This window comes from Neolamprologus multifasciatus, chromosome 5 (assembly GCF_963576455.1).
Source record: "Neolamprologus multifasciatus chromosome 5, fNeoMul1.2, whole genome shotgun sequence".
NCBI lineage: Eukaryota > Metazoa > Chordata > Actinopteri > Cichliformes > Cichlidae > Neolamprologus > Neolamprologus multifasciatus.
In genome coordinates, this window is record NC_140443.1 from 2081274 (window position 1) to 2327317 (window position 246044).

At 43.4% G+C, this 246044-nt stretch overlaps 8 protein-coding genes and 1 long non-coding RNA gene across 12 annotated transcripts in view; 5 read left to right on the plus strand and 4 right to left on the minus strand.

The window, feature by feature from the left end:
• The first annotated feature begins 3960 nt into the window (after positions 1–3960).
• Positions 3961–22007, plus strand: uqcc1 (ubiquinol-cytochrome c reductase complex assembly factor 1). Its single transcript, XM_085160100.1, has 9 exons — positions 3961–4178; positions 6561–6665; positions 7139–7246; positions 8569–8641; positions 10851–10908; positions 11381–11489; positions 20022–20099; positions 20346–20459; positions 21259–22007. The coding sequence occupies exons 1-9, from the start codon at positions 4098–4100 to the stop codon at positions 21391–21393; spliced, it is 861 nt and encodes a 286-aa protein (XP_085016226.1). The 5' UTR covers positions 3961–4097; the 3' UTR covers positions 21394–22007.
• A 36162-nt stretch (positions 22008–58169) lies between these two features.
• Positions 58170–75461, plus strand: sack1c (scaffolding CK1 anchoring protein C). Its single transcript, XM_085160414.1, has 5 exons — positions 58170–59240; positions 64880–65047; positions 65656–65780; positions 73799–74035; positions 74219–75461. Exons 1-5 carry the CDS (start codon positions 58725–58727, stop codon positions 74973–74975), a joined length of 1803 nt encoding a protein of 600 aa, XP_085016540.1. The 5' UTR covers positions 58170–58724; the 3' UTR covers positions 74976–75461.
• Positions 75462–97695: 22234 nt separating this feature from the next.
• On the plus strand, positions 97696–193581 carry mmp24 (matrix metallopeptidase 24). 2 transcript variants are annotated; one of them, XM_085160412.1, is made up of 10 exons: positions 97696–98430; positions 134097–134245; positions 136832–136948; positions 151992–152091; positions 154248–154452; positions 164378–164539; positions 168192–168406; positions 173538–173676; positions 177266–177532; positions 182832–193581. In XM_085160412.1, the coding sequence occupies exons 1-10, from the start codon at positions 98287–98289 to the stop codon at positions 183194–183196; spliced, it is 1863 nt and encodes a 620-aa protein (XP_085016538.1). In that variant the 5' UTR covers positions 97696–98286; the 3' UTR covers positions 183197–193581. The 2 variants fall into 2 exon arrangements, with proteins under 2 accessions (XP_085016538.1, XP_085016539.1); XM_085160413.1 differs by lacking the exon at positions 97696–98430 and adding an exon at positions 129585–133512.
• On the minus strand, positions 99598–120592 carry LOC146517765 (uncharacterized). Its single transcript, XR_014874221.1, has 2 exons — positions 120103–120592; positions 99598–101459 (listed from the first exon to the last, which is right to left on the minus strand). It is a non-coding gene; the product is annotated as an uncharacterized LOC146517765 (long non-coding RNA).
• A 4935-nt stretch (positions 193582–198516) lies between the features above and the next one.
• LOC146517766 (uncharacterized) lies at positions 198517–204570 on the minus strand. Of its 3 annotated transcripts, none has more exons than XR_014874206.1 (3): positions 204440–204570; positions 199048–199172; positions 198517–198841 (listed from the first exon to the last, which is right to left on the minus strand). XR_014874206.1 is itself a non-coding variant. In XM_085160441.1 (2 exons), the coding sequence occupies exon 1, from the start codon at positions 200717–200719 to the stop codon at positions 199958–199960; it is 762 nt and encodes a 253-aa protein (XP_085016567.1). In that variant the 5' UTR covers positions 200720–200836; the 3' UTR covers positions 198517–198841; positions 199048–199957. The 3 variants fall into 3 exon arrangements, 1 of the variants encoding a protein (XP_085016567.1); XR_014874205.1 differs by lacking the exon at positions 204440–204570 and adding an exon at positions 201220–201234; XM_085160441.1 differs by lacking the exon at positions 204440–204570 and having other exon boundaries at positions 199048–200836.
• Positions 204571–206798: 2228 nt separating this feature from the next.
• Positions 206799–211703, plus strand: eif6 (eukaryotic translation initiation factor 6). Its single transcript, XM_085160444.1, has 7 exons — positions 206799–206912; positions 207159–207308; positions 207782–207867; positions 208001–208176; positions 210608–210784; positions 210865–211049; positions 211181–211703. Exons 2-7 carry the CDS (start codon positions 207202–207204, stop codon positions 211188–211190), a joined length of 741 nt encoding a protein of 246 aa, XP_085016570.1. The 5' UTR covers positions 206799–206912; positions 207159–207201; the 3' UTR covers positions 211191–211703.
• A 6509-nt stretch (positions 211704–218212) lies between these two features.
• On the minus strand, positions 218213–226822 carry map1lc3a (microtubule-associated protein 1 light chain 3 alpha). Its single transcript, XM_085160454.1, has 4 exons — positions 226657–226822; positions 223664–223719; positions 222730–222836; positions 218213–219755 (listed from the first exon to the last, which is right to left on the minus strand). Exons 1-4 carry the CDS (start codon positions 226694–226696, stop codon positions 219590–219592), a joined length of 369 nt encoding a protein of 122 aa, XP_085016580.1. The 5' UTR covers positions 226697–226822; the 3' UTR covers positions 218213–219589.
• A 1781-nt stretch (positions 226823–228603) lies between these two features.
• Positions 228604–232651, minus strand: LOC146517769 (dynein light chain roadblock-type 1-like). The gene is given in 6 exon segments (XM_085160529.1): positions 228604–229255; positions 229958–230125; positions 231633–231708; positions 232028–232069; positions 232072–232181; positions 232648–232651. Coding segments are annotated over 6 exon segments (444 nt in total). The 3' UTR covers positions 228604–229211.
• Positions 232652–232911: 260 nt separating this feature from the next.
• Positions 232912–246044, plus strand: part of ssuh2.1 (ssu-2 homolog, tandem duplicate 1) — a 15523-nt gene continuing 2390 nt past the window's right edge. The window contains exons 1-6 of the mRNA XM_085159237.1: positions 232912–233717; positions 242056–242151; positions 242242–242326; positions 242450–242579; positions 245257–245317; positions 245909–246042. Of these exons, the coding sequence (XP_085015363.1) occupies positions 233693–233717; positions 242056–242151; positions 242242–242326; positions 242450–242579; positions 245257–245317; positions 245909–246042 (531 nt within the window). The 5' untranslated portion in view covers positions 232912–233692. The remainder of the gene's footprint in view (positions 233718–242055; positions 242152–242241; positions 242327–242449; positions 242580–245256; positions 245318–245908; positions 246043–246044) is intronic.

The window sequence follows — 246044 nt, forward strand, 5'->3', positions numbered from 1 at the left end:
ACTCCAAGCTTCTTCCAGATGTCTGGCGTGTTATCCAACCTCCAAGGCTGAACCCAGCGACCCTACGGAGGAATTCATTTTGGCTGCTTGCATCCACAACCTCATTCTTTCAGTTACTACCATGAGCTCATAACCACAGGTGGGGACTGGCGTAGATTTAGATTTGATAGTAAATCCAAAGCATCACCATCCAGCTAAGATCCTTCTCCAATCTCCACCATGATGGCCTGATACACCTCAAGCTCCACCTTCCCATCGCCCGAAAACATTATACAACATGCCTGAACTCGGTGACTTGGGGGAGCAACCCAGAGGAGGCCATCTATTCTTTTATCATGTGGAAGTAAACAGAGCTCACCCACAGATTTGACTTCAGGACTCTCTGAGCGTCGTCTCTCTCTGTAATAGTTTCGCTGGCCAATAACAACATAACCAAAGGTTGAGTTAGATCACCTGATCCAGGACTAAGTATAAAATTATCAAAAAGGAAAAGTCTTTCAAAAAAGAGAGGGTCTGTCTCCTGAAACGGGAATATTGTGCTACAGCTCAGGAGTTATGTTCCTAAAACGAATCTAAATCTTAACTTAAACTAAGCCTATTCAGTTTTCCAGTGGACGTAACAGCGATACGCTTCAGGTCCTCCAAAGGAAGTCGTTCCCTTTAACGCGACTGTGTAAACAGACTTCTGTCCCCACAACATGAGTAATACAAGAACACAGACGCAGTGTATCGCAGGCAGGATGGCGGCGCGGCAGCCATTATTTATGTCTGCTTTCTTTAGCGAGGTTTCTCACAGAAACAGGAGCCGAGCAGGAATCCAACACTTCCTCTCCGCCTGTCATTTATCACTCTTTATTAATACAAAAACGCACAACTGCAGACACAGACAATCACACAAAAAACAAAAAAGTGTGTTTGGACTGTGCCCACCTCTAAAAAGCGAACGCACAAGTGGAATATATTATCTCAACCACAGGATACCTGCTGCGTCTCTACAGGCCATCGCGGGGTTGGACCGCACCAGTTTAAAGAGCGGATGCTCATTTAGTTCTCGTGTAAAACCAGCATGTGTGCTGGCATTTCCTAAAGTCTAAGCATCTGAAGCATTTACACCCTCAGTCTCTGACCTAAGCCTAACGTCACCTGAACCCAAACTAAACCTGAAACTACGCTTCATTATAATATTAGATAATCTTCTCTTTTTACTTGTGAAACCATAAAACATCAGCAGTTAAAACACTCATTAATAAAGCTGTTTGCAGCTAAATGAAGCCAGATTATTAATCCACCCCCGAAGGCTTTTTTAACCTTTCCCTACAGTTATTAATCTGGTTGTCTTCCCTCAGATTAATAAACAATTATGCTTTTTTTAATTTGTTTCCAGTTTATAAAAGTTTTCCGTCAGTTCATTCAGGTGGGAGGGGTCCCATCAATGCTGAAAGGTATACAGAGGATTTTAAACAGCATATGTCCGAACCAGACCTTTCTCAGAGAAGGCTTCCATATTTTAGCCGGATGATGCTAAACCACAGACGGCATCCAGCAGTTTAGCTTCACAGTAGAAGAGTCCGGGTGCCTGCAGTCCAGATCTTTCACCGGCTGAGAACATGTGGAGCTTCGTGGGACCAAAGACAGGAAAAGAAGAGCCAGGACTGCCGAGCAGCTCGACTCCTCCATCGGACCAGAATGGGAATTCTTCTTCTGGAAGTCCAGATGTTTACAGACTGTAGTGGGGCGATCGTGGCTCAAGAGTTGGGAGTTTGTCTTGTAATCGGAAGGTTGCCGGTTCGAGCCCCGGCTTGGACAGTCTCGGTCGTTGTGTCCTTGGGCAAGACACTTCACCCGTTGTCTACTGGTGGTGGTCAGAGGGCTGCAATGTAGCTGCCATCACCAATGTGTGAATGGGTGGATGACTGGTTGTGTAAAGTGCTTTGGGGTCCTTAGGGACTAGAAAAAGTGCTATACAAATACAGGCCATTTAAAAGAAGAGGGGATACTGCACAACATTTAGAGACAAGCAGCTGCCATGAAGTTCAAAATGAGCTCATATTTTTCTAAAATTTGAACATTTTCTAATCTTTTCTATGTGCTATTGTGTAGAGTGTGAGATTTATAAATCACTTTATTTACATTTTAAACAACTTTTTTGGAATTAGGTCTGCGTGTGTGTCTGTGTGTGTGTGTGTGTTGTCAGGTGAGGTCAGCGTAGGGAGTAAAACTTCAGACTGACTGCAGAGGAAGCAGAAACCAGACCTGGCCTCTCCAGCTCGTTTGTGTCTCATAACTCAGCGCTGCAGTATTTTTGTAAGAGTTTGTGTTCAGCATCGATCTGACGCCGCTGATTTCATTTCCTCCGTGAAAATGCACTCGACCTTCCACTTTTCCCTTTTCACACCCTTTCCCTTCTGTTTCTCTTTGTCTTTTCTGGACTCCTGTTTGTCTTTCTTCTGAAGGACCACTTCATTCTCTGGCCTCGAACAATATTTGTCCTCTCTCACGTTCAGGCTGAGGTGTCGACAGTGCAACTCTCTGCTGAAGGTTACCGTTAATGATTGTGACCTTCTAACTGCAACACGACAGAAACCCCCGCACACACAAACACTTCCAGCTGAGACACGGGAAAAACTGAAAGTGATGGAGGGGCAAGTCAAACATTACCTCAGCTGTTGTGTCCACAAAGAACATGAGACTGTTTTTAAAGTCTTAATGCGTCCCACTGATGTTTCCACTCTGTTTATTGGCTCTGACTACAAAGCAAGTTTGACGGAGAGGTAATCGGGTTTCCTTGTCAAAGACTTTTTACAGATTTAAAGAATAATTATGGTTTATGTCAGCCTGCTGTATCATCCTTGAATGTGACTTTGGTGGGAAATGTTGCATCACTGCAGTATTCCTGGAAGGAAAATCCTATTTTCTGTGGGATGGAAAGCAAACATTTAAAATTATTCAATTCAATTCAATTCAATTTTATTTATATAGCGCCAAATCACAACAAATGTCGCCTCAAGGCGCTTCATAGATACAGAGAAAAACCCAACAATCATATGACCCCCTATGAGCAAGCACTTTGGCGACAGTGGGAAGGAAAAACTCCCTTTTAACAGGAAGAAACCTCCGGCAGAACCAGGCTCAGGGAGGGGCGGGGCCATCTGCTGTGATTGGTTGGGGTGAGAGAAGGAAGACAGGATAAAGACATGCTGTGGAAGAGAGACAGAGATTAATAACAGATACGATTCAATACAGAGAGGTCTGTTAACACATAGTGAGCGAGAAAGGTGACTGGAAAGGAAAAACAAAAATTATGTGTCCAGTTTATTTTAGCACAGCCAAAGGACTTATAAGCTCATGCTATTGTGAGACATTTGTTAGTCCATCCATGCACAGACCTCTTGGAGGATTGGTCAAAGCTTACACACAATGATAATAGGTCTTCACTGGAAATGCACTCAAGGTCAACGTCACATTTGTCATTGTCAGTAGATTTAATTCTTACAAAGCTTGTTATCCTCCAGTGTACAGTTACTTTACTCTTTGTGGAATTACAATAAAAATGTTTGTTTATGAGCAAGCATTTGGCGACAGTGGGAAGGAAAAACTCCCTTTTAACAGGAAGAAACCTCCAGCAGAACCAGGATCAGGGAGGGGCGGGGCCATCTGTTCTTACTTTTTGTGACTTTGTAATACATATGTGTGTGTGTGTGTGTGTGTGTATTTATATGTATTTGATTGTTTTTTGTTACCTTATCAAGATTGGGGGGTGGGGGGCATCTTATCTTATCTTATCTTATCTTACCCTGAAATGCTTGAGCTTAGCGCTTTAAGTGTGTTTTCTTTTGAATGGTATTTTTGCAGTGCAGTATTCCTGCTTAACTTCAGGCTCCAAGTTCTTTTTCCAGCAATGAAAGATTCAACTTTAATCGGAGCGGGTTAAAAGCGGACCCTTTCTTCACTTTGTATATTTCTACCCGGACACTATTCAGTGCCGGACAGATTCCGTTGACATTGCTGCTGTTACCAAACCAGAAAGTTTCCGTGCAGGGAGCCTCCGTGACTCTGCAGCCCGCTTCTCGGCTTTAATAGCGGGTCTTCGTGCAGCCATGTATCGGCGGCCGCTGCAGTTCGCCGCCAGAAGCTTCGCTCATGTGTCCGCCTGCAGGGCCGCCTCCGCCGGGGGCAAGGTAAGAAACGCCCCGCTGGCGTTAGCTTGTTAGCTTAGCCGGCTAACAGGTGAAGAAGTTGAGGCTGATGTTCGAGGTGACAGCTGGGTGAACACACGGCGACAGGTGACGGAGTGAGCGCTCATCTGCCTTCGTGTGTGTTTGAGTTTCACACAGACTCACACGGACAGCCTGCGAGCTCCATTAGCAGGATTAATCTCAGGGCTCAGATTAATGGAGGCGAACTCGACCAAAGACTCGCAGTAACGGCTCTAAAGTGCGCTCGCAGTTTAAAGGCTTTCTTTACACCGAGCACAGAAACTCTACATCACACGTTCAATCCGAGGATGATGAATAATAACGTGTTTGTCACCCGAGATAATGAAATTACTCATCAGTCACGTGTTCGAGCTTCGTTTTGGTCCAAATATTTTGATGGGTCACTGAACCATAGACTGTATGTAAATGATGGACGTGTCAGCTGTTTGTGTTATCCTGTTGGCATCATGATGATGATGTTTTTAGGAGGTAGAAGTGAACGACGGTTGAGTGGCGGGCTCTGTCCACAAACCATGTGGGTGCAACAAATAGACCAGTATAGACCGTCCAATGGTTTACTGTCAAAAACTGGACCAGAGACAAATATGACAAATAATGTGGCACAGCCGCCATATTATTAATCCGATAAGTTCAGTTCAGTTCAGGGACTTGTCACCTAGTCAGCTGATCCAAGTGTCAGAAAATAATCAGCTGAGCACCGTGGACTCGGTTACACTTCGGAGAGGTGCTGTTGTGTGTCAGGCCTGCGCACCAAGGTGCCACCGCACTATAATAAAGTGAGGCTAACTCACTACTACTTTTAGTGCCGACTAGCAAGAGCAGCAACATTTAAACTTGAAGCAGTGCACATCCACAGCTGGGATACTACTCAAGTCGCCTAACTTGAGTATGAAATTAGATTAGGGAAAGGATTTTTGTATCCGGCTGTAAACATGTTTTTTTTCCTGCTGTAAAGTTTAACATTTAAACATTTTAATATCAGAGTCTGAGGGTCCAGGGTGGCTAATGCACGCGGGCTCTTTTAATACATGCAGGATGTTTGGGCTTCGTCTCGCTGAAGTAAGCGGTGCTTTTCCTGGAAAAAGACTGAAGCGCTGAAGTCTGTGATACTGTTTAGCATAAATGGTGCCTTCACAGATAAACAGTCTAAAGGTTCTTTAGGTACTAAATGTTTTTTGAGAACTGAACTAAAGCTTTGCCAGCAGTTGTGCTGATGCAGATGTTGAGGTTTAATATTTGTTTTTGTTCCCTCAGTGTCTCTTTGACACAGTATATAGCAGTTTAGGCCATCAGCTTATAGCAGCGGTCTCTTCATTCTCTTTGAGCTTTAGTCCATTTTGAAAGGTTTTAAATTTACATCATGTTTTTACAAATCTGAATGAACTTCCATCTTCATCCGCTTTATCCGAGGCCGGGTCGCGGGGGCAGCAGCCTAAGCAGAGAGGCCCAGACCTCCCTCTCCCCAGCCACCTCCTCCAGCTTATCCGGGGGAGCACCAAGGCGTCTGCCCCGGGGCCTCCTCCCGGTGGGTCATGCCCGGAACACCTCACCCAGGAGGCGCCCAGGAAGCATCCTTGTCAGATGCCCAAACCACCTCAGCTGGCTCCTTTCGATGTGGAGCAGCAGCGGCTCTACTCTGAGCCCCTCCCGGATGGCCGAACTTCTCACCCTATCTCTAAGGGAGAGGCCAGCCACCCTTCAGAGGAAGCTCATTTCTGCCGCTTGTATCCGCGATCTCGTTCTTTCGGTCACTACCCACAGCTCGTGGCCATAGGTGAGGGTAGGGACGTAGATCGACCGGTAAATTGAGAGCTTTGCTTTTACACTCAGCTCCCTCTTCACCACGACGGACCGGTGCAGCGTCCGCATTACTGCAGCTGCAGCCCCAATCCGTCTGTCGATCTCCGGCTCCCTTCTCCCATCACTCGCGAACAAGACCCCGAGATACTTGAACTCCTCCACTTGGGGCAGGAACTCATCCCCGACCCGGAGTGGGCACTCCACCCTTTTCCGGCTGAGAACCATGGCCTCAGATTTGAATGAACTTAATCAGATTATTGTTGCAGGTCGTTGGGTGATGCAGAGACTTAATCAGTTTATAAATGTTGACTCAGGAAAAGCCTGTCCAGCAGTCAGAGGGTTAACGTTTCGTGCAGTTCAAACAAAAAATGCTAAAGGGTCACAAAAACTGGCTAAACCTGAGAACAACACTGAGCTGTGATGTGACGATCGCTGCTGTTAGTGGGAGACGAGCAGGTGTTTGATCCGTCTTTAAAAACAAGTCAACAAATAAAACAGTCGATCGTTTGTGCTCAGCCTGACTTAACTTCTCTCTCCTTGCAGGGGTTGGATCAGGAAGCCTGTTTCAGAGCGCTGGCCGCCTGTCAGCAGGCGGGCGTCTCCTCTCCATTAGTAACGCCGTGCCGGACGCTGCATGTCGCCACACAGGTAACATCTCACGCAAGCACATGAACAAATAACGCTCATTGTTTAACCCACAGATGGACTGCTTATAAACAGCTGTGCAGCAGCTCTTTTTGCAGTTCAGTCGTGTCGTATTCGTGCCTTTAAAGCACTTCCTGCCTGCGCCGTGTGTTCGAGGCTCCAACTGGTTTTGTTGTTTTTAATGAAGCTTGAAAACTGGGAGAAAACTTCAGCACATCTGCGCGTCCTGATGAAGGTTAGCGAGGTCGTGATGGCTGTAATAAAACTGTCAAAGCACGAAGACGGCGCGCAGCTCGGAGTAGGTCAGCGTATTAATTTAGTGAGCGGTAAAGGTCGCGCCGCACAGGTGCGTCGTCCCGTGCTGTTGATTTAACGAGGGTCACGCAGCACACGTTTGATGTCCCACCTGCCGAAGGAGCAGTTTCTGTCTTCGCTGTCGTTTTTTCACCGCTCCACTTTTTCTTTTTGTCCTTCAGCTGCGTAACGTGAAGGAGACTCATCAGCACACGGAGGAGGAGGTCGGCGCCTTCACGAAGCTCATCGAGGCGATGGGCTTCACGGGGCCGCTCAAATACAATAAATGGGTGAGTGCAGAAGAGACGGGTGAGACGTGGGCTGAAAACGAGCAGGTGATGGTGACGTTGCTTCATTTGATGTGTGAAATCAACACGAGCACTTAGTGTCATGTTAAATGTGTTTAACGGGCCTCTCAGGCCACCTGTTACCTGCTGACGTGTCCGTTCTGCACTCAAACAACCTTTCAATCAAAAGCAACACGCTCACGTCCTTTAAACGCACCTTCTGATGAATGTGCGCCACCCTGATTGGTCAACAGGTAACAAAAACTAACCGGTGTGTCGGGTCAGACGTTTCTACCTGTGCTGTCAGTGCAGCGTTTCCTCTCCTGCTCGCTGTGGTTGAATAAAACCAAACTGCACTTGGACACAACAGAGTAATAAAACATTTGTTATGGAAGATGCAGAAGGCCAAAAATACAAATAGCGTCACTGCAGTGGGAGTGATATTCACACTCTTGTAGTCGGTATGTTTTCCAGGAATGCACAGGTCACTAAAGGAATAAACAGTTGGCGCTTCAGTGATGTGGGAGGTTTTGGCTAAAGGCGGAAAGGTTGCGTGTGTGCCGAGGAATGTCAGGCGAGCAAAGAGCTGGGCCGCCCGCCGGACCGGCAGCGTTCGGCTCGCTGGCACACCTCCGAACTCGTGTCCTGCTCCTGCGCGTGTTTACTCCACAGATAAAACCGCCGTCGGAGACGCACAGATCCCAGAATAATCCCACAGAAATGCTCGCTGTTGTTAAAGGAAGCCCATTGGGCGAGTCGCTTTTCCAGCTGAAAGCTGCTGAACCAGGCAAATGAAATAAGTTTGCCTGGTTGATGGCATTTTTTTACCCCCCCCCCTCCTGTTTCCATTGACAAATGTTGGTAATGGAAGTGTAGTGGTGCGTTTACACTAGACAGGAAGTGTAATTACTCCCACACAACAGCCAGCAGGACGAGGAGGAGTAAAGAAAGGCTGGAACGAGTGTCTGCGCTGTGGCCGCTGGGGTGTAAAGGCTGATTGGCTGTTACTCGGGCAGCGTGGCCCCCTGACAGCTTCAACAGGAAGCCAGCGTGTTGTGTCTCGGCGCCATCGCAGGAGGGTCGCCTGCCGAGGCCTTTCCTATGAGTGATGTTTGCAACAACGCAGCAGAGCTCTGAAGTCGGTGTTTTCCTTCAGCTGCCCTCAAACGCCATCACTAAGCCCCTCCTCCATCTCTGACTGTCAGTGACATCACGAGAATCAGCTGATTGAAATACTGCGAGCAACTCCGAGCTGTCAGCTGTAGCTGTGAGCGCGATGTTGTGGTTACAGTGACGACGTCAGACGTGATGTTTTGTTTCCACAGAAAATCAAGATCGCTGCTCTGCGGATGTACACGTGCTGCGTGGAGAGAATCAACTACGACGAGTTCTTCGACAGTGAGTTTACCGCGCTCGGCTCCCTGGGCCGCCGTCATGTTTGTTCCCACTTTGCCTCGGACATGCTTATTATGTTTGCTGATATTTATCCCCAAAGTTGGTAAAAACCTGAAGAACAACTTTTCTCAGTAACGTAAAAACACAAACGCAGAACAAACCGAAGAGCTCAAATATAAATCTGACGTAATGAGAAGCTTGAAACGAACGCTGATATGACTCCCAGCTGTGATTCAACTCTGAGCTGAGGATTTGTCCTCGTTCTGTGGTATCGTCACCTTCCCACTCAGGTGTGGACGGTAAATGTGTTGCTTTGTGTTTTAGACGTTCAAACCTTCAGCTCTGCTGCTGATTCACCTTAAACTCTCATATCTGAGTGTTTTAAAAAGACAAGCACATCTTATGTTAGTGCCAAAGTCTCAGTTATCGTCCCGGCAGCCATATTTATCACACAAATGTTACATTTTCTGTAAATTCTATGAATCTCAATGCATGAAACGATACATTTTTAGACATAAGTTGTAACAGTATTTATCACACGGCGTGCTGCGGTTCTAACGCTTGAGTCTGAGGTTTATTTGGAGCACCTGGCGGCTCTTAGTTGCTTCTCATCAGTAAACTCTCTGCACACTCTGTCACGTGACTCTTGCGTTGGTGGCAGCAGAGGTTTGTCCTGTTTGAGTCTGAGGTGTTGGTGTGAGACTTCTCATAACCAAACCATGTCCGTGCTACAGTGTCAGCCCCTCATTTAGGAATAAAGTGCATGATGTGTTTTGATTGGTCCTTCTGTTTGTCGCCATTTATTTTGAAAAATCTCAAAAAGATCTTCAGCTTTATTGTGAAAGATTTATGTGGGAAATGAACAAGCGGACGGCAGAGGCTGGGTTTACCTTCGTTGTTGCTAACGACAACGTGTAAAAACTAGGGGTGCGACGATACACAAAATTCACGGTTCGGTTCGATACTTTGGTGTCACGGTTCGATATTTTTTCGATACAAAAAAATGTTCATGCTTTTTTAATTTGTCATTTATTAAAATTATTAATATATATTTTAACTCAAAAGTACAGTTTTTAAATTTAATGTTGCTGAAACAACAAAATAAAAAAATAAATCTATCTGATGGAGAAATCCCTCATCTTTGGAAAAGAGAGTTTATTACAGAGAAATGTCTCTTTCCAAAATAAAAGCTCTACTATACGCTTCTTCTGGGCTATATTCTCAGCAGCATATTAAACATATCAGGTCCCCATAAGGAGAATCATGTGCTAACGGCTGTCTAAATGACTCGGGTAAAGTTTGTAGCATGCGTGCTTGTTGTTCTTGTCTGCTTCCACTTGTCTTTGCACGAGGATGATGTCGGAGTAAATGTGCAGTCATATTCGTTGTGTTCCCACTAGTGCTGTCAGCGTTAATCTGAAATGACGTTAACGCCACAACACGGCAAATCTCCGTTAACGAGCTACCGCGGATCGCCCCGTGCGTGGGGCTGGACGGCCAACATGTTAACGAGCTAACTGCGCTAACACACTAGTTCCCACCCATGTAATTGAGCATTGCTGGCACATCCAACATACTGTTTTACTTTAGTCCATGACGCGCTTACCTTCAGGGTCATACGTCACATGAAAACCAAAATAGTTCCAAACGCCAGATCTGAATGAGGGTGGGGGAGGATCAATTTGCCATGTTGCAACGAGAGCTTAACTTCTGTCTGCTAGCTTGCACTGCCTCAGTGAATCTGCGTTCGACTACTCCGCCTAGGCTGCACTGTCGAGCGCAGATCCACTGAGCGCTCAACACAGACAGCATCGTCAGAAGGAAAGTTGATAAAATAAATTTTGTATTGTTCATACATATGCGTACGAACCGAAAGCACTGTATCGAACGGTTCAATATCGATATGAGTATCGTTGCACCCCTAGTAAAAACAGTCACTTGTCTGTCTGCAGTGTGTTTATTTTAAATATAAGAACATTAACCAATGAATGTAGCTGCTACAGTGACCATCAAAACCATGAAAAATGTTCCCGCAAACAGTTTTTGCGACACCTCGAAACAATGATGGTGTGTAAAATGAAACTATAGACGTTTTCATATCGTCATCCGATATATACGGTGACGTCAAACAGCCCTACTGTGTGTTGATGTAGAGTGTGACGCAGGTGCGACGTGCAGAGAATCCTAATGAATCCTAATGTGTGTGTTGCAGAGTGCACCCTCCCTGACACTCTCAACTCCTGGTTCCTGGTTGCACAGCTGCACGTATGGTGAGTCGCACAAACACATCCTCTCAGCTGCCAGTTTATTAGGTACACCTGTGCAGCTGGATTTATCCAATCAGCCAATCAGACGGTTTGTTTGCTGCTCTGAGGAATCTGTGTGCTGATTGGTCCGTGTCGACCGCGCTGTCTGCTGCTCTTCCGTGTATTTATAGCCCAGTCGTGTGTCATGTGATGTGTTTTTACTTTGACAGTTATCTTCCTTCACATGTTGTGTAACATTAAACTTCCTCTGTAGCAAAGAATCCAGTTCACAGAGAGAAAATGCATATAATATATAATTGTATTATTATTATTGGTGTGTTAATGTGGTGTAATTGGAAGCGTCTGATCGAGTTTTTAATGATGTCGGTGTTGCTCCTGCTGTGGCTGTGACGCTCTTCATATGATGAGCACACGGCTTCACTCGTCACAGCTGTGCGCTCGTTTCAGTCTCCTTGTTGTGTTCTTGTGCTCTCAGGATGTGTTTGGTGCGGATGCGTCAGGAGGGCAGAGAGGGGAAGTACATGTGCCGTTACATCGTGCACTCCATGTGGGAGGATGTGGAGCAGAGGAGCAAAATCATGGGGGTACGTTATGTTTCTGATGTTGAAGGGAAAAAATGAAATTCAGAGGCGTGAAAGCAGGTGAGACGGTCTCAGCTGAGAGTATTAAAATCTCTGCAAAGACACCAACACACGTAGAGACAACCAAGCTCTGCGTGTGCAGCAACGTCTGCATAACTTCTGCAACTAAACGAAAGCAACAGAAGCAATGCCAACAAAGCAGCCACGGTAACTACAGCAACAGCTGCAACCAGAGCCTCTGTCATATCGTGAAGTGCACACACACACACACAGGCTGGTGCACACACACACACACACACACAGGCTGGTACACACACACACACACAGGCAGGCTGTAAATGTCATGTGACTGTATTTCCACTTTTCAGCGTCACTGCTGGGAGATCTCACCTGTTGGAACTTTGTCCAGCAGTTTGTTTGATTCCTGAAATCCTGATTTATTCTTGGTTTAAAAGATTTGAGGAAAAACTAAAACGATCACGTAACAAAGGTTTTCTGTTATTCTTCATTCGGGTTGTTTACTGAAGCTGAGTTTGCAAATTCAGATATTTTCCCAGCTGTTTAATTCCCACCAGAGTTTTAGTTTGTAACAGAAGCTTTCACTCGAATTCTCCCTCAGCGACAAAAATCCTGTGTTCAAGCTTTTGCATCAACTCGGCTGATTGGCTGATTGGTTTGTGGTTACGGCCGCAGCAGAGGTTGCGCTCCTGCCCGTTTATCTCAGCCAGCTCTCCTGCTGGAACAGAATCTGGATCTTCGGGTTCCAGCAGGAATGCTTTGGCAGTGGCTCCTGCAGCGTGCACACGGTCAGTGTTTCACAGCTGTGTGACGTGAAGGTCGAGCAGCACGTACGAACTGCCTTCGCCACGAACAGGACTCGTGTTGCTGTGCAGTCTAACCCTGATCTGAGTCGGCTCCACTGAGCTGCTGCATTTGCTTCATAATGTCAGTAACCAACTGTTCATGGACATGTGGTGATTACAGGCTGTTTTCAACTTAAGCATGAAAGTGAAAAGATGAGAAAACAAACAGAATAGACACACAACAGTCGTCTCCTGCTCGAAATGTGAACTTTGAATAATTGGGATTATTTACTCAAACTAAATTAAAATATTTTTGACTTTTTTCTGTTAAAAGCTGCAAAGAAATGCAGGAAACCCTGTTTTCTGAAAGAAAAGTCACATGATCGGAGCACGCACAGATCCACCGTACGCTCTGAAGTAAATTAAAAGGTTTCTGTAATTTTGGGATTTGCACACTTGAAGTTTTCCGCCCACAAACTAAACCACAAAGATTCAAAGTCAGCATTTCTTTTGTTTCCTTTGCTTTCCGGACCACCGATACAACCCCAGCTCACTGGGAATGCTCAGTCCAGCTTATCCCAGCTGCATTTATCTGCAGATCCTGTAAGCTGCAGCGTCCAGTAACTGTTGTCCTCACAGGGAGGACGAGGCTCGACTGTAGCACTGGTTAGCTGACTTTGTCAAATAACCCCCTATAGATAAATCTATTAAATATGGACTGAATGGAGCAAACACACTGACAAGCTGCTGCTGCTGCTGCTGCTGCTGCTGCTGCATGGTGAAATAAACACCGAACAGCTTCGAGTGAGTCGGGATCCGACCGATGTGTGATCCAAATACTGCATCGGTGCATCTGGACCATTCATAGATCATGTTCTCAGTTAACCCTTTAAGACCTACCATAGAACCAAGTCCGCCAGAGCTTATATTATATGTTTACATGCTGTGGAGCCATTTTTGGGAGCATTTCAAGTTGCTATACATCAATACAACCATTATAGCCCAGATTTTAATAATATGTCTGCATTAAGTGCATAGTAACCACATAAATTGCAAAAAAGTGCAATAAACTACAAAAAAATTGAAAATCGTTTTTGTTTTTTTAACATATATTTCTAGTTAGAGAAATTTAAGAGGCTTATCCCTCAAAACTGTCAATACAAAAAAGTTGCACAAAATAGTTTCCCACCACAGGAAATTTATTTTGAGTGTCTTCATAGTTTTATTTTTGAAATACACTAATTTTTATATACTGCAGGAAAAACGAAAATAAATATTATAATGCAAATTTGCAAAAAAGCAGCATGTGCATCAAAATAAACTATTTCCAGCAGTGCAATATGAGTCCTAAGCATCCCAGAAACCACACAGAAAGTCAGAAAGTCAAACATAACTTTTAAAAACACCAGTATAGGCTCATGAGGCCCTGATGGTAAAAAACTACATTTCCGCGAAAATGACGCCATTACCTGCCCGTGGTTTCGGGCAGGTAATGGCGGACATGCGATAGTTCGCGCTGACGTCTATTCCAACGTAGGAAGTGTTACAAACAGCTGATCGGATCGGCAAAGCGTGTTTCTGGAATATTATGTTTTTGTTGCTGCAAGTGCTTTTTATGCAGTTTTTGCAAAGTTATATGTGGAAGGAAACTGTGACCGAGGACAAGCTGATGGCAGAAGATGTAAGTACAACTCCTCCGGTTTCATATGCAACAAAAATTATTGCGCTAGCTCACGTGGTTGCAGAGCTACCGGGATTTAAAAATAGTTACGCAAAACAGAGCGTGCTGCTCTGACCGGCTTTAAAGGGTTAAAGGAGCAGCGTAAAGCTAAAGCTAAACGAGTGCAGGTCGGTTCGCCCTTCCTTCTGTCACGCCCCTCCAGCTTTCACTGCACCCTCGAGCACTCCACCCATCCAGGTAATAAAGGTACTCTGAGCTGTCTTTGGGCACATAGTCTCAACTTATTTCAACCTGCAGACGCAGGTAAGCAACCTTCTGTTCAGGTGCCAAGTTCGGGGTATAAAAGTAGACCCACCCCTGCTCACCACCTTTCACTGAGGCCAGCCCCGGGTTCAAGATGCTACACTGTTGAGGCGAGACCGAGTCTGAACCCTAGCTGTTCCCCACCAGAGGGGTGCTGTTCCAAGAGCCACTTTTGGCAACCAGGGATTGGCCCGCAGGGGTGTCCGCCCCTTACCGTGGCCCAATCCACACAGCACCAGACCCCTACACCTCCTGCCACGGGTCAGGGAGCCGCAGGAGCGAACTGTCCAAAAGTCGTAGGTATTAAGTTACTGTTTTAGAAAGCAAAAGCTGGAAATGTTCATCATTTAGAAACTGGCGCTGGGCAAAGTTTGAAAACTGGCTTTCTGATTGTTTTTCTTTATTAAACGTAATTAACTTAATCGCTTTAGCTCCAGAATGAAACATGAAAACTTCAGCAGGGCAGACGTTTGGAACTGAAGAGCCGAGAACGAGCGCACGCTGATGACTGATTATTTTACTGCATTAATACAGACTTGACAGCAGCAGTATTTTCCACAGCAGCTCGGGTTCCTCAGAAGTGCTTCTGTGACATTAAATCGCCACAAATCTACACAAACACGTCTCCGAGCGAAATGTCATTCTGTTAAATAAATATTCATTATTTCAGCCACATTTCCCCTTCGAGCTGATGCAACAGTGCGTTCAGTTTTATCCGTGCCATTGCACGCTACAAAGGATGCAGGTTTTGTTGATTTTAAAGTTTTACATCAGCGTAATTGTGCCAACAAATCCCCGGAGAGCGAGCCTGGCCGCGGCCGCCGTGTCCACAGAGTCGTTCCTCTATTTTCTGTCAGTGGAGCAGCTCCAGGAAGTGTCGCTCATTGACATAAATCTGGGCTCTGAGCACACGAAGCTTTCAGAAACACTTTGTCCTCCTATAATGCAGATTATTCTGGATTCGAGTCTCAAAGCTAACAGAGGGGAAAAACCCACTTTAATTACGGGTGTTTGCGTTTAAGAATTAAAGAGTTGTGACAAAGAATGTAAATGTAGGGCGGCAGGATGTTAAACAGGGTCAAAGCAGTCTGCTCTCACTCCTCAGAGCATCCTCGCTTCTTTCCTCACGTCGTAGTCCCAAACTGAGACACGCCTGCCTCTGAGCCTCGTTTATGAACTACACGTTTGTACCCTCCGCTTACGGTTAAGCCTGATATTTTTAAGTGCTTTAAAATTCTCCAAAATCAAACAGTTTGGTGCTGCTGAGGATTAAAACGATCCACAGTCTCAGCATCCTTCACAAAACGTCATCGTACCAAAACACACAAACGCTACGTCAGACCTGAAAAAGAGGATTTACGAGTTTTTGGCTGAATTAGATGATCGACGCTGTTCTGACTGAAGGGTTTCAGCTAAATCAGACAGCTCAGCTGGAGCTTTGGACAGAAATGAAAACGGAAAAGTGAACCGCAGCGATGTGAAGAGGAAGACTGAGGGTTCAACTGTTCTCAGTCAAAGTTCATGCTGAGGATTCTCAGTAGGAGACGCTGTGGGAGGAATGCGACGTCAAAAGCCGACCAAACTTCGTCCAATAGAACATCCGAGACGATCCATGCACAGCTCCAGGTTTCCGCGCCTGATCCCAAGCTTCATGTCCGCACTGAAGCCTCAGCTGGTCCCGATTCTTCACCGAGGCAGTGAAATATTTGGAGTCCAAGACCCCGTCAGCTCGTGGGCTGCAGTTACAGCGAGTTTTAGCTGATGGCTAACGCCCTGACGAAAAAGGTTGTGAATGCGATAACTTGAGAAATTGAAATTGAAACCATCGGTGTATCTACTAAAAACATCAGATGAGTTTGGATCTCAGGGACCTCGACCTCAAGGTCATGGGTCAACTTTTCTGAAAGTCTTGTGAATGCAATAAATGGTAAATGGCCTGTATTTGTATAGTGCTTTACTTAGTCCCTAAGGACCCCAAAGCGCTTTACACTGCATCCAGTCATCCACACACTGATGATGGCAGCTACAATGTAGCTACAATGTAGCTTGTAGCTACAATGTAGCTTGTGGCTACAATGTAGCTACATTGTAGCAATGTAGCTACATTGTAGCTACATTGTAGCCACAAGCTACATTGTAGCCACAAGCTACATTGTAGCCACAAGCTACATTGTAGCCACAAGCTACATTGTAGCCACAAGCTACATTGTAGCCACAAGCTACATTGTAGCCACAAGCTACATTGTAGCCACAGCCACCCTGGGGCGCACTGACAGAGGTGAGGCTGCCGGACACTGGCGCCACCGGGCCCTCTGACCACCACCAGTAGGCAACGGGTGAAGTGTCTTGCCCAAGGACACAACGACCGAGACTGTCCAAGCCGGGGCTCGAACCGGCAACCTTTCAATTACAAGGTGAACTCCCAACTCTTGAGCCACGATCGCCCTAACTTGAGTACAAGGTGGTGGAGGATTTTGAGATTGAGATCTTTATTGTATCTACCAGGAGGCTGAGGGGTGCTGTTGGCTGCTGCCAGTATTTTTAAACACTGAGCTGAAAGACGTGCAGCACAGGAACAGAGCTGATAAAACGCTGGAGAGGCGAGAGCATCACAGTGTTTTGGGTTCGTGCCTTCAAATAAAAACAGAACTGCAGACGGGCCTGAGCTTCATCCAGTGCAGGAAAACATCACAACTTGCTTTTCTGCCTGATGCAGCTTTCCTTATTGGAGCAGAAAGGTTTTCTCTAAGCGTGTGGTGTAAACACTCATAAAATCAGAGGGTTGCCGTTCAGGTGGGAGCAGGAGGGACTGGTCTTTGGAGATTTAGTTGACTGGTAGTGAAGGTGTGAATCCACACCTCATCACAGCCTCTTGGCTGTAAAGCGAGCTCAGCGGCAGCCAAGCAGCAGCTTTCAGCGCTCTTCATATTAAGGAGCTCTTTAGTTTTGCTCCTTGTGCTTCGTGTGACAGAAAGAGGTCAGAGATGAGAAATTACAGTCTGGCTTGTGAGGTCACTCCTGCAGCGTGGGCTCGCATGCATTGGTTGCGTACGCGGCAGGTGTTTTCACAGCTGCATACGTGACCTTTTGTCAGCACGTGTACGTAAACCTGCGTGTTCTGTATGTCAAGCGTGTCAGCACGGAGTTACAACAAAGTCCGGTTTCTTTTAAAGTTCAATAGTAAAGATGTTCAGACGTCGATTCTGACCTCACGTTTCTCTTGTTCAGAGCTCACTTGTTTTGTGACCTCTGACCTTACGCTGAAGTCATTAACTTAAGTCATGGAAGTTTGCAGCTTCTTTACGTCCCAGCTGTACACACACAGCAGCTGTTTTCAGCTAGTTTCTCTCCTGTAGTCAGACTGAAAGGTGAAACGAGACGTTTGCTGGCAGAAAAACGATCCGCTGATGTTTTGATAATCAAAGATTTGTTTCAGTGCTCGCCAGCAGATCTGTGGAAGCGCTCGGGGACATTTCCTCTGTGTTTTGTGGGGCGATCGTGGCTCAAGAGTTGGGAGTTCTTCTTGTAATTGGAAGGTTGCCGGTTCGAGCCCCGGCTTGGACAGCCTCGGTCGTTGTGTCCTTAGGCAAGACACTTCACCCGTTGCCTGGTGGTGGTCAGAGGGCCCGGTGGCGCCAGTGTCCGGCAGCCTCACCTCTGTCAGTGCGCCCCAGGGTGGCTGTGGCTACAATGTAGCTTGTGGCTTCAATGTAGCTACATTGTAGCAACAATGTAGCAACAATGTAGCTGCTACATTGTTGCTACATTGTAGCTGCTACATTGTTGCTACATTGTAGCTGCTACATTGTTGCTACATTGTAGCTGCTACATTGTTGCTACATTGTAGCTGCCATCACCAGTGTGTGAATGGGTGGATGACTGGTTGTGTAAAGCGCTTTGGGGTCCTTAGGGACGAGCAAAGCGCTATACAAATACAGACCATTTACCATTTTTATTTAGCAAGTTAAAGTTTTTAGTGAACCGTCCGTTCATGATGTCACATTTCAATCATTATCACGACCTGAGCCTTTTACAAACAGCAGATAACAGCAGTAACGTCAATACAGCAGTCAGAGATACTGAGGAAGCCTCACTGTGCACAGCTGACTGTGACGTTACCCTCAGTGATATTCAAACAGTCCAAAAGCTTCGTTTGCACATTTATGCAACAGCAAAATACATTTTTCCATCTAAAGCATTAGTTAGCAGAAGAATTTGACTTATTTTCAGTCTTATTAAGTCTTATTATTTGTTGGATGCTTGCTGAATAATCCATCTGATGAGATTCCCGAACGTTCTTTTAGTCCGGACGTTGAGTTTGAGCGGGAGCTCCTGCTGCTGACTGACTGCAGGTTTCCCAACCTCACAGCCAGTACAGCTGCATGACGTTAGCACCATTCACTAACGCTGCGGCTGCAGCACTGTTTGATGGCCAAAGCTGTACGTGTATCAGATCAGGAGTGTTTATCGGACTGTAGAGTCAATATGAATAAACTGAATATCTTTAAAGGAACAGACGAGGAAAGCAAGAAGCGAGTTAGATAAACATCCATGCAGCCGTGAACATTTTCCTTGGAAAATCATCTTTTTTTTTTTCTTGATTTCCTAAAACGCAAATTTCCCAATCAAGCTCTACATGAGCAGCTTATATTTATACAGCGAGCTGCAGTGATTGGAGCTGCTCTAAGGTTTCATAGTGGCTGAGGCAGAGCGCAGGAAAAACATCGGTCATTTTCTCCACGTTCGTAATCACTGCTGCGCCTCCTCAGCGCCCGCACTCTCTACACTCCAGCCTGCAGCATTAGGAAACGTTCACCTTTGGATTCAGTGGCGACAAACCCGGCTGTGCGGCAGCAGGAAGGTTTTCTGACATTTATTTTTGCTGTGTGCACGACAGTGTCAGTGCAAAACTTCGCACAGTATGATCTGTGTGATTCACCTGCGGCCCGAGAGCTTCAGTCATCCAGCAGAACAAATGAACAGCACAGGGAGCGTTTTTTGATTTTACTGGTCAATGTGTGGATTTTTAAAATTTATTTATTTGTATTAAAAATGGTGAAAAGTATCATGTGTATATGAATAGAAAATGTAGAAAAAGAATTGGGAATCAGAATGTTTTGCAGTTTTTACTTTGTTATCAAAACTTCTTTGATCAATCAAATGATGAACCTGTACTTTATTTAACTTTTTTTTTCTTTCAATATTGACTTCTCCAAAATTATTGGAAGTGTTTGTACAAACCTGGGACTGGACATTCAGCATCCCCGTAAAATTAACCTGACAGCAGCCATATTATTGTTCAGATAATGTCATTAAAAATGCACCAAAAGGCTCTGACAGCACAAACAGTCCACAGAGCAGACAGCTAGCAGCTACAGCCGCCTGTGTCGCCATCTACCTGTCAGTCAAAAAGAGGCCACGCCCCCTAATATTCAAACTTTAAGCCTTATTGCAATTGAACCCCCTCTGCAGGTATGAAGGAAGAATTATCCACAGAGGCCAAACAGTTTGTGTGTCAGACTCTAAACATGTTTATTTCTGCTGTAAAGTTTTAACATGCGAGTCTATGGCGACTGACTCCCTGCTGGAGCCTCTGCTGGACGTTAGAGGAACTGCAGGTTTTTGCACTTCAGCCTTGGCTTCATTTTTCCAGCCCAGACGTTTCTGCCTGCAAATGTACAAATCTTGAATATTCTCGATCTCTGCTGTGCTTCACTCTGATTGGCCTTCCTCTGTTTAATGATGCAGATCGATGCCATCCACAGAAAGGAAGCGATGAAAGCGATGACCGAAACCTTCTATGCAGCGATATTTGGATACGATGAGGTAAGACAAAGAATTTTAAATTTGCTGTTTTACGGCCGAGATTCAAACTCGGCTCAAAGGCGACTGGAAATCTGTTTCCTTTAAGAGTTCATCTTAGATGCACTGCAGACTCACTCAATTTTAACTCCGGTCCAAAGTCTGGATCCTGATTGGATCACACAGCTGGGACATGTCAGCAAACATCAACTGCAGATATCAGGTTAGAAGAAGCTTCATGCATGTGAACACGTGTGTTGGTGCCTGCAGGGAATCCTGTCCGATGACTGTGTGCTGGCAGCGGCTCTGTGGAGAAACCTGTTCAACCGTCAGTGTGAAGACCCCAGACAGCTGGAGCTCATGGTGGAGTACGTCCGCAAACAGGTGAGCTTTTGTCTTCCTAACACTTTGTTGCATTTGAATTGTGATGTCCTGATAAGACCTCGGCACATGCTTCGAGCCAACGTTCTCCAGGCTTGACTCCATCTGTTTTCGTAACCACAGGAATCCAGACTCTTCTGCTGATGAGCAAATTGGGTTTAACCCTCACTGGTTTATGTGCACGTCTCCATGCAGAGAGCTCTCCCACAGTGCTCGCCCGACAGAATTAGTTGGTTTTCCATGTCTGCACTGAAAGCTCGGGGCTTATTAGGAGAGTTCTTCAGCAGCGCTAAAGAAGCAAAGCTGATTATTTACTGTCCATCTACGTCATTACCCTGAGCGAAGGGCGTGAGCTCTGGGTAATGACCCAAAACACGAGTTCGCGGTAATAAGCGGTTAAAGTTTTCTCAGAAAGGTGGCGAGGCTCAGCGTTACACAGCGGGTGAGGAGTCTCATCAATCAGGAAGGACTCAGGATGTCTCTTCCTGGGTGAAGATGTCCTACCTGGAGGCTCCCAGGGTAGAATGGAGACTCTCTCAGCTGGTCTGGGAGCAGCTCGGTGTTCCCCGGATGAACTGGAGGAGGGAAGGGTGAGGGAGGTCTGGGCCTCTCTGCTTAGGCTGCAGCCCTGAGACTCAACTCCAGAGAAGCAGCAGAGGATTGATGGACGTGCGAGTAGTTCAAAATGTTGATGGAACCTGGAAGTTGTACCTGATGTGTTTCCTTAGAAATCCGTGAGTTTTATTCAGAGTTTATGACGCAGTAACGTTTGCAGTAAATGTGGACGTGCTGCTGTGTGCAGATGCAGTACATCGACGCGCTGGACGGGGACGACCTGCTGCTCACAGGAGAGGTGAAGTGGCGCCCCCTGGTGGAGGAGAACGCACAGAGCATCCTGAAGGTGGTCAAACCCACGTACAACGATGCCGGACTGTGACAGACACTTGTTGCACTTCAGTTTCCTTTCATCCTTTCCTCGGTTATGTTTTCTCCTGCCCTTCTTTTCCTCATGACTCCTCCTCTTCTCTCTGTTATGAGATTTTAATTTGACTTCAGGTCTGTTGTTGTAGCTTTTTCTTTTTTCCTCTTGTGTTCAGAGCACTTATTCTCCCAATGATGTGTCCACCTGAGGTCTGATTCTGGAGGGTCAGTGTATATATGTAGATTAGACGGTCAGGGATGAGGATTGTGGGCCGCCGTCATCCTCCATCTTTGTCCTGTTGGGTTTGAGAGCGTTCGCTGCTTCCTGTCTGTGAAAACACACACATATTTATATTGTCTCAGTTTTATAAGTACCGCCACGCTGTATTTATAAAGTATTTTGTACCTTCGAGCTTGCTCTTCTCCTGCAGAGGTGTCGTCTGAGACGTCTGTTACTGCTCCTTCACTGTGTTTAAATAAAGTTTTGCTCTGTGAGGTTAAAATGATCCTTGTAGGTTGTCAGCGAGGCGTCCACGATGCTCTCACACCGCAACTGGAAGCTGAACCCTCAAAGACACGATGTCATTCTTGTTTTTAAAAAGTGAATAAATAAAGTTTTCTCTGAACGCCGTCTGCTCCCGACTCGTTTTCTGTTCTCAGTTTTCTCAGATTAAATGCAAACTTGTGGTTTATTTATCTACAGCTAACACCAGGAACGTGGCAACAAATGGCTGCAGCAGAGGAAGAAGAATTTTAATTAAAGGAAAAAAGATCTTTGACCTTATAAATATAAAACTTCATTTTATTTTATTTGTATGGCATCATTTATATGGATTACAATAACAGCTGCCTCAAGGTGCTGATAAGGTGACCCCCCCTATGACCAAGATTTTTGGCAACAGTGGGAAGGAAGAACCAGGTTTGGGGAGGGGCGGGGCCATCTGGCACGAAACGTGCTGTGGAAGAGAGCCAGAGATTAATAATCATAATCAATACTCATAATTAAATGGTTGGAGGTCAGAAATAATCCACACAAAATAAGACAGACGTCACTCAGCTGTGACGGACCAATAAGCGCCCTCTGCTCGAGCTCGATAATGATGATGTCAGATTGTCCTGCACATGTTCAGGTCTGCATAACATCATGAACTAATCTAAGGCACACGTGGGCGTGTCTGTGCTTGCACAGAGTGAGAGCGCCCTTCATACTTTGTGTTGTTTCTTTCCTGATGTTTGTCTTTTGAAACGTGAATGTGTTTATAAGGAAGAGAGAAAAAAACACCGTCAGAGCTCAGCTCAAGATAAATCACAAGGCGCTGCCGCACAGGAAATACCAAATCTATCAAAGTAAAAGGATTGTCTGCGCTGCTGAGTTGGACTGTGAGATGCTGGATGAGTGGTGTCCTGTTCTGGTCAAGGTTTCTGCTCCTGTAAGGAGCCTTCACCCCAAACAACCTGTCATTGGCCAACTTCCAGATACCTACTGACGGGCTGTACCCACTGATGCCTGTAGTTGGTGATGGTTGTGGCTTGGCTCTCTTCCACAGCATGTCTTTATCCTGTCTTTCTTCTCTCACCCCAACCAATCACAGCAGATGGCCCCGCCCCTCCCTGAGCCTGGTTCTGCTGGAGGTTTCTTCCTGTTAAAAGGGAGTTTTTCCTTCCCACTGTCACCAAAGTGCTGCTCATAGGGGGTCATATGATTGTTGGGTTTTTCTCTGTATCTACTGCACAATATAAAGCGCCTTGAGATGACTGTTGTTGTGATTTTGTGCTATATAAATAAAATTGAATTGTACTGTGAGGACAGAGATGATCATTAAAAATTAAGATGCCCACGAGAGCAACAAACCAAATGATTGTTTATATCCTCAGTGAAGTTGCTGCTTTTCCACCACTGCACAGGTTTACAGTGTCAAAGCTTTCTTCAAACTAATCGGCTGAAATGTGAGTCTTTTCTTTAAACTCTGGAATCACTGCACTTTGGGTGATAGTGTTGAACGGCCAGTGTTGAAAGGGTCAAATCGACGTAAACCTGCTCAAATGAAACCTGACACTGTTTTCAGGGTCTGAGAGTTTGTTTCTGAATTGTTGCATTAATATAAAACCAGTTTTCTCTGCACAGATTCATTCCTCCTGCAGAGGGCGCCACACTCCACGTTTTATCGTGCAGAAGCCAGCGGCTGATCCTGAATCACATTCCCGTCTTTGTTCTGAGAGGAAGACTGAGCCACAAGTCAAAGTGTTCTCCATGCACGTCAAACAGACAATAACACAGCTGGACCTGGAAGCACATTTATGTTTATTTATTTATGTTGGGCCAAAACACTAAGAAGCGTAAAACATTTGAAACTTTATAAAGAAGTAAAGTCGTTTACATACAGCGATCGATGAAACCATTATACCCAATAAATGATCTCAGTGCAGAGAACATCCTGTGATCTCTTCACAGTGTCAGCAGGTTAGGCAGACCCTCTCCCTGTTACTCCTGGAAGGTCCCGAGGCGTTCCCAGGCCAGGGATACCAAATCTCTCCAGTTGGTTCTGGTTCGACCCTGTGGCGTAAAACCTCAGGAGAGATCCTAACAGATCCCTCAGTTGGTTTCTGTAGACACAGAAGAGCAGTGACTCTAGTCCAAGCTCCCTCCAGATGCCCGAGCGCCTCACCCCGTCTCCGAGGCTGATCCCAACCACTCTACAGAGGAAACTCATTTGTGTTTGGGACCTTACTCTTTCGATCATCACCCATATCCCATGAGCGGAGGTGAGGGTGGAGCATAAATCAAAAGTCCTCCTGAATTAAGTAAGTAAGTAAAATTTTATTTATATAGAACCTTTCAAGATAAAATCACAAAGTGCTTCACAGAGGCAGAAAACAGACATTCAAATCTAAAACAAAACAAAATCACCCAAACGCAAGTTTAAACAGATTTTTAAAAGACGTGACTGAGTCCACAGATCTCAAACTCAAAGGGAGCGAGTTCCAGAGTCTCCGCTGATACAAACGCTCCGTCACCTTTTGTTTTTAACCTTGTATGCGGGACAACCAGCAAGCCCTGGTCACAAGACCTCAGGGACCTGCTGGGGTGATAGGAAAGAAGAAGATCACTTAAGTAAGTTGGAGCTACACCGTGCAGCGCCCTATAAGTCATGATTATGATCTTAAATTGGACCCTGAACTTGACAGGGAGCAGCTGAATCAGCAGGGGGAGTGGCATGGGAGTATTTACTGCTGACGCCGCAGCAACCTGCCGGTCCACGTCGCACTCCACTGCCTTATTACCTGTGAATAAGATGTGAAGATCCCAAGATACTTGAACTCTAAACTTAGATCCTTGCACCATTTTCCAGCAGAGAAACCAGGACTGAGGAGGTGTTGGCTCTCATCCTGGCCACACTTGAGCACAAACCACTCTCCATCATAAGAGTCCACAAAACACATGCAGACTCGGCCTGGATGGTCAAACTCTCAAGATTCCTCCAAAAGTCCTGCAAAGGAGGAGATCTGCTCCAGAGTTCAGATGTGAGACCAGGAAGGAATCTGAGTGAAAAGTACCCAAACCTGCAGTTCCTCTAATGTCCACCGGAGGCTCCAGCAGTGAGTCAGTCCTCAAAGGCTGCCGTGTTAAAATATGCAACTTCATGCTGCTTCATGACAGCTGCTCAGGACCTGTTTGGATTCTCTGAAAACGCTCGTCCCGTACGGAGCCCCGCAGGGGACATGGGAGAGAAAAAAATTAAGACAGACTTTTGCGAGATCTCGCAAAACAAACTCGGGATCTCGCAAAAGTTTTGCGAGATCTTGCAAAACTAACTCGGGATTTCGCAAAACTTTTGCGAGATCTCGCAAAACAAACTCGGGATCTCGCAAAAGTTTTGCGAGATCTTGCAAAACTAACTCGGGATTTCGCAAAACTTTTGCGAGATCTCGCAAAACAAACTCGGGATTTCGCAAAACTTTTGCGAGATCTCGCAAAAGTTTTAGCCGCATTCTTCCCATTAGCTTCGAGCTAACGGGAGGTCGAGACCTACTACAGCCGGGAGGAACACTGCTTTCCCGGCACATTGTGCCTCGACCTCCCGGTCGGCTTCAAGCCAGCGTCCGAAGAATGCGGCTAAAACGTTTGCGAGATCTTGCAAAAGTTTTGCGAGATCTCACAAAACTTTTGCGAGATCTCGCAAAACTTTTGCGAGATCTCGCAAAACTTTTGTGAGATCCCGAGTTAGTTTTGTGAGATCTCGCAAAAGTCCGTCTTAATTTTTTTTCTCCCATGTCCCCTGCGGGGCTCCGTAGTCCCGTGCATTTCATCGAGGCTTTTGGATTTTAATGAGGCTTGATGTTAGGGGGGTGGCTTCTTTGATTGACAGGTGTGCCAACACTGCTCAGCTTCACTAACTGGAGTCTGTGGACTGTGCTGGTGCCTCTGAGCCAGCATGGCTTACACAGTGTGTAAGAAGTGTTTCATTATTGGTATTTTTTGACCCTGACAAACAAATAAGTGTTTAAAAGTCTCATCAGTTGTCACACGTGTTGCTGGGAAATATTCGTCGATGACAAAAGGCTTTTATTCCTTTGTTCATGTTTCCCGCAGCGCTGAGAGCGAGGACCGTTGTCCTCGGAGACTCTGTAAACTGGAGTTTGTGCAGACTGCGTAACACTGTGTCCTCTGTGCCTGATGGAGTCAGTGTGGAGCTCAGCACGTGAAAATGACCCAAAAAAGAAAACGTTCACGTCATCCTCCCTCTCTGCTGGTCTCCACCTCGGTGATTTTACAGCCTGCACGCGACGCCTCTGACCTTCATCGGGACGCTAAAAGCTCCACAGCAAACAGGAAGCGGTCACTTAGTCATCTCCTCAGAAGGCGAGACGTCACAGAGAAGCGTCTTTGTTTTCACTTTGAGTAACACGCGAGCTGACGTCTCGGCTCTTTCACGCTCTTTTATCCCCTCGCCTCGTTTTCATCGTCCAACCTGTGAAACTTTCACACTGAAGTGACCAGAAAGAGACGAGAACAGCGAACACACACGAGTCTGATGGTCTGAGCGGCAGCGAGGCCTCGGCTCTGTCTTTCCCGCACACGACCTCCAACCCCACACGGTCCTTAAGCGGGTTTTTCCTCTTTAACGGTTTTATTTGTCATATTTCCTCCTGGTGGTTTTATGCCTGTTTGGGTTGTTTTGGAAGTTTTGCAGTGTTTATTTTTATTTTTTGCTTTTTTATTTGTGTTATTTTCCTTCGTTGTCTCCTTTAGGAAAGAGGACGAGTCATTTCAGTCAAGAATGAACTGCTTGTATTCCTCCCCGTGGCCCATTTGATCTGCTTGTTGCACTTTTGTGTCTTTTTGATCATTTTTTAAATAATTCTTCATCTTTCTGATCCTTTTAGTTTTCTTTCGAGGAGTCCTGCATCTCTTTGTGAGCCCTTGCTGTCTTTTTTTGTGCAGTTTAACATCTCTTTGTGCTGTTTTTATGCCTGTGGTCGGGCAGCAGGTCGGCTGTGCTGTTACTGTTCTGCATTTTCAATAAACTTGACAACAACAGGAGCAAAGACATCATGTTGCTGTTTCCCGATCACGCATGCAGCTGCCTGGAAGGTGTTTCTGCACACATGTGTATTGTGTAAGATGATCATTTCCTGCATGCTGATGCATACCTGAGGGCTCTGCCTGATTATTAATATTCAAATAACTGAAGCTACAAACTCAGCTTCACCACCTACGCTGTCATTCAGATGTTAGTGTCACCTCCTTTCAATGAGCGCTCATTTGTATTTTCATTATGAGACGCATGAGCCTGAGGATCTGCAGGAGCTCCTGTGTTTGTCCTGGTGGGATTAAACCTGAACTGTGCTGAGGCACAAGCTGGGAGAACTGGGACCTTTTTGCTTCTTTATGAATGGACAGCGAGGTTAATCCTCCAAAAACACTTTAAAGAAAAGAAAATTTAATGCTGAGATAAAAGTCCGTCCTCTAGAAACGACTTTTCTAACGTAGCCTTTGTGCTGGCTGACTAGACAGGAGGATAACTGATGTGCTCTGTGTTATAATTAGAGAAGCTCTGTATGATACTGGATCTTAGTCAGCTCCTCTCCTGATTGGCTGCTCTTCACTAACAGCAGGAGGGCGGAGTTTCCATGTGTCTGCGATGACAGCATAAGGGAAATCTCCCCTCGGTGACCAAGAGTAAAAAATGATTAGCTGCAGAACCTCCTGAGTTGAAACTTTGGAAATGTAATATGAGCACCGACCAACAGGAGCTCTTTACAGTCAGCATGAATATACAGACGAGGGGAAACCCTGATCTCTGAAAGTGGACATGGACACAGCTCCCTCTCTGGAAAGATGAAAAATCTGAAAGATCAGACTCCTGCAGCTCCTAATAGATAAAGAGTTGGTTCATCGACGGGGAGTAACCCACGCTGCTCTCTGAATCCAAGGCTGAACGTTGAGCCTAAACCTCTTTTAAACGTGAAAACAGAAACCACGGCTCTGGTTTTGTCAGTTTGTCACTGGGACGGTCAACAGTTCTTACTTTTAAATATCACAAACTGTGATCAAGTCAACACTTTGTTCTTCCTCTGCTGCACTTAATAATAATAATAATAATGGATTGCATTTAGAAAGCGCTTTTCGGGACCCCTCAAAGCGCTTTACAATTGCACTATTCGTTCACTCTCACATTCACACACTGGTGGAGGCAGCTACAGTTGTAGCCACAGCTGCCCTGGGGCAGACTGACAGAGTCGAGGCTGCCATATCACGCCATTGGCCCCTCTGACCATCACCAGTAGGCGGTAGGTGAAGTGTCTTGCCCAAGGACACAACGACCGAGACTGTCCGAGCCGGGGCTCGAACCAGCAACTTTCCGATTACAAGACAAACACCCAACTCTTGAGCCACGATCGCCCCACTTGAGTCGTATGAAGTAGAAAAGTCACCCAGTTTGCTTGGAGGCCTAAAAGTGTTTATTCCAGCCGGACCTGACGACCTGAACTGGGTCGTGAACTGGTCTGATTACTGGGATCCTGGGTCACAGAATCGCTTACCCACATAAGAAGCTGAGAGCTCACCAACTGCATCAGGTAAAAACGTGCAGACAGTGAGTCTGTGAGTTATTTCAGAAAAGTGCACGATGAGCAAAATGGACACATAATTTTAGCCCTGCAGCGATTTACACCAAATAATTCAAGTAATGGATTTTTATGCAGCAACTCAAAGATTTGGAACATGAATGGACAGAGTAAAAACTTTGGAGTAAGTCCGGCGCTTTGTGAGGCTTCTCACTTTTTGCAGCTGGAACACATTTCTCATCGGGCTGAGCGACGCAGCCTTTTGGAAATCGAAGGATTGCTTCTGCTCCGCGTCACCCTTTGTTCAAACAGCGCATGCATGAAGGAGTCGCAGGATGGGAAACAAAACGAACCGTTGGTCCTCGGATCGCGTGCCGACGTGGGAAGATTCTGACGTTTAGAGAACCGAAACAAAAGTACTGCAGGTCATAAACACTCGTCTTCAAAACGGGTTGGTTCTCTCAGCTAAGCTGCGAAAAGATCCTTCACCTGAAGAGTTTCACTTCCAGGTTTAATAAAGGTTTGGAAAGGAAACCTTGCATGGCCTAAAATTCAGTGACCATCTTCATTATCATGAGAAAACAAATCCTAAAAACCGTAAGATGCTCAGACACGTTGTGAATCGTTTGCATTCCTGCTGTAGTCATGCAGAGTTACAACATCTGCTCCCTTTCAGCCACATGCTGATGAACATTTTCATTCCTGACCCAACTTATTACATCGTTTCCACATAATTACAGAGCAAACAGGCCAGAGAGCGATTCAGGACCTGCCCGAGAAGTTGTTGTTTTTGTCGTGTATCAAAGGTTAGTTATCGTTTCTAAGTAGGTCAGCTGGTGCACAGCAGAACGCCGCCTTAACCTACCCTACCTGCAGGGCATCGCCTCCTCTTGTGCTCACCTGCCAGCTCCATCACACCTACAGCACATAACTGTGTCTCAAACCTGATTTATCCTGCAGGGTGACGTGCCTTCATCCTGCTGCACGCTTCACTTTTTGTTTATTTTTATCGACATGTTTCTGAAAACCACCCGTGTCAGCAGAGCTTCCCACCAGCGACTCTTTTATACAATTCCAGCTGTCAGTCTGACAATGGACCAATGGCAGGAGACCACATTTTAATAAAATACATTTGCCTTCAAAGTCAAAGCTGGCCTCATTCTGAAACCAACACATTTCAAGAGACACAACTTTTACTTTGAAGGTGAACACTGTGTGTCCAGTTTGCATAGCACCGTTTCCCGTCCGCTCAGCGAGTAGTTGGCGAGTGTTTGCAGACAAGTCGGCGTCTTCCACAAACACTACGGACGACTGTGACAACCTGCTACCAACCAAAGTGCAGGAGGGCTTTTAGCACGAGCAGTTTCACCTGGAAACAGCAAATAACCTTCGGCAACCAATGGCAACCAATCTGTTCGGGAATTCACATTTAATCGGTCACTAACTGATCTCCAAGCCTGAGGGTTCAGTTATTGTCCACCGCTTTGTTCAGATAATATTTTTGGTAATTTGGAACATCAACAATAAAAGTCTCGCAACAGTTAAACTGCGCGAGAGCTGCCGGCGACATGGTGGATGGTAAGCGGTTGGTTCTTTGGTCTTTAGTGGTCCTTCAGTGGTTTCCTGGGTGATTCAGGTCTCATTGGGATCTGTTCACACAAGTAGCTAACGTGATGTCATCGCTGCTTAGAAAGAAAAGAAGATCAGACACCAGCGAGGGAGGATAAGAAGGACAGACGCAACAACATTGTCATCCCCTATGTAGCCGGTGTATCAGAGAAACTCAGGAGGGTTTTCTCCAAGCATGACATCCCGGTGTACTTCAGACCCAGCAACACACTCAGACACAAACTGGTTCACCCGAAAGACAAAACGCCAAAACACAGACTTAACAATGTGGTGTATGCTGTACAGTGCAGCGAGGAATGCCCAGACCTCTACATCGGAGAGACCAAACAGCCACTTCACAAGCGCATGGCACAACACAGAAGAGCCACCTCCACAGGACAAGACTCAGCTGTCCATCTGCATCTAAAGGTCAAAGGTCACTCTATGAGGATGCCAATGTTCACATTTTGGACAGAGAGGACAGATGGTTTGAAAGAGGAGTGAAAGAAGCATCTATGTCCACTGTGAGCGACCATCTTTGAACAGAGGCGGTGGTTTACGACACCAACTCTCTGCCATCTATAATCCAGTTTTGAGATCCCTCCCCAGACGCCTTAACGCCCACTCACATCCTGGGCCATCTGACCTCAGGACATCACATGATAAGGTGGGGCCAGGTTTCACAATGAGCTCACCCGAAACTCTGATTGGGACCCACACCCAGTTTCACACCTTGGCTCAGGCGATTAGAGGATCATCAGGGGGTCCTTTTGTCCCTCTGTGGGGGGAAACTCCCACCAGGTTTATATCTGGGACTCTCCACCATTTGACCTTAGAACTGAAGAAGCCTCTCGGATGAAGGTGAAACGTCTTCAAGTAACTTAAAGAAGTCCAGACGCTTTTCTTTGCAAGCTCCTTTGACATCAGGTTATCTTCATGCTTAGCTGCTATTGGCTGACAGCTGCTCTCCACAGTTCCAGAAGTTTGCTTCAAAAAAAGAGCTGAAGAGTCTCTCCACAATAATTAGCACTTAGCTGACTATGGGCGCTTCAGCAACGCTGATAGTATTGAGAATAACATCACATACCTGCAATGGCTGCTGGCCCTCTAATCGAACTCTAATGCTTTCTTAAGTGCTGTGACTGTAATCTGTGGAGTGGACTTTGAGGATTGGACTCCAGTTCAACCAACTGTCTGCCATCTATAATCCAGTTTTGAGATCCCTTCCCAGACGCCTTAACGCCCACTCACATCCTGGGCCATCTGACCTCAGGAAATCACATGATAAGGTGGGGCCAGGTTTCACAATGAGCTCACCTGAAACTCTGGCTGATTGGGACCCACACCCAGTTTCACACCTTGGCTCAGGCGATTAGAGGATCATCAGGGGGTCCTTTTGTCCCTCTGTGGGGGGAAACGCCCACTACTCCCACCATCGCCGCTCGAAGTCCGGTTTTTGAAGCTTTTAGTTAAATATTTACGCAGCTGCCATCTGACCTTGTACAAACCGAAAGAAGAACTCAGGAGTTTTGCAGCCGAACAGATGAACAGATGAAGTCTGTGTTCTGTTCTTCTGGGCGATCTGAGTGGAGATCAGTTCATGTTGATTTAATTTAAAATGTAATATTCAGTCTTCAATAACGCACCAAAGCTTTCAGGTCTCTCCGTCTAGTGCTCGGAACATTTGGGGTTATTTTCAAGCATTTGGACACAAACATTAATTATTCATCAAACAGCAGCTGCAGGAAAAGGATGAAGCATTTCTAAATCTCTCTGATCAGCACCTGGATATTTAGGTGAGGTCTGCAGGCTGCGCTCATCCGGCCGTCTGCTAAGTGACATAATCACGTCTTTCGTGGCGCCATCTTTTATTTGGCGTGGCAGCTGTCAGACGGGGGTGTTTGCTTACAGCTTAATAAGTGCTTCATTACTGTGATCACGTTAACACTGCCTGGACATTTTTAACACACAGGTATTCATGAAGAGCTCAGTTTGTTTATTCTGTTCTGTCCCGCCGTCGTCACGGAGATTATACCTCACAAGTGCGTCTGCTGACTCATACGAGGGTCATCAGCTGGCTCTTTCTTCTTCTTCCTGCTGAGAGCTAAAGGTCACTTCTTCCTCTCCAGCTCTGTCTCTTCTTTGGAGGTTTATTATCAGCCTCATCACGTGTCTGTCCGTCTGTCTGTCAGGACAAGCAGGCTGACTTTTGTGAAAGAGAGCTGAAGCAAAGCAGAAGAAAGAACTCATTCAGGTTTACTGCAGAGCGCGCTCTGTAAAATTTGCCAGCTAAGGCGGTGGCTTTGAAAGAGGATGCTTTATCCATGTGAAAGATCTGGAGTCCTTATTTTGAAGCCTGGTTGGTTTTTTTGTTTCACCATGCAACTTCCTTCGAGCCACGAAAGAATGTTAGCTAGCTTGGTTAGCGATACTGTTTGGGAGCCTTACAGAGACAGAGATACCTTCTGATCAGTGCTCAGTATCACCCAATTAAAATCCTTCAGTTCATCAAACTGGAGTTCAGGTCTGTTGGTATAGTAACCTCACAGCAGCCATATTATTGGTCACATGACGTCATTAAAAATGCTCCAACAGCACAAACACGGTTCAGGGACAGTTAGCTGAGTTGAAGCCTAGAAGGCAGCTAGCAGCTACAGCCACCTGTGTCACCACACACCTATCAATCAAAGAGGCCACACCCCTAAGTTTAAACTTTAGTAAGTCCAAATAAAACAAGATATAAAATATATTTATCCCAAAAGTTGGTAAAATATTCCATAATTCAAATAAATAAAATGGAAAAAAAATTCCCAAGGTAGCACCAAGTACATTGTGCAATATTTTGGTCTCATTGGAATCACCATCCCCACCCTAAATGACCATAGCCCCTCCACCCTTATTTTCTTCATCATATTACCGCCCTTGTATACAGCCCCACAATGTTTCTGTTTCAATGTTTCCTATGCATACAACATGTATATAGTTCACTCACACATATATGTATACATATATATTTTTTCCCCTCTTTACTTTTGCACCTTTGTGGTCCAGCTACTACGGAGTCCCGCAGGGGACATGGGAGAAAAAAAAATTAAGACGGACTTTTGCGAGATCTCGTAAAACTAACTCGGGATCTCGCAAAAGTTGAATCCCAACAATGGCGGCAGCTACTTAGTTGTAATATTACTCTTTCTGGGTCACAAAATACACTTTTAAGATATTTTGAGGCGTGAATGTAGTTGTGTAAACGTCAGATATCTGCTCGGTTTACAAGACATCACATATTTGCAAAAGTGCTCCGACGTTTTTGGAGATCTGACACCCACTAGCTCGAAGCTAACGGGAGGTCGAGACCTACTACAGCCGGGAGGAACACCGCTTTCCCGGCACATCATGCCTCGACCTCCCGGTCGGCTTCGAGCTGGCGGCCTCCGAAGAATGCGGCTAAAACTTTGGTGAGATCTCGCAAAATTTTTTGCGAGATCTCGCAAAAGTCTGTCTTAATTTTTTTTTTCTCCCATGTCCCCATGTCTCCGTAAGCTACCCAATTTCACTGTGCAAGAAACTGCACAATGACAATAAAACTCTCTAAGTCTCTATGTCTCTTACACCTGCAATCTTTTAAATGGCCACAGGGGGCGGTATCTGTAGCTGGAAAAGCAGCTGTCTGCCTTGACCTCTTTGAACACCTTCCTGATGAGTTTATAGGCTCAGTGACTCATCTGGTCAGAAAGGCGTTGTATCCACGGTTTGTTCGCTGGCTCATGAAAATCCACTTTCACAGTTAAATCCACTCCTTTCTCTTCAACAGCTCGTTTCAAAACATCAAGACGTCGACGGTGAACGCTCAGCTCGAGGTTTCAGAACGTCCCAACCAGCAAGTGACGTCACAGTTGCAACGTCCACCTTTAACACTGTTTACATTAAAAGAGGTTAACATGCACACATGTATGGAAACCAACGGTTTTTGTATCAGGCTGTAAACGTGTTTCTCTGTGCTGTAAAGTTTCACAAGTTTAAAACGGGACTCACTGCTGAAGCCTCTGCTGGGCGTTAGAGGAACTGCAGATTTTGATGTGTTTTTCAGCCATGTCAGCGAGCACTTGTTTACAGTCAGGTGATGGTTTCAGTGACCTGTCTCCAACACTGTGGTGATGAACTGTCCACTACTCTGACTCCGACTAAAGTACACAAAAACATTTCAAGAATATCGTCTTCTTGAAATGTAAACTGTAAAATAATATAAGAGAGAAAGTGGTGTTAATGTTTGGGAAAATAAACGTTTGATTTGATTTGTGGCGTCGTGTACAAAGCAGCTTTGTTTCAGTCGCGTCGCTGTCATTCCTTTTTATTGTGTGTTTCTGGGTTTCTTTGTTTATGAAGCTGAATAATAACTACATGAAATACTGTAACATGCACTATTTATGAGTTCAGTTTCAGACACTTGTGTCACTGTGGGTTTTACTCACACCATCCTTCTGAGACTTGAAGTCCCAACAGTGGATCTGTTGTGAAGTTTATTTTAATTTCAACCTTTAATTTTGGCCTTTTTCTTTTGTTACAAGGAACAAATTGTCTTTTGACAAAGCTCGAGTCTCACACTCTGCGGCACGAGCTGGGACCTTTCGCTGCCAGCGAGCTTTCATCAATGCCGTTCTGTCAGAGTGTCGGAGCTGTGGGCGGACGAACGCTGTGAAAGTCTGTCAGCGCTCGAGCAGGAGACGCTCACTGTAAAACACTGATGGTACTCTGCCGGGAACATTCCCTCGAAGATCACACAGAAACGAGAGTTAGTAATTATAGACGGAGCTGACATGTCGGGGAAAGAGCTCACGTGCTGATGTACTTCCTGTGTTCTCGGGTTCCTCGTCTTCCCAGGTTCACATGGAAAGTACAGCAGGCAGCCTGAAAAACGGGCTCTTCTTTGGCTTTGTGAAACTATTTTTGTTGAACGTGCTGAGGAACGACACTGATTTTTTAACACGCATTAAGAGGCCTCGCACTGACATGTTAGGGGTTCGACGGCTCTTTTGCAGCTTTGTCCCACTAAAACATACACAGGCATACAGAGGAACATACTGAAGCCTCGGCATTAGCATTTCAGCTAACAGCCTGCTAGATGAAATAAAATGCTAGAGTCTCATCATTTTAGTAAAGATTCCATTAAACGTGCTCCAAACGGTGCCAACACAGCAGAGAGGGTGAGTTTGATGAGCTGAAGTCCTGGAGGGAAGCCCAGCTGACATCACTTCCTGTGTACAGACACCTGTTGGTGAAAGTGGCCACACCCCTAACTTCAGTATCCATGTGGATATGAATAATCATATCTGTAATTAGAGGTGACATACTAAGAAGGAGTAATGATTTATAGATGAATTGGTGAATGATGAATTAAGCACTTTCTATTACCTTACTAATAACTTAATGATACTTAATGATGCTTAAGTCTTGTGTCACGGGTGCCTGACATGGCACTGTAATTACACACGAGCATATGCTATAAGATATATATATATATAAATATTAGGGGTGCAACGATACTCGTATCGATATTGAACCGTTCGATACAGTGCTTTCGGTTCGGTACGCATATGTATCGAACAATACAAAATTTTTAATTTATTTTATCAACTTTTCTTCTGACGATGCTGTCTGTGTTGAGCGCTCAGTGGATCTGCGCTCGACTACTCCGCCTAGGCTGCACTGTCGAGCGCAGATTCACTGAGCACAGCGCAAGCTAGCAAGACAGAAGCTAAGCTCGTTGCAACATGGCAAATTGAACCTCCCCCACCCTCATTCAGATCTGGCGTTTGGAACTATTTTGGTTTTCATGTGACGTATGACCCTGAAGGTAAGCGCGTCATGGACTAAAGTAAAACAGTATGTTGGATGTGCTAGCAATGCTCAATTACATGGGTGGGAACTAGTGCGTTAGCGCAGTTAGCTCGTTAACGTGTTGGCCGTCCAGCCCCACGCACGGGGCGATCCGTGGTAGCTCGTTAACGGAGATTTGCCGTGTTGTGGCGTTAACGTCATTTCAGATTAACTGACAGCACTAGTGGGAACACAGCGAATATGACTGCACATTTACTCCGACATCATCCTCGTGCAAAGACAAGTGGAAGCAGACAAAAACAACAAGCAGCATGCTACAAACTTTAGCCGAGTCATTTAGACAGCCGTTAGCACATGATTCTCCTTATGGGGACCTGATATGTTTAATATGCTGCTGAGAATATAGCCCAGAAGAAGCGTATAGAATAGCTTTTATTTTGGAAAGAGACATTTCTCTGTAATAAACTCTCTTTTCCAAAGATGAGGGATTTCTCCATCAGATAGATTTATTTTTTTATTACTTTGTTGTTTCAGCAACATTAAATTTAAAAACTGTACGTTTGAGTTAAAATATATATTTATAATTTTAATAAATGACAAATTAAAAAAGCATGAACATTTTTTTGTATCGAAAAAATATCGAACCGTGACACCAAAGTATCGAACCGAACCGTGAATTTTGTGTATCGTTGCACCCCTAAATGTTGTGACGTCATACTTTTGCGACTTTGGGAAAAAACGCTGTAAAACAAAAAACTGTACTTAAGCTGCGAGAATCCGCCTCTGTCCGCCGATCAACGGACCCTGACCTTGACCCTTTAATAAACGGTAAGCAGAACTGATATTGTTCTTGCATCATTGGAATTTCATAAATGCACGAATGGCTTGGCGCACAAAAGAATAACGTCACAACAATGTAATTGGTCACTTGCAATGTTGAACCTGGAACAACATTTTCATGATGATCTGGGAACAACACCAACACGACGATATTAGATCATCCCTGTTACCCACCAGCTTGATAGCTAGCCGGGGGTTCGAGGGTCACTAGAGCCGCCGAGAACAGGGAACTCACGGCACATCGCTTTCAGACCCCCGTGGTCTTTCGCTACTCAGGTTAAACTTAGATAACTTTACTCACAAAACCAGAGCAAATCGGTTTGGCTGAGATCAAAGTTAATAGTTTAGATTAGATTAGATTAAATAAAACTTTATTAATCCCTCGGGTGGGTTCCTCCGGGGTTTTCACACAGCTGAAGAAAACTGACTAAACAGAAGTGTGAGATGGTCGAGAGTTTACTCCAGTGTCCTGTTAGATTTTAGATAGCAAGGAGCAGACGGCCGAGTTTATTAAACTCCACCGAGACAGCGGTGACGCTAATCTGAAGGCTAGACCGTCCCATTTCACAGCCGCTCACTTCCGGTCTTCTCAGTCTTCGAAGGACCCGGCCCATGTAGACCGCGAAGGCTGGGTCCTCTGAGGGATGCGGCCTAGGTTTTGGGACACAGCTTATGAGGACTGACTCACTGCCTCTGGTGGATATTTGGGGAACTGCAGGTTTTGGAACATTTTTTTCCACTTGGCGCTGCCTCTTGTTTGAAAATGCTCAGAAAACTCACCTGTTAATAAATCATTCTGAAACTAAGAACAATAGATAGTTATAGCCTTTAAGGGAAAGTCTCCAACCTTTAAAAAAGCTCAGGACAGTCATTTTGTAACCCACTCTCTCGATTACTTAAAGCTTTATGTTTAAAGTGAAATAAAAAAGAAACTTTTTGGACTGTTTGAAAAAAGAGCGAGTGGGAGGTTTACACAGACATGAGACCAACCTCAGTCAGAAAAACAGAAGGGTTAAACTTGACACCTCAGAATTCCCTTTAGACATCGAGGTGTTAGTTATCACACAAAGCACCGCTTTTATTGGCAAATAGTATCGTTGCCACTAGATACAAGTCCAGTTTGTGAACGTCACAACCTGAGCTGATTAAAACACTTAAACTGTCTGTTATTATGCAACGATCGTCAGTGATTCTGTGTTATGCACAGTGCAGGAACTCTGCCTGTGTGGTGGAACGAAGCAGCACACGAACGTCGCTGCGAACGCACACTGTGGGTGTTAATGGCTGTTCCCGAATGAGTGTGAATGAGGGAGTGTGTGAACCCCCCCTCCCTCTGCTGCAGCACTGACAGCCAGCAAATTACTGTAAGAATATTTCCTCATATATCCTCTCTGAACTAAAGAGGAAGACTGCCCACTGAAAACCTCAGCAGCAGGAATCTCTCCATGAATCGAATGCCCTGCTGATGCTGACTGTAAGGTCTTCATTACATATAACAGACTTAATTTGAGTACCTCCAAGTCTGAGGCTGTGCTTCCAGGGTAGGAAACTGTGGACTGCTCCCTCTTGGTTTGGGTTCTTTAACAGTTGAACGTTAAACATTTACCTGTTTAATTTTCCAACCCTGACCAGTGGTCATGATGCAAAGAACAGGAACACAGGTTTAAACCCCGTCAGGTGTTTGGATGTCAGCCTTAAAGCTACGTTATCAACACCCACATCCATTTATGCTCGCTGCAATATTCTCCTGAACCATAGGTGTCGCCACTCAGACAATGCCAACACATCAGCAGTTATACGAAAGAAGAAGAAGTCAAACTTGCAGATTTCTGGTCTTTTCAAAATGCTGCAGCATCTCTCTCTGTGAAATCTGCGACTCTGTGAGCTTCTGTGCTGATATGTCATTAAAACGGCGGTAAAACCGACAGAATCACGCACACAACCACGCTGTGGTGTCGGCGGCACAACGCTCAGGTTACAATAATCGAGAGGTGCGAGACCGGCGGAAATGACAACAGATGTAAACTCTGGAGCAGAGGTGAGGCTCTGAGACACTGGAGTGAGCTTTCGTCTCACATCATTTGGATTTTCAGAAACTTTGACCCACAGAAATCTGTCCGCAGGTCGTTAGAGGCAACCGAGAGAGCCGGGGACGATCTAAGGTGTAAGCAACAAGAGCTCCCATCAGCCTCTGGAAGTCACGGCTCCGCCTCCTGAAAACTTTCTTGAGAACATTTGTGAGATTATCTGGTTTCACACATTCTCAGCTACATCTTCATCTTTTTTTTTACTTTTTATTTATTTATTTAGGAAAATTTTTATGCAGAAAAAACAAACAAAAAGACAAAATATTATGAGGTCATGGGAAGACAATATATGCCCGTGTATACAGCTGCACATCCACACATACATATATCAATACTTTGGTATTGCAAGTTCTATGCATTAAAGAGTGCTGCCACAATTTGTAAAGCCCAGCCATTTCCTCCAACGTCTCCTCCCCAAGTCTCCCTGGAGTCGCAGGGTGAAGGTCATACATTCCATCAATTTGATGTCTTCCACTATAGAGGTAAAAAGTATTATAGTGGGAGGGTCTTTACAAAGCCAGCGTTTTGTTATAGCCTTTTTCGCAGATGCCAAGAAAATTCTCAGGAGATAAACATCGTCTGTAACTAAATCTTCTGCAAAATATCCCAGATACAATGATGCGAATGTACAAGTCACATTGAATCCCAGTACCTTTGTGATTAGTTTTGCAACTTCCGTCCAGAAGGGTCGCATGGATGGGCAGGACCAGAATATGTGTCCATGATCTGCCATGACTTCCCCACAGTTTCTCCAACAAAGCGCAGGTGCAGCACTGAATTTAGACTTTTGTTCAGGTGTTATGAAAAAGCGTATAATGTTCTTCCAACAAAAGTCCCGCCACATGTTGGAGTTAGTTGTGGTAAACTGTGTTTCCCAAATCCGTGTCCACCCATCTTCTGTAATCTCAATATCCATTTCTTTTTCCCATTTCTGTTTTATGTAAATTGTTGAGTCCCTTTTGAGCTTAGCCATACATTTGTACAGTTTACTTATCAGGGCTTTGCTACTCCCGGAGTCATAAGCGTCAATGAAGATATTAACAATCAAGAAGTCTCCAGGAACACAGCTGTTTATTCTTTTGCCAATATAGTCACGGAATTGCAAGTATTGGAAAAAGTCCTGTTTCTCAAGGCCGTAAGTCTTGCATAGGGTATCAAAGGCCATACTTTTAGATTTTACGATAACTGAACACACAGCAGTGATTCCATGCCATACCCATTGTCTAAATCTACTGTCGTGGGAGGCAGGTAAATGCTACATCTTCATCTTGATCGAAGATGCTGCTGCGCTCGCCACCAAATACTCCAATAATCTAGAATAAACAGGCTCCTGGGTTTGGGCTTCACCTTGTTTAGACAACACTGCCCCCACCAGGTCAAAGTGGAACACCCTACATAGCGTTGTATGCTAGCTAATGCTCTGAACGCTGAGATGAAAACATAAAAAACTAAGTTTTTATGTGTATTTGAAACAATGTCAAAAACAAACTGATTATAGAAGAATACCAACTATTAATTACACAAAAAGCATGAATTAATGGGCGTTACATCATCCGGGGGTGTGTGTTTAAAGGATAAGAGACGTGATTGTTAATAAATCTCTAATCCCTCTGAAATGTTGCCCAGTCTGTTTCTAACAAAGAGCTTTGGAAGAGCCGCCTTCACGTCCACGTTGTTCCTGCCTCAGTGTTTCACTCTCATGCTCACGCTGTCTCAGCCACAGTCGAGTCGCTGCCTCTGTCTTTTCTTTATGTAACTCTGACTCCAGCATGACGTCTGGGAGTTTTCCTTTTGGTGGTTTGTGAGGATCACTCGTACCTGCACTGCAACATCAATACTCAGATTTCCAAAAGAATTCCTGCTTCTCACAGCAGAGTCAGGTTACAGCACACTGTGTGTATGTGTGTGTGTGTTTAAGTAATAACTTCAATTATTGTGGCGAGGATGTGAAGCTGTTAGCGTGTTAGCATAGTAGCTACACAGTGAAAGGTTTGTTTAGAGTGGAACGTTAAACGTTGCATCCTGTGGACTCAATTGTGCTGAGGACGCTGCTCTAGTGTCGCTCCTGCAAAGTGTCTATTTCAAACTGACTAAGGCTACGTCCACACGTACACGGGTGTTTTTGAAAACGCAGATTTTTCTATGCGTTTGCACCTTTTGTCCACACGTAAACGGCATTTTCGGTCACTGAAAACTGAGATTTTTTAAAACTTCTGCCAGGGTGGAGATTTTTGAAAACTCAGTTTTTGCATTTACGTGTGGACGAGAAAAACGGAGAAAACGCAGCGTCAAAGGTGTGCGCCTTTTTTGACGTCACACCGTGCGCCACGTTATTGTTTCGGTGAAATGAATTTCTACAATACTGTTACTGTTAATTGTCTCTGCAGTGTTTAAATGCTTACATATACACACACAGTTACTGTCCCTCCACACATACGACTCGGTTCTGCTTCTATGCCCCAGCTTTGTTTACTTTTTCCCACCGAGGCTTCTAGACTTCTGATTGGCCAACATTTCTGCACGGTTAGGAATATAGCGCCACCTGCTGCTTTGGCATGTTCCTAGCAGCGTTTTGCTTCATTTCTGCCTTTACGTGTGGACGGGATTATTTTTTAAAACGAAAACGGAAAATCTCCGTTTTCAAAAATACCCATGTACGTGTGGACGTAGCCTAAAGAGGAAGACCAGTTTAAAATTCCCAGGAATCCGTTTTTAGGAGTCGGGATCTTCAGATTCAGGAAGCCAGTTCAATGATTTAGATAAAGTACTTTTCAGACAGACGACACTGAAGCTCTTCCAGCTCTCAAGAAGGCACGTCAAAGGTTTTTGAACCTTGTGTGGTGATAATGTGAAAGTGATAATAGAGACAGGAACATTAGAACAATGTGGAGGGATGTTAGCAAACGTCTCATTCGGGGTTTCATAGATATGCTGGTGATGCAAACCTGATCATTTACTGCTTTACAGTCTACATGTCTACAGCCTGATACAAAAACACAGTTTTCCCCTCTTCAGTAACAATAGTCTAATTTAAATGCACATATCTGACCAATAATATGGCTTCTGAGCAGGTAACCGTGCCAACAGACAAGTCTGAGCTCCAGTTTTGGTGACTTAACCCTTTAAGACCTACCATAGAACCAAGTCCGCCAGAGCTTATATTATATGTTTACATGCTGTGGAGCCATTTTTTGGGAGCATTTCAAGTTGCTATACATCAATACAACCATTACAGCCCAGATTTTAATAATATGTCTGCATTAAGTGCATAGTAATTACATAAATTGCAAAAAAGTGCAATAAACTACAAAAAAATTGAAAATCGTTTTTGTTTTTTTTTAACATATATTTCTAGTTAGAGAAATTTAAGAGGCTTATCCCTCAAAACTGTAAATACAAAAAAGTTGCACACAATAGTTTCCCACCACAGGAAATTTATTTTGAGTGTCTTCATAGTTTTATTTTTGAAATACACCAATTTTTATACACTGCAGGAAAAACAAAAATAAATATTATAATGCAAATTTGCAAAAAAGCAGCATATGCATCAAAATAAACTATTTCCAGCAGTGCAATATGAGTCCTAAGCATCCCAGAAACCACACAGAAAGTCATAAAGTCAAAGATAACTTTTAAAAACACCAGTATAGGCTCATGAGGCCCTGATGGTAAAAAAACTACATTTCCGCCAAATGACGTCACTTCCGGTTTCGGGCAGGTAATGGCGGACATGCGATAGTTTGCACTGACGTCTATTCCAACGTAGGAAGTGTTACAAACAGCTGATCGGATCGGCAAAGCGTGTTTCTGGAATATTGTGTTTGTGTTGCTGCAAGTGCTTTTTATGCAGTTTTTGCAAAGCTATATGTGGAAGGAAACTGTGACCGAGGACAAGCTGATGGCATAAGATGTAAGTACAACTCCTCCGGTTTCATATGCAAAAAAAATTATTGCGCTAGCTCACGTGGTTGCAGAGCTACCGGGATTTAAAAATAGTTGCGCAAAACGGAGCGTGCCCGCTCTGACCGGTTTTAAAGGGTTAATGTTCCAACCCTGACCAGTGGTCATGATGCAAAGAACAGGAACACAGGTTTAAACCCCGTCAGGTGTTTGGATGTCAGCCTTAAAGCCCCACCGTGGGACTGGATTGATTGCTACGTTATCAACACCCACATCCATTTAGGCTCGCTGCAATATTCTCCTGAACCATAGGTGTCGCCACTCAGACAATGCCAACACATCAGCAGTTATACGAAAGAAGAAGAAGTCAAACTTGCAGATTTCTGCTCTTTTCAAAATGCTGCAGCATCTCTCTCTGTGAAATCTGCGACTCTGTGAGCTTCTGTGCTGATATGTCATTAAAACGGCGGTAAAACCGACAGAATCACGCACACAACCACGCTGTGGTGTCGGCGGCACAACGCTCAGGTTACAAAAATTGAGAGGCGCGAGACCGGCGGAAATGACAGCGGATGTAAACTCTGGAGCTGAGGTGAGGCTCTGAGACACTGGAGTGAGCTTTCGTCTCACATCATTTGGATTTTCAGAAACTTTGACCCACAGAAATCTGTCCGCAGGTCGTTAGAGGCAACCGAGAGAGCCGGGGACGATCTAAGGTGTATGCAACAAGAGCTCCCATCAGCCTCTGGAAGTCACGGCTCCGCCTCCTGAAAACTTTCTCGAGAAAATTTGTGAGATTATCTGGCTTCACACATTCTCAGCTCCATCTTCATCTTCACAGAAGATGCTGCTCGGGCACTCGCCACCAAATATTCCAATAATCTAGAATAAACGGGCTCCTGGGTTTGGGCTTCACCTTGTTTAGACAACACTGCCCCCACCAGGTCAAAGTGGAACACACTACATAGCGTTGTATGCTAGCTAATGCTCAGAACGCTGAGATGAAAACATAAAAAACAAAGTTTTTATGTGTATTTGAAACAATGTCAAAAACAAACTGATTATAGAAGAATACCAACTATTAATTACACAAAAAGCATGAATTAATGGGCGTTACATCATCCGGGGGTGTGTGTTTAAAGGATAAGAGACGTGATTGTTAATAAATCTCTAATCCCTCTGAAATGTTGCCCAGTCTGTTTCTAACAAAGAGCTTTGGAAGAGCCGCCTTCACGTCCACGTTGTTCCTGCCTCAGTGTTTCACTCTCATGCTCACGCTGTCTCAGCCACAGTCGAGTCGCTGCCTCTGTCTTTTCTTTATGTAACTCTGACTCCAGCGTGACGTCTGGGAGTTTTCCTTTTGGTGGTCTGTGAGGATCACTCGTACCTGCACTGCAACATCAACACTCAGTTTTCCGAAAGAATTCCTGCTTCTCACAGCAGAGTCGGGTTACAGCACACTGTGTGTATGTGTGTGTGTGTTTAAGTAATAACTTCAATTATTGTGGCGAGGATGTGAAGCTGTTAGCGTGTTAGCATAGTAGCTACACAGTGAAAGGTTTGTTTAGAGTGGAACGTTAAACGTTGCATCCTGTGGACTCAATTGTTCTGAGGACGCTGCTCTAGTGTCGCTCCTGCAAAGTGTCTATTTCAAACTGACTAAGGCTACGTCCACACGTACACGGGTGTTTTTGAAAACGCAGATTTTTCTATGCGTTTGCACCTTTTGTCCACACGTAAACGGCATTTTCGGTCACTGAAAACTGAGATTTTTAAAAACTTCTGCCAGGGTGGAGATTTTTGAAAACTCAGTTTTTGCATTTACGTGTGGACGAGAAAAACGGAGAAAACGCAGCGTCAAAGGTGTGCGCCTTTTCTGACGTCACACCGTGCGCCACGTTATTGTTTCGGTGACATGAATTTCTACAATACTGTTACTGTTAATTGTCTCTGCAGTGTTTAAATGCTTACATATACACACACAGTTACTGTCCCTCCACACATACGACTCGGTTCTGCTTCTATGCCCCAGCTTTGTTTACTTTTTCCCACCGAGGCTTCTAGACTTCTGATTGGCCAACATTTCTGCACGGTTAGGAATATAGCGCCACCTGCTGCTTTGGCATGTTCCTAGCAGCGTTTTCCTTCATTTCTGCCTTTACGTGTGGACGGGATTATTTTTTAAAACGAAAACGGAAAATCTCCGTTTTCAAAAATACCCATGTACGTGTGGACGTAGCCTAAAGAGGAAGACCAGTTTAAAATTCCCAGGAATCCGTTTTTAGGAGTCGGGATCTTCAGATTCAGGAAGCCAGTTCAATGATTTAGATAAAGTACTTTTCAGACAGACGACACTGAAGCTCTTCCAGCTCTCAAGAAGGCACGTCAAAGGTTTTTGAACCTTGTGTGGTGATAATGTGAAAGTGATAATAGAGACAGGAACATTAGAACAATGTGGAGGGATGTTAGCAAACGTCTCATTCGGGGTTTCATAGATATGCTGGTGATGCAAACCTGATCATTTACTGCTTTACAGTCTACATGTCTACAGCCTGATACAAAAACACAGTTTTCCCCTCTTCAGTAACAATAGTCTAATTTAAATGCACATATCTGACCAATAATATGGCTTCTGAGCAGGTAACCGTGCCAACAGACAAGTCTGAGCTCCAGTTTTGGTGACTTAACCCTTTAAGACCTACCATAGAACCAAGTCCGCCAGAGCTTATATTATATTTTTACATGCTGTGGAGCCATTTTTGGGAGCATTTCAAGTTGCTATACATCAATGCAACCATTACAGCCCAGATTTTAATAATATGTTTGCATTAAGTGCATAGTAATTACATAAATTGCAAAAAAGTGCAATAAACTACAAAAAAATTGAAAATCGTTTTTGTTTTTTTTAACATATATTTGTAGTTAGAGAAATTTAAGAGGCTTATCCTTCAAAACTGTAAATACAAAAAAGTTGCACACAATAGTTTCCCACCACAGGAAATTTATTTTGAGTGTCTTCATAGTTTTATTTTTGAAATACACCAATTTTTATACACTGCAGGAAAAACAAAAATAAATATTATAATGCAAATTTGCAAAAAAGCAGCATATGCATCAAAATAAACTATTTCCAGCAGTGCAATATGAGTCCTAAGCATCCCAGAAACAACACAGAAAGTCATAAAGTCAAAGATAACTTTTAAAAACACCAGTATAGGCTCATGAGGCCCTGATGGTAAAAAAACTACATTTCCGCCAAATGACGTCACTTCCGGTTTCGGGCAGGTAATGGCGGACATGCGATAGTTTGCACTGACGTCTATTCCAACGTAGGAAGTGTTACAAACAGCTGATCGGATCGGCAAAGCGTGTTTCTGGAATATTGTGTTTGTGTTGCTGCAAGCGCTTTTTATGCAGTTTTTGCAAAGCTATATGTGGAAGGAAACTGTGACCGAGGACAAGCTGATGGCATAAGATGTAAGTACAACTCCTCCGGTTTCATATGCAAAAAAAATTATTGCGCTAGCTCACGTGGTTGCAGAGCTACCGGGATTTAAAAATAGTTGCGCAAAACGGAGCGTGCCCGCTCTGACCGGTTTTAAAGGGTTAATGTTCCAACCCTGACCAGTGGTCATGATGCAAAGAACAGGAACACAGGTTTAAACCCCGTCAGGTGTTTGGATATCAGCCTTAAAGCTACGTTATCAACACCCACATCCATTTATGCTCGCTGCAATATTCTCCTGAACCATAGGTGTCGCCACTCAGACAATGCCAACACATCAGCAGTTATACGAAAGAAGAAGAAGTCAAACTTGCAGATTTCTGCTCTTTTCAAAATGCTGCAGCATCTCTCTCTGTGAAATCTGCGACTCTGTGAGCTTCTGTGCTTATATGTCATTAAAACGGCGGTAAAACCGACAGAATCACGCACACAACCACGCTGTGGTGTCGGCGGCACAACGCTCAGGTTACAAAAATTGAGAGGCGCGAGACCGGCGGAAATGACATTGGATGTAAACTCTGGAGCTGAGGTGAGGCTCTGAGACACTGGAGTGAGCTTTCGTCTCACATCCTTTGGATTTTCAGAAACTTTGACCCACAGAAATCTGTCCGCAGGTCGTTAGAGGCAACCGAGAGAGCCGGGGACGATCTAAGGTGTATGCAACAAGAGCTCCCATCAGCCTCTGGAAGTCACGGCTCCGCCTCCTGAAAACTTTCTCGAGAAAATTTGTGAGATTATCTGGCTTCACACATTCTCAGCTCCATCTTCATCTTCACAGAAGATGCTGCTCGGGCGCTCGCCACCAAATACTCCAATAATCTAGAATAAACAGGCTCCTGGGTTTGGGCTTCACCTTGTTTAGACAACACTGCCCCCACCAGGTCAAAGTGGAACACCCTACATAGCGTTGTATGCTAGCTAATGCTCTGAACGCTGAGATGAAAACATAAAAAACAAAGTTTTTATGTGTATTTGAAACAATGTCAAAAACAAACTGATTATAGAAGAATACCAACTATTAATTACACAAAAAGCATGAATTAATGGGCGTTACATCATCCGGGGGTGTGTGTTTAAAGGATAAGAGACGTGATTGTTAATAAATCTCTAATCCCTCTGAAATGTTGCCCAGTCTGTTTCTAACAAAGAGCTTTGGAAGAGCCGCCTTCACGTCCACGTTGTTCCTGCCTCAGTGTTTCACTCTCATGCTCACGCTGTCTCAGCCACAGTCGAGTCGCTGCCTCTGTCTTTTCTTTATGTAACTCTGACTCCAGCGTGACGTCTGGGAGTTTTCCTTTTGGTGGTTTGTGAGGATCCCTCGTACCTGCACTGCAACATCAACACTCAGTTTTCCAAAAGAATTCCTGCTTCTCACAGCAGAGTCAGGTTACAGCACATCGTGTGTGTGTGTTTAAGTAATAACTTCAATTATTGTGGCGAGGATGTGAAGCTGTTAGCGTGTTAGCATAGTAGCTACACAGTGAAAGGTCTGTTTAGAGTGGAACGTTAAACGTTGCATCCTGTGGACTCAATTGTGCTGAGGACGCTGCTCTAGTGTCGCTCCTGCAAAGTGTCTATTTCAAACTGACTGAGGCTACGTCCACACGTACACGGGTGTTTTTGAAAACGCAGATTTTTCTATGCGTTTGCACCTTTCGTCCACACGTAAACGGCGTTTTCGGTCACTGAAAACTGAGATTTTTAAAAACTTCTGCCAGGGTGGAGATTTTTGAAAACTCAGTTTTTGCGTTTACGTGTGGACGAGAAAAACGGAGAAAACGCAGCGTCAAAGGTGTGCGCCTTTTTTGACGTCACACTGTGCGCCACGTTATTGTTTCGGTGAAATGAATTTCTACAATACTGTTACTGTTAATTGTCTCTGCAGTGTTTAAATGCTTACATATACACACACAGTTACTGTCCCTCCACACATACGACTCGGTTCTGCTTTTATGCCCCAGCTTTGTTTACTTTTTCCCACCGAGGCTTCTAGACTTCTGATTGGCCAACATTTCTACACAGGAATATATCGCCACCTGCTGCTTTGGCATGTTCCTAGCAGCGTTTTCCTTCATTTCTGCCTTTACGTGTGGACGGGATTATTTTTTAAAACGAAAATGGAAAATCTCCGTTTTCAAAAATACCCGTGTACGTGTGGACGTAGCCTAAAGAGGAAGACCAGTTTAAAATTCCCAGGAATCCGTTTTTAGGAGTCGGGATCTTCAGATTCAGGAAGCCAGTTCAATGATTTAGATAAAGTACTTTTCAGACAGACGACACTGAAGCTCTTCCAGCTCTCAAGAAGGCACGTCAAAGGTTTTTGAACCTTGTGTGGTGATAATGTGAAAGTGATAATATAGAGACAGGAACATTAGAACAATGTGGAGGGATGTTAGCGAACGTCTCATTCGGGGTTTCATAGGTATGCTGATGATGCAAACCTGATCATTTACTGCTTTACAGTCTACATGTCTACAGCCTGATACAAAAACACAGTTTTCCCCTCTTCAGTAACAATAGTCTAATTTAAATGCACATATCTGACCAATAATATGGCTGCTGAGCAGGTAACCGTGCCAACAGACAAGTCTGAGCTCCAGTTTTGGTGACTTAACCCTTTAAGACCTACCATAGAACCAAGTCCGCCAGAGCTTATATTATATTTTTACATGCTGTGGAGCCATTTTTGGGAGCATTTCAAGTTGCTATACATCAATACAACCATTACAGCCCAGATTTTAATAATATGTTTGCATTAAGTGCATAGTAATTACATAAATTGCAAAAAAGTGCAATAAACTACAAAAAAATTGAAAATCGTCTTTGCTTTTTTAACATATATTTCTAGTTAGAGAAATTTAAGAGGCTTATCCCTCAAAACTGTAAATACAAAAAAGTTGCACAAAATAGTTTCCCACCACAGGAAATTTATTTTGAGTGTCTTCATAGTTTTATTTTTGAAGTACACCAATTTTTATATACTGCAGGAAAAACGAAAATAAATATTATAATGCAAATTTGCAAAAAAGCAGCATATGCATCAAAATTAACTATTTCCAGCAGTGCAATATGAGTCCTAAGCATCCCAGAAACCACACAGAAAGTCATAAAGTCAAAGATAACTTTTAAAAACACCAGTATAGGCTCATGAGGCCCTGATGGTAAAAAAAACAAAAAAAAACAAAAAACTACATTTCCGCAAAAATGACGTCACTTCCGGTTTTGGGCAGGTCATGGTGGACATGCAAAAGTTCGCTCTGACGTCTATTCCAACGTAGGAAGTGTTACAAACAGCTGATCGGATCGGCAAAGCGTGTTTCTGGAATATTATGTTTTTGTTGCTGCAAGTGCTTTTTATGCAGTTTTTGCAAAGTTATATGTGGAAGGAAACTGTGACCGAGGACAAGCTGATGGCATAAGATGTAAGTACAACTCCTCCGGTTTCATATGCAAAAAAAATTATTGCGCTAGCTCACGTGGTTGCAGAGCTACCGGGATTTTAAAATAGTTACGCAAAACAGAGCGTGCCCGCTCCAACCGGCCTTAAAGGGTTAAACTCTGGGAAGTTAGCTAGCTAGCTAATAACTTGAGCATCTCGTGAAAAACCAACACTGGGGGAGCCAAGAGGGTCAAATTTGCAAAAATGGATGATGTCATATTGTCTATATCCATCTTTGATATACAGTCTAAGGTTTAAATCATATGTTTAAAGGCAGAGTAAAAGTCCAAGCATCAAAACTCAGGAGCTAGAACAAGAAGAAAAAAGAAAAGGTCTCCTCTACCTGGTCCTTTAAGCTGCATTGATCCATCACAGATTTTCTATTTATAAAGTTAATCTAAAGAAAGAAAAATGGTCTAAATGTGTAAAGTATGAATAGCATAACATACTGGAAACACTTTAGTGGATGCCTCTTTGTGTCCGTGTACATTTATTTAGAATAACATATTTTTAGAAATACACGGGAAAGACGAGGACAGTGACAACGCCGTGTGGTTCAGGTTTGCATAAAAACTGGAAACTGCGATGATAAGATTCCTGGAAATAGTCACGACTCCACAGGCAGCAGCACTTTATTCAAATCATGAGATTTAAACATTCTGCAGAGTAGATGAAACATCTTCCATCATGCACATGTGTGTTTTCAGCACAAACCTCTCTCACCTGTGCTGAGCATTCGCTGCAGCTTCTGTCTGTTTTGCCTGCAGCTCTTTGTACAACCAGAGAAATTGTGCGGACGCAGCAGTTCCCAGAATTTAACTTTCATTCGTAGTGACGTGAGCACAAAGAGGAGCTGCACCTCAGACATTTGAGAACACGCTCTAAAAACCTGATATGTGGAGTTAAGTCTGTTCTTATTGTTTTGGGCTTCAAATGCCTTAAGCTCACATTAAGCGCTTTATTAAAACTGATAAAACGGTTGTGTCAGGCCTCCTTTTTCTGTCAGAAGCTTTGATGGTAGAAACGTTCCTCCAGGAGGGTCCAACTCCAGGCCTTGACCTCCAGGTTTTAGATGTGTCCTTGATCCAGCACAGCTGATTTAAATGGCTCAACGACCTCCTCAACATGTCTTCAGTTCTCCAGAGGCCTGGTGATGAACTAATCAGGTGATTCAGGTGTGTCGACCCAGGGTGAGATCTAAAACCTGCAGGACAGCGGCCCTCGAGGCCTGGAGTTCCCTGTCATGACTTTATTAAGTTAAAATGTTTTCTGTTTTATGAACGTTACATCCTGTTAATCTCATTTGTGGTTACTTTGTGTCTGTGCCGCTCTAAATGTTTCCATCTGCGTCTCGTTTTGCAGCTGTGGTCTTTGCTCTCCTTCAGATCATCTGTTTGTCGCCTCCTTGACTTTAAGCTTGCAGCCTTGTGTAGCTCCTCTGTCACAGTGCTCCCTTAGTGTTTATCACAGCCTGTGTTTGGTCTCTGTGTCCTCTGGGCTGTTCCTGTGTTCCTCTTGTCAAGTCACCCTCGCCTCCGTGTTCGTTCATCTCCTGCATCTTCTTGTCAAGTGCCTGTCTTCTGTTTCCTGTTTTATTTTGATAGTTCCTTGTCCTGTGTCCTTGCTCCCGCTCTCGTCTGGTCAGATTAGTCCCAGCTGTGTTTCCCTCGTGTTTCCTATTCCCTCATTACTCCCTTGTGTGTTTAAACCCTGTGTTTTCCTCTGTCCGTTGTCGCGTCTGTCACTACCCGATCCGTACCGGAAACCCGATCAGTACCCCGCATGCGCAAATCTTACGTCACTTCCTCTCTTTGCCAACATTGCGACATTCAATATATTTGAATGACACGGTTAGCGCCTGGTTAGCTCTTAGCATTTCTCAGCAGCTCTGCCTCCTTTTCGACTACCGGGACATTTAAACAATGGATAATCCGTTTACAAACAAATTCATGCTTTTCTCCTCAACAGAGAGCGTTCCCCGATTGAACAACAGCACCGTAAAATAAGAAGAATGACACCTAATTACAGAATTAATAATACAGACTTTGTAATATCTCACGTGAAGATTCATCAGCCAGATTAAGTGTTTACTGGCAATTAACAGTGATAGCGGACATCATCATCACTATTCCAACAATCCTCTCCACACAGACAAGCATAAACACACTCGACTATCACTAAATCAAATTTAACACACGTTTGTAATGACGCTAATTCAGTTTATAATAGGGTTCATTCGCTCGGTCAGCAGGTGGCAGTATCCTCGTACACTGGGGAGTAAACTGCCATTAAACAAACAGAAGAAGAAGAAAACATCTGCACATGCGCGGTACGGATCGGGTAGACCCGATTTGTACGGTCCGACTTTGCACATGCGCAGTAAGGATCGGAGAGCACTGATCCATAACTATCTTTTTATTTTTCGTTTTTGTCTACATTATATTGAAATGCTTCATTATTGGAAACATGTTAAGAGATACTTGTTATTCTTAACATCTTAACAGATACTCTGACCCATAACTATCGTAAAACGCTTCGACCGGAAGTAGACACCTTTCGCGCATGCGGGGTACCGATCGGGTTTCCGGTACGGATCGGGTAGTGACAGCGTCGTACCCCCTCTTTGCTGTGTGTTTCCTCCATGTGCATAGTTATTTCTAGTTCCTTGTTTTCGGTTTTGTTTAAATCTAGTATTGTGTGCAGCAATAAAGCTTCCGTTTTCAGTTAACCTTGCGTGTTTGCGTCCTACATCCTGCCTGCTTATCAAAGCTAATCGTGACGTTCTCCTTCTGTTTGGGGAACATCCAGCTTCACTTTCATCTGTTCTATATGTGAGTGGATTGAAGTTACTTCTACAGTCTCAAAGTGTTTGATGTACCCACGGTGTAGATTTCACCCACGAACATAAATGAACCTCAGTGTGATTTGAAGGATGGAACAAGGCTGAAGAAATGAGACGTCAGCGCGGTGTTCATGCGTGGCCATAAAAGGAAGCAAACGGTCTGCATCACCCTCACAGTTTGACCCTACCTTTGTTGCTCCTCAGTAACTGTGATTGGTCTGTTTGGTCAAACATATCGTAAACGGTAGATTAGAAATGAATTATTATCGACACATATTACAGTTACATTTGTTTAATTGTTCGTAGCTTCTTAACAATGTAGTGTTGGTGTAAGGGGGAGGAGCTAAACTGAGTCCAGGAAGAACACTGTGGAGCTGGAAATGAGGTAAGCGTTCACAGGTAATTTCAGAGTTTCCTGAAGTTAATAAAAACAATATGATGTCTGGAAACCAGCTGACTTGTGTGGAATGATGTTTTCTTATTGAGCTGGTAGGACAGGTTCACCTGGTGTGCGTTTAAGAGGGCGAGCGGCGGCTGCTGGCACAACAATAAAGACGAGCCTTCAAAGTGTGGCAGAGTGAAAATGCTCTTGTCGCTCACCGGGCTTATCACCACACGCGCGTCTGCGTAACGCCAGCAAGTATGCATGCAAACCTTCATTTACAGGTAAAGTCTGGAGAGGTTGTGAGTCACTGCCAGCTGAAAGTTCAAAGGTCACAGAAGTCGTTCAGCAGCGTCACACAACATTCATCTGTAGCTGCTTTACATACCACACAGCTGCTCCTGGGTTCGTGAGGAGGGTGAATCACACGACACTCTTTGATTTCATTTTGAAAACATTCCTTATTTTTTCTTTTGTTCTTTTTCTAAGGAAACTGAAAGTTCAGTGAATTTATTGAGGAAATAATCACATTTATTCCTCGTTACAAGGAGCTCGATCCCAGAGTTACCAGCATCTGGTGTAAGGTTCAGTCCAGAGAGACGCACTCTTGGCTTCCATCTGTTTGGTTTAATGGAATCTTTAATTCTGTTACTTTCAAGATTCAAATTGTTACTTTTTTTTGCATCATTCAAATTTTCTCAGAATTTGAAGTTTTTTGTTAAAACTGATTTCTGTGGAAGAACTTCAAGTCATCGTCCTGCTGACTCAAATGAACGAGCAGCCACGTGGCCTGATGCGCGTTAAAGGAGGAAGTTTGATTAAAGATTTATTTTTTGTTTTTCTGACAGATTTTTCTTATTTTCAGTCACACGTTTTGTTTACCTGATATAATTGTTTCCATATTCATTTTGTTTTTTGTAACTGCTGCTTTAATTGTTGTGTTTCCAATTTTTTATTAACTTTTGTTTCAAAACAAACAAACAACCTTGAACGTTGAGTTGTCGTGTGGATAAAAGAAGTTTTTGGAAATTAGATTTTCTTTTTCTTTTTTCATGTGATAACTTTTCATGAGTCTCTTCAATCAGCACAACAAAGAAGAAAAACCTGACTGCTGATTCACAAACGCATCACTAATGAAGATACTGTACTCATGAAAATGTGTTGTGTGGTTTATGTTACTGGCAGCCAGTCCTTCCACTTCCTCTGCTGCTCGGCCGGTAACGTTTGTCACATCGTTCCAATTTTGTTTTCCTATTTAGCTGCCGAGGCCGGTGCCGAGCTCTTTCAGTGCTTTCAGCCTCATAAAACATGTGAGCCTCCAACTTGTTTCTATTATGATTTCTGGACTTTACTGTGACTCAGGTGCAGCGACTTCCCTGCTGACTCACCTGAGTCATGAGGTGACTGTGTGTAAACAGGTGCGTCTAACGACAGTTTTGTTTCCGATGGCAAAACTTCATAATTTCTTAAAGTAAAATAAGTGACAGGAAGGTGAGGTGTTGATCCACAGAGGGTTCGTCTGCTCGTCTGACCTTTGCACTGACCTTTGTCTGATGTGAAGCTCAGACCAAAGGTCAGCTTTGAGCTTATAATAAAGAGGTCAAGAAAACATAAAAAAGTCTTAACTTGACATAATTTGACTGAACGTCTGAATGAGCTCAAAGAGACGATAAAGTTTGGAAATCAGGTTTGAACAGAGCTCCTTCTGTTCCACTGAAACCGGGCTGTGGCCTACTTTCACGGCGCGCAGGCAGAGTGCCAGCTCCAGGTTTATGGCTGAGCCGCCTCACACTGCGGTTAATCCATCTCTTCTCTCCAGGCTAACCTGTCTGCCCAGTTTGGCTCTTTCCTCCACCTGTCTCATGACTTGGACAGACTGCATGCAAATCAGCGAGTGTTAGTCTGTACAAAGCAGCAGCGTATTTACTTATTCAAATGCTGCAGAGAGATGATGTCAAACAGAACCTCGGGCCTCACGCTCATGTTTGGTTTGAGTATCTTCACCTCCTAGTTGGGCAAACATGAAGTCACGGGGTCCTTCCTCACGGATGTTTACGTCCAATCGCGGATACAGACCGAGTCGTTTGTGCGGCTGGTTGTAAAAGCTTTCTTTCTTCTCTGCGATAAAGAAAGGTGAGCGCACAGCGACTGTTTGACCCCATTATGGCAGAAAAATACGCTTTTATTAAACCTGATCCATTCATCAGTTCATGTCCCGTTGCCCAGGGGAGCAGAGTCACAGGTGAGCCCTCATTGTGCTCCGACGTCCTGACAGGAACTCGCTTCGTTTCAGAAATCACGTACCTGATGAATTTTCTAAAGAGAAACACGATATGCAAACACTGCTGCTCACTTCTCTGGAAATACGTAAAGTTGTTACGTATTGTTATCAGCTTTCAGTTTCCTCTGTCACGTCTCTCAATCCTTCCTCACACACAGGTATTTTTTATTTCTAGAACACCCTCAAAACAAAGGATAAAATGATGAAACAAATCATTAAAATGAGATCAAATTTAGTCCACAATGTTCAATAAAAGTATAAAAATCGTGCAAAACTCTGTTAAATGACATAAAGCAACAATACAGAGATGGAATTAACTACAAAGAGTCTCAGAACAACAAAGTAGGAGATGCAGATCACATCACAGAGAAGCAGAGCATCAAACATCCAGACACAAATTTTCATGAAACAACAAAAAAACAACACAAAGATCAAACGTTTAGAAAAACACCGAAACGCTCATAATGAAAACTGTAAAAGATAAACAACAAAGTAACAAAAATGAGCAAAATTACACAAAAAACTACCAACAAAATCACAGAATCCGATTTGAAATGACAAAAAAGATAAATGATGTAGACCAGCAGCATTAAAGTGAAGCGTTCGCATGTAAGAGCTCGAGTTTAGCATCCATGTTTGATTCCTCCTCTGCTGTTTTCAGAGAAGTCGTGAACAATCACATCAGATAACATATAGATGCCACCTTCACATGGTCAAACATGACTGTGCCTTTATAAGGGATGTGAGGACGAGGTTACCTGGGTACCAGGTGTGTTTATAATCACAAACTGTAGTCAAAAGATGGATGTAGCCTGTCAGAATGAATAAAATGACGTCTCCTTTCCTGCCTCCTTTCCTGCCTCCTTTCCTGCAGGTAATTCGCTTTAATTTCTGATGAATTTTTCAAAAGTAACACGACACCCAAAGACTGCCGCTCAGTTCTCTGGAAGGACCGCGAGCTTCTAGAGAAATCGTTTCCTTGTTCTCAACCTTTTGTTTCTTTTGTTACATCTGTCAATCTTTCTCCACACGACACATTTTCTATTTGTTTTTAACAACTTAAAAATGTTTGTAATGTGAAATGAAATCACAGGAATGATTGTGCTTAAAAACCAAAATGATTTCAAAGGGTTAAATAAAATCTAAAAGTTTAGAACCAAATCACAGGGAAAAGAAGAGTCTTTTAAAATAAGGATTAGTTCCTTGTAACACCCACAGAAATGGAACAGCTGCACAATTAATAACAAAATCGCCACAAAATGACAGAAATGTCTTCAAAATTTTCTTGTTATGACTAAAATAAAATAGAAAGAGGCTTCGAAATAACTGCTTCTAAAAGGACAAACACAGGTGGCGTTCAGGGACTCCAGTTAGCTGAGCTGAAACCACGCTAGTAGCACGCAGCTAGCAGCTAAGGCCACCTGTCAGTTAAAGAGGCCACGCCCCTTTATAACACTTAAAATTTGTTGTTTTGAAGGGGGCGTTATCTGCAGAGCCCAAACTGTTTGTGCATCTGGCTGTAAACATGTTTATTTCTGCTGTAAATGTTTAACATGGGGACTGACTCACTGCTGGAGCCTCTGCTGGACGTCAGAGGAACTGCAGCTTTGGGTACTTGAGGCTTTCATCCTATCAGTTTGTGCTACATCGTGCTGTAAAGCAGCGGTCCCCAACCTCCGGGCCTCGGACCAGTACTGGTCCGTGAGTCGTTTGGTCCCGGTTGAGGCTCAGGTGTGAAATGTATAGTTTTCAGGGGGGTTTTTTATCGGTTTTCAGCGTTATTTTGTTATCGTTTTTATCGTTTACTCGGTTTTCCTGGGTCTTTTCACGTGTGTTATGAATTAATCTTCTTTTTTCGGTACCGGTACTAGTTTTATTTTGTTGTATTTATCTGCGACACCTTAAAGGCCGGTCCGTGAAAATATTGTCGGGCACAAACCGGTCCGTGGCGCAAAAAAGGTCGGAGACCGCTGCTGTAAAGTGCACGATGCCCTCCCGTAAATCATCACATGTGATGTTTATTGTGCACTCTGCAGAAGGTAAAAGTCTGCAGGGACCTGTGTGAGCTTTCAGGTGAATTGGAGTTTCAGCTTTCATGCAGCAGCTACCTGGGCTGGAGTCTCAGGGGAGCGTTTTCCATTTCACACATCAGTTGACTTGAGAGACTGAGAGAAAACAATATTTCCTCTCAGAGGTGTGCACTTCCCACAGCAGAGGATGAAGCTTTCCTCTGTGAAGGAAATCAACTGGCTGCTGGGAAACTTTATTTAAACTCCTGCTAACAAAAAGAAGCTAAAGCCACATCACAGGGACAAAATTAGCGCGGTTATCAGCGAGATATGAGGGAAATGTCCCCTTCAAAATAAAAGCACAGAAACGCAATATATAAGCGTTCAAAGTGAATTCAATGTGGATTGAAACTGAGATCCAACCATCTAAACATTAATCCAACTGTTTAAATATGTGTTTCAACTTTTATAACAAATAGCATTTCACTTTTTATATGACTTTTAGCTTTATTTCAGAAGATTTATGTCCACTGTAAGACTGATATATCACTTTTTGTTACTTTTATCCATAAATTTTAGCTCATGTGAATCTTTTTAGACTTTTTTCCTCATTTATCTTTTATATCGATCACTTTTAGGTTTTCTATCATTTATTGTGGTTATCTGTTATAACAGATGTTTCCCACATACATCATATATGTACTCTGTACCATTATATTCATACATTTAAGATGATATCAATGAGAAAAAGCTTTTTTCATTATTGCTTTGGTCTGTATGTCAATTTATATCATATCTTTTTATTTTAACATTTATTTTCAAATGTTTGTTGCAGCTGTGTTTCAGTGTAATCCCTTTCACATATATTACTGTTTTGTTAATTTACTACTAAACTACTTATTTGCAGCTCTCTCTCTCTCCCGCTTTCTCTTGGAGCTTTATTTTGAAAGTCCTCTCAAAGGGGTGGGTTACCTATTGTGAGTCGGTTGGCTTGACAACGGGAATAATGGGAGGTGCTTGTCCACGTCCGAGATCGGGGACGGGACAGGTAGAGCCAGGTGAACAGAAGCCGCACACCTGACACTCACACACACACACTTTGTCTCTCACACACACACGGACACACACGGGCTGAGGGAGAGGAGGCGGCCGTTGCGCTGAAGAGGCTCTTGGGACTTCACATCCTGCTCAGCGCACCGGGAACCAGAGAAGTGGGGACCATTAGGAGCGTCAGGGCGCAGCGGACACAGCAGCTGCTGCGGGCTCGGACTGTTCGCAGAAGGACTGAACTGCGCCTTTAACTCCCGGGACTCTGAGTGATTAAGCGCAGGGCTGCAGCCTCCTGCCGGGGCGGATTACTGCCCGCTGTGGTCTCACATAATCCGCACTTTGGGATTTTCTTCGATGTTCCCGGAGCAGAGCAGCAGGTAGTTCCTGCCCCGACCTCCCCGCGCACCTTATTTCTCTATTCAAACCCCGGGGGAGGGGAGGGTGGGGGTCAGAGACCCGGTGTACCCGCTTAATCCCGCACCTGCTGACCGCAGCAGCACCATGATCAGCTCCGAGGGCCTGAGGCCGGCCTCCAACGGCAGGAAGCCGCTGGGCAAGCTCGCCACCCGCCTGGAGGAGGTGAAGAACCCGTGGCGGCAGGGCTCCACGCTGGAGCTGAGCCACAACGAGGCGGCCCGGCTGGCCACGGACGCGCTGCTGGAGCACGGGGAGAAGGAGTACCGCAAGGTGCTGACCGAGGAGCGGGAGGTGAACTTCCTCTCCCCGCTGGAGATCCACTACATCACGCAGCACGCCGCCAGCAAGACGTGCGGCGGCTCCGACAGCAACGGCGTAGGGCCCGGGGACCGGGACTTCGGGGACGGGGACGCCGTGTCCGAGCTAACTTCTGGAACTTACTTCCCCATGATGTCCGACGAGGAGCCGCCGATGCTGGAGCTCGGCTGGCCGGACACACCGACGAGATACGGGCCGTCGGAGACTCAGATCTTCTTCCAGAGAGACAAAAGCCACAACATCAAAGACCTCATCAGGTCCCTGATCAACAAGGCCAAGAAGGTAAGAGGGCTCCGAGGGGACCGGAAACTGCGATCTTTTATTAAACAGCCTGAAACAGGAGGCCGCTTTTCATCGATTAGTCGATTATTCCTGACAGCAGCTGATCGGTCAGACACGGCAGAGCAGAGGTCAAAGCTCCGACTGTATTATTGATGAGTGTGTGCTTTGTTCTCACAGCGGTCTGAATATTTATAGTCTCCACAGTCCAGCTTCGAGCTCTCCTCAGTCACACATCTGTAAACTCGGATTATTTATTCTTTAGAGAAAAGCTGGAAATGATTTAGTCTCAAAATCTGCATTTTACAGACTGAAAGCTGCAGCAGGAGAGTTCATCCTGGTGACCTTTGACACAAGTCACAGAAACAAAGCAGCAGCTTTCTCGTTGGGTTCATAACACACTGTGAAAAAGCTTCTTATCAATAAAGTTCTCAGCAGTCACCTCAAACCTGTGAAAACATTTTGTTATCAGACAGGACAAAATAAAAGCTTCAGATGTGGAGAGTTGGAAACATTCAAGTGTAAACTGTGTGCAAAATGATTCTTTACAGCTGAATATTTAGTGTGATCCAAAGCACGTCGCTCTCTGCATGTTAGAGCAGTTTGCGCTGTGTAAACACAGTCGTCTGTCAGCAGCTGGATCAGTGACCTCACTCTGTGTGGAGCAGCTCTGCACTCAAAGACAGATTCTGCCCATTATTACTCCCAGTGTAGCGCTGCCTGTAAGCCCGAGCTGTGCTGCACGTTTCAGGCTTTAAGAGCAGCTTTAAGTGCTGCTACGTGCCAATAATGCGACCAGTGAAACGGCTTTAAAGAGGTGATAACAAAGAAGGAAATGAAGCCTGAATACAGTCAAATGAACAAAGGGAAATGATCATAACTGACTACAGTCAGGCTGAAGTTCCTCTTGAAGCTGAGATTAGATCAAACGTTACAGTCGCTGCTGCTGACACGTCGTTTGGCAGCTGAAGTCGAGAAATAGAAAGAAATCTTTGCACTTTTGCCCTTTTAATGATGACGCACGAGTGTGGAGGCTCGAGACCAGGACAAAGTTTTCATTTGGAGGAACAGAGGTGCAGCTCGCTGCGTGGATCCGTCCCTGGAGCGTTTTCCACCCGGCTTGCTTACAAACAGCGTGAGCAGGCCGGGGCCCGCCCGCCACCTCCTGCCACCGCCCGCCATCTTTGATCTCTTCTTATCAGCTTGTGAGCTCGAGGCCGGCTGCTCGAGGTCCAGGGAGCAGAGGGCTGGCTGTCACACTGCCCGAGCTCACACTCACACACACACACACACACACACAGTTTCCATCTTTTGTGTCTGTTCAACATTTGCATCATTTTTTTCGTCCTCGCTGACTTTGAGTCTCTTTTAAAGTCGCCTTTTGTGTTTTATGCATGTGCGACAGGTTTGTGTTACTCGTGAACCTTTGTGTTGGTCTGCAGCACTTTTCCTTGTCGAGTAGCTGTTTGTTATTCATTATGTAGCTTTTATAATCTTGCACTGACGCTGCAGCCTTTTTCTCCTCTTTTGCTTCTCTTGTCTCTTTGCAGATGGTGTGTGTGTCTGTGTGTGTGTGTGTGTGTGTGTGTGTGTGTGTGTGTGCATCTGTTCGTTGGTATTTCTTCGTCTATGTCAGATTTAGTGTAAAGCTTCTTTTTAAACAGAGACTCTGACCCCCCCGGCGCCCCGACCTCTTTGCTGTATTCGTGACCTCCACAAAAACAACCACGAGGCGACAGATGAAAGACCCTTAACCCAAGTTTTTCGCCGCTTCTCTGACTTTCTGTAACGTTCAGAGCGTTTTGCACGTCGTCTCCCGATCAGCGATCACGTAACAGTCAAATGAGAAGCTCCGTAGGTTTGTTGGCAGACAGTCGGGCACGCGCTGCGTGTGAGTCACTTCCTCCTCCTGCGCGTATAAATAGACGTGTTTAATGTGAGGCGGTTTTTTACATGAACCTGACCAGTCTGCGCGTTCGCGCAGGAGAAGCTGTTTCCTCTCAGACGCAGACAGCGACCTCTTTCCCACACGTCTGTGCCGACTCAGCAGGTTTCAGATCAAATGACACTCTGGATGCATTTCGTCAGTTGGTTGATGCAGCGGGCAAACAGCTGCTCTCAGAGCTGCACGTTTGTTCCTCCAACGGCTCTTTTTGCTTCATTTCAGCATATTAGGACAGTAACTGAACTTTGACCTCCTTAATTTAAAGACAGATAAACCTAAATGCAAATGAAGTGAATCAGGACGCAGGCCTGGCTCAGAGTAAAACCGTCCTGCAGCATCCGGCCTGCAGGTGAGCAGCGCAGTAGTCATTATTAATTTAAGTTAAAGCAGAGTGTACAGCGGCCCCGGGGCCCGGACCCCCGGAGTCCCTCTGTTTCAATGACAGCAGGTCATTAAAGGCAGATGCATGTGTTCAGCTGGGTCAGTTTTACTAACGATTTACTCCCAGTCAAACATTGTAATCTCATTACATCACCTTACAAACAAAATATCATAATATTGCAAAATGTAAGGTATGATAATACTATTACATAAGCTTACAGTGAATTCTTCAGATACAATCTAACTCAAACTGGGAGTTAAATGAATTATTGATAAGTTGGTCAGCTGATACAAATATTATTATCTACAGGTTTTTGTGATTATTGCACCTTCTGACAAGATCTGGAGCTTTTCTTTGTCCCACATAAAATAAAATAAATCAAATGTCTTGGATTTTAAAGATATCTGAAGATGTGCGAGATTATTTTTATTCATTTACTTTAAAGAATTCATTAATTTTTTAAACATTTTTTTTAAAAATAGCTAAAAAATGAAAATGTCACGGCTAGAGCTGCCACGATTAGTCGACTAGTCACGATTACGTCGACTATCAAAATCGTCGACGACTGATTTAATAGTCGACGCATCGTTTGAAGCTTTGTAAGATCCCAAAAGACGCAGGAATAAGTAGTAGGATTTAAGAGTGTAATAACGGACTGAAACAGAAGATGGCAGCACTGCATGTACAAGGATGCCAGCTGCCGTTAAACCCCGAAGAAGAAGAAGAAGCTGTGTCCCAGAATTCATAGCGCAGCCCAGCTCAGTTTCCAACAATGGCGGCAGCTAGTTAGTTTTAATATTACTCTTATTATTCTTTCTGGGTCACAAAATAAACGTTTAACATATTTTCAGGCGAGAATGTAGCTGTGTAAACCTCAAATATCTGCTCAGTTTATCAAGACACCACATATTTTCAAAAGCGCTCCGACGTTTTCGGAGACGTCTGTTACCCACTAGCTCGATAGCTAGCCGGGGGCTAGGCTAGGCTACTCCCGGCTAATCGTTTTCAAACCCACCGCCGTCTTTCGCTACTCAGGTTAAACATGATATATAAGTCACTTAGATAACTTAAAATGTTATTGTTTGGCTTTTTTCAGTATTTTATTTGTTCCTGAGTAAATCGGTTTGGCTGAGATTAAAGTTATAGTTTTTACACAGCTGAATAAACGTCAAGCAGACAGCTGATTATCAGAAGTGTGAGATGCTCAAGAATTTACTCCGGTGTCCTGTTATATTTTACATAGCAAGGAGTTTATTAAACTTCACTGAAACAATCTGCAAACTTCATTAAAATTTAATAAACTATCATCTTGTCTTTAGTTAGCACATACCTTAAACACTTAAAGCTGTAAGCTAATGATAGTTGTATAAGAGCAGATGCTGCTGGTGCAATAAGCTGTACGTTTTACGTCCAATGGATGATGATCTGATTAGTCGACTAATCGCAAAAATAATCGGTGACTAGTCGACTATCAAAATAATCGTTTGTGGCAGCGCTAGTCACGGCGCAGCCTTAATGCAAACCCATCCTGCTGCAGATTTTCATCCTTGGGCTCTGTTACAGCAGCTTTGCATGATTCTCAGTATGAAATAAGCCTGTGTATCTTAGTCTGGGCCTTTGTGCAGCCTGAAACGAGCTGTTTTAGCTCCTCCCACTTTAACACCATCAGCGGGCCTCTGCAGCACGGCTTTACCCCGGGGACACAGAACAGGTTAATCCAGCTGTGGAGACTCTGTGAAGCTGCAATTATCTTTTCATAGGTCATAAATCTGTGAGCTCTACTCAAATCTGCACGTTGTTTTAATAAAAGTGCTCTTCTGAGAAATTCAGTTTTTCCAAGAACGCTTTTTACTTCCTGCATTTAAATGGAATTTTTTTATTGTTTAGATCAAAAAATGTCAGAAAATTATGAAAATGTGCATCAGATACCCAGAGCCCCCGACAGTGTTTGGTTCTGCTCAAAGAGCAGTCAACGAAACACCTCCAGTGGGCTCAAAGCAGTAACACAAACAGTAGTTTGTCCCTGTTGACTTCAGAGAGACTTGGCCTGCATAAAGAAATAATTCTAACGTCAGTAATCAGCAGAGAAATTTCATGATGATGGCCCACGAGTGAAAATGTTAACCCAACTCACCTTTAGCGTCTCTCACAGGTCACTGACTCAGCTGACCTGATTTCCTCAGATATAGCATTGAGGGTTGTGACTGTGAATGACCTTTGACCTCCAGTTTTAGCCTGAGGAACAGATTAAAACCTGCGCCTGAGGATCTCGGGCTAAACCTACAAACTAAGGTCAGGTGTAGCTTTGCATGACCGACCTGAAACGAGCTGTTTCAGTCAGCTTCAGTCTGATTGGCTGCCCCTCGAAGATCTGAATGGCAGGAGGGCGGGGCTTCGGTACCTGAGATGACCGTATTAGGGATATCCCCTCGCAGAGTGTGTGCAGAGTGCAGGCTTGTATCACATGGATAACTTGAACATATGCTGACCTCTGACCTCTTAGAAACTTTTAGGAGATAAATGACATGAAAAACAAAAAGCAGCATGAGGCAGTTAAATTACAGGTCATGGAGCGTAACCGACTTAAACACTTAAACAAATGACCTCAAATCTGCTCAGAAACAATAAAAAATCAGTCATCATGTTTTCTTTAAGACCCCAGTACACATCACAAACAGACGCTGAGCTTTAAACACATCTACACGTTTGCGTTTCAGTCGGGTTTATCTCGGGTTTCATCCACAAGCTGAATTTCAGAATTTGAAGCTGATAAATACATGACAGGAAAGATCTGGATCCAGGATTTTACTCAGAGGAGAAGCACCGAAAACGAAGGTCATTGCAGTGTGTGACCGGAGCAGGGACGTCCCCGAGAGAGAATTCAGGCTTTATTTCAAGTTTAACTCGACCGATGAAGCTGCAGCGCGTCAGTTAATTGTTTTCTGATAATGTCTTCACTTCGCTCCAGTTTCTAACCTATTAAACCCTCACAGTTTGGCCTATATTCTGGAGTTTCTAACTTATACAACATCCAGAGTCAGTAAAGACAGAGAGGCCGAGCTGAACAAAGGTCGGCTTTATGGATCAGAGACGACCGGAGAGTTTTCATAAATCAAACGTGTCTGTTTGGCCAGGAAAGATGAGACAGTGAAATCTTAAACCTGAGAGAAAAGAGTAAACCTGCTCTGTGTGTGGAGACTCAGATCACAGGATCAGAGAGAGCGTAAAATTCTGGCTGTTGATCCTCGCAGATTCATAAAGAGGCTCGTGAAACGTCCACTAAACACTTTGTGCTAACGTCTGGCTTTCCTGCAGGTGATCGCCGTGGTGATGGACGTGTTCACGGACGTGGACCTGCTCTGCGACCTCATGGAGGCGTCCAACAAGCGCAGAGTCCCCGTCTACATCCTGCTGGACGAGAAGAACCTCGGACACTTCACAGACATGTGCTCCGCGCTGGATATTCAGAACACTCACCGCAGCGTAAGTACAGCACACGGCAGCACCGCAGGGCCGCGAGGGGCAAACACGAGCGGCGCCCTCAGACGCTCATATTAAACACGAGAACGTGAACTCGCTGCACGTAATCCCCAGAGCTCGGGCCTCGCAGGTTTTTCCATTCCTGACTCTGCAGGATGTCATAGAAAGAAGACATCCCATATATGGTCATTTCAGGCACAGCTGAGAAGCCCCGCCCACCTACTGTAGAAACCTTCCATTTATTTGTAGCAACCAGTTAGAATAAAGCTGTTTTAAAGGAGGCGGAGCCAGAACAGCTTATTTCAAAGATGGGGCACACCAAAGGCCGACGTTAGAGTCTTAAAGAGAATAACAATGAGACTGGAGCCTGTAAGAAGTCCCGTTTAAAGCTGGAATTATTCATCCGCTTTTTGCCAGTTAATGTATTCATCATTGAAATAGTGAAAAAAAGACGTAAAATTTCCTCAAAGTGACGACTCTGTCGGTCAGACGTGATGGAAGAGTCAAAACTTTTTCCATGTTTGAGAAATGAGATTTCAGGTCAAATTAAAAGTTTTATGGTCTTTACAAGAACAAGAGCTTATTGTTTGTGTGTGTGTGTGTGTGTGCAGAACATGCGTGTTCGCAGCGTTTGTGGTGACACGTACTGCACCAAGAGCGGCAAAAAGTTCACCGGACAAGTCCTGGAGAAGTTCATGATCATCGACTGTGAAGAGGTCATCGCCGGATCCTACAGGTGAGGAACATGCGCACACACACACACACACACACACACGCACACACACAGTCTTTAAAAGATGAACCAAATACAAATCTTCCTCCTGCAGTTGACATGTTTCCTGTTCCTCAGTCTTTCTTTGAGCGTACACATCAGTGCATCAAGCTGCTTTAAGGATATTCTCTGTAACATGTGGGACTGCAGCACTTTCCTTAGAAGAAGTGAAGTTAAAGCTGAAACGCTCGGCTCGGTGTGTGATGTCACTGTAGCCGCGTAGTCGCACTGTATGCGACTGAGGGATAAAACGGTCGGTCATTCTTAGGCTCAGAGAGAAGCAGAAGTTTGGACGTCTTACTGAACTAAATAAAGGCAAACGGCAGCACCGCGGCAGCTGCGATGGTCTTATACCCGTCTGATGTCGCTTTGCTTTTACTTGGCTGTAGTAAAAAGGTCGAAGCTGCAGCAGGAATAAAATGCAAACATAAAAACGTGTCTAACGTCAGCTGAGGCGAGCGGGCCGTTCTCCTTTTAGCAGCCTCACACCGACTTTGCATCCAGCAGCAGATTACAGCAGGAAGCTGGCGGAGCTCGGCGTGATGGGTTTGTCTGATCGGATAAGCAGCGTGACAAAGCTCGCGTTGTGCAGCCGAGCAACTGTAGCCACGAGCTGCTGTGGGAATACCTGAGTAATACCTGTAATTACATCTACACACTCAGCAGGTGGGTAAGGATGAGAGCTGCAGGCACCAGCAGAGACCTCGTTGATGCTTCTTTTTTTAAACTGCTGAAAAAGTTCATTAGTTACTAGATTGTGATGCTTTTCACCGTCCAGAGGAGCAGAGCCACGGGGCGGCCACGGCCAGCTCTATAACCACTCGCAAAGAGACAGGACCATTTAGGAGATGCAAATGTTTGATGAGCGTGTCGTCTCTCCACGCACGCTCACAAACGGCCGTGCGCTCGTCAGCCTTGATAGCAACAACCTGGAGTGCTAGAATAAAACTGCAGCCCTGCAGATGAACCTGATATAAGCTGCTTATTTCATTTACCTGTCAGTTATAATTACTCGCAGGGCTTTATTTGGGATTTTTATTTGGACTTATATTTATCTTAGGGGTGCAACGATACTCGTACGGATATTGAACCGTTCGATACAGTGCTTGTATCGAACAATACAAAATGTTTAATTTATTTTATCAACTTTCCTTCTGACGATGCTGTCTGTGAGCGCTCAGTGGATCTGCGCTCGACAGTGCAGCCTAGGCGGAGTAGTCGAACGCAGATTCACTGAGGCAGTGCAAGCTAGCGAGACAGAAGCTAAGCTCTCCTTGCAACATGGCAAACTGAACCTCCCCCACCCTCATTCAGATCTGGCGTTTGGAACTATTTTGGTTTTCATGTGACGTATGACCCTGAAGGTAAGCGCGTCATGGACAAAAGTAAAACAGTATGTTGGATGTGCCACGCAATGCTCAATTACATGGGTGGGAACTAGTGCGTTAGCGCAGTTAGCTCATTAGCGCAGTTAGCTCATTAACGTGTTGACGCTGTCCAGCCCCACGCACGGGGCGATCCGCCGGTAGCTCGTTAACGGAGATTTTCCGTGTTGTGGCGTTAACATCATTTCAGATTAACGCTGACAGCACTAGTGGGAACACAACGAATATGACTGCACATTTACTCCGACATCATCCTAGTGCAAAGACAAGTGGAAGCTGACAAAAACAACAAGCAGCATGCTACAAACTTTAGCCGAGTCATTTAGACAGCCGTTAGCACATGATTCTCCTTATGGGGACCTGATATGTTTAATATGCTGCTGAGAATATAGCCCAGAAGAAGCTTTTATTTTGGAAAGAGACATTTCTCTGTAATAAACTCTCTTTTCCAAAGATGAGGGATTTCTCCATCAGATAGATTTATTTTTTTTATTACTTTGTTGTTTCAGCAACATTAAATTTAAAAACTGTACTTTTGAGTTAAAATATATATTTATAATTTTAATAAATGACAAATTAAAAAGGCATGAACATTTTTTTGTATTGAAAAAATATCGAACCGTGACACCAAAGTATCGAACCGAACCGTGAATTTTGTGTATCGTTGCACCCCTAATATATATATATATTTATATATATATATATAATTAAGGACCTGCCTCTTAGTGGGGTTTGAAACATTTATATTGAGTTAACTTTGCAGGCAGCTGCTGATTGTACGAAGCTAGTTAAGGCTTTTTTTGGACTCGTTGTTTAGGTGATAGTACCTGTACACAGGTATGTATGCGTCATGGCACACACTGCAGTCACCTTAAAGCCTCTCTTATTATCTGTGCTGAGCTTTAAGGTCTTTGTTCCCTGCATTTAATCTTAAAGGCAGCGCCACAGTGACGTCTGAGGAAACACGCTGTCTACAGGACGAAGTCTGTACTCCATTTTCCTGTAGATTTCTACGTACTCAGCTCAACATTCATAGTTTGCAAAACATACTTGAGTGGAAATATTTTCATACTCGTTCTTTAACCTTAGTCACCTGTTTCAGGTGTGTCGCCTTCATTCATTCACTCGCACACTCGTCTCCTTCTCTCTGTTTTCACCTCTGCCCTGCTCTGCTTCTGGTTTCGTTAAATTGATTCTGTTTTGTCTTTTACATACAAAGTAACTCTAATTTTGCAACACTGTTGTTTTGGGAGGATTAAGTGTTGCTTCAGGTGCGTGGCAGGTAAGAGGGCGGAGCCCCGCAGGCTGACAGCCTTCTAATTCCATTGCTGATTGTGGAATGAAGGGTGGGGTCAGACGCAGTATCAAACAGCACAAACAAACACCTACTACAAACTTTATCACTTCAATATTGAATCAAATAAAAGTAACTTGATTCCTGGGAAGCGCCGAGCCCGTAGCTGTAAAACTGATTAGCTTGTTTGAGAACCAAATATCAACACAGATTACCGGATATTATGCAGATAACATCTGAATCTGCTGATCTCAAAGAATATATAACATTTGCAGTAAATAGTTTAAAGCTAAAACGAGAATCAGAAAGGGTTTTATTGCTAAATGTTGAGCAGGTTTACAACATTAGGAAATTGCTGCGGTACTTAGTGCAAACATACTGTCATATAACGCTTAAATGAAAATAAAAATAAGAATAAGAATTAAAAGTGCTAAGTAGATAGATATATACATATATAGTAGAGGTGGGAATCACCACACATCCCACGATACGATATTATCACAATACTTAACGCACGATACGATATTATTGCAATTTCTTTTAAATATTTTGCGATATTCAGATTGTGTACATAAAGGTAAACTTTATCAATATTCATTTTCTCTAATATCAAAGTCTCACACTCAGTCTTTCTCTCATTTCAGTTTGATTGTTGACAAACTGAACGGTTTGTATTACAGTCTAGTCCAACTTAACTGAATCAACCATCTGGTACAATTATAGCTATTCTGAACTATGCAGTTTATGAAAACTATGCAGCCCCTTCAGCAACTGAAGAATTTGAAAGTAAATGAAAACAAAATATAATTTTACATTAAATAAAAAAGTTTTAAACTTCATTAAAATAAAACATGTCTTAAATTAAAATAAGTAAACTGTCATGTTTATTGCTGCCATAAAAAAGTTAAACACATTTGGACAGTGAAGGAATGTCAGGATTCTTGCTCAGAAAAAGGATCAACATGCTCTGAAGTCAGAGCACAAAAACCTTTTTTGTAACAAAATATCGATTTCTGCTGTCCCTGTATCCATACATTATTAGCAAACAAAATATCAAAATACTACACAGTATCAATTTTTTCCCCCACCCCTAATATATAGATATATATAGAATGTGATGTCCTAAGCATCAACAGAAACCAGTATATTTCAAAGGGCAAGTAAGGCAACCAGTAAAGAGCAACACAATAGAGATCCACAGCAACCAGCAAAAAAACTATGCAAATATTACCAAAAAGACCCCAACACAGCGATCTCAGAGGCAACCAACCAGCAACAGCCAATCAACCAATCACCAAAGAGACACCAGCTTCCCATAATCATGCCCCAACGACTCATTAAACACTGTTATAAACTCAAATAATATTTATAAATGGCTTATAGAGAGAAGACGTTGATATTTGTTTAATCGCACTGCAGAAGTTATAGTAGACCAACCAACAACATCCAATCAGACAACAAAAACACGCTAGCTCCAGTCTACTTTATAGTATTTGTTTATGAAGCTATAAATGGGGGTAAAGTGCTGTGAAGCACGTTCAGGCTGAATGCTTTCAGTTATAGACATTTATCAGCTGAACAGCGAACAGGTGCGCTGTCACGAAGGCTTTAAGTGCTCCAGGAAGCAGCAGGTTACTGGAAACAGTTTATCTTAAACAGCTGAGCATCCTAACGCAATCTCATTTACAGTTTTATGACTTCTTTGTTAATTAAACCACAACTTTATGATCTGAACTGGAAGTCATTGAAAATGACCATTTATGTGTATCAGGTGTTTAGATAATGAAAGTGTGCTCTGAGCTGTTCTTCTTCAGGACTAATCAGGAATTCAGATGAATCATATCAAACATAGCTGAGCACTGAGTGGTTTAGTGCTGAGGAACGCCGTCCTGCAGGTTCCTCTGAGGTTGTCTTGCTTTGTTCTCACACAGTCAAGTCTGTAATGACTTGATTACAATAAGAAAAGAATTGGTTTTGTAAATCTGTAAATTTCATTTTAAGTTTCCATGAGTATTAAATAGGGGTGGGGGAAAAATCGATACTGTGTAGCATGGTAATATTTTGTTTGCTAATGTATGGATACAGGGACAGCAGAAATCAATATTTTGTTACAAAAAGGTTTTTGTGCTCTGACTTCAGAGCATGTTGATCCTTTTTCTGAGCAAGAATCCTGACATTCCTTCACTGTCCAAATGTGTTTAATAAACATGACAGTTTACTTATTTTAATTTAAGACATGTTTTATTTTAATTAAGTTTAAAACTTTTTATTTAATGTAAAATTATATTTTGTTTTAATTTACTTTCAAATTCTTCAGTTGCTGAAGGGGCTGCATAGTTTTCATAAACTGCATAGTTCAGAATAGCTATAATTGTACCAGATGGTTGATTCAGTTAAGTTGGACTAGACTGTAATACAAACCGTTCAGTTTGTCAACAATCAAACTGAAATGAGAGAAAGACTGAGTGTGAGACTTTGATATTAGATAAAATGAATATTGATAAAGTTTACCTTTATGTACAGAATCTGAATATCGCAAAATATTTTTAAAAAATTGCAATAATATCGTATCGTGCGTTAAGTATCGTGATAATATCGTATCGTGGGATGTATGGTGATTCCCACCTCTAGTATTAAAGTTCGTTGTGTTGCTTTGAAGATGCCAGTGAATAAGTTAAACTATGAATTACATCTGCTCTGATATCATTGAGATGCTGTCTGGTTCACATTTGTGCAAATCAGAATCAAATCTGCCAACTGGCCTGAGATCAGATATTATAGGGACAAAATTAGCTGGCACTCAAACACTCTGCTGTCATTTAAATACACAATAAAACGTCTAGTAATGTATTACAGGTTCTGTTTATGGAGATGAAACAGATGCAGACTCTGTGTCATTAGCTTGTATCTGTAGAAGTACGAGGTGTCCTAGAAAACGAGTCTTTCTGCAGGGTTTAAATGTGCACGAATGCTAGTTTGGCTAAAGTAGCAAATATGCGATTAGCTAAACGGCTAACATGATGCAACAATAAAACAAAGGCTCCTGCTGTTAGCAGCTCAGACAGGTCAGAGTGGATGTTAGTAACGCTGACCCTAACATGAGTATTACTGTTAAACAATATGCTGTTTAAAGCCTGTTTAAACAAACATGTATCATGATGGTTGGTGTTGATGAGGGTGCGCTGGTGCTCGGCTAACGCACCATCCACCCACTCACCCTGCTTTGTGTATCTGTAAACAGCTGGTACATTTTGTGACTTGTTAATGAAAAGGTGTAGAACATCTTCATCTTTTACTTGTAGAAACGTTGTAATGTGGCTAAAACTCAGACGTCTGTGTGGTCGTCTAACCCTGAACCTTTGTCTCGCCTGCACATAAAAGCAGTAAAGTGTCTGCGCTGCTCAGACGCCTTCGGTGTTTGCGCACCTCGCGTCCACCTCTCGCTGGCTGATAAACTGATGAGTCATCGCACTGACTCATCATCGTCCAGGAAATAGTTAACACTCACTGCAGGGCTGTTTATCAGCTGGAGGTGGAGGGAGATAATTTACACAGACACAGCTGAGAGGTACCGAGGCTCAGCCTCAGTTTGTGTTTCATAATTTTGAGATTTCATGCACACGATGGCAGAAAAACCTGCCGCGCGTGACAAACATCAAGCCTCGTCCCTGGATCTATTCAGGCTCTTATCCAGAACTGCTTTCACTTTCTGATTTTTATCTGCGTGAACTCATTGTACTTGAAATGTCACCTGGTAATCAGCAGCTGCACAGAGTGTGATCTGATCTTTTACATAACTGATGCATCAAATACTGCTAAATACTGCCGTCCGCTGCTGAGCGAGGTTCAAATCAGAACTTTGACAAATCCATCTCAGCTGCTGCCGTCCAGCACCTGCAGAGAGGCGACTGCACCTAAAATTCACTTTGGCCTTTCTGTCTTTAAACACATATAGTTGAATAATTATTGTTATATACTTAATACAATACAATACAACTTTATTTGTATAGCACATTTAAAAGACCAGCGGTACACCAAAGTGCTTTACAATAAAAACAGGAAAATTAAGACAATAAATTAATGACTATAACAAAGTACCACATACGTCATCAGGTTAAGGGCACTAATTATACAACAATAAAAGGGAATATAAGAACAAAGTTACTAAGAACAGATATAGCTAAAAGATAAAGTACATAAATAAGAAATTGAACCAAATATAAAACAGGGACGCTAACTAGATGGAAAAGCTATGTTGAATAAATGAGTTTTTAAACGGGATTTAAAAGATAAAACGGAGTCTGACGCACGGATAGCGACGGGAAGGTTGTTCCACAGATTCGGTGCAACCAGGGCAAACGCACGGTCACCCCTAGATTTAAGTCTAGATCCAGGCTGAGCCAGGAGTAACTGGGCTGAAGACCTGAGGGCTCGCCCAGGGACATGTAGACTAAGAAGATCGACAAGATAACGAGGGGCTAAATTATTTTAAAGGTGAGCAACAATATTTTAAATTCGATGCAATGCTTTATGGGTAACCAATGCAAATCAGTAAGAACTGGGGTGATAGAGTCAGGAGGTGAGCCGCTGAAGTCTATGAAGGAGAGCGGAGTGAAGACCAAAGTAGAGGGAGTTGCAGTAATCCAATCTAGAAGTCACAAAAGCATGAATGAGCTTTTCAAGATCTTTGTGAGGGACATAGTGCTTAGCCTTAGCAATAAGGCGCAGCTTAAACACACATTAATGCATTTATAGTAAGTTCCCTTTGAGTACCAGTCAGTGCCTCTGTCAGTGTGATTGCCATCACCAGTGTGTGAATGTGTGGATGACTGAATGCAGTGTAAAGCACTTTGGGGTCCATAGGGACTAAGTAAAGCGCTATACAAATACAGACCATTCACCAGATCAGCAGTAAAATAGTTCAAGTCCAAAAGTTCATAAAGGTCTCAGGAAAAAAATCCAAAACTTGAGTTAAGTTGCATCTTCTCAGGCACGTCTGGATTTTTCAGCTCGGTTGCTATTTTTCGATCCCTCAGAGGAAGACTAGTTATGTCCCTTGGTTCTCGTGCTTCTGCGATGGCTGCCGGTCAAAATGCCGATCGCTCGACCTGATTTTCATCCATCGAAGTGAAGGAAGTTTATGGGGAAGACTGTGTCACCAGAAAATGTTGTGCTCTCCCTCAGACCTCTGGTTCTGTTTCAATAGCTCATCCATCTCACACCTTGTACTCTGTTATGTATGCTTAAATCCAAAAACAGAGGAGGCGAATCTCTGACTCTAACCTTTGACCTCTTCTCTCCAGTTTCACCTGGTTGTCGGCTCAGGTGCACAGCAACATGGTGATGCATTTCTCGGGGCGCATCGCCGACAGCTTCGACCGAGAGTTTCGCTGTTTGTACGCCGACTCTCAGATCATCGACTGTTTCTACAACCCGGAGGAGGACGGGATGCCGTACTACCCACCGTACCCTCCCATGATTGCCCCCGGCCTGGCTCTGGGGCTCAGCCCAGGCCACGGGCTGGATCTACTGTCTGAAAGGTAAGAAGGTATTCGCTGTAAGGATAGACGCTTTCAAGGTTTTAGTTTTTTCCAAGTTTCATCACCAAGAGAAGCTTTTTTCCTGAGTTAATTATGTGAATGACAGCAGCAGCAGAAACTCTTTGAAAGCTTGATTTAGGTGACATCATGATGGATATATAATTAACTTTTCTTCTTCCACAGGCAGCGGGACAGGGTGTGCTCCGAGAACTCTAGCAGCCAATCGAGTAACAGCATCTCCAGTGTGAAGGCTGCACCTGGAATGTCCTCAAACACGGTCTACAAGGTCACGCAAAGTCATGATAAGGAGGCTGCATCTGGCTCCCACCTGAGCCCTGAAAGAAGAGGACTGAGCGACCGATCGGGAGGACAGACCCCTACACCAGGAGGGCGGAGCTCTGCTAACGGGGGAATCAATTTTGCCCCAATTCCCGATCGCCCGCCACCGGCCTACGGTCAAGCGATGGGTATTGAGTGGAACAAACCCAACGCAGCAGATGTCTTGCGGGCAAATATCGGTGGAACCTCTACCAAGTTTCAGGGTTTGGGGCTGTACGATCACAAACCAGATCTCTTCCCCTCCTCGATACCCTCCCCAGTCAATGACACCAAACCGCCGCCTAAGCAAAGGCTCCCCAGCGGGATGTTCACCAAACTTTCAGATTACCTCCTGTCATCCAACTCTAAAGACAGGGACGCCTACAACTTCCGGAGGACTCCGTCTCCTCACGGCTCGCCCTGGGGAGGACCGGACCTTTCTCCAACTGAGCCGGAGAGTCAGCAGAGTCCACCGCCGCCGCTGTCTCCGGTCGGTATAATAAGCCGGAAGGACCAGAAACGAATGACGCTGGGCCACAGCAAGCTGGACCTGGTGAACCAATACAACAAGATGAAGCCCAAGCAAGTGTACAGCCGCTTTGAGCTCAAGGGCACGAATTAGACTGGAAGGCCAACCATCAGAGAGGTTGTGACTCCGGAACATTCCTCTGGTATCTTATATTATAAAGAAAAGACTCTGAGATCTCGGAAATTGCTCAAGTTTGGTCTTCAGACTTCAGCCCTACAGGAAACTAAGACTCTTGAGGAGCCCGCGTGGTTTCCCGTTTATCAAACGAGAGGTTTTTGGCTTTTTTTGAGGTCATAGTTTACCAAACAAATCACACTTTTACTAAATCTGCACATCATGATTCAACTACAGTCACTACCTGAGTAAATATGATCTCATAGGTGAAATAAGTTTCAAAGATAAGCCACTGATTGTTTGCTGACACGTGAAAACCATCGAAATGTGAATTTTTGCCTTCAGCACTCCAGAGGCTTTCATGTGGGCATTTCTTTACATTTTTATACTCGGCGACATTCCTGAGCAACAGTTTGAATTCTTCCTTTGGGTAAACTTAGGATTCTGCAGTTATTATGCTTTTTTTTAAGAATATGATAATATTTGTAATAACAGGGCTGGAGAATTGTTTCGTCCACAGAGATTTTTCTCACATTTAGTGAACGTTTATGCTACATTCAGATGGAAACTAACGTTTATCTGACTGGATCCCATCCTGGGGTCCAGTAGTAGCTCTCAATATGGTGACGGTTTAAAAAAAGATCACTGCTGAAATTCTGCAGATTAATACGATCACGTTGTTGGGGTTCACGTTGTTGGGGTTCACGTTGTTGGGGTTCACGTTGTTGGGGTTCACATTGTGAACTTCCACAGTTCTTATTGGAGAAGTTTGAATCTGAGGTTATTTTTTGTTTCTGTAAACGAGTCATGCCATATACTACCCCAAAGTAAAAAAATATTAAATTAGATAGAACATAAGATTTTTTATTATGGGAAAAAGTTAAGATGTAAAAATTAAAATCTCTCAAAATATTCGGTTTGCACTGTTAAAGCGATGACAATGAGAATCTTTAAGAAGATTAAAGATAACATATCATTAGGGATGCAACCATACCAATTTTTTCAAACCGATACGATACCGATACTTGGATCTGAGTACTTGCCGATACAGAGTACAAAAAACGATACTTCTACCACACACACACACAAATACAATTAATTGGAAGACAGGTTTTATTATATTCCCTGCCGATAAAAAAATAAAATCTTAATAAAAATAACCACAAAAAAATTTCAAGTGAAAAATAAGCACTTCTGTTAAATTATTGCAGAGTCTCCACATTGTAATTTTACAAAATATCACTGAACTATTGGCACTGTCTCGAGCTTTCAGAATAATAAATAAACACTTCTGTCTGGAATAAAATAAATACAAATTAGGTTTGCGAATAAAATAAACTTTTAAATTATTGCAGAGTGTCCATATTATAAACAAACAAACAAAATAATTATTATAAAATAAATAATAAATAAAATAATAATTGGCCCCCTAGTGGCCAATCTAAAACACTACAACAGAAATGACAAGCCACCCTCTGATTAATGAAATAAGTTGGTATCGGTTCATGGTATCGGTTAACTTTTACGAGTATGAGTACACACACATTTTACAGTATCGGCCCCGATACCCGATACCAGTATCGGTATCGGGTGCATCCCTACATATCATTATTGTTTAATCGTGACTATAAGTGAAACAATCATTCAATCAAAAATAATGATGATTAATCAATTTGAACTCAGTTTATTCCAACAAGCCAAACCTGGAAATACGCAGCCTGACAGAAATCTTACATGCAGTCACAAACAGTGAAGTTTAGTAACCTTTGCTCCTGGGAGTACGACAACACGTGCCTTGATCATCCTGCCTTAAGGTTTGCAGTCACATGTGCGACAGCCTGTCTCCAGCGGCCTCGGTTAGTCTCGGTCACAGTTTTACTTTCGTTGTTCGGCACAGGGAGCAATCTGTGCTGTGAATAGTAGAAGCAACGCCAGGATGTTTCGTGGTGCTCGTCATGTTCTGGGAAAGTGGGGAGAAACTAAACTGCAGGGTCGTAGGGTCGTAGGGCATTTTGTTTACGTCGGATGAGACGATCTGTGTCGAGAATCTACATTTACGTTCCTCAGCTTTCCTCGTAACGGAGGCTCGTTCCTCCTGCTGCACAGTTTTACAGCAAACTTGTAGATTTGTATATAAATGATTAATTATTATGCTCTTCATCACTCTGCACCGCAGGGATTCCTCCTCAGTGGAGCAGCAGATGAGGACGTAAAATCACGCTAAGCAATAAGCTGATCAATAGTTCTGATGTGTGTCTTTTGTTTACTGCTCATTCAGTGGGCGCCTTCTGTTTTTATTCGCCCCCAAATCAGCTGGACATTTGATTTATTTGTATATGTTTTCCCATGTAATGTACATTATACTGTATATACATGAAGTTGGGTCATTGTTAAGAAAAACACTCTTCGGCTTTATTTTTACAGTTTATTTACTGGAGAATGTGAACTTGAAGTTAATTTTGTGTGTTTCAGTTGTTTTTAATTTGTAAGATGAACAAAATTTAATAAAAACATGAAGGTAAAGTTGAGTTCAGTGTTCGTTTTTCCATAAAACTGAGTAAAATGATTCCTGCCTGTATTTCATTTAAGAATGTTTTGATGTGGAAACATCATTCAAAGCAAGACATATTTGCACAGATTAAAGAGCAATGATAGCCAACTTATTAACTAATGTTGGTTAAAGAACAAACGTTTTGACTAAATATGCATCAATTCAATTTCCCTTGATTGTCTGAACTTTCCTTTCCTGAAGATTATTTGTCCAAATGTGATGGTGACACCCTGGAAGGTGCTTGGAAAAGCATCGTTTTACGTCCTTCCTGATGTCATGTTTCACAAAGTCATTTCGGGGTTGCAGGGATGTTGCCGGTCACGTCAGCTAAGCCGATGAGCTCATATGTGTGTTGCCCAACTGGTTGCTGAAGTTGGTGTCTTCCGTGCAATTTACGGGCAATCGGCACTGGCAACCAAAGTAACTGCAACAAGGTTTTTGGTGCAGCAACCTCCAGCAACCACTCGCCAGCTGACTAATAAACACATTTCCCTAGCAACCAGTGGTTACCATGGAGTCACTGACTGGTCTCTAGGCCTGTGTGATTGAGGCATACCTGCTGCTGCCTCTGCAAGCCGCTTGTCAACCATACCTCCACCCATACTCCTCCTTTCATACTGTTCATGTTACTTCTGATTTAATCAGTGTCACGTCCGTTGTTATTATCCATGCTCTGTTCCTCCAGCAGCCCTTTGAGCGCAGACAAAGAGTAAATGTCCTCAGACGATGGAGTTGGAATGTTCCTGTACTTCCACAGGAGTCCACCTTCAGCTCCCTAAAGATTTACTTTCTTGTGCACCATCGCTAAAACAAAAAATGAAATTTTTCCGAGTATTCCTAAAAAATTGACAGCTTTTGAATGCTCCTTCTGTCGTAACTACAAACTAAGAGTGGGTGACACCAGGAGCAGGTTGTGGTCTGTAGCAGGTCAGTGGAGTGAGAGTATTTAACAGTAGAATGGGAGGCAGAGCCTTCAGTTTTCAGGCCCCTCTTCTGTGGAACCAGCTTCCAGTTTGGATTCAGGAGACAGACACTATCTCTACTTTCAAGATTAGGCTTCAAACTTTCCTTTTTGCTAAAGCATATAGTTAGGGCTGGACCAGGTGACCCTGAATCCTCCCTTAGTTATGCTGCAATAGATGTAGGCTGCCGGGGATTCCCATGATGCATTGAGTTTTTCCTTTCCAGTCACCTTTCTCACTCACTATGTGTTAACAGACCTCTCTGTATTGAATCATATCTGTTATTAATCTCTGTCTCTCTTCCACAGCATGTCTTTTATCCTGTCTTCCTTCTCTCACCCCAACCAATCACAGCAGATGGCCCCGCCCCTCCCTGAGCCTGGTTCTGCTGGAGGTTTCTTCCTGTTAAAAGGGAGTTTTTCCTTCCCACTGTCGCCAAAGTGCTGCTCATAGGGGGTCATATGATTGTTGGGTTTTTCTCTGTATCTATGAAGCGCCTTGAGGTGACTTTTGTTGTGATTTGGTGCTATATAAATAAAATTGAATTGAATTGAATAGAACGTTGCAGCCATGTTTAAATCTGTGTCCAAACATAGGCTTGGTGTTTCCCACTGGGCCTCAGCACTGAAGGTTTTCCTGTCAGGAAGTCCAGACGGGGCTCTGGGTCACAGGACGCAGCACGAACAATGTAAGTTAATAAAGCTTGCAGAGATATGTGAACAATGGATCATCCAAGAAATCTCTCCCAAAAGTCCCTAAACTGGGACACAAATCCATAATTCACGAGACAAACACCGAGACTAAAATATCTCTTTGTGTGCAGGAAACGAGCGCACGAGCCGCCGGCGTGCTGTGAAGCTAAACTCACACAAATACAGTTTCATTTGTCATGCAGTCAAAGTTTGGGAGCATTAATGTAAAGGTGGAGATGTGAGCCGTTTCACACGCAGCTCTGGTTGTTACAGTCACAGGTGCACTCATGCTGGTTTGTTAGGGTTACTGCGTGCCTGCTCACAGCCCAGACTTTGTTTTTTTAACTGTCAGCTACACTTCAAGAACTCGTGGGGTTAAAAACCTGCTCCGCAGCTCTCGGTAATCTGGGTCCTGCCAGCAGTGAAGTTTCTGTTTGGGCTTGTGTTCAGCTTTGTGTTAACACACAAACACTGTATGTGTGTTTTTATTATCAAAGGGATTTATGTGAGTGTGTGGGGCTGTAACCTAAGGTTTATATTATTAACAGGTCAGAGTAACGCAAAAATCATGTAACAAGTAACAAATTACTTAATTACTCCCTGGAGAAAGTAACAGTAATTAGTTTTAAAAAGTAATTTATTTTTGAGTAAGAACCCCAAACACTGATAGAAAGCTGCTTTGATCCCTATAAATAATTTTCTCCTTCATAACAACTGAATGTTTGCAGAACTCACCTGTTTAAATTGTATTCAGGCTTAAAGGTTGCGGCTGGGGGCGTGGTCTCTTTGACTGACAGGTGGCTGTAGCTGTTAGCTGTGTGCTAGGCCTCCCCTCAGCTAACTGGAGCCCGTGTTTGTGCTGCTGGAACATTTTTGATGACATTATCTGATCAATAACTCGGCTGCTGTACGAACAGAGCTCAGGTCCAGTGTTGGTGAGTGAAACTGGGATTTTATTTGGATGTCGCTGAGCTCATTAGCAGGTGTGTGTTTGATGCACCTGTGCATGAGTATAGTTAGTAGTTGGTTTCAGCCTTGCAAAACACTGTGAGGAGAAGTACCGCGGTCAAGTGAGCCGTCATTTGTGAGCCGCGGTCAAGCCAGCCGCTTCTTATCCGCCGCATAAATTTCCTTGCGCTTTTACACCAGTCTTTACGGTAGCGCCTTTTCGCTTTATATCCCGATTGAAAGCCTAGACACGCACACACGTGCACGCGCGCACACACATTGCAGTGGAACAGTCGCTAAGGCGCTGCCATAAATGCCGGTGTAGAAGCGCAAGGAAATTTATACGGTGGATAAGAAGCGGCTCACTTGACCGCGGTAGGAGAAGTTTGGCTGACAGTGTGGATGACTCAGGCATGACAAGTGTTACAGAATCCAGTGACAGCAGTCACGTGTGAAACACGAGCAGGGAAGCTCGTGTTGCCTCGTCTACCATAAAACCCTCCCGTCAGGGTAAAGCGCTGTTTCTAAGTAGTGGTTGTATTTCAGGGCTTTAATTCTGTCCAAAGAGATAAAAATGACCACAAAATATCAGAAAACTGATGTAAAATAACTACAAAGAGGCTGAAAACAAGTAGCACGGAGGGATTAACCTCATTTTTTAACCACGTGCTCAGTTTTAATGACACCCAGTGATTAAATCAGCTGTAAACAAATGTTAGTCATACCTCTGTGGAAAGCCTTATCTTCATTTCCTTTATCTAAAGTGCTGTCAGGAGCTTTCAGAGGAATTTTCCTTCAGCTGCGTCTCACTTTTTACACCCACAGTATAAAATCAATAAACGAGTGTTTATGTTGTTTTTGAGCGTTAAACATCGGGGATTCATGCTGGGCCTTTGTGACATTTCCAGCAGCAGAGGAGCCTCTGATTACAGGAAGTCGCCTCTTTGGAATCAGCTGATTGGAGGTGAACAGTCACCATCTGGACTCAATAAAAAAGTGTGCTCACTTTTTAAGGCTGCAGCAGTTTATATGTCACCTAACAAGGACATGTTGCCATTTTTCCACCTGATTTACTTCCCAGATAAAGAATTCCCAGCCAAACGTTCAGTGGTTCAGAAAGTGCCTTTTTATGCTGAGCTCAGTGCTCAAATAATCGTTTATAGAAAGTCTTTCTTCCCATTAATTATCTTAGACTTATGTGGAGATGCTTTAAAGGGCTTAGTTTGCTACTGAAGCTTTTTATTAATGTCCGATCATTACTTGCACTGAAGTCTTTTGCCCTGATGTGAAAGATGCCACCTGCAGACACGTCGCTGTTAACAGATCAGTGACTCGCAGGTGAAAGGCTGACGGTGTGAGCAGCTGTAGCACAGATGTGCTGATGTTTAAACAGGCAGTAGCTGTGATGTCGTTCCTGAAGCGAGCTGCAGCGCGTCCTGTTTAGATGCTCCAGCAGCATTTCCTGCAGCTGCACGCTGGAGACCGGCCCTTTGTGTGTGCGTTATCTTCAGGATGCAGCTCTCTTCCTGCTGACTCCGTCTTCTGTAACAGACCTTCGGGGTGTTCGGTGGATGAATGCGTGGCGTCCATCGAGGGTTGTTCTGAAACGTTGTGTCCCTCGACTCCTTCGGGGGTTTTCTATGTTTGTTCTAAAGCTTTGTCTTCTCAGCATTTTGGGGCAGGTGTGAACTCTATTTAGGATTTAGATTCAGACTCACAACAGTGTTACACAACACAGCATTAATGTCACGTCACTGAAACCCTGAGTAGTGAATAAAAATCTCCACGTGGGTTTAACTGAGGAAATGGGTCAGATTAGCTCAGTGATTCATGTTTCAGCTGATTTATACTTTTTTTTTTAAGCAGTCATGTCAGAAGAACACAGAAGCTGTTTGATAATGAAGAGCATGTCCACATGTTTAATGAAGACAACTCAGTGTGGGCCCAAACAGCCGTGTAGCCTTTATAAAACACTTATGCTAATTATGGAAAAAAGGCACTTTGCATGGGAGCATAAAGATAAGGCTCCGGAGCAACGGATGAAGGTCATGTGGTCAACATAGTGTTGCACCCTTCATGCCTAGTGCCCACTGTGTGAGTCTGTGGGGATGTGTCGTGGTCTGGAGTCGCTCTGTTGGACACTTCAGGACATCGATGGCACGGCGTGCTCCAAATGAGAGCTCGAGCAGTCGTCAGGCTCAGAGGATGAAAGAGTGCAGAACTTTAAAGAGTCTGTGGGATGTGCTGCAGCAGTCCAACTTTCCCATCATCCATACAAGCTCTCTGGGTGGATCCTGCAGCACTGCATGAGCTTATCAAAATGATGCTCTGGTGATTCAATGGCATCATCGAAGCTAAAGGTGATCCAACAAACTATTACAGAGAAAACATTTGACCTTGCAAGTGTTGTGGCGAATCCACTTAGCCAAAAAAATGGATCGGACATCAGCTGTAGAAACGATAGTCTTTATATAAGGCTTCAAAAAGGGGAATGTACAACAAATAAACTGCTCGACATCAGAGCAACATATAATGGCTTCCCGAAACTTTCTTTGCTAGCTAAAACCCAGAGTAACTTTCGTCTACCACAAAGGATTCTGGGAAACGCAGTTTTCTAATGAAAATACCTGTTAAATTAAATTAAATCCCCTTTAGCAGAAAATGAAATCTATAATTAACAGCTCTCACTAAACATGTGGCTAACACTTAAATCACTTACAAATAACCAAAATGCTGTTATCAAACAATAAACTGCAATAAAGTTACAACAGCAAGTAGATCAGTGCAGTATTATTACTCTGACTGTTTCTGGGACTGACTCTGTTTTCGTCTCTGAGGGGTTACCGTGGTATTCGTAGATGGGCGTGGCTGCTTTCTCGCGCTGTAGCTCTCAGCACAGTGTCTTCATGATCCCTTCCATCAACACAAACATAACAATTATGCAATGATACCCAAAATAACAATTGGCTTGTTATAAATAGCATTTGGTCAAACAGGCTTGCACAGTGTTGTGCTGCATTAGATGTGTTTAAGCTGCCTCACTGCAGACACAGAACAACAAGCTGCAGCCACAAATATGTCTGCCTGCTTCTGAGTGAGCCACAGCAACATTTTCAGACACAGTCAGTCTCCTCACGTCTGACTGCTGATGATTTCCTTGTTCCTCTCCTTCTGTTTTCAGCCTCGCGGCTGCTGGGGAGTTTCACGCCAGCGTTTAACTCTTCAGACCGAGCTTTCAGCTTTGGCATGTCGCCTGAGTTTAGATCACGTCTTCTACTGAAGCTGCAGTTTGCATCAGGCTGTAAACGTGTTTCTTTCTGCTGTAAAGTTGGACGTTTTAACCTGTCTGTGGGGACTGACTCGCTGCTGGAGCCCCAAGTGGACGTCAGAGGAACTGCAGCTTTTATTTTCAGTCACCTCAATTTAAATTTTTTGTGATAAAGTTGAAGAATTTCAGCAGAATCATAGATTTACAGAATTATAAATTTCAGTGTTTGCTACCACTGAATATTAGCCTCACAGAGACCTGTCCCTCTGACTGTCAGTCGCTTTAAAAGTGACGATCAGAGGGACGAAGTTTGATCTGGAAAAAGTAAAATACTTTTGTCAGATTTCCTGCAACTGCTGAACCGTCAACGACAGTTTGTTCTTGTCTTATTTTATGCAAATAATGTGAGTGTGTGCGTTACGGTGTGTGGTGAATTGGACCTAAACCCAGATATCTGACACAAAAAACAACCTTTATTTTGAAATTGAATGTCATGAAAAATCCAAAAACAGGAAACAAAATCCTCAGAAAATCTAAAAGTTACAAGAAAAACAAGAAACAGCTAAAAAATGAGGAACCTCAAGACTTAAATATGAACAGACCAGAACCTGGATCAGGACTCGGCGTCTTCCTCCCAGTTTATTTGTTTTTATTATGAAGCACTTTGTTTTTAAACTTGTAAATAAATAAAATAAACTGACTACATATTGATTTTATTGTCTCTGATCACGTAGCCGTTCTCTCCTGGGTTTACTGGACACGACATGAACGAGTGATTCTAAAATACTTTTAATGATTCACAGTTTTTTCTACACTTGTGTGTTTTATACACATTATAAACACTTTAGAGAGCGATGACAATAACTGTAAGAGCCTCTGATGATGATGTTTTATCCTCATTGAGCCAGAAAAGCTCACAGGTGAGATCCTCACCTGGTCTCCTCACCAGAAATCATCCTGCTAAACCAGTAAATATTTAAAAAATCAAACTCATAGAAGCTTTATGTGATTTGAAAGCATCTGCAAATAAGATCAGTTTAGTGGTGGAGACGTGAGCCCACCTCCCACAGTGACAGCGGCCCGACGGCCTGCAGGTCACACAGAGCTCAGCGTCGTACGCAAAGCTCCCGGGGCGCGGCTGATCTGACTGCGGTTTAGCTTCCGCTGACGACGGTTCGCTGGAATTTATTGTAAAGGATCAAAGCTGAAGAAATGCCCGTCGGAGGCTTTATTAACACAACCGGCTCAGAACAAACAGCCGTGCAGGAGGAGACAAAGAAACGAGCAGCAAGAGTGCAGCGTTTTTATAAAGAGGAGCAGGCACCTCAGATATTTGGCTGCTGAACACAAACACTCATCCACTGTTCTCCTGTTGGCTGAAAACTGAAAATCGCCAAATCTGAAGTGACAACAAACAAAAAACACAACAGTTACAAAATGCAACCAAAAGCAAAAGAAAGGAAAAACAAAAGATAAGAAACAAAACAAAAATGATGGAATAATTTGCCCGTGCACGTTAGAGAGGCCCCTTCACTGTCCACTTTTAAATCACGTCTTAAAACCCACTTTTATTTTTTGGCTTTTAACCTCAGCGAGACTTAGTTTCTCTTTTAATTGAAGTAGTTATTTAATTAATGATTTCACTCTTCTTTTATTTGGTTTTTACTTATATCTCATGTAATTTTATTTTACAGTTCCAATGTGCAGCACTTTGTGTCAGCTGTGGTTGTTTTAAAGTGCTTTATAAATAAAGTTGATGATGATGAAAACGACTAAAACGAGATGAAAAAGCACCAACATTTCACATAAAACAATAAAAATCATGAAAATGACACAAAAAAACCAAAATGTGACACAAACATCAGCAAAAAGAAGCAAAACTGCTAAAAGTTCAAACAGCTCTGTTTGTCCTGAGGGCTGTTTGTGTGTCTCTGAATTCAATCACCTCGATTCTTCGCGTCAGTATTGTGAGTAAAATAAAGAGAAAACACAAACAGGAGGAGAGTTTCAGGTCAGTCTCAGCTCCCGCCACCTCTGCAGCACGTGTCGTGTTCACCACCTGAGCACAAACACACAAACTGAGTGTGTTTGAGGCTCAGCACACACGACTCACAGGTAAACACAGTGACCTGTGCTGTCTGAGGAGCATCAGAGTGAAGGACGTCAGAGTGCTGCCATCTTGTGGTTTAAATGTGCGCTTACATAACCCTAAATCTTAGCACGGAGCTTCAGATGTTTGTTTCTATCCTTCTTTACTGTTTTTGTAACTAAGAGTAGATGAGTTTAACGTTGCTGTCATGGCCCGGGGCAGGTTTTCTCTCCTCTCTACCAGGTGAAACTCTTGGTGAGCTGAAGCGTGGAGCTGCTCTGTTTCTGTAAAAAAACCAAAGAGATATATCAAAACGTATCTGCCTGCTCGCCTTCAACCACGTCAGCCTTCTGGAAAACTCGTGCTCGCCGCTCCTCACCCCCCTCAGTTCTGGAGAAACAGTAAAGTAAGAATTCAGACTCAGTTATCAGCATCTATGTTCTTTGATTCACATTGAATGAATCTTCTGCTGTGGCTCACTCTAAACACTGAGTCACAGGACTGCTTGGAGCACTGAGGTCACTGTGGGTGTGGTCACTGTGGGTGTGGTCACTGTGGGTGTGGTCACTGTGGGCCGTCCTCACAAACACTCACCTGTCTGAGTCCTGGTTGTTTCCCTCACTGCTCCGTCAGCTTTGCAGAGCCCTCGTCTACCCTCCTCTGCACAAGTCAGACAAAATGTAACCCAGCCTCCCATTTGTGAAGTGTTGTAATTTATTACTATTACTGAAGGTTACTCTCCACACCAACACCAACCAGATGTTTAAATCTTAATATAAATGAGTAACAGTAGGTGGACATTAGGTAAGGCTGCAGTGATCTCGTATATAAAACAGGTCCGCGGCTCCGAACCGTAGTAAAGGGACCTCTGGCTAATACGGTGGGTTCTGTGTCGGCTCGTAGCTGAAAACTAGCTTTACTTTGTTGTCTGGGTCAACTTTGCTAGCAGAGACAGAGAGAGGCGTTGAAAGGCTGCTCCAACGAAACTTATTGTTTCAGAGGAAAACACGAACACGGTGTACAGTCGAGTCTTAATAGCTTACTTACAACTGGGCTCGTCAGGCTCTCTTCTTGGCTGCAGTGGTTATTATTATATTTACATGCTTCCAGCTCCCGTTTCTGCTCGGTGACAGCTCGTACTTTTCCTTTTTCTCCCTCACTCGCTCACAGACACATAATGGGTATGGCCCCAAAAGTTGATTCTGTTCATCTGGACGTAGCGTTTTGTGGGAGAAACGTTTCGTCACTCATCCAGGTGACGTCTTCAGTCTCAGCTGACTGCAGGTTTCAATCTTATAAACAGTACATTTGCATAATGACTGAAACCAGCCCACTGAAGGAACAATGGGCTGTGAGTCAGTTCCTGATCCTTAATATGCATTTTTTATTATATATATATACATTATCTACCTAATGTACAGGATGTTATTTAAATGATCACAACTTTTTAAAAGAAACAATTTTTTTCCTATACATATATATATATTCTCATGAGCTCCCAGCCCATTGTTCCTTCAGTGGGCTGGTTTCAGACAGAGAGGCCCCCACTTATATTGTCGAGTTTCTTCATCCTATTGCACGGACCTATTTGAAAACAAAACGGGAATCATGCTTTCCAAACCGTAGCACCAAAACTGTGGACCAGTTGACACCCCCCCCCCCCCCCAACACCATTGACTCTGTGGCTTCTTTTAAAAAACAGCTGAAAACTCCTCTATTCAGACGGGTTCTTGTATAACGTCTTGTTCTGTCTGATGTTTCCCTGTAAAGCACTTTGTAATACAGGGTGGGCCATTTATATGGATACAGCGTAATAACATGGGAATGGTTGGTGATATTAAAGTCCTGTTTGTGGCACATTAGTATATGTGAGGGGGCAAACTCCTCAAGATGGGTGGTGACCATGGTGGCCATTTAGAAGTCGGCCATCTTGGATACAACTTTTGTTTTTTCAATAGGAAGAGGGCCATGTGACACATCAAACTTATTGGTAATGTCACAAGAAAAACAATGGTGTGCTTGAACCATTAGAACTAGAACTGTTAATCTCTCTGTATGAGTGCGGTGTGCAGATGTTTGTCTGTGGAAAGCTGCACTTTTTCTTCAGTTTGGAGGGAAGAGACGTTCAGCGCTCAGCTGGAAGCAGCTCCCGTCTGCCCTCTGCGCTAACTTCAGACTCCAAAGCTCGTAAAAAGAGGAAAATGTTTTTCATTTGTCTGACAGGTGTGTTTGTTTAAACGCTTCCACACCACACGACTGCACACACTGAAGGCAGAGGTGAAGGTGTCTGTCTGCTCAGAGCAAATCCAGCATTAAAACCGTTTCCTGTTTAAGAACTTTGTACATCACAGGGAAAAATAAGACAGGCGAGGAACCTTTGTCATGTTTGCAGGTCTTCCTGCTGCATGAGCAGCTGAAGAAGTCGCCTGGATGAGCGAAAATGTTGCAGTTATTAAACCGAATCAACTTTCATGGTATTTCTTTCCCTGAATTATCGAGCGTGCATCAAGAACTTCTTGCAGTTAGCATTTCGTTCCCTTTACGAGCAGCATTTTTAAGAAGAAGGAAAAAACACTAAAACAGGTTTTGATCTGTTCAGTGAGTTTCAGACAGGCGGTGAAAATAAATACTGGGACAGGTGGATAATGTTCTTTGCTGAATGTGTAGCTATACAAACAAGTTTATTGATTTCTTTTTTAATAAATAGGTATAAGTACTTAAACTCTTCCACTTGGGGCAGGAACTCGTCCTGGTTGTCGTTCCCATCTGTTCACACTCGGCCGTGAACCATTCCAGTGTGAGCTGGAGGCCATCACCCGATGAAGCCAACAGAACCACATCATCTGCAAAAAGCAGAGATGAGACCACCGTTCCCACCCTCATCTATGGTCACGAGCTGTGTGTAGTGACCGACGGCAGAAATGAGCTTCCTCCAAAGGGTGGCTGGCCTCTCCCTTAGAGATGGGGTGAGAAGTACGACCATCTGGGAGAATCTCGGCTTCCCCTGGAGAGAGGGAGGTCTGGGCCTCTCTGCTTAGGCTGCTGCCCCCCGGCCCGGCCCCGGATAAGCAGAAGAAGATGGATGGAGGTAGTTCACAGCTTTGCAGTGAAGCTCTTACTGGCCAGACTTGGCTTTACCCACCTGGCTTGTGCGTCCCGTCATCAGTGTGACTGCAGCGATTTGACCTTTAACCTTCAGTCTGTTCATATTACACATACAACATGACGGACTTCAACTTTATGACAGTAAAACATTTACAGGTTCCAAACTTCCTAATTTTGCCAGATTCTGTGGGAATGATTTGTGATTTCCAGTCAAACATCACGGAGGCGTCTCTCCTGCATGAAGTCCAGGTTGCTGGTTTTCCTGAGTGGGTGCTGCCAGCGAGCTGACTCAGTGCTGTCAAAGCCATAACATCCTCCACAGACATGGTGTGGAACAGCTGTGGGCGTGTCCTCATCTCTCCAGGCTAAATCCACACACAAATACATTTAACCATAACTTCACTTCGTGGCCTCTATGACTCGTCACGACATTCATGCCTTTATAGGCACAGAGGAAGTTAATAAAACATGTGACACACGGAGTCTGTTTCAGGTTTCTTTATGTACTGAATCATACTTGTTATTAATCCACAGCATGTCTTTATCCTGTCTTCCTTCTCTCACCCCAACCAATCACAGCAGATGGCCCCGCCCCTCCCTGAGCCTATTTCTGCTGGAGGTTTCTTCCTGTTAAAAGGGAGTTTCTCCTTCCCACTGTCGCCAAAGTGCTTGCTCAGGGTCATGTTTCCCACTGTGGAGCGCACACACATTCATGGATAATAACCTGGATTGGACAACATCGAGACGGCCTACCTGGAGGAGATTAGGAACCTGGAGACCTGGTGCCAGGAGAATAACCTCCTCCTAAACATCAGCAAGACTAAGGAGCTGATCGTGGACTTCACTACAAAGCAGGCGAGGAATTACAAACCCCTCATCATCAGTGGCGCCAGTGGAGAGAGTGGACAGTTTCCGATACCTGGGTGTCCACATCACTCAGGACCTGTCGTGGTCCTGCTACATCAACACCCTGGTTAAGAAAACTCGTCAGCGTCTCTTCTTCCTCAGAAGACTTAGAGACTTCCATCTGCCACTGAAGGTGCTCAAGAACTTCTACTGCTGCACCATCGAGAGCGTCCTGACGGCAAACATCTGCAGCTGGTTTGGGAACAGCACCAAGCAGGACAGACGAGATCTGCAAAGAGTGGCGCGCTCAGCCCAACGCATCATTCAATCAGAGCTGATCAGAGGTGCAAGTCCAAAGCTAGGAAGGTTATGATGGACCTCTCCCATCCCAACAATGGACTCTTCTCACTGTTGAGGTCTGGGAAGCGCTTCTGCTCCCTTAAGGCCAAAACAGAGAGAATGAGGAGGAGCTTCTTCCCCCAGGCTATTCGGGCCCTGAACCAGGTGTAGGACTGGACTCTCCCACACATCACATCACCACACGCACCACCACACATTTCCTATAATCCTATAATTTATAATCTTGATCATCTCTTTCTGCTATTTGCACATTTTTTACTGTAAATTTCTAAGTTAATTTGTAAATTTTGTTGTAACCTGTAAATTGTAAATACTGTAAAACTTTTTTCTGTCATTTAATGGTCGATCATTGTACAGCTACAAGCATTTCACCCCCATGTCATACTGTGTATGGTTGTGTGTGTGACAGAATTTGAATTTGTTACCTGACATTTGATCAGTCCTGCAGGTGCAGTGAATACTGCTGCAATATGATTGGACAGTCGTTGTTTACAGTGAGTATATCATATTGAACAGGCCGAGCTTTAATAAATCTGAGCAGCATCCAACTGTTTTATATCCGTCCAGGTCGATGGAGGGGGGCTGAAGGCCGATGGAGGGGGGCTGAAGGCCGATGGAGGGGGGCTGAAGGTCGATGGAGGGGGGCTGAAGGCCGTCCCAGCTGTCTTATCGAAGATTTTGTACCTGCAAACATTTCATGGCTCAGTCAGCGTCGTCATGTTTTGGTTTTGTGGTCGATGTTGAGTCACGATTAATAACAAAATCGTGGACGCGTCTCCGATGTCAGTTTGAGGTACTCACCCGGCGTTGCCTCTGCGTCCACGTCAGAGTTTCTCTCCAGGGAAAGTTTGTGTTTCAGGATTGCTTTCCACCGTCTCCTCATCGATCAGACCAAAGCGGCGTAAACAAAACCTGGTGGGTAGAACGAGAAGAAAAACAGACTTTAGTGGAGACTCAGAGTCACACACTCGTTTTCTCGCTGAGCTAATTAAATTCACACTTGAGCGGTCACATCCCTGACTTTACGATGCCGACACGGGGAACAGAAATACGGTGGCTGTAATAGTCCAGCCGTCGTTCACCCTGCAACAGATGAAGCTGGATTTAGACGCACATAAACAGACCTCGTCTGTATGGCTGTTCTTCCTGAGCAACACTGAAAAGGAAGAATTAACCCTGAAGCTGCAGCTCAGGCCTCAGGAGGACCGACCGCAGCAGCTTCCTGTTCTCACTGTCAGGCTCTCATGTCTGAGTGGACGGGGACGGCGTGTGACTCATCAGGTCATGTGATTGGATGTGTTACGCGTCACTTTGATGTCTGAAAACATGCTGTAAATGATCTCAAATAATTCCCACAGAAAACAGGTGCACAGTATAAAACAAAAGCTCAGGTTTGTGTTGCTCATCTCTACTCTTTATTTATTCAGTGGTCGCACGTTTGCAGCCTTCTGTGATCCGTGGATCCTGAATCCTGCCAGAGGGCATCGGGGGAACAGCTGCCGTGTCCTTTCAAGCTCTCGGGGTCTTCCTGAGGCAGCGCCGGGTGCACGCCTCCTGTCAGCGGGGCAGATTAGGCTCCGTGATGTGCCGAGCTGCGTTCGTGGCCTTATCGTCCATGCTGTATCACACGATGAAGCCACCTGTCAGAGGGAGCTCCAGAAAAGTCACCTGAGGTTTGAGGGTCAGTATGAAGGTCTTTAAATGCCTGAGGTACAAAATCCGTGGTGGACTCGCAGTTTGAAGCTACTCGCCACTGAGTTGTTGATGAACATCAGAGCTTGATGCTTCATGGTGTGGACTGAAACTGACACCGGTGATCTGAGGAGGGCAATAAAACGCCGGCTGTAGTCCTGCTGAAATGTCAGCTGCATAATAAGTGGAGCGTGGCGAGCGTGGCGAGCGTTCGCTGGATACTCGTTAGTGTTGTCACACACGGAGCGCTAATGAAAGTTAACTGTAAAAGGCTGCGGAACAAAAGGAGTCATGGTCCCGGACCGGAGCAGGGAACGCGCCGGCTGCAGGAACGTGGGTCAAACCCACAAATGAGAAACTGTTCGAGATGGACAGGCGGGAGAGTGGGGTGTGAAACGGCCGCAAGACAACAGGAGACGATGGAGAGTGAAGAGAGCATGAGTGTGAAAAGTCAGCGAGAGCAGAGAAAGGACAAGTTCCTTCTAACAAAGGCAGGAAACCAGAGTAATTTATGCAGCTGACAGATGATGCAACCGAGTGATGCGAAGGTGGACAGCCGAGGTGAAGAAGAGTGGCAGGAGCGAGTGTGTGATGACGAACCAGAGAATGGATCATAATCTGAATAATGTTGGCAACTGGCTTCTTCTCAGATAGTGTTTATTCACACGCCGCCCGCCAGTGAGCACAGAGGATTGTGGGTAAGGACTGTGGGACGGTAAGATCCTGAACACCGACACGTTAAAGGCTGCAGAAATCCACGAGAGCGAGGATGATGCAGATGAGTCTGTTTATGTTTAGAAGTCAGCACGCCACAAACTGCAGTTCCTCTAATGGCCACACGAGGCTGGCCCCCAGAGTGAGTCCCCCCCACAGAGCCTCACGTTAAAATGTTCAACTTTACAGCAGAAATGTAAATGTGTTAAAGCATTTTGCTGTTTTGTGTCTGCTGTCTTTGTGCACCTCTTTGGCTTTTTTCGTGTCGTTTAATACACGTTTCTTGTTGTCAGCAGAGATGGGCAGTAACGTGTTACTGTAATCCGATTACTTTTGCCAAGTAACGAGTAAAGTAAGGGATTACTATTGCAAAAACGGTAATTAGATTACCGTTACTTTCCCGTAGGAACGCTGCGTTACTGCGTTACTAAAACCGTGATTTTTTGCGAGAATGTCTCATGACAGTGACGTAAGCGAGTGCGACGTTCGTGACAACAGCTGTGTGCAGATCAACAATGGATCATATATCGAGTGCAGAGAGAGTATGAGCGTGCAGCGTTTAAAGCGTGGAAGTACTGACCTTACTTTGAGTTTGATTCCATAAAAAGTGACAAAAACATTAGTGTCCGTTGTGCGTGGGAAGAAAACTTCTTTTTACAGCGAAAAAACCCCTAAACTTCCAAACAAGCACCGAGTAGCTACGACGTAATGGGAAACTCACAGAGAAACTCGCGGATTCTTCCACTGACCGCTGCACACCTGCACCAGGGTAACCCTCCGCCTACCCCACTCCTGCTTTACAGGTGAAAATAGAGCAACAGGACCGCTAGTCTTTGACTTTATTTATTTTCTGCTGTGTTTTACTTGCATCTATTTGAAAGACTGAGTGTAAACACACAAAATATTTTATTTTATGTGCTGGAATGTGCAGAAAATAGGTTTAAATGTTAAACTAATTTCTTCCAGTCAGAGAATGTTGCAGATAATTAAATGTTTGCTTGATGCATAAAGTTAAAAGATTAAAACTAATAAAACAAGTTTTAAAAAGAGACTTTTCCATTTGATTACATTTTGTATGATGATTATGTAGAAAAAGTAGAATTGGGCTGAAAGATCTATCACTTTATCACCTATTCAGGTTGTAAATCGTGTTTCTAAAAAGTAACTAAGTAACTAAGTAATTAATTACTTTTGAAAATAAGTAATCAGTAAAGTAACGGGATTACTTTTTTGGGGAAGTAATCAGTAATTAGTTACTGATTACTTTTTTCAAGTAACTTGACCAACACTGGTTGTCAGTGCAGAGGAGGGAGGGTGGATAAGCTGGACAAAGGATGATGACGATGAAGCTGTCGGGCTCAGAGGTTCGTGGATGTAGTGAAGGAGCACAGAGGAGGATGCTGGGAGAGGAGGTGGTGACGCCTGCGTCTGAGGTCATTTCCTGTTTTTTTCTTTCTTTTTCTGCTTGTTCTGTTGTTTATCTTTTCCAAGTTCATTTTTTATTTCTTTTTCAGGTCATCTTCAGTTTCTTTGACATTCTGTTTGTGTTTTTGTATTTCTCACACTGATGTTGTTGTTTTGCATTTTGCATCTTTCTGTTGTTTTTGTGACTTTTGTGCATTTTTCTTCCTTCTTTTGCTGTTTTGTCTCATTTACATCTTTACTTCTTAGCTGCTGAGCTGTGTTTTTGAGTCGGACTGATTTCTCCTCTTTTGTGTGTTTGCACCTTTTGTCTCTGTCACGCTTTTGTTTTGTGCTACTTTTGCATCTCGTTGGTGTCTTTTTCTGCTTGTAGAGTCGCTGACTTTGCTGCTTGTTTGTCTTCTTGCTGTAATTGTGTTTCTCCCACTCACTGTGTGGTTGTTTGTGGGTTGTTTAGAGTCTCTTGTGATAGTTTTGCACCTTTTCTTGCATTTTCTGTCTGCCTCTGGTCACTTTGTGCAGTTTTGCGACTCAGACATAAGAAAAAAAATGGCAGTAAAAGTGTTCAGAAACTGAAGGAGACACAAAATAAAATACTGAGAAACAACTGGAGATGTTATAAAGGGAAAAGAAATACACAACAGCAAAGCTGAGAGCTACAGAGGCGGTCAGGTGTATATTTTTGAACACACATATATAACCTATGAGCTCGTTCATAATTTAAGCTCCTGTGGAGCAGGTGGAGGAAAATGTCTCCACAGTGACGTCAGCAGAGTCTGAAACTATAGATTCAATTATACGGTTTGACCAGAGGCCGGCTGCACAGGACTGTCATTACATCGATTTCCTGCAGCCACAGTCCATTTAAAGTAAAAGGAAATTACGGTGCAATGCGAGCGGGCCGCTGTCATTTCTGCTCTGCTTGTGTGTTTGACACATGTGCACATCTGCGTGCACGTGCAGCACGTGTGGATTTACAGAAAATTGCTCAAACCCGCCGTCGCGGGCGTCCGAGCGAGCCTGTCGAATGATGCCAAGTGACGCACGGCGCAGCTGTAGTCAAGGAGATTTGCTTCAGATTTAGCACTCTGTGGATGCGAGCAATAAATAAATAACAGCAGGGCGGCCGGGTGGTTCAAGAGGCCATCGGTTACATTAAAGGTCACCCCGTCGCAGCTTCGATCCGGCTCAGCCATCCGTCCCATTATTGCCACGGCGATAATCCGGTAATCTGCTAATCAGGAGCTGTTCGGGCACAGCGTGGAAAACTGCGAGGCAATAAAATGGTAAGTAATTTGCAGATAAACACATGTGACTCAAAGTGTTACTATAGCCTTCTGTCTCACTGAGAAGATGCCCACTTCCCTCAGAAAATCCACAAATAAACCTGGAAATGTTTTCCAGAGGATCGAACACAGAAACGGGAAAGCAGTCCAAATCCTTTCCTTTTAAACAAACATCTTCCAAAGTGTCTGCATCAAATGATTAATCCCCCTCTGTGATATTTGTAGTGATCCTTAAAGCAGACTGTCATCTTTAATTAGGACCACGGCTGTCTTCAGTTTATAATCAGCCTCTTTAAACGGAGACGAGTCCTCTGTGGGCGGATTTCAATCAGTAAAGACTCGTTTGAAAGGCATAAATATACATTAAGTGATTTATTTGATGGCGCATATGATGAAGAAGCTTTTGGTGATCAGACCACACGGTGAAGTCCTTATTTTAAGGCGACGATGGTGGTGGAGCTGGACGGCTGGCACCCATCAGCGTGATGGAGGAGGCTTCGACACTAAAACAACAGCAGAAGAAATGATCGACTTAGAGTTCATTTAGCTGTTTAAATCAGCTGTGCAGCCTCAAAGACGTCTAAAACCTGCAGGACACCGGCTCCTGAGGTCTGGAGTGCCCCCACACCTCATTTACATGAACAGACTGTGAAACTTTATGCGGAGGTGCATTCTCTCTGGTGACCAGCAGGGGGAGACTGCTGTGCTTGCGACAAGAAGTCTGATTCTATAGAGGCCTGTGAGGAAGTCGGCCTCCTGCTTTAATCTCTGAGCTCAGTGACGACTTCACGTCTGTTTATTTTTGATTTGATTTTTAAAATTAGGACCGCCGTCAGAGCCAAACGGGACCAACGTTCAGTTGTGATTGACAAGCCGCTTCTATATGACAGTTGCAACAGTCAAGTGAGAGTCACACCTCACTCATCACATGCAGTTTCAAAACGCCAAGACGGGACTTCACAAAGCTGTGACATCACCGTGGCTGTCCATCTTTATATACAGTCTGTGGTGAGGAGCTGGGAGGAGAAAAGAGGCACGATGTAGTTTTTCTGATTCCCCAAAAGTTGGTTCTGTTCATCTGGACGTAGCGTTTTGTCGATGAAACGGGGGATTTACTTACCTGGATGATTGATCGTGCATCAAGAGGTTTTTCACAGCAAATCTGACTCAAAATACGCTCAAAATCGCGGCTCAAGAGTTGGGAGTTCGCCTTGTAATCGGAAGGTTGCCGGTTCGAGCCCCGGCTTGGACAATCTCCATCGTTGACACTTCACCCATTGCCTACTGGTGGTGGTCAGAGGGCCCGGTGGCGCCAGTGTCCGGCAGCCTCGCCTCTGTCAGTGCGCCCCAGGGTGGCTGTGGCTACAATGTAGCTGCCATCACCAGTGTGTGAATGTGTGTGTGAATGGGTGGATGTGTAAAGCGCTTTGGGGTCCATAGGGACGAGTAAAGCGCTATACAAATACAGACCATTTACCATTACACAGTTTTTTATTTCAGTTTAAATTATGTACGACATAAAGTCTCTTCTCACCTGAATGAGTGATGATTGAACAATTACACAACAATTGAACAGCACTCTGAACGCTGCCTCACTTACGTCCGTCCGACTTTCATCACAGAGCCGACGTCTGCACACTCGAGCTCCGAGATCTTGACACGTTCAAATATCACAAGATGCTCGGCGAGTTCGGCTCCGACGCCGTCCCAGAGGTGAGCACGGAAATCAGGCTGAATTCAAAGTGAAATTAATTTTACTGACTGAATATTCTGAGTGGAAACAGCTGATTTTCTTTCTGTTAGCAACCACAGCATATTCATGCATTCATATTCATGTGGAAATGCAACACACAGTTTGCACTTCGTTTGGTGGCATCATTAATGTGCTGCTTACACACAGGTCTCAAACCTCCACCTTTAGATTTTGCTTCCAAAGAGCCAGACTGTCTTTTTTTGTTGTTGTTTTTAAGTGATCTTAAGCAACAGTTCTCCAAATTTCACAACTTTTTTCTGTCCTTGTACCTGACTCGTTTGAAGAGTCATTCCAGGTCAAAACGCCTAACTCACTGGAAGAGCCAGTGTTGCATCTACGCATAAGATCAACCTAAAACCTAATCAATGTTAAATTAGATCAAAGATAACACAGTTTGACAGAAAATAGTATTTTTGCACCAACACAGTGACTCCCAAAGAGCTTTTAGCCTGTAACCTGTTATATCTCTGCAGGGTGTGCAGTGTGTCCTTAAACACGTGAAGAAACTGAAGACGTGGAAGATGATCTGCACGTTTAGCTGATCATCAGAAATGTCTCAGTGACTGGCGGCTGTCAGGAAGCCGTTCTTGATAAAGGGAAACTGAGGCATGAAAATTATACAAGAACTGAACTGAAGATCAGAGGAGCAGGTCTGATGGAGAGATGGATCCACATAATGGTCAGTATGTAGGAGGAGTCTGCAGCCATCTGTGAGGCCCGGCGGAGGCTCTGTCATGGCTTCAGCATCATGTCAGTCGGTGGTTTTGGAGATCTTTAATAAACTGATGAATTATGAACTCAGAAAAGGACCACCTGAGTTTGATCTGCTATCTGTAAACTTTGATTTTCAGCAGGACAATGATGCCAAACCCTGGCAGTGCAGTAAAATAAAGTGGATATAAAACACACACAGTATCAGTCGTGGACCCCAGCATTACTGAAGCAGTGTGGGGTCATCCTGACAGAGACATCCTGTCCTTGAAAATGTTTCTAGGCCTTCACGACTCTCATCCATTAACCTCTCGAGCATCATCTTTGTGTGATGTGTGGAAATGTAAAGTTTCCATGACTTCTTTATTACTTTTTTCATTAGAAACGAGCCCACGTCAACCCGACGTCCAAACCAGCTTTCTGATTCTGAAATCTCGACCCCCCCTTACCCTCTAAGGGACGATAAAACACGCACAGACGAGTCCTCTGCGTCTGCAGCGCCCCTGGTGTGGGCAAAGAGGTACTGCAACAACATCCATCACAACACCCATCTCTCTCCTCCTCTCTCTCTCCCTCTCTCGGTCCCACCCCCTTCTCCTCCTTGCTGTTACCGGACAGACCGGAGCAGCATCCCCGCGTTATTGTAGCCAGGCTTCCTTCAGCTGTTCCCGCTGCACCTGCGTGAGCCGCTCGCCCCTTCAGTGAAGCGAACCCACAGCGCGATCACAGCAGCGGTGCGTGGAGCTCGGAGAGGAGGAGACGCGAGTGAGCGTGGCCGGGATGAAGCAGGAGCGCACGGACAGTTTCCTCCGGTAAACGAGCGGAGCAGGAGCCTGGACATCACCGGCGGGAAGCGGAGGCGGAGGAGGGGGGGAATTCGGGGATACAGCCATGGCGACGGGAGGAGGAGGTGGAGGAGTGAGGCGCAGGAGGAGGAAAGCGGGGCTCCCGGGGCTCTGCTGGAAGACCTGCTACTTCCCGCTTTTGTTCTGGGTCGTTTCCGCGTGCGGGGAGGAGAAGACGTTCATCGTGGAGGTGAGTGAGGAGGTGTGCGTGCGTGCGTGTGTTAAAGTGGGGTAAACACCCACGCCGTCATCACTCCCCGCGTTAACGCGCGCGGGCTGGAGCAGAGAGTCGTGCGGTCCTCGGGATGTTTTTCACGTCCGTGCCCCCCCCCCCCCTAAAAAAAAATTAATTAAAAAAAATCATCTCCCTCCCCAGCCTTGACCCTCACTCTAAAGTGACAGCCCCCCACCCCACCCCCCGGGAGTCAGAGAGGGTCTTTTGTTCCCATCCTGGGGGGATGCCCGCTGCCTTTACTCGTGAACGCTCCTGGTAGTTTTTGTCTCGTCACGCGTGGATCGCAGATATCTGGCTGGGTGGAGGAGTAGGAGGTCCTCAATGATGAAGCAAGTGTGAGAAACTCTCGGCCCTCACTGGGACACGCGCGTTTTGGGGGAGCTGATGGACAGCTGTTAACACCCCCCCCCCCCCCCCCAATCATCCCCTAATTAGAACTGAGGGTGAATGTGCGCGTGCAGGAGAGCGCGCGTGGCACCAGTCAATAAATGATGAGCGCGTACAGTGAACAAAGCTCCAGCAGCACAGCGAGCCCCTTCCCTCGGCCTCCACGCTCCAAATATAGCCTCCCTCCATAATTCATGGAGCTGGCTGGGAGTCGGAGGAGAGGTGCGCGTGGATGCTCAGACCTGTTCTGCTCGTGCACGAGGGCCGGGCTTTGTCTCGGGCCGCACAGAAAGTTCAAGTGTGGAGAGCGCACGTGCGGCCCTGCGATGTTTGCTGAGAGGCAGGGTGACACCTGGCTGAGCGCTTGGGTCGCGCGCGATGAGAGTGGGTGTTTTCGGCGCGTGGTCTTTGTGAAGTGACACTTTGGTAGAGACAAAGAGGCGCCCGTGGCTCTGCCGCGCGCGGCTGTTCCAGCAGAGATGAGCTCGCGGACCCGTCTGAGCTGCAGCGGTTCCAACTGAGACAAACAAGCAATGAGCCGTGACCCCCCCCACACACCCACACCACCGTGACGTGTCGCAGAGCTGAAGGTGAAGTCTTTGTTTAAGGCTCCACAAACCCGAAATATTCTAATGACGTTGATGTGTGATGAACAGAAACACGCGTGTCCTCTGACCCGCGGAGCTCTGCAGATATTTGTCTCTTTATTTTCCAACATTTTCTTATAAAGAAATAAAAAATAACAAAAATGAATACGAGTTACTCAGGAAGGTGTTTGTTTCAGCTGCTTTTACTCAACACATGCTGCAAAAACATTATCAATACTCTCAGAATAGTTGTTCAGTTTCATTTTAATGCTTTTCCACAAATGTTCCGCTCTGGGTGATGTCCCCTAACATCTCGCTGAAAACTTAAAAGCCCTCTAAATTTTAAATGTTAGTGACTTCATGCAATAAAATGGAATCTGGTCTTTTTCATTGTTTTTGCATGGAAAAAATAAACATCAATGACTTTTTATCAGTTTTTAAAAGTCACTGCTGTTTGCCTTGTTTAAGTTTTAGCTGCCTTTGGTCAACATTAAATGTTCGACGTGATTCTGCTGGTGCTGAACATGTACCAAACACAGACTGTATGTAAAAGATGGAAGCAGCCACCGCATTTTGAAGCCTCGACTGTGGCTTTCTGACTTCGCCATGTTAGTTTTCTTGGAGCCACAAGTGGCCACATGTGTTTCGCAGTAGTGGATTACTAAATTATCAATACTAGCTAGCTTAGTTAGCAAGCTGCATCCATAGGCTGTCAATCAGAGAGGCCACGCCTCTAATAATGCAAAGTTTAAACCTTCATTCAATCTAAGCAGATGAAAAACAACAGATGTTATTTATAAAAACATTTTCAGGTCCTCTACAGTTGTTCTGAAAGTATTTATTTATATATATATTTATATATATCAGGCTGTAAACAAGTTTATTTGAGCCTATTTATTGCGGCCTCTGCTGGACGTTGGAGGAACTGCAGTTTTTGGCAGTTCATCACGTCATTTGTTTCTTACTGTTAAAATCGATACATTGTTTATATTGTTTGCTAAGTTGTTTTTTTTACATTTTGAGGTTTAGCATGTTGTTTGTGCAGCAGCTTATTGCAACATGCCGTTAAGTTTCAGGTTTAACCCTTTAAAGCCGGTCAGAGCAGCACGCTCTGTTTTGCGTAACTATTTTTAAATCCCAGTAGCTCTGCAACCACGTGAGCTAGCGCAATAATTTTTTTTGCATATGAAACCGGAGGAGTTGTACTTACATCTTCTGCCATCAGCTTGTCCTCGGTCACAGTTTCCTTCCACATATAGCTTTGCAAAAACTGCATAAAAAGCACTTGCAGCAACAAAAACATAATATTCCAGAAACGCGCTTTGCCGATCCGATCAGCTGTTCATAACACTTCCTACGTTGGAATAGACGTCAGCACGAACTATCACATGTCCTCCATGACCTGCCCGAAACCGGAAGTGACGTCATTTTCACGGAAATGTAGTTTTTTTTACCATCAGGGCCTCATGAGCCTATACTGGTGTTTTTAAAAGTTATGTTTGACTTTATGACTTTCTGTGTGGTTTCTGGGATGCTTAGGACTCATATTGCACTGCTGGAAATAGTTTATTTTGATGCACATGCTGCTTTTTTTGCAAATTTGCACTATAATATTTATTTTTGTTTTTCCTGCAGTGTATAAAAATTGGTGTATTTCAAAAATAAAACTATGAAGACACTCAAAATAAATTTCCTGTGGTGGGAAACTATTTTGTGCAACTTTTTTGTATTTACAGTTTTGAGGGATAAGCCTCTTAAATTTCTCTAACTAGAAATATATGTTAAAAAAACAAAAACGATTTTCAATTTTGTTGTAGTTTATTGCACTTTTTTGCAATTTATGTAATTACTATGCACTTAATGCAGACATATTATTAAAATCTAGGCTGTAATGGTTGTATTGATGTATAGTAACTTGAAATGCTCCCAAAAATGGCTCCACAGCATGTAAAAATATAATATAAGCTCTGGCGGACTTGGTTCTATGGTAGGTCTTAAAGGGTTAAACGACTTCTCTAAACTGGTACTTTCAGGATCACAGGGTTATTTTAGAAACAACTGTCAGATATGAGTGTTTAGTTGGAAGACGCGGTCGGGGCTGAGAAAACCACCGAAGCTCAAACTACTGAAACCCCTGCAGGGAAGACGTGGGGAGGCAGCGGACATGGAACTGGGTGAATGCTAACAGCTTCGGTCTTGAAGCTCCAGCCGTCACATGGATTGTGGAAGTTGTTTGATTGCTGATGTTGTGCGCGTGTGTGTTTCTGCTTCATGCTGAAGTCTTTGTGGTCAGCTGAGGCTGCAGAGGTCACATCTGTGCAGGCCTTCATGTTTTTCTGGGAAGCTTTTGATCACGTCACAGGTGCCGTTTATTCACGTGTCTGCTTCACATGCTGCTGCTCATCATGGGAAAGTTTGAAATCGTGAGTTCTGCTGCTGGGATGGAATGAGGTTTGCAGTACTTGGAGGTTTGGGAGGAAGGCTGTGCCGTGAGTCTGTATTAGCTCGTTTTCTATTATTAGATATTTCTAATCCCACAAAGAAAAGCGAAGCTTATATTTGGTTAGTGAACACACAATGTTAAAATTAAAGCTAATTCTAAAACAAAAGGGCTTTACTTTAATTTCATTCTCATTAAACGGCCTCTCAGGGTGAAAGAGAAGCAAACGAAGCAGAGGGTTATTCCGCACACTTCGTCATTAATCATCAAAAAGGAGAAATTAATAAATACTTCTGTCAGCAAACCTCCCGAATACTGGTGCAAAATGTAATAAAGAAATTGCAAATTTACGCTGAATCACAATTTCCAAGTTCTCTCACCCTGAAACACACAGGCACATTTATTTTGTCTTTGCAACTTAAAAGGACTGCCTTCAAATAAATACTGATGCCTTTAAATAAATGAATGACATTTAGCTACTCCAGCCTTAAATATACTTAAATCCTGTGACATCACTGATGTGAAAGAAAAACACTAGAAAGCTTCGTTTTGCTCATTTATAACCACGAAATGTTGCATATTGATGACTTCAAAGAGAGCAATTAATAGATGCATTAAATAAATAAAGTTTTTAAATGGATTGTTTTGTATCATATTTACAGTTCATTCTGATGACTAATTAGCGCATGCAGTGACGCTTATAGTTCATTTTCTTAATTTACCTGTTAATAATGATGAAGTGGCAGATCGTGAATAAATGAATGAATTCAGCCTATTTTAAGTATTGCACACTGTCAGTTACTCCAATTAAATTCATTGTTTCTCCACATGAGATCATTAATATGTCACCTGTTAATGTTGATATTTCACTTGCACTGCATGAGGTAATTCCTCAACTTTAATTTTCCTGCTCAAAACAAAACGCACGTCACGGGCAAACTGTTCGTTTCAAATCAGCGCTGCAGAGATTAGTGACTCATAGCGAGGCTTCAGATGTCCTCGTCGTCCTCGTCGGCACGCAAAAACATGAAGACCTTTGGGTTTGAGGCTGGTGGCTGTGGCGATTCAAAGAAAGTTATCGATCTCTCGACACTCAGCCGTCACTCCGAACCCTTCGGCGCCTCGTGGCCGAGCAGCGACCTTCAGGCTGCCGCGGTGACACAAACACGCAGCCCTGCAGCTGTGGGCACGCCGCCGCTCAGGAGACACAGATGCTTCTCTGTGCAGATGGGCAGAGAAAGAGGGGGAGCGGAGAGAGAAGGAGGCCGCCTCGCTCGTCCGCGCTCCTTTGTCTGTTCGCCTGTTCACACAATCGGTCAAATTTCTGCAGCCTAAAAACCTACAAATGTGTTTCAATCCAAGGATTTGCGACTAGAAGAAACAAACAAGTGTTGTGTGGGCCGGAGCTGCTGTTGTGCTGCTGCTTCATAAACAGATGATTAACCCAGTGTTAACCAGTGTCAGGTTAGCAGCCAATCAGCTGAGTCACTTAAACAAAAGATGTTTTAGGTGCTGAAGACACTGAGCGCTGCAGCGTAACATTCATGCCCCTTTGATACAAAGTATCGTTGCTGGGATTACAACGCTGTGACTGTGGATGTGGATAATGACACCAGTGGTGGTGACGTGGCAGAAATGATGTGAAGATGACGATGAGGAGAACGTCCAGGCCTCGTTATCGTGATGAGGTTTGTTGTCATGACGGGAAACCTCTCTAGGCTGGTTTTTGTTTTTCTCTTCCCTCCCTGGAGGACAGGAGCGCTGGGGGGGAAAGCGCCATCCCTGGAGGCTTATAAACACCACATTACACCTGAGAAATGAGCTAAATGAGCCTGCTGTGCTGTGCTCACCCGAGCCCCGTGTGGGCGGGTGTGAATTCGCACCTGTTATCAATAAGCTTTGTCTCGATTTGCCATCGCTGGAGCGAAGTGCCGACGTTATTCTTCAGAGTTTCCCGATCCACAGCGTTGCCTCTGTCTTCCTCTCTCCCGCCCGTCTCCCTCCTCCTCAGCCATTGTCTTCCTCACCCACACTCGGTGCGAGCTGCAGCTGTAAATAAGAGGAGTTGTCACTGTGCATTTGATGAGGGTATTGTTCTGTCGGGGTGCAGCGAGCCGAGGACAAACTACATTTGAGGAGCCGTTTAAAGGACTTGGAAGCAGAGATGCGGTGGATGGTTGGCTCAGCTGAACTCAATCAACCTGCCCTGTTTAATAATTTACGTGCTTTTCAAACCGCCATATTATAAATTCATAATATGCATGACTGCCTGATGTGCTGCTCCACTCTGGCTGCTCCTTCTGTGCACAGTCTGATGTGTCGCTGGCAGAGGAAGGACTGTCACCGGTCCTCGCTGTCGTGATTGACTGGCAGAGCTTCTTAATGTTCTCACAGCGTGATCGCACATAAATGCCTTTTGCCAAACCTTCCCAGGTATACATCAGCAGCAGCGTCTTGACACATTAGCCATGTTTACATGGACGCGCGTAACCGGATCAAAGGTCTGATGGGAATAAAAATGCTTTATGGAAACAAGCCAGTCAGAAGATTTACAACATTTCCAGGTGGTTACGTCAATCATTAATTGGATTTGTGCAAACACTTCTTCTCATGTTTGGAGAGAATTTATCCTCACTGTGCAGGTCAGTTAGTTTAGTCGACGTGGTGGGAGTGACAGAAAACTGGTTTGTGTCTGGAAGTGTGAGAAATCCTGACAGAAATCACAACTTCTACTATTTCTGGGAAGATGGAAAATTCTGCACGTATCAGAATTATTTAATCTGTTGAAACCTTTGATGCACAAAACGCTCGTCAGGATCGGATCACCTTGAAGCTCTAATCTGAATTTTAATCAGATTGTGCACGTGTAAACATGGCTACGGCGGGAGCTAACGTCCACAAAGACGCGAGAGAGGCGGCACAACGACGTCTGAAAGTTCCAAATATTTTCAGATCTTGATTAATTGCTTGGATCATAAATACGACTTCCAGGAAGTAAACTGTAGTTTGTAATGCGACGATTGTGGTTTCACCAATGCACAAACACCCAGACGTGCTGTTGACATTAGGGCTGGGCGATATGGTCTAAAATTCATATCGTGATATAATTTCAAGCATGTGCGGTAACGATATATATCACGATATATTCTTTTCTTCTGTATAACGTATTTTCCACACTTAAAATCCTTTAATTTTCTCAAAAATCGAGAGTGTGCCTTATGTATGAATTCTGGTTGTGCTTACTGACCTCGAACCGATTTTGGCTGCAGAAATCTGTTAAAAAATGTTTTAGTACAGCTTTGGTAAGCCGCACTGCTTGATGGATTGTCAGAGCATTATGGCTGCCGTAGTGAGGAGCTTCATGGAGTAATCTGGGTCCAAAACTCCGTCTGTTTCAGGTCCCAAAGTCAAACGAACACAGAGTAAAAAACGGTCTAAATTCTTTAATCTTTAATTAAATCATCAGCGTTGCTGCTTTACCAGGTGTAACAGTTAAGTTTAACATCCAGGCATCCATGAAAATAGAAGTTATTAAATTTAATGGAGTTAGAAGTTAGCAGGAAGTTAGCTTGCTAGCTTCCACCTAAACATGACAAACCATGTTCTGACAGAGATTTTTTTAAACTAATTCAAACGTACAGCTCTGCTACCACTTCCAACATAAATGAAGACAGAAAACTCAACAGCAGTAGCGTTTGCAGGGTTACTGAAGTTGGACTACCTGGTATATAATGTTGTGCTACGTGATTGCTAGCGACACAGCTATGTTAGCATAACATTAGCACAGTGAAGCTGCAGGATGAACGCTAACTTTTTCTCCACTTGATAAAGCGCAGTTTTTGGCTTTCCCCATATTTCAAAAGTGCTTCATCTCTTTGCTATGACTGTCGGCATATTTTGCAGATGATAATGGTTGTAGCCGCTGCGATGCTTTCGACCAAAACAGGCGCAGCTTGATGACATCATCAACATGCGCTATCGCGATAGAGCGGTATAGTCAAAATCTCTATCGTTGGCCAAATTTATATCGTGTATATCGCCCACCCCTAGTTGACATCTCAGCTTCTTCGTTGTGTTTCCGTAAATGTCCATGAAATGTGAAAATTTTAACTTGTCATTTTACACCGTGCACGGTCCCCTAATCTGCAGCTCTGAGCTGTTCCCTTATTTAATGCTGCAAAATCATTTGTCTCATGCTACGGTCACATGGGGGGAAAGGTCAGTGATCACAGTCAGATCGAAGGAGACCGGTGGAGACGGTCTGTCTCCCATCAGTTTGATAATATGATTATTAACTGTGACAATCAGTGAAAACCACAAATCAGCAGTTATATGGAAACTTAAGCAGAATCCAGCTGTGTGGAGCCCGTTCAGTCGGGTGCAAAGAGATGAGTTGGGTTCATCAGCACAAACTCAGATTAACTGCAAACTGTTTCCGGCGTGTCTGCGAGTGATTGCAGTCGGTCTGAGTCGCACCACGATGTTGTGGCGACAGGTTGCCTCTGACCTGTGCAGCTGCTTCATGATTGAAAGTATTAACTCAGAGATTGAAGATGCTGCACATTCAAATCTTTTAATATTCAGTTTTTTTAGCATCTTATGAACTTTTTAATGAAGGTTTATAAAATCAGGTTGCACACAAAGGGGTGTAACAATATTACAGAGGCTTTTCAGACACGATTCCCAGAACAGAGGCCGATTAATTCTCAGTCAGGTGGCTAATTGATTAAATCGAGTAATTGTTTCAGCATCCAGTAAAGCTGGTGTCGTGATGTAATCACAAGCGTAAACACCAAAACACCAGCAGGACTTTAATGGAAAGCCATTGTGTAAGACATACAGCAGTCAAGAGGCAGTTAGATGGCTGTTAATACCGCAGCTCTGTGTTTTCTTGCATCATTAGGCTGCAGCTTTAGATGAGAGTCCTGCAGCGCGCTGGAGATGCTGAGCAGGACAGAAATGCGAGTGCCGTTCTAATTATAAATGAATCCGTGCGTGCTGCGAGTAAGAGCATCTTGCCTTGCCGCGAGTTCCCCGGGTGCGCCGCCGAAGGATTACGCTTGATCAGTGTGGCAGCGCAGGAAGAGGAAACCATTTCACACCAGGATGTGAACTTAATTACGCTCTGCGCCTGCAGCTGGGCGCATCATCCTGGTGTACGTCTGCAATTTGCATCGCTCATAAACTAACCGATCTGTTTGTCAGGATTTTTTAATGTGAACTTTCAAAAATAAAGCGAAAACATAGGCGTGACGCAGGGCTGTAAGCCTGTTATCTGATTATGGTGCGTCTGAACAGAGCTCAGAAGACGAGCATTTGGAAGCTGACAGCAGTTTGAACAAAGCAGAAGTACTTCCCACATCCCGTTGTCCGTCACTCGGACCTCCTCTTCCCTTCTGCTTCATCCATCCATAAAATCTCCATTGATCTGTTGATAAATCTGTTCATCCATCTGTCCATCAATCCTGAGACGGCACTGCTGACATCCAGCTTTTGTTGCATGCTGAAAAGTTTCACATTGAAACGATGCTGAAGTGATGCGGTCACATCTTTGCTGTTAGACGTTTTGGATCGTACGTTATAAACTGGATTAGCAACGCTTTGATCCGATTGATCCAACCGAAGTGCAAAAATCAAATCGCATAAAAATACCAGAGAAGCCGACCGTTCATCCCCCACAACCCAGCGATCCGCCCCTCACACCGACAGAGGAACACATTTTAAGAAGTGGCTTGTTTGAGGAAACATAAAAGACGGTAGCTGCAGAACGAGAACAGCTTTGCTCATCGAGGCAGGAGAACAGCAGCTCGTATAGTTGAACATGTGACTCGGCGGAGTGCACGTTTAAAATGAGCGTGAGCTGCATGGACCCTGTTAAACAGCCGCCCTGAACCCTTTTACGCTCTCAGCCATTCCCTGCAGGTTGTGCATTAACTTTTCATCGAGTGGACACGAGCAGCTTCAGTCTTTCATCGGTTTTTATTTTTTAAAGCGGGCACTTGGATTAAATTTAAATTTTCATGCAAATGACCTCTGAGCTGCTTTGGACCTGTTTCACTTTAGTTCTGCATGGCTGCAGATGATGGCCTGTTGCTTAAACATCAGCGGGATCACGTGTTTTATTGTCATGTGAGCACCAGCATGCACCAGAAGCATAAAATGATGCCATCAGAATATGCATGATAACTACAACAATAAATAAATAGGTAATAATCCTCCTGAGAGCAGCTTTAGGCAGTGAATAGATGGATACACCCGAGGCCTGTCAGAGTTTGCACAGGAAATATTTTATAAGTTAAAAGATGTGTTTACTAATTATAGAAACACCAAAAAAATCACATTTTTATGTTGGTATATTTTAAGTTGCTTTGAAGTTTGAGAGCCGGCTTTTACCATAACAGCTGAACGTGTTTCTTATTCATGCAATCTGTAAACAATGCTTAATAAAAGCTCAGCAGCTTAAAAATACGTTTATCTTTCTCATCTGTAAATGTTCTGATTGAAAGCACCACAGAGGAGCTCGGCCTTTTCAACCACCAACAAACATTTTACCAAATCTGCCGACGGTTGCTGATGGCTCCCCCGTCCCATCTTCCAGTTGGATGTGGCCTAGATGGCCTGACAGGAGCATCACAGGTATAGCTGCGCACCTGAAGGGCTTTTTAAATGATTGAGGATGTTGTGGAGGTAAAGCTTCTGCTCCCGTCGACTCACGAGTCTCCTCCGTTTCCACAGCTTTGATTCACACCCTGACCGATGCTGGATTTTCACTCGCGCTCGCAGCTCTAGTCGATCCGTCGAGGCGGATGTATCTGAACGGCTGCTGGCCGCATTTCCACGAAACGTTTCTCAGATGTACTCGTGTGTGTTTTGTTGTCGCGCAGCTGCTGCAGAGGTCTTCACTGTGCAGCGGGGAGGGGTACCTCCAGGGTTACCCCTGTGCTTTTGGTGTTCGCCCACATTACAGGGCCACATCTGCACAGAGGCTTATGCTGCACAGCTCAGACTTACTCCATGTACGTCCAAACATATGAATATACATTTGTAAATAGTTGCCACACAACTCCACTCACATTTAACTAATAATAATCTGTATGAACAGTTCCAGTCTGGTTTTCGTCCCTCCCATAGCACTGAAACAGCACTTATAAAAATAACCAATGATCTTCTTATGGCAGCTGACTCCGGTTTACTTTCCATCCTTATTCTCCTGCTTTCGACACCATTTCTCACTCCATTCTTCTCAGTAGGCTAGCCTCCATCGGTCTCTCCCATACTCCACTAGCCTGGTTTAAATCATACCTGTCTGATCGCACTCAGTTCATTCAACTCAAACCACTGGCATGCCCCAGGGATCTGTCCCGGGCCCCCTTCTTTTCATTATCTACCTTCTTCCGCTTGGACACATTTTCCATAAATACAATATCCTGTTTCACTGTTACGCCGATGACACCCAGCTTTATCTGTCCACTAAACCTGATTCTGCTCTCCCCCCATCCTCCCTCACCCTCTGCTTAGCTGAACTAAATTCATGGCTCTCTTCTAATTTTCTCAAACTCAATAGTAACAAATCCGAGCTCCTCTTGGTCGGCACTAAATCAACATTATCCAGAACCAACAGTTTCTCTGTTACTATCGATAACTCGCCGGTCTTCGTTTCTTCCTCTGTGAAAAGTTTGGGTGTCATCCTCGACAGTACTTTATTAATGTGTGAATTGAAAGATAATGTCACTCGGTCTGCATATTTTCAATTGCACAACATTAATCGTCTCCGTCCTTTTCTCTCCCCACATGCCACTGCCATTCTTGTTACTTCCCGGATTGATTATTGTAATTCACTTCTTTTTGGTCTTACTCAAAAATCCACCCACAAGCTCCAACGCGTCCAGATCTCTGCTGCCCGTATCATCTCCAGGACCCCTTCTGTCCACCACATCACTCCTGTCCTGCAGCAGCTTCATTGGCTCCCGGTCAAATTGGTCAAATATCGCATCAATTTCAAAATACTCTTGCTCACATTTAAGGCTATTCATCATCTCTCTCCTCCAGATCACCGCCCCATCTCGTTGTCTCAGATCTTCTTCTTCCCTCTCTCTCTCCGTCCCTTCCCCCCGTCTTGCCACCATGGGGAGCCGGGCTTTCAGCTGCTCTGCTCCACGACTCTGGAATTCCCGACCTCCTGATTTAAGAAACATCTCTTCCTTCTCTCTTTAAGTCCAAGCTCAAAACCCACTTGTTCAAAATAGCTTATCCCACACAGTGTTGGGGAGTAACGGAATACATGTACCGCCGTTACGTATTTAAAATACAAAATATGAGTAACTGTATTCCGTTACAGTTACCGTTTAAAAAGGTGTTATTTAGAATACAGTTACTTTGTTGAAATAAATGGATTACACGGCGGTACTTCCCTGTTTCATATTGTGGCGGGTCAGGACTGTTTGGGTTTTGTTTGACAGCTACGTTCTGTTGTTCCAGGTGGCAGCGTTACGGTTGCCATGGTTACAGGGTGACGCTCTCTCTGCGTGTTTCCTGGGTGAGAGAGGCCTTTTTGTTGTTGTTGTGCTAAGCTAACAGGCAGAATGCTACAGGTATAGCTCTAAAGAATGTAGCATCATGGGCAGTGTAGTCCGTGCTGCAGGGAGAATGGACTGTCATACACGTTATGTGTCTGTGAGCGAGGGAGGGAGAAAAAGGAAAAGTACGAGCTGTCATCGAGCAAAAACGGGAGCTGGAAGCATGTAAATATAATAATAACCACTGCAGCCAAGAAGAGAGCCTGACGAGCCCAGCTGTAAGTAAGCTATTAAGACTCGACTGTACACCGTGTTCGTGTTTTCCTCTGAAACAATAAGTTCTGTTGGAGCAGCCTTTCAACGCCTCTCTCTGTCTCTGCTAGCAAAGTTGACCCAGACAACAAAGTAAAGCTAGTTTTCAGCTACGAGCTGAACCCACCGTATTAGCCAGAGGTCCCTTTGCTACGGTTCGGAGCCGCGGACCTTCAGTAACAGTAATAAATCACAGCAATAGTACATTCATGTAGTTGTAAACAGCATGATAATATATTAAGTAATCCAAAGTATTCAGAATACGTTACTCTCATTGAGTAACGTAACGGAATACGTTACAGAATACATTTTGGGGCATGTAATCTGTAATCTGTAATGGAATACATTTTAAAAGTAACCTTCCCAACACTGACGCACATAACCCACATGATTCTGTAAACTTCTTGCTTTTATGTTGCTTTTATTCTACTCTGTACAGCGACCTTGAGTGTTCTGAAAGGCGCTTTCAAATAAAATGTCTTATTATTATTATTTGTAATTATGTGACCAAAGCACTTTCCGCGAACATTCAAACAGTGCTTATTATCGTGTCTGTTGCTGCTTTTCTAATATTACACTTCTGATTATCTAAGTGGACCTGTCCATTTTAGTAATTGGTTATATTCTGTCTCTTAGTTAGATTAATAAGCACCGGGTGGATTTGTTAAGTTGATAACCAGCTTCATGTGACCACTTAGCCTGATTGCTGATGTCAGGATCAGTCAAATATATCCTGTGTATGTGGAGCCTGCTGTGGATTTCCTGTGGTGTTTTTCTTTTGCTGGTTTTGCAATGAGGTGATGATCCAGACACCAAACGGGGCAGAACAAATGTTACAAAATCAAATACTTTATTTTCTGAAGTCTTGTAGTAAACAGAAGGTGCTGTGGGTGCGAGGCGGGATGTCCAAAGGTGGTGCAAAGGATCCGAACTCTGCAAATAAATTGGAAACGAGACAAAGACTGAGGGAGCGCGCTCAGACTAAACTGTCAGAGAAACAGGGAAAGGCTGCGGTGAAGTCAAAGGAGAACAAAGGAGCCACATGAGGAGCTACCCTTCAAAGGAAGCGGATCCGAGATCACACAGAGGCGCAGTAAGAGGCAGACAGGAAGCACAGGAAGAGGAGCAACTCCAGCCCTGGACTGGAGAAGGTGGCGATGTAGGAAAGCTGTTGTTTAACGTCTCGCAGCTCTGCGTCTCCCTCCTCTCTGTCTGACAAAGGCGAGCAGCTACGCTACATCCTGCACGCTCTCATCGTCCGGCACGTGTCTCGCTGTGTACGTGAGCGTCATATGAAACCACAGACGTGAGGTCATAGCTGTGAGCCCATCAGTCCCACCCGGGCGTTCCTCAAAAGGGTTTCATGTTACATAAACACGAGTGTTTTCTGAGTTAGACGTCACGTTGAAGGCAGCGTGTGCTGCGATCGGTGTGATGGAGGAGTAATTATTTACTGTGAGATGTAAACAAACCCTGAACATTCACAAACCTGTGAAAAGCTGCCAGCTCTGGAACATCTGACAATTTATGACTCTTGTTGTTGTGCTGGAGCGTCCGTAGCCTGTTCACTGTGGATGCTGCTGATCACAGTGTGTTTACATGTAAACGCAGAGGCAACGCAAATATGAAACCAGACCTATTTTTCTGTGAGGGCAAAAAAGTGGCGATATTTACATGATTAAAAATAGGACAAATTTGAGAAAACAACAAAATCAAGCAAAAAAAAAAATGTTGGTAACACTGACCCGTGTTTTTCGCACATTTGTGTCTGGACTAGGGATGCATCGATACCACTTTTTTGGAAACGAGTACGAGTACTTGCATTTCAGTACTCGCCGATACCGATACCAAGTACTTAATAAAAACATGATTTAAATTTGCAGGTAACAGCTTTAGTCCTATAATTTAACAAAAAAAACAAACAAGGGACGAGTTTGGAATTAAGAACATTTATTTAAAATGAAAAGCATGTTGTTTGCAACATATTACAGAATAAATAATTATAAAAAACTAAATTTAATTTTAAATTTGTTCGTCTGTTTCTCTGTTTAGAAGTCTCACTAGCACAGTCACAGCTGGGATGACATCAGAGGCTAGTGCGTCGTAGCTGCTCACTTTTTTAGTTAGTTCCTCAAAGGGGGCGTGGCAACAGTCGTCTCCATAAGAGCCCATTGGTGAGCGGTGAGATAGTCAGGGAGTTCGTGCTCGGACACGCCCAGCACTCGCTTTTGCTCAATGAGGGACTGGAGCATGTAATACGTGCTGTTCCAGCGCGTCTGTACGTCCTGCTGCAGTCTCTTCATTGGCTGGTTGAGCTGTCCCTGAACGTCCTCGAGGCGGGAGTAGGCTAAGGCGGAGTCTTTAAAATGCCCAACTATTTTCTGTCCCACTGCTGTAGCATCAGCTATGCTCCTCTGTGCTAATAAGCGTGGGTAAATAAGCGTGGGTAAATAAGCGTGGGTAAACTCTTTGTACTTGTTGTCGTGTTTTTGGTGCTTGATTAAATTACTTGTGTTAAATGCGCTACCTTTAGAGCCTCTGGACAATTTCGCTGAGCACAATTTGCAGTCCGCCTTTGTTTTCGCGTCTTCGTTCACTTTGAAATAGTTCCACACGGCTGATATGTCTCGCCTCGCCTTCTCTCAGCTCTGAGCTGCAGCCGGGGCCTGGGGGCGGGCACTCGGGGCCTGGAGGCGGGCACTCGGCGCCTGTGATTAACCCCTTACATGCCGCTCAAACATAGACAGGTCTCAGACCGTGGTATTGGTCCTCGGTATCGGGGGTCTTTTAACGAGTACGAGTACTTTAGAAAATGTGGTATCGAGGCCGATACCCGATACCAGTATCGGTATCGGTGCATCCCTAGTCTGGACTCATTTCAAAGTCACACTTTGAACATTTTGTCCGAAAATGACCATATTTGGACAGGAAGCCATGATAACTGCCAATCAGTGCTCAGGAACATCCAAGCAAATCCTACAAAAGGCCACGCCCACGGTAACTGTGAGGCGTGGCCTTTTGTAGGACCCGCCCCACAGTAACTGTGAGAATCTGAGCTTCAGTCTCACGGGGATTCTTGTGCATGCACTGATCTGATTATCTAAAACTTTGACCTTTCACATGAATGTTAATTACGGAAGTCTTTATCAACAAATCGATCCGGCTGTGAGCTGAACCGGGAGACGGCTGAGTGGAAAGAAAACCTCCCAGAATGTATCGTGCCTGAAACAGTGCTGTTATTTTCAGTTTGTGAAAGTTTGGCATTTGTGAGTCTGAGCACACTCGCCAGCAAACCCACTGCATACACCTGAAGCTCGGATTGGCCCCGTGGGAGTTAGTCCTCTTTTCTATCAGTACAGCTCAGAGTCAGCATTTCTGAAGCTTGTGCTCACGCTCTCCTTCGAGTTCGCTTTCTCCTGAAGTTCTTCAGCTCACCGAGTCCGTCACTGAGTGATCGACAGATCCGACAACAGTTTGGATTGTTCTCTCTGAGCTGCCCTGCAGGGTGTTGGATTAAACCACTGACAGCGCTTTCGGCTCAGTCACGGATTTCTCTTCACGCGTTTAATGCATGAAGATGATCATCTTCAGTTTAATTCGGTTTTTGGCCTCAAGGTCCGTTTACTCATGTCGTCTGATTTCTGTTCGTGGTGTGTGGGAAGAAGGGGTGTTTAGTTTGCCCGTCCCTGTGAAACATGAAGCAGCAGCTTCTTCAGGCTGATCTGATAAACAAACGTCACAGAATGAAGCTTCATGGCTCAAAGTTAAGACATCAGGCCTCCACAGTCAGGGGTGAGAGGTGTTGTCCATAAAGGACATTAGCTCGGCTGACATTGTCCACTCACCAACCTCCTCTGTGGAGTCTAGGGGCCAGGACAGAGCTGGCCCTCATTACTAGTCTATTAATCTGTGTCTTGTCCCTCTCCATGCTGCCACCTCCCCATCAAACAACCACATAGAAGCCTGCAGAGGCCGCCGTAAAGTGTCCTCAGTCCCGACTCCCTAAAAGACGTCAGCGTGTCCTGCAGACCTGCAGATCTTTCATGCTGGTTTTCTGAACCTTGAAGTGACAGTATTTGGAGGGTGGAGTACACAAGTACACCTTTTAATCACCGCTAAGCAACAGATAATTAAAATCCTAGAATTTCGCCAAAACTGGAGGTCAGACTTTGTGGACGTGCTTTAAAATTTACTGCACAGCAGCCACATTATAGGTCAGATCATTTAATTAAAAAGGCTCCAACAATCCAAGGAGGTTGTTTTGGATCCTGGCTTCCTTATTCTGGGATTGTACCCAGAAAACATGAGGTACACAAAAAGTGACAGAATGTTTATTGATATGGGTTTGTTACAAGCAAAAAGATTAATTGCACTAAAATGGAAAAAAACAAGGGAACCGAGCATCACACAGTGGATAAAACAAATGATGGTGGCTTTGCCATTGGAGCGGATAACATGTATACTGAAAAGGAAATTGGATGTTTTTGAGAAGGTGTGGAGACCATTTGTGAATTTTGTAGAAGGATTTGTATTATCTGAGGAGGACGAGGACTGAGGGCAATGACATTTGATTTGGGATAATGACAAATTTAGGCCTTTAATGGAGTGATAAATCTGACAACTCTTTTGTTTTCTTTTTGCTGTCTGAGAGGAGTGTATGTTCATGTAGTATTTAGAATGTTGGACTGTTTGTAAGTCATTAAAATGTAAAAAATAATAAAGATATTGTTGGAAAAAAAAAGGCTCCAACAGCACAAACGGTCCAGTTCAGGGACTCCAGTTAGCTAGCGGACCGCTAACAGCTACGGCCATCTTTGTCAGCACACCTGCCACTCTCTGCGGTCATGCCGGCATCTTTCAGCCTTAATAAAGTTTAAATTGGGTGAATGAAATCCACCTGAGATGTTTTATGAAGGGGAAAATTAGCTACAAAGACCAAAACATGTTTCTTTCTCCTGTAAATTTCAGGCATTTTAACATTGGAGTCTGTGGGGTCTGACTCACTGCTGCAGCCAGCCTCAAGTGGCCATTAGAGGAACTGCAACTGCCCAGCGTTGGCTCCATTTTTGAGCCCCAGAGGCTGCTTGGAACTGACCGAATGTTACTGCAATATGTTTTAGAGAGAGGCTTGGAAAGAGACGCACATCCTGTGGGGAAGTGTGTCCCTAATCAAAGTTGAGTGATAGATTTGTGTGTTTTCAACAAATCCGGGCATTTTATCAAGTGGAAAATGGAAACAGGATTTCTGTAATGAAGGTGCCAGTGTAGGTGTCAGGAGAGGAAAACAAGCACAGAATATAAAATATACCTTTAATTCTGCTAATTTGATTGTAATCTGGTTTTTGATGGTCCATCAGGGAGAGGTACAGGAGTACGACGCGTGCTGGTTTTCTGAGGAAGCAGACAAACGAGCAAACCTGGTGATGAACATAAGTGACTACTCTCAACTTCAAACACCGAAACATAGAGAACAACAGGATGTGAATTTCTATCTGTAAGTCTCTGCACACAAGAGAAAGCTTTGTTCCATATTTATTTATTTTTCTATCAAGTCACATCAAATCAAAGCCTCCGTCGAGGCTGCACGGCACCAACGGTTGGAGCTGGTGCCAGGAAGCCAAAAATAAAGCCCCCGTTCAGGCTTTTACAATCTCTTCAGGTGCCCCCTTCAAGCCACAGCACTCATATTCAGCTGACGGATGAGAAACACTCACAGCAGGCAGCGAGCGAGTGTGAGAAAGTGTGTGAGGGAAGCTTTGCTGAACATTTGTGACAAATGCATCCCCGGCGGCAGGGAGCTGTTGTTGTTGTGTTGCTGCGTAGATGGAGACGGCGAGGCTTCGTGGTGGAGGAAAATGAAGTGTCTTTGTTGTACTGATAAAACGAATACTTGAACAGCAGGTTTGTATGTTTGCGTGCACGGCCACAATCACGGTTGCATACTTACAGTCAGCTGTCGGGGTCGCTTCTTCCCGATTCCCTGATGCAGACCGACCCCGAGCTTCCGAAATATTAGGAGAAGCTGTTTGGAATTTCTTTTTGGTCATTTTCGTCCTCATCTTTCTAAATTTCAGTTGTTTATTTGAATCTTTTATTGTTGCTGTTTTAAATCTGTTTTCGTTTTTTGTCGTTCGTGTTGTTATTTTGTTGTTCGTCGTAGTTTTCGGTGTCTTTGTTGTGTTTCTGTGTCTCTGCGTTGCCATTTTAAGTCTTTGTTCCTGTAATTATGGATTTTTCTTTGTTTTCATTTTCGGCGTTCAGAATTTCTTTGATGTCTGTTGTTTTTTATTTCAAGCGTTTGTTGCTGTTTTGAGTCTTTGATGTTGTTGTTTTTCTCGTCTTTGTTCTTTCGTTGTTCTCTTGTCTGTTGTTGTTATTTTTGAGTCTTTGTTGCCGTATCTTTGAATCACGTTGCTGTCTCTTTGTTTCTGAGGCTGTTGGATTTTGAGTGTGGTCATGTTTTGGGGGTTTCCTGTTTCATTTCAAGCTTGTTTCTTGTCACTTTGATTCCTTTAGTTGGCGGTTTGAGCGTCTCCGTTGTTGCTACAAACTGTAGTGGTTGACACATTTCCATGAGGAACTGGGACTGATGTAACAATAATCTGCTACATCAAACGCGGGCTGACTTCCTGTGGTTAACAGAGTAGCTGAAAGCAGTTTTTTGTGGCTGGTTTGAGCCTTTTTGTTACCGCGTGAGATGCCTGTTGTGTTTTTGGGTTTCTGTGCTGACATGTTGAGTCTTTGAAGTTTTAAATCTGTTGTTTGGAGCCTCTCTATCATCATTTTGTGTCTCATCGTAGTTTGATTCTATCTGAAGACTTTTTTATGTCACTAACGTGAATTATTTGAGTCAGTCTGGTTCCTGATGGTTGAACAGTTAGTGAGGGAGACGCATCGTCCTCATCCCGGGTGGAAATGATGTCCTCTTGTTTGTTTCTCGACTCAGTCGGTTTTTACAGTTTCCAGGGTGAAAGCCCTGACTTTGTACCACATGATGAATCTGATCGCATCAGGGATTTGTCTCTGGATCGTCTCCTGCTGCGTCTCGCTCGTCTAATCAGGCTGAAGAGGCAGAGTGCAGAAATGATGGGAATAAATTTCATTACCGAACATCTCAAATTCTTCCTCTTCACTCCGATCTTTGTTCTCCGAGGGAATCCTTTCTGACAAGACACAATGCCGACTTTTCATTTTCTGCACAAATATCAAATTGCAGCAGCAGACATTAGCTCACTGGGACAGCGAGCGCTGATTTCATTCATTAATCACTCACCGCACGGCACCGCGGTCTGTTTCGACTTATAAATTGTGCTGTGGAATCATATTACTGAGCGTGGAGTTTGTAAAAACAGAAGGTGAGTCCAAAAGGATTCGCTTCCCTTTCCTGACATTTCTGATCAAACATCATCCCTGAATATTTTGGTGCTTTCATTTTCATGCTACAGTGAAAAGGAAGCTGGACCTCATGCTTTAGTGCAAACTGACGCTCGTCTCTCCATAGTTCAGACAGATTCACTTCCTTCCATTATGTGAATCACTGATACTGAACCAGTACACAGTGCCAGCCAGTATGTGATGGTACCATGAGGAACTACTTTCTGTGAGAAAGCTCCAAGTCTTAATAGGAACTATGGAAAATTTCCCATAGCATCAAAAAAATAATGATTTCTTTTTTAGGGGCATTTTTAGAACTAAAAATGCTAAAACATCTGCCTTTCAGATGTTTGACGGTAAATATCAGGTAAATACTAGAGATGGACCGATCCGATATTACGTATCGGTATCGGTCCGATACTGACCCAAATTACTGGATCGGATATCGGCGAGAAATAAAAAATGTAATCCGATCCATTAAATATCAAAAAAGCACCTCACAAAACTTGCGACACGGCGTAACTCGGCTCATAACCGTAGCACGTCGCAGCAGTGTGCATCACGTGATAGAGCGGCTGTGTGTATTTGTAGCCTTGCTAGCAAACCAGCATTTCATCTCCGAGGAAGTTTTCCCAGAGAGAAGTAAAGCAAGTGTGTAAGTTCATCTCTGAATGTTTGTAAAGCTTATGGCGCGACTGCCTCTGCCTCTCTCTCTCTCTCTCTCTCTCCTGCTGCTACTTCAATCGTGAAACTGATCAATGATCAGCTGATCGGCTTTTCTGTCGCGACTCCGTCTCTCTTCTTTGTTTTTGGCCCACTTCTCACCAGAAAGAGGAAACCAGCGGCTGAACAACAGCAGCACGTTTAAGCTTGATCAGCTGTTGTTAGAATTTATTTATTAATACTTTCTACACCAGGATCTTTTTCTACAGCTGACGGCTGGTAACTGTGCAGGGGCGGATCTAGCAAAGTTTAGCCAGGGGGGCCGATAGGGCATGAACAGGGAAAAGGGGGCACAAAGACATACTTTTCTTTCTTATTCTCATTTAAAATGTCGAGCTTTTAATAAATAATTATCTGAATCTTACACCCAAAGTTTTAATCTGATGTAAAATGTATAGAAGTCCATTACTGTATATAGTAACTGTTAAGTCTAATATACTCTAGTAAGCTGTACTACTTTTTCCTTTGGGAAGATACCATCTGTGCAGTCTGCAGTTCTGTTGAAGAAAGATGTTGAATCTATTTAATTATTCTTGAAAAATAATTTATTTCTGTGCATTTTCCCCCCTGCATCAAATTAAAGTTGATTACATCGATTAAGCATCATGAGGTGGAGGGTGGTTCCCTATTTTTTTTTTTGCTGGGAGTTTGCAACCCTATTAGTTAGGTTGCTTGATATTTCTGCTAAGTGCTCTTTAAAATACCAGAATAGGGAGGATGGAGTAGGTTTAAGGTTATTAGTTTGATCAGTATTGCTGAACTATAAAATATTTTGGGCGCAGTGTATTTTTTACATACAGGTATAACAGAATAGCTTTAGTGTTGTTATTTATTTAAACTTGAGTATGAACTTATACAAAATGCAGCAAGATATTAAAAAAAACGTTTTATTGATTAAAAAACACACTATATCGGATTCATATCGGTATCGGCAGATATCCAAATTTATGATATCGGTATCGGTATCGGACATAAAAAAGTGGTATCGTGCCATCTCTAGTAAATACCAGGTGATATATTTTACTTACAGCTTCTCATACACAGAGAACACAATAGTCTTTAAAACAGTCCAAATTAAGTGAATAGCTTCAGAGAGATTAAAGCTTCAATATGGAAATCTTATATGAACGTCAGTGTGCTATTCCTGACCACCGAGTACAAATGCAAACTAGAAAGAGCAGCTTTCTCCTAATATCACAGGCCTCTCGACTAACCTTTTGTCACGGCTGCACCAGCGCAAAAGTTAGGTGCACCCAAATTTTTTAACCGCATCGCTTCACTTAATTACTGTCCATAAGTTACCGTATTTATGAACCATAAGGCACATTAAGCGAAACAAAACAGTCAGATGAGTCAAACTTTACTCATTCTTCTTGCTTCCTCCACTTCTGCACCATTGATTCATTAACGTTGAATTCTCTCACAGCTGCTCCCATGTTCTGCTGCGTGACTGATAGAGTTTGAAATCAGCTTAGCATAAGTAAGCACACACATAATATAATATTACGTTGAAGCACAGTACGTATCACTCCGCGAGGCTCCGTAACGCTCCAACAATCCATCAAGCGGTGCGGCTTCGTAGCTTAGCAAAGTCGTGCTAAAATGTTTTGACAGATTTCTGAGTGTAGCACAGAACATCAGTTCGAGGTCGAGAAGCACAACCAGAGTTCATACATAAGGCGCACTTTTGAGGAAATTAAAGGATTTTAAGTGAGCCTTATACTCCGAAGAATACAGTACTGAACATGTTCTTGTGCTTCACTGAGCTGAGATTTAAACTTAAAATATTACAGGATGTATCAAATAAAAAGAAAGTCAAAATTAAAAGTGCCTCAAAGGCTTCAAACTGAACATCTCAGTATCTGAACATCTTACCGTGGGCGTGGCCATCTGAGAGGCTCCGCCCTTGACTATCTCTGATTGGTTTACACCACGATATGGGCATAATGCATGTCTGCTGTTGACCACACAGAAACTGTGTCCCAAAACGTCGGCTGCATCCTTCAGAGGACCCGGCCTTCGCGGTCTACGTGGGCCGGGTCCTTCAAAGACCGAGAAGGCCGGAAGTGCGAGGCTGTGAAATGTGACGGTCTAGCCTTCAGATCTGCGTCACCGCTGTGTCGGTGGAGTTTAATAAACTCGGCCGTCTGCTCCTTGCTATCTAAAATATAACAGGACACTGGAGTAAACTCTCGACCGTCTCACACTTCTGTTTAATCAGTTTTCTGTTTGACGTTTATTCAGCTGTGTGAAAATCCCAGAGGAACCCACCCGGGGGATTAATAAAGTTTTATTTTATCTTATAATCTAATAACTTTGATCTCAGCCAAACCGATTTACTCCGGAACAAATAAAACACAGAAAAAGGGTAAAAAAATAACATTTTTAAGTTATCTGAGTGACTTATATCATGTTTAACCTGAGTAGCGAAAGAGCGGAGGTCTGAAAACGATGAAGCCGGGAGTCCGCTGCTCTCGCCGGCTGGAGTGACCATTGAACCCCTGGCTTGCTATCAAGTGGGTGGGTAACAGATGTCTCCGAAACACTTTTGCAAATATGCGATGTCTTGATAAACCAAGCAGATATTTGATGTTTACACAGCTACTTTCTCGCCTGAAAATATGTTAAACGTTTATTTTGCGACCCAGAAAGATTAATAAGACTAATTTTAAAACTCAGTAGCGGCAGCTGAAATTTGGCTGGGCCGTGCTATGAATTCTGGGATATGGTGGACACACCCGACCCATCCTTCAAATTCGGGGAAATGAAGGACGCATTTGAAGAAGTCGACGAATTGGGACAGCCTTCGTCGCCTGGCTGTGACGTAATCGGCCTTCAAATTCAGAGGATGCAGCTGACGTTTTGGGACACAGCTAGAGACATTTTTTTGTTTCTTTTACTGAACAGCTGGTCGAGTAAACTGCTGGATTTTTTTGGTTGCACCGATGAGAAGTCGCACTCTAGAGCCCTGCATTACATCCACAATTTGTGAGTTTTCTTTCACATTTTTCCAAGCGTTCATTTTTAAAACATTCATATTGATGTAAAGACCAATGACAAAAGGACCTGAAGTTTTCCTGTGGACTTTTCTTGTCAGGTAAACCCGAGGTGGCTGTTGGACTGACATGGAATCAGGATGTTTAGTGCAGGGAAAGATTTGACGGAAGAGCTGAGATGAATCTGAACTCTCTGACTACGCACAAAGTAAAATGTAGGAAGAAAATGGCAGATTAATAATCGTCGGCTTCTCCTGGTGATCATCAGAACAAGTGAAACACGCCGGTCCTTTTCACAAACTAATATTAGAGAAAATATGCAGCATGCTAAACGCTTATCAGGCCGTGCACGGCGTTCGGACGGGGGAAGCGCCTGGCGGGTTGCACCCATTGCACTCAAGCTGCGACGGTAAATAGTTTAGCAGGGGGAGACGAGGTCTATTTTTATCGCAGCAGACAGACGGAGGAGACACACTGGCAGGCTGACGCACAGGTTGAGGCTTCGGGGAGAGACGGCCAATCAGGCTCCGAGACGGACAGGGACGCAGCCAATCGGGTGGACGGGCAGAAGGTGGACACAGATGCAAACAGACAGGCTGTTACAAACCAGGAGGAAGAAATATCAGCGCCCACAGCACGTTTTACTGTGGCTTTAGTGTTCCTGCAGGGCCGGCGTGGGCACACATCAGCTGTTAGTCAGTTAATCAACGAATCGATCAGAAGAAATGTTCATAAAGACAGAAATATCTGACTTGCTTCCAGATGATGTCTCATTTTGTAGTTTTTCTTTGTCGTGTGCGGCTGCAGAGTGAATCTGTCGAGGTTTCATCGACAGAATCATTCATAATTTAATGATTATGAGGCTGCGGTTTGAAGTGCCGTTGAGAAATTACGATCTGTCCCGGTTCTCGTTCCGGGCCGTAAAACAAACAGCACATTAAAGAGTGAAGCCTCCTCTAATATCTTATTCTAATCTTGCATTAACAGCGCATTAATGCAGCCGTGTCTTCGCTTTGGCTGCGTCTCACGCTTACATTAGCCGATCTTTTCATTACCTGTCTTTAGCATTGAGGAGCTCACTGTGACTGAAGTGGTCTGCATGAGAACCCAAACACGTAATGGAGTTTCATTAAAGGTCAAAGAAAGTATTTTCTTCCTCTTTCCAGGCAGATCGATCCGTGTTTGGAGTTAAAGATGGATCCAGCTTTTCTGAGTTCACCTGTAACACGTATTTATATTTATATAGCCATGGTCGTAACTGAGGAGCGCGGTTTGTCCGGCCCAACTGTTGTTTTAGGAGTTCGTCGCGTTCCTCCCATACAGTGTTGCCAACGTAGCCACTTTGTCGCTATATTTAGCGAGTCTTCAGACCCCCTTAGCGACTTTTTTTCTAAAAAGCGACTAGCGACAAATCTGGTGACTTTTTCTGGTGTTATTGGAGACTTATTTATGACGACTTTTTGACGTGAAAGCACGTATCGCTTTTACTCTCAACAAGCAGCGGTGCTGCCGTGGGCGCCTTGCCCGTGCCAAAGCGCTCACGGGCGGAGGATAGTCCTCCCCCAGCTGCTATCAGGGCAGGAGACGTTCACACCTGTGCGTCCAAACTGCAAATGAACCGCGCATGAGCGAAGCCGCTGCTCCCGCACTGACTGTAACGCAATCAATTCTTTTACTCTTATGCTGTTTTGTGGATCAACTCCACCAGAGTGCCTATTTCGGGTCACTTTTGCCGGTCCAAGCCCGGATAAAGGAGCAGGGTTGGAATTGTGACATTAAAAAAACAATAATTGCTAAAATAAATTTAATTTGTAGTTCTAAATAAATTCTAAATGCATTTAGGACGTTTTTTACTCACTTTATGTCTCTTCCACGATGTTATTTCTCTCTCCAACAACATAGGTTACAATTACATTAGCATGACCAATTATGCAAATTAGGCGATGACGTCATTTAGCGACTTTTAGGACAGCCAATAGCGATTTTCCTTACTGAGGCGTTGGCAACACTGCTCCCATAAACTGTATTTAAAAGCTGGATGTTTGTCATTGTTATTGGTATTTTTAAACCTCATGTTGGCTTTTTCGTTTTTTTTATTTGTTTAATTAGAAGTATGAATTTGGCTGCTACAATTTAGTGCAGCAGGTAAAGGATTATGAAAACATCCAAACGGTCTGTTGTATCATCAGATATTTGCATTAAAATGTTTCAGAGCAGAAACGTTGTCCAGACGTTTCGTTTATTTCTGCTGTAAAGTTGGATGTTTTAACGTGGGACTGACTCGCTGCTGGAGCCTCCAGTGGACATTAGAGGAACTGCAGTTTTTGGCTTAATTTTCTTAGTCAATGTTGTGGAGACATGAAAATAAAAATGTGGCATTTTTGAGCCAACTGAAGACGAGTTTTGGCATCCTGATATCTGCCCTCGCATCCTGCTCTGAATATCTCAGAGAACAGTCACGATTTTCTGCTAAAAATGGTATGAAAACATGATTTCTTCTGCTAAAATATCTGATCGTGCTGTCTAATGTTCATCTAAACACCGTGTTTAATCAAAGCTCAGTGGAAGCGCTCGTGTTGCGTCTCGTTGACAGGAGCCTGGATGTGTCTCTGCTGTAGAGCTGCGTGCTTTGTATACATACGTTTCAAAGCAGTAATCCTTTAGCCGGCAGCCTCCTTCTTCGTTTCTCATAATTTAATGTCAGAGTGAAAGATGAGTCACCTTCTGTAAGCAGGACACTTTACTGTAGGCTACACCTTCTCATCAGCGAGCCGAGCAGAGGGTGACTCAGCTCAAAGTGACTATTGACCCCTGAATAATGGCTGCAGAAATTAGAATTCACGCTTCATTTTGTTTTGATTTGTATTTTGTTCTCTGTCATCTTCAGCGGCCTGCGGGGGGTTTCTGAAGCTCAGGTTCAGAATCAGCCGCCCCCCCACAAGCAGCAGCATTAAAACGGCTGCTGAGGCCTGAATCATCAGCATGCAGCGCTCACTCGCAGCCTTCATGCAAGTAAAATATGATTTAGCACCATTAAAATATTGAAATTAAAGCACTTCTCTTGTTATTGTGTTACCCTCGTGGTTTTTATTTGCACTCATATCTATGGCTTTGTTATTTTATGCTCCAGTAGCTTCATCTTACTTTCCTTCCTTCGTTCTCTCCTTTTTCCTATTTTTCTTCCTTCCCTTAAATGTCACCTGCATTTACTCAAAAACTGACAAAAGCATGAACAGTGAACAGCTTTTCAGTGGGTGGCAGGTCCACTGCATCCCTGCAGGATGTGGTTATGGCTCAAAGAGACGTCGTCTGAATGCAGCATCTCCAGAACGCCCTGATGCCATCTATAATCCAGTTTTGAGTTCCTCCCCAGACGCCTTAACGCCCACTCACATCCTGGGCCATCTGACCTCAGGAATTTGCATGATAAGGTGGGGCCAGGTTTCACAACGAGCTCACCTGAAACTCTGATTGGGACCCACACCCAGTTTCACACCTTGGCTCAGGCGATTAGAGGATCATCAGGGGGTCCTTTTGTCCCTCTGTGGGGGGAAACTCCCACTAGGTTTATATCTGGGACTCTCCACCATTTGACCTTAGAACTGAAGAAGCTTCTCGGATGAAGGTGAAACGTCTTCAAGCAACTTAAAGAAGTCCAGACGCTTTACTTTGCAAGCTCCTTTGGCCCTGATGTCAGCATTAATGGAGGTTATCCGTGCCGGGTAAATTGCACTGTTGGAAATAGTTTATTTTGATGCAAATTGTGCACAATAGCATTTATTTTCATTTTCCCACAGTTTATAAAAATTAGTGTTTCTCAAAAATTAAACTATGAAGACACTCAAAATAGATTTCCTGTGGTTGGAAACTAATTTTTTGTGTTTACAGTTTTGAGGGATAAACCTCTGAAATCAGCCCGTTCTCACTCCCGAGGCGTAACATGCCGACGTTTTGTCACGTCCCGCGGCGTTCCTGAGGAACGCGAAAGGAGACCTTTGGCGTTCTTATGGTACGTGGCGGGTTATGGCTGAAATCCAGTGCAATGACGCTCCCGCGGTAATAGACGTTCAAGCCCTGTATTCCAGCCCTAAACCTAACCTTATCCCTAGCCCTAACCATAACCTTATCCCTGACTTTAACCATGACTTTAATGATGTTAAATAACGTGTTTCTAAGTGATTTGAAGAAAAAGAGCGAACATGTGTAGATTGAGTCCATACGGTTCTCAGATTTCCTCATTTTTCCGAGGTCGTCATTTAGGAACGTGGTGGGTAGCTGAAAACGTAACATGTTGACGATTTGTCACCTAGCGTAAAATGTTACGCTTTGGGAGTGAGAACGTGTTGCTGAAATTTACAAGTTTTTGTAGTTTATTGCACTTTTTTCCAGTTTATCTACTTACTATGGACTTAATGCACACATGTTATTAAAACTTGTGATATAACGGTTGTATTGATGCAAAGCAACTTGAAGTGCTCCAATAACTGGCACTACAGCTGTCAAAAAGATAAAGATAATGTTGGACTTTAAAGGGTTAATTGTCATAACGTCCCACAGAGGAAACTCTGACCATCCTCAGCGAATCATCTGCCTCCATCTCGCCCTATCCCAGCATCCTCTGTGGTCTTCCTGCCTGTCAGCTCCATTCGCCCAGTAAATCCACCGTCTCTCCTCTGCACACGTCCAAACCGATTAACTTCAAATTCAAAATGAACCGCTAGTTCTCCAAAAGGAAGATTTCCCAGTTCTGGTGTCTGATATTAAAATGATTCGCACATATGACATTTAGCACAGCGTCACGTTTCTGTCTCTGCTGCCTTCGGGCTCAGCCTCCCTCGATGAAAAGACTGTGACAGGTGTAACTTGTTGTCAGGTGTTTCCTTCTGCATGGATTGTCCACAGATATCAGGCCAGTGGGCATCTCCCATCGTCTAAACTGCCTCTCCACACCTGACAGTGAGGGCAGCCGACAGCAGACAGACGTGTCTGAAACACGTCTCATTTATTTCCTTCAGTAGATGTAAAGTTACTGAGAGTTCTAGTATCTGATGTTTCACACCCTGATTGTTGAGCAGTAGGAACGTCTCTCTGTTACACACCAGAATCAACCCTCGAAGGCCATAAATCATAAATCTTTGCCTTTTTCTTGAAAGCATTAGCAGCATTGAGGCTGGAAATGTGCCGCTGCCTCCGTCCTTTTCTCTGGATAACGGTCCGAGTATTTTGTTCGTTTACTGAAAGGCGTGCCGTCGTGGCGTCGGAAACTCCCACAACGTCTAATGAATCGCCGCTCGCCTGCTGCGAGAGAGCATTTGTCCCAGTCAGATAAGAATATGAATTAAACATGTTCACGTGTGGAGGGCTCAGTGCTGCAGGTGATTTATGCCGCTGCAGTCCCGCCGTGTGAGGCGCATACATGAAGCACGGACGTGGTTTCGTTGTAGTTTCGCTTTCCCAACTTCACAGCAGATCATCGTCCTCTCCCGTTTCCTGTTCACTCACATGTGCTTCATTTGTTTTAATCTTGTTTAATATCCAGCATATAATAACACACGTGTTCTTGGATAAGTGCAACCAGTGACAGAAGATCCATCCAGGTTCTTCCAGTTGGCAAAGCAAGAATACTTCCCAGTGCCTCCTGGAGGATCCCGATTAGCTCCCAGGCCAGATTCCCAATGAGTGCTGGGTCCTAACTCGGAGTCTTCTCCGAATTGGACATGCCCAAAGAGTCTCCAAAGGAAGGTGTCCCGGACAGATACCCGAGCTACCTCGGAGGGCTCCTCTCGACTCTGCTCCGAGCTCCTTATTTCGGCTGTTTGCATCTACTCGCTCTTCCGCTCATTCCCAGATCTCGTGACCAAAGTTGAGGGCTGGACTGTAGAACGATACATGGGAAATAGGAGGCTCCGCCTACACTAATCCACCTGTCAGCCTCACCTTCCACTTTTGAACTCTTGAACTTTTCTTGTGAGTTTCAGAGACGCTAAAAGTGTTTTTGATCAGTCCGCAGTTCAAAGAAGTTTGGAAGCAGCTTAACGTGACGGTCACTCGATTGTGGCTTCAGAACGCCTCCCGCTCAAGTTCTATTCACTTCCATTCAGAAAGCACCATCTTAGTAGAAATACTAAGCCTGTCATTTCTTCAGCAAGCAATTATGGCCATTGATAAATTCAGGCTCTCTAATATGTGTGCCGCTCGTCCCGTGGGACATTATTGGCCCATTAATTAGATTTGAAGGCTTACAGGAGGCTTTGCTGTCCGCGGCGCGGTCGTTGGTTGACAGCTGTGTGACAGAAGTCGGCCCGGACGCCGTCCTGCCTCCAGCCGATGGAGCTTTTATTTAAGGGATTATTTCTTTCTACAAAGATGATTACTTTACCTGTTGTGCTGGCGTCACTCTGGTCTGAGGTGGAGAGGTTTGTCCTTTCAGACTGGGAAAGCTAACACCCTGCACCGGTTATCTGGTAGTTTCTGGATTCAACAGGAAATGATGGCTCCGAACAAAAGCTGCAAGTCTGAGCTCTTCAGCGAAAACACCGGGTGGCACTCGGTCCATCTGTGGGTTAGAGCGCAGGCTGGGTGAAAGCCCAGAGAGGGTATCGTGTCAGAACGAGACCTCGTAAAGCAGAAGGACACGTGGGCTGTGAATTTGACTGTTTCAGTTCAGAGACAAAGAAAATCTTTAAGTCATAAATTATTGTTTTAAAACGGGGACGTGTTTAAAGTTATGGTCAGTTTAAGTGTTCAGAAAATAAATGTAAGTGAACGTCCTCTGAAGTGATGAAAACGTGTGTGTGTGTGTGTGTGTGTGTGTGTGTGCAGCTGCCAGCTCAGAGGTTTGAATTAAATAATTCACCAGCTGCTATTATACAACAATTACTACACTTCCATCAAAGCTCTGAACACACACACACACACACACACACACATGGATGCACATGTATGAGGACTCACAGACACAGTGACCGGTGCAGTATGGGGTCCTCAGAGGCCTCACAGAAGCAGGAAGTTCAGTATTTCAGTGCGTGTGGATTTAAAACGATCGTAGCAAGGCGCTCGGAGGACAACTTCAAAGAGGAGTTGAGATCTCAGGTGTGTCTGAGGCCTGACTCACACTCAAATTCAAATTTTATTTGTCACATACAGTCATACACAGTACGATATGCAGTGAAATGCTTAGACAACTGCTCGTGACCTAAAGAAAAAAGAAAAGGCTATGAATAAGATAGGAAATAAATATGAAAATTAAAAAGGGTAAATTTAACTAGGAAGGAATAAAATAAAATAAAATATAAAAATTAAAGTTGAAAATGAAATAACTGTACAACAAAATACACAACACACAGTATAGAAATATATAAGAATGTATGAAGAAATACATATATAAATATACACAATAACAGCAGCTGTACAGTATTAAGTGGAAATGAGGAATATAATGTCCAGTGTTGTGCGATCCACATTATTTAGTGTCTTGTGCAGTGCAAATATGCTTGAAGTGATTTAAGTGATGAAGTGAAAACAATGTCCAGAATGTCCAGTGTGTGTAAGAACTATATGTGTGGGTCAGTACTGTGTGGTGGTGTGACTCGTGCTCATTGATGAGGACAGCTGCGCACAGCTGCACACACCATCACTTGCTGTTGTTGTCGGGGCGATCGTGGCTCAAGAGTTGGGAGTTTGTCTTGTAATCGGAAGGTTGCCGGTTCGAGCCCCGGCTCGGACAGTCTCCATCGTTGACACTTCACCCGTTGCCTACTTGTGGTCAGAGGGCCCAGTGGCGCCAGTGTCCGGCAGCCTCGCCTCTGTCAGTGCACCCCAGGGTGGCTGTGGCTACAATGTAGCTGCCATCACCAGTGTGTGAATGTGTGGATGACTGGATGTGTAAAGCGCTTTGGGGTCCTTAGGGACTAGAAAAGCGCTCTACAAATACAGACCATTTACTTTTTCATCTCTGCCCGCTCATGCACGGTCGCACTGCAGTTAAAGCGTGTAGGCAGGCAGCTCTGCACCGTGACAACACATTGCAGGGCACATGGACTTTTGCTTTTTGCCACTTGGACCCGAGCAGACTGTTATTTCCATTCGAAGCAAAGGATGGCCTTGTGTTACTGGCATGTTTTTAGAAAAGCACCAAGGGGAGAAAAGAGGAGTCCAGCTGACAGCTGGGCTCAAATAACAGTAACATATTTCAGGAAACACCTCTGAGGAATATCATTTCACTCATTTCCCTCCTTTATTTTGTTCTTCCTCTATCGGCTGGTTAATTCTGGATGCACTGACCCTGTTTCCAGCTGCTCCTGCAACAGATGACGTATTAGTGACTGACCGCGTGTCGTGGATAGGCTGATGTCATCCATCAGCTCATCCTGTGGCTTATCCAGGTGCAGCTCGTGGGCGCCGCAGCCTAACCCTCAGTTTGTGACCATAAACGAGGGTAAGAGATCGATTAGTTTGTAAATCGACAGCTTTGCTTTCATGCTCAGCAAAAATAAAAACGACTTTATCCTCCGCTTCTGGTAGTTGGTGATGGTTCAGAGATTTTCTTTAATATCTTAACCAAAGGAAAACTTCACGTGTGTCTTTGAGCGATGCAAACACTGGCACAGAAAATAAACGCACCGGCTCTACTTGAGCTCTCAAAGTGCTTTTTTACAACATGACTCATTCGCTTTTTTCTGCGCCTGAGTGCTTTCAGTCGAACATCAAACACTCTGATGGAAGCATCAGAGAGAAACTTAGACCTCAGTATCTTTGGCACGCACAGCAACCAGGGATCGAACCGCCAACCTTACCGTTAGTCGACGACCTGCTGCACCTCCTGACCCGCAGCTACCCACGACTGTGAGATAACGACGAGGGTGAACCGAGATTCAAGCTAAGTAGTTCTCAACTTCCATACGAGCGACTGAAGCAGCTACAAATACATTTATATGTTGATTGACATTTGACCTGGTAATAAATAAATTAGGTCACCTAGGCAACCAGAGCTTGGAGCTCCTACAGGTGACCAGCCTTCAAAGAGATGTACGACGAGCGAATCACAGCTTGTTTCAGAGGCCTGGAAATATTTAGTTTAGCGTGCACGCTGCTCCTCACTGACTCGTTTCCTCCTCACAGTGAAACGTAGGCCTGCCAGATGCTGTAAGAGAGTTTGTGTTCGTTGCCCGGAGCTCAGAGATGTTTCTGTTTTTTATCGCCTGAGCAGATGGGACAGGATGAAATCACATGAATCAGATTTAGATGTTTTGTTGCAGTGGAAGTTGTCATCGCCACAGATTTATTGCAGGGGAGCTTTTAATTGGATTGTAAGCAGTCGGTTTCCTCTCAGCTCATGGACCATGTGGCACTTTGTGTCTACGTTTACACTTTGGATTAAAAGCAGATCGGCACAGAGTCTAAATAAGTTCGCTAAACAGACCAGCTCTCGCATCAGAAACCCTGCGTCTCAAATCGAAACACATGTGAGCATCAGCAGCAATTAGCTGTCCAGTAAAATTATTGATTATAACACAAGAAAGAGACGCTCATGCTGACTCGTGTTTCCTCTGTTCAGACTAGAAATATGGGAGAGCATCTGTGCTTTCAGGATATGTTAAACTAGCTGCACTATTTGAACTCTTTAAAATGTTATTTGATAAATAAAACCATTATTTAAATTTTTTTAATCTCTACTTCTGTTTATTATGTTTATGGTGATTTAAATCTTTATCTTTGCCACATCAGTTTTACTTCTTCTATCATATTTCTGACTCTTTCCTCGAAATCTTGTCGTTTTAATCTCGTCAGCGTCACCTAATCATTCATTGTGTTGACTTATTGGCTTAAACAATGACCTCACGTGCTTTGTTTAATTGCAAATATTGTAATTTAAGCATCATGTGGTGTGTGTTATGATTTGATGCTTTATAAATAAAATAATTGAACTGAAATCTCACGAGTGGTTCAATAATCTTAAGTTGTTTTTCACACTCAGGTTTTATCTTGACTGACTTTAATGTAACATCTTAGTCGTGTTTTCCTGCTCGACGCGTCTTCGCCGGGGGAACGGGCTTCCATAAATGCCCTCGGTGTTGGAAAGCTGCCTGTGGTCGGGCAGGCGTTGGCTTTTCTGGGCCCGGACTCGCTGGGAGAGGCTGCCTGGCTCTGAATTATTAATGACCTACTGTAGAGAACAGCTCAGCCTCCCCCCTCATTACCTCACCCGCCTCTCGTGTCCTCTCCCTCTGAAACCTTCTGCCTCTTATCTCTCCGTGCTGCTGTTCGCTCTTTCAACAGCCTCCTTTTTCTTTTTCCATCTTTTCTTCTTCTCTCCTCTTCGTTTACCCGCCTTCCTCTCTGCCTTTCCTCGCTCTCCCTCCGGAGGTTTGTGAGATTGTGTTATGTCACATTAAAGAGACAGGCGGCTGCTAAATGAAAAATACGACGTAATAAGACTCATCCGAGGAAAACTGTGGATTCAGCATCGATTTTGGATCGGTGTGAATTCGATTTTCTGGATTCGGAGGAACTGGCTCCCCAGTTTCTCTCCGACATGTTCGATGTCTTCTTTTCACTCGCCCTGAATCTTTTTTGTCCGCCTACTCGTTACACCTTTTTTCTGGGTTTTGAACTATTGTTCCAATAAATTGTGGTGTTTTGAGGCCACAGGAACATGAAACTTGATGTAAAACTGAGCTATTGGCAGCTGCATGTTGCTGCAAACCTGCTGATGTGCAGTTATTGTTGAATTACTCGAACACTGAGGGAAACTTTAATGTGCGATTGTTCTCTGGGGCTGTAAGCACAGCCTGTTTTGTAATATTTGAAAGGTTATATTGTTATGATCAAAGGTTTCCTCAGCAGGTCAGAGGGAGACCTGTGAGACGCTACAAGGAGCGTGGATTTGAATCCAAATGGCAGTTGTCAGCTTATTGGTGGGAAGGTGGGAGGGGCGGTGCTGCGGGTGATGCTGCACTGACACCATGAAACTCAAAGAAATATCACATTCAGCTGTCTGCAATTATTTTATAAACGTGTGTGTCTAAGGCAACCAACATGACAAAACAATTAGCACACCTTTGTCTTTAAGTTGCACGACCTGGTTACATTTGGCCTGCGGTTCAGCACCATGGACACTACCACAGCTTTTTATTGTGCATATGGACACTGGAGAAGTCTATGATGTATGTTTATTAGGGCTGCCACGATTAGTCGACTAGTCACGATCAAAATCGTCGACGACTGATTTAATAGTCCACGCGTCGTTTGAAGCTTTGTAAGATCCCAAAAGACGCAGGAATAAGTAGTAGGATTTAAGAGTGTAATAACGGACTGAAACAGAAGATGGCAGCACTGCATGTACAAGGATGCCAGCTGCCGTTAAACCCCGAAGAAGAAACTGTCCCAGAATTCATAGCGCGGCCCAGCTCAGTTTCCAACAATGGCGGCAGCTAGTTAGTTTTAATATTACTCTTATTATTCTTTCTGGGTCACAAAATAAACGTTTAACATATTTTCAGGCGAGAATGTAGCTGTGTAAACCTCAAATATCTGCTCAGTTTATCAAGACACCACATATTTTCAAAAGCGCTCCGACGTTTTCGGAGACGTCTGTTACCCACTAGCTCGATAGCTAGCCGGGGGCTAGGCTAACTAGAGCCGTGAGAACACCGGACTCCCGCTAATCGTTTTCAAACCCACCACCGTCTTTCGCTACTCAGGTTAAACATGATATATAAGTCACTTAGATAACTTAAAAATGTTATTGTTTGGCTTTTTTTAGTATTTTATTTGTTCCTGAGTAAATCGGTTTGGCTGAGATTAAAGTTATAGTTTTTACACAGCTGAATAAACGTCAAGCAGACAGCTGATTATCAGAAGTGTGAGATGCTGGAGAATTTACTCCGGTGTCCTGTTATATTTTAGATAGCAAGGAGTTTATTAAACTTCACTGAAACAATCTGCAAATTTCATTTAAATTCAATAAACTATCATCTTGTCTTTATTTTTAGTTAGCACAGACCTTAAACACTTAAAGCTGTAAGCTAATGATAGTTATATAAGAGCAGATGCTGCTGGTGCAATAAGCTGTACGTTTTATGTTAAATGGATGCATGATCTGATTGCAATCGCAAAAATAATTCGTGACTAGTCGACTATCAATATAATCGTTTGTGGCAGCCCTAATGTTTATTATGTTTCTATAAATGGGAATTAGGAAGGATCTACAGTAAGTCTGTTGTGGCTCTACTGTCTAGCAGGTTAGTCCTGTGTAACCGACCTCTTCTGTCCGTGTTTCTCTCAGACGTGGCTGAAGAACTACGGCTACCTGCTGCCGCACGACGTTCGGACATCAGACCTGCGGCAGGAGAAGGCCATGCAGTCTGCCGTGGCTGCCATGCAGCGCTTCTACGGCATCCCTGTGACGGGAGTGTTGGATGAGACGACTATCGAGTGAGTAATCGGGACGTTTCCGTAAAAGTGGGAAAGGCAGGGCACTCCTCGTGCAGGCGGGGACTGTTGCATCGTGAAGGGCATGTGGTGTAACATCTTGGCCAAATCAAACATGCGTATCATAAAAAATGAGATTTTCATACCAGATCAGTCGGAGGTAGATTTAATAGCCTTCGGTGCTGTTGGAAAATCTGTTACTGTTGGTCAAACACGAAGGACAAGGAAAGGGGCAAGAGAGAAATCTGACAATCCTGTTATTGTCAGTTTTCATCTCTTGGCACTGTTCAGAAAAGCTGTCATGATAATGTGTATTCAATAATCAGTAAATATTGTATTAATACTTTAAATAACTGTGTAAGTGTTCCCTTTGTATGGCTAACACACACACGACACACACTATATTATACTACATGATATTATTTCTTTGCAACTTTGCTCATTTCTCAATAAGTGAATCTTTATTTTTATTCACAGTCCAACAAAATACTTTTTGTTAATCTGGGTTTTGGTGCTCCTCACTTCATCCTCTACCTGAAACAAAACGGTAGCTCCTGCGCCTTTAAGGCTCTGCTCCATGAAAGCCTGCTGTGTTCTGATTGGCCAGCTTCCAGAAGCCTACTGAGGGGCAGCACCCGCTGCCTGTGAGCTATGCTGCTTGACTTTGGTGTGTCTGTAGCAGTGATCTCCAAACGATGGACCACACTTACATTTGAATATTTCCACTGAAGGAGAAACAGAGAAGCTTCATTTTCTGATCACTAACGTGACCACCCACCAGTGTAACAGTGTAAACAGTTTAAAGTGTTACACTCTTCTGTTTTTGCTAACCTGAGTCTCTTTAGCTGCTCTGCATTTACTAGCTCGTCTCTGACGGCGTCCGCCTGCTGTTTGCTGCTGAGCGCGTCGTCTGAAGCTGTTCTTCAGATGTTTTCACAGCGTCTGAAACGACGCTGTGAAAACGATACGACTGAAGCAGAATGTAAAGCGTGAGCCAGAAATTTGAAACAATGATTTAAAGAATCCGAGGAGCTCTGCGAAGCTGAGCGTTGACCCCCTTTTGATTTCACAGACACTTAATCCATCCAGAAGCAATCAGCCTCACTGCTTTCCATTTAAATGTGTTTCCTGTGCTTCAGCACACAAACTGCTCTCCACAAGTGGATCTGCTTCCTGTGGGTGCTGCTCATCCTCACATCGTCTTCAACAGTCTGCTTTTTAAAATGTTTTAGCAGAAATCTAATGGCGGTCGTTATGTTCCAAGAGTTCTTTGGAAAATCGTGCATCTCCATTAAACTCCGAGATTATCAGTCTTATCACTCCCGATATTCAGTGATCAGCTCTAAATGTTAGTTAAAGCGCTGAGCAGCACGAGAGGCGGGTGCCTAAAAGTCACCAACACTCTCCCAGCTCAATAACTGCTTCCAAACCTCCTCTACACTTAACATCAGCATGTGTCCCGGGAGCTTCCGAGCACATCCTGTATGTCATTCTTATTTCTGATGGGAAAAAGCAAAGCTTCCTAAGGAGAAGTTGGTAACCAGAGCGTCAGCAAACATTCGAAAATATCTCAGCACACTTGGTTGCCCCCTGGTGATAACAGCTTTAGATCAATTCTGTAGTTTAAAGGAGCTTGCAAAGAAAAGCGTCTGGACTTCTTTAAGTTGCTTGAAGACGTTTCACCTCCCCAGACGCCTTAACGCCCACTCACATCCTGGGCCATCTGACCTCAGGAATTCGCATGATAGGGTGGGGCCAGGTTTCACAATGAGCTGAGCTGATTGGGACCCACACCTATTTTTCACACCTTGGCTCAGGCGATTAGAGCAGCGGTCTCCAACCTTTTTTGCACCACGGACCTGGTTTATGCCCGACAATATTTCACGGACCGCCTTTAAGGTGTCGCGGATAAATACAACAAAATAAAACTAGTACCAGTACCGAAAAAAGAAGGTTTATTCATAACACACGTGAAACGACCTAGGAAAACCGAGTAAACGATAACACAAATAACGCTGAAAACCGATAAAACACCCTGAAAACTATACATTTCACACCTGAGCCTCAACTCTCGCGGCTGGTACCAAACGACTCACAGACCGGTACCAGTCCGAGGCCCGGGGGATTGGGGACCGCTGTATAGAGGATCATCGGGGGATCCTTTGTCCCTCTTTGGGGGGGAAACTCCCGCTAGGTTTAAATCTGGGACTCTCCACCATTTGACCTTAGAACTGAAGAAGCTTCTCGGATGAAGGTGAAAACGTCTTCAAGTAACTTAAAGAAGTCCAGGACGCTTTTCTTTGCAAGCTCCTTTGACTATCAATCAATCAATCAATCAAAATTTATTTATATAGCACATTTAAAAACAACAGTTTTGATCAAAGTGCTTCACAAATTACTACGATGACCTGGATGACATGAGACAGGTTTAGTTGGTCCTGTAACTGCAAATGCAAACGAATTCATAACCATCTCCAGCTGTGTCTCCCCTAAAAACAAAGCTGCTTCGAATAAACACGGCTCACTGAAATTGTTTAGCTGAAAGCATCCAGTCTGTGCCAAAACACTAACATTTTGCTGTTGCTTCAGGTGGATGAGGAGACCTCGCTGCGGCGTCCCAGATCATCCTCACACCAGCCGGCGGCAGAGGAACAAACGCTACGCGCTGACGGGACAGAAGTGGAGAGATAAAAGGATCTCGTACAGGTGTGCATACCTGACTTCATTTTCCATAATGAGCTCTAAGATGGCAGTAACTGAGCGCTCTGAGCTAACACAGCTATTAAAGAGGCCGACACATGTTAATGGGATCCTGAGTGAGTGTTTCTTTTTCTTAATTCTCTGTTTCCATCTTCATCCTCCTTCTTTCTCTCCCAGCCGGGGCTTAATGTAAATCAGCTGCGTCCCAGGGTACCCTGAACACATCACGTATCCATACATTACATCCACCCACATCTCTCCGTCTTTACTTCTTTGTGGACGTACAGTAAAACCCTCGGCTGTGTGATCCAACCAGCAGCTCGGCCGTGTAATGTGGGTCTAATGCAGATTAGAGCCGTCCCACGGGACTCTGAACGCATCCCAGCTCCTGCCCACTTTTCTTCTCTCCCGTCTCTCTCTTTGTCTCCTACTTTAGTTCTCTCTGCTTCTTGTTCCCCGACTGCGTCTCTCTCAAATTCAAATCCAGCTTCAGAGCCACAAATCAAACTGAAACAGTACTTGTGTATTTTAGGGCTGCCACAAACGATTATTTTGATAGTCGACTAGTCACCAATTATTTTTGCGATTAGTCGACTAATCAGATCATCATCCATTGGACGTAAAACGGACTTATTGCACCAGCAGCATCTGCTCTATATAAACTATCAGTAGCTTACAGCTTTAAGTGTTTAAGGTATGTGCTAACTAAAAATAAAGACAAGATGATAGTTTATTAAATTTTAATGAAATTTGCAGATTGTTTCAATGGAGTTTAATCTGCTTGACGTTTATTCAGCTGTGTAAAAACTATAACTTTAATCTCAGCCAAACCGATTTACTCAGGAACAAATAAAATACTAAAAAGAGCCAAACAATAACATTTTTAAGTTATCTAAGTGACTTATATATCATGTTTAACCTGAGTAGCGAAAGACGGCGGTGGGTTTGAAAACGATTAGCCGGGAGTCCGGTGTTCTCATGGCTCTAGTTAGCCTAGCCCCCGGCTAGCTATCGAGCTAGTGGCTAACAGACGTCTCTGAAAACGTCGGAGCGCTTTTGAAAATATGTGGTGTCTTGATAAACTGAGCAGATATTTGAGGTTTACACAGCTACATTCTCGCCTGAAAATATGTTAAACGTTTATTTTGTGACCCAGAAGAGAATAATAAGAGTAATATTCAATTCAATTTCAATTCATTTATTTATATAGCGCCAAATCACAACAAATGTCGCCTCAAGGCGCTTCATAGATACAGAGAAAAGCCCAACAATCATATGACCCCCTATGAGCAGCACTTTGCGACAGTGGGAAGGAAAAACTCCCTTTTAACAGGAAGAAACCTCGGCAGAACCAGGCTCAGGGAGGGGCGGCCATATGCTGCGACCGGTTGGGGGTGAGAGAAGGAAGACAGGATAAAGACATGCTGTGGAAGAGAGACAGAGATTAATAACAGATACGATTCAATACAGAGAGGTCTGTTAATACATAGTGAGTGAGAAAGGTGGACTGAAAGGAAAAAACTCAATGCATCATGGGAATCCCCCGGCAGCCTACATCTATTGCAGCATAACTAAGGGAGGATTCAGGGTCACCTGGTCCAGCCCTAACTATATGCTTTAGCAAAAAGGAAGGTTTTAAGCCTAATCTTAAAAGTAGAGATAGTGTCTTGTCTCCTGAATCCAAACTGGAAGCTGGTTCCACAGAAGAGGGGCCTGAAAACTGAAGGCTCTCCCTCCCATTCTACTTTTAAATACTCTAGGAAACAACAAGTAGGCCTGCAGAGCGGGAGCGAAGTGCTCTAATAGGGTGGATATGGTACTACAAGGTCATTAAGATAAAATGGGGCCTGATTATTTAAGACCTTGTATGTGAGGAGCAGGATTTTGAATTCAATTCTGGATTTAACAGGAAGCCAATGAAGGGAAGCCAAAACAGGAGAAATATGCTCTCTTCCTTCCTAGTCCCTGTCAGTACTCTTGCTGCAGCATTTTGGATTACTGAAGGCTTTTCAGTGAGTTTTTGGACATCCTGATAATAATGAATTGCAGTAGTCTAGCCTGGAAGTAATAAATGCATGAACTAGTTTTTCAGCGTCACTCTGAGACAGGATATTTCTAATTTTAGAGATGTTGCGCAAATGGAAGAACGCAGTCTTACATATTTGTTTAATATGTGCGTTGAAGGACATATCCTGGTCAAAAATGACTCCAAGGTTCCTCACAGTGTTACTGGAGGCCAGGTAATGCCATCCAGAGTAAGAATCTGGTTAGATACCATATTTCTAAGCTTTTCAGCGCCGAGTACAATGACCTCAGTTTATCTGAGTTAAGAAGCAGAAAGTTAGTGGCCATCCAAGTCTTTATGTATTTAAGACATTCCTGCAGTTTAACTAATTGGTGTGTGTTATCTGGCTTCATGGACAGATAGAGCTGGGTGTCATCTGCATAGCAGTGAAAATGTATGCTATGTCTTCTAATGATGCTGCCTAGGGGAAGCATGTATAATGTAAACAGAATTGGTCCTAGCACTGACCCCTGTGGAACTCCATAATTAACCTCAGTGTGTGAAGAGGACTCTCCATTTACATGCACAAATTGGAGTCTATTAGATAGATATGATACAAACCACTGCAGTGCAGTACCTGTAATACCTACAGCATGTTCTAATCGCTCTAATAGAATATTATGGTCAAACAGTATCGAATGCTGCACTAAGGTCAAGAAGGACAAGCACAGAGATGAGTCACTGTCAGAGGCCATTAAGAAGATCATTTGTAACCTTCACTCAAGCTGTTTCTGTGCTGTGATGAACTCTGAAACCTGACTGAAACTCTTCAAATAAACCATTTCCTCTGCAGATGATCGGTTAGCTGTTTGACAACTACTCTTTCAACGGATTTTGATATGAAAGGAAGGTTGGAGATTGGCCTATAATTAGCTAAGGACTGCTGGGTCTAGAGATGGCTTTTTGAGTAAAGGTTTAACTGCAGCCACCTTGAAGGCCTGTGGTACATACGCCTATTATTAGAGATAGGTTGATCATATATAAGATCGAAGAATTAATCAATGGCAGGACTTCTTTGAGCAGTTTTGTAGGAATGGGGTCTAAAGGACACGTTGATGGTTTGGAGGAAGTAATTATTGAAGTTAACTCGAAAGATCGATTGGAAAAAAGAGTCTAACTTAACATCAATGGAACTAAGAGTAGCTGTAGATAATATTACATCTGTGGGATGATTATTGGTAATTTTTCTCTAATGATAAAAATTTTATTTGTGAAGAAGTTCATGAAGTCATCACTAGTTAACGTTAAAGGGATGGTTGGCTCAACAGAGCTCTGACTTTTTGTCAGCCTGGCTACAGTGCTGAAGAGAAACCTGGGGTTGTTCTATTTTCTTCAATCAGTGATGAGTAGTAAGCTGTTCTGGCTTTGCGGAGGGCTTTCTTATAAAGCAACAAACTATTTCTCCAGGCTAAATGATGATCCTCTAAATTTGTGACACGCCATTTCCTCTCCAGATTACGAGTCATCTGCTTTAGGGTACGTGTTTGAGAATTATACCACGGGGTCAGGTACTTCTGATTAGAGACCTTAGTTTTCACTGGAGCTACAGTATCCAGAGTCGTACGTAGTGAGGAGGTGAAATTATTAACAAGATAATCGACCTCTGTTGGGGTAGCGTTCAGATAGCTGCTCTGCTCTGTGTTGGTACAGGGCATTGACGATGATAACAGTGGCTGGATTATATTCTTAAACTTAGTTACAGCGCTTTCAGAAAGACATCTACTTTGATAAAGTCCACTCTCCACTGCTGCGTAATCAATTATTGTAAATGTAAATGTTATCAAGAAATGATCAGACAGGAGAGGGTTTTCAGGAAACACTGTTAAATGTTCAGTTTCTATGCCATATGTTAAAACAAGATCTAGAGTGTGATTAAAGTGGTGGGTGGGTTCTTTTACATTTTGAGAGAAACCAATTGAGTCTAACAACAGATTAAATGCCATGTTGAGGCTGTCATTTTTAGCATCTACATGGATGTTAAAATCACCCACAATAATTATTTTATCTGAGCTCAGAACTAAATTAGATATAAAGTCTGAGAAATCAGACAGAAACTCTGTGTAAGGCCCAGGTGGACGATAGATGATAACAAGTAAGACTGGTTTCTGAGTTTCACAGCTGGGGTGGACGAGGCTAAGCATCAGGCTTTCAAATGAATTAAAAGTCTGTCTTGGTCTTTCATTAATTAATAGACTGGTGTGAAAAATTGCTGCCACACCACCCCTCGACCTGTGCTTCGAGATTTCTGGGTAGTTAGAATGACTCGGGGGTGTGATTCATTTAAACTAACATAATCATCCTGCTGCAACAGGTTTCTGTAAGGCAGAGTAAATCAATTGTTGATCAATTATTAAGTCATAGTACTAACAGAGACTTGGAGGAGGAGAGAGACCTAATATTTAATAATCCACATTTCACTGTTTTACTCTTTGGTTCAGATGTGGATACTGTATTGTTTCTTTCTTTGTGATTGTTTAAGTTGTTTGTTGCTGGTTTTAGTTTGTTTTTTGTCTTTTGGAAGCAGACACAGTCTCTATGGAGATGGGTTTTTGGGGGGGTAGCAGGAGGAGAGAAGCTGCAGAGAGGCGTGTAAGACTGCAACTCTGCTTCCTGGTCCAACTCTGGATAGTCATGTTTTGAGGGGTTTAATAAATTTGTCGATATTTCTAGAAATGAGAGCTGCTCCATCCAAAGTGGGATGGATGCCATCTCTCCTAACAAGACCAGGTTTCCTCCAGAAGGTTGGCCAATTATCTATGAAGCCCACATCGTTTCTGGGACACCACTCAGACAGCCAGCAATTTAAGGAGAACATGCGGCTAAACATGTCACTCCTGGTCTGATTGGGGAGGGGACCAGAGAAAACTACAGAGTCCGACATTGTTTTGGCAAAGTTGCACACCGATTCAATATTGATTTTAGTGACCTCCGATTGGCGTAACCGGGTGTCATTACTGCCGACGTGAATTATGATTTATTGAATTTACGTTTACCCTTAGCCAGCAGTTTTAAATTCCTTCAATGTCGCCTGCTCTGGCCCCTGAAGACAATTGACTATGGTTGCCGGTGTCTCTAGCTCAACATGTCTGAGAACAGAGGTCACCAATTACCAGAGTTTGACCCCCGGCGGGTGGTGTCACCGAGTGGGGAAAAACGGTTAGACACATGAACGGGTTGGTGGTGTACCTGGGGCTTCTGTTTAGGACTACGCTTCCTTCTCACCGTTACCCAGCCTTTCCCCAGCTGCTTGGGGTCTGCCGGGGAACAGCTAGCGGGGCCTACGCTATCTTCGGCTGCACCAGCTACAGGGGCCTGGCTAGCTAAGGGTGAGAGCAGGGTGCAAAGCCGAGTCTCCAATTCAGTAATCTGGCCTCCAGAGCTGCAAATATGCTACATTTGTTACAGATATCATTACTGCTAAAGGAGGCCGAGGTGTAACTAAACATCTGACACAATGAGCAAGAAAGTGCAGAAGGGACAGGTGAAGTAGCCATGGTGCTAACGGGTCGGCTACGAGCTAAGCTAGCGAAACAGTACAGAGACAGTGAGTGAATACTATAAATTAGGTAGTGAGTACACAGAAAGTGTGCTTCGGATGAAGCACGTGAAGATTATACTGTGAAAAAAGAATGTATTTAAAAGTTGTTAATTAAACTGCTAAGCAAATAAGCTACTCAGAAACACCACTGTGTTTGAGCAGGAACAGGAAGCGATACTATACCACAGAGCGAGCGAGCGAACACCAAGTGACAGCGCCACCGTTTTCAGGCCTGATTACAAGTAAAGACAGAAATCAGCCCATAATAAAACTAACTAGCTGCCGCCATTGTTGGAAACTGAGCTGGGCTGCGCTATGAATTCTGGGACACAGCTTCTTCTTCTTCGGGGTTTAGCGGCAGCTGGCATCCTTGTACATGCAGTGCTGCCATCTTCTGTTTCAGTCCGTTATTACACTCTTAAATCCTACTACTTATTCCTGCGTCTTTTGTGATCTTACAAAGCTTCAAACGACGCGTCGACTATTAAATCAGTCGTCGACGATTTTAATAGTCGACATAATCGTGGCAGCCCTAGTGTATTTTCACAGTTTCTTGGTAAAAATGACCAACAGTAAGTAAACACTGCTGCCCTGAACGCCTTGTTTCCATTCTCTGTTTCTAGTTTCAGCTCTGAGGACCAAAAATCCTTTTTTAGGGAACTTTAACCGTTTGTGGCTGTTTTTAATAAACTGCCTCGTCGTAACTGTTAAAAGCAGTCTCTCTGTCTTTGTCATTTTCCAGCACCTCTGTGTGAATATTATTTATATCTCTGGTTGGTTTTGTCGTATCGTGTGTTCTCGTTTCCTCCTGGTTAAATTCATCGTCTCTGCTTTTCTTCCTCTCGCTGAAATTTTCCACGTCTTTGTTTAATTCTGTTCTTCTCCTGCTTCAACATCTGAGATCAAATAGTTTCTTATTTAGATGTTTGAATCCCCTTTCAGCCTCCTCTTGCTTTTCCTCCACTCCCGTCTCTCCACACCATCCCACTCAGAGTTTTATAGGTCTAATGTAAATTATGCAGCTCCCACGAGACTCTGGGCCCATCCCAGTTCTGCTGCTTTACTGGGATCCACTCTACAGCGTTACATAAAACTCACAGGGTGCGATCAGCGCTATCCAGTTACCCCTTACTGCATCTGAGTCTCCTTGGGCCTCCTCGTGTTTCACCTGTTATCTGATGTTGCATTCTCGCAGTGTTGTCTTCAGCTCGGCTGCCGTCGCTCGAGCCGTTTGCTCCAATCGTTTCTAACTCGATTGTTCTTCTTCCGAGGCACCGGCCCATCTCCAGAGCCAGATCAGCCTCCTCCTCTTCCACTCACACTCTGTGATATGGAGCCAGTGTTTAGGCCGGTTGTGCTCCATCATTTACAGTCCATGCAGTATTCGTGTTCACCTGCCAAGCTGCGCTTCGGGCCACCTTACTGCCTCCAGGATCCTTTGCATGAATTACGGGCGTACCTTCTGGTTCACTGAAAGTGCAGGAGCTGAGCTTAATGCTTCATTAACTGGAACTGCAGAGCGTTTCCATCCCACACACAGAATTACAGGATAGTTTCTCTGAAGGAAACAAAACTGCTCTTAAAATCTGTATTGAGAAGAACGATGAAGAATCTAACGCTGGTTACAGGTCCGTCTGTTCCAGAGAGATTCTGGTTTGCAGCCCGTTGAATGTGAGAAATGACCTGAGCGGTTTCAGACTCATTTGTATTTATGCATTGATCTGAAGATGTCAGGCTGACTGAGCCACTGTAGCAGTAATTTTAGCTCAGATAAAACTGTAAGATGTTCCAAGCACTTAGTGAGATTTTACTCTTTATTGTAGCTAAAAAGGAAATGTTATTTATCCAGGGTCCAATCACAACAACAGTCACCTCAAGGTGCTTTATATTAAGGTCGACCCTACAATAACACATACAGAGAAAACCCAACAATCATATGACCCCCTATGAGCAGCACTTTGGCGACAGTGGGAAGGAAAAACTCCCTTTTAACAGGAAGAAACCTCCAGCAGAACCAGGCTCAGGGAGGGGCGGGGCCATCTGCTGCGATTGGTTGGGGTGAGAAAAGGAAGACAGGATAAAGACATGCTGTGGAAGAGAGACAGAGGTTAATAATAAACGCTAAAGGTTTAGATTTAAGGCGGTGAATCATCCAGAGGAGCTGCTTTTGGAAACTCAGCATACGTGTACATCTACACAACAACTCCAGAGAATAGCAGCAGCTCCCACACAGTGTGCTGCTAACCTTATTTTGTTCTGTGTGTATCCAACACATGCCTCACATGCTGCATCAAAACAATACGATCTGAAGGTGGTTCAGTGCGCTTACCTGAGTGACAGCGATGAGCTCAGACAGGAGGATTTTTTCTGCCTCTGCTCTGCATTAAGAGGAATTTCAAGGCTGCGTGTAATCACACCTGCTGTTCGATACTGTAGCTGCAGGATTATGCAACTGTGCATCTCCATCTCCGTGCAGGAGGTGGATATTAAGAAGAGTCGAGAAGGCTGGAAAGAAGAAGAAAATACAAGTGAAGGCCAAAGGAAGTTGAGAGAGCACTCCGAAGAGTGATGTTTCCCCTTTTATGCCGATGCCTCTGCAACTAAGCAAATTCATTAAAAGTCAAAGGACAGAAACAAAAGAAGAGAATAACTGCATGTAGCGCTGCTCCGACTGAGCTCAGCGATGGATCGCAATCAGATAAAGATGTTAAAGCTCCTCTGAAGGATGAATCCCTTCAGTCGTGTAGAAATTTGTGTTCTTTGTGAAGCATTTCCATAAATTCTGATCCGTATATTAGTGAAGTATCCAGACAGCTGCTGAAACCTTTTCCATGAACTTTGATCCAGACGGTGAATTCCCAGATTCACGTGACTCTTCCCTGACATTTAACTTATTAAATAATTCAGAATTCAGACCAACATGTGGTCAGACGTTTGGTGTGATTTTGCATTATGGATTCTTTTCTCATTCTCTTGTGGTGCTTTGTTGGTTATTGTTATTGTTATAACAAGAGATTAGTTCTTAGGTTTGTGTGTCGTGTTTAGTGTAGGTTTAGTTCTGTGTCTAGTCTGCGTCTTTGTGTAATGGTTTCTTGTTTCCTGTTTTATTGTGAAAGTCCGTGTCTTATTTTGCCTCCTCTGGCTGTATCCCAATCCAGGGTCTGCAGCCTTAAAGGCCGCATTTTAAGGCCAATTACGTCACAGCGACGCGACGAAGGCTGCTCGAAATGCGGCCCTCAAATGCGTCCTTCATTTCCCTGAATTTTAAGGACGTGGCGGTGTAGACTTCATGGCCCAACATATCCCAGAATGCATAGCGCGGCGGTGGGTGTGGATAATTTTGCCGAAAAATAACGGCGGATGAGGGGCGCCCGAAGAGTAACTTAGTAAACTAAGTACTGAATATTATGTCACTTATTTATGTGCAAATGTTTAATAACAAAGAACATTAAAACATTCCTGTTGGCCAAAGTCATGTGACATTAGTGACGTTTGTACTAACTTGGTTTTAAAGCCTTTACTTTAAAATATACGCCGTTCAATAGCTGAGCTTAATCAGAGAATGATCAAAGCTCATGTAGAAACAAACAAATGAACAAAAGATTTCCTCCTTCATTTCTGTCAAACAAAGCTGTATGAAACGTTTCCAGCTGTTAGTATCATGGTTGCTAGGCAACCTGGGCAGCACGACGGAGGCTAGACCGTCCGATTTCACAAGCCTCGCACTTCCGGCCTTAGCGGTCTTTAAGTACGCGGCCCTTGAGGATCGTTGAGGCTGCAGACCCTGAATTGGGATACAGCCCTTGTCTCGTCTCGTCTATCACTTCCACCTGTGTTCCCCACCCGTGTGTAATCTCCGTGTCTTCTTTTGTTGTAGTCGCTGCTCCGTCTGCGTATCTCCCGTGAATCAGCTGTGTGTGCTTCAACCTTCATGTGCTTCCGCTCACCATTGTTCGTGTTCATGTTTAGTAGTTTAGTTTTTCCCAGTATAGTTTAGCTTTAGTTCTGTTTGCCATCTTCTACTTGTGTCTTATTTTTATAATAAAACTCCTTCGCACCTCAACGAGTGCCTGCACTTGGACCCTCCTTTACTTTCTTCCACACGGCTCATCCAGTGTTGCCAACTCCGCAGTAAGGAAAATCGCTATTGGCTGTCCTAAAAGTCGCTAAATGACGTCATCACCTAATTTGCATAATTGGTCATGCTAATGTAATTGTAACCTATGTTGTTGAAGAGAGAAATAACATCGTGGAAGAGACATAAAGTGAGTAAAAAACGTCCTAAATGCATTTAGAGTTTATTTAGAACTACAAATTAAATTTATTTTAGCAATTTTTAATGTCACAATTCCAACCCTGCTCCTTTACCCGGGCTTGGACCGGCAAAAGTGACCCGAAATAGGCACTCTGGTGGAGTTACTGTGTGTGTGTGTGTTTATAAGTAGTTTTAAACCTTGTGATCCACAAAACAGCATAAGAGTAAAAGAAGAACTGACTGCGTTACAGCACCCGCTGCTTGTTGAGAGTAAAAGCGATATGCGCTTTCACGTCTTTTTTACGTCTAGGGGGTCTGAAAACTCGCTAAATATAGCGACAAAGTCGCTAAGTTGGCAACACTGGGCTCATCCCTTTCACCGTGACATAAAATGTTTTCGCAGCACACATATTCATGCTCCCTTCAGGATTTATCCTCCTCACTTTGCACCATCAGCAGGTAGATATTAAATTATTCCAAATGAAAACCATTTTTGTGCCTAATCTTCTCTTTGGCGTTTGCTAATTGTGCTAAAGCTAAGCTAACTAGCTAAAATTATTTTACCTCGTTCAGTAACTTAAACAGTCTGATTGTATTTACTGTACATCGTCCTGCAGCTAATGCTAATGCTCGGCTACATCCTAAAAATGTTGTAGATTATGGAGGAAAGTATTGGCTGTAGGAGAGAAATATGTTAAGGATATGTTTAAAATAGAGGCTGTAAACACAGATGATAACAGAGTGGACATGCAGGACTATGCAGATGCCTCATTCCTTTATATCCTGCTGGTAAAACAGGAATGTCTATTTGGGAATAGTTCTCCAGGCATTCTGAGGGACATCCAAAGCTCTCCTTTGGGTGTTTCAGCTTCTGCTTCAGGAGTGTTGAGGTCCGGGCTCTGTGGAGGCCAATCCATGCCTGACAGTGCGCCACTGTGTGTTTTATATAAAGCTATGCTTTTATGGCACAGGCCGTGTGTTTGGGATCATTGCCATGTTGAAAAATGAAGCTGGTGCCAATCAGATGTTTCCAGATGTTTCTGCATGGTGGATAAAAATCTGATGTTACGGTTCTGTGCACCACTGGCTGACAGGGCGCCCAAACCGTGAGCTGTGAGAGAGCCTCACAATTGCTAATTGTTAATTGCAAACTATAGTGACCTGTCAGCATTGTCGATTTGGGTTTTTCCCTTTTAAGGATTCAGTTTCCGATTCTCCAAAGAACTCCTGGAGTCATCTCCTCTGATTTCCTCTTTTTCTCGCCCATTACCTGAAATCTGTGCAGCACATTTCATTATGTAAATGCATTAAATGTGTGAGACTACAGTGTCTGCATATCCAACTGAGTGCTACACGTGCATGTGTGTATATGTGTGTGTGTGTGTGTGTGTGTGTGTGTGTGTGTGTCAGACAGTATACCATCTGTGTGTTTTGGCCACAGGTCATTTGGCCAGTTTCACTGCTGTAACGTTACACACCATTTACTCAAATCAGACAACTGCTACCTGGCTGTCTGTCTGACACACACACACACACACACACACACACACACACACACACACACACACACACACACACACACACACACACACTAATCACCAGGCTTTAGGGTGGGAGTTAGATTTATAAATAAACTTCGTAGAGGATTTGCAGGCACAGTTATGAAATGCAGTAAAATCTCCTCAGACGTGCTTCTGTCCACTTCAAACAGATCTTGTATGACGTTATCATGTTGTTGCACTAATAGAGCTGCAATTAATGATTATTTTTAATATTGATTAATCAACTGCACCTTTAAATGTTGGTCAAAAAACTCCAAGAACCAAGAGAAACGAGATGTTTGCTCGTCATGTTTGGAGATTTCCTTGAAGAATTATTATTGAGTCGTTAAAACGATTTCTCGGATCAGCTGATCGTTGATTCTTTCACGTGTTGCAAAGAGCAGCTCACTTTAGCTCCAGCACAACGATCCAGGTTGATCTTGTTTTGTTTTCTGATCTGGTTTCAGTGAAGATGAACTTTACGTAACTCGCGGTGAGCTGCTGTCACAGCCGTCACTGACCACATGATTCATTTCCTGTTATCTGACCTCATTTTGAATTCATTCTGAACACCAAACCAAAAAATGAAGAAGCACAAACTTTGCTATAATATAGGTTTAGTAATGATGTTTCCAAATGATGTGATTCTGATGACATATTGCAGATGAGTTGTTTGAGTTTTCATACATTAGCCTGATGGAGGAGGCCCCATCTGTGCAGGCTGCTGCGTACACGATAGCTGAAGCAATTTCCTGAAGCTTATCAGGTGTGGGCTGCAGGGGCAGGACGTACCTGTCCCCAGCCGCCGCCTCCTGTCACCACTCGCAGTTTGTTCTCAAGGTTTTTCAGGTTTGTTGGAGTTTAATTCTAATATATTCTCGTTGATGAGAAGGTTCTCTCAGTCTGGGTGTTATCTCTGTTTTGATTTCTATAGATTTCCTCAATCCTTTGAGTCTGTTTGTATTAGCGTTTGCTGGTCCTTGGTGTTCCCTCTGGATCTCGTTGCCCTCCTGTTTCCCTGATTAGTCCATAGTCCAGTCTCCCCTTCACTTTGGATTGTGTTTGTGTGTCCCTTGGGTTTCTACGATTTTATTAAATTTGGTGACATGTTAAATAATCCAAGTCAAGTTTTCCAGGCTTCTAGTTTTTTGTCTTTGTGTTTTTTCCCGTCTTTAATCTTCGGTTTCCTCCTGTGTGACCTTTGGGTGTGTTTTAGATCTTTTTGTCGTCCCCTCGCTGGATTTGTTTGCTTCACTCACAGATTACTTATGTGCGACCTCTGCCTGGATAAAGGATTTGGATTTTACTGTCTGCCTCCAGTGCGTTCTCTTTCTCATGTTCCTCACTCATAACCTTTTCAGCGTGGGTGGCCTGATGGTTGGACACGCCCAAAACGTACCAACAAGGAGGTGTTTGGGTGCAGCCGCAGCAGATACTGAAGCACTGAGGTGGATCCTGTCCACGTGAAATATGAAGCACAGCTTCAAGTTTCTCCTGAATCTCTAACGAGGCGCCCACACACCTGTGACAGGAAGGTCATTTCTGCTCCATCTACCCACAGATCGTGCTCATGGGTGGGCGTGGCAACGTAGCTAGCTGGCAGCTAGCTGTACTACAGCCTCGCTGTCACAGCAAACCAGTCTGCACTCTCCCCGACACACGGACGAAGACCCAGAGATACCTGAACTCCTCCACTTGAGTTAGCAACTAATTGTGAATCCAAAGAATTACCGCCCCATGAAGCTCCACCCTAACGTGGTGTATGGTTCTGACTAGGGATGCACCGATACCGATACTGGTATCGGTATCGGTGCCGATACTGTAAAATGTGTGTGTACTCATACTCGTAAAAGTTAACCGATACCATGAACCGATACCAACTTATTTCATTAATCAGAGGGTGGCTTGTCATTTCTGTTGTAGTTTGTTAGATTGGCCACTAGGGGGCCAATTATTATTTTATTTATTATTTATTTTATAATTTTTTATATTTTATTATTTATTTAATAATAATTATTTTGTTTGTTTGTTTACAATATGGACACTCTGCAATAATTTAAAAGTTTATTTTATTCTCAAACCTAATTTGTATTTATTTTATTCCAAACAGAAGTGTTTATTTATTATTCTGAAAGCTCGAGACAGTGCCAATAGTTCAGTGATATTTTGTAAAATTACAATGTGGAGACTCTGCAATAATTTAACAGAAGAGCTTATTTTTCACTTGAAATTTTTTTGTGGTCATTTTTATTAAGATTTTATTTTTTATCGGCAGAGAATAAAATAAAACCTGTCTTCCAATTAATTGTATTTGTGTGTGTGTGTGTGGTAGAAGTATCGTTTATTGTACTCTGTATCAGCAAGTACTCAGATCCAAGTATCGGTATCGTATCGGTTTGAAAAAATTGGTATCATTGGTACCCTAGTTCTGACCCAAGCAGCTACGTTGCTGAGGGCATCTTTCCCCTGGTTGGATCTCCCAAGGTATTTAGGCCTTGGAGAGGGAACAGGGATTCATGACGACTCCCCATCGTGGAGTCAGGATTCAGGGGGAGGCCCATCAGCTGTAGGAGAAGCTCTCTGCAGCCTGTGTTTATGGAATAGATGGGGGTCAAAGGGCATTAGTCCAGTTTTGAGGGGCTTGTTTGGTTTGAGGGACATGCCGGCGAAGCGCCACAGCATGACTCATGGCCAGCTGCATTCAGCGGTGAAATAAACTTGTTTTTGGCGTCTCATCGAGTCTCGATCTGCATCTGCGTCTTCTAGATCGTTGGAGACGTTTTTTTATCCGCTCCATCACAGCTCACAACAACTTTTAATCCATTTCCAGGGACTACTTGTAAAGTGCTATAAACATTTCTATTTCTTTGCCAGCTGGACTTATTTTTCTCACATCAGGAAGCTGCTGTGCTCATGAATGAATGTGGAGTTGCAGCAACTGTGTAAATGTGCTGATATTTATTTCCATAATGCGTGTTTCTGGTCGGGAACAAAGCCTTTGCTCCCCCGTCGAGAGACAGATTGTGTGAAATGAACTCAGCCGCCTGCTTTGCTGTTTTTTCCTCGCTCTCCCTCTCCTGTCCTGGCTTTTCTTTTCCATCCTCCACCCTCTCTGCCAATTACTCCCATCTGTCCTCGCTCCCTCGCTCCTCGACTCGCTCTCCTGTCTCCTCCGACACGGTTGGAAGGTGACAGCGAAGGTTTAAAAGGCTGCTTTTAAAGACGCTACATGAAAGTGTTTCCAGTGACAGTGAAGTGAGTGATAAAACATGTAATGATATACCTCCCATCCTCTCTTGCAGCAGCAGCTATGGGTGGCACATCGTCTCCTGCAATTACTCTAAAATGACCTTTCTGCCTCGCTCGTCTCTTCCAGCCGAACACGCATCAACCGTGCTGCTCGTTGACTCACACTGAATCCCAATCCGCTGATTTTACTAAAGCGTGCACAGGTCTGCATCTTTGCATCAACAAAGACACTTTTTATTGTCGTTGTTGTTTTAGCCGATGCTTCCTTGCACACGTTGTGTGTGCGCACAGGTTTTACAGGCAACACAATCATCACAGCTGCATTCGCTGACCTCTGCTCACCTCACAGTGAATGTGGGAACGCTGTTTATTTGACTGTGGCGTCTTTTTCTTTCTCGCAGCATATCCAACTTCACCCCCAAAGTTGGAGAGAAGGACACCCAGAGAGCGATTCGACAAGCCTTCAATGTGTGGCAGGCCGTCACTCCGCTCTCCTTCCAGGTGAGTCATGCAGGTTGAAAGCTGGAACGTATGCAGCGCCCAATCACAACAGTCGCCTCGAGGCACTTAATGCTGTAAGAAGACGACTCAAAAAAAGTCAAAGCGTCTTTATTTGTCTTTCTTGGGAGAAATTTGCTTTGGACAGAGAGGTTACATCGCACACACACACTGCACTCCTCCATATAACCTTTAGAAAAAGCTAAATATTACATCGATTAATGGCTAGTTTTTATTATTCTAAACCATTAATTATCTCGATACAATACAGTACAATAACAGAAAACCCAACATCAGACGACCCCTTGTGCACGAGCACTTGGCAACAGTGGGAAAGAAAAACTCCTTTAACCCTTTAAGACCTACCATAGAACCAAGTCCGCCAGAGCTTATATTATATGTTTACATGCTGTGGAGCCATTTTTGGGAGCATTTCAAGTTGCTATACATCAATACAACCATTATAGCCCAGATTTTAATAATATGTCTGCATTAAGTGCATAGTAATTACATAAATTGCAAAAAAGTGCAATAAACTACAAAAAAATTGAAAATCGTTTTTGTTTTTTTAACATATATTTCTAGTTAGAGAAATTTAAGAGGCTTATCCCTCAAAACTGTAAATACAAAAAAGTTGCACAAAATAGTTTCCCACCACAGGAAATTTATTTTGAGTGTCTTCATAGTTTTATTTTTGAAATATACCAATTTGTATACACTGCAGGAAAAACGAAAATAAATATTATGATGCAAATTTGCAAAAAAGCAGCATATGCATCAAAATAAACTATTTCCAGCAGTGCAATATGAGTCCTAAGCATCCCAGAAACCACACAGAAAGTCATAAAGTCAAACATAACTTTTAAAAACACCAGTATAGGCTCATGAGGCCCTGATGGTAAAAAACTACATTTCCGCGAAAATGACGTCACTTCCGGTTTCGGGCAGGTCATGGAGGACATGCGATAGTTCGTGCTGATGGACGTAGGAAGTGTTACAAACAGCTGATTGGATCGGCAAAGCGTGTTTCTGGAATATTATGTTTTTGTTGCTGCAAGTGCTTTTTATGCAGTTTTTGCAAAGTTATATGTGGAAGGAAACTGTGACCGAGGACAAGCTGATGGCATAAGATGTAAGTACAACTCCTCCGGTTTCATATGCAAAAAAAATTATTGCGCTAGCTCACGTGGTTGCAGAGCTACCGGGGTTTAAAAGTAGTTACGCAAAACGGAGCGTGCTGCTCTGACCGGCTTTAAAGGGTTAACAGGAAGAAACCTTCAGAAGAACCAGGCGTCCGTTTGCTAACCAGTCGGTGGTGACGGGAGGAAGACGGGACAAAAGATACACTGTGGAAGAGACACAATGACTAATAATAACTAATGATTAAATGCAGAGAGGTGCACATGGTGAGTGAAGAAGAAACACCCAGTGCATCATGGGAATCCCCCAGCAGCCTACGTCTATTGCAGCATAACTAAGGGAGGATTCAGGGTCACCTGGTCCAGCCCTAACTATATGCTTTAGCAAAAAGGAAAGTTTGAAGCCTAATCTTGAAAGTAGAGATAGTGTCACCACAGACAGACACAATAACATACAGGTGAAACAAGAGCTGCTATTATGACTATTTCCATCAATCGATAGAGTGGTGGTTTCATCTTTCTCCAGCGCACAAGGAGCAGAAGATCCTTCAACGATGTAATAAACAGAAGAGCTTCGTAGGGCTTTGGTTTGCGATCTTCAGAAGTGTCGTGATCGAGCACTCGAGCTGTTCTAGCTGCAATCAGTGAATAACCTGTGATATTATCGTCTGGTTTATAATCAGCGTTGCTCGCTGTGGAGTCATGGCTGGGTATAAAAACATGTACCTGTAGGTAGCTTTAGTCCAGCTGCTGAAAACAGCTGTGCAGCTGAAACAGATGTGCAGAAATCCTGATGTTTATCAGCCCAGAAGACGTTTCAGTGAAGGAAGATGTCTTTGAGCACGGACGGCTGATTCCCGCGTATGTTGTTAAAAGAGTAAACCTCTGATTACAGTCACAGTATTTGTTGTTGTACAGTAGCAGTCAGGCCGTCGTTTCTGAGGAAGCCTGAACGAAACTCACAGTATTTTTAACCTTCTGAAATATTGATTCCTTGTTTGTTCCTCTGATCCCGCTCAGGAGGTGCCGTACTCGGAGATTAAGAACGAGGGCAAAGAGGCTGACATCATGATCTTCTTCGCCTCTGGTTTCCACGGTGACAGCTCCCCGTTCGACGGAGAGGGGGGCTTCCTGGCCCACGCTTACTTCCCCGGCGCCGGCATCGGAGGAGACACGCACTTTGACTCCGATGAGCCCTGGACGCTTGGCAACGCCAACCATGACGGTTAGCCGAGTCTTTGTCTCTTTGACCTTGGCGCTCCTGCCGATTGCGCTGAAACATGCTGAGCGATGGTTATGAAACACCAGCTAATGGATTGCATTATCATTTATTTTCTTCACTAACTTTTGCAAATTAAATTCCTCGAATGCGAAGATGTCCTCAGTCGCCGGCGCCGTATCTCCGAGCGCCGCTCTGTTTAGTCACTGGATGAAAAGTGGAGGCGAAAACACCCTTCACTTTGTAGTTTTCTTCTTCTTCTTCTATCTCACTTTGACAAATGACTTGTGCCAGATTCCCTCTGCTTGAATAACTAACGTGTTGACAGAGAGAGAGCAAGACGCGGGGAGGGCGCGCTGATAGAGCGGGAGAAGGAATCTGGTTTGAAAGATTAGCACAAACGAGAATTAGCTCTGACAGAGGAGCTCTGAGTCTGCGTTCCCACATTACAGCCCGAGTTTCTTTTTTTCTATTCCAGGCTGAAATAAGCATCCAAGGACACGTCCACGCTTTCATTTTAATGAAGACTTTTATTCAGACGCGCGTATAAACATAGCAAACCCCTGATTCTCCTCCTGCAGGCGCCGTTTCTGCAGACAGCAGGGGTCTGAACATCAAACGATTAAACATAAAGAATAGATGGGAGGCGGCTGTGGCTCAGGTGGAAGAGCGGATCAATTGCGAGGTTTGTGGTTTGATCCTCAGCTCGACCTGTTTATAAGATATTGATCCAGAACAGCTGCCCCTGATGCACGAAACGGCTAAACAAACCAAGTCTTTTTAAATGTTTTAGAAGCTGTCCAGCATTCAAAGAAAATGGCTTTTTACTTTATCTTAGATTACAGTGTTATAACATGTGGCATTACCCACAGACTGCATATGAAAGATGGGTTATTGTGGGGGTGTTGGCATTATCTGCTCAGGTTCCCTAAGTTGATTAGTTTCACAGTGAAATTAGCATTTTGTGTCAGGCTGAAAACATATTTCTGAGGTAAGTTTGGACATTTTTACATGGAGGTCTGTGGAAACTGACACTCAGGACCCGTCAGCCTCAACTGGACATTAGAGAAACTGCTTGGATTCAGTTATGAGCCTGCACTAAAATCGTATCATATATCTTTAAATTTAGAAAAACATCAAAGAAACTCTAAAGTGCACCAAAGGAAATAAACTCAGACACAGAAACAAAATGAGTTCGAAGAGATACAAAATGATCCAATCGAGATATAAAACGAACGCTAAGAGACAGAAAATATTTTTGTGCCTTTTTAACATCATAACTATAAAGATGTAATTAAAGAAAAGCCATAAAGAGATTAGAAAGAGATCAGAGATGTTAATGTGACTGCGTCCTCGAGCAACACATTCATCCCCAAATGTGCCCAGATGGTGAGGCCAGCTCCTTGTATGGTCTTTGCTGTCACTGTGCTGAAGGCTAATTAAGAGCCAAGGATGGGAAGTGCCTTGAATAAAAGCTTTGAGACGCGGCTTCATTTTTAATCCCCGGAGTTTGATTTCTACCCAAACTGTGTTATTTCCCGAACCTCAACCAAGGAGGTGCTTAAACTTGAACCAACAGCGAGTGAAGAAGAAAAGCGTCTTACAACTAAGACGTCAGCATTTTAACCCTTTAAGACCTACCATAGAACCAAGTCCGCCAGAGCTTATATTATATGTTTACATGCTGTGGAGCCATTTTTGGGAGCATTTCAAGTTGCTATACATCAATACAACCATTATAGCCCAGATTTTAATAATATGTCTGCATTAAGTAATTACATAAAAAAAATGAAAAAAAAAAAAAAAAAAAAAAAAAAAAAAAAAAAAAAAAAAAAAAAAAAAAAAAAAAAAAAAAAAAAAAAAAAAAAAAAAAAAAAAAAAAAAAAAAAAAAAAAAAAAAAAAAAACAATAAACTACAAAAAAATTGAAAATCGTTTTTGTTTTTTTAACATATATTTCTAGTTAGAGAAATTTAAGAGGCTTATCCCTCAAAACTGTAAATACAAAAAAGTTGCACAAAATAGTTTCCCACCACAGGAAATTTATTTTGAGTGTCTTCATAGTTTTATTTTTGAAATACACCAATTTGTATACACTGCAGGAAAAACGAAAATAAATATTATAATGCAAATTTGCAAAAAAGCAGCATATGCATCAAAATAAACTATTTCCAGCAGTGCAATATGAGTCCTAAGCATCCCAGAAACAACACAGAAAGTCATAAAGTCAAACATAACTTTTAAAAACACCAGTATAGGCTCATGAGGCCCTGATGGTAAAAAAAGTCACTCCCGGTTTCGGGCAGGTCATGGAGGACATGCGATAGTTCGCGCTGATCGACGTAGGAAGTGTTATGATCAGCTGATCGGATCGGCAAAGCGTGTTTCTGGAATATTATGTTTTTGTTGCTGCAAGTGCTTTTTATGCAGTTTTTGCAAAGTTATATGTGGAAGGAAACTGTGACCGAGGACAAGCTGATGGCATAAGATGTAAGTACAACTCCTCCGGTTTCATATGCAAAAAAAATTATTGCACTAGCTCACGTGGTTGCAGAGCTACCGGGATTTAAAAATAGTTATGCAAATAAGAGCGTGCCCGCTCTGACCGGCTTTAAAGGGTTAAAGAGAGGTTGGACATTTGATTGTTTTTGTTGTGTTTTTAAATGAATGAATGCAGTAGTTAGACAAAATTAATATGAAACTGGTAGCTTCTACCCCCGAAACGTAACCAGATTCACCTAAACACTGACTGTTTAACTGTGGCAACTAAACTATTGTAACAACGTTGGCTTTTATGTGTAACAGTGCTTCAATGATCAGTTTCAAACCTGTGATGGAGGCAGAGAGCGGCCGTGAAAAAGCACCAGTTTGTCAGGACGAACAGGTTTTTACATAAAATGGTAAAATTATTGATTAATCGCTGAATCTTCTCTCAGCATGTGTCTGTGTGGTCACAGGTCCTCTCTGCACGTCCTCAAAAAGCCTCTTTATCTCTAAAATCCCTCCACACACACACACACACACACACACGCAGTAATTGAAAGATTAGAGACGAGATAGTGAGACGGGGAAGTTCTCAGACTCTGTGAAAACTAATTCACGGTATCAGCTTCAGAAGGACATTGGGAGGACGAACGGACCTCATTTTCACCTGGGCTTAAAACCCGACGAGGGACGGCCTCCATTATTAACCTGCTGACTCCTGCAGGACAGAGCTGAGGGCACGAGTTCCCACGGAGAGGCGGGAGGAAAATGAAGCGTTACGTGTAACTACATGTATTTATAAAGTGTAAAGGATTCAGACGCGCACTTTTATTCCCTGATCTTTCTTTGCTCTTTTCTGGTTTCAGTTGCTAAAAGTTGTTTGTTGTTGTAAAGTTTGTTGTTCAGCCAGCAGCAGCGGCCTGAAGGAGCCGACCTGTGAGGCAAACAGGTGTTTACACCTGCAATAACTTTAATATATTTAATGAGGCCCTGAGAAATCTTTGCTTCAGTTACAGGCGCACCATCGTGAGTGGGTGTGTGACGTGTCCACAGGACATTTTTACAGCTGAAAAAAATGTTAAAAAACTGCAACCAGATCAGTTTTACAGTCATATCGGATTTTTTTTTTTTATTCTTAACTTACTTATAAAAGCAAAATTGCACAGATTTAATTGTTCCTGTCACATTTTTAACTTTTACGTTTTTATCTTTTCTACAGAACAAAAACTTCTAGATTCATATTTTAATTTGAAGATATCAAACTGTGTCCCTTCTTTGAATTTTCACTGATGATGCCGACAGATAAAGAGTCATTTCTGGGCACATCACACCCTGAGCATGTGTGGCTGCCCTGAGCGGGCTTTTCCCATCACAGCCAGGAGCGTTGATTTGGGGCAAAACCACTTATTTACAGTTTTTTCATCAGAAGCTGTTGAATAAATTACATTTTCGAGAGATATTTGCAGACAGTTGAGATGAGCATATAGAAAAGTCCGGTTCTGCTTGATTGTGTGCACGGCTGATTGTGTGCACGGCTGATTGTGTGCACGGCTGATTGTGTGCACGGCTGATTGTGTGCACGGCTGGTGTTCTTGGCTCTTTGGCTGGTTTCTCCCGTTCTGTATCCCATATTAGAAAATGATTCTGACACAGAAGGAATCTCAACTAGAAGATGATGCTGTCGTCAAATGGAGGCAAACATAAGGTCTTTCAGACATAAGACCTTCTGTCACGGCTGTGCTGGCAGACTGTGGGGATGGACGACCCAAACGCAGGACTCTTGCGATAAACAGTGTGTTTTATTTACAGTGGAGTAAATAACAAGAACACAATTAATCCCGGTGAGCTCCCTCTTCCTCCCGTGTCTCTCTGCACTCCCCGTGCATGCTACCCTTTTTCACTCCACGCTCCTCCTGCAGGAAACAGAGGCAGCCGTCAAACACTTACTCCTGCAGGCATACACAACCAGCACGACGCTACACTTAGACACACACTCACGTGGACTTTAACTCAATGATCCAGCGACGAGGAGCGCTCAGCTACTCCTATGTAGCTCCCCCGACAATCCTGATCTGGTACAGGTTATTGAAACTGGGATATATCCTGTGATACTGGTGCTCAAAGCTGGTCACAGAAAAGTCATTCTGAAGAAGAAAAGCAGACTTTTTCTTTAGACTCTTGGTGCAAAAATTAGCTTAACGTTATTCAGCCCTGAAAATCTCATGTGGACATCTCCTCTGCTTTTTTATGATGGCTCAGAACAGGCGGGAAAAATGAGGTGAAAAGAACTTTGAGGTTCTGTAACTGTAACAGTTTCTCCTGCATGAAGCTAAAACGTTACATTGTTTCATTAAATATATAAAGGTAAATAAAAAGTCTGCTGATTCTGAGAGGGTACAGCGGCTCTCTCTGCTTTCACAGCTTAACCAACGCAACAGTTAATGTTTCTGTCTCGAGTCGAGGGGAGGACATGTTCTTCCATTTTTACGATTTACAGACTTGATTATATGGGCGATGACTCGAGGGTTAGATAAATCTGTCCTCTCCTAATTGTAAGACTATTTCAAAAAGGACATTATTTCTAGACAGATGTTGGGAACGTTGATAAATTGTGTTTTTATGAAAAATGTGCAGTGTGTTAATGATTTTTGCTAGACAGGAAAAAATATTCTTGGCGGGTAATTTTGATCACTGGTATAAGATGAACTCCTTTCGACGGGTTCCAGTTGAACAAAGCAGGCTCTGTGGACACGTCAGACTGGGACTACTTGAGAAACAGGTTTCATCACAGACATATCAAACATCGTCTTTATCACAGGCGAACAGACGACTGCAGGGGCAAGCGTGATAGAAGAAGTCGTTATCGTCACCGCGGGAAGGCAGACCGACCACGAGGGGACGGGCAGAGAAATGGAGAGCGACCGCGGGGGGATTCCCTCAAGCCGTTGTACATGAAGTGTACGTCTTGTGCTCTGAAATCGTCTTAATCTTTCCTGCAAAGTGGAAGAAAGAGAGGAGAGATAAAAGCTGCTGGAGGGATGCGGGAGGAGGAGGAGGATGAAAAGGAAAGCAGTGGTGAGAGAGGGGGAGATAAAAAAAAAAAGAGGGAGAGGAGGAGAGGGATGAAAGAAGCTGCAGCACACAAGGACAGAAGAGCCAGAGTCTGTGAAGGTGTGAGAAAGTGAATAAAAGAACACAGTACAGAGTAACGGCAGCAGGAGGGCATGAAGATTAAGCCAATATTGTAACAACCTCACTCTGTAGCCACACGTACTTCTTAAACCTGGGTGCAAAAATTAAAGCATTCATGCAGTGTTCACATTTCTCACTGGAACATAAAATAGTCTAATAATTTGTATCTCACTATTTTGTACGTTTCTATGCAGATGATGTAGTTCTGTATTTCACTGCCCATTCTGCTCAGCCGGCCACAGCAAACATGCAATGTTCCTTTAATCCAGTGGTTCTCAAACTTTTTACATCATTCCCCACATGGCAGGAAGAAATATTTTCATTTTCTAAACGAAACAATGACAGAAAAGCCGAACTGCAACTTGATTTCAATAATAAACTACAGTGGCCCTTCGAGGCCAAACGGACTGCAACTTAAGAAAACACCAGCAATAAGAAAAACGCTGTAGAAATAGGAAAAAACAGATTTATCAAAGCACAAGGGAAGTGTTTCTGGGGAGACAATAACCCGACGGACCAGTTGTAGGAACCAAAATATGCTAAGAATTGCACTGAGAGACACTTAAAAGAAGTGGAGGACCTATCGGTTTTGTGAGGAAAGAAAACATGAGAGGTAAGTGTGTTAGCCTAACTATTAGCCTATCACACTTACCTAGCATGTTTTGGTTCCTGCAACTGGTCCGTCGGGTTATTGTCTCCCCAAAAACACTTCCCCTGTGCTTTTGGAAATCTGTTTTGGGGCGCACCTCCACCTGTCAGAACTCCACACACTTTGAGAACCACTGCTTTAATCACAGGTCTAGCACTTGTATAAAGATGGACTCAGTTTTGGAGAAAGCTGGGAACTGTGCTTCTGGAATTATCCTCTCAGCCCCACGAGTTGCTGACTCTGACTATGGCTTCACTGATTTTTCAGTATTAAGATCACTTTCATTTGTCATGATTATTCACTGATTTTCATGATAAAAATGTTTTCATTTCACTTTCATGTTGCGCGACTTTCCTGCACTAATCTGATGCACCGTGCAGCTTTAAGGACGTCTGAGTTGATGCAACCATTGCATTGTTTTTCTTGACCTACATGCGACGTGTTTCCTAGGCATTGAATAAGTTAGCTCTCTGACTTCTTGCACTAAATCGAAATTCAAACCAGTTCTCTCACTTCACTCGCTTTCGAGTCGAGTCGAGTTTCTGTCAGAGAAATGTGTCCTCACATAAATTAATTCTTCTCATTCTTGATCGTGACTTTTCTGTCAGTCTGTCAGAAATAGCACGTGTTGGTCCTTCCAGCTAAAATCTGTGAATACGTCGCTGAATGTGTCCTCAGCCACGTCTGGGTTTTCTTTAGAAAATGCTGCACGTTTTCTAATTGAGATTCAGGGTTTGTTTTCGGGAAACACTGTAATGGCTGCCAGAGGTGGACGGGGTCTATAATGCTGTGCTGCTGTTAGTGCACATTTGTGTAGAACCACTGGATTCAGTTAAACACAGCAACTTGCCAGGAAATAAAAAATATATAACTGGACCCTGTTAAACTTCAACAGGAAACACAGACATCACTTCAGTCTTTTCTAAGAAATAAAACAAGTAGAGAAAGCCCTTTACCCGTTACTGACTCTAAAATGACTAGTTTTAAACTTTAGGTGACATGCTGATGAGTGTATAGGTCAGTAAAAATCATTTCTCCTGAATAGAACAAACGAGACTGGAAACAATGAGTCGAATTGGAAGAGACCTCAGAAAGAGGAACTGAAAATGAATAAAAGGATTGACACAAACGGTCGTCGGCGTCTGCTCATTTCCATCTCCATTAGTCTGTAAGTCAGGCGCAGGCCACCGAGGCTATAATCTTCAAACAGAGTGGCCTCGGTAAAGGAAAAAAGATAATTATGTTGTGTAATTTGGTTCAAACGGAGTCAAACCAATTACAAAGCTGAGGGAAAGTATTAATTTGAGCTCTGCATTCAGACAGTAAGAAGTCATTAAACACATGACAGCAGCTCTGGATCTCTGCTCAGAGTCTGGCTGTAATAAAAACCCCACATGAATACACGACGTCCGGGAAAACAAGACCTTCTGTTCTCCTTCGTACTTTTACTTTTGATAATTGTGATAAGAGCACACGTAACAGCATGAACTGTAGAACTGGAGCTGTTATTCTGGCTGCTATCAGGTGCTTTAATTGGAAAATAGAAACTATTGAATTTAATTGGAAACTATTGAAAAGTCTGTTTTTTCCACAACCTCAACTTGTGCTTCAATCACATCCTTCAGTTTTTTCCAAAGACTTCCTGGACTTCAGGTACTTAATCTGAATAAAATCCTGTTTATTTATGTCTGCATATGTGAGCTCTGATGAATTGTTGAGCAGACTTTATGAGGATGCATCACACCTGGTTCTGCTGTGGTGCATAAACTGTAGGGGTGGGGAAAAATGGATACTGTGTAGTATGGTGATATTTTGTTTGCTAATAATGTATCGATACAGGGACAGCAGAAATCGATACTTTGTTACAAAAAGGTTTTTGTGCTCTGACTTCAGAGCATGTTGATCCTTTTTCTGAGCAACAATCCTGACATTCCTTCACTGTCCAAATGTGACAGTTTACTTATTTTAATTTAAGACATGTTTTATTTTAATTAAGTTTAAAACTTTTTTATTTAATGTAAAATTATATTTTGTTTTAATTTACTTTCAAATTCTTCAGTTGCTGAAGGGGCTGCATAGTTTTCATAAACTGCATAGTTCAGAATAGCTATAATTGTACCAGATGGTTGATTCAGTTAAGTTGGACTAGACTGTAATACAAACCGTTCAGTTTGTCAACAATAAACTGAAATGAGAGAAAGACTGAGTGTGAGACTTTGATATTAGAGAAAATGAATATTGATAAAGTTTACCTTTATGTACAGAATCTGAATATCGCAAAATATTTTTAAAAATTGCAATAATATCGTATCGTGCGTTAACTATTGCGATAATATCGTATCGTGGGATGTATGGTGATCCCCACCTCTAATAAACTGTTCTACGTGACTCTCAGAAATAAAGAAACGACTCTAAAACTACACAAAATGGCCAAAAGCGACACAACTAATGATAGCTAAGAAGTCCAAAACAACTACCCAGGTTTGAAACGGCCACGTAATGACTAATTAGCACCTGACTCATGAAAAGCAGTTACATAGAAAATGTGTAACACCCACAAGGAGAGTTTTAGAAATGACAGGAGGACAACACGGCTGTAAAAGTGACCTCAAAGAGGCAAAAAACAAAGGGAATAAAAAAAGCCAAAAACAGACTGAAATGACCAACAGTGACACAAACTGACAACTAATTATGACTAAAAGATACTAAATAAATATACACAATGTTTCATCACTCACATAAGGTTCTAACATGTCGCGGAGCATTAATTGTGCGCTATGAACATGGGGTTGTTTCACATTTTCTTCTCAGTGTAACTAGTTTATATGCAGATGATACACTGCTGTATATTACTGCCCATTGTGCCACAGCAAACATGCAGCGTTCCTGTCATCACAGGAGCATTAATGAAACAGCCTGACTGCGGCGCATCTCCACTCTGATAGCTTCCTGCTCCAAATTCAACATGTTTGCTTGTTCTCCAGCGTATTTTAGTCTCGAAAGCAGCCGTACATTATTTCTACATTTGCAGATTATGAATTTAAAGTCGCTTTCTGTGAGACTGTGAACTCTGTGAATTTTGCAGGCAAACAGTACGGCGCGCTCTGAAGTAATCCCCGTCAAGCAGCAGCCTTTGAAGAAGTGGACTTTAGAAACAGGAGCTTTGGATTCACCAGCCTGACAGTCGCTTCCATTCTCCGCCAATTCTGCTTTTGATGTGAGATTCATATTACACAGCTGATGAGTCAACACATCACAGGCTAACTTTAGCTCACTTTGCCGGCGCCTTTGACGCCGTCTTTGGTCTTTGCTGTTTACACTGGGGAGGCTTTGTTCCGATTCAGACAGGAGGGAGATGTTGAGGCTTTCTCAGTAAACTGATTTTCTTTTAATGAACCGGCAGCGACGGCCTGCAGGCAGCACAGAGATGCTCCTGTTTTCTGTTTTATCACCTGATTTCTGAAATAAGCTTTTAAGGCGCCGTGAGTGATGTTGAAAGCGATGCTGCTTCTCTGCTTTGCGTTCTCTAATCTCATAATTTTTTCCTCCTCCTCCTCTTCGTCGCCTCTCGCTCTTCTCCCCTCTAATCCTCTTCCTCTCTTTCCAGGTAACGATTTGTTCCTGGTGGCGGTGCACGAGTTGGGGCACGCGTTGGGTTTGGAGCACTCCAACGATCCCAGTGCCATCATGGCTCCTTTCTACCAGTACATGGACACGCACAACTTCAAGCTGCCGCTGGACGACCTGCAGGGCATTCAGAAGATTTACGGTGAGCTCTCGGGTTTAGTTCTGTGTAGGCTGTAGCTCGGGAGGTGGAGCAGATTGTCTACTAATCGGAAGGTTGGTGGTTTGATTCCTGGCTCTCCTTGAGCGAGATACTGACCGCCAAGTTTGTGTCAATGTCAGCGAGAAGGTCCTTAAGAAACGGTGCTTGAGTGAATGGGTTTAAGTCAGTCATTTGTTTAAAGAAACATCGTTAGTTTGGGGTTTTTGTCCTTTTAGTTGAAGAACAAAAGATTTTCAGTCACTTCTTTATTTCAGCTTTTCAGACGATTCAACAAACATTGACGTCAGTTTTGTCTCCAAGTGCGAGAAACAAGTAAAATTGGCTAAAATCAAACCATCCAGGTTTTGATTTTAGCCAATTCCCTTTTTTAATAGCACATAGTAGTGGTGCGCGAATCATGAACGAATCGTTCAATACTCAAGAATCACTTTACTGACTCATGAATCATGATTCACAAGCCCAACTGACTCACTGACTCATCCCTGTTGCTGTTAGCAGCAATGTATCTAGCTTATAATTCAAATTGTGGAGAAAAACACAACATCCAGTATCGTAACAAAAAAATTTCTGCTCTGAACTGGAAGAAAAAACCCTGAGTTAGAAGCTCACATCAAGAAAATAGCTCCTCGGTTCACAGTAGCATCACTCTGCTAACATGCTAACAGCTAACTAACATGCTAACAGCACATTTGAGCTACTCACCCCCTCCCTCCTGGCTCACAGCTTCTTCTTGGTTGGCAACCAATGTTAAGGCACATTACCGCCCCCCTGGCTCACAGCTCAGTGGACATTTAGATGAGAAAATATATATTTAACACATTTAAGGAAAATACTAATAAAATAAAAAATTAAAATAAAATAAAATAAATGTTTATTAAGCAATTTTGATAGGAAATTGCTTAATTTTGGAAATGTTTTTGCTCTTTTTTTGCTCTATAAAATAGTTGTTTTCTTTTAGAATCATTCATCTTAGCAGTAGGATTTACATGAAAAGAGAAACAAATTAAGTTTGAGTGAAAATGTACATTTTTTGCACTCTATGGTCAACTGACTCAGTGAATCAAATGACTCAAAAAACCCGATTCACTTTGGTGAGTGACTCATTAAAACTCAATTCAGTAAAAAGAATCAAATTTACCATCACTAGCACATAGACAGGAAGTAGAACTCAACAAATGTCAAAATAAAAAGCCAAGAAAATCGAATTTGAATTAAAGACACTTATTCCAAATTATTCAAAAAATGAAGAGACTTTCCTCTCATAGATGTCTGTTTTGTATCCAGCTGAGGACATCATTCTGTTTACGGTGTACTGACGCGGACAATTTTGGGTCAGGATGACACAAAATGCACAAATATTGTGTGAAGATAAAAGCAGGAAAGGACCGCGCAGTGAATCGAAATGTAAACTCGAGCGCTCTCGTTTCGTTCTTTTCTTTGTGGCGCTCCAGTTTATCCTCCTACAGACTTCAGTCTGCAGCGGTTTGGAATCAGTTTAATGTCAAAGAGTCGGTGAAGAACAATAAATATGAGTTTTATGGAATATTTGATGGACAGTGTTTGAAAAGTAAAGTTAAAAATATCACCGTTGAACAAAATAATCATGGTTCCAATCTTTGTTGCGCATGAAGCTGTGGCTAATTATGTGTTTGATCTCTGACCCTGCCGACGTGTCCTTGAGCAAGAACGCACAGGACAGAGCACAGCATGAGCAACCTGAATGTTAAACAGCCAGCGGCTTCTCACAGGGTTTTGGATTGTCGCAGGAAATAACCTCTGTGGTGAATAAAAGGTTTACGACACGTTTCAGGAGGATGAGCTTCATAAACTTTTTATAATTAAACTTTTTATGATTTCATTTTATGAAAAGCCTGCATGCCTTAAGCACAAGGAAGATGCTGACGTTATAGATGCATCGTCTGTGCAAACGCCTTCTCTGGGACAGAGAGTGTATTTTATAGCAAAGAGGAAATATATGAAGCTCATATTAGAGCTTTTCACTTTGAAACAAGGGATCTTTTAAGTCACTTCACATTTTCATTTGAAGAAATTTGCCTGCGTTAAATGAAAAACGTGATGTTTTGACTCTTTTCTGCCTCTGACTGGTTGAACAGGTGACTTCAGCTAAAACAAAAACCAGTAAACCTTGAATATGAAATATTAAGTGAAAAAGCCCCGAGTGCAGCTGCAGGAGTGTTCGGCGTCCGTCGGCCGGCAGCGGAGCTCGAACGTGAAGAAGAGCCCGGCTGATAAACAGACCTGAGCCGTCTTTGCCTGGAAAGAAAACGCGAGTCTTTGTGTTTACACCAGAGACACTTTGTTGCATTTCAAAAAAGGCGCAAAGCCTCGCGTTTCACTGAACTAAACAAAGAAAAGCGAAGGCCTGTCAGCGGCAGGCGCGTTTCCTGACAGGCTTTCTGTCTGCGCTGAAGTAATCACGACAGCTTCTGTTGTAATGTAGTGTAACATTTATTTGTGATGCAGAGACACAAAGAAAAGGAAAAAGAAACACGTCTGCTCTGTTAAAGATAAGAACATTTCTATCTGCACCATCCCTCACAGCCCACAAACACCCAGGTAGCTTAAATCGACTGTATCTGCAGCATTTTTCATCACTTCTCTTTTCCTTTGCTTTGGTTTCCTTTAATAATCAAAGCAAGAAGGTTATCTCGGCCCTCAGAACAACAACTGAGCCTCACATTAAAGGTCGTGATACACAGGTGACATTTGAAGTCAGCGTTGAAGGGAAATACCGGCGAGAACTGTGCAGTCGGCGGTTTTTCTCCGCTGCACTTCATTGTTCAGTGTGGATAACAAAGCCTGTTATTTTATCTGCTCAAAGTTCATCCTGCTCTCAATACCAGCCGCCACAACAGCACCACGCGGAAGGGCTTCGTTTTACAACGAGACTGTTTCTGTGCAATTTACCGACTCGTGTTGGTACGCTGAGAAAAAAGAGAATAGATTTTCTTTTCCTGTTGGAACATTGAGCGTCTTTGTCATGGACGGATCTGCAACAGAAAGAGTTTCTGTTTGTTTTTTAATAAAAGGCAGAGGAAGTGGAAAAGAATGAAAATAAGACGGACACAAAACAATGCAGACTAAAGAAATGAAAAGGAGAGCAAAGCAACCACAGCAGGGGCCTAAAATGATCTATTTTTGGCTGCTCGGCACAAAACAACAATAAGAAGACACAAAAAAATCACCAGAAGTGTCATAAAGCAGCACAAAGAGACTCGCAACTATAAAACCCAAACACAAAGAGACAGAAAGGAAACATAAAACCACACAAAATCACCAAAAACACGCACGATGGACAAACGAGATGGGGTGAAATGAGCCACGCTGCTGTTTCAGGCGTCGATGCGAGGCAGCGATTTAAGCAAACAGATTTATAATCCGAGGTTTTCCTTCTGCCCATAAAAACAAATGAGTCATTGAACCAAATGTACTAGTTGTGTTTCTGCGGTCTGCTGCTGTCTCACAGGCTCTTACATAAGAAGTCGTGTTCGCACAGCTGATGACCCAGTGACTCATGCTGCTGTGGGTCTTTGAGTCTCAGTGCTCTTAATGATACTCTGGAACCAATCACGGTGCCCGACTGATTCATGCTGTGATTGACGTGATTCTCCAGGCATCCCCACAGCCATGCTGGAACCCACCCGGCCGCTGCCCACCTTACCCTCTCGACGGACGCATTCGACCTCCGAGCGCAAGCACGACCGGCATTCCCGTCCGCCGCACCCGCCCGGCAACCGGCCCGCACTGCCTGGAAACGGCAAACCCAACATCTGCGATGGCAACTTCAACACTGTGGCCTTCTTCAGACGGGAGATGTTCGTGTTCAAGGTGAGCGGAGACGTAACGGCGCAGACGCCTGCTGCTGGTGTCTTTGACAGTGTTCAGTAACAGTCGCTCATTTTTGAATTCTTTGATTAGAAACTTGTGGCAGCTGACCAAGGTGACAAATCAAGACAGTTAATGTTGTTTTGGAGTGAATCAGTTATCACATTAGTTTTCTTCCCTTTGATTAATGGTGAATCTCCAGTAAAATAAAGTGATAGATCATTTCAGCTGGCAGTCTGACGTCGTCTCCACAGATGAAGTTCAAGTTTTCAATCAGGTGTGATTGTTGTGAAATCAAAATGACAGGATGGTATTGTAAGATATTGTGCATGCATAATAATTATTAAAAATGTCATTTTTGCAAGTTGGCATGTGGTTGCTAAGCAATGCGATGACATAATATCTGATAGAGATAAGAGCCTTCAGGCTGCTCGATGTACCTGTCTGCCAAGTTTGGTTACTCAGCTCCGGATCAGGCAGCAGCTCGCAGACAAACAGGCAGAAGATCGATGATTCATCACATTTCTGTTCTTTACGCCCAAGAAAACCGTCACTGTAGCTTTCCAGGAACTCTAACTCCTGGATTTTTCTTTTCTGTGGTGATTTATTGGGATACATTAAAGACCTGGTATAAAATATCAAACTTAATCATAATTCTGATTCATCAAAGGTTTTATTTTCCACCACAAATGCAACAAAAAAGTTACATTACAACAGTTTTAATTGTTTTTTAAATAATTTCACATAATTTTTAACTACATTTCCCAATTTAGGAAAATATATAATCGCATTAGTCCTGTTAAATATATGAAATATGATCGACCAAATTTTATTTTACAGGCGATTACAGTCATCATCATCATCATTTATTTATTTATATAGCACTTTAAAAACACACCTGGTAGACCAAAGTGCTGTACAATACTAATATGCACATAGTAATAAAATAAAACATAAAAAAAACAATTAAAAAAAATATCAGTTACCCACAGAGTTAAAAGCCAGGGAATAAAAATGGGTTTTTAATAAAGACTTAAAAACTGGCACTGATGTAGCCTGTCTAATATGGACAGGAAGGTTATTCCAAAGCATCGGCGCAGCAACAGGGAACGCTCGGTCTCCTCTAAGTTTCAGCCGTGACTTTGGGACCGAAAGCAGCAACTGCTCAGCTGACCGAAGGGAACGAGTGGGGACGTGGGGCTTCAACAAGTCAGACAAATAAACAGGTGCCAGACCATTTAGAGATTTAAAAACCAATAAAAGGACTTTAAAACGGATCCTGAATTCAATTGGAAGCCAGTGTAAAGAGGCCAAAATCGGAGTGATGTGATCAAATTTTCTTCTGCCAGTTAAAAATCGTGCCGCAGCATTTTGCACTAATTGCAAGCGTGACAAAGTGCCCTGCCCAACCCCTATTAAAAGAGGATTACAATAATCTAAACGTGAGGTAATAAAGGCATGAATAACACTGATGAAGCAAGTAGCACAACACGTATCAAACACGCTGATAAATAATAATCATCATCGTCATCATAATAATTAAAATAATACTAATTTTATATTAAAAAAAAATGTAGGACACAAATTAAAAATGTTTTTGAAAATATTCAACAACAGCATTGAAAACACCAAAACAATGTAAATTATGAGGGACTCCATTAAAATAAAGCAACAACAAATCTCATATCACATTAAGTTATCTCTACAATAACATAAAATAACTATTTTTAAGTATTAAAAACAATTAGACCACTGGGTAAAAGCAGAGAAAAATATTTTAATTTATTATTTATTTTCCAGATTTGTAAATGAAAATATGAAAAAAGGCCGGAACAAAAATTTAGTGCCAACTGCTTCCCATCAAATAACAGAAACATTAAAACGTCTAAATAAGAAATATTTAAATGCATCAAACCAATAAAATTCTTTGATATCTCATCCTGTTAAAGAACCCGAGTGCTTGTTCCAACACGAGCTTATTGAACAGGATGCTGTTGTGTCTGTAATTAATGGCTGTTATCTCCTACAGACGGTGAGTCACACAGCCGTGGGTTGCTATAAAAAACAGGGTGTCACTGGGGGATTTAGATAAAGCTTAATTGAACATTACGGGAGGAGGATGCAGAGTAGCAATGATGTTGGAAGTATGGTTGAAGTTTATGTCTCATAATCATTATCCATAAACGCAGGTTTGGACGGCGTGGTCCAGATTAGTGTTTAGGAAGGTAACGACGGCTTTAACACTGCCAACATTATGGGTTTGGACGCCACCGCGGGGCCGCTGGTGCTAAAAACGACCACTCTCGTGGTGCCGTCAGATGAAAGAAGCAGCCCAGTGGCATATGGCGCTATCCAGCCTATGATCATTAGCATCAGCCATATGCTTCCAGTACAGTTAGTAACCCACCGATGCAGCTCTGTAGGCACTCGCATGCCAGCACACAGCAGGCGTGCACATTTACAGCGTGTTGCATGTAGTAGTGTAAACTGTATGGCTTTATTTAATTATATATTTTAAATGTTTAGATATTCAAAGCACCCAACAGGCCAAAGACTGTAGATAGATGAGCTAATACCAGCAAGCTTGCCAAGTAACACACACAGATACCTGCACATCAGTGTGACGCAGCATTTAAATAAAATATTAGGATGTGGAAGGTCTGTTTGTGCAGTTAAGTACAAAGTAAGATGAATTTTTAGTCCCTTAACTGCATTTGAAATGAGTTTAAATCATGAGACTAATTTTAATTCTTAATATAGTTTTTAAACGTGAGTTATAAACAGTTTACCACCTGTAGCGTTTGTATAAACAGGATGCTAGCCCATAGAGACTCGTATTATTTTAATATGGGCGTCAATGAGGACTGACTCATTGTTGGAGACAGCCTCAAGTGGACATTAGTGGAAGTGCAGGTTTGGGTGCTAAAGCTAATTTTACAGCAAGACGTGATTGATGTGATTAAAAAATAACAATTTGACATGACACAAGCAACAAATCCAGGTTTTTATTTCTCAGAAAACTCATCACCACTGCTAAAGGCTAGCTAGCCTAGCATGGCTTAACCGTTGCCCCTGCAGCCTCGAACTCTTTTGCCTTATACCGGACAGTGCTGAGTTTTTAAAAGTCCAACATGGTGCAGAGTAATGTCACACCAACCAATCGTTAACTTTTGTCTTGTAAAACTTGTAAAACTTGTAATGCTTCTTTAGCTTAAACAAAAATCCTTCTCTGGATCTCACCTACTGTTCTTACAGCCTGCAGTTAGCTAGCTCGCCCTACCTCTGTTTTGAGACAGAATCTCATCCTGAGCAGAAGAAAAAATCATTTTGGATGTCTTTGATATTTAAACTGAATGTTCGAAAAGGTCACAGACTCGTCTGGCTCTCTGTCCTTCCTGCCTGTCAGTGAGTGTCTCTGTTTTCTGTCAGTCTCAGCTGGACCTGTCTGTCTGCGTCTGCTCTGCTGGATTCATTCCCACTGTGACAAAAACAGGAGAAAATCTTCAATCGTCACTTAAAACAGGATCGCTGTGGCTGCTAGATCAGCGGCCAGCATGGATTCTTGAGTCAAACTCAGTCAGAAATTTAAAGTAGTACTAATGTATGCTGTCGTATTCTGATCGGCTTCCTTTTAAAAACACAAGGCGGGTAGGCGGAGCTTCTGCACCTGAGATGACTATGTTGGATATGTCCTCTCTGTAATATCATACAGGCTCAAGAGTTTTAAAAGCAGGGTTAAACTGAGTGTTTAACAGCTCACTGGGATTGCATCTATTATTAGAAACCTCTTTAATATGAACGCCCACCACTAAACAGGAGAAATATGACAGGAAACAAAGAAACACAAAATTGGGCCACTTTAAAAACTCAAGAGTTGAGTTTCTCCTAACAAACCCACAAAGCTCATTTTGGTTTTCCTTTGACAAATAAAGTTGATGCCACCTACAAAACAGATGGTGGCACTAACATGTAATAAACAAAACAAAGCTTTTCTCGTGTGCCCCTGAATGACACAGATAAGCATCCAATAAATATCAATAATAGTTCAAAACGAAGCCACCGTTTCCACGGAAGAACGCTGGGTCCCTGAATGCACCATCATCAGTCAGGAAAACAAGCATCTTTTGTCTCCTTTTAACTGGAGGACGGGGGCACGTGAGGACATAAAGAGCAGCGAGAGCTGGTGGGCGTCTAAAAGGAGACGCTCATTATGGGATGTTTCCTCTGTGAGAAGCACTCATGGCTTCTTTGCTGAATGCAAAGCATTGATTTTTCTTCTCTGTTTGGGTTCAGACAGAAAAGCATTAGCGTCCACTCGATGATGTTAGGCCAGGCGTGCGTGTGCACCCGACTTATACTGACATTTATAGAAAGCGAGGACATTTTTGGCTGTTCCTCTGTGGAAAAGCACTGAGAGTCCCCACAAAAATAGAAGCACAAGCGTGTGTGTGTGTGTGTGTGTGTGTGTGTGTGTGCGCGCGCACATCATTCAGCAGGGGGACTTAGCTTGGCTGTGTCCTAGATTCACGAAAGCCAAATGATAATGAGCTCAGATTGATGCTCGCCTTCTTCTCCTCCTCTTCAGCTCCCCTCTCTCCTCTATGCTCGCCTCCTCTCCTCCTTTTTACATCTCTTCCCTGCTGCCTCCCCTCCCTGTAGTCCTCCTCTTAACTTGCATAATTATTTCTTTCACATCTCAGTCTCTGTCTCGTCTTTGCTCGTTTTTTTGTTCCAGTTATTTCTTCTCCTCTCACCTTCACAACGGTTTCTGTTGTCGTTCTGAGCTTCTCTCTTTTGTTGAAAACATTTAAACACAAAAGCTCCAGATAAAAAAATGAAGCCAACTTTGTTAACGATGAGAATATTTGATAATAATTGTTGTGCTTCAGCTGTTACACATTAAGCACATCTGGTTCTGCTGGAGGACTTCACTGTTGTACCGTCACTAAGGACACATCTTCTTTATCTCTGCCAGTTTTCATCTCCTCTCGCCGTCCTTTATGACCAGCTGCATGACTCAGTCTCCTCAGGTCACCTGTAACTCCTTCTCGCGCTTGTCTAATTATGGAGTTCGGGACGTTGCCGCTGTTTTAGCACAGCGCTCTGCAGTGATGAATTTTGGGGCTTTTTTTAGGACCGGTGGTTTTGGCGTCTCAGGAACAACAAGGTGCAGGAGGGCTACCCCATGCAGATCGATCAGTTCTGGAAAGGCCTGCCACCTCGCATCGACGCCGCCTACGAGAGGACTGACGGCAAATTTGTCTTCTTCAAAGGTATGTGGAATAAAATTTGAGGCATATAGTTTTTCCTACACTGACTAACAGTTAATATCGGTGCGTCACAGTCCACAGTCCAAACACATGTATAGATAACTCGTATTTGTTAATGGCATCAACAGACGGAGGAGCATTCTAAGACTGTATAACGAGTAGGCACGTGCAGCGATTCACTCCTTTTGCCCTTTGACCCCCTTAATGAAACTCTAAACTCACTGAGGGACATTTGGTTCATGTTGTATTGATGTTACGTGATCTCATTACTGACCAAACTTATTTATTTTGCATAATTTAGCAGCCGTACTAACAGGCATCACACGCTCGGCCTGTTTTCTGAGAGCAGGCGTATAAAAATCAAAAGCCTTACATTTAAATTCAGCCTGCTGTCGTGTTAACGGAACATTTTCAGATATTTTCAGCAAAGTCACGTTATGCTAAATCGTTCTTGTGCCTCTGTGATGGAAACTCGCTCTCCTCCACTGTGTCAAAGCAGCGATCCTTAAGTGTCATTTACATTTTTGAGAAGTCGACAAAGTTGCAGGGAGGTAACTCTGTGATGTCGACCAAGTGGTGAGCAAAGTGTGTGCTGCTGCTGGTCCTCTTGTCCTTTCAATTTTGGATCAATGCATTTACACCCTGAATAACAGTGTTGGGAAGGTTACTTTTAAAGTGTATTCCACTACAGATTACAGATTACAGATTACATGCCCCAAAATGTATTCTGTAACGTTCAGTAACTCAATGAGAGTAACGTATTCTAAATACTTCGGATTACTTAATATATTATCAAGCTTTTTACAACTACATGAATGTCCTATTGCTGTGTGATTTATTACCATTACTGAAGGTTACTCTCCATACCAACACCGACCAGATGTTTAAATCTTAATATAAATGAGTAACATTAGGTAAGGCTGCACTTTTTGCAGCGATCTCGTATAGAAAACTATTCCACGCGTATATAAAACAGGTCCGCGACTCTGAACCGTAGTAAAGGGACCTCTGGCTAATACATCGGGTTCGTGTCGGGCTCGTAGCCGAAAACTAGCTTTACTTTGTTGTCTGGGTCAACTTTGCTAGCAGAGACAGAGAGAGGCGTTGAAAGGCAAAGTAACTGTATTCTAAATACCACTTTTTTAAATGGTAACTGTAACAGAATACAGTTACTCATATTTTGTATTTTAAATATGTAATGATTAGGGGTGGGGAAAAAATGGATACTGTGTAGCATGGTGATATTTTGTTTGCTAATAATGTATGGATACAGGGACAGCAGAAATCGATACTTTGTTACAAAAAGGTTTTTGTGCTCTGACTTCAGAGCATGTTGATCCTTTTTCTGAGCAAGAATCCTGACATTCCTTCACTGTCCAAATGTGTTTAATAAACATGACAGTTTACTTATTTTAATTTAAGACATGTTTTATTTTAATTAAGTTTAAAACTTTTTTTATTTAATGTAAAATTATATTTTGTTTTAATTGACTTTCAAATTCTTCAGTTGCTGAAGGGGCTGCATAGTTTTCATAAACTGCATAGTTCAGAATAGCTATAATTGTACCAGATGGTTGATTCAGTTAAGTTGGACTAGACTGTAATACAAACCGTTCAGTTTGTCAACAATCAAACTGAAATGAGAGAAAGACTGAGTGTGAGACTTTGATATTAGAGAAAATGAATATTGATAAAGTTTACCTTTATGTACAGAATCTGAATATCGCAAAATTTTTAAAAATTGCAATAATATCGTATCGTGGGATGTATGGTGATTCCCACCTCTATTAACGCTGGTACATGTACTCCGTTACTCCCCAACACTGCTGAATCATTTCCAGTGACAGACATCCTGAGGTGCACAAAAGATGATGTTGATAAGAACATCAGCCAAATCTAAATCAGATCTTTTAACGCTTGTGTGATGTTTACATGAGAAGGTATGAAGAATTAAACAGAGGAATATAAATTCAGGTCTGACTCCTTCCTCCACCTTCAGTCTGAGCTTAAACATTTCTGTGTCTCTCATTTTCAATGAGGCTGAATTTACCTGCTCTAAAAAAATCTCTTGATTTTACCTGATAAGCTGAAAAATTCTGCAGAATCTGCTTCAGCGTTATGAGGCTCCGTCCTGCTCTCTGCATGCCCGCCTTCTCCTCATATTTAATAAAGTGTGAAATAGAGAATGGTGTGGCGGCGGGGAGCACCCGGCCCAGAGCTCCCTCATCCCCGTCCTGCTGACTGTGTCTCTCGTTTTCTTTCACTCTTTCTTACGTTCCCGTCAGCACTGACACACTCTGTCCTTACATCACTCCTGAGGACATCACATTCACTTGTGTTCAAATCTTAATCTTAGATTTGCGTCACACTGATGAGAAAAGAGCCAAAGAAACACATGATTAATGATTAACAACAACACACACACGTTGGGTATTCATATCTTGTGGGGACATCTAATTGACATAAGCCCCTCCCCTAACCCAACCTAACAATAACCTAATTGTAACCCTGACACTGACCTGTAGCAAACCTACAATTCTTGGTCCCCACAAAGATATGAATACACGCTCACACACACTGCAAACACAAACACATATTTGTACCAGTCTGAATCAAACTTTCCAGTTTACAAGCCTTCAAGTTAAAGGATGTAAAACACATTAAAAAAACATCAGAAACTGTAATTTCCTGCTTAAATCTACCCATTAATTCATAATGTACATTATAAAGTGCTTTAAACGCTGCTGAGTAGCTATTAGTGTCTGTAAAGGACATAATTAGGATTCAGTGGCTTTGTATTAATCTTTGTTTTTACTGTGTGTGTTTTTCCAGATGATCAGTGCAGGCTTCCTAAAGCAGCGTCTGTCACAGCAGGATATTTAATCAGCCTTTAAAGGGGCTTCATGGAGTACTTTTATTTATTTAACGTCTCTTTGCGTTTTCGCCCGTATCCTTCTTCCGAACAGTGAGAGCTGAATATTTAACAAAGCTACAGAGCAGCTGTTTTAATCTTTGTTTTCTCGCTGTAGTGGAAATCGACGCTCTTTAACCACGGCTGTTAAGTTTCACAGTCGTCTGTCCCGTGCAACCCCACCGCCAAAAACAAGAGTATCTATAAAGATTCTTATTTATGATACGACGCCGGGGAGGTCGTGTTTTCGCCTCCGTTAGTGTTCCTGGCAGCTAGCGGCTTATTTTTGAAACCTAGAAAGAGAAAAGCTGGCAGACGGATCGGCCGTCTGCCAGAGAACAATCGATTATTGATGATCTATATCTGGGATTTCAAATATTAAATAATCATTTGAGAAACTGAGGGAGAAACACATTTTCTCAGACTGTTTGGAGGATAAATGATTTAGTTCAAGTCAATAAAGTTTAACCACAGACTGTATAAAGAAGATGGAAGCAGGACGTTATGGTTGAATGTAACCGTAAAGACTAAACCTGCTGGGTCTGTGGGGACTGACTCACTGGAGCCCCGAGTGGACATTAAAGGAACTGCATTTGTGGCAGTTCTGTTGCTGCTTGTGTAAGATCACAACACAAACTGAACATATTCAAATGCTCACTTACTTCTTCACACTGGTTCCAGGTGATAAATACTGGGTGTTCAGGGAGGTGACGGCTGAGCCAGGGTACCCTCACAGCCTGGTGGAGCTGGGCAGCTCCCTCCCCAAGAGTGGCATCGACACGGCGCTGCGGTGGGAGCCCGTCGGGAAAACGTACTTCTTCAAAGGGGACCAGTACTGGCGTTACAACGAGGAGAAGCACACCACAGACGCAGGATACCCCAAACCCATCACTGTGTGGAAGGGAATACCGGACGCTCCGCAGGGCGCCTTCATCAGCAGGGAGGGATGTGAGTGGCAGCTAATTATTCTTTTGGTTTCAGCCGTGAGACGAGATCTGAGGTAGCCTTCATCGATCTCAGCATCGCCTCGTGCACGACGGCAACAACACTAGAGCTGAGAGAATTCAAAACACGAGAAAAACAATGGTTTCAGTATAATTTAGTTTTGATTTGGTGTTAATGTTCAAACTTTTCTGACACTGATTTTCACGCAAGCTGAAGAAGAATTATTGCAGTTATATTCCGGCTATTGCAGTTAATAATACAACAGTTTCTTGCCATTTTTTGTGTTTCTTTTTATCGCTGTGTAACTGAGTTCAATTGAAAGCCTGCCTGCGCTAGTACCGCTTGCCACAAGTTCCCAGAATCCTTTGCGGTTTTACCCCTGAATGACGTCACATTTTTGGTGGGCCGGTCTCTAGTCAAAATGCCCGGGCCGATTTTTTGTCCCAGTCCAGCCCTGCATTCTTGTAAATTTACTTATTTAAACTTTTTAATAAATTTGCGAGTTTCTCTCATGAAATATTCCACTTTGCACATGTATTTCTTCTAGTGCCGTCAGGATTAACGCTGCATTAACGCCCCGTGCGTGGGGCTACACAGCGTTAACGAGCTAACCGTGCTAACCGTGCTAACCGTGCTACCGCATTGACGCCGTGCAGCCCCACACACGGGGCGATCTGCGGTACCTTGCTAACAGAGATTTGCCGCATTAATGCATTTATGGCGTTAATGTCATTTTAGCGAGATTAACGCAGACAGCAATAATTTCTTCCAACATATTTACAGTTTGTCTCCCACATTTGTTTTCTTATAAACTTCCTTGAATTAAATTCCATTTTTATGAGAGTTTGACTCCAGTCAGTTACATAATATACAGACATCAGGTAAAAGCAATTTTAATGCAAAAATGTTACTTTTATAATAGAAAGACAGAAAAATCCGTCCATTTGAAAAATGCATAGAACTCAGCTGACTGTAAACTGAAGAAAAACTGTAATGCAGAGTCACAATCAGCAGCTTATATTTACACTGAGGCCACGCCCACACGCACGGTTTTGAAAAATATCTCTGTCCACGTGTAAACGGCAAAAACGTCAAACGTTGTCAAGAACAGGCCAAATCCTAGCCGTGTAGAAATGTTGGCCAATCAGAAGTCTAGAAGTCAGGGCGGGAAAGAGTAAACAGGGTTTACTTCTGTGTTACTTTTCAAGTGACGTCATCATTTCAAATGTTAATAACCAAAAACAGTATTTTGGCTCGTGTAGACTCACAACTTAGGAATGAACCAAATGCATACAGCATGCACACATTTTAATTTAAAACAATTAAATTTATTCAAAAGCGACGACGTCAGGCTGTGAATGTTCACTCTGACGCGTCTGTCTGTGTAAATGGAGGGACGGTAACTGTGTGTATGTAAGCGTGGACAAACTGCAGATAGATTAACAGCAGCAGTGTTTTGTCTATCCGCCATTGTAGAAATTGATCTCATGAAAACAATAACGAAAGGTCCAAACGCATATAAAAATCTGGGTTTTCAAAAATACCCGTGTCCGTTTGGACACCTGAGTAAAAACCCTGTTAGTCGGCTGTTTATGCTGCAGGATCATGAAATGCAGCGACTGAGGTGTGACACACAGAAAACTGTCCATCGTCACTTCCTTTCCTTGAGCGGTGACCTTGTGACCTTGCGGCTTCCTCTGTGGAGTTGAGGCCGATCTATGCGCGACGTGGTGACAGAACGGGTGTGGTGTCAAAGATGAGAAAGCGTCCTGCGGGGACTTTAGAGGCATCAGACAAATGTGTGCGACTGTGCGTTGGTTTCCTCGGGGCTGTTCGGAGGTGATGGAGCAGACGAAAAGGCAGACGGCACAAGAAGCCCTGTGGGTGTTTCTGTTGTTGAGCTACGGCATGTGATCCCCTCGCAGAGTCTGTGGAGGAGTAAACATACAGAGCTGAGTTCAAACCGTGTTTTAGTCGCTGCGTCAACAACCAGAGGGATGTTTGGCACCACGTATCCTCAGAAAAACCTTCAAACTCAGTCTTTACCGTTGCGTGTGTGCAGACGAGCAGCGTGTCAACATGTTAGAGCAAACGTTAGCTTTTATTACAAACTGGATCTGGTTTGTTTACCATCAGTTAAATGATGAGGGGCGCTAGTGACATCATAGCTGGCACATCCAGTAACAACAAACAGGATCTAAGTGACCGTGGAGACGAACTGATCCACCGGGAAGTTGTTTCATTTTTTTAAAGAACGTCCAACCACCTGCTTCTGTTTTTACAGTAAAATTCTGAATGCATGACTTTATAAGATGGTCTCTTTGCTGAACTGAAGGGCTGCCTCCACACGCCTGAAGAGGAAACAGCTGATATTTATAAAACTGTAACATTAGCTAACAAATGCACTCTTCTCTTCACGTGTCGCTGAGTGTTTCCTGTTACAGCAGCCGTCTCGCAGGCATTGCATAACATCGTCCTTCAGTGAGAACATCCACTGCTGGGACCAGAATATGGTCGCTGCCCACAGCCGCCACATCACAGCAGAAATGATACTGCCTCTAATAAGATCCACCACTGCAGGGACACACCAGAGCTGCAGATGGATGAGTTACAGTTTCAGAGTGGAGGACGGCGTTTTTCTGTGCCGTGCACGGACGTGTTCGTTCCCTCGGAGACAGTTTTCGAGGAGTTTCCTGTTAATCGCTGTTTGGTGTTAGTGAGTGCAGCGCCACTTCACCCGAGAAACCTCGAGTGTTTCTGACACTGAACCAGTAGCTGCTCATGCAATATGTGTGTAATATGGTTGAGTGTTTGTTTTGTGGTCCTGTGGTACCAGAGTAGATGTTTAAGATGGTTCACAGCTGGAGCTCTGGAGCTTGCAGGGCGATGATCCAGCGGCTATGTTGAAGCTGATGATTCTTCTTAATTAAAAAAGCTAAAAGGTCGGGCACATGACTCTAACGTCGTAACGTCCAGCAGGTCAAAATCAAATAGCTTTTGGGGTTAGTGCTGATTTCTATTTAGCTACATGCTAAACAAACAACGTTTTGGAAATTACAAGATGCCATATTTAAAGTCCCTTACCTGCATTTTTGCCTCACAGTTCGTCTGTTAACCCTTTAAGACCTACCATAGAGCCAAGTCCACCAGAGCTTATATTATATGTTTACATGCTGTGGAGCCATTTTTGGGAGCATTTCAAGTTGCTATACATCAATACAACCATTATAGCCCAAATTTTAATAATATGTCTGCATTAAGTGCATAGTAATTACATAAATTGCAAAAAAGTGCAATAAATTACAAAAAAAATTGAAAATCGTTTTTGTTTTTTTAACATATATTTCTAGTTAGAGAAATTTAAGAGGCTTATCCCTCAAAACTGTAAATACAAAAAAGTTGCACAAAATAGTTTCCCACCACAGGAAATTTATTTTGAGTGTCTTCATAGTTTTATTTTTGAAATACACCAATTTTTATATACTGCAGGAAAAACGAAAATAAATATTATAATGCAAATTTGCAAAAAAGCAGCATATGCATCAAAATAAACTATTTGCAGCAGTGCAATATGAGTCCTAAGCATCCCAGAAACCACACAGAAAGTCAGAAAGTCAAAGATAACTTTTAAAAACACCAGTATAGGCTCATGATAAAAAAAACTACATTTCCGCGAAAATGACGTCACTTCCGGTTTCGGGCAGGTCATTGCGGACATGCAAAAGTTCGCGCTGACGTCTATTCCAACATAGGAAGTGTTATGAACAGCTGATCGGATCGGCAAAGCGTGTTTCTGGAATATTATGTTTTTGTTGCTGCAAGTGCTTTTTATGCAGTTTTTGCAAAGTTATATGTGGAAAGAAACTGTGACCGAGGACAAGCTGATGGCATAAGATGTAAGTACAACTCCTCCGGTTTCAGATGCAAAAAAATATTTGCACTAGCTCACGTGGTTGCAGAGCTACCGGGATTTAAAAATAGTTACGCAAAACAGAGCGTGCCCGCTCCGACCGGCTTTAAAGGGTTCAAATATTTTCCTTTGCGTGCGTCAAATATGTGGAAATTCCATATGAACAGGTTTGAAGTTAACTGCACAGAAGTCGACGTGGTGGAGCCTCTGTGTCCTGCCTCAATGACAAACACAACAATAACTAGTATTACTGCAGCGTGTTTGTTTGTAATAACACATTAGAACCATTTATATGTACATACATCTAAACTATGGCTCATTTATTGTGTGATAAACTTTAGTTTCATAATCATCGCCTCTTCGTCTCTGATGTCAGCATCATCAACTCGGGGATGCAACTACACAAAAAAAGATGAAATTGGGTGGTTGTTACATGCATAAGATCCAAACTTGTAATTTGAACTAAATAATTCCATGTTTCTATGGTGAACGTAATTAAATCATGTAACATCTGCATGAAATTCAGCAACTTATTTTGTTCTTGTTGAGATGACATGATACAATCTAGTAAGAGTGGCTGGATCCAGGCAACTAACCACTCTTACTAGATTGTATCATGTCATCTCAACAAGAACAAATTAAGTTGCTGAATAGTTTTTGAATTAGTTCAAATTACAAGTTTGGATTTTATGCATGTAACAACCACCCAATTTCAATTTTTTGAGTGTATTGGCTGGAGATCCTGAATTTGAGTCACAACTTTTTTTCTCTCGTCATTCATTCTTTCAAGAAGCCTTTATTTATGTTTGCTTTATTCTAATATATAAAAAGATAACAGATAAAGAGATGCAAGAATTGTTGGAGGGCAACAAATGTTGAACAGGCGTTTTCTCGAGTGTCTTGAATGTCACAGTTTTCCTTTTGGAACAAGTTGTAAGTAGACTTGACCAAAGTCCAGCCAATGAATAGTTTGCAGTCAGTCTACATCTTTGCCTCAAGCGCTGTTATTTTGCCACTGGTTTTGAATGCAATCAGATTAGCTTGGTTTAAAGTAAAGAAAGCGAAGAACATCTCCCAAACCTCTACACAAACCTACAAATGCACTGCCTGTCCTTCCACAAACTAAATTGGACTAATCTGAAAAAAACGTTCAATGCGTTGGATGTGCATCTACCAAGCCACGTTTATCAGACACAGCAACATATCCTCAAGTCTTTTGGGTCCCTGTAGTGTCGGAGGCCGTTGGGTAGTTGCTTAATTTGCTGTACTTTCAGTGTATTCTGTTTATTTTTGCTTGAGTAAAAAAAAAGTTCACCTGACTGATTCCTCTGCTCTGGTCTTTCATTGATATCACCCTCCCATCCTCCTGCCCCTGCATCTTCCCATCCTCAGACTACACCTACTTCTACAAGGGGAAGGAGTACTGGAAATTCGATAACCAGAAGCTGACTGTGGAGCCCGGATATCCAAAGTCCATCCTGCGTGACTGGATGGGCTGCGACCAGTCCGACATGGAGCGCTCCGGCAACAACGGTAACCCTGGGGACCGCCAGCTGCCCCCGGATGATGTCGGCATCATTGTGACCATCAACGACGTCCCCCCGACAGTCAATGCCATCGCCGTGGTGATCCCGTGCATTCTGTCGCTGTGCATCCTGGTGCTCGTGTACACGATCTTTCAGTTTAAAAACAAAGGAGTGCAGCAAAACACCATGACACAGCACTACTATAAATACCCTGTTCAGGAGTGGGTATGACAGCCAACTTGATTCAGAATAGGTCAAAGGTCGTGGATTGAAGGACGGTCGAGCTGTAGTCATGCGTTAGCTAGCTAATGTAGGCTAATGGCCAAAAATGCTAGCAAAGGACAAAAAGCTAATGAATGCTTAAAGATGTAGGCTCACTCAAAATGTGTTTTTGGGAGTGGATTCAGATTTCTGGCTCAGAGTGGGAGAGATTTGTTTCTTATAGCACATCCAGAACGATCTAAAAGACTTCAAAATGCATCTTTCTGGTTGTGCTTTCACTTAAAATGGGATCGTATGAGGGGGAAACACAAACTTTGACACCTTCTTCTGGGACGTACAACACACCGCTCTCCTGCTCAGTGAAAATTTAAAAAGAGTGGAGAAAGAAAGATGCTCCTCTAAGCCAGATATCACCTCCAAGCTCGTTTTAACAACTTGTATATGTGAACTGCTACAAGTCAGATGACATTTAAAGAAAAAAAGAGAAACAGTTTCAAATATCAAACTTGAAAATAAAATATAGGTAGAAAGGCCATAACAAAAAAACCAAGGATCTCTCCATGGATCGCTGATGTTTGTTTGATTTGCGTTCAGCTGTTCTGAGATGTTAAACTGTCAAAGAGGACCTTTTTCTCTCTTTTTTCATCATTCACAAAAACATCACTGTTGTCTTGGTTCATCTAAAATCAAAAAGCAAATGCACTGGTTTACACTGCCTGTTTACACTGGTTGGTTTCTGCAGGCGTAGAATAGCAAGTCATCGGCGTATAGACGTGGAAAATCGCTCCAGCTTAGCAAAATGCTAACACTAAACTTCTTAAACATCCTCTCAGATTTAAGGAGCTCTATAAATCCATGAAACGCCTCATGAGACATTTTTTAATGATTGTAGAAAATATCATCCATGAAGCACCATGAACCAGGAAAAAGGATTCATGGCCTCCCTGTGCTTTTTACTTGAATCTTGTTTCCTTTCATGGCATGTAGCAGTGGTGCTAACCACAACAGAAAGTTCAGAGTTCCTTTAAAACCATTTCTTTGACTTTTTTACCAGCAGGAGATTTTCTTTCTGTCCCTTTTTATATGTTATAAAATATATCGGACTGTTGTTACTGGAGAAAAGCTACTCATGTTTATGCAGCTACAAACATATCAGTGGGTAAATTGTGAGGGTTTATTTTTGAGGAATGAGCTTTAAAGGAACCTCGTGTCTGATTGGCTCTTCCTCCTCTGAACATACATGTGATTTATAAGGATTTCAGAGCTTCTCTTAAATGTTACATAATAGTCAGTATTTATTCTCACCTTTGACTTTGTGTTTACCACGGCACGCACATCAAACGTATTTTAGTTATGACCCAATCAGAGTGAAAATAAGACGGCAGCCTCTTTGTAACTAGAAAAAAATTGGTGAATGTTTATGGTGTGGTGACCGATTACTTACGACTGCACGGGTCACCTGGTGAGGGATACTTAGGCTACGTTCACTCTGCAGGTCTTGATGCTCAATTCAGATTTTTTGATCAAATCCGATTTTTTTTGTCTGCTCGTTCACACTACAAATAAAATGCGACAGCAAACGCGCTCTAGTGTGAACGCTCAAAGCGGCCGCATGCGCAAAAGAAGACGTCACACACAACGCGCTCTGTTTAGACCCAGAGCAACAATATTGTTTGACTGATGGCCTTAATATAAAGACTTCGAACTTCACGTTTCCCAATTTTTGCTTTAAGTTATTTTGTTATTTACATAATAATGTAAATAACCTAATAATGATCCTTATTGCTGTTTTAGAGGAGCGCTGCTTCAAAGGATAGTTACAGATTTCTGTCAGAATCTGCAGATTATACAGTACAAATAAAATGTTCACGTTTCTACAACGTTGTCTTCCAAACAGTTTCACTGGATGGCCAGGAAGCGTTCGCGGTGTCTTCTCCGGCGCTGATAATTGGCGTCTGTCTTGTGTCAGTGACGTAAAAGACAGATTTAATGCGACATGACCATCAAACAGCAGCTTTCTAAAACATTGGCTATGTATCGGATTCAGCACCACATACGAAAGTGACCCAGATCGGATTTGAAAATATCGTATTTGTGCCGTTCACACTGTCATAGCATGATTTGATTTGGGTCACATAGGGTCAGAAAAATCGGATTTGATGCGCTTTCGCCTGCAGTGTGAACGTAGCCTTAGTATCCTCGTCAGTTCAACATAAGGAGAGACTGAGCATGAGCATTTCTGCAGGATGGCGTTAAACCAGATACAACCTTCAGTCTATTAACACGATGGAAAGATTTGGTGGAAACTTTACTAAATTCGCAGAGATGTTTCTTCCAAAGCATATTTTCAGTTGTCTATAAATGTCATTAATGAAAGACTAATTACAGTGAAGAAAGGGAGGAAACACAAAGTTAAAGGAGAGGTTTGACTGCAGGGAGCTGGAGAGCCTGGGTCTGCATTAGTATGCCGGCTGCGGCGCCGCGACATTGACCAAGCTTAATGAAGTACTTCTGTTCACAAAGCTCTAATAGGGGCTACATGCCCTTCGCATCCCTCGCTTTAATCCGACTGTCTTTTCTCGCCGTCCTGCTGTAATTCTCCTCATCCGTCTGGCCTCTCGTCTCTTTGTCCTTCTAATCGTTTCCCCCTTGACCTCCTCCTGAATCCATCAGGGCTCCTCTCCCGTCTTTTTTTAGGATTTAAATCCATCTGTACGAAGCCCTCTGTCACGTCCAGCGAGTACCACTAACTCGATAAATTTGATTTGACAAGATTTCACTGTGGAGGCTGCAGTGTGGTGAGAAAAAGTGCCAATATTCCTCTTTGTCTTTAGCTCTGACTTGGCAGGTTTTATGGATTTAAACATTTTACGTGTTTTGTGCAAATATGCTCAGTCATCTGTCACAATATGAAGTTATATGGATGCATTTAAAGTGGGAAGTTATACAATATGTGTTTGGGAACATTAAGATTTGTTAGGACAGACTTAAATCTACATCCAATCTGTTTCCACTTTAATCCTTTGAAATGAAACATTTTAGGGAGTAAGTTTGGACGTTTCTAACAGCTGCAGAGCAGGACGCCAACATAAAGATGTCTGTGCCGTTTGATGGAAAGTTTTATCCATCTGGCCTCGCAAAGGCAACGACGTACCCTCAAAGAAGCAGATTTGAGTGCTGTTATGTAACACTCCTGCAGCGCTGCGGTGCTAACTATAAAGGCTGCTTTATTTAAACACACAAGCTGCTCATTTAAATGCCATTAACCCTCCTAACATGACTCATAATGGTTCATGCGGAGGCCGTTCTGCTCCCCAAAGGGGCTTTGGAGTCCCCCGTCCGTGACCTCGCACCTCCAGCTAAAAAACACCGCTGGGACATCCCGACTGAGTCACTGTTTATCCAGAACATTTATACAGCCCAGGCAAACACAATGTCTGTTTTATCTTGTTCCTAAAACACTTAATGATGTGATTCCTGCACAAGTCGGTGCAACAAACCTACTCGAGACTCCAAACATTTAAAAAGCTTTCCCCCTCTCTACCCTGCCTTCGTCGGCTCATCCACAAAGCTCTCTGTCCTGCAGTAATTGAATGTGTTCGCGGCGTATATCCTTGCAATTACTCGCTGCTGTCGAGAGCAATTCAGCACACGCAGCATTCAGCGCAAATCGATGGCGTTCAATACCCCGCAGCACTATTTCAACTAGGTTGGAAAAGTGCATATCTGTTCCTTGAAGGTGTCCAATAAATGCAGAACAAGACATTCTGCTGCTTTTTTACCTTTAAGCCTGTTTACAGCATGCAGAAAAAGTCTGCTGGGAGGGTCGTGTAGCTGAACGAAACACGAACGTCTATCCAAAGAAAATTGCCTCCAGGACCAAACTCGTCTTTTCTCTTTGTGCTTTCTCAGCTCGATGGTTTGAACAGAGCTCCTCGGCTGGGGGAATTTAAAAAGAGGAAAATTGAAAAGCTGAGCTCTGAAAAGTAATGAGGACGACGGGGTCACGCGTGCTAGCATCGTCCTTTTGTTAGGTTGGGTGTTATTGGACATTTCCATGTACAAATGCTGCAAAAGCAAACACGGCGGCTCCGCTAAGAGTTAGAAACGATCAGTGTTCTCACAGGCGTGCAAGAAACTTTAAGGTTCAGAAGGTGAGCCGACAGTTTGACGGCTTTTCTGTTGGGATGTCACCGCAGTCGTGCAGACGACAAACAGCTGAAGGCTAACTTGGATACTTATTGATATTTGGTCAGATGACTTTGTCAGTTCTTGATGACCAAAAAGGTGACTTCCTGTTTTTCATGGTCCACTTGTTCTGTGTAAAAAGAAAGCAAAGTTTCTGATGGCTGCCCGGGTTTGACTCGTGCAGACGTTTATGCTCCTCGCTGTGACCTCAGTAAACACTTTGTTGTTGACTCTGTGGGTTCGGTCACAAGTTATGGTCATTATATGGGTCAAGTTGTTAGTCAATAACATGCAATCAGATCCTCTTGTTGGTCGAAACGTCTTGATAGCAACGAGGAAAATGCTCAGCTTGAGGCTTTTTCGGCAGGTCAGTGTTTACTGTCTCGTTGTCACGCTGAAATCTTCATTTTAAAAACGGAGCTTAAAGACTTGCTGCACATGGACAGAGCTGATGACCTGTAAACTGCTTCGATGGGTATATCGGCTGGTTGCCTTCCTGACTTTTCTGGAGGAAACGTGGGGCAGATGTCGTGTGATCCTCGAGCTTGTTAAGGTGGTAGTTGGCTGTTTGTTGTGGTTTGTAAATAGCGTAGCTCCAGGCGCGGCGCTGTCATAGCTGCTCTGAGATGAGGAGGAGATAGAGTTGTAGTTTTCTCGCTGCGTCTTCACCTTGAGGGGATAAACATTTCACGCCGCTAACACTAACGAGGGGTTCCCGCCCCGCTTCAGCGCACACGCGTGTAATAATAATGGTCTCCTACGTCGTTCTTCTCGCTCTCGGTGCTGATCCGCAGTCTCAGCTGTTATTTAGCTCGCACACAGCATTATTACTAATGTCAGTGTTGTTGTCATGTACTTACTGTATGTGTGACGGTAGCAGGCAGATTAAAAATCTCTTTACATCTTCTTACGTGTCGCAGGCCGCCGAGTCGCTGCACCGATGCAGTTGGGGATTAAGTGCCTTGCTCCAGGGCACTTCAGCAGTAGATGTTCATGTGGAGAGAAACACTTTTCATGCAGTTCTTGGTGCTGGTTTTTCAGCACTTTTCGGGTTAAAGCTGCCAGCTTTACGCTGGGTCGCTTGACTCGTTTTTCTTTTTCAGGCTCCTGTCGAGGTTGACATGAGTGAGTCCGAGAGCTGGTTTCACAAAGACACTTTTAGTCTGGCTTACCTTTAACGTCAGGCTTTATTAGACATCTGAAGGCTGACTGTCAGTCGGACTAATCAGATGTGAAAGGCTGAAAACTTTTAAATAGATAATAAATATTCTAATGTAATATTATGAGGTCAGTGAACGTGTCCATTTTAAATAAAGTCATAAAGTAACTAGTTAGTTTAATTTGCTACAATTTGTAATTTAAAAGTTCCTAAAATTAGATTTGTATTTAACTATTAATGTTCTGATCCTAATATTAGAACAATGTTTTAGATTTTAAAGTCTAAGTGAAATATTTGGTTTAGTTAAATCTGTTTATTGTAATTATCTGGTGTCGTTCCAGTTTAATTTTACACTCATGTTTATGGCTGTACTGTATTTATAGCTTTGTCTCAAAAGGTAGACTATGCATTTATGCAACGATGCTTTTATCTAAAAGTTATCTGTGAATGTGATTTTACTTTTTCAACCACAATGGGATGAAATCAGGCTTATATATTCTTCTACAGTATAACCTCAGATTTAGCTTTCAGATTACTACAGTGTAGGGCTGCCACGATTAGTCGACTAGTCACGATTACGTCGACTATCAAAATCGTCGACGACTGATTTAATAGTCGGCGCATCGTTTGAAGCTTTGTAAGATCACAAAAGACGCAGGAATAAGTAGTAGGATTTAAGAGTGTAATAACGGCCTGAAACAGAAGATGGCAGCACTGCATGTACAAGGATGCCAGCTGCCGTTAAACCCCGAAGAAGAAGAAGCTGTGTCCCAGAATTCAAAGCTCTACCCAGCTCAGTTTCCAACAATGGCGGCAGCTAGTTAGTTTTAATATTACTCTTATTATTCTTTCTGGGTCACAAAATAAACGTTTAACATATTTTCAGGCGAGAATGTAGCTGTGTAAACCTCAAATATCTGCTCAGTTTATCAAGACACCACATATTTTCAAAAGCGCTCCGACGTTTTCGGAGACGTCTGTTACCCGCTAGCTCGATAGCTAGCCGGGGGCTAGGCTAACTAGAGCCGTGAGAACACCGGACTCCCGGCAAATCGTTTTCAAACCCACCACCGTCTTTCACTACTCAGGTTAAACATGATATATAAGTCACTTAGATAACTTGTTATTTTTTGGCTTTTTTTTAGTATTTTATTTGTTCCTGAGTAAATCGGTTTGGCTGAGATTAAAGTTATAGTTTTTACACAGCTGAATAAACATCAAGCAGACAGCTGATTATCAGAAGTGTGAGATGCTCAAGAATTTACTCCGGTGTCCTGTTATATTTTAGATAGCAAGGAGTTTATTAAACTTCACCGAAACGATCTGCAAATTTCATTAAAATTTAATAAACTATCATCTTGTCTTTATTTTTAGTTAGCACATACCTTAAACACTTAAAGCTGTAAGCTAATGTTAGTTATATAAGAGCAGATGCTGCTGGTGCAAAAAGCTGTACGTCTAATGGATGATGATCTGATTAGTCGACTAATCGCAAAAATAATCGGTGACTAGTCGACTATCAAAATAATGGTTTGTGGCAGCCCTACTACAGTGTGATCGTCTCAGTGACTGAGATATTGTACTTTTTTACATTTTCTGACAGGTATAAGGAGGTTAATTTGGATTTAATTAAAACTGGATTTAAAAATACAGATTTTACACTTTAACCATAAAAAAATAAAATCTAACTAAGATCTCTTTGTAAAACCAGAACTTGTGTTCATTCATCCTCATCAGGTTGGAATAGTTGTACAAAACAAATTTTTATGGAGGTTTTTTCTCAGTTAAGCAGTGAGTTCAGCTTTTCGAGTGGCCTGCAGTACTTAAAGAGAGGATTCAGTTTTTACACAGGAGGGGTGGTGAGCTGGTAAATTTTCCATCGTATTTTCCATGATTTAAAAATAAAAATATTTTTAAATCATGCACTCTTTACTAAAGTTTCACCACCACCTCTACTTTAATCCTCTGGGAGAAAAGTCTTTGTATATATTTACTGAGATTTACAGAAGAATAGCTGTTTACAGTGTTCTCAGCAGATGTCTGTTTGTGCAAAGTGAAGAACGATACAGGAAGAAAACATACTGTCGTGATCAGATTATTCATATTAGTTATGGGACATGCATAAAGACAAGATATATGTACATGAGATTTTTAAAGTGTGTGAAGGACACTGTCTGTCCACAGCTCTTTCAGTTTGAAACGTATTTATTCAGCTCAGTTCTGTGTTTGTCACAGAGGGCGAAAGGTCCTCTTTTATGGATATGCAGACCTGGGATAAACTGTCTTTGAGTTGTGTTTCATTTCTGCTGCTGTTGTTGGATTCGTCAACTTTGGCGCCTGGTTTCTCTTCTTTGCACATTCCTACTCTCATGACTGTCTGTGTGTCAGCTTCAGTTTAACAAAAGGAGAAACTTGGTTGCCGGGAATGAAAAAAGATCAAAGAAATGAACAGAAGTCTGTGTCGTGTTGTCCCAGGTCTGCGGATGATGTTCTGGTGGCTTCGGACAACAGTGAGTTGCCTTTAAAGGTAGACTTAGTTATCTGACACCGCCACTCCTGATCTGGGTGACACTCAGAGATGGTCGTTCAGAAGAAACGGCAGCAACGAGATGCTGCAAAGCAACCTCTTTGATTTTTTAAAACGTTTCTGAGAAATGCAGCTATCGTGGATGTAGTAACACTTTATTTTACAGGTCCAACAGTTTCCTAACAATTCCCTGAAATTAAATATAATCTGAAGATTTCAGTGCTGTACATATCAAAACACTGATCCACTGTCTAACAACAAATCTGTAATAATCTTCATATACAATACATAATAAATATATCGTTGCCTACTTATACCTCAAATAAAATCCAGGTCCGTATGCAGTATGTGTTGAGCATCAGTGTAAAAGTGGTCAAAGGTTTAGACCAGGAAAAGACACTGGTTAGAAAATCTGCCCACTTAATGGCTTAAAAGTAAATAATGAAACCTTAAAATTAATTTTAAAATAAACAGGGAAGTAATAAACTGATGCTGATGTAACAACATATTGAGACGTCCCTGTAGGCTGGTACACCAGTGTTTGATGGTGGCCTCTGTGCACACTGGCTGAAGTCATGCACAGGTTTTTATTGTTTGAGTTTAGATCCTAAAAAATCTAAAAGCATTTTGTGGAACAGATGATCTTACAATATAAACTGCCTCCATCCAGCTGTTGTTGTGATTTGGTGCTATATAGATGAAACTGAAAATTATTATGAGCTCTCCAAAAGTGGATCCCAGTGGGAGTGGGTATAAAGAAAATCGACCCAGGCCAAGAATAGATCCTTGAGGGACACCACGGGTGCCGGAGAACTCACCAAGGCTCACGGCTTCTTCAAATCAACGTCACAACATATTACAAAAATAATATTAATATATAACTTGAGCTAGAAGATGCTAACGTCAGCAGGGGCCTTGCATATACTAATTGCACAAGGCTCTTACCTGCTCATTGACCTGTTTAAGTAACAAATCCACAGAGGAGGCAAAAACATAAGAAACACAGTAAATCAGAGTGTTTTTGCACCGAGCACACAAAGCTGTGCAAATATGCGACAGTTCAGGGACTCCAGACACACGGGGAACAAAAGGCTCCTGATTTCACCAAACGCTCAGCAGATTTCAAACCCACGTGCTGCAGCACCTCACACAAATGGTATTATAGGCCCATTTAACAATTATTATAATGACCTCGACATGTTATCCATGCAGCAGTGCTTTAACTTAAATTGTACGTTTGAGAAATTGAATAAGAAGGAAGGCGGTTGGAAATAAAACACATGATGTCGACATCATTAGATTTAGCAAACAATGCTATGCACAATATTCTCAATACATTATAAAAATATGGTTCCAAAGAATATCCATTTATTATGAATCCGTACAGTGAGCAGCAGCTAAGAGAACTGTCAAAGATGGCGATAGAGAAAAGATTTTTGGGGCAAAAATCATGAAACGTTTTGATTATTTTAGTTGACTTTGTCCCAACAACCATTAAAGTGATGTCAGATGTGGTGTTTCAGCATGACTGGCTCCCAGAATAGCTTTGGTTTGGTCCACATGCCGAATCCTACAGAGTCCACAGCAGCAAAACAAATATGAGGAGCTGTAATAATATAGAAATGTACTCGGGTTTAAATCGATCTTTGTGTTTCCGATCAATAACACGTTAGCTGCTCTTTCTCCTGGAAATCAATCATAAGCTTAACAGCTAATGAGCTCCACTGTAATGCTCTCTGTGCTCCATCCTGACCAGCAGGAGAAGCCGATGAAGCTCTGAGTGAAGATGATGGATGGTGAGGTCGTTTGAGATGGACGCAGTAACCACAGACAGCCTCCAGTTCCTGATTACACGTTTACATCAAAGTCCTGCTTCATGACACGAGCGGAGGTTTAAAAACGTCATTGTTTTATAACCTCAACATGAAACTTTTTGATTATAAAATCTCATTTGTCAAGTTAATAAATAATAATGAGATATCTGAAAAAGGTTTGTCTTTATCCAAATATATATATTTATCTCATAATCTTTAATTACTTTGAGCAAACAGGTTTACATTGTAGCTTATTTTACATTGTTTATAATGTCAAAGATCAGCAGTTCTGTAAGACACTAAATGTTTAGACAGCAGCTGCAGTGAAAATACCTCAAAATATTTTTTATTTCTTTTATTTACTCAGATAATCCCATCGAGGCTCAGTGCACATTTACAAGAGAGAGAGCAGTTTCAGACAGTGTAACAAAAAAGTTTGTATAATTAAATTCATATAAAAGGAAAATAATTAGCTAAAAATGACTCTTATTTACTTGATGGTGTCAAATGGGGAAATTCATTATAGATATAAATCATATTTTTTAGTGCTGATAACTTACAGGAAGTAGGAAATATTTATTTTGCTGGATTTCATATACATACGTTTATTCAAGTCAAATGTTTTTCATTCAGTGCGGCGCCTACAGCGTCGGATACGCCGCCGCTGATCAGGTCGAACCACTAAAATAGTTAAAAACATCCAGATGCTAACCTGATCAGTTCAAAAGAAAATGTTACAGAAACTATCAAATCTTTATTTTATGTGAATGTCTCGAATATCTATTTAAATAGTTTCCATTGCAGATTTTTTTATATTTCTACGCCTTTGAATGTTTCAGTGTTTGATTGGCTCAGAATGAGCTGAACACACTTTATGTTGTGATTGAGACACAAACCTGAGTCGTATGAAGCTGCGGAGCCTGTAAAATCCAAAACGACACGTTTTGCTGCATCCAGAACCGTTTTTATCACAACGAATGCAAAAACCCGCTTTCTTAAATTCCACCGACACAAACGCGTCGCTGAGGTCTGGGAGTGGCGTCACGTAGCTGAGTCTTCCTTTAACTTGCCTGTTGTTGCCTTTAGTTTCTAACGTTGTCTAAAAAAAATGTAGGAGAATAAAAACATATCAAAGGTAGTCTGGCAGACTTTTTGAAGATATACTGATGTTCTCTGGATAGTTTCACTACTACTATTACTTCTAGGGAGATTTTATCAGAAATAGCTTTAAGAGAGATTCGATTTGTTTGTTTTTCTTATAGAGAAAAAGACGTTTTCTGTAAATACAGTTTGGTTTTTCTTTGGATTTTTGGGTTTTTATGACTAAATGGGTTGATTATAAAATTAAAATTAAAAAAATCGGACCTTGGCTTCACTTCTTTACAAGCGAACTAAAGCACAGTTTGGTTTTTCTCGTGTTCCAGTCAGACATCCTGTAAATAGAACGTTTTCTATCTTTATTTCTCTCTTATTTAAGATGAACCTCATCATCCTTTGCACACGGCGTTGTACCATTTTTATGACGATGCTTATGTCGGATAGGCATGTTTACGTTAATGACTCGAGAAAATTATAATTGCGGTTTTCTTATTTAAACACTTGACTGGAACAGAGATGTTTGTTGTTGTTTTTTTCTATGTTTGCTTTGGTTTTATTGTCCACGCTGGTCATATACCAATAACACCTGTTCTGTTAACAATGAACTGTCAATAAAAGTGAAAACTTCATCGTCTAAGACGAGTCTTTTACTTTTTTTTGCAGATCAATAACTCGTCATGAGTCATGGATTACATCTCTGATGGGCCCAGAGTTACGTTTGAAACCCATGAACCCTGCTTCTGCTTGAGGTCACTTCCTGTTAAAGGGGAGTTCTTCCTCCCAGCTGTCACCATTGGGGGATTGTGTGATTGTTGGGCTTGTGTTTTTGCTCTATAAAGCACATCATGAAGATAATGGTTGTCTGAGTTGAACTGAAATGAGCTGATTTGTGGACGCCCGACTGTCCCGTGAACATGCTTACATTTCTGACTTCTGTGTTGCTGCCCCGCAGGCTGTTTGAGGGCATCATCTCAAATGTTTCCAATGCTGTGCTCCTTTTCCTTCTGTATATCAGGAAGGATGATCTGATATCGTCGTGTTGGTGTTGTTCCCAGATCATCATGAAAATGTTGTTCCAGGTTCAACATTGCAAGTGACCAATCACATTATTGTGACGTTATTCTTTTGCACACCAACCCATTCGTGCATTTATGAAATTCCAATGTTGCAAGGACAATATCAATTCTGCTTAGCGTTTATTAAAGGGTCAGGGTTAGGGTCCGTTGATCGGCGGACAAAGGCGGTTTCTCGCAGCTTAAGTACAGTTTTTTGTTTTACGCCGGTTTTTCCCGAAGTCGCAAAAGTATGACATCACAACATTCTGATTGGTCACTTGCAATGTTGATCCTGGAACAACCTTTAGTATGATGATCTGGGAACAACACCAACACGAGGATATCAGATTGTGCATATCAGGAACGTCGTTAATCTAACTTTAGATCTTTCTGCGTTCCTGCTTCATCACGACTGTGTCAGACAGCTGCTGCATAACAGACATTTTTATTGATCTAAAAAGGAAAACAAGCATTTTTGCTGTGTTTACATCACTTTTCTGTACATGCATTAGTCTAAAAAGTGCACAATTCATTTTTTTTAATAGTCCCGATCGTGGATGAATTTTTCGCAGGTTCGTTAACTGCTCCGGAGCATCTGCAACATGATGAGCAGGAAAAATCGAACAGATGTGCATCATAAATCTGCCTTGTGGTATTTTGCAGAAATGCCCCTTTAGGGACACGTTTGCTGCTCTTCTGATGAAATGCAATATGTTCAGACACCTGCCCAGTAATGGCACGGAGCAGACGAGCTCAGACACGCTGATGCCTTCCAACTCTGTTTTAATTTCATGGAGATTTAATGTGTCATTTGGAGAAAATTTGACTTTTATTACGTCCGAATGGATCATTGGGTCAGTTCATATGCTTTTGACTTCATACGCTTTATGGCTGAAACTGTAATTGCTCGAAATGGGTCAGTGCATCACCATTTAGCAAGTTAAGGGTTCCCCTCGGAGGTTTTTGAGGAGTCGACCTGCTAATGTCTCACAAGGACACGCGTCCACACTCTGCTATGGAAAGACTTACACTCTGTCCTCCTGCCTCGCTGAACAGCTGCTATTTTTCTCATCTTGAAGGTCAAATGAAAAGATGTTTCTTTAATTGTAAAATTAACTGAACCCGTCAGGAGAACGTGAAGAAGCAACATCCATGATGTTCTGTCTAAAACAGATCCCCAAAGTTAAAACAGCACCAGGATTCTCTGGTGTAATGCCATTTTGGACCACAAGAGGAAGTAGTGAGTAAGTCTGCCCAACATGAGACATGAGCGTTATCAAAGTTACTGTTAGCTTATATTTGTGCAAAATTCACATTTCTGACACGTGAAAAGGGCGTCTTCCTGTTGTAATGTCTGTGATGTAGAGACACAGAAGCAAGCGTTGCTACGTTACTGATCTGATTTCTGATAGTTCAGCAGAAGAAAACAAAAAAGTGCATTCTGGGTAAACTTTAAAAGTTCTACCACCATGTGAGACGCTGTAGGCGGCTGCTCAGGACGAGTTAAAGCACATGAAAGGACATTTTAATACCAGGCTTATCTTCTAGTCCCGATTCCTGCTTTCTGACACAGACTGGACCCCTCAGCTGGGTGGGTTATAATAATGAAGCCTCTAAACCCCGTACAGGGTTAGGAAGGAGGAATCGATTCATAGATACTGCAGAGAGTTTACAGGCACTGAGTCACTGCTGGAGCCTCAAGTGGTCACAGGAGGAACTACAGTTTAAGTTTGTTCATTCGTTTCCTTTTCTTCCTCCTTTTCCATCATCTTCTCTCCTGTCTTTCCTTCATCCTTTCTTTCCTCCTTTCCTTTCATACTTCTTTATTTCCATCACTGATTCTTAATTCCTTGCTCCCTTTCCATTTGTTGTTCCCTTTTCAACTTCTTCATCTTCATACTTTTCCTTTTCATATTTCCTTCCTTTCTACTTCTGTCATTCTTCCTTCTGCTTCCTTTTTCCCCTCTTTTCTTCCTTATTGTTTCCTTCTTTATTTCCTTTACTATTGCAGGAACAGTAGTTGTCTGAGTTTTTCAGTCGAGCTGTAATATCTGATATAATAACCAAACTGAGGCTCATGTTGTCTCCGGCTGGGACGTCATCCGTCTTGTTTCCTGTAAAATTCCCCGTCTGTTCACACCAGTCGGGGCTTTTGTGACGTTCTTCGAACGACTTTGTTGAAAAAAAGAAAAAGGAGCCGCTTGTGTTAGAACCCGAGCTCATATTCATTAAACTTAAATCATTCGGCGCCGTCGCCCCGTCCTCTCAAGCACAGATGATTTATAACCACCTGAAGACTTTCTCATAATTATGAGACAGTAAGTGTCAGATATGCAGCATTAATCTTATCACAGACGTGAATAATGATATTCCTGATGAATCCATCACGTCTCCAACTGAAACTTCTTTAGGTCTGTTGATTGATGTCGTTCCTGCTGAACTCTGAACACGCTGCAGTGTGTTTGCATTTTTACAGCTCTGAGTGAAACAAATTAGACCCAAAGGTCTCCTTTTCTTTGTTCCCTTCTTTCCTTTTTCTTCTTTCCTTCCTTTCATATTTGCTCCCTCCTTTGATTTTCCCTTTCCTCCTTCACTCCTTAATTCATTTGCCCTTTCTGGTCTAACCCTTATTTCATCCTTCTTTCCTTCCTTTGTTCCTACCTGCTTCTTTGTTCCCTTTCCTTCTTAGTCTTCTTCTTCCTGTTTCATTCCTTCCTTAGGTACTCTCATTTCCTTTCCTTTCATCCTTACTTTCCATCCATTTTCCCTTCCTTCCTGCCTCTTCCCTAACCCCCTTTCTTCTTTCATGTTTTCTTCCTTCCTTTCCTTCCGTTGTCAGCTTTCTTCCTTTTTTTGCTTCCTTCTCCTTTCCTTACTTCCTTCCCTTTCCCAATCTCCTTCTTTCCTTCCTTTCCTCTCTTTCTGTCATCCATATTCCCTTCCTTCCTGCCTCTTTCTTCTTTCATGTTTTCTTCCTTCCTTTCCTTCCGTTGTCAGCTTTCTTCCTTTTTTTGCTTCCTTCTCCTTTCCTTACTTCCTTCCCTTTCCCAATCTCCTTCTTTCCTTCCTTTCCTCTCTTTCTGTCATCCATATTCCCTTCCTTCCTGCCTCTTTCTTCTTTCATGTTTTCTTCCTTCCTTTCCTTCCGTTGTCAGCTTTCTTCCTTTTTTGCTTCCTTCTCCTTTCCTTACTTCCTTCCCTTTCCCAATCTCCTTCTTTCCTTCCTTTCCTCTCTTTCTGTCTTCCATTTTCCCTTCCTTCCTGCCTTTTTCTTCCTTCCTTTCCTTCCGTTGTCAGCTTTCTTCCTTTTTTGCTTCCTTCTCCTTTCCTTACTTCCTTCCCTTTCCCAATCTCCTTCTGTCCTTCCTTTCCCTCTTCCATCCTCCTTTCCTTTCCTTTCTAGTCTAATTCTTTTTGAACATCAACAACTGAAGTGAGCAACCTTTTTTCACACAGCCGTCTGACCCACAGAGCATGACGAGCAACACTTCTTTACTTTTGTTCTTTATTGGCATCTCCAGAAATCCAAGCATCTCCCACACAGTCCACGACTCTTGTGACCCATCGTTTGAAATCCTTTTCCATCCCTTCCTCTTATCATTAGTCTTGTTTTCGAGTTGAAGGAAAGTGAAGTCCGGTGCTTTTGTTGTTGTAGCAGCACAGACGCAGACAGATCCTCCAGCGTGCGTCTGTTTCATCGTGAGCCCAACACACGGGGACCAGTTCAGTACCAGTTAGTGCACGAGATCATGAAACACATGCTGTCCACCCTCCTGTTTCCCATCCTGCACTGGGGCAGCTCTCCTGGCACCTCTGTGGAAGAGAAACACGTTTCAAAAATGTTGAAATTTGCGTGACATTTCAGAGCGCGGTGACATTTTACTTCTGTAAAATGAAAATCTGAGAACGACCTCTTCTGAAGGGAAACAATCTTTTTTATAATTACAGGTCAGCAGTTACTGAAAATACACCAGATTCAAACACATCGCTGTGCTTCCGTCGTGGAGTCGAGCGTTTACCTTCAGGAGTCGCGTCCTCAGTTTTGTCACACTGCTCGTGTTTTTCCGTTTCCTTCTCTGCCTCCTCAGCCTTCCTCTCGTGGCTCTGATCACTTCCCATCTTTAGTCATGAAAAAGAGTCCCGCCTGAGGAAAAGCACACAGGTGGAAGCTGAGGTTAAAGGACTTGCAGAAGGAAAACACTAAAAAAGATATTTTGGTTTCAGTCAGAGCCGAATGAGAAGACGGAGAAGTGACTACCTGAGAAGTTTTATCGTTTAATTGGGGCTAATAAATAGCAAATATTGCAGGTTGAAGGAAACCGCAGAGTGAAGAGGGTGAAAAGTCAAAGGTTTGTTACCCACAAACTCTTCTATCTAAACTGAAGGTGCAATGTATGCAGTGGAGGGTGAAATGAGACGGGGAGAGGACAGAGATAGAAAGGCCTTGATAGCGAGGAAGAGAGATACAGACGGGGAGGAAGAGGACAGCAGACGTCACTGCCACTCCTCGTTATCAGCTCGGACATCCCTAATCCCGTCCAGGATACCAATCCAATCAGACACAACACAATCAGCTCGCCGGACGCAGCTCGAGGGATCATCTTACTCTGCTGAACACGATCGCCGCGAGCCGCCCAGGCTTTCCCGGCCATGCGTAATGCATGCTGGGAAATTACACATAACCAGAAGGGCTTTTCAGCATCGTGTTACCCTGACGATAAAGCACACGAGTGTGGAACAGTAAGAAAACGCCGCCATCATCAGCTAAAAGCATAAACGCTGCTAAGTTCATTAACTGGCTGAACAGAAGCTGTTTGGAGAGGCTGAATAAATCATGCGGTCTCATCCAATCAGATCTGAGAGTTCCTCTGGAGTCCTCCCCTGAAGGACGAATCAGAGCGAGTTCTGTCTGTTGACAGAAAACAGCATCTACGCGGCTACGCCTGCTGCTGGCGTCCTGTGGAGCCACAGCAGCGTTGGGATGTTTGTGCCCTGGTTGGTGACGGTTGCTGGAAGCTGCTGGTCATTATCAGTGGTGCGGATGGTGCGGATGGTGAGGATGGTGAGGACGGTGCGGACGGTGCGGACGGTGCGGACGGTGCGGATGGTGAGGATGGTGCGGATGGTGAGGATGGTGCGGATGGTGCGGATGGTGCGGATGGTGAGGATGGTGCGGATGGTGCGGATGGTGCGGATGGTGAGGATGGTGAGGACGGTGCGGATGGTGAGGACGGTGCGGATGGTGCGGATGGTGCGGATGGTGAGGATGGTGAGGATGGTGCGGATGGTGAGGACGGTGAGGACGGTGAGGATGGTGCGGATGGTGCGGATGGTGAGGATGGTGCGGATGGTGCGGATGGTGAGGATGGTGCGGATGGTGAGGATGGTGCGGATGGTGCGGATGGTGAGGATGGTGAGGACGGTGCGGATGGTGCGGATGGTGCGGATGGTGAGGATGGTGCGGATGGTGCGGATGGTGAGGACGGTGAGGATGGTGCGGATGGTGAGGATGGTGCGGATGGTGCGGATGGTGAGGATGGTGCGGATGGTGAGGATGGTGCGGATGGTGCGGTCGCCCCGTGCTGCGACGGGGCGACCGTGGCTGTTGTTCTTATGTTTCAGGTACATGGGCCAGACGTGGCCGTCAAAAAGGCCAGGTGGGTCTGGTACCAGGTAGTTTCTTGAGCACATCCTCTTTTTGCATTCTTCATATGGGATGGAAATAAAGTAGCGTTGGTTCAGCACGTCGATCAAAGGTTCGTAGGTGTAAAGCAAGAAGGGTTGGGAAGCACATCTGTAACCGGAAGGTCGCCGGTTCGATCCCCGGGCTCTCTGTCCTGGTCGTTGTGTCCTTGGGCAAGACACTTTACCCTACTGCCTACTGGTGATGGCCAGAGGGGCCGATGATGGCGCGATATGGCAGCCTCGCTTCTGTCAGTCTGTCCCAAGGCAGCTGTGGCTACAACTGTAGCTGCCTCCACCAGTGTGTGAATGAATAGTGGCATTGAAAAGCGCTATATAAATCCAATCCATTATTATTATTATTATTATTACCAATAACCTCCACCCGCTTGCTTTGGTTGGTGGCAGATTGCCAGACAAGTTGGTGTCACCCAAATAAACTATGGGCAACCGCTGCAACGACCGGCGGCTGCCAGATGTTTGCAGATGTCTGTGTGAGCGAGGCCTACCGTTAAGAAGCGCTGATGTTAAATATGATTCATCCTTAGAGAAAAAACAACTGAACTAATCATTCAGCTTCTGATTGGTCAGCCTGCGGCTCCGGACGCTCCAGACTCAGACGCACGAGCACCAGCTCGGGGACAGCTGGGACGTTTCTGGAACAAACGAGAACAAAATGCTGCTGAATATTTTCGCACTTTTCATTCACGGCACAGAGACGAACGGAGTCTCCAACACCGCCGGTGAGCCAGTGGAAGAAACGGCGGCAGTAAAACAAGAAGATATTAACTGCCTCACAAATGTGTAATGACTGTGGCCTTCTGGCCGGACCCCGAGGCAGTAACTTGTGATAATTTTCACATAAACGTGATTATGAGCCTCTCCTTTGGCCCAGATCTAAATCTAACACCAGAGGAGGCTCATCTGCTGGATGAGCGTTAAAACGTGGAGCACAAAGAAAGAACAGCTGGATTGTTTTAACGGTAAAACTGCTGATGGCTTAGTTTCAAACACCTTTCATCTGAACCAAGTAGATAAAAAGAGCTTTACTGGAGATTTGTGTGCTTTGGTTTGTTTTGCATATATTAAGAGTCGCTTGCTGCCATCAGGCGCCTCATAAAAGTTCAAAACGTGGCTTCAGAAACCAACGGGTGACATCATGGCAGCGACCTCCATCAAAACAGCCATCGACTCCAGTTAGGCCAAGACATTCAGGCCCATTTCTTAAGTGATGGTAACTCCAAGAAACAGATGTTTTGGGGATATGTTGTTGGTCAGTGAGGAAGCGGCTTCGAAACACAAAGTGGAAAATGCTCAACCTGAGTCTTCATATTAGGACGCCACGAACCAACAGGTGATGGTGGGGCGGCCTCGTTCCATTTTTATAGACTATACCACAAAAAATGCTCGGTGAAAGCTCAAGGAAGAAGAGAGATTTAAAGATCTGAAACTCAGGAGGAAAGTGTTTACCGAGGTCACGGAGCAGGTGAACTCGTTTTCTATTGCACTGGGTGAGAAGTGTCGCCCCCTGGTGACTTTTAGAAAAACGCATGTTGAACTTGTTTCATCACTGGCTACAGAGGAGTTTTTAGGTGAACCGCACAGCACCACAAAAAAGGATCATGATAGTTGTTCCTGGATAAATAAAGATATTCATAAATCTGCTCTGTTTACTGACTTTATTCACAGAGCTGACCTGACGATCCAAGATGAGCCTTTTAAATAATCTGGCAACCCCCAAAGTTCTTCTCATTAATGGGTTAGAAATGAGTCATGTCAGAAAGCAGTCCCGTTAAAACGGAACAAACGAGCACCGAACGAACTCATCACAGCGACGTGTGTTTCATTGCTGAACTTCAGAGCGTCTCGATCAGCATTCAGAGCGGTCGCCTCGCTTCCCTCCTCGACTCTCTGTGCAGCACGGATCACAGCCGGAGAGAAAGCCGAGCTAAAAATAGCTCCCTCCTCTCAGATATTGTTTTGTTTTGACTTGTGCGCCTCCTTATCTCTGCCGCTGCCCTCTTCAGCTCACGACAAACTGATTCGGCTTTTCCACAGCCTGAGGGCTCCCATCTAAACACAAAACTACATGTGACCCACAGAAAGCAGCTGCTGGCTGCAACAGCATAACGCTGTGGCAGGTACCTCCGATCTGACAACTCCACAGAGACCAACGGTGAATGCAAAATGATTTTAAATGAGCACAAAGAGGCAAGCTGACTGAAAACAGACACAAAAATGATCACAATGAGGCACAAAATGACTAAAAATGGACAGAAACCAACATCAAAGACGACAAAGTGACATCTAGGAGACATAAAATGACAAAAAGAAATGCAGAAAAGCCACAAAGATTTTCTGTAAAACAACTTAAAAAAGAAAAAATGACACAAAACAGGTGCAAAAAGACCACAAAGAGACTGAAAATGACTGTGAGGAAATGCAAAAAGACTCAATATTTCTACAAAACAACTAAAAATGAACACAAAGTCTCTCTGAATGCTGTTATATCGAACACCGCCTCACAAACCACGCTGACTTCAGTTCTCGCTTTTTCTCTGTCAGTAATGAAAGACTTTTGGCACGAATGGGGTCCACCCACTAGGAAATAATTAAGATAAATAATCTCTCAGCAGCAGATTAATTACAGCCTCTCTGCATTACTGATTCGATTAAAGCCAGACTGAGTTTGCTCAGTTTTATTCTCTCTCTGCTCTAATGAACGGGTGTCGCCGATTCAGGGCTGTGTGGCGTTAGCTGACAGACGTTATCATGCGTAATAGAGCCACGACTTTAATATTTTTACTGTAAATGTGCTGAATGTTTCCAGCTTCTTTATTCGCTGATATACGATACGCAGGTTAAAATCCCACATCAGCCTTTTCTGTAAAAAACAAGACCAGAAATCTCTGATGTCTACTGGAAATACTGCAGTAAAGGTTTATGATTAATAAAGTGCTTAATGTTGTACATGATCAGATTAAATCACACATGCTGGCTGTGGGTCAGACCTGAACTGTCAGCCTGCAAAGGAAGCAGTCTGTGGGAGGCAGAAACAAATGACTAAGAAAAAACAAAAATGATGACTCAAGAACTGAAAATGAGCTGAAAAAACAACAACAGAGGCTTTAAATCAGTATAAAGAGATACAAAATGACTAAAACCTGGTACAAATGACGTCAGGGACACAGAACAATTAAAAACTGGTGCAAATTCTGCACAAGCAGACACAAACCGACAACAAAGACACTCAAAATGTCTAAAAATAGCCTTGAATGACTACAAATAGACTTAAAATACACGCAAAACAACAAAAACAGACTGATGGCTGAAAAGATGCATGTAAACTAAAGGCGCGCGAACTCAAAGACCACGCCCAAGCTGCTGCAGGTTCATGTTTTCCTTCTGCAGGAACACCTGTGCAGATGTGGGCGGAGTCTAAGAGGACAACCCCGGAACCAGAAGCGTGTTTGTTTGTTTCTGTGTAGCTGTGCCTCATCAGACCTCCACGGCCTGCTCCTCATTACAAACACCAAACATGTCCTCACTGTTTAACGTGTGTCACCCATTATGAGGGGATCACGCGTGGTTCAGGCTTTCTAACTCCGTGTTGGTGACACGTGTGGGTCCGCTCCAGCCTGCAAACATGTTTACATCTGATCGCTCCGCCTGCAGAGAGGACAGGAGCTCCGACAGCCGCTCGGGGAGCACAGATTAATTTTAGCCCACCTAATCGACCCCCACGATGCCCGCGAGACCGCTCCGTCTGTGTCGGCCGCCGGTTCCGATTAGTTTGCGATGTTTCCAGGCAGAGAATCCCGATCGACGTGTCGGCGGAGTGAAGGCTGTGGAGATCCTGATGGAGGAAGAAGGATCACTCCGCGGAAATCTCCAAGCCAACGCGGAAGTGCCACAATCTGCAATTTCTCTGACGTCCAGCAGAGGCAGCAGCGAGGCAGCCCCATAGACTTCCACGGTAAAAGACAGAAAACATATTGTTGTGATCAAAGATACAAACAAAGAGAAACAAAACAGACCAAGCTGAATACTCAAAACACAAACAACTGTAAAGAACAAAAAGTTTCTGCAAAATGATCACAAAGAGACCAGAGTGATTAATAATAGACAAAAAATAGAATTTATGACAAGGACACGTGAAAAACAACTGACATCAGACACCGAGTGATCACAGCAGTAACGCTCCAGATGAAAAATGACCACAAATAGCAAACCAGAGACGTGCAAAATGATACAAACAATGAGATGAAAACGGTGCAAAACCAGATGCAAAATAAGTGAAAATAGAAACTTAAAATATCCATAAACAGAGAAAAAGCTCTTTAAGCCCAAAGATGAGGAGGATCGTTGGCTGTGACAGGTCCTCGGATGTTTTTATGTTTCTGTGAGGAAACTTTTGGAAACACTTCACATGAAGATGAAAGTCTAAATCCACTCTGTGCCCGCATCAGGCAGACCCGCTCTGGGCGCACCTGCGCAGGTATAAACAGACGTTAACGCTGGGGCGGAGTGATACCTCTCACTTCTCTCTGCCGCTCTTTGTTCCCTCCGCCCTGGCAACCCACCCCACACCCCTCTCTACCAACCTGCTGCTGTGACGTCACGCAGGTGGCGAGCTAATGGAAGTGTCACCAAAACAAGACGTCACGCGGAGAGGCCGACGTGATAGGCTGAGAGAGCAAACCCCGGCGCAGCACGAGGACGGAGGAGGAGGAGGATGGCGGTTGCTATGCAGGTTGTTGAGGAAGAAAAAACGGTTTAAAGATTTTTTTTTTTTCATGTTGCCTCCTCCTCCTGTGCTCGTGCACGCGCTCGCGGGCACAGAGACATGGTGTAAAAAACCTGCTGGAAAAACAGGAGGATCCAATCAGCTGATCACTCCAGAAACACGCGAGGATGTACAATAAGAAAATAAATAAATATCTTAGAAGGCAGAACACCTTCGTTTCAGATTATCCAGAACAGCACAGATTATTAATATGAAATTAAAAGAACAAACCTGAATGTGAAATAATTTAGTGTCAGAAATGAAATCATAATTGACATGATTTTGTTTCTGTATAAAAACAGCTGCTCATCAGTTAAAACAGACAATTGTTATTATTCTTTTGATATCTCAGAAATGTATCAGAAATAATCTAGATTTAAAAGCAGCAAAGTGTCTGAAACATAGAATTTGTGCCACACCCTAAACTTTAGCCCAAGACTGTTTAAGCACAGGGCCTCGCTCTGCGTGAGGCACAGTGACAGTATGAGACAGTAACAGAGGTAATAATTATAATTTTAATACCACACTTATTATTTTGAATGTATCTTTCGGTGTAGTTTTGCATTTAATTTTACAGTTTTCTGCATTTATTTCAGTTTTACATCATTAGTGTATTGTAGCTTTACACGACTAAAACTTCTCAGGACTTTATTTAATGTATTTAACTAATGATGGCATGTATGTGTATGTTTATATATGTATGCGGAAATATGTGTGTGTATGTATGTACGCATACATACATGTATATATACATATGTATGTATGTGCGTGTATGTTTGCATGGGTGTATGTATAACTTGTACATATCTTTCTTGTGTAAATGTAAATTTGTCTGTGATTGTGTAAATACTTACGCTATTGTGTACTTCACACACATAGAGAAATGCCAAACAGCCTTTCATTGTTCTTGTAACAGTGACAATGAAAGCTACTCTATTCTATTCTATTCTATAAGTAATGGGTAAAAGTCAAACTAGGGTCAAAGGTCAGAAACTAGCAATATTTATAAAGCAACAGATAATTTCATGCTTTGTATTGGGACCATAATAAAATGAATCGTCACTTTCAAAAACAATGAATAAAAAATAATAAATTATTGTGTTTATTATTAACAAACAGCAGTTTGTGGACGTTCGGGAACGAAAAGAGACACGTCAATGTTTTTGTACAGACTTTATGAATGAGACATAAAATAAAAACGAAACGATAAAAAATATTTTAATCCAGCTTGACAATAAATAAAAACAAAGATTTAAGATTTTTAAAGAGGGAACCGCTGCTTGTTTTAAAAGTAAAAAAAAAACAAAAACATGTGGTACGTCTTACGTCACCACGTTAACCCCGAAGCGGAAGTGAACACGTGGGGTTGAGGCACGGCACCACATCGCATGTTTGGAGGCCACGAGTCTGTTTCAGGTGATTTCTCCTCTTTTCACGTAAATTTTACAAGTTATTGAAGAACTGACGTCACGGCGTGTGACGTTTAGGGTGTCCAGTGATTTTAAAAACGTTTTAATGTGACGGTTTCCGGTCTGAAAGCTAGACTGAGGGAAAGTAGCCGGTTAGTTAGCCAGTTAGCTGGTTGTCAGCGCTCGTAAATATCCAGGTAAACAGACAGACAGGTGTGACTTCGGGCTTTAAACCGTCACTGCTGGTTTTCAGGTGTTTCACAGGTAAATCATCCACCTCTTCCTCCGTCTTCATCATGGCTGTGAGAGCCGCCTTTGAGAAAAACAACGAGATCGGCTGCTTCGCCAAACTGACCAACACGTACTGCCTGGTGGCCATCGGCGGCTCCGAGAACTTCTACAGGTGAGTTCACCTTTGAACAAGCGCCACACTTTGATAACTTCGAGGTGAAGTTGGACCCAAAGTTACAGCGAGGTGTCATCAAGGTGCGTCACATTCCTCAGCCTTTATTATAACGAGGTGTGTTTCCTGCTACCGGAGTCAGTCCAGGTGATCCGGTCTCAGTCAGCTGTGTTATAATAATAAACTTAATAATCTCCATCCATCACCACTTTGGTAAACACCTAGGCGTTCCCTGGGTCCGCCCCCAGGCCTCCTCCCTGTAGAACTCCTCACCTGGCTCCTTTCAATGAGGAGGAACGGCGGAGCTGGAGGCACCAACAGAGCCACGGCATCTGCAAAAAGCAGAGATGAAAGTCCAACGAAGTGGAAGCCTCACGGCTGCTGATCGTGATCACTGATATCAGTGTTTCACTTGGTTCTTGTTGACGTATCTTTTCCTTGTCTGTTGAAGTAACCTGATGTTGTGTGTTCAGTGTGTTTGAAGGCGAGCTGTCAGAAACCATCCCAGTGGTTCACGCTTCCATAGCAGGCTGTCGCATCATCGGGAGGATGTGTGTGGGTGAGTAAAGCTGGATAAATGTTGCAGTGTATCCATCCTTCACAACACACATCATCTTTAAACATAGCCATCGCACTCCTCTGTGCTCGGACTGCTGCAGCCAGACTCACTCGACTCGTTCTCGTTTGTTCAGGAAATCGTCACGGCCTCCTGGTTCCCAACAACACGACAGACCAGGAGCTGCAGCACATCAGAAACTGCCTCCCAGACACCGTGAGGATCCAGAGAGTGGAGGAGAGGCTGTCCGCGCTCGGTAACGTCATCGCCTGCAATGACTACGTCGCGCTGGTCCATCCCGACCTTGACAGGGTGAGACGATCAAACGCGCCCCATCCCTCGGCTGTTCTGAGGGTTACATCGTTTAGTTTGGCTGGAATAATTCACGTTTTACTTAAATTAGTGAAGGAAAATATGAAACTCTTCTGTACTCGCCTGTGGAGCTTCTAACAACCTCATTCAGTTCACTCAGATATTTTTTTCAAGCTGTTTTGGTTGAATGTTTCAGGCTGTGCATTTACTCTACAGACACTGTATTCTTCAGCTCATCCTCTTCCTTAAAGGTCACCACCTGCCACACTGCAGCAGGTTTAGTTCACTAAATTATTTTAACAATTAGAATTAAAGCTTAAATAAATTCATTTAATTAAAACGGAATTTCTTCGCTTTTTAAAATTTCACTAATTTTTCCATCTTGGAGGATAATCGTCATTTCAGGCCTGACCGAAAGAGTCGAGCAGATGTTCATTTGAAATTTAGCTGATGTCTGAGGTTCTCAGTTAACAGCCAGGCAGCTATTTTTAGCTCTCAGTGGAAGTCCCGCCTCCCACAGCCCAGTCTGTGCACGAACATCTTCCTGTTTCATATCGAGGATCCTCGTTTGGCTCTGAGCAGATTTCACAGGAAGAGTCCAAAGTTTCCAAACCGGAAGGTTTCAGCTGAGGAGGGAGGGGAGGAGGAGGGAGGGGAGGAGGAGGGAGGGAGACCAGGAGGAGGAGGGGAGGAGGAGGGAGAGACCAGGAGGAGGGAGGGGAAGAGGAGGGAGACCAGGAGGAGGGAGGGGAGGAGGAGGGAGGGAGACCAGGAGGAGGGAGGGGAGGAGGAGAGGGAGACCAGGAGGAGGGAGGGGAGGAGGAGGGAGGGGAGGAGGAGAGGGAGACCAGGAGGAGGGGGAGACCAGGAGGAGGGGAAGGCCAGGAGGAGGGGGAGGCCAGGAGGAGGGGAAGGCCAGGAGGAGGGGGAGGCCAGGAGGGGAGGGAGGCCAGGAGGAGGGGGAGGGAGAGACCAGGAGGAGGGAGGGGAGGAGGGAGGGGGGAGGAGAGGGAGACCAGGAGGAGGGGGAGACCAGGAGGAGGGAGACCAGGAGGAGGGGGAGACCAGGAGGGGAGGGAGGCCAGGAGGAGGGGGAGACCAGGAGGGGAGGGAGGCCAGGAGGAGGGGGAGGCCAGGAGGAGGGAGGCCAGGAGGAGGGGGAGGCCAGGAGGAGGGAGGCCAGGAGGAGGGGGAGGCCAGGAGGAGGGAGACCAGGAGGAGGGGGAGACCAGGAGGGGAGGGAGGCCAGGAGGAGGGAGACCAGGAGGAGGGGGAGACCAGGAGGGGAGGGAGGCCAGGAGGAGGGGGAGGCCAGGAGGGGAGGGAGACCAGGAGGAGGGGGAGACCAGGAGGGGAGGGAGACCAGGAGGAGGGGGAGACCAGGAGGGGAGGGAGGCCAGGAGGGGAGGGAGGCCAGGAGGACACCCGCCATTTTTTTATCTTTCCTGTGGGTTTGCATCATGGATTGAAGATGACAGCGTGACATTATCACTGTGGGCTGTTTGGTGTTTGTGTTCTTCCACACTGAGTGAAATTGAGTGAAGACTCAGAGTCTGAAGCTTCAGACACGGTCAGAACCCGTCACATTTACTGAGGTCTGCAGCAGCGGTCCCCAACCCCAGGCCCCGCCCCTGGGCGGTTGAGAGGTGTGAAATTTATGGGTTTCAGGGTTTTTATCGTTAACTCGGTTTCCCCGGGTCTTTTCCCGTGTTGTAGTTGTCTTATTTTGAAAGAAATATTTACATGTTACCATAGCGACCAGAGAGCATTAAGGGGCAGAGAGGAGGATGTTACTCTCAGTGTTGTTGGTGCATTTCAGGAGGACGCTGCTAATAAAGTTACACAGTAAATTCGTGTTTACAGAATACCACAATTTCTGTCTCGGTCGTATCGTTTTATTTTGTTGTATTTATCCGCGACACCTTCAAGGCCGGTCTGTGAAAATATTGTCTGACATTAAACTGTCTGTGGCGCAAAAAAGGTTGGAGACCGCCGCTGTACATCCTGTAGTTTGGTTTCTGGAGGGCGGACGTCTGCGCTATAAATGAAGCGTGAGACGTCTGAGGCGAGTCAGCTGAACTTCTGGTTCGTGCTCTCAGCCGGCTCAGTGCAGGAGCTGTTTATCAGATGGTGTGAAACAGGTTTGCCTTGTTTTTAGCGTGATGGGGTGTAATGTGCTACAGCTGTCAGAAGGTGGCGGTAATGCACCTGAAAGCTGCTTGTGTGCTGCTCACACTGTGTGTTTGTACAGGGAGATTCAATGATGGAGCACTGAGGTCATTGAAAAAACCAAAGAGGATTACAGCCAGCGTTTGTGTCAAACATTAAATTAAAACAGCGCCGTGTTCGTGTGTGGTTGAATACAACAATCTGTGGCTGTGACAACAGTCTGGTTTTCCCCGGGTTCATGTGACACTCACTCTGTTCCCAGGAGACAGAGGAGATCCTGGCGGACACGCTGAAGGTGGAGGTTTTCCGTCAGACGATAGCGGAGCAGGTCCTGGTCGGCTCGTACTGCGCCTTCAGCAACCAGGGCGGCCTCGTCCACCCGAAGACGTCGATAGAAGATCAGGACGAGCTGTCGTCGCTGCTGCAGGTGCCGCTGGTGGTGAGTGCAGCCTGCACGCCGTCACGTGAACTCGACGGTACGAGACACATTGTAATTTCTGTCACCGACTTCCTGTTCAGGCGGGCACGGTGAACCGGGGCAGCGAGGTCATCGCGGCGGGGATGGTGGTCAACGACTGGAGCGCGTTCTGCGGCCTGGACACGACCAGCACGGAGCTGTCGGTCATCGAGAGCGTGTTCAGACTCGGTGACACGGCGCAGCCCTCCGCCATCGCCACCAGCATGAGGGACTCGCTGATCGACAGGTGACGCACAAACACACCTGTACTCACGCCTCTGAGCGACAGTAACTCTGATTCTGGAGCTCGCAGGTGGGAATGAGGTGACGTGTAAACCTTGTCGTCTGACCTTCCTCCTCTGCTCTGTTTCCCATCAGCATGGCGTAGACCCGCCTCCCGTTTTCCTGCCATCGAGGAGCTCTGCTGCCTGAAGCTCTGCCGCCGGACCTCAAACTTCTCCTTCCACACAACACGACTCCCTTTAACTCCAACAGCCTCCTTCTGTTTCTCCTTTCGTACTTCCAACACCTTTTTCCCGGGTAGAGTAAAACATCCTGGCAGCTGAGACGGTTTCACAGGACCGGGGACGGGCAGAGAGGGAAGTGATGCAGAAATAATAACCCTGTGGTTACCGTGACGATGTGCACCTGTGCTGGATGTGATTATTGACCCTGATGCGGCTCGATTAGTCTCTTAAAGTCAGTCAGAACAAACTTGTATGACGTGTTTCTGTGCAGCTCACTTACTCTGATTTACTGATGGTAACAGTGTAATTAGCAAACACAGGAAACGCTCCTGCAGAGACGGATGTTCTTCCTCAGACTGTGTGACGAGACAAACTAGACACGGAGGAAGTTTAATGTCTTGTATAAAAAATAAAGCCTATCATCTTTTTATCTGTTTGCTGCTTTTTCTGTTTCTCCTTTCAAAAACTCACAGTCAGGATTCACCTCACAGCCTCCATAAGAGGTTTGTAGGAAGCCGGAGATGACGTGCAGCTCCTGGAGTGCACCGAAGTGAAGATTGTTTTAGAAGTCGAAGCTTTTCCCTCTAAAATGAATCCGGTGACCCTCAGGAGGGACTCCACCCTCAGTTTGGACAAAATTGTCTAACAGGAAATGAGGGCGAGATTTTATTCCTGCACAACGATTGCTTGTTTTTTTAATACTTGGACTCACTACAGCACACAAAGGTTCCTCAACAGTGTTTGCAGATTTCTTTCCTTCTCTAAAGTTTTCAGGAGTTTCGGTGAATTCTGAGCTGAGGTGTTTACACCTGCAGCAGCAGACCGTCCATCCTGAACCCTCAGAGCAGCTCATTGTTCTATGATAGAGGTTTACACATTCACCTGATTCAATCCCAGGAGGAGCATCTGGTGTAAAGATCTGCTGCATCAAACGTGGAGCCCCCTGCTGTGGTGACCCTTTGTAGCTCTTACAGCACGTCTAATGAAGACAGCGTTCCCTTTATAATATGAAAACTGTGAGTGGGAGGACCTCAAAGTGCAGACAGGTTAGTTTTTCCAGCTTTTTTGAGCCTCTGGGAATGTTCACAGTATGAGGCCAAATCCTGACTCGGGTGGGAACTTCCCTGCACAGAGCCCCCCCCCCCCCCCCCCCCCCCCCCCCCCCGCAGGCTTAATGGTGACATCTTTACAAGTTTATTATCATTATCAGTAGTTTGCTGTTATTTAGAGATGAGTTGTTGTGCAGTTTCATGAGGTTTTTACCTGCTGCTCATCTGTGAGAGGATGAATGTTACAAACACTTTTTCAGCCAAACAAACTGTTTCAGACGATTCTGTTGCATCACTCCTAAAGGTGTCAGGTTTCCTGAAGTTCATCTGACGATGTTTCACCGAAGCTGCTCTGAAGTCAAACATAAGTGGTCCTAATGAGCACCATGACATCACAGCTGTGTAGATGGAAGATGTAAACAGGGCTGGGCATAGCTGGGCTGGGCATCCGGTATGCCCGATGGTGATTTTTTGTTTTTATGGGCTGATGGGTTTTTTTTCCGTAACGGTATAAACACTGAAAGGTGGTGGATTGTGCAGATGCTGGGAGATGTGTAAAAATAACTCAGTTGTTTGGTGCTGGCTATTGGGGAGCTTCCACAGATTCAGTAACATTAGCAAGTGGTGGAGGTCAGCAGGTGGATGATGGAAAGGCAGGAGGAGCAGAGACCCGAGGCGGTGAACTGAACTTCAGGTAAGAAGTTATGACCGGTGTTCCAGATCAACTGGCGTTTAGATCAACTGGCGTTGGTCGAACAGATGTGCGGCAGTCTTGCGTTTCAGGAGCTGCTACCGACAAATCAGTAAAAACACGCCAAATGTGTCACCTGTGACACTTGTGAGGTTATCTCGAACACACTCCGTCAGTCTTGATTAGAGATGGACCGATCTGATATTACGTATCGGTATCTGTCCGATACTGACGTAAATTACTGGATCGGATATCGGAGAGAAATAAAAAATGTAATCCGATCCATTAAATATCAAAAAAGCACCTCACAAAACTTGCGACACGGCGTAACTCGGCTCATAACCGTAGCACGTCGGAGCAGTGTGGTCACGTGATAGAGCGGCTGTGTGTATTTGTAGCCTGCTAGCAAACATTTTATCTCCGAGGAGGTTATCTCAGAGAAAAGTAAAGCAAGTGTGTAAGTTCATCTCTGAATGTTTGTAAAGCATTCCCACGTTAAGCTTAACAACCGATATAAGGAGCGACTGCCTCTCTCTCTCTCTCTCCTGTTGCTGCTTCAATCATAAACTGATCAATGATCAGCTGATCGTCTCTCTTCTTTGTTTTTGTCTCACTTTGCACCAGAAAGAGGAAACCAGCGGCTGAACAACAGCAGCACGTTTAAGCTTGATCAGCTGTTGTTAGAATTTATTTAATATTATTTCTACACCAGGATCTTTTTCTACAGCTGACGTAACTGTGCAGGGGCGGATCTAGCAAAGTTTAGCCAGGGGGGCCGATAGGGCATGAACAGGGAAAAGGGGGCACAAAGACATACTTTTCTTTCTTATTCTCAATTAAAATGTCGAGCTTTTAATAAATAATTATCTGAATCTTACACCCAAAGTTTTAATCTGATGTAAAATGTATAGAAGTCCATTACTGTATATAGTAACTGTTAAGTCTAATATACCCTAGTAAGCTGTAGTACTTTTTCCTTTGAGATGTTGAATCTATTTAATTATTCTTGAAAAATAATTTATTTCTGTGAATTTTTTTCACCCTGCATCAAATTAAATTTGATTACATTGATTAAGCATCATGAGGTGGAGGGTGGTTTGCAACCCTGTTAGTTAGGTTGCTTAATATTTCTGCTAAGTACTCTTTAAAATACCAGAATACGGAGGATGGGGTAGGTTTAACTTTATTAGATTGATCAGTGTTGCTGATCTATGAAATATTTTGGGTGCAGTGTGTTTTTTTTACATACAGGTATAACAGAATAGCTTTAGTGTTGTTGTTGTTTTTTAACTTGAGTATGAACTTATACAAAAAGCAGCAAGATATTAAAAAAACAGTTTTATTGATTAAAAAACACTATATCGGATTCATATCGGTATCGGCAGATATCCAAATTTATGATATCGGTATGGGACACAAAAAAGTGGTATCGTGCCATCTCTAGTCTTGATGCTGTTGAACAACAAAATGTTTAAAAATGTGGCGAGTGTACCTGGTGATATCCTCATGCGCGACGCGATCGCGAAAACAGCAAACAATTAACACCACGCCGATGTTGTTCACAGGACAGCAAGAGTAAACGATCGGGAGACTCTTGTCGTCGTTATCGTTCCCCTCGCACGTTTTATTTCTCCGGTTTCAGTGTTTTTGCTTCACAACTACAGCGAGCAGTTTACTTTGTGCACTAACATGGAGTCGAGTCAACCAGCGCCACCTCTGGCCAAGTGCCACAGCCTACAGCCAGATCAACCTGTGACACACATCTGCAGCACGTTTGAATTCGTTTCATGCACAACACATTTGTACCTTTCAGTTGTCTCTGTTTGTGCGTCATGCAAATAAACCTTTGAAATGAATGAAATGACACTAATATTTCACTAGTGTTGTGACATCACATGTCGTTAGTGTCTGTGTCTTTTCTCTGCGAACAAACATTTTAGAGTTGGTTGTTATATACAGTATAAGTGTGGTTAATCTAATGAACATTTGTAAGGAGATGGCAGTTACTATGAATTCACAGCAGTTACACAGTGATTAGTGATAAACAGCCAGTGAGAGTGAGTGGATTTAAGAAAGTCTGTGACTCAGGTGTGTCGATTGGTTTGTCATCTGTTTTTGAGTCTGGAGGAGACGTAGAAATCTTTTGTTTTAAATCTAAGTTAGGAAGATTCCTGTTTTAAAACAAGCACATTTTGTGAGAAATGCAAGAAGTACATCTGCAGAAAGCACACAGTTACATTCTGTCCATCATGTGGACAAAAATGTTGAGCATTGAAAAACTGAGAACGTTGAGCAAGTTCAAAAGACGTGTTTGTAAGAACGAAAAACCAAATTGTTCCTAAAATAGTTATGGAAAGTCTAACTGTTGTATGTCTGTGTTCTACATGTTTATCTGATGGGAAATAAAGGTGCTATTGCTTGAGTGGATTTACACAGTACGGGTCAAAATGACCCACAACAAAATCTATGCTAGCGGGCCGTCGTTATTACCGTGTTGTTTGGAAAATACGGCGCACTTAAAATCAATCCTTTGATTTTTCTGAAAGTCGACAGAGCCCCTTATAATCCCGTGTGCCTTATGTATGAACTCTGGTTGTGTTTACTGACCTCGAAACGATTTTATGTTCACGGCGCTCGAAAATCTGTCAAATGTTTCAGTACGACTTTGCTAAGCTACGAAGCCGCACCGCTTGATGGATTGTCGGAGCATTACGGCTATCGTAGGCGGAGCCTCGCGGAGTGATACGTACTGTGCTTCAACATAATATTACCGTATTGTGTGTGTTTAACCTCTTTTTAAGTTTTGTGGATGTTATACATGGTTATGCTGAGGATATGTCGGCCAGTTTCCACTGGAAATGCCTTTTGGTTAAACTGTCAGCGAGGAATTTGCATTTGCACTGTTAATTTTTATATAACTTTAATGCAGATAAACAGCTGCTTGTTTAAGTGAAAATACATTGATGGGTTTTTTGCACTAATAAAGTTGTGGAGTTGTAAAGTATTTTGTCTCGTGTCAATTATATCGTCAGTTATATCATTATCGCAAATTTTTAAATATATATCGTGATAAATATTTTTGGTCATATCGCCCTGCTCTAGATGTAAACATCGCTTTAAAGGAGGCTCTGAAGCGAGGAGGGCACCACAGCCACTCATCTGCCTCCACCTCCTCCTGTCTCAGCTCATCCATCGCACTGACCCTCTGCATGTCCTCCTTCACTACATCCATGAACCTCCTCTGAACAGCTCCACCCTCTCCAAACCATCACAGCAGGTCTCACCACCATCTTCTAAGCCTTCCTTTCACTCTTGTTCCTCTCCTTCTGTCACAAATAACCCCTGGTATACTTTTGTGGACTTTTCTTTGACTTTTAGAAATCTGGTACAAAGCAAAGACAGCACATCTCTCCTGTCTGAGCTCAGCTGCTTTGACTGTCTGTAAAATAGACAATATGTGTTTTTAAAGCCTCAGTTTGGTGCATCAGCTCCATTATATACCACAGGGTCGCTCTGCTGTTGTCCCCCGACTCTGGAATAGTCCAACAATTAAGTCAAAGCAGGTGGAAACAGGTGTTGAGGAGCTTAAAATGTTTTCTTGAGGATGTTTGGGAGTCAGACGTGTCAGGATTACTTGACTATTAAGGGTAACTTTCCACAGCTGTGACAGGTTTAATTATAAATGGTGCTTCTGTGTAAATAGTCAGTGGCTGCTGAGCCAGGAGACAAGAACAGAGCTTCACGAGATGAAGTGAACTGTAAAAATCAGACAAAGGATGTAAAAAGTAGAGTTCAGTGTCTGACGAAGGAGTGGAGGATGAGTAGTCCTGCTGATACCAAACCAGAGTCAGAGTAAACACAGTCAGAGTACTGATGTTTCTGCCAGAAAGCAAAGAAAACCTCTCTGGCTACTTCAGGTGAAACACAGACTTCGCAGCACGAAAGCAGCGAGATGGTTTCAACACCCGCACAAGACGAGCCTCCAAACTTCTGCACCAAAGTGACGAGACCAGAACTGAACTTTAGGGTCAAACCGTACAAAATGAGATGAGTCAGCGCAGGCTGGAACAAAGCAGGGAGGTGCAGCATGTTATCAGACACCGCTGCTGGACGAGCCGCAACACTCAGCCTGAAAGCTGCACGTAGCGATGACACTGATCTAGGGCTGCTTGATTATGGCAAAAATGATCATCACGATTATTTTCACTGAAATTGAGATCTCGATTATTTGACGATATTTGTTTAACCCTTTAAGACCTACCATAGAACCAAGTCCGCCAGAGCTTATATTATTTTTTTACATGCTGTGGAGCCATTTGTGGGAGCATTTCAAGTTGCTATACATCAATACAACTGTTATAGCCCATATTTTAATAATATGTCTGCATTAAGTGCATAGTAACCACATTAATTGCAAAAAAGTGCAATAAACTACAAAAAAAATTGAAAATTTTTGTTTTTTTACATATATTTCTACTTGGAGAAATTTAAGAGGCTTATCCCTCAAAACTTTAAATACAAAAAAGTTGCAAAAAATAGTTTCCCACCACAGGAAATTTATTTTGAGTGTCTTCATAGTTTTATTTTGGAGATACAGCAATTTTTATATACTGCAGGAAAAACAAAAAAAGAATCCTATGATGCAAATTTGCAAAGAAAACAGCATCAAAATAAACTATTTCCAGCAGTGCAATTCGAGTTCTAACTATCCCAGAAACTATTCAGAAAAGTCAAAACATGACTTGTAAAAACACCAGTATCGGCTTTTAAGGCCTACAAATAAAAAATGCAGAGAGGTGCGCTCGATTTGCTGCACGGAGCAGCGCGAGAGTAAAGCACGAGGGAGGGGCTAATAATCGGCTCAGTCATTTTTAATGATCGTTGAAAGTCCAGATCGTAATCGTGATTAAAATTCGATTAATTGAGCAGCCCTACGCTGATCCAAAGCACGCAGCCGAGTCGACACTTCACAGTCGCTGGATCTCAGTACGATGGAGGCAACCCAGGACCTGCAGGCGAGTTCTCCCACCTGAGAAACTGATGCACAACTATCGCAAAAACCTTTGAAGGAGGGTCGTCTCATCATTTATTGCTACAGTTTGGTGTCCAAAAACAGTTTCTATAGTCTTGCCTCTGAACACCGTCGCAGTCAGACCTCTGAAAGTGACTTCACACAACAAAGCAGAAAAAAGCTGAGTCATCATTTTAAAGGCAACTTTTTATTTATTTATTGGCAAATAATTTGAATTAGGTTGTAGCAACGCATCTATGTACACCCTCAGTACAGTGACAACGTCAGAAAGCCTAAAGAAACACACACTCTGTAATACAGCTCGATTATACGATCCTTTAAACGAACACGGGTCTTTTTTTTTTTCAGTTTCAAACATATTTTCACTTTCAGTTTTTGGTTTGGGAGACATCAAAAAGGACTAAATTGAAACAATACAATCACATCCAGAGCTTAAAATCAACAAACATTTATAAAAAAAGGAAAGTAAAACATGCAGGTTTGTAGTGCAGAACTTTTTTTGTCAGTGAATTCCTGTTAAAGACGGAAACGAGGAGCAGATACAAAAAGAGAAGTTGTTATACAGCAATTACTAAAAAACCTACACCAAGTCTTTTTTTATATATTTGTATTAATCGATGTGCAAAAGAAGCTCATTCAGATCCTACATTAAATACATTTATTATGTGAATGCTACCGTGGTGTTCTTACAGGGAGGAGGCGCCGCCGCAGCGTGTCAAAATAAAAGCATAACAGCCTCCCGCCATGTCGTCCCTCCCGTCAAACACACCCTACTCTGAGTGTCTTCGGGACCTCGCGCCGTTGTGCTTACGGGGTCGTGAATGAAGACAGGCGATATGAACGGCGAGCGTTTTTCAGCGTTAGTGTCAGGAGAAATATTGCACATGGAAAATTACTGTGAATGCTAACAGCTCGATGAGGATCACAGTAATTTTGAGCTCGATTGTCAGCCGACGGTTGGCCAGCGGCGGCGCGCTGAGCTTCGGCTGACAGGAAACAAACTCGGAGCTACAAACACAAACTAAACTACGTTTCAAACAACAACAAAAAAACAATTCAAAATGAGTTTAAAAAGGAAAAAATGAAATTTCTCAGACTAATCTTCTGGCTTACACATCAGCTGATGCGCTGATCAGCTTTGACTCCTTCAGGCTACACCCTGACCTCCGCCTGCCTGGTTTCAAGTTTGATACGTGTGTAGCGTAACGGAGGAAAAACCGATCGGTTAATCAATCGCGCGTCATCGAGACATCGTTTAAAAACGTCATTATCACTAGTCGGTTTGTGTCACCCTTTCAAAATAAGAGAACAGCCTGTGGGGGGCCAACAGAAGAAGGGAGGAAAATCCGATCTGATTTTTTTTTGAAGGAGACACAGGATATTCTCTGGGTTTCGGAGCTACTGACTGACCAAAGTGAAGAAGGTGCTCGACTACGACAGAGAGAAAGAGAAGGGGGTGGGGGAGAAAAGGCGCTGCTGGAGGCGGAGTTTCTGGTCGTCCGCCCTTTCTTCTCTCACAGCACCCAAGGACGTCCCCGCTCTCCCTCCCTAGCAGCGGCCGAAGGTCTCCTGCGAGGCGTAGACCATGTAGAGGAAGCCGTCCTCGTCTCTCTCCTGCTCGTAGATCTCACAGATGGACGTAGACACCGACACCATGCTGTGCTGGTTGACCAGCAGGAAGAAGGCCTGCGTGGGGTTCAGCTGCAGTCGGCGCCTGGAGGAGGGAGGAGGGAGGATTATGGTGCTGCTGCTACAGGATCGCCAACACTCAGTTTGTTATGACAGAGGTACGACCGACGAATCAGGGCAGGTCACTGACAGGAAACGTCAACAGTCAGCGCAACTTTTCAAGGCTGAATTATGAGCGTTTATCCACCCATCACTTCACTTTTTAAGGTCAAGCTGGAGATAAGCTGCAACTGACATATCCTTCAGCCCTGCAGTGGGTCACAGAGGTGTAACCAGTGGGTGTGGCTTCACCTCTGCAGCAGGAATAGAAGTGAAACTGGGAGATGAAATGATCTCTGTGGGTTTTCCAACACTTAACTGTTTTTTCCAGCTGTGCCTCCTCCTGCTGCTGTTTCATAGAGACTGAGGGTTCAGAGGGTCGTACTACGGAGCGCGGTTAACCCTTTAAGACCTACCATAGAACCAAGGCCGCCAGAGCTTATATTATATGTTTACATGCTGTGGAGCCATTTTTGGGAGCATTTCAAGTTGCTATACATCAATACAACCATTACAGCCTAGATTTTAATAATATGTCTGCATTAAGTGCATAGTAATTACATCAATTGCAAAAAAGTGCAATAAACTACAAAAAAATTGAAAATCGTTTTTGTTTTTTTAACATATATTTCTAGTTAGAGAAATTTAAGAGGCTTATCCCTCAAAACTGTAAATACAAAAAAGTTGCACAAAATAGTTTCCCACCACAGGAAATTTATTTTGAGTGTCTTCATAGTTTTATTTTTAAAATACACCAATTTTTATACACTGCAGGAAAAACGAAAATAAATATTATAATGCAAATTTGCAAAAAAGCAGCATATGCATCAAAATAAACTATTTCCAGCAGTGCAATATGAGTCCTAAGCATCCCAGAAACCACACAGAAAGTCATAAAGTCAAACATAACTTTTAAAAACACCAGTATAGGCTCATGAGGCTATATGGTAAAAAACACTACATTTCCGCAAAAATGACGTCACTTCCGGTTTCGGGCAGGTCATGGCGGACATGCGATAGTTCGCGCTGACGTCTAATCCAATGTAGGAAGTGTTACAAACAGCTGATCGGATCGGCAAAGCGTGTTTCTGAAATATTATGTTTTTGTTGCTGCAAGTGCTTTTTATGCAGTTTTTGCAAAACTATATGTGGAAGGAAACTGTGACCGAGGACAAGCTGATGGCATAAGATGTAAGTACAACTCTTCCGGTTTCATATGCAAAAACAATTATTGCGCTAGCTCACGTGGTTGCAGAGCTACCGGGGTTTAAAAATAGTTACGCAAAACGGAGCGTGCTGCTCTGACCGGCTTTAAAGGGTTAATGGCTCGGTGAGCGGTGCTGAGGTCAGAGATTTCTGTTTCATGAAAGCGGCTCTCCTTTCACCTGGCTAAATCACCATGGTAACTGATGCTGAGCACACCACCTGATCAGCAGCAGGTTGTGTTCATAGTTTGGGTTCCTGACATGATGTACGAGGCACCGCCGTATAAAAGGTGTACATTCTTGCCTCTGAATGACCCGACCACAGCCGCCGGGCATAAAGCGCGCACTTTAATCCCCGCCTTCCTCTCCCATCCGCTCAAAATAAAGAGCGCCTAAAATCACTTAGAATCGATTGAGAAGTCGACCACGTGAGTCCTGAGAAGGTCCAGGATGAGCGAGCGCATCTTTCTAAAGGTCTCACACCGGCCGCTCGTCTCTCTGCGTATTGATTTTAATATCCTTTTATGTTCGTTTAGAGCTTTTAATCAACAAGCAGCAGCCGATTCACCGAAGGCTGAAAGGACGAACCACAGATCACTTTCACCATCGATTCATCCGCTGATTATTTTTAAGATTTATTTTGTCCATAAAAGTCTCCAGTTAGTGAATTATTACTCAAACTTGCTGGTTATCATTTCCAAGACTCTTGAATCAAACGAACAGCCTAACCTGCACATACTGAGTCTGCATCAGGAGCAGCTTCACACGTCTGAGCTGCAGGTAATCAGCTGTTATCTCTTATCTGTGGCTTCTGGCTCTTTGATGAACCCATCTGACACTTCTCACTTTGTTCCGCTCGGTCCTTCGCACAGCTTCACATCACACAGGAAGTGTTTCACCAGCAGAGCTTTTAGGCTGCAGACTCTTATTTTGAAAATTAACAGGCTATATGCTGTTCCTGTGTTGGACCTGTCGTCATCTGCGTGGCTTCGGGCAGCACAACATTACAGTGAAATAAAGAGCCGTTGTTTCCTGAGCAGAGCCTCAGAGGAGATCGTCGAGGACCTCCCTGCTGCACCAAACCCCTACAGCGCCCCCCTTGGGTGGTGGGGTGCACCAAGCCTTCTTTAGGCTAAGCCCAGCTGTGGCTCCAGGGTGAGATCCTGCACACTGCACCCTTGATTGCTGAGCGCTGTTAACTGATCCCTGCTTCATTACAGAAACTCTGACGGAGCTTTTTCTAAACACTGAGGACGTTGAATCGAGGAACACTTCTGCATTATCATTTTTCACCTTCCTCCTCTTTCATTTTCCACCCTCAGCCTTCACTTTAGAGGCCAACACTTTCATCTTGTACAAACTCCAGCACGCTGACCATCTGTAAATCCACTGATGCACGACGGACCTACAGCTAATTAACTCTTATGGTTGATTCGCATTAAAAAGAAAAAAATACCATCTTATTTCTGCCTCCTCAGCATTTGGATGATAATTATTACCAGTGGCCTCACAAACCACAGATATATTATGGTTTATTATATGTCTTTACTGCTGGACTGTAAAAGATTTAATTTATTGGCCCATTATTCTGTGAACAGAATGAGCCTCTCCTCATCAGGCAAACTGAACTGTGCCAGATCCACTGACCTGAAACTGCAGTAAATGTATTTTAAACAACTACGATGCACGCTCACTGACAGCTGCACACACACAGCTAATAACCTGCAGTGCTGATGCTGGTGCAGCTCTGCTTACCTGATGATTTTGACCAGCTCGCTCATGTTGACGTGGTCCGGTACCAGGAACTTGGTCTTGTCCAAAACGGGTAACTGTTTCTCTCCCTTATACCGTTCAATGATCACCTGCAGGCACAAAACACACAGACGAGTGTCAGTAAGACAAAACCTGCCCTACAAACATAGACTGTATACAAAAGATGCACACAGCCACCATGAAGTCTCTGATTGGTTTAAGTTCTGCTCTGTAGGCTTGATTTTAGCATTTTAGCTGCTGCCATGTTTTTTAAAACTACACATGACCGTATTTGAACTGAACCTCAGACTTCTTCTAGTCTAAGCATGTCGGACATTTTAACATGTTCTTTCTAATGGCCAGCAGAGGGCGACTCCCCTGTTTGTCGCGCTTGCTAGCCTCAAGTCTGTCTAAAGAAAACAGAAAGTTCATTTTGTAAACAACAGTTGCACTTTGCTTGCAGACAGTAAAGATAGAAACACTATGCTTTGAAGTTTCAGAAATAGGACTCAACAACAGGTCACATGACGTTAATCATGTCCATCTTTTATGTACAGTCTGTGGTTGAAACTTGATTTTCTGGGAGTCTGTGAGCTGTAAGACTTTGAGGTAATTATTTAAAGTCACATCTAAAATTTAAGCTCAAATACAAAATTAACAAAACTTGATTTCAGATTAAAACCTGTTCTGGGAAATATGATCTAAATCTTTATATATAATCTCTGACTGGAAGACATTTTTAGTACAAGGTCAACTGTGGACCGAAGCATCACATCGATCGCTCTGAACTGGAGACTGGTTTGTTTCGCTGCTTTCAGACACTCCACCCTCTGCTTCCTGCACTCTGGTAACCTCCGGTTCATCCCAGTGGAATCATCTTTATTCCCACTAACAAAGCTCAGTGAAGTGTGGTGTGATTCAGTGTGAAGCAGCTTACGGGGATCTTGTTGGGGTGCTGCTCGCGGATCTGCTGGACCTCTTTGCACCGGTCAGCTGTGGAGAAAAGACACAAATGGTCACAAAAACAGAAAGTTAATTTCTTTCCATCCTCGCTCTTATTTTGAAAGTCCAGCCAATGACAACCAGCTAACTCTGACTTCATGTCTGCTTCCCTACAGCGAGGCTGGACGTGTGGGCGTTGCCTCGAGTCCTGTAATCAGACAGACTCCAGCTCTACCAGCTGGTGATGGCAGCCATCTGTCACCTCTGTAGGGTCAGTTTAACCAGAACCTGCTTCATGTGCCGCCGCGCTGAGCTCAGCAAGGACACTGTGGCCGTGATGGTGAGTTCATCAGCGGGGCAGCTGGTTACTGCTCTGTTGTGCTCCAGGATTTTCCTGGCTCAGTGTGAGCTTTTATGAATGCACTGCACACATAAGCACGGATTCATTTATTATCTAATAGACTGTGACTTTGTGGAAAACACTGGATATTATTTAAAGTTCTCTCCTCTCCAGATGGAGACTGAGTTTGTGTTTTGTCAGAAAATCCACAAGAAGTGACAAATTTTGCGTTCCACATGAGGGAAAAATGGAACCGCAGCTCTACAAGGCTACAAGTTTGTGTCCTCGCTGCATCCCTGTTGTGTACTCTAACCTCCTGCTTCCTCGCCATATTGTAACGTTTCATTTCTAGTGTGATGTGTGAATGCATTCAGAGATCACAGAGCTGTTTAGTGCAGTGCAGAGAGCCATTCCCCCACACAGCTGCAACAATTAGTCAGTGAACAACACAGTCAAGTTGGAGACAACGAACCAGCTACTGAAAGATCATTTTAGTCGGTTTTCAGGTAAAAACTCCTTAAAGCTTCTTAAAAGTGATGAAAGAAATGACATGAGAGTAAACTAGGTGTAGTCAGAGAGGATCTGTTTAACAACGTGGTTAATTAGCATCAGTGTATTTTTCCCTCTTCTTCCACACTAAGTCTTTTTTATTTTCGAGGCAGAGCTCTGGCGTTTGCATCTCTCATATTATTATGTTAAACGTCTCCTTTAATGCCCACAGGCTTTCCTTGCAGTGCCCATTTCAAGCTTTGCAATGTTTTTTTCTTTTTTTACTGCCTCACTATCTAATTTTACAGCATGCTGCCTTCTCTGAACTTCCTACTGGCCTATTTCAGAAAAACTGCTTTTCCTTTTTCAAATACCGGCTGGGTTCAAAGCTCAGGTGGCTCAGAGCAGCAGCAGCTGAGTGTGAATGGCTCCTTTGTTTCAGTGTGGAGGTGTTTATTGGAAGCCAGCTAAGTCCTGCTCCAGGTTCTGCAAGATCACCCGTCTTTAGTTTGAATGTAAATATTCGTCCTCACTGGGCTCCTGGAGAGTCACACCTCTAAGATCAGGCTTCACGTTTTCCTTTCTGATAAGTTTTATGAAGTTAGGGCTGGATCAGGTGACCCCGAACGATCAGCCTTGACTATACTTTTCACGTCCACGAGGACACAAGTGAAAGAAATTTTGGTATCAGACGGCGATGGTTGATTTTTTGTGATCGTGAAGACTCGTCCACAGAGAATTTGCATTACAATGCACCAACTACCATGCACCCCAGGCAGCGGCACAACAGGAATAATTACTCAGCCGTTGTGCTTCCAGCTTTCCGTGTCGGCAACTGAATACAACCAAGGCTGACGTCTTTATTAATCACATCTTCTTCTACCATCAAATTTCAGGAAGAGGATGCTGAAATAATGATACATCCTTTTTTTTGATGACTAGCAGAGGGCGACTCATCTGGTCACAGATTTGCAGAGGTTCATGGGAAAACGGCCTGCTCCCTTGCTGTGACCTCAGTAAACTCTTTCCTGTTGATAGGCTCAATCCAAACAAGATGGCGACGGGGCAAACGCTCAGCTCAGGGCTTCATAACAGGATTTATGATGCTGCAGTCGCGACGCCCGTCTTCAGTAATGTTTACACTGAAATCTTAGTCGTCTGAGAGCGACTCTTTAATGAAGCGTTTAAATATTTGCTGAGTGACTTTTTTGAAAACATTATTGTATCTGCTGCAATAAACAGACTGAGGCTTGTTGAGGTTTGCTTTGTTTTGAGGTTTGCTTTGCCTTCCTTCAAAGGTGGAGGCAGATTGCTGCTTCTCCCTGAGAATGGTATCTTCCCATTAAATGGGTGTTCATTCTCCCCACTGTCGCCATGTGCAGTTCACAGGAGATCATCTGATTGTTGGGGTTCTGGGGGTGTTTACCTAACATGAACTGGTGCTATATGAACAGAAGTGAACTGGAAAGCGTATTACAGTAACTCCAAGTGTGGTAAACATGTCCCCTGTTGTGTAACACTTCTGTAATGTGTGTCAGTGTGACACAATTCAAACAGCTGCTAAACAAACAGCAGCACAGGTCTAGGAGAGCGGCTGAAAGCAGGTTATAAGCACAGAGCAGAAGGCGGTGAATGCAGCGTTTCTTGCATCTCTGCTTCTCTGTAAATGGAAAGATTATGCAACGAGCCCGACTCCGGGCTCCTCCCTGCCCGGCTCTGGGGGGCTGTCTCTCGACCTCATATTTCAACATAAATCGCTGAACACGTGCATTGGGATAATGTGTCAGCACATGTTGTTTTTCCTTTCAGCAAACACAGACCAGTGAGGTGATCCGGCCGTGTAAACGGAGGCCTAGCTGGCTGCGAGCTAGCCGGACGGTGACCCAGATGGCCCTTTAACACCTCTCGGCCCGGAGGCTGCTGCCTCACACAGTAAAAACGGGATTTTCACCTTTGATTCGCGACTAAAGAAATACTCTGTTAGCCTACCCACCCCAGCTCCCGGACACTTGTAGCAGCTACAGTAACACAGCACCGACACCCTTCCACTGCACTTTAAATACAAAGAGCTGAGCTAGGCGGCTAACGGGCTAGCAGCTCAACGGCTGTTTGCAGGCACTTAAGCCAGCTAAATAACACCTTCCCCGGGGCTTTCTTACCAAATGTCCTCCTTTGTTTGAAGGGTCTGTCGGACGGCATCTCGGTCCCGGTTATTAAACAGTTGTACACAAATGAATAACGCAGTAGTTACAGCCAACAGCGCAGGTCCGTCTCTTCGGTTCGAGTCTCTGGTTCGTCTGAAGCCAAAACAGCTCCGGACAAACAAAGACAGTAAACCGAGCCTCTGACGTCACCCGCTGCATTTAAAGGGGCCGTGCATCGATCCCTGAACCCAGAGAGCAGCTTTGCATTCACGTTAACAGAAGTTCAAAGTTTAACTAGTTATACAAACCAGCCCGTGATTCACACGGTGGTTTGGAGTTTAACGCGACACAGAAGTGTTTTCATTTTGTACTGAGAGGAAATGATGAAAGGTTCGTGAATCAGCTGTAATGTCAGGCGGTGTTTTGCTTCAGCAGGGGCGTTCCTAGGTTTGATGAGGTGGGGGGATGGGGTGTCTCAGTGATCTCTGATGGTTTTGTTTGTGTTCATAGACATTTTCATATACTTTTCATCAGCTGTGTTGATTTTATCGATTATTCTCCATCTATGATGATCTTCATCTCGTTGTGATTATGACTATTTTGTGTTCATTCGCTGTTATTTTTGGATGTTTTTTACTTTGTTTATACTTTGTGCCTTTGATGACTGTTTATAAAGAGAATTAACGAGATATGTGCTGTAGTGGAACGTAACCCGAGTACTTTACTAAAGTTTTAAAAGTTAGAATGCAAAACCCCAATTAAACAATAAAATAAAATTGAATAAAAGGTAAATTTGAAATAAAAAATGCAATCATTTGCAGATCTCATAAACTTATACTTTATTTGCCCATGGGAGATGAGCAATGAAAGGCTGGAAAAGTGAGCGGTACTAAAAACAGCTGGAGGAACATTTAGCATGTGTGTGAGTCACTGGCAATAGATCAGTAATATGTTTGGGTATAAAAACAGCATTTAGGGAGGCAGAGGTTTACCTGCAACAGAAACTGCATCATAAAAATGTGGAACATTTTCAGAATGTTGCTCCTGATGTAACATTTGAAAACACTGAATATCTCCTCATCTAGAATACATGATATCACTGAAAGATTCTGAGAATCTGGAGAAATCATTTTGTGTAAGGAACAAGGCTCAGAACATTTTTTTTTTTCAATTAAACCATATGACATGTTTCTATCTTCTATTGTACAGAAAAATGGGTTTATTAGATCTGCAAATCATTGTATTTTATAGTTTCCCAGATTCTCTGGAACTGAGGTCATGGTTGAAGTCAAAATATTTTTATTATGTTGCTTTTGACTTTATATTATATTTTAGACGCATATATTTTACTTTGAACTGTGTACAAAGCAGTGTGTAAGAAACGAATCTTGCAGCTGAAGATGATTTTAAAGCGATGCACAAAAAAAAGGACCGTGAAATGTGAAAATGATTGCTTTTAGCAAACGCATCAGCTGAAACCCACCAGCTGACTCTGCAGTTCTTCTCTGCAGTGATCTGTCAGACATGAAGACTGAAACACGGCCTCAGTCCTGAAATCAAATCTTTGGCAGAACTACAGCAGCAGACTTTTAACATTTGAGGCACATCAAAGCATTTTAAAACCAGATGTAACTGCTGACTCTACACATGCACTCGTCCTGTTATTTTCAATAATGATTCAAAATGAGTGTCCCTCCTACGCTGTAACCCTAACACCAAGCATCATTCAGCTGCTGCTTTTCTGCTGGGTTGTTTTTGGATGTTTTTCCTCGAGGTGACACGTCGACCTCTTTTTGTCTCCTGAATGTGTAACCAAGCAACTGGATGATATTTCAAGTAGTCTTATCTGCTTCCTCCGTTTTACCAAAACACTTAAATGAAGCACTCTTAGCTGATGATAGATGCACGAGTCTCTTATTGAACAAGAAAAAAAAGAAACCGTAATGAGACAAAGACACTGAACAGTTTTCAATTGTTGTATTTCTTAATTGTTACAAATGAACAGAAACTTGACGCGAGAGCAGAGACGTGTTTGTAGTGTCGCTCTCTGCTCACAGGTGAAATACTGCTCCTTAACATTTTTAACCATCAAAACAATAAATAACAATCTGCAGTTTTCCTTTAAGGTGAGCTAAATAAAACAAAGCACGTCCTTCGTTCTGCCTCGAATACTGGACCTGCAGACCAGCGTGCTCTGCTCCAGTCATGTCTGCGACTTCACTGGTTACTCGTGTACTGGCGTGCACGTCTGGCTGCTTGCTACACATGAAATAAACGGTGACACGAGACGCGTGCGCGCGCACACACTCATAAACACACACACACAAACCGAGGAGCTGGAATGCTAAAACATGGAAAAAAACCACAACCCAAAAATCCTCCTGCAGGCCGACTGACCGTCCTCGGGATCACACGTCTCCACCTTCACATCCTGACCTTACAACCTTACTTCCCATGAAAAAGCTTCTGCTGAACACAAATTTTTATTTAATGAAAAAAAAGAAAGAAAATGGGCCGTTTAAATGAGAGTGACAAAGAGAGCGAACAGCCAGACGTCAGCTCCTTCATCTTCAATCTGATGGATTCTGGATGACGATGAGGAAAAAGTCTTTATCTGTTAAGAAAAAGGCAAAAAAAATTAAACGACTTCAGGAACAAAAGCATCTTAAATGTTCATATCCAGGAAATAATCTGAAGAATGGGCATTTTAATACTTTAAAATGTAGAGTTTTAATAAAAACAGCTGATCTCAGGTTTTACTAAACTGCTGCTGCAGCTGTAAAATAATCTTCACTGCCAGATGCCGACCTCTCTGGACTTGGGCAGGATTTTTTTCTAAACTTCTCATTTCTGGTTCACATGGCAGGTGGCAAAACACAATTCTTATGGAAAGTTATGTAAACAGATAAAAGGCATCATTTGAATGCCCGACTTTCCCCCAGAGGAGGAAACTTGTTTCCCAAAAGCAGCGACTGCAGGGATGAAAGATGAAACCGACACTGAAGAGCCACAAACTGCAGCTCACGTCCACCAGAGGCTCCAGCATTGAGTCATCCCGATACGAAAACCACTTCTATGGATAACTGTGGATTATAACAGCTGAACGGGGGCTGAATTTTTCTTCTAACACTTCCATTTGGACACCAGTAAGACTCAAAATGAGGGCTGTGGCCTCTCTGACAGACAGGTAGACGGTGGCTGTCTGCTGGGCTTCAGCTCAGCTAATGGGAGCGTGTTTGAAGCATTTATAAGTCAGGTTAACTGGAATAACAGCGTTTCATTTTTGGTGAATTCATTTAGCAGCAGATGCTCTCACCTGGAGCGATCATGATCTCGTTCTTCTTGGAGCGCACGCGCATGAAGGTGAGGTCGTTCTGGGGGTCGATGTCTCGGATGGTGCTCCTGGCCTTCATCACCAGCTGGTGGATCAGCCCGGCGTACTGCACCGTGCTCGAGTTGTCCAGAGTCGACTTGATGGGGATTCCTGAAGGGAAAACATTTATGAGATGGACATTCACACGTGGACCCAGTAACCACGTCACACCTTATTTTACTGGTTCTCTGCTGCTGAAACTGAAGCGTGACAGTAAAATAGATCTCAGTTACTCAAAAAAAAAAAAAACTTAATTAAAAATAGGACGAAGAAGGAAAATACTTTTGTCTTCGGTAACATTTTGTCCTGTCAAGTTACAGCTAAAGTATTTAAATTCGTAATTTGATGCACAAAGAAAAAGGTAAGTGTGGTAAATTAAAGGAACGGGTGAATAAAAACCAGCAGACAAAAACAAACATCATCATCAATAATAAATTCACAGAGTGATAAACGTGCATGTGAAAGTTCATATATGAAACAAGCATTCCTGGTTTTTATGGGATTATCACAGCTCGAAGGATTGTTTTCCACGAATGACAATTATGTTTCCTTACGAACTAAATGTTGTTTAACTTGTTATTGATCAGGTAGTGAAACAATAATCAATATGTGGAAGATTTATTTTTAGTATTCGTGAAGATGAGTGAATGCTGCTGCAGCACTAAGGATGCTTCTCGGGTTTATTTTGCACTCTGTGATGATTCCTGTAGTGTCTGCAGACGTTGTGATATTATTATCAACATACTTTAGGTTGTGCTGCTTTTAACATATGAAGGCAGTTTATTCAGGGCAGAGCAGTGCACCATGTTTCAAGGTGCTGAGAACATTATTTAAATGTTTGAATTGAGTCTTTTACTCATCAGTGTGATAAAATCAGTCCCAGAAAGGTCTCTGCCAGTGGCCTCCGTCTCCCTGCTGGGGGTCTCGGTCTGTGAGGGAGTTTCCTCCTCCTCACTTTGTTTCTTTCACTGTTCACTTCTGTTTTCTTGGGTTTGTATAAACTGATCATGAATCGGCTTCCCACACACGGCAGTGTGTGGTGTTTTAGCTTACAGCTGTGAGATTGCTCCTTTGCTCAGCACAAACAGGTCATGTGACGGCACAACAACAAAACACAATGAGACAGAGAGGAGGAGGAAGAGGAGGAGCAGGAGGATGGTGTTTGTAAAGGGATGTCTACTTTCTGAGGAAACACTCTGAAACTAAGTATCACGATCTGATACTGACACTGATATCGATATTATCAATATTTGGATCGATCCAGGGTCAGTCGGCTGTTTCAGGTGTAACGGGAGGGGAGGAGCCAGAGATAACACGTGCAGGGAGCAGGTTAGGACAGGCTCAAACGGTCTGTTACCATGGTAACCGATTAGGGAAGGGTCACAGAGTCTGTTATCATGGTAACCGACTATAAATTTAAGTTGGGTTTTATTTTTCCGTTAGAGACCTAAAGTTTGCCTCAGTTTTAACAAACCCGGGGTTTATTAAACCTGAGTTCTGGATCAGACGCCGGAGGACGTATAGTTGCTAAACACACGGTGGCAGTCACAATAAGAAACACGCAAAGAGCGGAAAGGTCTTTAAAAGAGGGGATGAAATGACATCATTGTCGTCTCACCCTCTGAATTGGCGACGATGATTCCCTGAACCCCTTTCTGGCCCTGAATCCTCTTCAGAGTTTCTTCTACTTCAGCCTGAGGGACGGAGACAACAGTGAGAAATCAGTCATTTCATGTGAGCTGATAAACGGATTTAAATCGTTTAACATCGCAACAAACACAGAATTAAAATAATCGCCCAGCGAGCGCGTTTAAAGGTAACACAAAGGGAGAAACGGTTAGAAATAAAGCTGCAGTCGTCTGTTAAACTGACAACGCCCGACTAGCAAAAGCAAGCTAGCTTCAGTTAGCAATTTATTAAATTGTAAAACTGTAAAACTGATAAATTAGAGTATGATGGCCAAGTATGTGAACAGTTTCACCAGATACTTGTCAAACTGTCCTCTTATCCTACCATTTTCGTTTTTTGTGGAGAAATTCGTGCCAAAAAACCCTCTCAAAGCTCTGTAAACTAGCAGGCAGCACTCCGGTTTTGTTGACGGCAAGCGAAGAAGAAGAACCTCCGGGGCAACTGCTACGTTTACTGCCCAAACCGAAGGGTCGGATTTCTCATCTATATTTTTCACCGGCTCTTTTATTCCATTTCGCCTCGATAAATTCCAATTTTAAGCCCTTGTTTTTCTTTGTCATATAAAAATAACATTAAACAAGTGGGACGGTCTGCATCGATACCATAAAAAATCACACTGTTTAGTCACTTCGGTTAAAAACATAGCATGTGATTTCAAAGTACCGGGGTTTCCCAGGTTAGATAAAGCCGTAAAGTCACGCGGTTCTGATGACTCTGGTTAAGAAATACAGACAAGATAAAGCCTCTAATTCAAAATCATAATACAATAAAACAACAGAATAACTGTGATAATAAACTAACAAAACTAAAACGCATTCGCAGTGCAGAAATGTCCCGTGTGAGAGACATGTTACCGATTTATTTCTAATTAATTAAATAATTGTTACCGTACTGTAGTTCAGTGGTAAAAGAGGAGAAACATAGGTTATAAAATTGTACTGTACTCATATTTTTCTCACTTATTTTCATTAATTTAATCTCAGAGCGTCAGATTTAGTAAAGTTTAAACAGCAGATGACTACGTTTGATAAATAATTAACACATTAAATATTATATCATATATACTGCATATACAGTATTTTAGAGCGCTTTATAAACATGGGCTTAAAATGTATTAATTAATAAAGTAAAACTTGCACTTTAGTTTTTAATGTGGTAAAAATTATATATTCATATTCCTGTAAAATGTCGTGCAGTTCAACAAAAAAGTATAATCTAATAGGAAAACTCTTTTATTCTATTTTATTTATTTATTTCTGAATGGTTTGCATATCATTGGTGGGCGCGGCCACCCTGTTTACAAAATGACAGCGTAAAGTGAGACCTGAGCAGCCAAGACTGGACCGGAAGCTCACAGACGGACCCCTCAAAGTAAAACCAACAGAATAGCGATGGACGAGAGTTTTAGTAGAAAATGAGAAAAGGAACTTTAAAAAGGCATTTTGAGACCTTTGGAGCAAAGTCATCAAACACTTTAAGCATTTTCAACAGATTTGACTGGTGTTTTTATCCATGCCTTTATATAAAACAGGAGATCACTATTATTGTAAACTAACTAGATAAATAAAGATAGATGTGGAAAACATTTTTATAACCAACAACGGTTTTGTGACGTATGCTCTCCATACAATAAAACCCACAAAGTTTAAAAGTGACACTGGAGCCAATAAAACGGAACTAAAACTAAACAGTTCAGACAATAAAAACTAAACGGAAACAATGAAATTTAACGGAAACTAAACCGACTTTAAAGAAAAGTCAAAACAGAATAAAAACACTGAAATTATGAAAAGAAACACCTCTAATAAATCCGGCTGTAGTTCACACACTGAGCGCATACCTCACAGGAAATGTGACACACCGTATCTCACACAGAAGCTTTTCTCTTTGAAAACTGTAACCGGAAGTTGTGGTATATTGTTACCGTGACCGCGCGCGACTTGTTGTTAGGAGCTTCATTCACGTTTAACGACCGTGAGCAGCGGAGGAATGGACGAGAAAGAAGAAGATGTGGGTGAGCATGTTCAAAGGGAGCAGAGAGCTGCTTTTATTCCAGCGCTCTGCTCCTCTTCAGCTGTTTGTGGTCTTTAAAGTTGTCAGGAGCGTCTGCAGAGCTCAAAACGCTCGTCTGTGTTTCAGGAGTTCATGATTACTCGGACCTCTGCACACTACACACACTCACTCACAGTCTGCTCCTTATCAGGGTTTGAAGATGCACGTGGACAACTCACGATAACCCAAATTTTACAGTATTATCGCGATAAAAGTAGAAAAGAAATGACAAAACAAAACAATGCATCGTGTCTGATTCGTGTAAAAGTTTTACTGGGAGATGAAAAAAGTAAACAGGAGCACTGGGAGTGTTGGGGAGGTGGAAAAGCCAGAGGCTTCCTTTCTGCTGCAGCGTTGGTGTCGGTCTGTAGAGAGGTGCGCCCCTACTGTACTCTAAAATCCCAACCACATGGTGCTCGACATGGATGACACTGTGTGCTGATTGGCTGATAACTGGGAAGAACAGGGAAGTGAGAGACAGTGGAGTTAACCAGCAACGGGAGAAGAAAGATCTCAGATAAAAAGAACACACAGCAGGATGGCTGACAGCCGCTTTGAACAACCAGCTTCACTCCAGCTGACTGATGGTCCATCAGCAGCTCAAGCAACACATATTTCTGACACTACCTCCATCAATGACAGATGCGGACAGTCCAATGCTGCCCAAGGACAGCCCATAACCTCCCATAAATGACTCGTATCTATTGGCTCGATAGATGATTGAGCTGGAAAGGATGTGCAGCAGGTGAGGGTGATAACAGACTGAGCGTGTTGAAGAAAATCAGGAGGGAAGATAGTAAATTTGGAAGTGTTATACTGGGAATTAATAAGGAGGAAGTGAGGGCAGCTATGAAGAAGAAGAGTGGAAGGGTGGTTGGTCCATACAACATACCTGCAGAGGTATGGAGATGTCTAGGAGAGAGGGCAGAAACAGAAAGTTTCTGTTATTCTAATTTAAAGTATTTAAGTTCTTATTCATATGCTTAGTTGTGACACTAATAGACTGTTCTGTGGACGGTTCTAAAACTAGATGAACTTATTTCAGCCTCCAGTTGGAGAAGACAACTCCCTTTACAGGTGCTGATAACGCCAAGGGCACAAAACAGCATGCCTGTTGCTCCGTTGGTTTCATAGCGATGCACGTGATGTGTGGTGTGATCAGTTTGTAACTTCCTCCCTCTTCCTTGGAATACATAAAGCAGTGTGAGCACCACTTCTGTTTCAGAACGCTCATCACTGTGAACCTGTGATGTTGATGTCTGTGGGATTACATCAGGATCTGAGCCCCTTCTTGTGATGATGTGATGTGATGATGGACAGGCTGGAGTCAGGCAAATTAAGAATTAAGTAAATAAAAATAAATATGGTCATATTTTAATTTTTAATTACTTCAGGTTGTGTCAGATTAACACATGGACCTTTAGATTAGGCTTTGGATTAGATGTTGATGTTGAGCTGTGTGTCACAGCTATAAAATGTTACTGGCGCATGTTGTTGTGCCATCAAACTATTTGCATGAGTATGACACTGTTATCATGTGTATAGGGCCCGTGGTCATAACAATACATCCATGATAACACTGTTAAAAAAGACACAAAGTATCAAAAGTAAAAGTTCTAAAATACCAAAATAAATGTAGTAAATGCAGGAAATTAAACTGCTTTTCATCAAAGTGTTTAAAATTAAAAATCATGTAAGGATGGTCATAAAAACAAAGAAAGATCTGTCATTATTATAACCATCGAAAAAGTGTTGTTTTGCTTGCTCCTACGTGACTACCAACGACTGGAGCAAAGGTCACGGGGACCTGCCTTCTCTCTAATGGCCAGCAGGGGGCGACTCTTTGGTTTGGACATTCCTGTCTGCCATATTGGATGTGATGCCATGAGCTTTGACATTGTCCTCACACATTGTTTACATATGAATTATCACCATTTTTCATGCTAACGAATCTTTTTTATTACTTTCCTACTGATCTGGATAGAAGTTCACGGTACATTATGAAGAATGTTATCTCATTTATATAACCTGTACTTCATCAGGTACTGTACTTAGTAACCAGTTGGCCCAACACAGCTGTAGGAGCCACATGAGTTTTTCTTGTTTTTGGATTACAAGGGTTGGTTTAGATCAGGGGTCCCCAATCCCAGTCCACGAGGGCCGGTGTCCCTGCAGGTTTTAGATGTGTCCTTGTTCCACCACAGCTGATTTCAATGGATAAATTACCTTCTTAACATGTCTTGAAGTTCTCCAGAGGCCTGGTAATGGACTAATCATGTGATTCAGGTGTGTTGACCCAGGGTGAGATCTAAAACCTGCAGGACACCGGCCCTCTTGGACTGGGATTGGGGACCCCTGGTTTGATGCACACACTGTATTGGTGCACGGTTTTGGGGCGTGACTCATGGGTGTGTTTTAGATGATAAATGTGGTTGCACACACCTGTTCACCACACCTGATGTTGATGAGCAGAAAGGTAGGGTCAGCATGAGGGGAAACCTTCTGTTGACCGCAGCTTGATGTATAGTTTAATGCACTAGATAGTATCATATTCAGATGTTGTAGTTTGTCATAGTAATTGGTGCAATATTTTGTGAGTTGCATTCTTATTTTGTGAGTTGTTGTGCAGTGTGTCCATTTGTTTAACATGTGATCCCATGTACTGATTTGTATAGTGGACAGTACAATGTGGAATAAAAGGAGCAAATAGTACAGAAGTGCATCTCATGTGTTTATTGTTGCTCGTCATCGGTGTCCTCATGTTAAGCCTGCCGCGGTCATTGGTTGGAGGAGCCGCAGCAACACCTTTGGAAACGCGTGATCTCCATGTGGTTGCCCAGTAGTTGCTGCAGGTTCTTGGCAGTTAGCAGGTCATTTGGTTGCAAAGAGCGTGATGAGGTGTAGACCCCAACTGGTCTCCTTGTTATAACTACTAGTCAAGTCATAGTAAAAGCCTGACGTGAGCCTTCAAAATAAAGGTTTTTCATCTGTGCTGTAGCCAACATGCTTTGAAAGGCAAACTTTTATTTTGAAGGTGAACCCTCCCCTGCACTCACTGGTCTCTAAGTGGATGTGAGTGATGTTTTATCAGTGTACTTCACAGTGACCGCCGTCAACCTCCTGCAACCACTTTCAGTCGGATGGGGAGTACGTGTTTTTCCTCGTTAGATGGTTGCAGATGGTCTCTATTGCTGCTTATTGACCTGCAGTTATCAAGACGTCCTACCTACACAGTCTGGCAACAAGGCATAGGTTGCACAGCCAGTATAGTAACTGAATGCTTTTAGCATTTAACTGGACAAACATTCTGCTACTTCAATGTGACAACATGTAAAATATGACCAGGCAAAAGGTTTTGGTCACACATCATTAAACGAGCTGTAATAATGGAGCCTTTCAATCTGCGTGTGGGAGGTGTCGGCTGGTGTGAGGAGGCCACGCTGAGCGGCGCCGTGTCACGAGACGCGCAGCGATTACGTCTCGGTGTTTATCTAACTCTGAGTGAGTTCATCTGTCTGCCAAAATCAGTTTCACTTTATCAGATTTACGAACCAAATCCAACCAAATCAACAAATGTTGATGAACCAAGCCACACTGGTGAGCACGGCACAGTGTGGTATTCACATAGCGGAAGATAAACACAAGCTTCAGATCATTTAAAGGATCATTAAAACACCCAATAAATCATGTAGTAACTTTACTTTTGGTTCTGTGTGTGTTTCTGCACTAAAGGCAGATTGACTGTTTGTTAAACGTCGCCCTGAGACCAGCTGTGTGTCTTTGACGGACGATGTCACACTGGGAGCGTTTGGAAGTGGCGCGTAAAGCATCTATCGCCTCTGAAGAGTTCATTACCAGAGCTCATTATTTAGGCTTGCAACATTGTAACAGTTTAAACCGTATATGACAGACAGTAGGGAAAATCAGATGAGTGTAACGAATGATTTATTAAAATGAAGAGTTGCTAATAATTCTGTTTTAAAGGTCTAACTGAGGAACCATCGCAGCTCCAGTCGACAGTAAATTTAGTCTTAAATTAAATGATCTGCAGTTAAAGCAGACTTTTAGAAACTGAGCTTCAGAGAAAGAAAAGGAGACGAAGGGCTTTGGATGCATTGTCCAGCTACAGCCTCAGTAATAAGTTGGCTTTGTTTTCACATTCCTTCTCCCCGTCTCTGACTCTATTTTTATTTTCCTCTCTCCTGCCTCCATCACCCTCCCTCCATCCTCCCTCCCTGAGAGCGTTCTCACACACTGCGACCATCTCAGCCCAGATCTTTTCGTTGGGGGGAAACACCTTCTCGCTGATATTTTTATCCCTCAGCCAGAGGTATTGTGTACCGCTCGCCACGAGCTCGCCGCCTCTGTATTTTTATCTGGAAGAAAACCCGGCTCGTGAAAAACACTCGGAGCTGTTGGGTCGCTGACAAAGTGTTTGTGTCGGGCGACATCGTGACGCACATGTTAAATGGCTGCACGGTGCCGTGGAAGTGGTTTAATCGCATCTATTGTGTAAAAATATGTTATTTGTGCGTCTCATGGGGGTTATTATTGCTTATTATGCTACCAAATACCAGTGTGGACGTAAAAACTAACTTTAGCTGTGAGCAATAAATCTGAAAAACAGATGTTTAATTGGCTTCGTGTTTATAGATATGTCTGTGATTTATTATTGTCCTATAAAAATGTAGATCAACTTTAATTGATGAGATTTTTGAATGAATCCGAGTCGTTTAAACTTTAAATACCAGACAAATTTTGCACATACTCGTGCATCACTACAATAATAATAATACTGTATCCTTTATTGACCCTCTCAGAGTAGCTGTTCAGTGGATTCAAACCCCGACCTCCTGATCATGGGGTGACCACTCTACCTGCTGAGCTATCCCTGCCCCCCATCAATAGAAAACTGAGAATTCACATTCATAGTTTACTGATCTGCATTATTTAATGAACTCTGCACGTGTCATGAAGTTAAGTCATGTACAACATGAGTCCTTAATCAGTCGACTAAAAGGTTTGTTAGACTTTAAAACGTTTAGACAGGAAAAGTAAGAGTCCTGTGATCGTGTGGTTCACCTGTAAGAGTGAAACCATCACTTTGAGCTGCGATGTGCTGCTGTGACGCTTCCACATCTCTGTGCTCTGTCTGTGGCTCCATATCTTGCATGTGTGACTGCACAGTCAACAGCTGTGGGAATATAAAGGGGCCAAATTTAGCCCGAGAGCCTTAATTTTGCGGCGTCATTTAGCTGAGCGTGCAGTTCACATATCCTAATGTGCATGAATCTGTTTAATAGTCACAGCTGTCAGGTCAGTGATAAGGGCGCAAAAGTATTTCTGTGCTGAGTTCAAATGAGACGGTTTATTCACAGAGATGTGTTTTTGAATCAAAGTTGATTCTACCTGAGGCTTTATGCACCGTTTAGATTGATTGTGTAGCGTAAAGACAAACACTGAAGTGAATCACGAGATGTCCCGAGTCGGTGTGTTGACAGAAATTAAAGTGATCCGTTCAAAGCTAGGAAAAGATTAGCAAACCAGGCTGTGTTCAGATGGTGTTCATAGTGAAGCTGCTAGTTTGTCCTAACTTGCTTAAACTGTAGGAGGGAGACTTCTTCCCATCAGCCCCTTTGTTTCTGTCAGATAATGCTGATGTGCACAGCTGCGTCTCAGTCGTTTCAGTCGTTTCATGGGCCGAAGCAGCTAAACTCTGTTATTCAGATGTTTTTGGTACAATTAGATTTCTATAGTGAAAAAACTCGACTACACACGAGACAGATGCAGGCAGCAGTCTGAACACGAGGTTCAGACAGGAAGAGAGAGAGAGTAATAATAACTAATGATTACATACAGAGTGAAAAAAGGAGTGAAGAAGAAACACCCAGTGCATCATGGGAATCCCCGGCAGCCTACGTCTATTGCAGCATAACTAAGGGAGGATTCAGGGTCACCTGGTCCAGCCCTAACTATATGCTTTAGCAAAAAGGAAAGTTTGAAGCCTAATCTTAAAAGTAGAGATAGTGTCTGTCTCCTGAATCCAAACTGGAAGCTGGTTCCACAGAAGAGGGGCCTGAAAACTGAAGGCTCTGCCTCCCATTCTACTTTTAAATACTCTAGGAACAACAAGTAGGCCTGCAGAGCGGGAGCGAAGTGCTCTAATAGGGTGATATGGTACTACAAGGTCATTAAGATAAGATGGGGCCTGATTATTCGATTATTTAATTTCACACCAGTTTCCCCATTATCCCAGTCTGTTAAACGTTTCCAAATTCACTGGATTTAAACTGAATCCAACACAAAGCCTCTGCAGGCTCACTGACCTGCTCTGTGAAGCTGCAGCATCACTGCACAGAGTCACAGATATGTGATGAAGTCAGGACTGTGTCAGTAATAAACAAACTAAAAAGGCTTTTTGTAGCTGTTTATACATTTTCTTCTGTTTTTGGTAACATTTCATAATACAGAGCTCAGTACGTTTCCTCAGGGAAAAGGACCACGAGGATTTGCTGTGTTATTGACTATTCTAACTTCACAATATGTTTTGGGGAAGGAAGGAATATTCCCAATAATTAGTTTTCCATGTTGTGCTCCCTCGTCGCCTTTGTCCTCCTTCCTGTCAGCTGAAATTTGAGTTTTAATGTATTAGCAGGAACGTTTCGTCACGTTCTCCCACCGACGGCTCGAACAGATGAACAGAATAAACTTTCTGGGATCATTTGTGGGTGTGAGCAATACAAAAATCTGAATTATGACATTTATTTCAATTAAAATCAATTTTAAAAGCAGACTGTAATAAATGATGTAAGTGACACTGCTTTAAACAGACAGCTCAGGAGGTGTGCGCCTCCTTCCTCCATCCTCGTGTCTTTGAAACAGTCGAGTTCAGACCACTGATTGATCTTTAATCTGATTTGGTGGAGCCGGTCAGTCCAGCCTGTATCATTGAGACGTCTGGTGGAGTTCTGTGGAGGATTTTACCATCACATTTGTTGGGAGCTGGTCTAAGCTCCCACAGTTATGAAACCCCATCTTATAAACTTCCGTGAAGGATTTTTAAGCCTTTCTTTATCCTGAACTCTCACAAAGAGAACTTTCTGAATAGTATTTCCTGTCTCACTGGTACCTGAAGCCAATCTCCCCCAACACTGCATCGCTCTAATGTTTGAATTGTTTGTGATAGACTGGCCTCTAACAGGAATGTGACTGCAAAGACAGAAGTGCACCAGTGTGCACACTCTTGCTGTAAAACTATAGAAGTGCATCCATCTGATGATGAGTTCATGTGCAAATATTTATAGTGATATTTAATAATGCTCGTGTGAGCCGTTTCCTGAGGCTGGACCGGTTTCCTGACAGCCTCTGCTAAAGAATGCATCCTCCTTTCCTGCCACGCGGACAGAAACACTGGCCACTCCCTCGCAGCATGTTGCAGAAAACAAACTTCTGTTGCTTATTTTCACTCAATCGCTCCACAGTCCAGATGTTTAATCCAAAAACAGGCTTAGATCATTAACAGGTCAGTGAAGCAAACTCTAAAGGCTTAAATAGAAGTGTAATGAAACAATCCCTGATGATCTACAAACACTTGAGGAACTCACTGACTGCTCAGAAACAGGTGTGACTAGAACAACACAGGTGAGACTAACCAGGTTAGAGCACAATTATCAAGAACCTGAAGACACCAAAGCAGAGAAATAAACTGACACCAGAAATTATTATGCCTGGAATAAAACCTCCCAAATCAAACATCACGACCACGGGACTTTCAGGAGACAGGCAGTAACTCTGGGAGAGCTGGGCGGGGTTGTAGAAGGCCTTCAACCCATCAGCAGGATGAACACTGCAAGAGCTATAAAATGACCTGCAGCAGGCTGCTGGGGTGAATCAGTAACAGACTTCATGAGGGCCTCATGTCCTCTAGCAGGCCCTGTGCTCACTGCCCACCACTGTGGAGCCCAACGGGAACAACAATGCTGCAGGCAGCTCCTGGTGAATAAACACTTGATACCATTGACTAGTCCCATGCTAGAGAACAGTAGAACACAGTAGAAACAGAACTCTTCTGGCACTTGTGGTGTGCAAGGACACCATCCATCATCTCATTCAGAGCATGCTCTGACGTTGTGGGGCATGCGACATATCATGTGGTATCAAAATGGCAACAGAGGAGTCGCCCCCTGCTGGCCATCAGAAAAAATGCAGGTTTATGACACTTTTCAGACCATATTTTTCCATGATTTCTACTCAAACTATGACTTTACCACAGAAACAATCTTTTCTTTCCATCTTTTCAGGTACATTTGATCCAAACATACCAGAGGAGGGACCATCAGCGCCACCTCCTGGCTGGCTGGATGATATTCATGGATATCAGGGCCTCAAAGGAGGAGGTGAGCCTTCTGTTCTACTCTGAGGTTTCTGTACACCAACACCACCTTCATCTCCTTTGTTTTTGTGTTTCTGTTCATGCGTTTGTCCAGATGACGATAACCCGCTGTACCCACCGCCCCCTGCCTACAATCCCCAACCTGAACAAAACAAAAGCACATCAGTGCCCGACGTCAGGTAACTTCTGCAGGTCATCTTTTTATTAAAGGCTTTGCAGATGATTCTTTGCTTTATCTCAGGCAAAATAGTCGCTCGACAAACAAATGAAGGCCCGGTGGGATGAAAGATGTTTTTCTCCAGGGTCCCTTCGGTGTCAGAGGATGTAGCCAGAGATGCTCTGCTCAAATTTGTGGAATCCAAATGGAATTACAGCTCCAAACCTGCCAGGAACCTCACCTTCAAAGATCTGCAGCCCATCACAGTGTACAGGGTAGGTCTCATACCTGTGGCTTTATGTTTCCCAAAACTAACTCACACCAACATGACGTCTGCAAGAAAACTGCTAATGATTTTTACTTCACTCATTAAAACAGTTTAACAACAATAATGCCTTTAAGAATGAATCATTGACCATAGAGAAATGAAAATGGTGCATCTGATAACAAGGGGGAATAACAAAGTCTGGCTTTGATTTGTGTTGGGATGTGCAGCTTTAGAAATAAGACTGAATTAAATTGAACAACAGAGCAAAAACAGAGTTCAGATGTGACTGATGGCGTCCGTTAACCTCCTGGAATTAGCAGTTTAAGTGCCCCCTCCCACACGTTTCAGTAATTAGATATCAGTATAAGGGTGGAGAAGTGTAGAAATCTAATAAGTGTAAATAATACAAGTGTGTCTGCCAGTAATGCAATAAAAATGATCATTAAATAACATAATAAACATTTAATATACTTAAGACATGGTGGTGAAGATGGCTCAACTTTTCTGTAAAAGAGCAACTTGACAACTTTAGACCTCACGTGTAACATCCATGCATCCACCCACCCATCCATCCATCCACCCACCCATCCATCCATCCACCCACCCATCCATGCATCCACCCATCCATCCATCCATGCATCCATCCATGCATCCATCCATGCATCCACCCATCCATCCATCCATCCATCCATCCATCCATCCATCCATGCATCCCCCCATCCAACCACCCATCCATGTATCCGCCCATCCATCCATCCATGCATCCATCCATGCATCCACCCATGCATCCATCCATGCATCCACCCATCCATCCATCCATGCATCCACCCATCCATGCATCCATCCATCCATGTATGCATCCATCCATCCATGTATCCATCCATCCATCCATGTATCCATCCATCCATCCACCCATCCATGTATCCATCCATGCATCCACCCATCCATGTATCCATCCATGCATCCACCCATCCATCCATCCATCCATGTATCCATCCACCCATCCATCCATCCATGTATCCATCCATGCATCCACCCATCCATCCATCCATCCATGTATCCGCCCATCCATCCATCCATCCATCCATCCATCCATGCATCCATCCATGCATCCACCCATGCATCCATCCATCCATGCATCCACCCATCCATCCATCCATGCATCCATCCATCCATCCATCCATCCATGTATCCATCCACCCATCCATCCATCCATGCATCCATCCATCCATGTATCCATCCATCCATCCATCCATCCATGTATCCATCCAACCATCCATCCATCCATGTATCCATCCATGCATCCACCCATCCATGTATCCATCCATGCATCCACCCATCCATCCATCCATCCATGTATCCGCCCACCCATCCATCCATCCATCCATCCATCCATCCATCCATGCATGGTTGCTGGGGCAACTGGAGGTTATCCTAGCTGTCATAGTGTGAGAGTATCCTAATGCAGCGGTCCCCACGTACTGATTTAATGTCAGACATGGACCGGCCGTTAAGGTTTTGCAGATAAAAACAACTAAATAAAATGATAGGACCGAGACAAAAAAACTGGCATTTTGTAAATATAACAATAAACACGAATTCACTGTGTAATTGTGTAACTTTATTAGCAGCGTCCTCCTGAAATGCACCAACAACACTGAGAGTAACATCCTCCTCTCTGCCCCATAATGCTCTCTGGTTGCTATGGTAAACATTTCTTTCAAAATAAGACGCACAACTACAACACGGGAAAGACCCAGGGAAACCGAGTTAACTATAAAAGCCCTGAAATCTCTCAGGGCTCGGTACCGGTCTGTGGCCCGGGGGTTGGGGATGGCTGTCCTAATGCATTTCTGTTTAATCTCCTGAGACCTGAACTCTTTCATGGCACTTTTAATTTCTCTTCGTTATTTGGGCTGATTGGAACCTGATGAATGTAAAAACAAAGAATTATGTGATTTTTTTTTTTTACCTGATTTTTGTTTCTGAGAAGAATGGGATCCACATATGAGGACATTTGCTTTAAATTTCGATAGAACAGCAGCAGTACAACGTCCCCGTAAGTGGATATCAGGCCCTTGTAGAGCAAAACTGAATATTTTGGTCTAGACAACCCAAAATGTGATGTCCACATATGTGGACGCCAGGTCCTAGGAGGTTAAAGAGGAGCTATTCTGCTCAGTTCCAGGTTCATGTTTTTATTATTTGCTCAGCTTAGAGCAGCTTTGCATGAACCCTGAGGTCCTCCTCTGTGTGAAACAAGCTGCTTTAGCTCCTCCCTTCTAAGACAACTCCTCCTGATTGGCTGGCTTGGACACCTAAGATAACATGACCATATTAGGATGACATCATACAGAGTCAGAGGTAGAAAAAACTCCTGGCTCTGAGCTTTTGGCTCACAGAGAGTGCCTGCACAGAAACCAACCTCATTATCAGAAACTTTATGTATTATTTGAACGTCCGCCTCTGAAACAGGAAATAAAGAACAACACCAAAGTTCCATGTTAAATGAGTCGGTGCTGTTCAACTTTAATGGAGTTTGATGTAAGGAAGCAAAGCTTATCCAGGATCCACTGATTTTAAAGCTTTTTAAGTTTCTCTTTAAAACCCAGTTTACGGGTCAGTCTGTGTGGAAACCTGAAGTGCTGCCAGTGTTTCCAGTCTGCCTTCTTTTCTTTCTGCAGTATCGACTGGAGACCTACACCGAGACCAGAGCCAGCGCCTGGCAGTTTGAGCCCTACAACGGTAAAAACAATTTGTGTTTGATGATGTGTTTCCTGCATGAACAACAGGATTAGATCCACGTCTGTCACGATACAAAGGCAAGAGTCCAGCGAAATGCAGAAACCCTGAGACTGCTGGCTGTATCACTAACTGCTGGAGTCCAGTAGGTGGTGGTAATGCAGCAGCAGCTACTCACCTAATCCAAGTTTCTTTATAGTTGCTGTTCTTCCTGTGTAAAGGCAGTTCCTCTTGCATGGAGGGATTTTTTAAGGTGGTGGAGTAATTTCCCGATCCTGATTCCTGTGCTGGAAGCAGACAGAGTTCCTCTAACGGTTCTTAGTTCCTGGGAAAAGTTCTCGAGGTGGAAAAGCAGCAGAAACCTGAAAACTTTCAGTTTGTTATCATTTCATCTTGTTGTTTCATCTCCTGTTGTATCTGTCAGATGTATTGATGAGGGGGGGAAACACATCAGAAAAGCTCAAACTTTAGCTGATGATTAAAATCTAAAGTGGAAAAATGTGATGACAGGATCAATCGGCTGAGGGTGAGGAGGGGTCGGTCACACGAGGCCGGAAAACTCTTCATCAGTTATGTTGTCCTGGTGTGAAACAGGTCAGACGGTGGACGGTCCTCAGTACGGTATGAGCCCCGCGCCGTGGGACATCCCGGTGTCGCTGCCTCAGAGATACACCGACAAGGTGGAGAAGATCCGAGTGCCGCACGCGTCGTTCGTGAAGGTGCAGCTCTG

Bases quoted from the DNA above. Each gene is read 5' to 3' on its own strand.
- map1lc3a (XM_085160454.1), bottom strand. From the start codon at position 226,696: ATGCCGTCCGACAGACCCTTCAAACAAAGGAGGACATTTG. The intron at 223,720-226,656 runs GTAAGAAAGCCC...TTTTCTCCACAG, and splicing joins CAAACAAAGGAGGACATTTG to CTGACCGGTGCAAAGAGGTC. The intron at 219,756-222,729 runs GTAAGCAGAGCT...TCCCTCCTCCAG, and splicing joins GAGCTGGTCAAAATCATCAG to GCGCCGACTGCAGCTGAACC.
- eif6 (XM_085160444.1), top strand. From the start codon at position 207,202: ATGGCTGTGAGAGCCGCCTTTGAGAAAAACAACGAGATCGGCTGCTTC. The intron at 207,868-208,000 runs GTGAGTAAAGCT...TCGTTTGTTCAG, and splicing joins CATCGGGAGGATGTGTGTGG to GAAATCGTCACGGCCTCCTG. The intron at 210,785-210,864 runs GTGAGTGCAGCC...CTTCCTGTTCAG, and splicing joins TGCTGCAGGTGCCGCTGGTG to GCGGGCACGGTGAACCGGGG.
- LOC146517766 (XM_085160441.1), bottom strand. From the start codon at position 200,719: ATGTGCTCAAGAAACTACCTGGTACCAGACCCACCTGGCCTTTTTGAC.
- sack1c (XM_085160414.1), top strand. From the start codon at position 58,725: ATGATCAGCTCCGAGGGCCTGAGGCCGGCCTCCAACGGCAGGAAGCCG. The intron at 65,781-73,798 runs GTGAGGAACATG...TCTTCTCTCCAG, and splicing joins GTCATCGCCGGATCCTACAG to TTTCACCTGGTTGTCGGCTC. The intron at 74,036-74,218 runs GTAAGAAGGTAT...CTTCTTCCACAG, and splicing joins CTGGATCTACTGTCTGAAAG to GCAGCGGGACAGGGTGTGCT.
- uqcc1 (XM_085160100.1), top strand. From the start codon at position 4,098: ATGTATCGGCGGCCGCTGCAGTTCGCCGCCAGAAGCTTCGCTCATGTG. The intron at 6,666-7,138 runs GTAACATCTCAC...TTTGTCCTTCAG, and splicing joins CGCTGCATGTCGCCACACAG to CTGCGTAACGTGAAGGAGAC. The intron at 10,909-11,380 runs GTGAGTCGCACA...TTGTGCTCTCAG, and splicing joins GTTGCACAGCTGCACGTATG to GATGTGTTTGGTGCGGATGC.
- mmp24 (XM_085160412.1), top strand. From the start codon at position 98,287: ATGGCGACGGGAGGAGGAGGTGGAGGAGTGAGGCGCAGGAGGAGGAAA. The intron at 164,540-168,191 runs GTGAGCTCTCGG...GTGATTCTCCAG, and splicing joins GGGCATTCAGAAGATTTACG to GCATCCCCACAGCCATGCTG. The intron at 168,407-173,537 runs GTGAGCGGAGAC...GGCTTTTTTTAG, and splicing joins GGGAGATGTTCGTGTTCAAG to GACCGGTGGTTTTGGCGTCT.